General features: G+C 45.2%; 11 protein-coding genes and 1 long non-coding RNA gene across 39 annotated transcripts in view; 7 read left to right on the plus strand and 5 right to left on the minus strand.

The window, feature by feature from the left end:
* Positions 1-65,064, plus strand: part of LOC110499983 (membrane-associated guanylate kinase, WW and PDZ domain-containing protein 2) — a 263,199-nt gene extending 198,135 nt beyond the window's left edge. For 3 of the 10 annotated variants that reach the window (XM_036957227.1, XM_036957233.1, XM_036957234.1), the window contains exons 7-22: positions 9,916-9,973; positions 11,527-11,648; positions 13,523-13,705; positions 24,311-25,000; positions 38,329-38,360; positions 41,770-41,992; positions 45,446-45,487; positions 46,131-46,246; positions 46,624-46,816; positions 47,635-47,904; positions 48,557-48,742; positions 49,225-49,459; positions 51,994-52,246; positions 54,624-54,767; positions 57,394-57,532; positions 61,045-65,064. In XM_036957227.1, the coding sequence (XP_036813122.1) occupies positions 9,916-9,973; positions 11,527-11,648; positions 13,523-13,705; positions 24,311-25,000; positions 38,329-38,360; positions 41,770-41,992; positions 45,446-45,487; positions 46,131-46,246; positions 46,624-46,816; positions 47,635-47,904; positions 48,557-48,742; positions 49,225-49,459; positions 51,994-52,246; positions 54,624-54,767; positions 57,394-57,532; positions 61,045-61,859 (3,701 nt within the window). In that variant the 3' untranslated portion in view covers positions 61,860-65,064. Of the gene's footprint in view, positions 1-9,915; positions 9,974-11,526; positions 11,649-13,522; positions 13,706-24,310; positions 25,001-38,328; positions 38,361-41,769; positions 41,993-45,445; positions 45,488-46,130; positions 46,247-46,623; positions 46,817-47,634; positions 47,905-48,556; positions 48,743-49,224; positions 49,460-51,993; positions 52,247-54,623; positions 54,768-57,393; positions 57,533-58,309; positions 58,421-61,044 lie in introns of all 10 variants that reach the window. The other 7 variants (XM_036957236.1, XM_036957235.1, XM_036957237.1 and 4 more) reach the window with 7 other exon arrangements.
* Positions 65,065-71,534: 6,470 nt separating this feature from the next.
* On the plus strand, positions 71,535-125,347 carry LOC110499985 (fatty acyl-CoA reductase 1). 2 transcript variants are annotated; one of them, XM_036957242.1, is made up of 12 exons: positions 71,535-71,886; positions 91,424-91,705; positions 108,634-108,809; positions 113,614-113,793; positions 114,512-114,689; positions 117,282-117,326; positions 117,448-117,566; positions 117,862-117,929; positions 122,877-123,048; positions 123,302-123,431; positions 123,696-123,823; positions 123,920-125,347. In XM_036957242.1, exons 2-12 carry the CDS (start codon positions 91,478-91,480, stop codon positions 124,080-124,082), a joined length of 1,587 nt encoding a protein of 528 aa, XP_036813137.1. In that variant the 5' UTR covers positions 71,535-71,886; positions 91,424-91,477; the 3' UTR covers positions 124,083-125,347. The 2 variants fall into 2 exon arrangements, with proteins under 2 accessions (XP_036813137.1, XP_036813136.1); XM_036957241.1 differs by having other exon boundaries at positions 71,536-71,812.
* LOC118942909 lies at positions 118,276-123,385 on the minus strand. Its single transcript, XR_005038556.1, has 3 exons — positions 123,254-123,385; positions 122,631-122,680; positions 118,276-121,414 (listed from the first exon to the last, which is right to left on the minus strand). It is a non-coding gene; the product is annotated as an uncharacterized LOC118942909 (long non-coding RNA).
* Positions 125,348-127,483: 2,136 nt separating the features above from the next.
* On the minus strand, positions 127,484-138,387 carry LOC110499988 (endoplasmic reticulum-Golgi intermediate compartment protein 2). 3 transcript variants are annotated; one of them, XM_036957244.1, is made up of 14 exons: positions 138,218-138,387; positions 135,009-135,150; positions 134,798-134,906; positions 134,636-134,682; positions 134,416-134,483; positions 134,283-134,323; positions 133,670-133,771; positions 132,374-132,469; positions 131,462-131,517; positions 131,098-131,196; positions 130,532-130,629; positions 128,537-128,699; positions 128,300-128,379; positions 127,484-128,167 (listed from the first exon to the last, which is right to left on the minus strand). In XM_036957244.1, exons 2-14 carry the CDS (start codon positions 135,112-135,114, stop codon positions 128,096-128,098), a joined length of 1,137 nt encoding a protein of 378 aa, XP_036813139.1. In that variant the 5' UTR covers positions 135,115-135,150; positions 138,218-138,387; the 3' UTR covers positions 127,484-128,095. The 3 variants fall into 3 exon arrangements, with proteins under 3 accessions (XP_036813139.1, XP_036813140.1, XP_036813141.1); XM_036957245.1 differs by having other exon boundaries at positions 135,009-135,153; positions 138,216-138,387; XM_036957246.1 differs by lacking the exon at positions 138,218-138,387 and adding an exon at positions 137,430-137,529.
* Positions 138,388-140,081: 1,694 nt separating this feature from the next.
* Positions 140,082-163,401, plus strand: LOC110499986 (lysine-specific demethylase 7B). Its single transcript, XM_021577079.2, has 16 exons — positions 140,082-140,263; positions 151,702-151,787; positions 152,368-152,485; positions 152,726-152,886; positions 154,572-154,713; positions 155,045-155,231; positions 155,833-155,995; positions 157,990-158,184; positions 158,290-158,381; positions 158,648-158,734; positions 159,014-159,256; positions 159,517-159,802; positions 161,733-161,827; positions 161,936-162,090; positions 162,395-162,774; positions 162,908-163,401. The coding sequence occupies exons 1-16, from the start codon at positions 140,166-140,168 to the stop codon at positions 162,994-162,996; spliced, it is 2,577 nt and encodes an 858-aa protein (XP_021432754.2). The 5' UTR covers positions 140,082-140,165; the 3' UTR covers positions 162,997-163,401.
* A 2,230-nt stretch (positions 163,402-165,631) lies between these two features.
* Positions 165,632-167,002, minus strand: LOC100301658 (mitochondrial complex I subunit NDUFB2; the record flags this gene model as incomplete). The annotated part of the gene is given in 3 exon segments (NM_001160489.1): positions 165,632-166,126; positions 166,271-166,415; positions 166,782-167,002. Coding segments are annotated over 3 exon segments (306 nt in total). The 3' UTR covers positions 165,632-166,051.
* A 3,354-nt stretch (positions 167,003-170,356) lies between these two features.
* On the plus strand, positions 170,357-200,232 carry LOC110501025 (inactive histone-lysine N-methyltransferase 2E). 14 transcript variants are annotated; one of them, XM_036957247.1, is made up of 22 exons: positions 170,358-170,921; positions 181,566-181,750; positions 185,967-186,081; positions 187,177-187,406; positions 187,626-187,780; positions 188,468-188,676; positions 188,909-189,148; positions 189,305-189,435; positions 189,740-189,857; positions 190,033-190,142; positions 190,399-190,666; positions 192,148-192,252; positions 193,796-193,867; positions 194,386-194,559; positions 194,720-195,055; positions 195,215-195,508; positions 195,761-195,917; positions 196,030-196,265; positions 196,358-196,954; positions 197,060-197,417; positions 197,496-197,572; positions 197,988-200,232. In XM_036957247.1, the coding sequence occupies exons 2-22, from the start codon at positions 181,680-181,682 to the stop codon at positions 199,014-199,016; spliced, it is 5,082 nt and encodes a 1,693-aa protein (XP_036813142.1). In that variant the 5' UTR covers positions 170,358-170,921; positions 181,566-181,679; the 3' UTR covers positions 199,017-200,232. The 14 variants fall into 14 exon arrangements, with proteins under 14 accessions (XP_036813151.1, XP_036813152.1, XP_036813154.1 ...); XM_036957251.1 differs by having other exon boundaries at positions 187,626-187,765; XM_036957248.1 differs by having other exon boundaries at positions 170,358-170,668.
* A 2,701-nt stretch (positions 200,233-202,933) lies between these two features.
* LOC110499987 (zinc finger protein RFP) lies at positions 202,934-206,117 on the plus strand. Its single transcript, XM_021577080.2, has 2 exons — positions 202,934-203,784; positions 204,036-206,117. The coding sequence occupies exon 2, from the start codon at positions 204,038-204,040 to the stop codon at positions 205,667-205,669; it is 1,632 nt and encodes a 543-aa protein (XP_021432755.2). The 5' UTR covers positions 202,934-203,784; positions 204,036-204,037; the 3' UTR covers positions 205,670-206,117.
* Positions 206,118-211,265: 5,148 nt separating this feature from the next.
* Positions 211,266-247,953, minus strand: LOC110499990 (LHFPL tetraspan subfamily member 3 protein). Its single transcript, XM_021577083.2, has 4 exons — positions 246,596-247,953; positions 214,506-214,733; positions 212,947-212,987; positions 211,266-212,837 (listed from the first exon to the last, which is right to left on the minus strand). Exons 1-3 carry the CDS (start codon positions 247,023-247,025, stop codon positions 212,968-212,970), a joined length of 678 nt encoding a protein of 225 aa, XP_021432758.1. The 5' UTR covers positions 247,026-247,953; the 3' UTR covers positions 211,266-212,837; positions 212,947-212,967.
* A 2,518-nt stretch (positions 247,954-250,471) lies between these two features.
* On the plus strand, positions 250,472-261,017 carry LOC110499992 (origin recognition complex subunit 5). The gene is made up of 14 exons (XM_021577084.2): positions 250,472-250,608; positions 250,838-251,014; positions 251,689-251,967; positions 252,158-252,232; positions 252,695-252,806; positions 256,494-256,624; positions 257,176-257,224; positions 257,410-257,500; positions 257,701-257,756; positions 258,105-258,217; positions 258,508-258,555; positions 258,646-258,756; positions 259,587-259,699; positions 260,226-261,017. The coding sequence occupies exons 2-14, from the start codon at positions 250,901-250,903 to the stop codon at positions 260,269-260,271; spliced, it is 1,338 nt and encodes a 445-aa protein (XP_021432759.1). The 5' UTR covers positions 250,472-250,608; positions 250,838-250,900; the 3' UTR covers positions 260,272-261,017.
* Positions 261,018-264,841: 3,824 nt separating this feature from the next.
* LOC110499993 (guanylyl cyclase-activating protein 1-like) lies at positions 264,842-268,332 on the minus strand. Its single transcript, XM_021577086.2, has 4 exons — positions 268,042-268,332; positions 266,125-266,274; positions 265,938-266,031; positions 264,842-265,836 (listed from the first exon to the last, which is right to left on the minus strand). Exons 1-4 carry the CDS (start codon positions 268,237-268,239, stop codon positions 265,709-265,711), a joined length of 570 nt encoding a protein of 189 aa, XP_021432761.1. The 5' UTR covers positions 268,240-268,332; the 3' UTR covers positions 264,842-265,708.
* Positions 268,333-273,052: 4,720 nt separating this feature from the next.
* Positions 273,053-288,358, plus strand: part of LOC110499994 (golgin subfamily B member 1) — a 24,273-nt gene continuing 8,967 nt past the window's right edge. For 2 of the 3 annotated variants that reach the window (XM_036957263.1, XM_036957265.1), the window contains exons 1-11: positions 273,054-273,171; positions 275,805-275,895; positions 276,350-276,529; positions 276,868-276,981; positions 277,156-277,323; positions 277,433-277,564; positions 277,668-277,781; positions 278,403-279,018; positions 279,133-279,209; positions 282,548-282,617; positions 283,543-288,358. The exon at positions 283,543-288,358 is cut by the window's right edge and continues 405 nt beyond it. In XM_036957263.1, coding sequence (XP_036813158.1) covers positions 275,815-275,895; positions 276,350-276,529; positions 276,868-276,981; positions 277,156-277,323; positions 277,433-277,564; positions 277,668-277,781; positions 278,403-279,018; positions 279,133-279,209; positions 282,548-282,617; positions 283,543-288,358 — 6,368 coding nt within the window. In that variant the 5' untranslated portion in view covers positions 273,054-273,171; positions 275,805-275,814. Of the gene's footprint in view, positions 273,172-275,804; positions 275,896-276,349; positions 276,530-276,867; positions 276,982-277,155; positions 277,324-277,432; positions 277,565-277,667; positions 277,782-278,402; positions 279,019-279,132; positions 279,210-282,547; positions 282,618-283,542 lie in introns of all 3 variants that reach the window. The other variant, XM_036957264.1, reaches the window with a different exon arrangement.

Below are 288,358 nucleotides of genomic sequence, written 5' to 3' on the forward strand. Positions count from 1 at the left end.
AAACAGCTAGACGTCATGACGTCACACTTAAAAAAGAAACCCACAGTGTCGATTATAAATGAAGCATAGAATTGCTCATTAATAAATTGGCGACAGTCTGTGTGCTCTCCCACCTATCAGTCACAGGTAGCTTGCGAAAGACAGCATGGATAGAATGCAAGAAATTGACTAATATTTGCCATATTCGTATAATTCTCACTTGCCAACATATCGCCACAGTCCGCGCCATGGTTAAATTTGCACTCCTGTAGATCTGAAATCATTGGATGGGGAAACTTCCATCCAGCCAACCAGAAAAGCAAGGTGAAGCGATTCAGGCATTCTTGAAAGTCATGACATTCCTTGTCCTGCAAAGAAACATTATTTGTATATTTGAATTTTTTTTATTTTTCAAGCAGTAGGCATTTAGACTATTGGCACCCTGACCTACGGGCGGTAAATGGATCTAATTAATTTGATTCAATGCGATTCAATCTTTGAGGACTGTAACAATAGAAATACTATTTATTTATGCCTATTAATAGCCATTGTCAACTTCCCTCCTGGTTATTTTGCTCACAACTCACTGTCAGCCTGTATACAAATTAGGCCGTCGTATGGATTTAGTACAGAAAAATAATTTGTTTGCAAATGCTGGGGCCATGACATCACGGGCCCCGCCCCCCGCGCACCTTAAAAAAGATTCCGCTGTCATAATTTATTGGAAAAACCGTTTCCATCATCATTTGTCGCAATAAAGTTACACAAATACAAATCCAACCTGTCGAACGGAAACAAATGTTGTCAATCTTTAGAAAATGTCTCCTATATCTGCTGTTTACATTACACGTGTCGCAATTACATTTTTTGCGACATTGTTTTTGTCGAATAAACCTAGGTCACTGGAATCCTGCCTAGTGTAAGGAGAAGATTTACTTGAAGTCCTTCAGGGTCTTATTTCTTAAGACTTGTTTCAGTTTATGACTCTGTTTCAGTCCAGCTGTTGTGACTCAACTGGACTGGGGCTGTCATGTTAATATACAGTATATATCAGTGTGTCAGGGGCTATATAGATGTCCTCTGTTCCATCTGGCAACCACCTCATCAAGGAAAGAGAATAAACCCAGCAAACCTCTTCCTCTTGCTCCTCCTCCTCCTCATTCTCAGCAGCAGACTGACTGATATTACCTCTGTCTCAGCATGGTGGTGCTATCACTGTGACAACACACACTAGTTCAATTCCCATTTTCCTTCAGTGGCTCCCGTCTCAGTTGCTCTCTCCTCAGTCCATTCCAAAACAACGATAGCTGTTTGGCGAGTGAATCAAGTGGAGATTATAGAGAATTGTGGGGGATCAGACCTGGCGAGACTACTCTAGACAACACTTCAAATGAGGGCTTTCAAACAGAGGCCTAAGGGCATAACTTTGCTAACTCCACCCCATATTTTGAGTATTGGAATAAGACCCTTGGGGTGTTTACACACCTGACTCTCAGTGGGAATACACTGGAGAGATACTCAGCAAGTAGAGGAAGCGGCTGAAGGAAAAAGTTGAGATGTATTGGTCTCCTGTCTAAGCAGGCACCAGTGGGAAGGGGGTGCGACATCAGAGACGAAACAGTCCCATGTGCTGCAGGTGACCTGAATTCACTTCAGCCAGCTCCTCCCCTGAAGAAAGGAAAAGGGAAAGCAGGGGAACATGGGTAACATGGGCTGTTCCTCTCCTCAGACAGAATTAGAAAGGCCAGATGAAATATGCATGAGCATGAGAGCATGAAACTTTACTTCAAAAAGTCTCTCTGTACTAGTGCATTTTAAAGTGTTTTCCTTTAGAGCTCTTCAAACAGGGAGAGAGGAGCGGACAGGAGAGGAGAGGATGGCCGAACAGGGAATGAGATAGAGGAGGAGAGAGTGAAAGAAGGGGGAGAGCTTAGAGAACCCCCCTGCTGAAAGCAAAATGGAATAAACCAAAGGAACATTTACTGAGGCCTAGCCTACTGATGTCGACATTTCTCAGACTGCATGGAAAACCCTGTGGGAAAACCCATTGTTTTATTTCAACACTCAGTAGTGGCTGTCTCTTTGCTCTATACCAGTGGTTCCCAAACCTTTTAAAGTCCTGTACTCCTTCAAACATTCAACCTCCAACTGCGTACCCCCTCTAGCACCAGGGTCAGCGCACTCTCAAATGTTGTTTTTTCCATCATTGTAGGCCTGCCACACACACACTATACGATACATTTATTAAACAGAAGAATGAGTGTGAGTTTTTATCACAACCCGGCCCGTATAGGACCAGGGACCAAGTAATAATAATCAATAATTATGCTCTTTATTTAACCATCCTTCATATAAAACCTTATTTGTTAATTGAAAATTGAATAACTCACCACAGGTTAATGAGAAGAGTGTGCTTGAATGGATGCACATAACTCTGCAATGTTGGGTTTTATTGGAGAGAGTCTCCGTCTTAAATCATTTTCCACACACAGTCTGTGCCTGTATTTAGTGTTCATGCTAGTGAGGACCGAGAATCCACTCTCACATAGATACCTGGTTGCAAAGGGCATCAGTGTCTTAACAACGCGATTTGCCAAGGCAGGATACTCTGAGCGCAGCCCAATCCAGAAATCTGGCAGTGACTTCTGATTCAATTAAATTTTCACAGAACCGCTTGATGTAATTTCAATGAGGCTCTCTTGTTCAGATATCGGTAAGTGGACTGGAGGCAGGGCATGAAAGGGATAACGAATCCAGTTGTTTGTGTCATCCGTTTCGGGAAAGTACCTGTGTAATTGCGCACCCAACTCACTCAGGTGCTTCACTATATCACATTTGATATTGTTAGGTTCTAATTTTTTAAAATAACTCACAGAGTAAATAACTCACAGACACTAGAGAAGCTTAACCAAGTTTAATTCTTCCCAAAGGGTCGACACAGCTGTATTCAGAGAAAGACATGTTTCCACCACTACAAGTATATATACTCCACTTCTCTCCAATCCTTACATCTTATGGTTCCACTGGAAGACGAAGTGATAGAGTAATAAACCGTTCTGTCTCCCTTAAGGTGACCTGACCTGACCTCAACCCCCTTGATGTCTCATCCAAAGCTCTCCACCCGTATCCCCTATTGCACTCCCGTGACTCCCTCCCGTCCACCCAGCACATTCCATAGCCACTCTGTCTTTCCACAGAGAACCATTAACTTATGACATAAAAAACATTATCTTTCACACCTTTATATACTATGCTTCTGATCTGTCATGTCTTTAGTATATCAATGTTCAAAGTTGACCCCAAATCCAACAATATTGTCCATAACCTTGAGTTCATTTGCATACAAAATAATTATACAATGATGGAAAGACCTGTGTTTTGTCCTTGCTAATACAGAGAGAGAAGAGCTCCAGCTTCTTAATCATTTTGTCCCGCACATTGAATATAGATGCGGAGAGTCCCTGTAATCCTACAATTAAGTCCCTGTAATCCTAGATTCAGATCATTCAGGTGAGAAAAAACATCACCCAGATAGGCCAGTCGTGTGAGAAACTGGTCATCATGCAAGCGGTCAGACAAGTGAAATGATGGTCAGTAAAGAAAAAACTTTAAGCTCGTCTCTCAATTCAAAAAAACGTGTCAATACTTTTCCCCTTGATAACCAGCGCAATTCTTTATGTTGTATAAGCATTGCATGGTCGCTGCCCATATCATTGCACAATGCAGAAAATACACGAGAGTTCAGGGGCCTTGCTTTAACAAAGTTAACCATTTTCACTGTAGTGTCCAAAACGTCTTTCAAGTTGTCAGGCATTCCCTTGGCAGCAAGAGCCTCTCGGTGGATGCTGCAGTGTACCCAAGTGGCATCGGGAGAAACTACTTGCATGCGCATTACCACTCCACTATGTCTCCCTGTCATGGCTTTTGCGCTATCAGTACAGATACCAACACATCTTGACCACCAAAATCCATTTTATGTCACAAAGCTGTCCAGTACTTTAAAAATATCCCCTCCTGTTGTCTTGGTTTCCAGTGGTATGCAGAAGAGGATGTCTTCCTTAATTGACCCCCCATAAACTTGACAGACATATACCAGGAGCTGTGCCACAAATCAGTGATACTGCCTCCGGGGTTCAGAGTTGAATTTGACGGCTGTAGAAGGTGTCCAATTGGACTAGCTTGAGGTCTTAGCTTTAAATTAAATATGATTATTGTAGGCCAAAGCTGTAACGCATAGAATACACTGGCTTGTATGCGAAGCAGTAATTGTTTCAAAACATCTCCCGCCATGTTACTGATGCGTTGTTTGATGAAGGCATTGTCTGTATAGTTTTTTTTGGCCTTTTCCCCCAGCATTGTCCCAGCCATAACTGCGGCAGCAGGAAGAATTAAGTCCTCCACACTAGTATGGGGCTTGCCTGTCCTAGCCACTCGGTAGCTCACCATATAAGACGCTTCTAGCCCCTTCTTATTAATGATATCTGTTGCTTTTATACATGTCTTACTACTCAAAAGTCTTCTTTATTCTCGCTCAAAAAACTCCTGTGGCTTATTTTTAAAATTGGCATGTTTTGTTTCTAAATGTCTGCGCAAGAGTGAAGGTTTATTGAGATGTGAGATAGTACTTTTGCACATATTACACACTGTGGCTGAGGAAAGGTACTACTCCCAATATAAGTGAACCCCAATCAATATACAGTCGTGGCCAAAAGTTTTGAGAATGACAAATATAAATTTTCACAAAGTTTGCTACTTCAGTGTCTTTAGATATTTTGTCAGATGTTACTATGGAATACTGAAGTATAATTACAAGCATTTCATAAGTGTCAAAGGCTTTTTTATTGAAAATTACATGAAATTGATGCAAGAGCCAATATTTTCAGTGTTGACCCTTCTTTTTCAAGCCCTCTGCAATCAGCCCTGGCATGCTGTCAATTAACATCTGGGCCGCATCCTGACTGATGGCAGCCCATTCTTGCATGATCAATGCTTGGAGTTTGTCAGAATTTGTGGGGTTTTGTTTGTCCACCCGCCTCTTGAGGAGGAAGTTCTCAATGGGATTAAGGTCTGGGGAGTTTACTGGCCATGGACCCAAAATATTGATGTTTTGTTCCCCCAGCCACTTAGTTATCACTTTTGCCTTATGGCAAGGTGCTCCTTCATGCTGGAAATGGCATTGTTCGTCACCAAACTGTTCCTGGATGGTTGGGAGAAGTTGCTCTCGGAGGATGTGTTGGTACCATTCTTTATTCATGGCTGTGTTCTTAGGCAAAATTGTGAGTGAGCCCACTCCCTTGGCTGAGAAGCAACAATGATGACGGCACGTGTTTCCTTGGAGGTAACCAGAGCAAGAACAATGATTCCAAGCACCAGCTTCCTTTTGAAGCTTCCAGTCTGTTATTCGAACTCAATCAGCATGACAGAGTGATCTCCAGCCTTGTCCTCGTCAACACTCACACCTGTGTTATCAAGAGAATCATTGACATGATGTCAGCTGTTCCTTTTGTGGCAGGGCTGAAATGCAGTGGAAATGTTTTTTGGGGATTCAGTTCATTTGCATGGTAAAGGGGGACTTTGCAATTAATTGCAATTCATCTGATCACTCTTCATAACATTCTGGAGGATATGCAAATTGCCATCATTCAAACTGAGGCAGTAGACTTTGTGAACATGTATATTTGTGTCATTCTCAAAACTTTTGGCCACGACTCTAGTTCTCATCATATTTGCGCCTCTTTGATGGTCCAGTAGCTCTTTGGCTGCATCAGATTCACAACTGTCAGTGTCCATGCTAGCTGGGCTAACAACAAATGTAGAATTACTGATGCTAGCATTGGATGTGCTCGTGGAAGCAGAACAACTTGTGTCGTCGACAGGTGCAGGTGTAGTAGTGCTGGTAGTAGCAGTAATATCAGTAGAGCTGGTATTGTCTCTATGGACTGTTTGAACATTTACTGTTTTTTAAAATAATTTAAATGTGAATCACATTTTTATTTGGCGTACCCCCGACGGCATTGCCAGGGTTACGCGTACCCTAGTTTGGAATACCTGTTTGGGAATACCTACCTCTATACCATTTAGAATTGTCACTAATGTAAGGTCAATTGACCTGGGAGAAGGGATGTACTCTAAAACACTATACCACATTTAACACTGGAGCTCCTTCAGAAGTATCCTTCCTTAGGCTTCCTGGGAGTTGACAGCTCCTCCACAGCAGTGTTTAGACTGAGTGTTGGCCCTATAAAGAGAGCACAAATTGTTACAGTGACAAAGGGGCCCTTCTCTTCAGTGCTGCAGGCTAATGGACAGCACAACTCTCTCTCTCTTTCTCCCAGATCCATGGAATCATTGCTCCCACGCTACTAATTGACAGGGGCTGTGCTTAGTGAAAAGAGAGTCTTCTGGAGTTCAGCATAAAACACACTTACTGCACACACACACACAAAAACATACTCACTGCTGTGTGCGTGTGTGTGTGCGTGTGCGTGCGGGTATGTATGTGTAAGAGTGCTTCTGCGTGTGTTGCATGCATGTGCTCTACACAAGCCCTTTTCAGCCAAAAACAGTGACATTGAAACAAACAGTAGGAATCTAGAGATATTGGCTACCTGCAGTGTGGTGTTATGTGTATCTCTAAAGTTCTGCTGAAGACACAGACAGACTGCCTGCCTAGCTCTGAAGCTCTGCTGAAGACACAGACAGACAGACTGCCTGCCTAGCTCTGAAGCTCTGCTGAAGACACAGACAGACAGACTGCCTGCCTAGCTCTGAAGCTCAGGTGGTTTTAATAGAAGGGTGTTTCATTAGACGGAGTGGTGCGTGGCAGAAATACATGGCAGGACTTTGATCTGTGTGGTGTTTTTCTGTGTGTGGAGGTGAGAACATGAACCAGCCTCTTTCATATTTAATGAGTGAAGATGGGGCTAAGGAAGGGAGAGGAGAGGAGCACTGAGAGGAGATATTCCTTAGGGCTGTCAACCCACTCCTAGCAGACTCACATATCAGTCACAGCACATGTTAGTGAGTTCGTTTTTGTGGCTGGTGGGGGCAGGGAGTGGTGTGTGTGTGTGTGTGGGGGGGGGGGGGGGGGGGGCTTCCGTGTGTTGAATAGTGTATGTGTGTGAGTAAAAGGAAGAGACATATGGCATGCATGTGCTTGTATTGAGGTATTGTGACTTACTGTGCATGTGTATGACAATGGAGCCAGGGATGTTAATATGAAGGACTCACAAAAAATGTGTGTGTCCAAGTTCTTGCGATTGTGTGTTTATTTTATTTTTTACTTCACCTTTATTTAACCAGGTATGCAAGTTCAGAACAAGTTCTCATTTACAATTGTGACCTGGCCAAGATAAAGCAAAGCAGTTCGACACATACAACGACACAGCGTTACACATGGAGTAAAACAAACATACAGTCGATAATACAGTAGAAACAAGTCTATATACGATGTGAGCAAATGAGGTGAGATAAGGGAGGTAAAGGCAAAAAAAGGCCATGGTGGCAAAGTAAATACAATATAGCACGTAAAACACTGGAATGGTAGATTTGCAGTGGAATAATGTGCAAAGTAGAAATAGTGGGGTGCAAAGGAGCAAAATAAATCAAATTAAATAAATACAGTAGGGAAAGAGGTAGTTGTTTGGGCTAAATTATAGCTGGGCTATGTACAGGTGCAGTAATCTGTGAGCTGCTCTGACAGCTGGTGCTTAAAGCTAGTGAGGGAGATAAGTGTTTCCAGTTTCAGAGATTTCTGTAGTTCGTTCCAGTCATTGGCAGCAGAGGACTGGAAGGAGAGGCGGCCAAAGAAAGAATTGGTTTTTGGGAGTGACCAGAGAGATTTACTGTGTGTGTGTGTGTGTGTGTGTGTGTGTGTGTGCCAGCCTATTTCTGAATCATAATGGAGGTCCTGAGAGCCTGTGGACGGTACATTATCACCCCATTCTGACTGATATTTGTGGTCAGGAGATATTATCTCTACTCTCCTGATTAGCCCAGCACTGTCACTGTCTCTCTCTCTCTCTCTCTCTCTCTCTCTCTCTCTCTCTCATAACAATCCTGTCAGACATGAATGATGGGAGGAGGTCAGGGTTGGGGAGAGATCCACTTTGATCACAAAGAACAAACACAGTGTGCTGAACCTACTGTATACCCCTGGTGAAATAGAGAGGGAGGCTGATCAAACAATTCCCTGATGAAGATGCATTTGGAGTGGCGGTTGGGTTAGTGACCTCTGTAGTGTGAGTCAACTTTAGCCCAAGTACTTAGCCACATAGATAGAGTTACTTTCAGCCATATTGAGTGTTCCAGTAAAGTTGATGTGGTGTGAGAGGCTTTACCATTCTAGTAATTCTATTTCTATGGACACAGCTCCCTCCAACCCTCTATATTGTGAGTTACAAATAGGTTTCACATTGAGTTTTCCTGGTTAGGTCATGAAGTGTCCCTAGGCCTAGTCATATTATATCTGTATTTATAACTAGGCTTGGGCAGTATACCATACATATCATATACCGGGCTATTTGGAAATAACCACTGGAGGGTTTTTCAATACCGTTGAAACTAATTCTTTGATGTATTTTTTATACATTTTTACAGCAAGTTAAACCTCACCGGCCAAACCCTCCCCAAACCGGGATGACTCTAGGCCAATTGTGCGTCGTCCTATGGGACTCCCGGCCACGGCCGATTGTGGCACAGCCCGAATGAACCCGGGTCTGTAGTAACTCCTAAGACTGCTGCGCCACCTGGGAGGCCCTAGCTAGCTAGCTAAGTGGTTAGCTTCTTGCGATCAAGCTCCTCTTGGTAACAACAGATAATTCCCTCCTTGATCAAGAGTCAACATTTGTTTTGTGCGTGCAGTACATTTTGAGTAGCAATTTTGAGTTACTTGTATAACTTTATCAGCTGGGATGTCTATCCTGCAAATAGCTTATGTCAGAGACTGTATGAAATCGTTAGCATTTAGCTAGCATTCGCTATGAGATTGTACATGTAATTGTTAGCATTGCTAACCAGTTTTATCAAATATCCCGGGATGGAACAAGGTCGGTACGAATCCCTGGATACCGCCCAAGCCTATTTATAATACTTCCCATGATGCCACAGTGGTGGCTCATCATATCAGAGTAGATACAATGTGTAGGAACACCTGCATCGTCAACACCGACATGACTGAAGTTATGACATTCTACGTTCCACTCAAATGTTTATTTTGGTCCACGACAGTTGACAGCTACTGTGTTAGATCCACAGTCAGTCTATTCTGAGACCCCACTGTAATGGTGTAATGTGTTTCAGTTAAATACTGTGTGGGCTAAGGGGCCCAGGAGCTATGTACGTGCTCCAGATACAAACATTTAAACTATATCCAAACATCGCTGGCATCATAACTGAATATTTACAACATAGAAAGGATGGCAGGACATGAATATTTAAAATCACCCCAATTCAAACCACTCCATCTATCAGTGTGTTTGGTGTAGTGTGAGAAATCAGGAGATGGTTGGGGTAGACCTGTGGGTCCATATTGACATTGATTAAGTAACCTTTGGTCCACTGCTTGATAAACAGCCATTCTCCTTCACACTCATGAATTTTGGATCTGAAATTTGATTGCAAATGCTGATGGGGTTATCATGTGTCTGGTCTCTTAAGTTTGTCCAAATGTTTTGACAGTGTTTGCAAGTCTGGAGGCTCCAAGACCTCACCAAGTATTCAGTAACTAGCACAGTTACCATAGAGCATAATAAATCATTTTCAGATTTGGCGTAGTCAATTAAGATTTTATAATTAACCTCAAATCCTCTGTAATAAATGACCATACAATAATGTTGTGATCAAAATTGCCTGATGAATATATTGTTCTGTGAATCGACATGCTGTCCCCCGGCCTGTTGACTGACTAGTATCTTGTTGTGCTTGTCTCTTCCACAGAGCTGCCGTATGGCTGGGAGAAGATCGATGACCCTATTTACGGAAGCTACTATGTGGAGTAAGTCTGGACTCACTGCTTTAATATTTAATGACTATTTTGATTTCCAGTTTAACCAAGTTGAATTCTTCCCAAAGGGTCGACACAGCTGTATACAGACAAAGACATGTTTCCACCACTACAAGTATATATACTCCACTTCAGACACTCCTCCTTCTCTCCAATCCTTACATTTTATGGTTCCACAGGAAGACGAAGTGAGAGAGTAATAAACCGTTCTGTCTCCCTTAATTAAGGTGACCTGACCTGACCTCAACCCCTCCTTCACCTAGTCCACAGATGTCCATCAGCTTCCCGTATAGCAATCCTGTGACCTCCTCCCGTCCACCCAACACATTCCAAAGCCATCTGTCTTTCCACAGAGAACCATTAACCTCTGACATAAAAACCAGTCTCTTCCACTCCTTTATATACTATGCTTATGCGTATACCAATGTTCAAAGTTTACCCCGAATCCAACACGGTGTTGCCCCGTGTTATGTTTCCACTGTCCTGTGTTTGTCAGAGTCATTAACACTGTACAGGGCTGTGGCCAGGTACCTGTGTACCTGTTTACATGTGCAAGTTTATGTGTGCGCTCCTGCGTGTGTGTGTGTGTGTGTGTGTGTGTGTGTGTGTGTGTGTGTGTGTGTGTGTGTGTGTGTGTGTGTGTGTGTGTGTGTGTGTGTGTGTGTGTGCGCCATCTTTGTGCAATGTGATGCAATGGTGAGGTGTCTCTGTCTTCTCTATTGAACCAAATGTACCCTTCCTATTCTGGACGTGTCCTTTCTCCTGCTAGATGCGCACTAGTTCCCCTAGTCCAGGGAGAGGAGAGGAGGTCTATTTATAGCCTGGCTGGAGAGGGAGTTTGGCTGGCTGGCCGTGTTCTATTCTCTATCCCCAAGAAAGACCAGAACACTGTGCCTGCCTTGCCTACACTCCCTCTCTCCCTCTGCCATGTAGAAATTCCATATCCCCAGGCAACCACTGAGCCATCGCACGCACGCATACTAGCGCCATACCTGACCCTGCCAAGTCCAATAATTATGTCTCACTGCCTGGCTGTACCGTTGAGTTAACCTAATATCTCATGAAGAAACAGAGGGTGTGTAGGCCGTTGTTCGCTGTTTGTACCTACAGAAGCATTATTCCTCCAGTCTCGCACCGTCCAGGAGGGCACGTCGAAATGATGATTAATTACTTCACACTTTCAAAATTACAGTATTTATAATTATTGACTAAATTAACACTGACAGAATGTTTCAAGAAAATATACTCAAGGAGTCATCTTTTTTCGTGAACCCACTCCAGAAATACTAAATGATTCCTAATGCTGATTACAGGAAGCTGCTGATTTCATTAGAATGGGACCTAATTGGGCGTTTGTTCATTTTTTTCTTAGCCAAGCCATCCTGCAGCTCCATTACATAATACTAGGGATACTAAGGCTATTGAATTAATCATTGTAGCACAGCACTGTGCATCCAGCTTTTTACAGAGGGAGAGAGGAAGAGGATGAGGAGGTGGATACTACAGAGAGCACAGAGGAATGTTATACCTTTCTTTCTCTGTAGCCACATAAACAGGCGGACACAGTTTGAGAACCCAGTCTTGGAAGCCAAGAGGAGAGTCCAGCAACACCAGCAAATGCAAGAGCAGGGTCTGTCCTCGCTGCCCCTACCTACTATCTACAGAGGTAAGGCACCTCTACCCAATGTGTTAAGAGTTTGTGAATGATTCTTGTGTGTAGATGTTTTTAGCTCGAGGGAAATGTCTGTCGTCTTTGTGTGTGTATCACTCATTCTTCACAACTCTCTTTTCTTTGCTAACACTTTGCTAACACTTCGCTAACACCAGCTTCTCTGTTCAGCACACATTTACCACCCCACTAAGTTCATCGAGGCTGTCTGAGGTAAAACATGCTGTGTAGGTTGAGAGGGTTTGTCTCCGTGTTAAATTGGCCTCTGTGAGTGAAGGGGTTTGTCTCCATGGTTACCCGTCCTGTACGCTGCAAAGTGAAGGCTCTCTCTCCCCCTAAGTGACAGCAGAGAGGGTAAAAAATGAATATTTCCACACATATAAACAAGGAGATAAAAAGGAAGTTTACTTGTGAGAGCATCAGACATTGAGTGGACTACTTTATCTCTGTCACAGTGGTAGAGGAGGTCCCACTCTCCGCCACGTTACCCAGAGCCACCCTGGCCCACATCGGACCTGCCCCGGAGCGCTGCCAGAGCCTCAGCGACCTCTCCCAGTCCCTCCCCCCGGGCCACCGGGTGTCGCTGTTGGGCCTGCACACCCACACACCCCCTGCCTCCATCACCAACTCCCCACTGCGGCGCCCCCACCGTGCGCGGAGGGATACGTCGTGCTGCCCACACCTGCACCTCCACCAGTCGCTTCACGCCTTTGTGGTAGAGCCGGCTGCTGTGGGTTGTAGCCCCCTGTGGTGCTCTCTCAGTAAGTAGGGCAGTGAGTAGTAATACAGGCTTGTTCTTCATCTGCCTGCACTGAGCTGCCGCGCTCTCTTTTCAAAGCATGCCTGCTTCCCCGGCAGACCCACGCTGGATCCCTCCTCGTCTGAGGCGCTCGACTCGCTGCTTGACATGTTTGATGGCGCTACACTACGTTGTGTCTTCCCCTCCTTACGTCTGGCGGCAGGCAGCAGAAACTGTAAACACCCTGCTCTATGTCTGGACGCCTGACAACAAACGTTGGCTTTAAACAAACAGAGAGAGACGGGTGTGTGCCCCCTACTTGCCTTCCAAGGTGAACGGAGGGGAGATTGAATTGAGTGTGGCAAACCCTCGTTGGCTGAGTTTCCCCCTTTGCCGTGCCAGAGACTATTTCATGAATCCTGGCCTTCCACCTTTTGGTTCCCTGAGCATTGTTTTTTGGGCGGATGAAGCGAGCTCATGATTCTTCAGTGTTCCAACAGCATGTTGTTCCAGAATGTGAAGATCTTTCACCTGCTTCCCCTCACCCCTCTGAGAAGGGAAATATACCAAGCTACTCTCATGGATGTTGCTTATTCCCTGATGTTCTGCACTGTGTTTTTGCTCCAGCCTCTGAGTGTGTATTCAGCTAACAGAACCCTGGTGTAGGATGGGAGTGGAAGTGATGACAGTTTACATGGCTGTAGACGTTCAGTGGAAGGTCCTTGGCTGTGGCAGCTTGGAGCTGGAGCAAACACCGTCCCACCTGCATAAGTCAGCACCCAACCCTCACTGTTCTAACCCTGCCTACCCCTCCACCTACCCAGAGAGTATCCCTGTGTTCATGCAGCCCCTCCACCAAACAAGCCTCACCTCTACCATCCTATTGAATGATAAAATGGCCTTGCATCAGCATTTGTGGTGCATCATGCTCGCTTTGTAAAGGTCTAAGTATGATGTATGTGTGTATATTGTTTATTGATTGTGTGTATGTATATTGTTTATTGATTGTGTGTGTGTGTGTGTGTGTGTGTCCCTGCACACTTGTACTTGTGTGTGTTGTGTCTGCCTGCCTGCGTCCCTGTCTGTCCGTCTCTCCGTCTGTGTGTGTGTATGTGTGTGTTCTCCCTTACAGAGAAGCCCCTGTTCACACGGGACGCCACCCAGCTGAAGGGCAGCTTCCTGTCCACGGCCCTGCAGAAGAGCAACATGGGTTTTGGCTTCACCATCATCGGAGGAGACGAGCCAGATGAGTTCCTGCAGGTCAAGAGTGTCATACCTGACGGCCCCGCTGCACAAGACGGAAAGATGGACACAGGTAAAACTGACCTCGTCTGAAAGATAGACACAGGTCAAACTGACCTCGTCTGAAAGATAGACACAGGTAAAACTGAGCTAGTCTGAAAGATGGACACAGGTAAAACTGACCTCGTCTGAAAGATGGACACAGGTAAAACTGACCTCGTCTGAAAGATGGACACAGGTAAAACTGACCTCGTCTAAAAGATGGACACAGGTCAAACTGAGCTAGTCTGAAAGATGGACACAGGTAAAACTGACCTCGTCTGAAAGATGGACGCAGGTAAAACTGACCACGTCTGAAAGATGGACACAGGTAAAACTGACCTCGTCTGAAAGATGGACACAGGTCAAACTGACCTCGTCTGAAAGATGGACACAGGTCAAACTGACCTCGTCTGAAAGATGGACACAGGTAAAACTGACCTCGTCTGAAAGATGGACACAGGTAAAACTGACCTCGTCTGAAAGATGGACACAGGTAAAACTGACCTCGTCTGAAAGATGGACACAGGTAAAACTGACCTCGTCTGAAAGATGGACACAGGTCAAACTGACCTCGTCTGAAAGATGGACACAGGTAAAACTGACCTCGTCTGAAAGATAGAGACAGGTAAAACTGAGCTAGTCTGAAAGATGGACACAGGTAAAACTGAGCTAGTCTGAAAGATGGACACAGGTCAAACTGAGCTAGTCTGAAAGATGGACACAGGTAAAACTGACCTCGTCTGAAAGATGGACACAGGTAAAACTGAGCTAGTCTGAAAGATGGACACAGGTAAAACTGAGCTAGTCTGAAAGATGGACACAGGTCAAACTGAGCTAGTCTGAAAGATGGACACAGGTCAAACTGAACTAGTCTAAAAGATGGATACAGGTCAAACTGAACTAGTCTAAAAGATGGACACAGGTCAAACTGAACTAGTCTGAAAGATGGACACAGGTCAAACTGAACTAGTCTAAAAGATGGATACAGGTCAAACTGAACTAGTCTAAAAGATGGACACAGGTCAAACTGAACTAGTCTAAAAGATGGATACAGGTCAAACTGAACTAGTCTAAAAGATGGACACAGGTCAAACTGACCTCGTCTGAAAGATAGACACAGGTCAAACTGAACTAGTCTAAAAGATGGATACAGGTCAAACTGAACTAGTCTAAAAGATGGACACAGGTCAAACTGAACTAGTCTAAAAGATGGATACAGGTCAAACTGAACTAGTCTAAAAGATAGACACAGGTAAAACTGACCTCGTCTGAAAGATAGACACAGGTAAAACTGAGCTAGTCTGAAAGATGGACACAGGTCAAACTGACCTCGTCTGAAAGATGGACACAGGTAAAACTGACCTCGTCTGAAAGATAGACACAGGTAAAACTGACCTCGTCTGAAAGATGGACACAGGTCAAACTGACCTCGTCTGAAAGATGGACACAGGTCAAACTGACCTCGTCTGAAAGATGGACACAGGTAAAACTGACCTCGTCTGAAAGATGGACACAGGTCAAACTGACCTCGTCTGAAAGATGGACACAGGTAAAACTGACCTCGTCTGAAAGATGGACACAGGTCAAACTGAGCTAGTCTGAAAGATGGACACAGGTAAAACTGACCTCGTCTGAAAGATGGACACAGGTAAAACTGACCTCGTCTGAAAGATGGACACAGGTCAAACTGACCTCGTCTGAAAGATGGACACAGGTCAAACTGACCTCGTCTGAAAGATGGACACAGGTAAAACTGACCTCGTCTGAAAGATGGACACAGGTAAAACTGACCTCGTCTGAAAGATGGACACAGGTAAAACTGACCTCGTCTGAAAGATGGACACAGGTAAAACTGACCTCGTCTGAAAGATGGACACAGGTCAAACTGACCTCGTCTGAAAGATGGACACAGGTAAAACTGACCTCGTCTGAAAGATAGAGACAGGTAAAACTGAGCTAGTCTGAAAGATGGACACAGGTCAAACTGACCTCGTCTGAAAGATGGACACAGGTAAAACTGACCTCGTCTGAAAGATAGAGACAGGTAAAACTGAGCTAGTCTGAAAGATGGACACAGGTAAAACTGAGCTAGTCTGAAAGATGGACACAGGTCAAACTGAGCTAGTCTGAAAGATGGACACAGGTCAAACTGAACTAGTCTAAAAGATGGATACAGGTCAAACTGAACTAGTCTAAAAGATGGACACAGGTCAAACTGAACTAGTCTGAAAGATGGACACAGGTCAAACTGAACTAGTCTGAAACAGTGGTAGAAACACTAGTCTGAAACACACTCTGACACAAAGGGAGCCATGGACTAGTCTCTGTCTCTATAGTGGTGACCCAGCAGGAGAGATTATCTTTCTCTCCCTCTCTCTCTCTCTCTATGGTGGTGACCCAGCAGGAGAGCTCATCTCTCTCTCTCTCTCTCTCTCTCTCTCTCTCTCTCTCTCTCTCTCTCTATCTCTCTCTCTCTCTCTCTCTCTCTCTCTCTCTCTCTCTCTCTCTCTCTCTCTCTCTCTCTCTCTCTCTCTCTCTCTCTCTCTCTCTCTCTCTCTCTCTCTCTCTCTCTCTCTCTCTCTCTCTCTCTCTCTCTCTCTCTCTCTCTCTCTCTCTCTCTCTCTCTCTCTCTCTCTCTCTCTCTCTCTCTCTCTCTCTCTCTCTCTATACACATGTGTGTGGGGTGCAGTGTGTGTGCAAACTTGCCTGCAATCCTGTTGGGTGCGTATGAGTGTGTGTATGCGTATGTGTGTGCCTGCGGGGCTGTGTTTGTCCATTAATCACTGTAAGGATTTTCTGAACACCATAACTCCTGGCCCTGCCTGTGCTCCCCGGGCTGCGTGGGACACACACACACTGAGAAACTGGCCAACTGCACTAAAAGTCATCAGGGGAATATAACTCTGGAAGTCATGTGAATGATCTCTGCATGGCCCTGTGTATTTATAAACTATTCTGCATGGCCCTGTGTATTTATAAACTACTCTGCATGGCCCTGTGTATTTATAAACTACTCTGCATGGCCCTGTGTATGTATAAACTACTCTGCATGGCCCTGTTTATTTATAAACTACTCTGCATGGCCATGTGTATTTATAAACTACTCTGCATGGCCCTGTGTATTTATAAACTACTCTGCATGGCCCTGTGTATTTATAAACTACTCTGCATGGCCCTGTGTATTTATAAACTACTCTGCATGGCCCTGTGTATTTATAAACTACTCTGCATTACTGGACTGGACCAAGTGCAGTATTTTTCCTGACTCATTCATCAGTGCCTTGACCTGGTTGTACTGTACTATACTGTAGTATACTCTACTGTACTATACTGTAGTATACTGTACTGTACTATACTGTACAATACTATACTATATTGTACTGTACTATACTGTACTGTAGTATACTGTACCGTATAGTGTTGGCTGATACAGTAGTTGATGGGTTGTTTCAGGTCAGACTAGATGGTACATTTTACATTGTGAGATGATCATGTGTTTTATGTGCCACAATATATCATGTGGAAGTATTAATCAAATAAAATAAAATAAAATGTATTTATATAGCCCTTCGTACATCAGCTGATATCTCAAAGTGCTGTACAGAAACCCAGCCTAAAACCCCAAACAGCAAGCAATGCAGGTGTAGAAGCACGGTGGCTAGGAAAAACTCCCTAGAAAGGCAAAAACCTAGGAAGAAACCTAGAGAGGAACCAGGCTATGAGGGGTGGCCAGTCCTCTTCTGGCTGTGCCGGGTGGAGATTATAACAGAACATGGCCAAGATGTTCAAATGTTCATAAATGACCAGGGTCAGCAAGTCAGCACCCCAGGTGCTGAACAGTTGAAACTGGAGCAGCAGCACGGCCAGGTGGACTGGGGACAGCAAGGAGTCCTCATGCCAGGTAGTCCTGAGGCATGGTCCTAGGGCTCAGGTCCTCCGAGAGAGAAAGAGAGAATTAGAGAGAGCATACTTAAATTCACACAGGACACCGGATAAGACAGGAGAAGTACTCCAGATATAACAAACTGACCCTAGCCTCCCGACACATAAACTACTGCAGCATAAATACTGGAGGCTGAGACAGGAGGGGTCAGGAGACACTGTGGCCCCATCCGATGATACCCTGGACAGGGCCAAACGGGAAGGATATAACCCCACCCACTTTGCCAAAGCACAGCCCCCAAACCACTAGAGGGATATCTTCAACCACCAACTTACCATCCGGAGACCAGGCTGAGTATAGCCCACAAAGATCTCCGCCACGGCACAACATAAGGGGGGGCCGCCAACCCAGAAAGGAAGATCACATCAGTGACTCAACCCACTCAAGTGACACACCCCTCCTAGGGACGGCATGAAAGAGCACCAGTAAGCCAGTAACTCAGCCCCTGTAATAGGGTTAGAGGCAGAGAATCCCAGTGGAAAGAGGGGAACCGGCCAGGCAGAAATAGCAAGGGCGGTTCGTTGCTCCAGAGCCTTTCCGTTCACCTTCACACTCCTGGGCCAGACTACACTCAATCATATGATCCACTGAAGAGATGAGTCTTCAGTAAAGACTTAAAGGTTGAGACCGAGTCTGCGTCTCTCACATGGGTAGGCAAGCCATTCCATAAAAATGGAGGTCTATAGGAGAAAGCCCTGCCTCCAGCTGTTTGGAAATTCTAGGGACAATTAGGAGGCCTGCGTCTTGTGACCATAGAGTACGTGTAGGTATGTACGGCAGGACCAAATCAGAGAGATAGGTAGGAGCAAGCCCATGTAATGCTTTGTAGGTTAGCAGCAAAACCTTGAAATCAGCCCTTGCCTTAACAGGAAGCCAGTGTAGGGAGGCTAGCACTGGAGTAATATGATCAAATTTTTTGGTTCTAGACAGGATTCTAGCAGCCGTATTTAGCACTAACTGAAGTTTATTTAGTGCTTTATCCGGGTAGCCGGAAAGTAGAGCATTGCAGTAGTCTAACCAAGAAGTAACAAAAGCATGGATTAATTTTTCTGCATCATTTTTGGTCAGAAAGTTTCTGATTTTTGCAATGTTACGTAGATGGGAAAAAAAGCTGTCCTTGAGACAGTCTTGATATGTTCGTCAAAAGAGAGATCAGGGTCCAGAGTAGCGGCGAGGTCCTTCACAGTTTTATTTGAGACGACTGTACAACCATTAAGATTAATTGTCAGATTCAACAGAAGATCTCTTTGTTTCTTGGGACCTAGAACAAGCATCTCTGTTTTGTCCGAGTTTAAAAGTAGAAAGTTTGCAGCCATCCACTTCCTCATGTCTGAAACACAGACTTCTAGCGAGGGCAATTTTGGGGCTTCACCGTGTTTCATTGAAATGTACAGCTGTGTGTCATCCGCATAGCAGTGAAAGTTAACATTATGTTTTCGAATGACATCCCCAAGAGGTAAAATATATAGTGAAAACAATAGTGGTCCTAAAATGGAACCTTGAGGAACACCGAAATTTACAGTTGATTTGTCAGAGGACAAACCATACACAGAAACAAACTGATCTTTCAGACAGATAAGATCTAAGCCAGGCCAGAACTTGTCCGTGTAGACCTATTTGGGTTTCCAATCTCTCCAAAAGAATGTGGTGATCGATGGTATCAAAAGCAGTACTAAGGTCTAGGAGCACAAGGACAGATGCAGAACCTCGGTCTGATGCCATTAAAAGGTAATTTACCCACTTCACAAGGGAAGTCTCAGTACTATGATGGGGTCTAAAAACAGACTGAAGCATTTCAGCATTTCAAACATATTACAATATATGATACACTTTATTGTAGCTATTAAACATCTAGCTGAGTCAGACCATTACTGCTGTTCCAGCTGGCAAATAGGCATTATTACTTAGGTGGTGTACAGATCTTCCTTTACTTGGCGATCAACCTTTACTTTGCGATACTTCATAAATTCCCAACTTGGAAGATAACGCATGTCTTCTAAACTTCCATGGATAGTTGCAGCTGGTTGAATTTAGAAAATTATTCTTTATTAAATGAAATTCATTTTTTGTTTCATGATGTAATCCAACACCGCCATCTTGTCTATTTCAAATATTTTCAAATCTCATTGAGACAGGTGGGGGTCCACCCCAAGTGTCTTGTGTAATGACCGTGACTCAGAAATCAATCGTCGTGTTGAATGGCATTCACCTGTCTCGATCAATGAGAAGATTTGAAATAGACAAGATGTCAGTGTACACATTGTTGTGTTACTTCAGGGAGCAAAAACTTTTAAAATGACGGAGCATTTTCTAAATTCAAACAAACCACCTGCAACTATCCATGGAAGTTTTGAAAACATGCATTGTCTTCCAAGTCGGGAATTGAGGAAGTATCGGCAAGTAAAGTTTGCAATAATGCCTACCAGCCAGCTGGAACAGATCAGTAATGGTCTGATTAGGAAATACTTTGTATAGCTAGGTATACTATCTATTCTGTAGTCCTACCAACATCCTCCTAACATCCTTTCCCCTTTATCTTCTCCTCTCTTCTCTTCTCCTCTCTTCTCTTCTCCTCTCTTCTCTTCTCCTCTCTTCTCCTCTCTTCTTCTCCTCTCCTCTCCTCTCCTCTCCTCTCCTCTCCTCTCCTCTCCTCTCCTCTCCTCTCCTCTCCTCTCTCCCTCCAGACTCAGTGGCCTAGTTAAACTGTGTTGGATTCTAACAGCACATAGTTAATAGAGAGGGAGAGAGGGAAACCAGGCCTGTGGAAGTGTGAAATTCCCAATTTCAGAAGGATTATTTGTCGCTCTGTGTCCGTACACACACACACACACACACACACACACTCACACCTCTTCTGCCTGTTTCGCTACATGGTTGCAGACCCAGAGAAATGTGTTGAGGAAAAACATATGATACCATCTCTTTCAGCCGGGACACAGTGGTTAGATGTGACACTGTATTTGTTAGAGGGAAAGCACAGTATTTGTCATGTTAAAGTAAGTGACCTTATACAGTGACCTGGAATGTACAGTATTGGAGGAGGATAAAGTGACACGGTATGTGATGGGGTCCATTGACATAGCGTTGGGTTCATGCAATCAAACCAATAGCAACGTACCTTTGTTTCCACAACTAAACCCACACACGTACCCTTATCTAAAAACTTAAAGCATCTGCCTGTGAAGGGACGCTACCTAGTATTCTTAAAGGTGACTCACCACCTGGATTCGGTCTTATGGAGCAACATTTGAAATGGTGTATTTTACATTGGATACAAGTAGAGCAACAAAATGGTATATCATACACTAAAATGGTATATCATACACTAAAATGGTATATCATACACTAAAATGGTATATCATACACTAAAATGGTATATCATACACTAAAATGGTATATCATACACTAAAATGGTATATCATACACTGCATTTTTGAGGAACTTTGGGAAAGTAATTCTGTTTTGAGAAGTCGATAAACCTGTAAACTCACTTTTGAGAAAATGACCTTTGAATGTTTTGGTATGTAGTGAAGAGCTCTTTTTTTGTCTACACCCATTCAGCACCGTTCACACCCTCTTAAGCTTTAGCCCCACCCATCTCGTTTCGCTCTTGGAACGTTCAGAGCACACACTTGACTCCCTGACCGATGATTTGTTTACCTCTGGATAACATGAAAACAGCCTAACCAGCTCTGCTGGCAACAATTTCATTAAAGTGTACAACGGGTGCTCTAACTAGAAAAGCAAACGGCTCTGGGATACCACTAATAACGTCAGCTAGGGAGCCAACCAGCTAACATTAGCTAACTAGCTAACAGTACAGTTTAGCTTGAAATGAAACCACTTTCCGTCAAAATTAGAAATGTGTAATATCTGAAAATGTAGCTAGCTAACGCTAGACTGTCTTACCTGTATACATCATCATGCATGATGGACATATCTCCCTGTCACGAATGCCATGCCACGGTTGACCTTAGTTTGAAGATGTGATCCAGAGACAGGTGTTTTCTCCATGTCTTTAGCTACCATACACTATTTCCACTGATTTCAAAACTTGATCCTACAGAAAGTGGAGAGCAACACTTATGCAGCTCCACTACACAATACATTTTTTTAAAGCCGCGTTAGACAGAATTAAGCCTCTATATGGCAGACCAATACGAACTCCTCTCACGGCATGTCCAGCCCACTCATTATCTCATCCAGTCATGGCTAGTGGGAAGATTGCTGTCTTTTTCTGTGGCTTAACCAACAGGGCTCGTAATTTTATTTTTTTATTCGTATTTACAGATGGCATACAAGTTTGTTATTAAGGCATGAAAGTTCACATGTTCGAGAAGGCATTTTGATAAACAAATACTTTTACGTTCAAACGGCTCTCCTGTGAAGTCGTGACTTGCGACATACGCCTAGTTTCCTGAATAGGGTGACGTAGAGTAAATAGCCATTCTGCAGTGACAGCAGTGCAGTGCTGTGGGGTCAGTAGTGCAGTTGCAGTGCTGTGGTTGTCACTGTGTCATCTTCAGTGCTACTGCTCTCTCTCTCCTCTCTGTCTCTCTCTCTCTCTCGCTCTCTCTCCCTCTATCTCTCTCTCTCTCGCTCTCTCCTCTCTCTCTCCATCTCTTTCTCTCTCCCTCCCTCCCTCCATCTCTCTCTCTCTCTCTCTCTCTCTCCATCTCTCTCTCTCTCTCCATCTCTCTCCATCTCCATCGCTCTCTCTCTCTCCCTCTCCATCTCTTTCTCTCTCTCTCTCTCCATCTCTCTCTCCCTCTCCCTCTCTATCTCTCTCTCTCTTTCACTTTCTCCATCTCTCTCTCTCTCTCTCCCTCCCTCTCTCTCTCTCTCTCTCTCCATCTCTCTCTCTCTATCCATCTCTCTCTCTCTATCCATTTCTCTCTCTCTCCCTCTCCATCTCTCTCTCTCTCTCTCCATCTCTCTCTCTCCCCATCTCTCTCTCTCCCTCTACATCTCTCTCTCTCTCCATCTCTCTCTCTCTCCCTCTCCATCTCTCTCTCTCTCTCCATCTATCTCTCTCCCTCTCCATCTCTCTCTCCCTCTCCATCTCTCTCTCCCTCTCTCTCTCTCTTTCACTTTCTCCATCTCTCTCACTCTGCCTGTGTGTATGTATGTGCTAATGGTCCAGATGGCTACTCTGTCCTCCGCCATGGACACATATGGCCTCTACTTCAGTCAGACCCCCCCTACTGGGGACACTTTAACACTATGATATGATGGCCTGTTCTTGGCAGGAGGAGGGTGTCTTCTGTTCCATACTGTTGAATGACCATTAGTAGAAGATAGATGTTATTAGACAATGAAGATAGACGTGATGGAAGCATCATGGTCCTTGGTGCTAGATAGCGTGTTTCTATTGGTCAGGTCATAGTGTGGAGGTTGGAGGACATTGGTGATTTAAGACGTAGGGTAATGTGGAGTAGAGGTTCGTGATTGTTTTGAGAAGGAACTAGAGGTCAAAGAGAAGCGGAGGATAGAGACGGAGAGACAAAGTGTGTGTGCGTGCGTGGCACTGTGTGAGTGTGTTCGTATGTATGCGCCTGCATATTTGGTGTGTGAGAAAATGCGAGTGAAATCCTGCAGTGGTGTCCCTCCTCGTCACCCGTCATAAAGAATGATTTCCTGGGCCACTGCGGCCAGGGCATGATGAGGTCATGGCTCCATCATTTGTTTTCCAGGAGCGTGTGAAGCTATTGATTGTGACACCAGGGCTCCAGGCAAATGTCGTCCATATTTACCCAGATTAATTAAACAGTCCTGCTTCCGCACGTCACACTGCCTCCAGGAATACGTTAACGCTAGCTCTGTCAGTATGAACCTGCATTTAAACTCTGAACGCATTCTGTCTCCACACAAAAAGGAAATGACACTGACAGGGTATGCTAAGTAGCCTGGTTCCCAGGTCTGTTTGTGCTGAGTTGCAAACATCTGTGGTAATTGTGCATACATCTCCCTCTCTCTCTCTCTCTCGCTCTCTCTCTCTCTCTCTCTCTCTCTCTCTCTCTCTGTCTCTCTCTTTGTCCCTCTCCCTCTCTATCTCTCCTCTCTCTCCGATTAGCATAATAATTATGCTTATAATTGAAAAATAATGATTGTCATTATAAACCTGGGCAGTGCGTTTTGGCGGGACTGAAATTAAATATGGATGCCACCTTGTGTTCTCCCACCTAATCAACATCTTTTGAAATATAGAGCCGTATCTCACCTGACAGAACACAGAATACAATATTAAATTGAATACAGCACCGGAGACCGAGAAGAAGATATGGCACTTTGTGAGCGAGAGCTATTGTGTATTAACTGTCAATAAATAGTTGAGTTATCTACATAGCTGAGTGTGTGTAGCGATAGGTACAGTGATGAGGTGTGGCAAATCTCACTCATTTGTCCACCACACAATTCACTGACTAGTGTATTTCTGTGCCTAATGGTTTTGTCCATTATCTGACGTCTAATTCAGGTATAATAATGCTGGAACCTATTCAGTAGAATGCAACGTTAAGATTACATTTTAGATAGAAATGTAGCGTATTGATACTGAGACAAAGACCTGATTCTGCATGATAAAGAACCATGCTTCTTTTACACAATATTGAATAAGCCCTATTGAACACCCTATAGGTCTTTGTTTTTGCAGTCTATTTGGCCTTGATTGGCTGTGTGTCTCCCCTCCTCCAGGTGATGTCATCGTGTACATCAATGACGTGTGTGTCCTGGGCACCACCCATGCCGACGTGGTCAAGCTGTTCCAGTCAGTGCCCATCGGGCAGAGCGTAACCCTGGTGCTGTGCCGTGGCTACCAGCTGCCCTACGACCCCGAGGACCCGGGCGCCAGCGCCGGCACCACCACCACCCTCCTCTCTCCCCTGGGCCTGATGGAGCAGCGCCCCCTCCTGGTCAATGGACGCTCCAACTACGACAGCTACATGGACTACATCTCGCGCACGGCACGTTTCGTCCAGGAGCACGGTGACCAACATCTCAACGCCCACCACCACCATCAACCCCCTCCGCCGCCGCACCCCGGCGACACCCACCTGGACGGCTCCTCCCTGACGCCCGGCGGGCCGCACGGCGAGGACTCGGTGTCCATGGCGTCATCGGGGGCGACGCAGGCGGAGCTGCTGACGCTGACCATGGTGAAGGGGGCGGAAGGGTTCGGGTTCACCATCGCAGACAGCCCGACGGGCCAGAGGGTGAAGCAGGTGCTGGAGCCCCAGGGGTGTCCTGGTCTCTGTGAAGGGGACCTGATCATAGACATCAACCAGCAGGGAGTGCAGGGCCTCAGTCACACCCAGGTGGTGGAGCTGCTCAAGGAGTGTGCCGTCGGGGCTGAGACCAGCCTGGTCATCCAGAGGGGTGGAGGAGGTAAGAATATGCCTTGGGCCTCGATAACCGGCTGGCTACTTCCTGTCTTTCTCTCCATGTAGAAGAGCTTCTTCATATACCCATCTCTCTCTCTCTCTCTCTTCCTGTCCCTCTCTTTCTTTCACTCTGTCTTTCTCTTTCTCTCTGTCTTTCTCTTTCTCTCTGTCTTTCTCGTTCTCTCTTCTATCAATATTATATCCTTCTATCTCTGTTTCTCTGTATATCTTGCTCTCTCACGCTGTCTTTCCCTTTCTCCTCCTTTCTCCTCTTTTATTCTCTATCTCTCTCTTTTTTCCTGGTGACCTGGTCCAGGTGAGTGTGTGTGTTCTGTCTGTGTGTGTCCTGTCCTAAGACCACAGAAACCCATTATACAGTACGGCCGTGTTTGACTGACACACAGCTACTCTCACGGGATCTTTACTCTACTTCATTTTACTTACTGGGGAGAAAAAGTGCTTACCTTCCGTTTACTCTGAAGGACTCATGTTGTGCGTATTTAGCTTGCGCTCTTTCTTTGGCATCCGAACAGAGATTTTTTTTTAAATTACATTTCCTGCTTGATAAAAATGCTGACTCATTTTGAAGGTTTTTCAGTTTTTCTATTTGTACTGCGACCTAAAAGTTTAGTATGTGTGCAGAGTCTAGACTTTTGTGAGCAGAAAATTACAGCCCAAATAAAAAGACTGTGATGTGAGCAAGATATAAGTTGTGTTCGAACACTCTTACTAACATACTGTATACTACATACTTAGTGAGTATATACTACATACTATTAGTTCATTTTAGTATACTGTAAACGAACAGTATCCTTTCAGTTGAGCGTACTAGCTCTTCGCCTGTCTACCGGAAATTGATGCTGTTGCTTTGCAACCTCTTGCTAGCTAGTTAGTATACAAATGACTAGTTAGACATTTTCCGACTTTGGGTGTGTTCTTAAATTCAATCTGGAGTGTCAGAGTGCGCTCGTAAATTCCGAGCATCAGAGCGTTTTGCTCTCGGAGTGCACACTGGACGCTCGGGCCGAAGAGTAGGGTTGATTTGTTCTGACCTTGCAACGGCAGTCAAGCACCCAAGCTAACGTTGGCTAGCTTGCTAGCTGCTTCCAGACACAAATGAGATCACTCTGACAATTTGACTTGCCCTAGCAAAGCTGACAGTTTTCATGTTATCCAGAGCGTTGGTGACTGTAACTGTGCTGCTGCTGGCAGCAATTTAATGACGTTTTTTTCCTGAGGTTTACTGACACCGGCCATATTCAATGGATGTTGAGCGCTCGTTAATGAATTATTCTGCAAATCGGAGTAGATAGCCAGAACGAATTTATGAAAGCACCCGAATGTCCATTGAGAACGCACAACGACTATATTTAGCTAAGCTAAGAATGACGGGAATAATCAAGTCAATTAGCATTGGGTAGTTAGTTAGATAGCCTATAGTTAATATACTGGCAAGTTTGATGTATAAGTAGCCTAACGTTAGGCTACTAACTAACGCTAGGTAGCTAGCTAACAATATACCGGTACATACTGCTGTAATGATATGCTATGTGGTTTGCAATGACAGTGTAGCTAACAAATTGTCAGCTACTATATACTCAATTTCACGTCACAAATAGTATGGTTAGTATGAGTATTAGAACAGCTATAGAGTAGATCTGTTCTATGTGAGCTATTTCTATGTTTCCCATTCTTAAGTTTTGTTTTTGCTTCTTTTACTTTGGGTTTTGTACACCAGCTTCAAACAGCTGAAAATACTATCTTTTTTGTTTTGGAAAATATATTTCAGAGGTGTTTGGATGGTACAATGATTCTCTACACAATGACTGCTTGTTTTGTCACAAAATGAAATAAGGCGAATTACTCGAATTTTTGCAACCAGGAAATGGTGGAGCGATTTCTGCATATTGCACCTTTTAAGATTTGATATGGAACCCAATATTACTACCGTCACCTATTCAAGTCAGAAAAATGGACTTTCTTCTCTAAGGTTGCAAACCTCTACTTGATGGACCTTGTTTAATGTGATGTCAGTATGGTTTTGTATCATTCAGGGGAGAAAGAGCGATCTCACGGAGGCGAGAGAGGGAGTGATCCTGTCCACTTGTATCTGTAGGAGGTGGAGATTTTATTGATTGAATTTCCTGCTTGATAAAATCGCTGACTCATTTTCAAGGTGTCTGTTTTCTATTTGCTTTGCGACCTTTCTTTTAGAAAAAGTATGTAAGACTTTTGTGTGCAGAGAATTACAGCGTGAAATAAATAGACAATGACGCGAGCAGGATATAGAATGTTAACAAGCCACCGCTAGTTGCTAATTTGCGCTATAGTGCTTTTATTTCCGTCTTGTTTGTCTGAGAGGCCTGCTAACAGACAACATGTAACAGGCTAGCCATCTTTATCTCAGTCATACTATGATTCTCCTCTTGTTTCCTCAAGGATGATTGGAGTGTTGTATAGATGATCACATCAGATAGATCAGTGATATGAAAGCGGTACGTATACCGGTACATTACTTGGGTTAGGAAATCTGTTAAAATTGTATAAGGAACTCAATGTCACTGGTCAAAGTCAGAAAAATCTCACTTTCTAATATAAGGTAGAAAACCTCTACTTGATGGACCTTGTTTAATGTGATGTCAGTATCGTTTTGTATCATTCAGGGGAGAGAGAGAGAGAGTGATCCCATCCACTGTAGAGGTTCATAGATAGCAGGACACGAGTTGTAGTTAAGCCTGCTGTGATCAGCAAGCTCCCATTAATCCTCCTGCCCTATTGAAGTGTGATTGCAATAATGCCCCACAATGACTCAGCCATTACACTGGTGCTACGCACGCACACACCCCGTCAGTAATTGTTGATCAACTGGTAGAAGACTAATAGTCAGAGAGCCAGGCAGATAGCTCCATGGTGACTAACTTACAGAGAAAGGTCAATGTCATTTTGGGAATTGATCTACTGTCAGTTGCACATTTCTTTATTAGGCTGGCATGTAATCCATGGCCCCACAGAGCGCATGTGAACAGAATGAGAAACAGAGGGAAGGGGGAAGCAGGGGAATGGAGGAGAGAAGAAAATGTGAGACCAGGAAGTGGGATTGGGTGCTAGGAGGGTTAAGTCATTTTTGTCTCATGAGGGATGCCCACACACACACACACACACACACACTCAAAGAGCCTCCCATCTGTGTGGTAGTCGGACCCTGGCGGTCGAGCAGAGCTGGAAGGTCAAAAGGAGTGCGCTCTCCTAGAAGCGCTGCCTGCTGGCCCATGAAGCAGCTAGCTAACTGATGTAGATTTAGTCACATTACATCAAACCCAGTTAGCACCATTTAGCTCTTCCACACCACCACCCTGAGGCAGAACGCCACAGTGGAATGTCTGTTTGTCGGACATCTTGTGACAGACTCACCCTGTGAGGGTGAAAGGTCATAGTAGTCACTTGACACGATTCAGTCTGTTTCAAACATGGCCGTCTGCAGTGGGGAAATTATTAGCCCCTCCCCCACCCATACCACATTGGCTGGAGATTCTGTCACAAACTAATTTTTCTTCCATTAGGATTTGTTCAGTGATTGAATTGGAATTTCAATTCACCTCATGTCCTAACTTGAACTGAATTGGAATGGAAAGGACCTCAACCCCTGCAGGCAATAGCTCACGCTCCCTTCCGGCTCCCAGATCTTGACTTCTGTTGCTTCGGGTGAAAACAGAAAAAATATCTTTCCATCCCTCCAAACCAATCAGGGATGAGAGCTTCCAGCGTTTAGCCAGGCCATTACGTCCCTAATAAAACTGTCACCATTCCATTGTAATGATGTTCCAGCTCTTAATGCCCAGCGATTTGGCTGGGCTGTCAGGGAACTGGACCCAGGCCATACATTCTAATTAAAATGGCCCTTGTCTCGGTCCCTGAGGACCTGTGCCTCCACTCAACTCACTGCCCAGAGAGAGAGTAAAGAGATGACCACCAATGTCTGTCACCACATTACATTCAACTAGCAAACATGTCCTCTCTTCTCATTGACTCTCAAATGCCTTGTTTGTGTCATGGCACATACACACAGACACACAGACATACACACAGCTCATCTATTTGGTAAACACTCTCAAACTGAGAGAGAGAGCAGAGGGAGGACTAGCTAACTAAGTTGATTATGCATTGGCTCTGTCCGTTGTGCAGCAGTGTGTGTATGAGAGTGTGTGTATGAGTGTGTGTGTGCGTGTGGTGGGGCCAGATGGTTGTGTGGCTAGCACTGCCATGCGGCTCATCTAATGACAGACGGCTCCAGACGTGTCAACAGTCTACCACCTCCCAGCCTCACAACATACTGAGACAGCACCATCTGGTGGATGTGTTTAGTACTGACACCCTCTGTCACCAGAGGGGGAAGCTGTGACAGCCTTATTATTAAACGCTCATCTCTTTCACACACACACACACTCATGATTTCTTGTCCGTGTAGAGCCTCGCGGCGCTGTTGTGGCTCTTTTATGGCGGGTTGCCGTGCCAACCCCTCCATTAAAGGCAGAGACAGCGTTAGTGAGATCCTAAATGATCAGTGGGGGCTGAGTTACCCCACAGCAGCTCTGTCTGTCAGGGGATGGCCACAGGCCTCACTAACTATGATGAGGGAGAGCTCTTATCTCTGGGAGCTATTGACTATTGAGATGTATGATTTCAGAGAGGGCCCAGCACTCTGTTTGTGTGCGATTGCTTGCGTGCGTGCGTTTGTTTATGATGTAGCCCGGCTGCACGTTGTCATGGTCACCAGTACTCAACGGATGAGCTTTGCCGTGAAAGTTGCAACCACTGTCACTGTGTGTAGGCTTCATTGAATGTGTTTCACCGTGTCTCCACAAATATTATAGTATTTGAAGTGACGTTAGTGATCATCATTGCTAAATGGTAGCAGAAACACATATATTAGCTGTACATGCACTGTGGATGTAATGTCTGTGTTTACACCGTGCCTCTAGCCCATAGCTTTCTGCTGTTCCTGTCATATAGCTGTTCATTATTGCTTCATGGTTTGCTACTTCATAACTACCTTATGACAGCTAAATGTATGTTATCAGTGCAGTCACTTGAGCTTGCAATGTGAGTGTGTGTGTGTGTGTGTGTGTGTGTGTGTGTGTGTGTGTGTGTGTGTGTGTGTGTGTGTGTGTGTGTGTGTGTGTGTGTGTGTGCATCTATGTGTATGTCTTCACTTGTATTGGTATCAATTCCCATAACGCTCATCGTCAGGAATGGAGGAGGTCCACACCGTTTACTCTCTCCTCCATGGATCAGAAACGGACTCACTTACCATCCATAACATCCAGTGAATTACGCGTGATCACTTTTAAACGGTCCTGTTCTCCTAATAAAGTTAAGATATTCAGCCATCCCTTCAACTCCCCGCTGACTCCTGGCCTGTTTCTGCCAATACAAATAGCCGCCATGCCTCTCATCAGTGCCACTAATTAGCGAGTGTGCTGCAGACACACTCATTAAGGCCTATCTACGCCATTATCCAAGCTGCCTTCACCATAACACTAATTGGAGGATTTCAGACATGTCCGTTTAGTGTGCCTCGACGTGGCAGGATTGTGAAGTTCACATACGTTCGCCTACCCATGCTTACCCATCAGCAGAAACCCATATGTATACATACACAGTACACACATACTCATACACCCATACATGGTCAATAGCTGTTTGCTGGTCGAGTACACTCTCTCACTGAGGTTTTCTCTTGAAGGATGCTGCCAGTGTGTTAGTCATTCTAGTCTTTCTTGCTCACTTGGCCTGTCCTGTTCCCTCCTGTTCCCTCCTAATGCTCTTTAAGGTGGCTATATCTTCCTCCGGGCTGAACCAGAGATGACTATCACAACAAAGAGAGAGAGAAGGAGAGAGGGAGAGATCGAGAGAAGGGAGGGATGGAGAGTCTTTGAATCAATGAGCACCGCCCAGCAACACAGGGATTATACAGCACACAGCCAGACAGTGATTCATTGGCTAACAGCAAGAGGCGCTAGAGCAGGCTGCCTGCCAGACCAGCACAGTGCTGAACAGCAACAGCCATGTTCACAGCTCTGTCTCCACCAACATGCACCATGCAGAGCTGAGCCAATGCAGAACTGCCCTGTGCCGCTGCAGGAATCCTTGGCCAATCAGAATGGCCCTAGGAGAGAGGAACAGGAAGAGAGAGGGAGGTGGGAAAGACATCCAAATGGCTTATGGGTGAGCAGCCAGGTCAGATCCCAGCGGGGATCTAGGGTTGAGTGGTGCTAAGATCACTCTCATTGAGTCAGGGGTTAAGGCTTCACAAAAGTGTGTAGCGAGTCTAAGTAGGGTGCTTAACCTGGATCGGCTCAACGGCTCCATTGACAAAACTAGGCCCTTTTATTTGGAGTGTGTTTAAAGCGTGCGATTTAAAGTGTGATTGTATTGTACGAGTAGTAGGGATAAAGACATGATTGTGTTGTTGTGAGCTGTAATGTGGATTGAAGCATGGAGTGCACATCGTTTCTACTGTTCCTCAGCTAGATGTGTGTTGGTATTGAACACGTGAGTGAACATGGAACCAGCATGCAACAAAATCCATTTTCATGCGCCAAATATGATTTAAAATAGCTAACCGTCCCTGTGGGCTTTATTCATAAGCTATGCAAGATCCCATCAAATCGTAGTGTTATCCAAATCTCATTTAAATAATGACATGGCCTGCTGTTAGCCTGGCGGTGTGATATTATAGTGCTCTTCACGGTTGTGAGTGTGTGTGTGCACATGCATGTCTGTACGCGTGTGCAGGTGTGTCGTGTCATGTTGGAAATATCTACATCTACATGGGGTTTCGTATGGCTCTGATTCAATCAACTCATTAACTGTACGGGGGCAGCACTAAGTCCCATTAGTATGTTACTGATTCATTTAGCATACAGCTCTTTCGTCGTAGACAGAAAATATGTCAGCCCTCTCAATCTCACTGACAGTCACACTTTACATCAGATCTATTTATCATTTTTCTTCTAATCAGGAAGTGATTCAAACTTCAGCCAGCCAATCAATTAATCAAGGTAGAAAAGAAAGCCCGCAGTACTTCAGCCCTCAAGCTCCCAAATTCAATATCCCTTCCTTACATACAGTATACACTACCTGATATCCTGAGGGGCATTAGGACCATGGGCAGGGCCAGTTGTTCAGTGCTCCGCCATGGTCATCGATTAGTTGCCACAGGAAACTGCAGTGGGTCAGCATGGTCTCATTGAAGCAGAAGAGTCACCGTAAAAATGGTGGTCCTGTCCCGCTGCTCTAACATGGCCCTGTCCCATTTCTCTAACATGGTCCTGTCCCATTTCTCTAACATGGTCCTGTCCCATTTCTCTTACATGGTCCTGTCCCGCTGCTCTAACATGGCCCTGTCCCATTTCTCTAACATGGTCCTGTCCCATTTCTCTTACATGGTCCTGACCAACTGGTCTAACATGGCCTTGTCCCATTTCTCTAACATGGTCCTGTCCCATTTCTCTTATATGGTCCTGTCTCATTTCTCTTACATGGTCCTGTCCCACTGCTCTAACATGGTCCTGTCCCACTGCTCTAACATGGTCCTGTCCCACTGCTCTAACATGGTCCTGTCCCATTTCTCTTACATGGTCCTGTCCCACTGCTCTTACATGGTCCTGTCCCACTGCTCTTATATGGTCCTGTCCCACTGCTCTTACATGGTCCTGTCCCACTGCTCTTACATGGTCCTCTCCCATTTCTCTTACATGGTCCTGTCCCACTGCTCTTACAAGGTCCTGTCCCACTGCTCTTACATGGTCCTGTCCCACTGCTCTAACATGGTCCTGTCCCACTGCTCTAACATGGTCCTGTCCCACTGCTCTTACATGGTCCTGTCCCACTGCTCTTACATGGTCCTGTCCCATTGCTATTACAAGGTCCTGTCCCACTGCTCTAACATGGTCCTGTCCCACTGCTCTTACATGGTCCTGTCCCACTGCTCTTACAAGGTCCTGTCCCACTGCTCTTACAAGGTCCTGTCCCACTGCTCTTACATGGTCCTGTCCCACTGCTCTAACATGGTCCTGTCCCACTGCTCTTACATGGTCCTGTCCCACTGCTCTAACATGGTCCTGTCCCACTGCTCTAACATGGTCCTGTCCCACTGCTCTAACATGGTCCTGTCCCACTGCTCTTACATGGTCCTGTCCCACTGCTCTTACATGGTCCTGTCCCACTGCTCTTACATGGTCCTGTCCCACTGCTCTTACGTGGTCCTGTCCCACTGCTCTTACAAGGTCCTGTCCCACTGCTCTTACATGGTCCTGTCCCACTGCTCTAACATGGTCCTGTCCCACTGCTCTTATATGGTCCTGTCCCACTGCTCTTACATGGTCCTCTCCCATTTCTCTTACATGGTCCTGTCCCACTGCTCTAACATGGTCCTGTCCCACTGCTCTTACATGGTCCTGTCCCACTGCTCTTACAAGGTCCTGTCCCACTGCTCTTACATGGTCCTGTCCCACTGCTCTAACATGGTCCTGTCCCACTGCTCTAACATGGTCCTGTCCCACTGCTCTTACATGGTCCTGTCCCATTGCTATTACAAGGTCCTGTCCCCACTGCTCTAACATGGTCCTGTCCCACTGCTCTTACATGGTCCTGTCCCACTGCTCTTACAAGGTCCTGTCCCACTGCTCTTACAAGGTCCTGTCCCACTGCTCTTACATGGTCCTGTCCCACTGCTCTAACATGGTCCTGTCCCACTGCTCTAACATGGTCCTGTCCCACTGCTCTAACATGGTCCTGTCCCACTGCTCTTACAAGGTCCTGTCCCACTGCTCTTACATGGTCCTGTCCCACTGCTCTAACATGGTCCTGTCCCACTGCTCTTATATGGTCCTGTCCCACTGCTCTTACATGGTCCTCTCCCATTTCTCTTACATGGTCCTGTCCCACTGCTCTAACATGGTCCTGTCCCACTGCTCTTACATGGTCCTGTCCCACTGCTCTTACAAGGTCCTGTCCCACTGCTCTTACATGGTCCTGTCCCACTGCTCTAACATGGTCCTGTCCCACTGCTCTAACATGGTCCTGTCCCACTGCTCTTACAAGGTCCTGTCCCACTGCTCTTACATGGTCCTGTCCCACTGCTCTAACATGGTCCTGTCCCACTGCTCTAACATGGTCCTGTCCCACTGCTCTTACATGGTCCTGTCCCATTGCTATTACAAGGTCCTGTCCCCACTGCTCTAACATGGTCCTGTCCCACTGCTCTTACATGGTCCTGTCCCACTGCTCTTACAAGGTCCTGTCCCACTGCTCTTACAAGGTCCTGTCCCACTGCTCTTACATGGTCCTGTCCCACTGCTCTAACATGGTCCTGTCCCACTGCTCTAACATGGTCCTGTCCCACTGCTCTAACATGGTCCTGTCCCACTGCTCTTACATGGTCCTGTCCCACTGCTCTTACATGGTCCTGCCCCACTGCTCTTACATGGTCCTGTCCCACTGCTCTAACATGGTCCTGTCCCACTGCTCTAACATGGTCCTGTCCCACTGCTCTTACATGGTCCTGTCCCACTGCTCTAACATGGTCCTGTCCCACTGCTCTTATATGGTCCTGTCCCACTGCTCTTACATGGTCCTGCCCCACTGCTCTTACATGGTCCTGTCCCACTGCTCTTACATGGTCCTGTCCCACTGCTCTAACATGGTCCTGTCCCACTGCTCTTACAAGGTCCTGTCCCACTGCTCTTACATGGTCCTGTCCCATTGCTCTGTGACAAATTATTCACTTCAGACACCTCTACTATGTCAGATCTCCAGGTGGAATGTGATCATTGCAAGTGTTACATACTATGAGTACTGTAGGCCAATGATAACGTGACCTGTCATGGTTAACTTGCAGATGTCGCACTAGCTCAGATCCTTGCACTATCTGAACTATACAATTGGTTCTACCGTACCAGGCAAACTAAATGAAATGCAGCTCAGGTATTAGAACATATTTGACTCAGTAATGTTCTCTGCTATGGGGTCTCACAGGAACAGAAGCAAGAGTCTGTCACTCAAGACATCTCAGTGCTGATCTACCATAGGAAAGGGCACCACTGACATCTCTGTCTAACCAAACACCTCCTATGCCTGAGTTAACAATGAATGGATTTCCCCTGTGGAGTACCCTCCATGATGGTTGTTGCTCTGCCTTTCCCAGGGAACACAGGTTGTTCTGTCTTGAAGTAATGCCGGTTGATAGCAGGTCATCCTAAGAGCACTCGTAATGATTGACCTTGTTTTAAGAAAGTGAAAAGAGTCAGTTTTAATTAAAAAACAGACCTGCCGTCTGAACGCTCTCTCATGTATCACCCAGTAATGTGGGTTCTTTATCATCTGTTTATATGTTGTGCCTGTGCTGATAGAGCTGTCCAAAAAAATAATTGGATTTGAGAATTGTTAAAGTCGTTCCTGATAAGCTGCTGTAATTTCCCCCCCATCTATAAAAATCTATATTCTAGCCGTGGATCTGTGCAAGGCAAGCTCCAGTCAGATTGATGACTCACTGAGAGAGACTGATAGTTTGCAAATATGTCTTCTCTGTCGCTTCATCTCTCTCCCTTCCTCCAACCTCTACCACCCCCTCTCTTTTGTTGATCACTTTCCATTTCTGCTGTGCCACTCGTTGGTGATGGAGGGCATGTTTACGGTGTGATTGCGCCCTTAAAAAGAGACTAGCGCTGGGAAGCCTCCTGGCATTTAAGTCAGGCAGCCACTCGCTAATTCGATCCTCGACGATTTGCATCCACTCGTTCTGTTCCTGGAGAGGGTGAAAATTGAATTGAGAAGACAGACGGTCTGTTGTTTGTTTGTTTGTTTTGTTTTTTTTACGTTTCTCCGGGGGGGCCGATGTGGAGTGAATAGTTTGGGCCGTATGTGTTATGAAGCTGGGTCTTTTGATGTGAGACTGCTACCTTGCGTTGCAGAGCTCTGTGTGTGAACACTGGCTGGGGAGAGTATCGCTGGAATTCCTGCATTCTGTTACACTCTGTTTGTTGTGATCATGTGTTCTAGTAGATTGTGGAATGTTGTCATTTGCTGAGTAAATGTTGGCTGGGCCTGTTTAGATGACAGTGGTGGTGGGTAAGGACTCGCCCTTCCCCTTCGGTGTTTGCAGATCTGAAGGATCTGGACAGATAGAAGCGTGGTGGTGGAGCATCCACCATATTATTTACAGCTTACAGATGGGTGTATGGGGAGGGGAGGGGTATAGGGGGCTAAGTGGGTTCTGTTTTCCCATGGAAAATACATGACCTACTCCTAACACAGCCAATTCATTCACACTACCCTCCGGCCAAAATCATCCCAAAACGTTGCACATTCACACAGCGCCTCTGGTATTCCTTCAATCAATTAACGAAAGTCACAGTCCATGTTGATATATTAGAAGTAGACACCTTTAACTGGAATATGAATATTTACCCGAGAAACAGTTGGAGCCCTCTGGCCTGGCAGTATGTGGTCCAAGCACAGTAGTGTTGTGATATGTCATCACCCCACACACATGCTGTGACTGTTGTGACTACAGTTCCCTGAATGATTCAATCCAAGGCAGAGGTCCATACGACTGCTAGAAAATGATGTCATTAAGTGCATGCAATGACTTCCTAAAAACCACACAATTACAGGACCTACACGGCTCTGTACACTGTAGTGCAGTGAGATTCGGGGTCGGGGGAACTGCAGTAGGGGTTGCAAAATAAAAACATATGTAGAATTATTTTTGGAACCAAAAATTTGAGGACAGATGGTACAATATACAAACGTTTTTGAGAAATATAATTTTATTGAGTAAATATATGAATTGGTTTCCTTTCATTTTGATAAGAGAAGAAAATGTAATGCATTGAAGATTATTTGTTGATGTCGAAATCCAAATGTACCGATTTCAAAGTTGTGTCATTTGACTTGGGGTGGGGTCGCGAGAAATTCTTCAGGGAAAAAATGAGGTCCCCGGAAACAGTTTGAATACCACGGCTGTAGTGTATATCTGGTATTGTATCAAATCTACCAGTCTAACATGGAAACTTACTGTGTAGGTTATATTTGTCAGTGGAAAACAGTCCCTCCTGTGTTGAATGGTGAAGCCTCATCACCTATCGAATCATTCTCATCAGTTCAATCCAACTTTAGAGTCAGGGGAGAGTTTAGGGTTTTCTAAGGTTATGACCTATTATACTTCTGTGTTGAATCCAATTTCTTTCTTTATCAGACCGTCACCTTTGGTGTTTTTCCCAAGCGTTGTCCCTGTAAGGCAAATTCAATGACAGGGAATTCTGTTATAAGATCAAGCCTGGAGGTTTATCCAAATATTGGTAAAGGCTTCCCCAATATGATCCCCGATCAATTATTTGGGATGATTTAGCAACACATACGGTAATGTGTATATATATACACTGAGTATACCAAACATTAGGAGCACCTTCCTAACATTGAGTTGCACCCCCCATTTTACCCTCAGAGCAGCCTCACTTTGTTGGGTCATGGACTCTACAAGGTGTCGAAAGCGTTCCACAGGGATGTTGGCCCATGTTGACTCCAATTCTTGCCACAGTTGTGTCAAGTTGACTGGATGTCCTTTGGGTGGTGGACCATTCTTGATACACACGGGAAACTGTTGAGCGTGAAAAACCCAGCCATGTTTCAGTTCTTGACGCAAACCGGTGCAGCTGGCACCTACTACCGTACCCAGTTCAAAACGTACTGACGTTGTGTGTCTTGCCCAGTCAGCGTCTGAATGGCACACTTACACCATCCATATCTCAGTTGTCTCAAGGCTTACAAATCCTTATTTAACCTGTTACCTCTCCTTCATCTACACTGGTTAAAGTAGATTTAACAAGTGACATCAAATAGGGATCATAGCTTTCACCTGGATTCACCTGGTCAGTCTATGTGATGGAAAGAGCAGGTGTTCTTCATGTGTTGTGCACTGTGGTGGTGGCAGTTTTCAACGTCCCCTTGGCTTGGAGACCAACGTTACTGTAAGATCCTCTCTGACCCATTGTCTTTCTGGTGCTTCAAGAATCTGCTTCTCAAGGACATTGCTTCTCAAGGACATTGCATCGCACCACTTGGGGTGAGATTATTTTGCAGCCCTCTCATTGCTTTTAGTGCAAATATGTCATCTTTCCATTGGTTTCTTGATGTTTTATTCCGTTTAAGTTTTGTTATCTTTCCTTAGTTCATGGAGTAGCCCTCAGACACAGACAGACCAGCTCAGACCTAATGTAATGGCTGCCACTACTCTCTAGGCTAAACATTGTTGTTTTCTCACTATTGCAGGTCACTATTCACCCTGGAAGACCCCTAAACAGGTAAAATGCATTGTCTTCCGAGCCTCAGCTCTCCCATTAATTCTAATTGACTCATTTAGTTAACAAAATGGCTGCACTGTGCATATATGTTGGAGCTGCTCTGATTGACTTTACTACATAACCTTAAATCTATATCTTCTGAACTTTGGCTGCAGTCTTGCTGCTGTTTAGCTGAGAATGACTACTCTATTCTATTCCCTTCCCTTATACTAACTGTAGTGCTGTTGTCGTGTCTCGGCTGCTGCTGTATCCTGGCCTTGAGTTGGACCCTTCCTCTTGCCATCACATGCAGAGGAAAGGGTTAAGTGGCCCCCTCATAGATATAGAATTACTAGACTGGTCATACCCCGAGCCAGATGGGCCATGATCTAAATAAATATTGATGGTCATTCTATGTGGTGTATGTCTATGCACATGACAGTCTACGTCTATGCAAACTGCTAGACCAGATGCTCTTCTAGTAATGCTATATCTATGGTCCAGACTCTGGGATGGCATGGTCCCCTCAACATTCCATCCTTCTCTCAGCTCCTCTGTATCCCTGATAGAGAGAGTGAGAGAACCCTTTTCTAACAGTCATACCGAGAATTATCACTCATCCATTCTTCCCTTCTTCCTTCATCTCCAGGCTGCTATTGATCTGCTACTAACTTGGCTATCTTTCCTGATCATATTTTGTCATATCTATGTTTTCTCAGATGTCATATATGTCAGACAAAATATACAAATGTTGTATTTTTAGATTTTGTCGAGACAGAATGGTACTAACATGTTGAAAGCTGAAACTTTAAAGATGTCTGAGACCTCTTAGACACCTCTGTTCAAACCTAGCCTCCTCTGTCTGTCTGTCGGTCTGTCTGTGTGGACTCTGTCCCCAAACACTCAATAAACACTCATCCAAACAAGGAAGAACAACAACAACATGCATCAGAGAGCACTCTCTGAGTTGAGTTAGACATGGTGTATTGCCAAGAAACAAGGTGTGTGTGTGTGTGTGCGCACATCCCATTTCATGCTACTTCATGTTCTAGTTTGGCTCTGATATAGCTAACCAGCTCCTAACCCCGGCTCATTTGTGGAGTCTCCGGCGACAGATCATAACATTCCACACATCCATGGACTCAGAAGAAGCCGTCTTTGTGTTATCCCTTCTTGTCAGCAGCTCTCTCAAGCCCTCACATGAATTTTTCCTCATTGTAGCTCATTTCTGTTCTCCTCTTTGTTGAATCTCTCAGTTTCCAACAGATTAATGGTAATTCTGAATCTGAGCTCCCGGAGAAGAAGTGCCTGGGAAAATAGCTATGGAGTCAGGCAGGCAGGCAGGCGGTCCAGCTGAAGCTTCTCTTTCTCTCTCTCTCTCTCCCCCCTAGCGTGTGTTTGTTCCTCTCCACACATTCAGCTGTGGTGGAGAAGAGGCAGAACAGGCTTCAGAGCGACAGCAGCTGCCAACAGCCCCCAAAACAGAGTCCAGAGTTCAGCCCAGGTTTAATTGGATATCATTAGTTCCAAGACGATTTCCATAGCCCAAAGAATCTCAGCCCAAATAATCCGACATGGATACAAAGTTTAAAAACTGAGACTAGGGTAGTTCTGTAATTGTAACTCAAAGTTGGTACAAGTAATAATGATGCCCTGCCTTCCGAATTCAGTTTGGAACAAAGCCTGTGCATATATGAGTATATTCTCATATAGTCATGAGAGTGAAGAACAGAATATATGTAGTACTATTGGTGTGGATGCAGAGTCGATTTATGGCCGAACCTGAGAGTATTGTGTGTAGGAAACAGCAGTCTCTAGCCACACACACAGGTCATACAGTCTTAAAGATCCTGACTGCCCGTGACTAAATGAGGGGGAAAGGTTCAATTAAATTCAAAACAACAGTATTTATCCCTCTCAGGGCCAGTTAGGAAAGACTGACATACTTCATACTTCACTTAGTACATACAGCGTAATAGATGGAGGGAGAGAGAGACGGAGGAGGTAGGGGAAGTGATAGTGCTATAGTCTGGTCCAGACTTAATAAGATCCCCTGACTGTCACCCTGCCATTACACGGCCAGACACTCAGACATTCCGAAGATCAGTAGCAGAGATGGGCGGAACCACATAGAGTGGGAACACTTTGATTTTGCCTTGGTCCGATGGAACTAGGTGCCTTGGCAGCATCTTTTTATACAGCTCCTGATATCAAACGAGTCATTTTGTGGGGTGGTACTATAGACAACTATCATTCTCACTGTCATCCTAACATACCAATGTGTCATCTTCACTATCTCATCAACACCACTCTGTTTTCTAAAGACAACTGACATTTGCACAACACAAGAAAGCAGCTCAGCTTGTCAAAATAGGTCATAGTGTGTATCACTTCGAATAATCAATGTGGTGCTTATTTCAAATTGGAAGAGAAATCATATTTTATGCACTTAAGCATTTAGCTGCATTGTTTGGTTGTACGCCCGCATAAATGACCACTTCTCTCTTTTTCTCCTGGACGCACACTGAGTGGTTTGGGATTCAACGCTGCTGAGAGTAATTGGGACTAAACAAACCTGTTTTGACACTAGCACTGCTGGCTTTTCTGCATTGTATTGGAGACGCCACAATAGTGTTTTCCACAATAGAGACACCACACATTATCCACCACATCTACATTCCATTATAGTTTCGGAACACACACACACAGACACACACAGACACACAGGTTCATCCAAGAGATTCTCTGAGGGGGTTGAATGCTGTGTGTTTGCACTCCTCCTATCACCATGCCCCTCTAGCATCCACTACAGTCTCTATCATAGAACGTCTTGGGCCGTAGCCACTCTACACTGGGCCAGTACCCTCTGTGTGCCCACTTTGGCCATTTGCCGTCTGCCGCCGCCGACGATAGCGGCACACTGACATGTTTAATATGCTCTCCGCCTGCCCTTCTCTTCCTCCCAGCAGCCCTGAACTGGTGTGCCTGTGCTCTCTCTCCTTCTGCATAATTAACACACTGCTTTTCCAGACCTGCTTTAATAAGCCTTGGCATCTTTTATTTCCTTTAAAACGTTTCTTCACCTCCCCCCTCTCTTCATCTTTGTTGTTGCTTTTAATTAGTCGCCGCCGGCTGGTGCTCATGTTGCTTTGCTGCATTACTACTCCCACTAATATTAGACTGTTGTAGTGAATGACAGAGGTCAATGAAGTCGATGACGTCCATGAAGGCCTCTGTCCCCACCTGTATACTATGAATAGCTTTGCTACCTGCTCTCACCTCATTTGGTTCGTCTAAGAGGAAGTTGTTAGAGTACCAGGACAGCGCCCCCTTGCATCCCTTAGGGATGTCAGTGCGTAATGACCGGGTGAGAACCAGGGTAGGGGTGGTGGAGACTGAACCAATGCCCTGATGTCTGATGTGTTTACAGGTGTTGGAGCAGTGGGACGCGGCCCAAGGCCAGGGAGGGGGTCAGGGCAGCCCCCAGACCAGTCTGTCTGCCCCCGTTGTCCCCCACAACGCCCCCTTCCTGACCCGCCACCTCCACAGGGCCTCAGTCCCAGACTCTGCCCTCCCCGAGGGCTTTGATCTGAGCAGGCCCGACCCCTATGACCTCTATGAGAAGTCCAGGGCTATCTATGAGAATAGTAGGCGTAAGTACTGGAAACACACTAGTACAACAACAACAACAACAGCATCAACAACAACAGCCCCATAATATCTGTCTGGGGTTCCAGGGATTAATGTTCTTCTGAACAGGTGGACCTATGAAGATGCACACAAACACACTCATACACATACACACACACACCTCATCTCCTGAATGAATCATTGTAGCCCTCGTGAACAGTAGTCAGGGCTCCATAGTGCAATATAACAATGGCCTCAGCTCCACCTGTTCTGTTCCTATAGGGACATAGTCTGGGTTCTGTTCCTATAGGGACATAGTCTGGGTTGTCTGGGTTCTGTTCCTATCGGGACATAGTCTGGGTTGTCTGGGTTCTGTTCCTATAGGGACATAGTCTGGGTTCTGTTCCTATAGGGACATAGTCTGGGTTGTCTGGGTTCTGTTCCTATAGGGACATAGTCTGGGTTGTCTGGGTCCTGTTCCTATAGGGACATAGTCTGGGTTGTCTGGGTCCTGTTCCTATAGGGATATAGTCTGGGTTCTGTTCCTATAGGGACATAGTCTGTTGTCTGGGTTCTGTTCCTATAGGGACATAGTCTGGGTTCTGTTCCTATAGGGACATAGTCTGGGTTGTCTGGGTCCTGTTCCTATAGGGACATAGTCTGGGTTCTGTTCCTATAGGGACATAGTCTGAGTTGTCTGGGTTCTGTTCCTATAGGGACATAGTCTGGGTTGTCTGGGTCCTGTTCCTATAGGGACATAGTCTGGGTTCTGTTCCTATAGGGACATAGTCTGACTTGTCTGGGTTCTGTTCCTATAGGGACATAGTCTGGGTTATCTGGGTCCTGTTCATATAGGGACATAGTCTGGGTTATCTGGGTCATGTTCCTATAGGGACATAGTCTGGGTTATCTGGGTCCTGTTCCTATAGGGACATAGTCTGGGTTGTCTGGGTTCTGTTCCTATAGGGACATAGTCTGGGTTCTGTTCCTATAGGGACATAGTCTGGGTTATCTGGGTCCTGTTCCTATAGGGACATAGTCTGGGTTGTCTGGGTTCTGTTCCTATAGGGACATAGTCTGGGTTCTGTTCCTATAGGGACATAGTCTGGGTTATCTGAGTTCTGCAGAATGAGATGTATTATGTTGTTTTGTCTGTAGATGTATTTCTGTAAATATGATGGAGTATGACAACGGTTTAAGAGTTTCTACTTTTAACTTAGTGCTGACAGATGACTTGATGTTGATACATTTGTATTTGGCCTAGACTCCTTCGTTAGGGGAATCTCTGAATCGCGGATCTCTGCCTCCAGTCGATGTTCTGCCAGAGTGTAGAGTCAAATTAGCCATTTTTTCCCAGGAACATCTCAGCCAACAACCTGTCTTCCTAGGCCGCTATAAACTTTAGGAGCCAACAATTATATTTTAGCCATTAAAGATCCTGTCAGGGGTACAAGCATAGGGATTTCCTTTCAGTTCATTGAGTGTACGACCAAGCTTTTAACTGGGTTGCCAAGATATGCTCGGTAGAAAGATTTGTACGACAGTATACCATTGGTTTTTGACATCAGTAGTCATATCTACTGTATGATTCTGAACATAAAGTGAACTCATCCTTTTGACCAGTGCTAGTGACAGTGCTAGTTTCTGTTAAGTCCGTGCAGCTTGATGTACCATAGAGGCTTCATGATTGACATGCGAGGCTCTAGCCGGTGGACGATGATAATGCTCTGCTCCTCTCTATGGTAGAATCTCTGTGGGCCTGAGTCAGTCGTAGGTGAGGAGAGAGACAAGCTGTGTGTGTGCTTACGCAACACAACCTTTATTAAAGAGGACAGGGCTGTCGGAAGAACTCCATGTCAAAGCCTTTCAGCGTCTCGGTCAATCTTTCTCCGTAGCTTTCCTTTCTCTCCCTCTCTCTCTATCTGCTTTTCTCTCTCTCTCTCTGTCTGTCTGTCGCTCTCTCTCTCTCTCTGTCTCGGTGTCTCTCTCTGTCTGTCTGTCTGTCGCTCTCTCTCTCTCTCTGTGTCTCTCTCTGTCTGTCTGTCTGTCGCTCTCTCTCTCCTCTGTCACTGTCTCTCTTCTCTCCCTCTGTCTCTTTTTCTCTCTCTCTCTCCCTCTCTCTCTGTCTCTTTCCCTCTCTCCTCTCTCTCTCTCTCACTCACTTCTCTCTCTCTCTCTTTGTTTCTCACTCTTCCATCATTTCTTTCTCTCCTTTAGTCCCGTGTTCAGTTTAGTGTTAAGTGTCTGTCCCCTCCATGTAACATGCCCCCAAAGTGCTGTTCGTTGCTCGGCTACACGTGCAGACTGTTGGTCAGTCAGGTTAACAGGGTTGAGGCACAGGGCAACTTTTAGGAACACTTTACTTGTTTCCCTCAGTGGTGTGGGAGTTCTAGGTCATGAACATTGGTATTTTTCAGTAACCTTATCTAACTAGGACTGTTCTCAATATAGCCAGGAGACCAATGCAGGCTGTTAGAGAAGAAAATGCACCCATACCCCACAACCATAGACAAGTCAGTGTAGCTTCCACTGATTGTTGATAAGGTTTTCTACAGCTGGAAAAGAATCATGCAGCAACAGGAAATAAAACAGGTTATAATTCATGGGATAAATGTAGGGGTTTATAATATATATTCCAAACTTTAGAATCCTTTTTAAGCTTTATTACACTACACATTTATATTTCCTGCTGTGAATGAAAATGCTCAGTAACAAAAGAGTGGTCCAATTAAGATCCTACATCTGTAATTGGATGCCTTTATTCTAGTAGGGAACCAAGAGACCCCATTGCATGTGAGAGAGCTGGAGTTAGATGGAGATTTATGAATTGTGTACTTTATGTAAACTGCAATAGTCTGGAATATACCAAAATCATCCTCTGGCCAGCAAGGTCATTCTGTCCTTATCTTCTGCCAACATCAATGAGTATTTTTTCCAGCAATCTTATTTAATATAAACTTAAAACACTGTATATGGGTTCCGTGGTAAGACTTGTATCAGTCAGTCTCCTTATGTGTCATCCGCCATCTTTGTTTCCTCAATTAATTCCTCTGGTAACCCAGTGGACACTTGTCTCCGTGATTAAACCTGCTGTAAATAGAGCCCATTTCTCATCACAGTCACTTTGACCCGCTCTACTTCATTTCATAGGAAAGGGTTTTCAGGGTAATGGATATCACTATGTCGCAGATCATTCTGCTTTCCAGTAAAGGCCTGATTGCAGATGAGTTTCTGCTCCCGTAACACATACTGTAAATAAAAAGATAGCTGTATTACAAGCCCTAAGCACTTCTTTTCCACTGTGTATTGGATGATGTAGGAACTCTGTGCAGACAATGTGCTGAGGCAAGTCGTTTTCTGTCTTGCTCTAGTCTCAGTCTTTTTTAGTAGTCTGCTCTGAGTGAGACAGTTGTAAGACAGTGTGTGTGTTGTATTATTGTTTATGGGTGCTCCCTCAATCTCCCTCCCCCACACAGAGCCAGGCCTGCCACGGACCATCTTCTCTGTGGACCACTCTGGTATGTACGTTGGCCCTGAAGAAGACTGTCCACAGGGAGGAAAATGGATTATTCTAAATGTTGTCTTTTTTTCTGAAACATTTCATTTAATTTGCAATGCATTAAAGGCCTAATGCAGTCGTTTTATATCAGTCTCAAATCATTCCTGTGCCTTACTGTAATAGATTTCCATTAAAATTGGCAAAATTGGCTTTTTAGCCCAATAAACATTCTCAAGCAAGAATTTAGCAAGAACTGTCTGGTTTGAGTGGGGAGGGGAAAACTGAAAACTAGCTGTTATTGGCAGAGAAGTTTGGAACTCTCTTTGTTATTGGTCTATTAACCAATATACCACATTGATGTCCCCATGGAAAGCCGAAACTCCCACCCATGCAAACCTGCTGAATAAGGGTCCTGTGTCGATTCTTTTCAACAAGCAACTACCAGGAAATAACACTGACAAAAAATGTTCACACTTTTAGTGTTAGTTCCATCAGCTGTTGTACAATATTATATAAAACACAGGAATAACAGTGCCTTTAATTTCATGTGTTAACTTCCACAATGTGTGATCAATAATCCTCTGGCTCCACATAAATTAGACAGACTGCGGGCACTCCAAGGTCAACACGTGTCACAGGTGTTGTCTGTTCCTTGACCCCAGGGGCAGAGTACCAGGAGGTGGAGGTCCACCTGAGGAGGCAGAAGTCCGGCTTCGGCTTCCGCATCCTTGGGGGAGACGAGGCGGGTCAGCCTGTGAGTCCGGACACCCGTGAGAAGGCTCGTATGAGATGGGCGTGGAACCCTGTCATTTTCTCCTCTCTAACCCACTACATGCATATCTAACCCTGAACCCTGACTGACTGAGAGACTGGTGATACTGCTGTGGATGGTTACTGGTTTATTGTCTGTAGAGTAACACTCGGCGCAAACATGGAGCCACGTATCTATTCATAAGCACCACTGACATAACAACCACTTATACATGTCATTTCACATACAGTTACTCCCTGCATGTTTCTTGTCCACTTGACCATGATTACATATCACTTCAATGTAGTCCTTTTATGAATCCAGCCCTCTGATTGGTCAACTGACTTTTTAACTCCTACCCCTAGCTCTCCATGCGTTCTGATTGGTCTTTTTCCCATAAACAGATTCTGATTGGGGCCATCATAGAGAAGAGCCCTGCAGACAGAGACGGGCGCCTGCGGCCAGGCGATGAGCTCATCTTCGTGGACGGGATCCCGGTGGCGGGGAAGCCCCACCGCTACGTCATCGACCTGATGCACGGCGCCGCCCGCAATGGACAGGTCAACCTCACCATCAGGAGGAGGCTACAGGGCCCAGGTGAGAGGATGGGAGGGGACAGATCTAGGATCAGTTTACTGAAAACTCCTAATCCTAATCATTAGGGAGGAAAACAGAACTCTGACCATAGAGCATCTTCTAGGGTCAAATTCATCCTACTCCAAGAAGGCCTGATAGTCTTCCTTTCTCTGGTCTTATGTGGAGTCCGGCTGTTGTATTGTACCTTGAATTGTAGAGCTGCAAGAGCCTGCTGTGTGATGAGTGTAGCAGCCCTCTATACACACCTTCCCCCCTCAGATCTCCCCATTCCCTTATGTCAGTTTACACTCCGGATGCCTTTGGTGCCTGGGGAGGAGAGCACAGCCACCCTGGTGAGATCCCGTCTCCCCTCCTCTGTCTCCCTCTTCTCCTTCCGTCTCCAGTCATGAAAGGCTGTCTGTCTCATCCGTGTCGTCCGTGGTCTTGCCTTTCATCCCTCGAACGTTTGATTCAAAGTAACACTTTTGGAGATGTCAAGACTCTGTCTCTCCAAGAGGTCACACTACCGTCAGTTCAACCTTGATCACTGAAGAAGATGTAATGAGCTCTAACATGACATCTTGGTTTTGAGGGAATGTTAGTTCTTAGCGATTGTATCTACAGATATCTTCAATGGAGGTTTTCTTTTGCATTAAAAAGATCTTTGGATGCAACAATACAGCCGATGAGGTGTGAGAGAAACCATGACCTTTCTCTGATCTGATAGCCAGTCCAGACAGGGCCAGTCTTTGTCCATTGATGAGTGCTGTGCTGGGCTGCAGTGTGGTGTGGTGGAGAGCAGAGCAGGTTAACTCAGCGCTCTGTTACCCCCCCCACAGGAGAGCCGTGTCCAGAGAACGGCCGCAGCCCCGGCTCTGTGTCCACCCAGCACAGCTCCCCACGCAGCGACTTCACCAACGTCACGTATCCTGGCAACAACGCAGCCCCACCCACTGACGCCATGGGTACAGGTAGCACCACAGACGGAGAGCCGACCTCCAGCGTGCAGCAGCCACCGAGTGATGTCATTATCCACCGCAAGGAGAGTGAAGGGTTTGGATTCGTCATCATCAGCTCGCTCAACCGGCCCGAGACCGCCGCCGCCATCAGTAAGTGCTGCTCTGTGTGTGTGTGTGTGTGTGTGTGTGTGTGTGTGTGTGTGTGTGTGTGTGTGTGTGTGTGTGTGTGTACATGTGTTATTGTGCGTCCATGGGTTGTTTACATTACAATGTACTGCCTTATGGCAATTTCACCTTAAAAGGGAAGGCTTCGCATATTATTATGCTCTTGAGTTTTCATGCATTTTAGTCCAGCAGATACGGTCGTTCCAAGCAGAGAAAACCAAATCCATTTTGACAGAAATTGCTGAGAGGAAGAGGTCACAACCATAGAAAAAATGTAACACCTCTATTTTTGAACCATGTACTCCTCGTCTAACCATCTAACCCGTCTCAGTTCCAAATGGTTTCCTGACTGTATCAGTCCCTCAGATCTGAGGTAGCTAGGCTCCAGTACGCCGCGGCGCCTTTTAGTGCCCTGCCCACACTCGCCGTGCATACAACCAGCTGTCTTACATAAGCTGAGAGGGGGCGGGAGAAATGTGAAAAGAGCGAGCAACATAGATAGAAAGAAGAGAGGGAGAGATGGAAAGAAAGCATCCAACCAGTAAGATTAGCCTGAACTCAGACCCATCCTCAACTAACCATATCTGTGTGTCTCTCACTCTGTGTGTATTGTCCTCCGCCTCTCCTCCCATCCCAGGCGTGCCCCATAAGATTGGGCGTATCATCGACGGCAGCCCGGCGGACCGCTGTGGCAAACTGAAGGTGGGTGACCGCATCCTGGCGGTAAACAGCCAGTCCATCATCAACATGCCCCACGCCGACATCGTTAAGCTCATCAAGGACGCCGGCCTCAGCGTCACCCTCCGGATCATACCACAGGAAGGTGAGTGAGACGGGGGGGGGGGGGGGATGGGCGACAACGGTCACTAGACTGGAGATAATGGGGGGACCAAGGGGTCAGTAGAGAACTGTATAATGTAGATGTGGGGGGACTTTCAGGGACTGTTGTTAAAACTGTTTGTCATCTTAAATGCAGCACGTTGTCTTACTGTACAGACCGTTTTAAATCCTTTTTTAAAGGGGGTTGTTCGATCTCTGGCTAAGGCACTATTTGCGTGGATCAGCGAGTGATATGTCTGTTTGGGAGAACTGTCTAGTGAGTCGGTTTCTGTCACCATCTTCTAATGCTTCATGGGTGTTTCTGGTTATGACGAGCATCTACTGTAGATTAGAGCATTGTACTGACAGTTCTTTGAAGTAGATGCACCGTGTATTATGTTAATGTGGCTCTGTTTAGCATAGTCTATGCTGTGGTGTGTATCTATCTGTCACTGTGTCTGACACTTCTGTCTGTCTGTATTTCAGAGCTGAGCCCGTCAGCCCCTAGCTCAGAGAAGCAGAGCCCAGCAGTGACCCAGCAGCACAGTCCTCAGGCCCAGCCCAGTCCCGCCGTGGGCCAGCCCATCCCTGCAGTCACCCAGCCCAGCCCTGCAGTCACTCAGCCCAGCCCTGCAGTCACCCAACCCAGCTCCCTGACCCATCAGAGTCCCATCACACAGACCCCAGCCCCCCCACCCCAGATCTACACCCACGACAGCAGGTACGGCAACCGGATGGTCACACACACACACAGACGCACACTGCTTAAAAACACACACACCAATTCATAGCACCCAGCCCAGTTCTAAATATTGGTCCGCCAGGATAGGGCCATAATTTACACAAGCATTTCGCTAAACGCACAATAACATCTGCTAAATATGTGTGTGACCAATAACATTTGATTTGATTTAAGACGTGCAGCATTTGAGTGCTCTATCATTTCCTATGTATTTAAATCGTTTTAAGATGGTTGATCATCTATGTGTATGGGTTCATGTAATCTTTAGGGCTTACAGCACATTTGGAAATCTCACTTATACAGCACAGTAGTATCTTCTTCTTTTTTTTAATCTCTGGGGTAAAAGCACTATTCCTAAGGGAATTACAGGTGAGAGCGAGGTATTCTCTCCCTGTCTCCAGTTTGTTGTATAACATCACTTAACTCTTATGGACTCCTGAATTATTAACCTAAATAGCTTCTTTATAGACCTACGCTGAATATTTCATCAAGCTCTTACAGGGGGCCCAAAAATGTACCCTGTCATTGTCCTTTCTCTCCTGCTCTGGAGAATGTCCTCTTATTTATTGCCAACTCTGTAAAAGACTGGAGTGTCTTTTTATGTGGTTGAAAATATATATTTCACTTACCACCACTAGTCTTGCCTAAAAGATAGTTTGATTGAAACAAACAATGTATTTGTAAATAACTTAGAATTTGACATGAATTGATTCAGAGAGCATTACCTTCACAACCGAATGAAGTTGGAGCTTTCATATGAACTGGGCACACTACATCGTTTCAACGTTGGTAATTGGGTAATATTTAGTTGAGAACTTGATCAATGAGACTACAACATACTGTATATTCACCCACTCAAAAAGACCACTCAAAACGTAGTTCAATGTCCAACGTGTTATCACCGTGCATTCAACCATCGGAAAAAAGCACAACCAAATTCCAACGGAAAAACAACGTCATATTTTTGGTTTAGTTTTCACTGAAATGTCTCACTGCGCTTTCAACCATTAAAGAAGCACAGCAAGGTTCAAATGGGAATACAATGCCAGATATTTTGTTCATTTATACAACAGATGAATGTGTCATCACTGTGTTTCATCTAATAGAGAACCAAATGACCTGGATTGCAGTTGAGATTACATTAAAAGTGCATGGTGCAGAGATCAATGCTGTTCGAGATTCTGCACAGATTATTACAGCCCAGTGAAGATCTCCACAGACCTGCGACGACCTATTCCTGCATGCTTTATAATAAAGATTTTATAATTACTCAACCTTAAGGTGACCATGGATGTGTTACTCGTTTTATAGTTGAATGTTACATTAGTTTGTACGATAGCCTTAATTTAGGCTATATTAAATTGATGACAAAGCAACCAAATATCAACATTTTAAATGAGACGTATCTGCTGATTGCATAGTTCCATCTGAGCCACTGGCTTAATCCCATTCTTTAACTTATATTTTTGGTTGAGTTTAGAGACATGAATCCGACATATCATTGGTTAAACTTGTCAACAAGTTAATATGCAATTCATTGTTTATTGTGTTTGATTTTCAACATAACAATAAAAGTTAAAGAATAGGACTAAATCATATCAAACTTGAAATGCACTTTAAATAAAGTTGGATTTGATTTAGTCCTATTCTTTAACTTAGATTGTTGTGTTGACTTACGTATTTCGTTGCGATGGAGACGTGAATCCAACATATCAAATATGAATTTGGAGACAAACTGTAATTAAAGCCAGAGTAAGTCAGTATTACAGGTGGAAGTATCCAAGCAGAAGAATTACACTTCCTTCAAATGTTGTTACATGGTGGCTTGACAACTGAACACAATTCAATATAACTAAATATCATTACATTTGAAATGAATCAAAGCTTGAAACCCTGGGCCTATTGTATTGTCTATTTTTAGATGAATTCCGCCTTGAATTGAAACAATGGCTGTCGATGACTTTGCAAATGCTATATAGGCCAAAATAGTCTCATTGATGTTATATGAGTGATAAAGTATGGTCACATTTAATTTGCTCTGTGAAACCTTCCTATCAATGACTTTGATAGCAACAGCGAATCTATTTAGTTTTTAAGTGACATCTCAAAACAATCATTCTCAAGATAGCATCATGGTAATAGTCAGTGATAAATATCATATCTAAGCAGGGTGGGGCTTGGTTAAAACCCTGGGTGGGAGACTAAAGGGTAGCTGTAGATATACCAATTCTCCAGTAGGAGGTGCTGCCCAGCCTATTGTTTGGAAGATCTGATGCTGTTTTTAAGGTACAAATTCAACAAAGACAAACCTATGTTGAAATGTGGTTACCATGACAACCTCATCTACATGGTTGAAATTTCACCCTCAAAACATTGGTTACTTTTTTCAAATCCAATGTATTTTCCTTGTAGATTCCTTGTCACAATACATTGACAAATTACGTTGTAACAACGTTGATTCAACCAGTTTATGCCCAGTGGGAAATGTTCCTTTAACTTGATTGGTTGGTTAGTTACAGGTCAGAGGTGAAAGCGAGGCAGGATGTGAAACCGGACATTCGACAGCCTCCATTCACAGACTACAGACAGCCCCCGTTGGACTACAGACACCCTCCTGTAGCAGACTACCGCCAGCCACCCACCCTGGACTACAGACACCCTCCTCTGATGGACTACAGACAGCTGTCCACTGACCCCAGGCACTTCCCTATGCCTGTGCCCCACGACTACAGACAGATCCAGCCACAGATGCCACAGGTCTACCAGGTTAGATACTTTACTCATCAATACAATATTGACCTGGGATGTCTGCTAACTTAAATTGTACTTTTACTTTACGTTACTTTTATTTTAAGTATGTAAAGCTGTCAAAATGGGTCTCCCAAGTGGCGCAGCGGTCTAAAACACTGCATCTCAGTGCTAGAGGCGTCACAACAGGCGACCTGTTTCGTATCCAGACTGTATCACAACCAGCCGTGATTGGGAGTCCCATAGGGCGGTGCACAATTGGCCCAACGTTGTATGAGTTTGGCCGGTGTAGGCCGTCATTGTAAATAAGAATTTGTTCTTAACTGATTTGCCTAGTTAAATAAAGGTTAAATTAAAATAAAAGAAATACATTCAACTGAAATACATGGGCATTGACACGCAAGAAACAGTAGTTCAGGTAGAGAGGTTAACGAGGAAGTTGTGGTAATTCTATCCGGGTTAAACCAGACTGAACGCTGCACTGAGTTAAACAATGGTGAGTGCAGCATTCAGTCTGGTTTAACCAGGCTACAGTAATACACATGGCCATTAGTTTTGTGATGGTGACTGATATTGTCTGAATGTGTCCTGCTCCTTCCCCTCCTCCCTGGTTCTTACTGCCTGTTGTCTGAATGTGTCCTGCTCCTTCCCCTCCTCCCTGGTTCTTACTGCCTGTTGTCTGAATGTGTCCTGCTCCTTCCCCTCCTCCCTGGTTCTTACTGCCTGTTGTCTGAATGTGTCCTGCTCCTCCTCCCTGGTTCTTACTGCCTGTTGTCTGAATGTGTCCTGCTTCTTCCCCTCCTCCCTGGTTCTTACTGCCTGTTGTCTGAATGTGTCCTGCTTCTTCCCCTCCTCCCTGGTTCTTACTGCCCGTTGTCTGAATGTGTCCTACTCCTTCCCCTCCTCCCTGGTTCTTACTGCCCGTTGTCTGAATGTGTCCTACTCCTTCCCCTCCTCCCTGGTTCTTACTGCCTGTTGTCTGAATGTGTCCTACTCCTTCCCCTCCTCCCTGGTTCTTACTGCATGTTGTCTGAATGTGTCCTACTCCTTCCCCTCCTCCCTGGTTCTTACTGCCTGTTGTCTGAATGTGTCCTACTCCTTCCCCTCCTCCCTGGTTCTTACTGCCTGTTGTCTGAATGTGTCCTACTCCTTCCCCTCCTCCCTGGTTCTTACTGCCTGTTGTCTGAATGTGTCCTGCTCCTTACTGCCCGTTGTCTGAATGTGTCCTACTCCTTCCCCTCCTCCCTGGTTCTTACTGCATGTTGTCTGAATGTGTCCTACTCCTTCCCCTCCTCCCTGGTTCTTACTGCCTGTTGTCTGAATGTGTCCTACTCCTTCCCCTCCTCCCTGGTTCTTACTGCCTGTTGTCTGAATGTGTCCTGCTCCTTACTGCCCGTTGTCTGAATGTGTCCTACTCCTTCCCCTCCTCCCTGGTTCTTACTGCATGTTGTCTGAATGTGTCCTACTCCTTCCCCTCCTCCCTGGTTCTTACTGCCCGTTGTCTGAATGTGTCCTACTCCTTCCCCTCCACCCTGGTTCTTACTGCCTGTTGTCTGAATGTGTCCTGCTCCTTCCCCTCCTCCCTGGTTCTTACTGCCTGTTGTCAGAATGTGTCCTACTCCTTCCCCTCCTCCCTGGTTCTTACTGCCTGTTGTCTGAATGTGTCCTGTTCCTTCCCCTCCTCCCTGGTTCTTACTGCCTGTTGTCTGAATGTGTCCTGCTTCTTCCCCTCCTCCCTGGTTCTTACTGCCCGTTGTCTGAATGTGTCCTACTCCTTCCCCTCCTCCCTGGTTCTTACTGCCTGTTGTCTGAATGTGTCCTACTCCTTCCCCTCCTCCCTGGTTCTTACTGCCTGTTGTCTGAATGTGTCCTACTCCTTCCCCTGCTCCCTGGTTCTTACTGCCCGTTGTCTGAATGTGTCCTACTCCTTCCCCTCCTCCCTGGTTCTTACTGCCTGTTGTCTGAATGTGTCCTACTCCTTCCCCTCCTCCCTGGTTCTTACTGCATGTTGTCTGAATGTGTCCTACTCCTTCCCCTCCTCCCTGGTTCTTACTGCCTGTTGTCTGAATGTGTCCTACTCCTTCCCCTCCTCCCTGGTTCTTACTGCCTGTTGTCTGAATGTGTCCTACTCCTTCCCCTGCTCCCTGGTTCTTACTGCCCGTTGTCTGAATGTGTCCTACTCCTTCCCCTCCTCCCTGGTTCTTACTGCCTGTTGTCTGAATGTGTCCTACTCCTTCCCCTCCTCCCTGGTTCTTACTGCATGTTGTCTGAATGTGTCCTACTCCTTCCCCTCCTCCCTGGTTCTTACTGCCTGTTGTCTGAATGTGTCCTACTCCTTCCCCTCCTCCCTGGTTCTTACTGCCTGTTGTCTGAATGTGTCCTGCTCCTTCTCCAGGACTTTGACTTCTTCACCGTGGAGCTGGAGAAGAGTGTGAAGGGGTTTGGCTTCAGTATCCGTGGAGGGAGGGAGTACAAGATGGACCTGTTTGTCCTGCGACTGGCTGAGGACGGACCCGCCATCCGCAACGGGAGGATGAGGGTAGGCTGATGACGATGTCACATCCTGTGCTGAACTAACACTTCCCCTCAACATACTTACAGTAGCTTCTCTCCCAACGCTGGTTTAGTGGGATATTAATAATAATTATTTGCTAGTCTTAATTGTCTGATGATTATCTTGGCAGCAAATTTCCATTTTAAGCCCTGTAAGAAAATAATCTGCTAATGCAGTGTGGCTGAGTGTGTGAAGGATTTGGGACGTTTTGACACCTGCTGGGTTAGTGGGTTTACTGGCAGCAGAAACGTTTCTCTAGTCAATAATACATTAGCTACTATAAACATTCAGATGAATAATTAAAGGGTGGCTGCTTTTACCATGAATAGTTTTCACGTTTGTCCGTTTCGTAATGTTCTCTCCAGGGACAGTCTGCCGGTCACCATCTGTTTAACACAACAACAAAAAATGTAACGTTAGTACTCTTTGTAAAAAGATGCAGAGCGTGCCGAGCTTTTAGTTTTTCCCCAAGTTCACACCTTCCTTCCATCACCTCTGTCAAAGTATGAGTCACTCTCTCTCAACAGCTGTATATGTTCTTGTAGCCTGCTATGTTCATCCAGGGTGACTCTGATCACTTTATGGCGTGAAAAATACAGAAATCTCACTTTACTTTTCCGATATCAAAGACTACATTACAAGTCTGTCATCGCAGTTTTTCTATATCTCCTAAAGTATCTTGATCGTCTCCTACCCGTCACACTTTTCTCTCTGCCCAATCTCCCTAGTGTGGGCCAATAGCGTCATCGCTGTGCATTCCTTATCTGTAATGAACCTGTCGGAGATAATGTGTGTGAAACGGCCCGTAGGGATATTACTCTCACTCCGTCACGGCGAGGTAAATGCAGCTCGGCGGGCCCAGGCCCAAACCCATCGACTGGGGATGAGGGATAGCTAGCGGTCCTCGGCTCTCTCTTCTACGCCCGGGCCGGTATCGTGATTTATCCTTCAGTAATCACAGCTTTAAAGGCCCACTCAAACTCTGCAGTCCGCCACACACAGGCCCAGTTTGAACTCTGATCATGGGGGAGATGAATGGTCGAGGGGGAAAGGTAGGATAATCTAACACTGCTGTTGAAATGAACTGGGATGGGCTGGCCGTTCGGATATATAGTATACTACTTTTTACACCACCAAGGCTCAGGCTCTGGTCAAAAGTGCACTATATAGGCAATAGGGTGCTGTTTCAGACACAGCCTTAGTAAGCTTGGCTGGACTCGAGATAGCATCTAGAGGAGAGACAATCCAAGGATAACCATGCTTCATCTGGACGTCATACTACTGCTGTTGGCTTGGTGTTCAATTCTCCCATCCACACCCAGTCACTTCCCATCCATTTAAAGGGGAATGACTCAGGCCGGCCTCAGCCATTCACTAACTGTCAGAAGGTGTAGATGGACGGGCGGCCCAGCTCCGCTCAGATCAGCCTAATAACATTTAATGACTCCCCTTCTCTCTCTCTGTTGCCGGGCGGATTCTCTCTCCTCTCACTTTCAAATTATTTCCACTATTAGCCGAGGACTTTTCCATTTGTTACAGTAATTGGTTTATACATTTGGCGCCGCAGCACGTGGTCTCCTACACTATCAGTCAATAGGGCACTGGTCCCATTCCCAAGTGAAGGTATTGTGTTAGTGAGATCCTTCAGGGGATATGCCTATACAATCGGCCTCCGACCTTGATGTTGTAGTCATAGAGAGGTCACAACCTTTTCACTGTAGTGCTGGAAGGGAGGTGTAGTCTACTTAGTGAAATGAATAGGTTACTACCAGGTCTTCAGCTACTAATGTCCTGGGTCATATTCATTAGGAATACGTTTTGCAATGGAAAGCTAAAACAACTGTTTCTTATTGGACGGATTAAGGTACTCCCTCCATGTTTCAGTCTAGTTTCTTCCATTTGGTACGTAATGAACAACGCCCAGGACATTGGTATTCAGGAGGGTATCCTCTTTAGTCTCAACCCCCCTGCAGGGACGAGTCCATAATTCAATCTAAATGACATTATAAAAACAGGCTGCAGGAATTAATGACAACTGACACCACATTCATATTCATGAGTGCTAATTCTGATTAGCGCTTTACACTGGCCGCTCTGATCCCTCTGCACCACTATGATTTATAGATACACATTGATCCTAATAAATTGTGATCCACAATAAATTTGCCTTATTAATTTTGCGCTTTAATACGTAGTGTGTGTGCTTATCTCCGAGGCCTGCCAAGAAATAATTGCGTCGGTGGTTGTGGCAGTGTGTGCCAGCGTTCTTCCATAATTTGTTAATCTAATCAGGGAATTGGTGTGAACTTGTCACGCAATGTAACGCATGTTTATGTAACACAAGGTGCTCAGTGGGTTGGTGATTTAGAGGTTACTGTCACAGTGGTCTATTGTCTATTTATTGTCTGTGCAGTATCTGCATGGCAACAGGATTTCATGCACATACACACACCAGCATGCACACACACACACACACACACACACACACACACACACACACACACAGCGGGGGGGGGCGAGACACATACACACACTATCTATCTACAGTATTTCTCTCTCTCTCTCTCTCTCTCTCTCTCTCTCTAACTGTGTTGTCTCTCCTCCTCTCCAGGTTGGGGACCAGATTATTGAGATCAATGGGGACACAACCAGGGACATGACCCACGCCCGGGCCATCGAGCTCATCAAGTCAGGGGGCCGGCGGGTGCGTCTGCTCCTGAAGAGAGGCACAGGGCAGGTCCCAGAGTATGGTGGGTTTCCATTCTGTCCCTCAAACCCTGTTGTTTACCCCTCCCCAGGCCAAGGCTAATCCAGCTGTAACACACTCAAATCCACCTGCTGACCTTCTAATCTCATCTGATTCCAGTAACACTATAATCACATTTTAAAAGTCACACGCATTTCTAAAATGATTACGTCTATAGATTATTCTTTACTCGGGCCTTCCGAGTGGCGCAGCAGTCTAAAGCACTGCATTGGAGTGTTGCGGCGACACCACAGCCTGGGAGTCCCATAGGGTGGCACACAATTGGCCCAGCGTCGTCCGGGTTGGGGGAGGGTTTGGCCGGGGGGGGCTTTACTTGGCTTTCGTGCTCTAGCAACTTCTTGTGGCGGACTGGGCGCCTGCGGGTGAACGGTGTTTCCTCCGACACATTGGCAAGGGTTAAGCGAGCGGGTGTTAAGAAGCGCGGTTTGGCGGGTCATGTTTCGGAGGATGCATGACTCGACCTTCGCCTCTCCCGAGCCTGTTGGGGAGTTGCCGCGATGAGACAATTTCGCAATCACTAATTTGGGTTGAAAAAGGTGGTAAGAATTACAAAAAACATCAACTATAAAACAACTTTATAACTATAACTCTGCTTATGTCTGGCATGCCTATCTTCTAATGTAGTTGTATATTATACATCCATAGCAATGTCTTTCTCTCTACTTAATACTTTAACACTTTAAACTTGTCTTTCTCTTGACTAACAATAGTGTAACTCTTCCTTTCAAGGCGTCTGGTTTAACCCTAATGACTGGTATAGGTTGTTACTCCCCTTTCCTTAGGAATGGTACCTTCCAGTCTCTCCATGTGCATGAAAAGTGACAAGCATGGCTCCCCCTATTTCTTCCTAATGGGCCACTCTAAAGACACGGTTTGTGATGATCTGCATGTTCCAGTCTAATTCTACTTGGTGTCGTGGTTTGTGGTGTGGTTTTGTGTGCCCATGCCGTGGGTTGCAGCTGTGACTTCCTGGTCAGAACACACTGGCTCCTCCTCTCCACTTCAATCACAGTGACATCAACCTACAGTAGTTCCCCAGCTATTGGGGCTTTCAAGACAACTTGGGGGGGGGTGAGGTCAAATCATGACGTCACTGATCTTCAGGTCAGAAAATCTGAGCTTTATAAAGATGTCAGAGTTTGACCGTTCAAAACTGTTTTCCCAGTCGAAGTTAGTTTTTTCCCCCCGAGTTCCCAGTTGTCTTGAACACACTTAAGTCTGAGATTTCCAAGTTCCCAGGTGTTTTGAACGCGGAATATGTCCACGTGGTCATCAGGCCAGCCCAATGGAATTATTATACTGTATGTACATACAATAAATACATATTACACATTTAGAAAGATACATGAACCAACTTACAAAATAGCGATTCAAACTGACAGACACTATTGTCTAGATAGATTAGTCAGAAATATATAGGCAGACTATTTCCTGTGATAAAATCCCACCGTGGTGCACGCTGAGGCCCCTAACAGACATTTATGTCCCCTACACCTCAGGGAATGACAGCACCTAGCGGCCCTCTTGGTAATAAATCGTGATGTGTCAGACTCTCCCATGGCCTCTGTAACAGAGAGTCACACTCCCGGCCTGTGGGTAGTGAGTTAGCGCTGAGGCTAGCACTGCACATGACTCTTCCACAGCCAGCCAAGGCCTCCACTGTGAAATACAGTCATCAGCACTTAGCTTTGGCAGGTGACCAGGGTCTTTAAACACAGGAAATAGTATTGTCTGTCTCCTTCTTCGTCGCTAGGCGACTTCTGACTACCACTCCCAGTCGGAGACTCTCCCCGGCCATTTATGACAGAGATTTTTTTTGTTATCTATTTCTGTCTCTCTCCCTCCCCCCTTTCCTCCATTAGAAATACTTTTTTCTATTACCTGCCCGCGGGTGACATAAAGCTGTGAAATACGCACCATGAGCCCATTACACTGTCAGCCAGAGGACGCCATATTAAATCACCAGCGTCACTTTTCATATCAACTATCAACCTGTGTGTTCTGGGCAGAGCAGTCACATAAAAGTGGAATAGCCATTTGTAACATGGATGTGGGGGATTGTGTGGATACGTAGATGTTTTTACAGGCCTAGGTTTATCTGTATACTGAGAGGATGTAGTATTTATGTTTGATGCGCTGCTTCGGGGTTATTTAACTACATTTTGCAAAGCGGCTCTGTATTTTCAGCTAGTTTATACAGTACTTTGCAGAGGAAAACGAATTCAAAGCTTATAAAAACTGCATCCTGATGAAATAATGAAGTGGAATAAAAGACGGTTGCCACATTTAGTACCACGCAATATGATACTGTGTGTGTGCGCGTGCATGACGTTTGTGAGTATGTGGACGTGTGCATGCTGTGCATTGTGTGGATGTATTAGGGCATGTGTACATTTGTCCCCTCATACAGAGTACTAGAGTATGGAGGTTGTATTAAGGTCAGATCCAGTCAGCTAGCTGGGCAGCAGGGCCCTCACCCCTCAGAACGAACAGAGCCGTATCCAAGGTGACAGCGGGCATTAGCTCAGCACACATACTCCCTCTCACAATCCTATTGGGCCACACAGCCTCCACGGGAGACAGGTAATCACTTCAATACACCAAGCAGTGGCTGATGGGTAGCGGAATGAGCTGGTGTGAATAGTCCAGGGTTTCAGAGCGCAACAGGCACCTGCATTGACTGTGAGCCTGCCCACTGAGCTCTCTCCAAACACCAGACCTTCCTAGCTGGTCTGGGAGTCCATCTAGTCTGTAATGAGGCCTCATGGAACTAGCCTAGCCTCCCTCTTTCCCCCTGCTAGTTAGACGATTGGCGCTAGCCTCCCTGGTGACTTCCCCCCTGCCTGCCTGTTTGTAATGAATGATCACCCTGGGACTGCTAGCTCAGCGATGCAGAGAGAGAAGCTAACAGGCCTTGTGAGCTGCAGCAGCCTCTCAGGAGAAGGTAGAGCCCTGTAGGTTTAGCCGCTACCGTGGTTACTCAGCCCAGAGCACCGGTGGGGAGTCTCGAACCCGCAGGTTCTCTCTCCCGAGCCAGGCTGAAGCACCGCCTGATTCAGCACATCATCCATTCCATTAAACCTGTTTTCGATTTCTCTGCCCGCTTCTTAGAAGTGCTGAGGCTTTAAAGGGAGCTAGGGAACTGAGATGTGTGCTGCCTAAAAGTGAACTTGCAGTGTGTGACTTATAGGAGTGAAGTAATATTTCACTTGCAGCCCATACCACAAAGACTGGGTTTGATTGTTGTGATTGCTACAATATGGATACTGTCATCCATGTAGACTAGAGGCATGTTTTTTGGCTTGGTGTGTGTTGTTTGGATAAAGCTATAGATTCATAGATATATTTCAATAGGGCGAACTTCCACTTAAGTCAACTTTTCACTCAGTCTCCCATTGACATCCATGCATGACTAAGTAAATGGAAGGTAGGATTCGCCCCTGACTGTTAAGACTATCCTTTCCCATGTCTAACTGTGTGTTTGTGCCCCAGCAGACAGTACCTCCCCCTGGGATGCACGCCCTTCAGCCTCCCCAAGTCTGTCGGAAGTAGCCCTGCCCCCAGACACTCTGACCATGCCATCGCCCTCATCTCATCTGACCCCGTCCCAGCAGCCCCCAGGCCCCGACCTGGCTCGCCTGCCACCACAGGAGGTCCCGCGGGAGCCGGCGGTGCAAGAGAGCAGGAAGGCGGATCGCTCCCAGAGCCCCCGGAAGGCCCCGACCGAGCCGCAAAATCCGGACCAGACCGGCCACGGGAGGAGGGACCGGGACCGGCCCAGTGGGAGTGGTTGCAGTAATGGGAGGGCCAAGCAGAAGGAAGGTGGCAGGTCCACCCGCAGAGGGAGCTGCCCCAAAGAGGGAGGGCCGGTGGGGAGGGATGAGCTGCTACCTGGGGGAGGGGAGCCCAAAAGCTCCTCCAGGGGGAGGTCTAAGGAGAGGATAGCTGGGGAGAGCAGCAGCACGTCCCACGGGAAAAGAGAACCCACACAGTCCCCGACGAAAGGCTCCAAGCCCTCATACACAAACTCTAACGGGAACGGCAGCAGCGGTGGTACTCAGAGCGGCAGCAGCAGTCACCCAGACGTTAGTGTCGGGCATCAGGGGGAGCCGGCGCAGGAGAAGCCCAGGCCCAGAGAGGCAGAGAGGGGCCCTGGAGAGACCAGGCCCTGCCGCCCCAACAAGAGCACCAGCAGCAGCAGCACGGCAGCGGGTAGGAAGGCCACTGTGTCCCCTGGGCCCTGGAAGATCCCCGGCTCTGACAAGCTGCCCAGCACCCTGCGCTCGGGCACGTCCACTGTGAGCAGATAACACCTTGGAGTATACCCACTACCAGGCACCCAGGCCGGGCTACACTAAGCCTGGCTAGCCCCTTCATTGGCTCCCCTCACCCTGCCTGCACTCCCCTACCCCACCCTCTAGACCTCAGATGTAAAGGGGGGTTCCTCCATGCGTTTTTAGAGAACCATTTTTATTTATATTGTACTCTAAATTATTTTGAGAGATATTTTACACCGACCACCTTAAGAACTGGAAAGCATCCACTTAAAAATTCAAAACAAGAAGAAACCAAGCAGAATGTGTGTAGCGTGACTGGATCCTTGAGCAGTGTTAAGGGGTCCGAATACAGGAACTTCATTTGGAAGTGCTCAAATCCCCACAGCACTCCAGTCCAGGACGTACATGCAAATTGAACCACTCACCGATTGGTTGACTGTGACACTGCAGTTTTTTTTATACAATGAAGTCTATTTTATGAAAGGAATGTTGAAGAGGGGTTGCCTGTTTTTGTGTATTTTAAAAAGAGAGAATGAAAACCAGAACTAGAAAAAGAGTATACGCATTAATGGGACTTTGCCTTAAATAAGAGACTGTACGAGACTGAAGAAGCTATCCCGAGGAATCTATCAAATGGTATAGAAATAAATATATTATATGATGAGTATTAATATGTGGGACGTGATCATCTCTAATGCATACCTAGTCGGGCCAATGGTAGCTCTGAGACGCCTCATAAGCTAGACGAACGAAGGAGCACAACACCGTTTTTCAACACTCCCTTATAACTCCACAGCCACAAATCCACTATAATATTGCATTTCTAGTCTGTGTGGACCCATTCTACGAGACTGCAGTGGACTCTAAGGGCTGTACGTGCTTGAATCATCAACGGTTGGGTCACAGGAGATACATTTCCCCCTCACTGTGCTTCGCGAACAAAGCAATTTGCTGAGGTTTGTCTGGTGGACAATGTGGAGAGAGTGAAGGCTCATGGGATATCGGGGCAGAGTGCCTTACGATACGGACAGAGAGGTCTGTTATGGACTTAAAGAACCTAGAACACTCTCTAGACTGATGTGGTTCAATCCAGGCTGCTACCGTACAGTCAACACCAATGTCCCAATATTCATATACATCTGTGCCATGACGGACATTCATGGTTTTATATCTGATTGTTGAAATTTGTTCACTATATTTACAGACCCCACAGTATTTATTTGGTCAGAAAACATTAGCAAATCTTTCCATTTCCTTACAGATTGAAGATAGTTCCACAACTTTTGGGGTTCTGTTGGTATCTCATCGTCAGATATCGAAACGTCTAGGCAGAACATCTCTAACAGATGGTGTAATCAAGCTGTAGCTACACAGAATGACGTGTTTGGGTGAAAATATGGCACGGGTATGAAAGCAGGAAACTCCACTAGTATTTCTGGTGGGGATCAGAGGGAGAGAGAAACATTGCCATTTGTCACGAGCTCATTCATCACAATGTGTCTAATGGTCTGTGGCTTCACTTAACGCTGTTCATTTACACAACACATGAAACACGTTTATCTCCCAAAGACGCATATGTATACTTTACAACTGACAACTGTCTGGATATTCATTTCAACATTTGTTTAGTCTCTAAGTGTCTACATAGCCAGTGACGTTAATATATATATACATCTCTCTCTACCAGATTGTGGCCCAATTAACTTCGGAGCTCTAGGCAGTGGAGGCTCTGTCAGGGGCTCTGTCTGCACTCCCCCATTACCAGTTTACACACACACACACACACACACACACACACACAGGTACACAGTTAAGACACACACAGTAACACACACACACGCGTCCCTCAGAACCGCCTTGTCATCCGATGACTAAGGTAGAGTTTTTTGGTTTTTTAAACCCTCTCAAACCCTCTCTCTGGGCCTGGGACTCACAGAAGCGAATTCATCTGTCACTCTGATAACTAGTATACTATACATGGAGATGTGGAGAGACTACAATCATCTAGACATTATGATCATTGACAGACACAAGAATCATTCTTGGCGATAAAAGAAAAGTCATTAAGGAGCAATCCGAATGTGTCCCCTTTAGTTTCTGCAGACATCTGATTTTTGAGTGGTAATTTGCAGTGTGTCGAGCTAACAATCCAGCAAAGGGAGGACGACATTGGCAGAACAAAGCTGTCCCCCTCGGGTGGAAGAAATGCAGACAGTCTTTCAGAATAGCAGTAATTACGAGAGAGGTGAGTGATGCGCTGAGCCCATTGGAATCTCTATTTATGAGAGGAAAATATATTTCTTTAAAGCACAAAGTGGTTCAGAGAAATGGTATATAAATTGTGCTGGGCAACTGACCCTGAGTAGACAAGAGTCTGTGGCTCAGCCACTGTCTGGGCCTGTTTGAATACTTTAACAATGCATCCTTCCTCTCTTCCTTCTCTCTTTCCTAACGTCTTGTAAGAACAATGGTTACTTCAAGTAAGTAGGCAGCAGGTAGCCTAGATGTTCAGAGCATTGGGCCAGTAACTGAAAGGTTGCTGGTTTGAATCCCGAGCTGAATAAGTGGAAAATCTTCCCTTGAGCAAGGCACTTCACCCCAATTGCTCTGGATAAGAGCATCTGTTAAATGACAATAAATAAATATATAATAATGGAAAGCAGGTACATGTTCATTCACTGGTTACTTCAAGAAAGGATTCATTTGAACAGTGCCACTGTGTTCACCCCACACACAACCATTCCTATAGTGTCTGGCCAGTCCTGACTGTCTACTGCACCTTCATCACTAAGCCTATCATGACTTCTGTGTAGACTAGAGACAAGAGAGAATGTCCTTCCTTCGTTGCACAGTTCGCCACTTTTTCTCGTCAGAGCAGTCCCCCATTGAGGCAAATATCAGTACTTTTCTATGGACAGATCAGAAGAGATAGGTATATCTAAAACGGTGAGTGTGTTGAAGACTGGCGGCACGTACAATACATGAACCCCCTGAGCCTACCTAATGCAGCAGGGTATCACTGTGTAGTGTTATTATTAGCCGTGGTATTGACCTTGTACAGGTGTGTCGCTATTATAAATATGACTCAATGTATTATTATGGATAGTCCCAGACTATAAGTGAACGGCCTATTTTTATGAAATGCAACACTATGGATATATTAACTTTTGCAGAAATCTTGTTTACCGTATGATATTCTGAAATGCTGTCAAATAAAATCTTGACACGGTGTAAAGTATTCAATTAGGATCGGGCTGTCACCGATTTATGTCTGACCGCGTTGATGGCCTTATGGCAGGTGAACAGAGTGCCCATTCATTAGTGCACACCGTAGTAAAACGTTTTGCTACAAAAACAAAGGTTTCTTATAGGACAAGTTCAGGTTAGTTCCTCCGTGTTTTGCCTTGTTTGCTTCTGTTTTGTTCCAAGTGAAAACAACTCAATTTACCCGGAGGTACTTACAGCAGGATTTCCCCCTGCCTTATGACCACATGAGGGCAGTACTGTGTAAGGAAAGAAGGCAAATCACTGATTTCAAAATGACTATTGTACATTCTTATTGTTTCCACTAGAGAGCATTGTAGACTCCTTTTTGGTTTTTTTGCATCGTTTCGTAACATTTTCTTATATATACATGCATAGGTTATTTAACCTATTTAAGCTGTTCCAAATATTCATCCTACGATTTTAACAGGCACTCGAATCTGGTCTACTTTATTTGAGATATGTACAATCTGACTGGCTAAGCAGAAGCAACAACAAACATGTTCACTTGGCCTTAAACTACCTTTGTCTGCCATTATTTTTGGCAAAAGGACATGACGAGATATTTGATCAAATCTATATCATACTTAACTTTACTAGAGAACGTCTTGTAAATGTACTTTACTTGAGATGGTAATTCCATTTTGATGAGGTATTTCTTGCCCTTTCAATCAGCGCATTTTGACTAGAATTCTGGAGTTCTGTGATCTTCACTTTTTAATGTCACAGTTACCAAATCAAATCAAACAATTTGTCACATGCGCCAAATACAAGTGTAGACCTTACCGTTAAATGATTACTTACAAGCCCTTAACCAACAGTGTAGACCTTACCGTTAAATGATTACTTACAAGCCCTTAACCAACAGTGTAGACCTTACCGTGAAATGATTACTTACAAGCCCTTAACCAACAGTGTAGACCTTACCGTGAAATGCTTACTTACAAGCCCTTAACCAACAGTGTAGACCTTACCGTGAAATTATTACTTACAAGCCCTTAACCAACAGTGTAGACCTTACCGTGAAATGATTACTTACAAGCCCTTAACCAACAGTGTAGACCTTACCGTGAAATGATTACTTACAAGCCCTTAACCAACAGTGTAGACCTTACCGTGAAATGATTACTTACAAGCCCTTAACCAACAGTGTAGACCTTACCGTGAAATGATTACTTACAAGCCCTTAACCAACAGTGTAGACCTTACCGTGAAATGATTACTTACAAGCCCTTAACCAACAGTGTAGACCTTACCGTGAAATGATTACTTACAAGCCCTTAACCAACAGTGTAGACCTTACCGTGAAATGATTACTTACAAGCCCTTAACCAACAGTGTAGACCTTACCGTGAAATGATTACTTACAAGCCCTTAACCAACAGTGTAGACCTTACCGTGAAATTATTACTTACAAGCCCTTAACCAACAGTGTAGACCTTACCGTGAAATGATTACTTACAAGCCCTTAACCAACAGTGTAGACCTTACCGTGAAATTATTACTTACAAGCCCTTAACCAACAGTGTAGACCTTACCGTGAAATGATTACTTACAAGCCCTTAACCAACAGTGTAGACCTTACCGTGAAATGATTACTTACAAGCCCTTAACCAACAGTGTAGACCTTACCGTTAAATGATTACTTACAAGCCCTTAACCAACAGTGTAGACCTTACCGTGAAATGATTACTTACAAGCCCTTAACCAACAGTGTAGACCTTACCGTGAAATGATTACTTACAAGCCCTTAACCAACAGTGTAGACCTTACCGTGAAATGATTACTTACAAGCCCTTAACCAACAGTGTAGACCTTACCGTGAAATGATTACTTACAAGCCCTTAACCAACAGTGTAGACCTTACCGTGAAATGATTACTTACAAGCCCTTAACCAACAGTGTAGACCCTACCGTGAAATGATTACTTACAAGCCCTTAACCAACAGTACAGTTCAAGAAGAGTTAAGAACCAGCACCTACAAATGCTGAATTTATGGAATGAAAATCCACCTCACCGGTGAGTCGCCACCGATCTAAACCAGCATTGTCATTCCTTTCCTAAAGCGAGGCTTACTGACAGCTATTTGTATGCAGAAAGGGTAGGAATTCTGGCAGGCTGATCGGTAGACGAGATAATAGACACCCTAGAGCACTGATCTACCGCTCAGATAAAAAAAAAAAAATTAACATGACTTTAAAAAACAAGCATATGTACGCAACATTAACCAATTAAAAACAGTTCTGTAGCAATGAGGTTTGTGCAGCAGGCTACAGGCCCAATACATTATCACTGCATATTGGCTAAGCTTGACTTGCCCTGCCAATGTTGTTCTTCTCAGACCATTTTGAAATTATTTCAAAACTGTAGGAACATGATCACACTGGTAATAGATGATGTGTTGTATTACTTGTGAGGCACAGCTAAGTGAGTATAATAATGTGCTTATTTTACTGGACTGATGGCCTGCATCTGATGGTCAGACTGGGGGATGGAGGGAGCAGCAGTGAGGCTGCCTCTCACGCGACTTTAAAAATTATCCATTATTTTATCAGGGAAGTTGATTGAGAACACGTTCTCATTTGCAGCAATGACCTGGGGAATAGTTACAGGGGAGAGGAGGGGGATGAATGAGCCAATTGTAAACTGGGGATTATTAGGTGACCGTGATGGTTTGAGGGCCAGATTGGGAATTTAGCCAGGACACCGGGGTTAACACCCCTACTCTTACGATAAGTGCCATGGGATCTTTAATGACCTCAGAGAGTCAGGACACCCATTTTAACGTCCCATCTGAAAGACGGCACCCTACACAGGGCAGTGTCTGCTGGAGTGGCCCTCCAACACCACTTCCAGCAGCATCTGGTCTCCCATCCAGGAACTGACCAGGACCAACCCTGCTTAGCTTCAAAAGCAAGCCAGCAGTGGTATGCAAGGTGGTATGCAGGGTGGTATGCTGCTGGCTCTTACCACCCCTCTTCACTCCCGCCCTCCGTTGAGAAAAGGGGACACATTCTTCCAGCTGATGACGAAACTTAAGTCACACGGCATTACTTCTGCTTCGTGCACCAATTCATGTTGTTACTCCTATGACCAGAAAACGTGAAATATTCCTCGATATTAAAAAAGACACAAGGCACAAATAATAACTCGAGCTTATCGAAACGGGCATTTAATAGCTTATAAAAATGTTTAACAAGGTATTGACAGTGCTGAATAACAATTGAAACATGAACTTACTCATAAAAACAGCAGCTGCATTCTTTGAGTCTCTAGTTTTAATGGTTTTAAAAGTTTGGAAATCTCACTTGATCAATTTCTAGTGATCGACTAGGAATGGCTTGTAGTTCGACCAGTCGATCGCGATCTACCGGTTGGTGACCACTGCCCTAGAGAGAGAGAGGCACCGCAGGAGAAACCCAGACAAACCCTCCTGCTGATGCAGAGCCAGAGGCTGAACTAGAACCAGGGTGGGGCTGATGTATTTTCCTCAGTAAAAGCAAACTATGTCTCCCATCATGACTCGTTGAACCGGTTCTTCTACCTGGAGGCAGACTCTTAGCTGTGATGGAGGAGCTGGATTTAAGAACATTGATTGGGAGAACATGTCAAGACACAACTTGTATTTCCACAAAGAGCAGGTTTTCTTCTGTCATCATAACCCCCGTCCATTAAACCTGCTGGGTTCAGACATGCTTGAGAGTGTAACATGGTAAATAGGAAATTACTATAAGGGCGCGGTCACAAGGTGCTCTTATGGAGTATATTTTCCTTCATAGAATACATTCTGTTCTTTACACAGAACATTTAAAAAGAGCCGGTTGATACTCAGTAGTATCCATAGGCTGGGTCTACTGGATGAGATAACAGTACCAGATTCCATCCCAGTGCTCCACTCCCTAGTCTACTGAATGTACGAGGAAAACCTGGGCATTTATCTGGTGTGAATGAACGGAGGGCCTTACCTCTCTCTCAGGGAATGTTAGAATCACTCCCTCACACTCGACCAAGGGTCACCAAACATTTACCGCAAATATTAAATGTGTCTTTAACATGTTACTCTGAGAAATATTGACCTGAAAATGGATCCTCAATTTTGATACAAGGGAAACCTGTCTCCCTACTTGTTCTCCTGGCCAAAGGGGAACATCTATTCTCTGTCTCTCCATAGGCCACAGCTGCCTCTCTGTGTAACGAAATGTGTTAAATGAGGTGAGGCTTGCAGCAGTGAAACACTCCCATTCTTTCCTTATCCTTTCATATGTTACCTTGTTTTCTCTGCTGGCTCCTGTTGTAGTTCTGAGGAGAGGAGCCGGTACACACACACGCACACACACACACACACACTGGGGCTGTGTGTCTCATCCTCCTTACAGCCACAGTGACCCTAAGGGCTGGGGTTAATTATAATTTAAATAAGTCAATTCAGGAAGTGATTTTAAATTAAAATCCCAAAATAAAAAAACATTTAAAATGAATACACCATAAGTATGTGGACACCCCTTCAAATTAGTGGATTTGGCTATTTCAGCCACACTGGTTGCTGACAGGTGTATAAAATCGAGCACATAGCCATGCAATCTCCATAGACAAACATTTGCAGTAGAATTACCTTACTGAAGAGCTCAGTGACTTTCAACGTGGCACCGTCATAGGAGGCCACCTTTCCAACTAGTGAGTTCGTCAAATGTCTGCTCTACTTGAGCTGCCCCAGTCAACTGTAAGTGCTGTTATTGTGAAGTGGAAACGTCTAGGAGCAACAACGGCTCAGCTGCGAAGTAATAGGCCGTACAAGCGCATTGTGTGTAAAAATCGTCTGTCCTCGGTTGCAACACTCACTACCCGAGTTACAAACTGCCTCTGGAAACAACGTCAGCACAATAACTGTTCGTCAGGAGCTTCATGAAATTGGTTTCCATGGCCAAGCAGCCACATACAAGCCTAAGATCACCATGTGCAATGCCAAGCGTGGGCTAGAGTGGTGTAAAGCGCGCAGGCCATTGGACTCTGGAGCAGTGGGAACGCGTTCTCTGGAGTGATGAATTACGCTTCACCATCTGGCAGTTGGACGGACGAATCTGGGTTTGGCGGATGTCAGGAGAAAGCTACCTGCCCCAATGCATCAAATCAAATTTTATTTGTCACATCCGCCGAATATAACAGTTGTAGACCTTACAGTGAAATGCTTGCCATGTAGTAGCAGAGAGAACTGTCTATAACTTGGGTGGCTGGAGTCTTTGGCAATTTTTAGGGCCTTCCTCTGATACGCCTGGTATAGAGGTCCTGGATGGCAGGAAGCTTGGCCCCAGTCATGTACTGGGCCGTACGCACTACCCTCTATAGTACCTTGTGGTCGGAGGCTGAGCAGTTGCATAGTGCCAACTGTATAGTTTGGTGGAGTAGAAATAATGGTCTGGGGCTGTTTTTCATGGTTCGGGCTAAGGCCCCTTTGTTCTAGTGAAGGGTAATCTTAACGCTACAGCATACATGACATTCTATGACATTCTAGACAATTCTAGACAATTCTGTGCTTACACCTTTGTGGAAACAGTCTGGGGAATGCCTTTTCCTGTTTCAGCATGACAATGCCCCGTGCACAAAGCTGCCCTGAATGGTGGTTCAAATCACTGCCCTACCCTGAATGGTGGTTCAAATCACTGCCCTACAACGAATGAAAGTCCCTGTTGGGATGGGTAGAGTCAGATGGATGGAGGCTTGCTCCTTGGCAACCTTAAAGGTGATACACATAGGATTTGTTAGATTTTTTGCATTTGTTTTGAATGCAGCCTAATGCTAAGTGAATTGCACGATATTTCACAGCGATCTCGATAGTACAATGATTCCCTACACTATTAAGCTCTTGCTTTCTGACATTAACTGAAATTAAGCGAACAGTGTACAATTTTAGCAACCAGGAAATGACTATTTCCACTAGATAACACAGCCCCAAAGTCAGAACAGCTTTCCCATTTTGACAACAGATGCTGCTTTGGCAGGAGAAATCAGTAGGAAAATATCACAGCCAATCACAACACTGTGAAACACTATCATTCCACTATTACTGCATATATATTATGAACATTTTGTGAAATTACAATGCAAAATGAAAAATAAATCCTGTGTAGCACATTTAAGTACTAAATTACAACTTCTCATGTTCTATAAGGAAGTGTCCATTCAGTAATTGATAGATCATGTCTTGACATGATGGAGATGTGTGAGCTTCCTTCTGAATGAACAATAAGGCATTCATGGGACCACTCAACTGGTTTTCACTACAATAGAGTGGTGAGTGTTTAGATGTGGGCTGGTACTTGCAGAAAACCTATCACCTGTGGTTGGTTGTTTGTTATCTGTGTCCAATATCCATACAATTCAGTTCACAACCAATGTGTTTGGTTATACAGTGACCTGTGCTGAAGCCTCTCTTTTGTTGCCGACCATCATCAACAAAACTAAGGACGGCATCCGGAAAGGGGCCGTCTCAGGTGAACCAAAAGAAAAAAGAAAACAACGATTTCCATAACTGAGAAAAGGTGCGTCTCTGTCTGTCTGGAACACGCCCTCCAGTTTCTCTCATCCCATATCATCCATAACCACGCTCCTCCTCTGTATTCCGTTGGGAGACATGAGAGAGGCCGGCTGGCGCGGTCTAGGACAGTGAAAGTATTCCACAACGAGACTGTTCGTAGGAGCAGGCAGCAATATCTACATTCCCCAGGTGAGAGGTGCATGTTTCAGTTCTGGGTCGCAAACCTACAGCCAAAACATACATACAAGGATATCCTATCCAAGGTAAGATTGATTTGACTCGTTTTTCAATTTTTCAAATCACGTTTTGGTGTAATTGGATAAGAAGGCGCTGGAGTGAAGGACGGAACGCTGAAGCATCTCTCCATTCCCCAGTCAGATTTGTCTGGGATGGGAATGTAGAAAGCGTGCCCATTTGACTCCTTCGGTTTGTTTAAAAACATGCACATTAGCTTGTTATGATGCACATTTAATTTAGCCTAGCCATATTGTGATCGCTTTCATTCATTTCTTAACATGAGTGAGTGCGCGCGAGCTACAGTGCCCGATTCTACCAGCGGCCAGTCAATCCAGAACAGTCATATAGCTTTCTGGAAGGTGAGGGAAGGTGAGGGAGGTCTCTTTATAAATCCTCAAAATATTTCTGCGTGCGTAAATATTGTTCCTTGTAGGCACACATAGACTAGTTTACAATAGTCCAAAATAACTGAATAACTCGGCTAGATAAATGGTGCTGAATTAAAGGAGGCGGTATAAAAGCCGGTAAAATGACTCAGATGGAACTGTCATCTTGGTTTATTGTGCAGCGCTTTCTCATGTGGAATCAGCGCTGGTGCTCATTTATTGAGTAATCAGCGAGTGCTCTCTCCGAGCGCTGAAAGTGAAGCACGCGTTCTCTATCTTGCGCAACAAGGTTCATAAATTATTGTGGGGGGGGGGGGGGGTGTTTTGACAGTATTGTTATCTATGTTGTGCAAATGCCTAAGAATTTATTCCCGAATTAAAATGCCTCAAATTAACAGGAGATAATGTTGTAGATAATGTTGGATATTGCATTATGACAATGTGTGTGTCTTTTGCTATCATTGTCCATTAGAATTAGCTAGCATCCATCACTGTATTGTGTGGGACTTCCAGTAGTCAGATTTGAATTTGAGTTCATATAGTCCTTTACAACATATCTGAGGTGGCTGACCCTGGACCTTAAGCCTATATTTGCACCTTGATGGGCTCCTAACTTTTGAATGTGTGAGAATCCCTGTTGACCTTATACAAGCCTGCAGAGGCGAGGAGAAGGAGAGTGAGGCCCAAATTGACCTCTGCAAGCACCAAATATGTCAGTGTGCTTTGAGCCAGTTGTTGGGGTCCAGAGGTATGTGGTGTGAGAAAATAGCTTGTCACACTATGTCACTTGTCATTCGTTTAAAAAGAAAGAAAACATAGGAAAGGTAATGTCTTGTGGTGGCTTCTGAACATAGATGTCACAGATAGGTTGAATTGTCCTCAGAGACTGGCACTGGCCTATATTTACTTTTTGTTCTGTTAGGAGACCTCAGTGATGATCTGCTCTTGTTCACAGCCAAGTAGTTATGTGTGTGTGAGAATGTGCATGGTGTAGCAACCTGACAGAGTACACTTCATTCCCCTCATAAAAGTCCATGTAAAAGCTGCGCTACATTCTTCTACACTCATTCCAGTAAGGTACGTAGTAATGTAATTTACTGAGAACATTACGCTAGAGATGACCATTGACCCTCTTGACTGAACATTAAGGAAGTCTAAATTACACCCTCAATTTCCAGGGGCATACCCTCTCCATTCCTTTGTGCTCACTGCATTCTCTCTTTCTCTCTTCTTTACTGTCTCTGAGCCCTGCTTCTCCTCCGCCTCACTCTCTCCTCTCTCTCTCCTGCCTCTCCCTCTCTTATTTCTTAGTGTGGAAAGGCAGTGTCGTGTCTTCGGCATCATTAAAGGTGAAGGCTGTTATTTTATCAAATCAATTCTCTGTAATTATTATTACGTGATTAAACTAATCATGTAAATTGAATTAACTAGGAAGTTGGGGCACCATGGAAAATCTTCAGATTACAAATATATAATTTTCCGAATATAACTCTATGGATATTTTAATATCTGATCAATTAGTCTTCTATGAATTAATTATTCTTTACCACACGTCAGTCTCATCTGAACATCATAAATTGTTGGTTATCTGCACGAACCCAGCCTTTACTATAAATCATCCATACACCAATTGGCTTAATCATTTATTTACTAACTAACTAAATAATCACAGAAATGCAGGGAAGGGGGTGTGGACTGAGAAAGAAGCGGGAAAGACAAAAGGGATCACTACACACAGTTGATAATTATATTCATTGAAATGATAGTCCTTTGCACATGAACGCTCACTCATTCTGGAATAATCGCAATCAATATATTTACTCCCACATGTCATTGTGATCTTCTCTGTTGGAATCATCAGTCTGTCTGCTGGAGAGTCAGTTCATCAGAGAGTGGTTGTAGGGTCTATCGGCTGCTCCTGATAGTGTCTGTTGTAATGGATATGTCAGGCGTCCATTATTCTTAGGATATATGTTTCGGCGGTTGTCGGCATTCGTATCCCAGATTTACATAATTTCTGGCAGCAGACCAGTAATTAGTATCTAAGATTTGCTCTAATTCTGTAGGGTTCGATAGTCTCAGAGTTTAACCATTTCCAGCCATGTAGCCAATGCTCCACGTGGTATAGTTTTCTAGTTTTGGTACTTAACTATTCGCAATCACAGCTCCCGTTGTGGGTTTGCTTAGTCTAAAGAGGATTTTTTTAGGAGGGGCTTTTATTCGTAACAGTAGAAGGGGGCGGTTCCATGACGCCTGATTATGTCTGTGCTCAGGGGGCGTGGCCGCTGACTAGTTAAACTTTACAGGGAATACAATTCTCTCAAAATTAAAGGTTTAACATCACATTACATCATTTCACAAATAGTTTCATCTTTACTCATTAATTGTATACAATAATTAGATGCAAACACCATAATTGAGAAATGTACACATTCAGAGATATAGTTATGCGTGTTTCCTGTCCTTCGTGAGGTCACCAAATGAAACACACTCAACATAACTGTCTCTTAAGTGTCCACTGACCCTTCCCACATTCTCACAAGTGGACATGTAGTTTAATTTTCCCATTTTGGGGATTTAGGAGTTCGGCCATGTGAAATCCTTTGTTCACTCTGTGGTCTCTCTCTCTGCATGAAATGGGGGAGAGAGTCTCCGCCAGGAATTTACGACCTGAGATAACAGAACCTGGGTGTAGGAGAGAGTGAGAGAGGGGTAGGCCCCGATCTACACCCAGAAAGGGCCACATCATAACAGCAGAATCAGACAGCTTAGTCTCTCTTACTCACTTTACCTCCCTCCCCCCCTCTCTCTTTCTCTCTCTCTCTCTTTTTCTCTTGCTCTCTCCATCCCCCCTCTCCTCTAAACAGCCGCTGTGCTTTCTTTCTCGGTGCCAAAGTGTGTTTTATTCTCCTGGCGCACTTTGCCACCATGCTTTTGCCCATTGCCAGCAGAGAACAGGGTGGCATGGACATCACAGATGTATCATGGGTGGTTGAGTCTGTCCTCTCCACTTATTTAAGTCCCGTCCTCCTTTCAACTCGTGTTCATTTCTGGAAGTACAAGTTTGGGGTGGAAGAGTTGTGCAACAGCCTCAAAAGCACTTCTAGAAACATCTACGTGTAAAGCAGGTCTGAATCTGTCAAGACCCGTATGGTTAGTCTGGAGACCTGCAGGGGTTTTTGTCAGAGGCTTTGTGTTATGCAAACACATCAGGATGCTTGTGGGTGGATGGATATTTGGGGAGTTTTGTGGCATAAAGCTCATGTGATGAGGCGCGCTGTAGGTTGTAGGTTGTGCTGTAAGTGTTCTGGACCTAAGGGGAAAAGGAAAAATACACCTGTTGAGAATCAGATATATTCCATTCCTCAACTATGTAACCGTAAATAACCTCCTCAAATAGATAGTCAGAAGTTGCTAAATCCATTTTTGGAGTTATACATTAATGATATGTATCCATTGAGCTTAGTTCAACTGTCGTATCCCATCAGAATTCAAAATATGAGCTTTTTTTTACTCCAATGTTTGTAAACAGTAAATATTAACAAACACTGTATACCTTAAACAACTTCGGAACCCCTCGACAACATTCCACTGAAAAGGCAGAGCGCGAAATTCTAAAATATTTTTTAGAAATATGTAACTTTCATACATTCACAAGTGCAATACACTTCTTGTTAATCTACCCATCATGTCCGATTTCAAAAAGGCTTTACAGCGAAAACACACCATATGATTATGTTAGGTCAGAGCCTAGTCACAAAAACACGCACAGCCATTTTCCAGCGAAAGAGAGGAGTCACAAAAAGCAGAAATAGAGATACAATTAATCACTAACCTTTGACGATCTTCGTCAGATGGCACTCATAGGACTTCATGTATGTTTTGTTCGATAAAGTTCATATTTATATACAAAAATCTCAGTTTACATTGGCGCTTTATGGTCAGTAATGTTGTGCCTCAAAAACATCCGGCAAATTTTCAGAGAGCCACATCAATTTACAGAAATACTCATAATAAACTTTGATAAAAGACACAACTATTATGCACAGAATTATAGATATACTTCTCCTTAATGCAACCGCTGTGTTTTCAAAAAAGCTTTATGGAAAAAGCAAACCATGCAATAATCTGAGTACGGCGCTCAGACACAAAAACAAGCTATGCAGATACCCGCCATGTTGTGGAGTCAGTAAAAGTCAGAAATAGCGTTATAAATATTCACTTACCTTTGATGATCTTCATCAGAATGCACTCCCAGGAATCCCAGTTCCACAATAAATGTTTGTTTTGTTTGATAAAGTCCATCATTTATGTCCAAATGCCTCCTTTTGTTAGGACGTTTGGTAAACAAATCCAAATTCACTAGGCGCGGGCAAGTCCAGGTGAAAGTTCAGACAAAAAGTTTAAAAAATGTTATATTACAGTTCGTAGAAACATGTTAAAAAAACATGCTTAAAACGGATGGTCAGTCCTTAAATCCATAGCTCTGTCTTTGAATTTGAGACTGGTTACATTGCTCCAGCCCTATCCCCCTGCTTTTTACCCACACAGTTGTGGGTTGTTATTTTAACTGCTGATTGCTACTTTTAATGACCACTAAAAACGTGCTGAAGAAAAGGTAGCCCTCAAACTTTAACAGTCTCATATGTTGAATGCAAGGACCTGCATGCTGTTGGGATTGTCTATGAAGTGAATGAATAATGTAGGGAAAGGCATAGGTAAAGAGAAGTGTAGTCTAATGTGTTTACGGTGATGGGTTGAAGAGGTTAGGCACAGGAGCTATGTTAATGGGACTTGATGGTGCACTTCACCCCTAGACAATACAAACACATTAGACTGAAGCAATGGGAAAGGAAACAATTTAGGCTACTTGCTTTGTAGTTAACTTAGTTTTAGTTAACTTATTAGAGGCATATCTGTGATACCATTACTTCAACTTTGCTTCTGTTCCAATACAGTCCCATAATTAGTGTGACCATGTAATCTATTTAACTGGTTGATTTGGTTCTGTGTTTTTGGTTTTGTGTGATTTGTGTGCTCAGTGCCAGTGGAGATGCTAATCCTGTCATGGAGAGAGTTGGCACAGAAGGATGTGAGTAACACTAAACACACACTCTGTTAAATATGGCCCTATTCCCACTACAAGAGCTGAGGAGAGTCTGAGGAACAGAGTGGCCAAAGAGATTTCTACTTTTTAATTCACACTACATGCATTCTTGGTCCGCAGCTCAAATTGACCGTAAATATCAAAGTAGCCACTAAGTTAAGCAAAAATGATTTAATAATCCAAGCAACTTTTCTACTTAAACATATTACAATATTGAATAATGCAACCAAATCATGTGCAGATCCTTTTTTACGATGTATCATATCGTTGTACCTGAACGTCATAGCTTTCTCTCCATCTCCTTTTAAAATAGGGAGCAAATTAGTTTTCTTATGGCTCTCTCTTGTCCCTCTGAGCAATATGTTGGAAACACATAGTCGCAATAAAATCCCGTTATTGAATCATAATACATATATAATCGCAATACATATCGTATCGGCACCTAAGCATCATGATAAAATTGTATCGTGAGGTCCCTGGCAATTCCCAGCCCTACAATTAAAGGGTTCACTTTCTCGTCCGTACACTTTAAATTAGCTAACAATACACAGCTAACTCCTGCTAGCTAGCTAACTAACAACATGCTTAATGATCAAGTAACGTTAGCATATCAATAATGAATGTTTACCCCACCCATAGGAATATAAAAGTACAGTAACGTTATACAGTATCCTTCCTATTATAATTTGCAAAGAACAATATAGGAGGAAGGTTGAATCCTATTACACCGGCTCCGACGCAAGTCATATGTGGCAAGGCTTGCAGGCGATAATGGATTACAAAGGGCAACCCAGCCATGAGTTGCCCAGCTATGCAGAACTCCCAAATTAGGAATATAACACTGTGCCTTGAATGAAAACCCTTTTTTCTGGATGACTGTCTGATCTCGCTCTCCATGGCTGATGTGAGCCAATCATTTAAACAAATTAACAATCACAAGGCCGCCGGGCCAGACGGAATGCCAGGGCGCGTTCTCGAAGCATGCGCAGACCAGCTGGCAAGTGTCTTCACAGACATTTTCAAATGTCTCGTTGGCCCAGTCTGTAATCCCAACATGTTTCAAGCTGGCCACCAATTTGCATACCACCCCAACAGATCCACAGATGACGCAATTTCAATTTCACTTCACACTGCCTTCTCCCACCTGAAGAAAAGAAGAAATAACTATGTGAGAATACTGCTCATAGACTAGAGCTCAGCGTTCAACACCATAGTCCCCTCCAACCACATCACAAAGCTAGGGACCCTAGGACTGAACCCCTCCTTCTGCAACTGGATCCAAGACTTCCTGACGGGACGGCCCCAGGAGACGATGGTAGGCAACAACACCTCCGCCATGCTGACCCTAAACACTGGGGCTCTCAGGGGTGTGTGCTTAGTTCCCTCCTGTGCTCCCTGTTTACCCACGACTGCGTGGCCACGCACAACTCCAACGCCATCAAGTTTGCTGACGACAGAACTGTGGTAGGCCTGATCACAGACGGCGATGAGTCTGCCTACAGGGAGGAGGCCAGTGACTTAGCAGTGTGGTGCCAGAACGACAACCTCTCCCTCAACGTCAGTAAGCCCAAGGAGCTGATCGTGGACTATAGGAGAAAGAGGGGAAAGGACGCCCCCATCCACATCGAAGTGGCTGGTGTGGAACAGGTCAAGTGCTTCAAGTTCCTTGGCTTCCACATCACTAAGGACATGGTCCACACACACCCGCACAGTCATGAAGAGGGCACGGCATCACCTCTTCCCCCTCAGGAAGCTGAAAAGATTTGGCATGGGTCCTCGGATCCTCTACAGCTGCACCATCGAGAGCATCTTGACTGGCTGCATCACCGCTTGGTATGGTAAATGTACTGCCCTTGACCGCAAAGCACTACAGAGGGTGGTGCAGACTGCCAGGTGCATCACTAAGGCCAAGCTCCTTGCCATCCAGGACCTCTACATCAGGTGGTGTCAGAGGAAGGCCTGAAAAATTCAGAGACAGGCTCCGAGACAGCTTCTACCTCCAAGCCATAAGACTGCTAAATGTCCAGACTGCTAAATAGTCAATTAATGGTACCCCAAACTATCTGATTTGCACTATTTTATCTGCACTCTCTATCTTGCACTGACACTATGCACATTCACACAGGCCTGGGCAACTCCAGTCCTCGGGGACCTGATTGGTGTTACACTATTCCCCCATCCCTAGCAAACACACCTGATTTAAACTAATTGCATTTTTAACTGAAGATCATGATTAGTTGATTATTGGAGTCAGGTGTGTTAGCTGGGGATAGGGCAAAACTGTGACACCAATCAGGCCCCTGAGGCCTGGAGTTGCCCAGGCCTGCCAGACTAGACTTTAAATGTGACTCACCACCTGGATTTGGTCTTATGTAGCAAAATTTGAAATTGATTTTTTTTTACATTTGATTAAAGTAGAGACTCAGAGCTACAAAATGGTATATCATATACTGCATTTTTTAGGAACTCCGGGAAAGTAATTCTGCTTTGAAAGTTGATAAACTTGCAAACTCACTTTTGAGAAAATGGCCTTTGAATGTTTTGGTATGCAGTGAAGAGCTCTTCTTTGTCTACACACCTTCTAAAGCTTTAACCCCACCCATCTCGTTTCGCTCTTGGAGTGTTCAGAGTGCACACTTGACTGATGATTTGTTTACCTCTGGATAACATGAAAACAGCCTAACCAGCTCCGCTGGCAATAATTTCATTACGCTTTTTTGCCGACGTTTACTGACACCCGCCATATTCAACGGGTGTTGTACACTTTAGACATGTAGCTAGCTAGGTAAACAATGACCCTAGCTAGGTAAACAACATGTAAGATCACACACGTCACGTAACGTTAGCTAAAAAGCCAGCCAGCTAACGTTAGCTAGTTAAACAACAATGAACACAGTGCCAAATCATGTCGTTACTACCCTGCATGAATCTGCTGGGAGCTAACCAACCAGGTTCAATGTTAGCTAGCTAACATTAGGCTCTAACTAGCAAAGCAAACGGCTCTGGCATATGAATAATAACGTCAGCTAGGGAGACAGCCAGCTAACGTTAGCTAGCTAACAGTACAGTTTAGCTTGAAATTAAACCACTTTCTGTCAAAATTAGAAACATGTCATATCTGAAAATGTAGCTAGGTAACACTAGACTATCTTACCCTTATACATCATCATGCATGATGGACACGTCTCCCTGTCACGGATGCCATGCCACGGTTGTCCTTAGTTTGAAGATATAATACGGAGACAGGTGTTTTCTCCATCTCTTTAGCTACCATACTCTAATTCCACTGATTTCAAAACTCGATCCTCCGGAAAGTGGAGAGCAACACTTATGCAGTTTCACTACACAATAAAAAAATTTAAAGCTGCGTTTGACAGGATAACTGTTAGAGGAATTCTAAATTCCTATATGTTTTGTAGCCAAAATCAAATTCGCACTCTCTCTATTTCATTAATGAGTTGTAAATTCATTAATTATGCATGAAATAGATCGAGACCAGTCTTAAAAGTCAGGTATCAGCGTTTATTACAAGAGAGTACTGACACATACACATTTTTCCACAGGTTATAAACTGAAAATGACGTCAGCGTTTTCTAAATGTTCTATCTCTTCATGACACCGGTAGAGAGGCCCTATAGTTTCTCGAGCTTTCGCTCCACGCCTGAAGTCAAGGTCAGTCAGTATAAATCAGCATTCTAGACAGTCTGGAGATAGTCCGTTCCTGCCACCTGGAGATTGTACAAATGAATGAACTAAGGAACAGACCTTCATTGTTACTAAACTCCTGACTACATTACATACAATTGGGAATGGGAGCAAGAGAGAAAATTCATATATGTACAGTACATTATAGCATTTGGATTAGTCAGTTCTGATTGGAATGTATACATAATTAGTCATTTCAACCATAATTTCCTCTAACAATAACTAACACAGACTGACCAGCTCAAATAGACAGAAGCCTTCTATATGGCAGACCAATCCGAACTCCTCTCTCGACATGTCCAGCCCACTCATTATCTTAGCCAATCATGGCTCGTGGGAAGGTTGCTGACTTTTTCTATGGCTTAACCAACAAAGCTTGTAATTTAATAATTGTTTGTTATTAAGGCACATGAAAGTTCATATGTTCCAGAAGGCATTTCTGCAAAAAAAACTGCATTATTTATTTAATTTAAAAAAAAGTTAAAATGGCTCTCCTGTGAATTTGTGACTTGCGACATACGCCTAGTTTCCTGAAACTGGTCACATATACACACCATATACACACTCACTCACTACATTGACACTCCCACACAAAACTCCCACACATTCACATATACTTCATACGCACACGCACACATAACACACACACGCAGATTGACCCAACACAAACACACATACATACACATTACACACACGCACATTCATACACTTTTACGCTCATAATTTGCTGCTGCTACTCTGTTCTTTATTTTACTCTTATTATTATCTATCCTGATGCCTAGTCACTTTACCCTGCGTCAAATTCCTCGTACCTCTGAACATTGATCTGGTACTGGTACTCCCTGTAAATAGCTTAATTCTTGTGTATTTTATTTTACTCCTCTTGTGTTGCTATTTTTAGTTTTCAACTCTGCGTTGTTGGGCTCGTAATCATTAATTTCACTGTAAATTCTACACAAGTTGTATTTGGGCGTATGTGACAAATACAATTTGATTTGATATAGGCTACATAGCTAAGTAACGTTAGCTAGCAAGCTAGCTTGCGAAACAATATAATTTCTTAACTCTCATATAAACGTGATGGCTGTAGCTGAATTCTGACGTTTAGCTTAACCATAGCTTAGGTTTACACTAGCTAGCGTATTAGAGTTATCTTAGAACAAACCAGGCTTAATTTGATCAATATCATGGAAGTCATTATATGAGGTAAAACGTTGATAATTCAGAGTTGCTTCCTAGCCTGGACCTCGTTGGCTCAGTGCAGTCAAGCAAAAACAAAACGACAACTGAGATTTGAGCCTACGGCGACAATTTCAGAATGTATTTTAGGTAAAAACTCAATAAAACAAGTCTTAGAAATATGGTAAATGTCTGTACATTTCAGCTGTTTCAAAAACATTGCTATGCTATTACCATTTTTACTGTAAGAGTGTTGGCTCAACGAGACAATTGTGTTTGCACTGCCCTGCTTAGAGGGGGGAAACTTTCGGGGGAGTGTCGTGCCCTACCTCTGGAGGTAGCAGTCGAGAAGTGACAAGTTCGCAAGTTTACATTGCAGTATATAGAAGACAAGGGTATTTTTTGTGAAAAGTCTGAAGACACTCTTATAAGGAAACGTTTTGTCATGAGTTCAAAAGAATGAAGGAAGGATCATTAAATAGCATTAGAGCAAGATAAATAGACAGAATAGAAGAGAAAAGAAGTAGAGGAAAATACCAAGAAGAAAGGAGGAGAAGAAAGGTGGAGAACAAATGAGGCAGAGGAAAGAGGAAGGAAACGAAACGCTGTTCTTGCACCTGACCCACATCCCTCATGGGAGACCCAGATTCCGCTGTGGCACCACTAAAGGCCATTGTACCCAGTCCCTGTATTTATGAGCAGGGGAGGCAAGGGATCAAGGAGGGGACCTGTCAGACCTCAAGGATGAATGGCCTTTGGATGGGAAGGGGAGACGGGGGCGGGGGGGGCTGCCCAGCTGCCTGACACACTGTTAACAGTTCATTTGATGGAACATTTACGCCTCAAAGCAGGGATTTAAATTCAACACTAGCTGCCTCCCTATGATGTCTGTGGACCTGTTGGCTGTTTCAGACCAGAGCCGTGTTGTGGGAACTAGGAAAAAACAGGGTAGCGTTTGACATTTTCTGAACCGTAGAAGGACACGGGTATTCTGTTTACAGAATATCATAAAGCATCATTGAGAAGAGGTACTGATTTTCCATCTCTAGACTGGGTTAAATGGGTTAATAGAGGGAATGGAGACCAATACAATAGTGTGTGTGTGTGTGTGTGTGTGTGTGTGTGTGCGTGCCTGAGTTATGTTTAAATGTCAGCAGTGATGTTATCCCAAAGGATGGCTATAGGCCAGTATGCTATAGGCTAACGCTGCTCACAGCTTCTCTAATGATAGAGCCACTCAGTCCATGTGACGACACACACAAGGGTTTGACATCCTTGTGAATGTCTCAAGAATGTCTTACTCTCACCTGAATGTCTCAAGAATGTCTTACTCCCACCTGAATGTCTCAAGAATGTCTGTCACCTACTGGAAGAGCACTGTGAAGCTAACAACTTGTTGTGTTTGGAATATTTTCACAGTGTGAGATAAGTGGGACAAGACTTTATAGCAGTAGCGGTGTCTCTGAGAATAACCTTAGAGACAGCTGGGAGCTGTAAGAGCAGCATTTATTTAATTTCTCACTCCGACAAGCCTTGTACCCAGCAGAAGGCCAAAGCTGATTGTATCCTCTTTTCCCCGAACAACCAAATGAACACAACAACAACTCCCGGCCCCAAATCTAGTTAGATTTGAAAGAAAACTTTATTGTCCATTAGGTTAACACAAAATGGAAAATTGTCTTTGGCGATCTTGGCATTAAAAGGATAAAAACCGACATAAAAAATATTCCTTTGTGAATTGTTCTCCTGTGAAAGAAGAATAGACCCACATCTCCCTTGATATCTGTGAGCTTTTCTAGGTTGTACCTCTACTTTACTGATGGTTGTGTGGATGATACATGTTAGAACATCTTGTCTCTGTTTGTTGGATGCATCCAGGGAGGTTTTCTTCTTGTGTGCCAAGTTCATGGAAGGAAATAAATATTTTACAATACTGTAATCTGCCTGAGAGTGGTATATCATTTTCCCTCGTCTTAATCTAGCCCAGGGATGGGCAAATCCAGTCCTCGGGGGCCTGATTGGTGTCACAGTTTCGCCCCAGCTAACACACCTGACTACAAAAATCAACTAATCATGGTTTTCAGTTTAGAATGCAATTTGTTTAATGAGCTGTGTTTTCTAGGTATGGGGTAAAAGTGTGAAACCTCTCTGGACCCCAAGGACTGGAGTTGCCCATCCCTGATCTAGCCTAACCCCCTTCCTGCTTTTTACCATCTGAAGCCTCCCAACTTGAGCTAAGAGTTTTCTTCTGGACTAGGATTGTGGTCAGGAAAAACTCCCGGTTCTTACTTTCAACCCTCTATTTCCATTGTACCTATTTAGGTACCTGGTGACTTGGCCCATGGTCACAATGTAAGACCAATAGATGGAATACAGGCAGCTTGTCAATGACACCCAATGTTCGTTCATTATAGACCGTGCTGGCAGCGATCAAGGCCCCTCCATCATTTAGTGTGTAGTAGTACGTTGATGTGTTGTTGTGCACATGTCCATGTCCCTCCATCTCCTGTTCACTGTAACGCGACTCTCCACTCAATGCTTGATTAAACTAATCAGTCTGCCTGGGTCACGACTCCTGACCTCAGTCTGGTCTCATGATTACTCAGGGCCTGTCACTCAAGTCAAGGCTGGAAATAGACTTCACTTTCATGCATCCTTCATGTCAATAGCAGAAATCTATCATATAGGCATCAGTTGACAGGGAGAAATGGAATAAGTGAATTATTGATCAGTCACCCCAGATCTGAAAGGACTTGATTTGAAGCTCCTGCAGTGATGCAGGAAACAATGAGAAGTCGGTGGTTATGGCTGCAACGATATCCCTTTTTCCACTTTAGGGGATTGAGTCACTGGCCCACAGTCCCAGCCTGTGATGAATGGGTTCTAACTAAGCAGCCCCCTGTTAGCCTGACATGCTAACTGTTCACCATCTTAGTAATGAGTCTTTGGTGTGAATTAGGGCCTGTTCCCATCAGCATATTGTCTCTGTGTGGCAGCCTAGGGACAGGTGGGACTGGGCCGCCAACACCTTGGTAATGACTGCTCAAACTAGTTATTACACACAGCAGGATGTTCTACTGGTGACTCCCCACTTCCTGATGTGATGTAGGACCAAGACTATTCCTGTGTTTGCTGTAGCATGGTTTAATGATGTAATGCCTGTAAAATACATGCATGGGTTTTGTGTTTTTCTTTTATGTGTGTGTGTGTGTGTGTGTGTGTGTGTGTGAGTGAGAACAGGACTACCAGAGTGTGAGTGAGAACAGGACTACCAGAGTGTGTGTGAGAACAGGACTACCAGAGTGTGTGTGAGAACAGGACTACCAGAGTGTGTGTGAGAACAGGACTACCAGAGTGTGTGTGAGAACAGGACTACCAGAGTGTGTGTGAGAACAGGACTACCAGAGTGTGTGTGAGAACAGGACTACCAGAGTGTGTGTGAGAACAGGACTACCAGAGTGTGTGTGAGAACAGGACTACCAGAGTGTGTGTGAGAACAGGACTACCAGAGTGTGTGTGAGAACAGGACTACCAGAGCGTGTGTGGACAGGACTACCAGTGCGTGTGTGGACAGGACTACCAGTGCGTGTGTGGACAGTGTGTGTGTGTATTTTCATGGGATCACATAATTTTGGTCTGTGTAGCTTTCAAAATGTCATGCGATTGAGTGGATGTGTCCATTACTAAAATACGTGAACATATAGGCTTGTATTTTACTCTATGTATGATATATTATTACTGTCATATTCAATATTTTAACATGATTAAACCCTAAACGTTATACCCACACGTTAGGCAGGTTGTCTTTAGAATGGACACAGATATCCTGGATCATATAGGCTAATGAGCAAGGAAGCTGTGGTAGCTGTCACTCACCATATAGGGGCTTTGGACTGATGCCAAGGTGCCAGGATATCCTGTGCCTGGCCTGTCTGACCCAGACCAGGGTGATGCAGTACAGTGAGCAGAGGCCAGGTCTGGGTCCGGACCAAAGGCAAATAGACACCATGTACCCTGCCTCTGTCATTCACTGTCAGGGGTAGTGTAATTACAGAATCCTTTAGATCACAGATAACGTAACGATATACACACATTCAATCTACCAGTGCATGAGTTCCATAGAGGACACCTGAATCTGACAGTCGGCTTGTGGAAACAGCAAAGTGTGAGTCTATGGGCCAAGCACCATACTGGAAATGTGACGTCATAAAATAACAACCGTCTCCATAGCCCAGGTTTACTGTGTATCTATAGAGTGGAGGGAAAACTAGAAAGGAAATTACTCAATTAAATTCATTATTACATTAAATTAATCACATATAGGCTTATAAAAGAAAGAGCTTAAAGCTTTTTGCACAGCTAATGCAATTAAATCGAACTATTTTGGCAATTAAACGCCCACACATGCAAGGAAACAAAAAACAAAGCAGGAAAAACTCCTGACAGAATGTTTGTGTGGGGTAAATAATATAATGCCATCTCCAACGAGAGCCCTTGACTGTCACTTATTGGTGAACGGCTTTTGTGGATTGCTTTGTGTTTTGACCTCAAAGTTTGTTTACACTATTATGACCTAGATAGCAGGAAGTCGAGGCTGCTGTTACATGTAAGGATGATGCATCATTGAAAAAGGCCCAAGACATGGATGCTTCAGCAACAGTGGAGGGTTGTGTCTGGGTTACTGACACTGTTGTGTCTCCTGGGAATGGTGAATGGCCAGCATTGGATTGTCAGTGAATGTCGTACTAACCTGTTGGCGGTCCACTGAATTTCCACCATCTTGAAATTGATGTGGGTCCTGGGCTGAAAACCAACTCATTGTGCTTCTTAGTTTGCTTGTTAGCGTTCTCATGTAGCTTCTATTCCCTCTAGTCATACACAGGCTAAACCACAGGATTAGGTTCATCCATATTTTTTTCTTTAAGCGTTAAGCGTTAACCACTGCTTTAATCTAATGACCAGTATATTTCTCCATCATCCACCCCCTCAGGCCAAAGACGGTGCGTATAGCAACACAGAGAAAGGGAGAACTCATTTCCTCTTTTGGCCAAACCAGTAGGCCTGCAAAACGAAGGAAAGTAGCTTTGCGAATGCAAGCCCTCATTCACAAGGCTGTACCCTACTCATCCTTCCCAGTAAACGTTGTGCCTCATGAAAACAGTAATCATCGTTCATCATCAATGTCACCCATCTTAATCTCTAAACAGAGCTCTGTGTTTGACCCATTAGCCAACGATAGACAGGCAGACTGACAGTCTGTGGCTGTGGAATAGTTGGGCTCCTAAGTAGGGCACGGCCCCTATGTACTTCCCGAGTTCCAGGGAGTGCACAATGCCAGGTTGTTGGATGAGATAGGGCTGTTGGCAGCTGGTGCCCGCTGCTGCCTGAAACCCAGGTGGTTGGCGCGGATGTGTTTACTGTTGTGGGTGGTGCTCTTTGGTTGAGCAGCCTCCAAGGCCTGGGTTCTCAGGGGAGAGTGGCCGTTTTGTGGAAGAGGCTGCTGACTTCTCTTTTGTGATGTTGGGCACTGCCCGTTCTTAGTACACTAAAGTCGCCTTAATTATTGTCAGTCACAGTATTCCTCTTTCTGATTCTTTCTCTGTTCTCTGTTGAGCTGGCTTCGGTCCGTGTTCATTTCTCAGACGGCGGGCAGCCAGCGAGGCTGTAGTGTGTGTCTGGGTTTCTACTGACCGACCAATGGCAGATTGATGTGCTTAAAGGCTGTAAGGCCCTCTGTGGCAGAGTACCGCTGAGGAACGCCGTGAGTCCAACAGCTGTCTTCCTTAAAACAGGCACAGACCTCCTGGTGAGAGGAGCTGCCAAGGCAAAACACAGAAAAGCACTCGCTCAAAGGAAACGGCAGTAGCTGGATGCCTAATGAGAAAATCCTGCAGTGGAGGAGGATTTGTGCTGTAACTTTGATAGCAGAAAAGTCTCTCAACATCATTATGGAACTGTCTTTAAATGACTTTCTGAGGCTATATGGTTCTTTGTCAAAAAGACTCCGCACTTATCAGCAAACAAGTAGTTGACTTATCCTTTAGGGTTACAAAGCAGGGAATGTGATGAGATTGTCATTTAGTGACAGAGCAGTTTGGATCAAGTTAATACAGATTGACATCTCCAGAGCCTTACTTTGGCTGAGTCCTCTAAGTCTCGATCATACACATTATCGACCAGATAAATGGTTTGGGGATTTATCCTGAGCCAGGATCAACCTCACCTTCCCTCGCTCCAAGCTGCATGTCTGTGATTGACAGCTCCCCTCTGCCCCCAGCCCCATGTGTTAAGACTGGGACTCTACTGCAGCAGGTGTCAGTGTCCATCCCCTTGGTGAAGGACATACCATAGCTGATGTTTAGTGAAGGCAGTAGAGCCAGTCTCTCTCTATAGACCCAAACTACTGTAAGCAGTCACAGAGAGTATAGTGGGCTACAGATCATAGATAACCATAGTGTGAGTGTTAGTGAGGCTATTCCTATCAGCTCCTTCACTCTCCCACTCTAATCTACTTCTTGATGGGGAGAAGAGGAGTGAGCGGCTGAAGGCTGTGACCTGGATGGAATGCTCTGGCTGGACTGCTGGTTTGTGTGTATCCATGTGAGGAGCTAATCCATAGTGACCTCCAGCTCCTCCCCCCTGGTCCTTTAGTCTCCCAAGAATCTCTGCAATATACTGGAGCATAGACATGACATGATATCAATGAAGGGACCTTGACCGTGACCCCCTTTTGTAGGGTCGTTTTAAAGAGTCACACTGTGGGAGAGAGAGGTTAGGGTCAGAGATGTGTGTTTGAGGGAGGGAGGTAGGTTTTTCTCTATTTTCTCTGTATCTTAGTCGTTGCTTTGGGGGATGTAGTTCCAGTCCTTCAGCTAACACTGTTGGGAACCTGTGGCCCAGAGACCAGGAGAGAAGATGGAGAAGGATACAGAGAACCCGCACATGGCTTTTCTAGCTTGAACACTTATCATGGTTGGTTGGCTGGCCCCACTAAACACTGACCAATCTTTGTGCCAGTATTTGATGGTCATCGTTTATAAGGCTGATAGGACACCAGTTTTGCAGGCTGGTTAACTTAGGCCAGGGTTGTTATCCGCTTTGGAGAGGCGTGTGATATGTTGAATGGAATCACATTGAATAGTTGAAAGTAACTCCTCTAACTTTTCTAACGCAGGCTGTATTTGAAAGTACATTTGGTGTGAGGTTGGACAAATCAGATGTCAATGTAGCCTACATAAACCCAAAGGACACCATCATTACAACGTGAAGCTAGGTATACTGTCATTGGTCACCATAGCAGCACCCACCCGTAGCACGCGCTCCAGCAGGTATATCTCACTGGTCACCCCCAAAGCCAATTCTTCCTTTGGCCACCTCTCCTTCCAGTTCTCTGCTGCCAATGTCTGGAACGAACTGCAAAAATATCTGAAGCTGGGGACTCTTACCTCCCTCACTAGCTTTAAGCACCAGCTGTCAGAGCAGCTCACAGATCACTGTACCTGTACATAGCTCATCTGTAAATAGCCCATCCAATCTACCTCATCCCCATATAGTATTTATTTATTTATCTTGCTCCTTTGCACCCCAGTATCTCTACTTGCATACTCATCTTCTGCACACCCTACAATTTCAGTGTTTAATTGTTGTTCACCTCACATCTCATGCTGGTTAAGGTGTTAAGATACAGTAGGAGAGGGCATTGAGAGCAATAGTAATGGTGTCTTTTTGTAGGCACTAACGGAGACTAATTCCACCATGGCTCGATGGCCAAAGCCTGTGGGGAAATTAATGGAGGTTTTGTAGGGGTTTTGGATAAACTCCCAAAATAAGTTCTGTGGTAAACACAGGCTTAAGAGATCTTATACATTTTGTTCTATGAGATAATCTTCATCAGCTAATGTCACTTTTTGTGAATTCTGAAGAATTTATGTAATAAAAACAGTCCCAAAGCACATGAAGTCTTCATAATTCATAAAGGTCATGTTGACTGACTGATGTTATCTCATAGAACAAAACGTGTGGCTCACTTGGTAGAGCAGGGCACTTGCAGCGCCAGGGTTGTAGGTTGGATTCCCGTGGGGGATCAGTATGAAAATGTATGCAGTGACTACTGTAAGTCGCTCTGGGTAAGAGCATCTGCTAAAATGACTGAATCTCCTAAACCTATTTCAACCTCAGACCTTATTTTCTGTGTTTATCCCAAAACCCCATTCTATCCCTTTTCATTTCCTCCATAGGAATGGCTGAACAAGCTAGAGGTAGAAAATGCTAACTCATTTCAGTTTTTTGTGACTACAAGCTGGCGAGCTCTATTGCTGACCTTGATATGTAGTTGGCTCTCTGGATGACTGCCCTGAGAAGGGAGGGGTTAATGATGCTCTTTGTACTGGCTTGGAAACTATCTTATAACCAAAGCTGGCTGACACTCTTCTGAATGGGGTAATAATGATGCATTACCTTTACTACAGCTATAGGCTGTGATTGATTGCCTTATGAATATTCATGATCGCTGATAGACATGGCAGCTCTGCTTCTTGCTCCTAAGCAACTTTGCAGTATTTTATTTTATTTTTGTGTTATTTCTTACATTATTAGCCCAAAACAGGTTTTTTTGCATTCATGTTTGTTTATTTATTTATTTATTTCATTCTTTTACTTTTCGATTTGTGTTTTCATATAATCTTTCTGCACTGTTGGAGCTAGGAACACAAGCATTTCTAGAAAAAGACCGGTGCAAGGGGAAAATAGGCTGATAGGCTTGACGAACAAAACAAACTGGTAACAGACAAAAAGAGAACACAGGTATAAATACACTGGGGATAATGGAGAAGATGGGTGACATCTGGAGGGGGTTGGAGACGAGCACAAAGACAGGTAAAACAGATCAGGGTGTGACACTTTCAATACATCCGCAATAACATCATCTCCCCACTTACCATGTCATTAACAAAGTTACTCCCAGCACCCAGTGAGTCCCAGCTCTACTTCTCTCTACAGGTCTGTCACCTAATACTCAGCATTAATACATACACAATACATACTGTAGGTTATGTCAAGTGTAATGAGTGTTTGCTCATGTAAAGAGATTCTGAGTCTGAACAGAGTGTAGTGCGGTTCTAATTTTCTCTCAGCCTCAGCTAATTGTCTCCTATCGTTTCTTCTCTCTCTCTCTCATTCTCTCTCCAGCCACCCCTTTATCTATCTCTCTAGGAGCTGCCTAGACCAGGACAAGCTACACAGATGGGAAAGACAGGAGAAGAGGCAGGGGCAGACGCCAGCATGGCATCTATCGCTGACTACTACGCAGGCAAGAATGTGCTGATCACTGGCGCCACGGGCTTCATGGGCAAGGTGCTGGTGGAGAAACTGCTGCGGTCCTGTCCAGAGGTCCGAACCCTCTACCTCCTGGTCAGGCCCAAGGCTGGACAGTCCATGCAGGAACGGGTCAGCGACATGATGAAGTGCAAGGTGAGGGGCACTACTAGGCTGTAGTACACTAGGCTGTAGTACACTAGGCTGTAGTACACTAGGCTGTAGTACCAGGGGGTGAATCTAGTCTAAAGAAGTTCCTTCTCATGATGTCATCCTATTGATCTGCACTGATCTGAAGTGAAGGCAAACTGTATAATTAATCTGTTTCCTGTTGGCTTTGTGCTACATGCAGGTTGATTGGCTTCGGTGTTTTGTTGTCTTACAGCTTTGTGTTTATTGAAACATTGCTTGATGTTGTGAGAGAAATGTCCCAATGAATCGTATATAAAATGGTTTATGGCTGTTGCCAGTGAAGTTCAAGTGGACTAAGCTCATCCAAGCCATACGAGCCTACTCACCTACAGAGAGATAAAGGGGCGAGAGAGAAAGGAAGAGAAAGAAAGAGGGAAGGAGAGAGGGATGGGAAAAGACTGTGTTGGGCTTAATGAGCTCTGATAGATTGAGACTGGGTGAGTATTGACGTGCTCACAAATGCACGCTGAAGCATCGGGGCTCTGTTTTACTATCTGCTGCTACTGATGTTGTTATTGCACTCTAACTGAAAACAAACACACACACACACAGATAATTAACTGTCAACAATGGAGGCACCAGTTAATGGTGTCTTAATTAACTCTCTGTCTACAATGGAGGCACCAGTTAATGGTTCAGAGAGAGAGAGACAGACAGACAGAGAGACAGACAGAGAGACAGAGAGAGACAGAGAGAGAGACAGAGAGAGAGACAGAGAGAGAGACAGAGAGCGAGAGAGAGAGAGCGAGAGAGAGAGCGAGAGAGAGACAGAGAGAGAGAGAGATTCTACCTGCTGTGATTTCTGAATTCAAACGCCCAGAATGTGTCTTCACACACCAGAGATAGGATAACAACTTGGTGTTCATCAAACACAGTAGTCTGTGCAGTTGACAACACTAGCCACCCAAACAAGACAGGTGAGGGAGGAGAGGATAAAGAAACAGACTGGCTGCCATATCTAGCCTAATCAAACCAGACCATTCAAAGGAATGTGTTTAACTACGGCTGTATAAAGCATTTCCCTCCGATTGTTATTCATGTCACTGTTGCAGTCTGCATCGTCTCTCGTGACAGTCTTAACAACAGCTCGCACTTGAGATTCTGGGTGCCGAGTTTACGGTCTCTGTAATATCCGTCTTAGAGGTTTTTCTTTACACACAAGGATTCTATAGGATGAATGCTCTCGGCCCGTTCCAGCCGCCTTTCATGACGTATGGCCTAATGGATATCGAATGTCACTCAGAACACTTGTTGCTAGGTAACAGCCAAACCGAGCGTCTCTGTGGGCTTCGTTAAGGCAAAGGTGCTGTGACCTGGAAAAGGACATCCAGATAGACATCTGATTGATTTGACTCTCTCCTGATATGCCTTGACCATTAAAGAATAGGCCTAATAATTAGCTGTTGTCTGGTTAGTTGAGTTCTGTGAATTGCAGGGCATTGGATGTAATGTAACGTGTGATAGATTTGCATAAGGGGTAAGTGTGCCTTATAGTTGAGGCTTTTTTGCATGCCTTCTCCCACTAATAGGATGCTATTCTCTTAAATTCTAGAAATAGAATAACCTTATTTAGAGCTGAAACAGAGCTTTAGCCCAGCGTGTTCTTGTCAGAGTGCAGATCTGTGTGGGAGAGGTGGGGGATGCTGGAATGCTAGAGGGGCAAGAAGGGGAATCTGCTGGAATTCTGCTGACTGGGCTTGGGTCTGAGTGGGTGATGACCTGGCCAATATGTTCTGTATTGAGAAATGGTCAGTGGAAGAGGAGTGGTTTTTAGTTTGGTGGGATGTGGTTGGTGGAACCTAAATGGCTCCATGTAAAACCGTGGAGGGATGGTGTGTGTGTGTGTGTGTGTGTGTGTTCGTGTGTTCGTGTACCTTATTAGTTGCTGACTCCAGCAGTCATCTGGATCTCACCAAGGGAGGGCCAGAACTGAACAGCTGCCCTGGTGTACTGCATCCCAGACCTGCCCACCTTCTGTTCTCCTGTTTATTAACACCATACCTCAGCTATTACCACACCTCTCTTATCAAACAGTCTAGTGGATGTGGAAATGTAACCGATTGTTGGCTCTCCATATTTGTTCAAACTTGTACTCAGTTATCAGAGGGGAGGAGGAGGGCATGGAGGGTGTTGAACCAGGCCTCTACTGAACAACTGTTGTGTTGTTCTTATTTTGGTAAGAATAGTCATCTCTCTCTTTGTCCTCCTCTTGTCTTGCTCTGAATGAAGGGAATGAAGGGTACATTGTGTGACTGACGGAGCAGCAGGGAAGCAAGGGTGTGGTGATATACTGCGTCTTCTGCCCTTGAGCAAGGCAGTTAAGCCACACAAGAACTGCTCTTGTGCGCTGATGACGTGGATTAAAGCAGCCATTAAAGCATTAAATGTGTCTTCTGCATTTAACCCAACTCCTCTGAATCAGAGAGGTATGGGGGGTACCTCTCTGATTCAGAGGAGTTGGGTTACATGTAGAAGACACATTTCAGTTGAATGCATTCAGTTGTGCAACTGACTAGGTATCCACGTCCCCATTCCAGTGTGTGTGTGTGTGTGTGTGTGTGTGTGTGTGTGTGTGTGTGAGAGAGATTAATTACATTTTGCCTTTCATTTTGTCTCCCTGACCGACCCTGATCACTGTGTCACACACACGTTTAGGGCAGGGTGGCTATCACACTCCACCTATAGCTGTATAGCATATCCCTGTCTCTGACTCCCTTTGTCTTTCTCTCTCTCTCTCTCTCTCTTTATCTTTATCTCTGTCTCTCTCTGTCTTTCTCTCTCTTTATCTCTGTCTCTCTGTCTTTCTCTTTATGTCTCTCTCTGTTGCTCTCTCTCTCTCTGTGTGTATATATATATATATATACACACACACACACACACACACACACACACACACACACACACACACACACACACACACACACACACACACGACCACAGCCAGTTGGATGTATATTTCTTAGGAAAAGCCTGTGGTTGTAGTGTGGGCTATGTGCTTTTCCTGTTTTAATCTCATCCCACAGTGCCAGCCAGGTCTGTCTGTTGGGACATGCCTGGAGCTATGTTCCGTCTAATTGTTTTTGGCACTGAGCAAATTTCAGTTCTGCTGAGAGCAAACTTGAATGTTGTGAAAATTCTGTGCAACTTCCAGCATGTATTTACTGTGAACACTGAGGCTGTACCCACTTTAAGTTAGTTTTAACAGTGGCCAAGTAGGCTACTGTGGCAATTTGATCATAATGCAGGCCTACCATCAAAAACAATGGAGAAAAAGCATCCCATCATTTTTTTACCCCCTTTTTCTCCCCAGTTTCATAGTATCCAATTATTAGTAGTTACTGTCTTGTCTCATCTCTACAACTCCCGTACGGGCTCGGGAGAGACATGCTTCCTCCGAAACACAACCCCACCAAGCCGCACTGCTTCTTAACACAGCGCGCATCCAACCAGGAAGCCAGCCGCACCAATGTGTCGGAGGAAACACCGTACACCTAGCGACCTGGTCAGCGTGCACTGCGCCTGGCCCGCCACAGGAGTCGCTAGTGCACGATGAGACAAGGATATCCCTACCGGCCAAACCCTCCCTAATCCGGAACACACTAGGCCAATTGTGCGTCGCACCATGTACTTCCGGCTGTGTCAGAGTCTGGGCTCAAACCCAGAGTCTCTGGTGGCACAGCTAGCACTGCGATGCAGTGCCTTAGACCACTGCGCCACCAGGGAGGCCTTCCCATAACTATTTAAAATGGAAATAGCTGTTCTATCATTCACCCTACAGTAGCAGCCAATGTGTGGTGTTCAGTGTAGGCCTACATTCCATTAAACATTTGATAAAAACGTACAGGGGTTGATATTAAACTGGTCTCCCGAGTTTCGCAATGGTCTAAGACACTGCAACTCAGTACAAGAGGTGTCACTGCAGTACCTGGTTTGAATCCAGGCTGCATCATATCCGGCTGTGATTGGGAGTCCAATAGGGTGGGGCACAGTTGGCCCAGTGATCTGGGTTTGGCTGGGGTAGATTGTAAATAAGAATTTGTTCTTAACTGACTTGCCTAGTTAAATAAAAGTTCAATATTATTATTTTTTTTAACTGTTTATCCACATGTCCTTCAGACAAGGTGACTGAACATGTTGGTGTGTTGTTTGATGCAAGAAACCACTTCACAAAGTAAAATGCATAATTATTCCCATACCATTACTACAGAGAATCAGACAAATGATGCTACCCTCTGCCTATTGGCTACTTAGCTTATTCAAGCTTGTCTCAAAATACAACATTGATGTTGCAGTGACCATCACGAGTCATGAAGGCAGTCAAATTCCACCTGACCGTTTAGTCACGGTAATTAGGCTTCTCCAAGCTCTGATGCTGATGATGGTCATTAGTAGCCTACCAAACTCGCTAACTGCCTGGTACTCAGCACTCGATTGTCCCTCTAATCACTCTGACATCAATGCAAATGTCATTACAAAACGAATCAAACACTTCATAAGAGCCCATGAGCTCATGTAGTGCAACATTTATATAGGCTATGCAATTGCATGAGAAAACAGAGTGATGGCTTCTATTATAAAGGGGAGGCACCCATCAGCTTTTTATAGCATAGGCCTACTTTATTTATTTCTCAACATTCCTAATATTAAGCAAATATTAAGCACATGACTTCTCTCTACAACAGGAGTATAGCCTACCTGGTTGGCATGAAAATGAACCACAGGAAAAGTGTCCTCCATTCTCTATTTAAGTGCAGTGATGACATGTATTTTTCCCCTACCACTGTTTGCATGATAATGGTCCATTCTAAATCAAAACAAATTTCACACATATATTATTTAGTATACAGTTGAAGTCGGAAGTTTACATACACCTTAGCCAAGTACATTTAAACTCAGTTTTTCACAATTCCTGACATTTAATCCTAGTAAAAATTCCCTGTCTTAGGTCAGTTAGGATCACCACTTTATTTTAAGAATGTGAAATATAATAATAGTAGAGAGAATTATTTATTTCAAATTGTATTTCTTTCATCACATTCCCAGTGGGTCAGAAAATTACAAACACTCAATTAGTATTTGGTAGCATTGCCTTTAAATGGCTGGTGCTTCTACACTTGCAGGTGCTTCTACACCTGCATTGATTGCTGTTTGGGGTTTTAGGCTGGGTTTCTGTACAGCACTTTGAGATATCAGCCTATGTACCAAGGGCTATATAAATACATTTGATTTGATTTAACTTAGGTCAAATGTTTCGGGTAGCCTTCCACAAGCTTCCCATAACAAGTTGGTTGAATTTTGGCCCATTCCTCCTGACAGAGCTGGTGTAAGTGAGTCAGGTTGGAAGGCCTCCTTGCTCACACACACTTTTTCAGTTCTGCCATTTGCATCCAAGCTTTAATTTCCTGACTGATGTCTTGAGATGTTGCTTCAATATATCCACATCATTTTCCTGCCTCATGATGCTATCTATTTTGTGATGTGCACCAGTACCTCCTGCAGCAAAGCACCCCCACAACACGATGCTGCCACCCCCGTGCTTCACAGTTGGGATGGTGTTCTTCGGCTTGCAAGCATCCCCCTTTTTCCTCCAAACATAACGATGGTCATTATGGCCAAACAGTTTTAATTTTGTTTCATCAGACCAGAGGACATATCTCCAAAAAGTACAATCTTTGTCCACATGTGCAGTTGCAAACCGTAGTCTGGCTTTTTTATGGTGGGTTTTGGAGCAGTGGCTTCTTCCTTGCTGAGCGGCATTTCAGGTTATGTTGATATAAGACTTGTTTTACTGTGGATATAGATACTTTTGTACCTGTTTCCTCCAGCGTCTTCACAGGGTCCTTTGCTGTTGTTCTGGGATTGATTTGCACTTCTCGCACCAAAGTACATTCATCTCTAGGAGACAGAACATGTCTCCTTCCTGAGCGGTATGATGGCTGCGTGGTCCCATGGTGTTTATACTTGCAAACTATTGTTTGTACAGATGAACGTGGTACCTTCAGGCATTTGGAAATTGCTCCCAAGGATGAACCAGACTTGTGGAGGTCTACAATGTTTTTTCTGGGTTCTTGGCTGATCTATTTTGATTTGCCCATGATGTTAAGCAAAGAGGCACTGAGTTTGAAGGTAGGCCTTGAAATACATCCACAGGTACACCTCCAATTGACTCAAATTATGTCAATTAGCCTATCAGAAGCTTCTAAAGCCATGACATCATTTTCTGGAATTTTCCAAGCTGTTTAAAGGCACAGTCAATTTAGTGTATGTAAACTTCTGACCCACTGGAATTGTGATACAGTGAATTATAAGTGAATTAATCTGTCTGTAAACAATTGTTGGAAAAACTACTTGTATCATGCACAAAGTAGATGTCCTAACCGACTTGCCAAAATTATAGTTTGTTAACAAGAAATTTGTGGAGTGGTTGAAAAACAAGTTTTAATGACTCCCTGACCTTTAGAGATCCTTTTAATTCTCTATTTGGTTAGGTCAGGGTGTGTCTAGGGTGGGCAATCTATGTTTTCTATTTCTTTGTTGGCCTGGTATGGTTCCCAATCAGAGGCAGCTGTCTATCGTTGTCTCTGATTGGGGATCATATTTAGGCAGCCTTTTCCCACCTGTTGTTTGTGGGATCTTGTTTTTGTGCCTGTGAGCAGCCCAGAACGTCACGTTTCCTTTTCTTCTGTATTGTTTTTGGTGAGTTTCATAATTATTAAACATGTGGAACTCTAAGTACGCTGCGCCTTGGTCCATTCAGACAAACGTGATAGTTATGTAATCTTCCCGACTTCAACTGGATGTAAAGATTAAATCAAGAATAGTCTGATGGGTGCAATATTAGCCTGTCACTTGTGAATTATATATTATCAATTGTATATGATGCCCAGCATAAGAAACAATGCCTTTTTTAAATGACTTTTTCGAATCATAGTCGCACACCCCATGTAGCCTAGCCCATAGGCATATTTGTTTTAATAAGGATTGTATCACAATTAAAGTGGCCAAATAACTTCTTCAAATTAAGCACATTAATCCGCTTTACAACGGGTGTGGAGTTTAACTGGCATACATAATGTGTGCAGCGTGTGAGTTTCAAGTTTGGGGAAGATCATTTTCACCATAAAAATGCACCTTTATAGTAAAGGCATTACCTGCATATCATATTTGTGGTCACTTTTGATAATGCTGTTTTCCAATTAGTGTTTGTTGCCTACTGCCGTGTGCGTATTGCTGTGCTTATAATGTGAAGAAATAGGCTAATAGTTTATCAACATTTTAAGCTAAACGTTCTGATCTGTTGGGTCAGCCTCATTGCGTAAAAAAAATGTTTTTGATGCTAGTGGTTGTATTAATTTGGGATCTATCGCATCTGTCCCAGACTATGTTTGGAATATTTATTTCTCACACAGAATAGAATAGGTCAACTTTTGTACTATGGGGGATAGTAGATTGACATAGGCTAGTGCTCTTGCTGTTCGTTAGGCCTACTCATCTTGTTGGCTGACGAAAAGTAAATGTGGACAATTCCAATATCTTCAATATGCACTTCGGAATTGGATAAGGATGCACACTGTTGCAATTGTATTCAATTGTATTCTTCATTCTATAAAATAATGCCACGAAATTCTAAGCAAATCTTGTCTGCTAAATGAACTAGTGTAGCCCACAGCCATATGGCATAGCCAGATCAGTATCTAACATAAGGACAACTCAGAGTATGGTATTCTGTTATTCTGAAATAGACTACATTTTCTTCATATCATGTTTCTTTAGACCTGTCTAAAGTAAATAATGGATTTATTGTGAAAGTGTAGGGCTGTATTACATGGATTTATTGCGAAGGTGTAGGCTGTATTACATGGATTTATTGTGAAGGTGCAGGGCTGTATTACATGGATTTATTGTGAAGGTGCAGGGCTGTATTACATGGATTTATTGTGAAGGTGCAGGGCTGTATTACATGGATTTATTGTGAAGGTGCAGGGCTGTATTACATGGATTTATTGTGAAGGTGCAGGGCTGTATTACATGGATTTATTGTGAAGGTGCAGGGCTGTATTACATGGATTTATTGTGAAGGTGCAGGGCTGTATTACATGGATTTATTGTGAAGGTGCAGGGCTGTATTACATGGATTTATTGTGAAGGTGCAGGGCTGTATTACATGGATTTATTGTGAAGGTGTAGGCTATATTACATGGATTTATTGTGAAGGTGCAGGGCTGTATTACATGGATTTATTGTGAAGGTGCAGGGCTGTATTACATGGATTTATTGTGAAGGTGCAGGGCTGTATTACATGGATTTATTGTGAAGGTGCAGGGCTGTATGACATGGATTTATTGTGAAGGTGCAGGGCTGTATTACATGGATTTATTGTGAAGGTGCAGGGCTGTATTACATGGATTTATTGTGAAGGTGCAGGGCTGTATTACATGGATTTATTGTGAAGGTGCAGGGCTGTATTACATGTATTTATTGTGAAGGTGTAGGCTATATTACATTTATTAGACTTTTTCAAATGTAGATGTTCCAAAGGTCTGCATCCGTGGCTTGGAGGCTGTGTGTGGAAGACAGGAGATGCTAAATGTGTTTGTTCATGAACGGTCAATTACTGTGAGACCGACAGTTATTTTCTTGACAATCACTGGCTGACAAAATTCCGTGTCCGCCACAGCCCTGCTTGGAGATCGACCAGTCGACTGCGATTGTTGAGTGCTTCTCTCTGTGGGCTATATTTGTTTCTGGGGGAGCTGCGTGACCGTGAACGCTCGCTCGCAGCTTAGAGGGAACATTGGCCTGGAGTTTAGTCTCTACGGAGGGAGGGCAGGGCCAGATCAGAATGACAGCCAGGACAGACTACCTAGCCAGTCATCTAAAGGTTATTGTACTACCACATCCATACCCCATTAGGACCAGGAGTTTTCCAGGTCAGGTTCTGTGGTCAGGAAAACTAGACGTGGAGGAAAGCTGACCAATGATGTCTTAATAATCCCTCGGCTCCTTTAAAGTGCCCCGACCATTTACACATTTGAATTATTTCTATGATATGACGAACAACTGAGTTGTAAAATATAAGCAAGGCATGTTGGCCAGGCAACGTAAAATCCACAACGTTTACAGGCTTGGCATTCAGCCTATATTAAGGTTTCCATATTAGGCAACTACTCCACCTAGATATTTAACACACTTTTACAGAAACCTACAATGACAATTAGTATTTTAGGGCACTCTATAACTGAAATAGCCTAAAGCTTTCCTGCCTCACTGAATTCAATGTCAGTAATTTTATCCCCAGATGGCTTTCTATATATGGTAGCAATTGAGCTTGGGGACGAGGTCACATGTTGTCCAGTAGAAACAAAACCTCTGTTTAGATTAAGGCTGCAACTACGTCCATAATGTATTTAGAAATGTCTGCCTTTGTGGATTCCTTTGTTTCAGTGCTCTGTGGTAAACCAGTGGTGACAGTGGCTTGGACTATAATCCTCTCTGGTATTGAGTCCTTGCATTTTGGGTGCCCCTGGGATGGATGGGCCGGCTGGTGTGGACCAAGTACCTCTGGGGAGCATCCAGGGTAACACTTATTGGCTGGCTGTGTTTACAAGGCGAGTCTACACACTGCAGACCTGCTCTAGTATGAGAGTTTTAAGAGTCACCCACAGTGAAGGAGGGAAGGCCCTCAACTCCCGAGCTCATTAAGGGTACTGCGGGTGTGTGTGTGTGTGTGTGTGTGTGTGTGTGCTCGCATGCGTGTGCTCGTGGATATGCATGGGTCCCCCACGAATACATTGCATTATCGATTTCCTCTTTTTTGCGACTCATATTCAGGCCTGATTGCTTTCTTCCATAACAGGGAGCTTGGTGTTTCCACTTGTTCCTGCCCTACTTATAACCTTGTAACTGTCTCCCTGCATTGATAAAGGCCAGCTCTCACTGTGGGTAATCACCTTTAACACAGGCAGGGCATAACTGTTGGCGGGTTATGGCTGTAAAACGGGTCCATGACTAGCACTGCTGCTCCCATCTGGCCTGGTGTTATTGAACTAGGTCCAATGACTGCATCCTACAGTATGGTGTGTTGTTTACTGCGTGGAATTACATTTCAATACATAAAAGTATATTACAAGGCCCTGTAAAGCTCTGTTTAAATGGTGGATATAACAGTTCAGAGAACACTCGCCCACACAGGGTTATACCATTACACACAGGACCCACCCAGAGGCCGGGAGTTTGACAGAGAGGCCTAGGCTGGCAGCTTGGCACAGTGCCAGTCATTTCATGCAGCTACACATCTGGGGCTGGTTGGCATGTGGCACGAGGGGCAGAGAGGCAGCGAGGCTGGCGGCAGGCACTCCATACACCCACGACTCCCTTCAGAGAGAGAGAGAGAGAGAGAGAGAGAGAGAGAGAGAGAGAGAGAGAGAGAGAGAGAGAGAGAGAGAGAGAGAGAGAGAGAGAGAGAGAGAGAGAGAGAGAGAGAGAGAGAGAGAGAGAGAGAGAGAGAGAGAGAGAGAGAGAGAGAGAGAGAGAGAGAGAGAGAGAGAGAGAGAGAGAGAGAGAGAGAGAGAGAGAGAGAGAGAGAGAGAGAGAGAGAGAGAGAGAGAGAGACGTATAATTAGGCCACAAATGAACTTGGTTTGTGAAACAAATTAGCACATTGAACAGTGCCAGGAGAGCCATCAGGGTAGGGCAGACATGCATTTAGCACATGCTCAGTGGTGGCCCTAATGGGGACCACAGCAACCCACACTGGTGTCCCCATAGGGATAAAGAGTCTGCCAAGCGCCTTGCCCTTTCCACATCTATATAGTTGTTTGTGTATTAGACAAGGCATTTAGCTGATCCAATGTGATGGTCTTTCTGCATGATTGATGACCTTCTCTTTTTGTGTGACCGCATGTTGAGGTCATAAAGTAGCGATGCTAGAACGGTGCCTTGGTGCACACCAAATCACAACGTCTCCAACTCTAACAGACGCCCTACATGAATGACCTGGAGGAGGCAGTAGACAGAGCCCTGAGGTCATCTCTTCAGACCTGCACAGCCATTGGTCACCTACTGCTCTCCAGTCTTGGACTTGTGGTTGACGGATGGAACTTAAACAGCGAGAGGAAGAGAGAGTGTCGCTGTGAAATTTCAAAGTATGGAATGCTTGGGGGTCAGAGTTGACTTGTTCATGTGTAATGACTTAGCCCTTGGTCTGTGTGTGTGTGTGGGGGTTTGCAGGTGTGTGTGTGCAGGTGTGTGTGTGTGGGTTTGCAGGTGTGTGTTTGCAGGTGTGTGTGCATGTGTGTGTGTGCGCGGGTGTTTGCATGCCTACGTGCATGCTATTGATCTAGCCTGGGATGAGAGGGCTCCATTTTCATTTCCTCTAAAGGAGTCAGAGGTTCTGAGAAGCTCCAGGTTTTGATGTCAGGATAAGAGCCTGTTCTCTAAAACACAGAGGATATCGTGTTCATCAAGATTACCCAGCCTCACCGTGTTCCTCCCTTTGATAAACTGTGAATGGAAACTGATTGAAACACACATCGTCACCAGACTGAATCAAACCACCATAAGGTTTCCTTTAAGGAATAAGTGACTCAGGTGAAGGAGGATGGTTTGGATGCCAGTAGAATGCTGATTCTGTTACATGGAAACATGGAAACACCTCTGGTATTTTTTGTTGAAGTGTGTGTGTGTTTTTCTTGCCATGATGCAGTGTGTGTCTCGGTGCTCGTTGGAGCGTGGGGGTGCTGTCAGCTTGGTTTCCTCTGTAATCGATGGATTAACAACAGTAGCGCTCCGACCCGAGTTCCGGGATTCCGCTCGGCCGAACACCCCTCTGGACCAGGGCCGGCCGCCGGGGGCCACAAGTAACGCTCCTCAGAGGGGCCACAACCCTCTCCACATCCCTCTGTCACCTTCCCTAACCCCTAGGGGTTACAATGGTACGACCACTGAGGAGAAGTAGCAGTTAACCTGAGCATTACGTTTGCTTGATCATTAAAGCATGGAGTTAGGTCTGTCCCTGCCGGTGGTTTCCAGTGACCACATGGATTCGTGTCTCTCATTACAAAGTAGTCCCGAGTTCCATTTGGTTTGTTCTAGAGGGATAATGGAATTTGCCATGGCTCGCCATGAGGTCACTGTCTCAGAAGTGGAATGTCATGCCATCGGTATGCCGACTGCCGAGCGCATATTCTAACATTGCTGTCTGTCACCGTAAAGTAAACCGTACTGTCCTGTTGGTATTGATCCTCTTGTATTGAGTTGAGCACAGCGTTAGATAGCCTCCAGCTGGGACTGGATGATCAGCAATGCTCTGTCTTCCGCCTCTGTTTGCTTTTGTGACCTATGCCCTGGTCTGCACCGCTGAAAAATCCCCCGGGTCTTTGAGGAGCCGTGGTATGTACAGGGACTGGATGACGTCCAAGATAGCTGGCGCTCTCTCCCAGGGGAATCATTCCTGGAAGTCCACTCCAATGTTTCTCCCCAAGAGTCAACCACAGAGAATATAAAGACTAAACAGAGATAATAAACTGAGACAGACACATAGAAATGGCTTAAAGCCATGATATGTCTTCAAACAGCTCCATTCCCTATATTATAGTGCTCTACCTTTGTACTGTAGACTTATCAGGACTTCGAGCTACTGTAGATTTCCGGCTTTGTGATCAGCTGAGAGGGGGCCAACCACAAAGCAGACCCAATTACCCAGCATCCATCCACCCAGCCTGGCTGAAGCACTAACAGCTGTTTGACCAGGAGTGGGGGAAGAAGCCAGGGATATCTTTGGTGTGTACTGTGTTTAATCTGAGCACTTACCAGCCGGCTACCTGCAGAGGCAGCCTATTTGGCCTACATGGCTGTGTGCGCGCGTGTGTGTGTGTGTGTGTGTGGGTGCGTGGGTGGGTGGGTGTGCATGTGCGTACTTACATGTGTCTATGTTCATTTGTGTGTCTTACCCCGTGTGCATTTATGTGCCAATCCTGAGCTGTACATGTGATTGCTTCAGCCACCAGGGACCCTGTACATGAAGCAGGACAGATGCCCAGTCTGCATCACTCCAGAGCTGCAGCCGGTCTTCTATGTCATGATTCTATTTCACGCCTGTGAAGTTGTGGCTCACCCGGCAAAGAGACACCCAGTCAGCTCCATTCCACTCCCCATCACATCCAACCACAGCCCACCATGCATGAGCAATACAATCTCATTATGCTGCTGTATACAAGCCTCCCTAGGGACAACAGCACACACAAAACACTCCACATGCTTCCCTTTCTGTCATTCACATTGTAACTTTTATTCCCTTCCCTCTCTTTATCTCGCTCTAGCTACTCTCTCTTTCCCTGCCATATCTTTGCTCCAGGGGACCTCTCTCTCTCTCCCTCTCTGACATCTCTCTCTGACATCTCTCTCTCTCTCTCTGACATCTCTAAAGGGACTGTGAATGAGTGCCTATATTTACAGGATGGTCAGTGAAGCTGTTTTAACATGGCAGCTCAGGTTGCTAGCTGAAAGGAAGGGGCCATTAGTGTTGGGTTTCTGTTGTTGGATTCGGGGTAAACTTTGAACATTGAGATATTAAAGACATGATAGATCAGACTCCTAGTATATAAAAGAGAGAAGTCAATGGTTCTCTGTAGTAAGACAACTAAGCTCGGAATGTGCTGAGTGCAGGGAAAACGATTGCTCGTGACAGTACTGGTAAGGGGAGAAACTGTTGAAGGCTCATATCACTTAGTTCCCTGCTTAGCAAGAAGGATGCAATGTTTCGAGATAAAGAGGAGACTCCACCCAAAGTGGGGTATGAATACCACCACGGGGGAAGTCATGTCTTTTCTCTGAATACAGCTGTGTCGACCCTTTGGGAAGAATTAAACTTGGTTAAAGCTTCTCTAGTGTCTGAGTTATTTACTCTGAAAATTAGAACCTAACACTGAAAGTCCACAAACGCCACTGTTGAAGTGGGAGGAGAGTCTGAAGATTTACGACCCCAAGGTCAAGCGGGAGGAGAGTCTGGAGATTTACGACCCCTAGGCCAAGCGGGAGGAGAGTCTGGAGATTTACGACCCCTAGGCATTTCTTCACATATAGACTCACCTGGAGCAGGTTGGCATGATCAGGGAGTACTCACCGACACAGGGTTATACCCTTACACACAGGTCCCGCCCAGAGACCCACCCAGAGACCGGGAGTTTGACAGAGAGGCCTAGGCTGCCAGCTTTGCACGGTGCCAGTCATTTCATGCTGCTCCTCATCTGGGGCTGGTTGGCATGTGGCACGAGAGGCAGCGAGGCTGGCAGCCCTACATAGTCAGTCAGAATAACAGATATCTAATAGATAACTCTGTTGAATAGATAATCCCTGTTAAATGGATGCTGTGTTCGAGCCCAGTCATCCCAGCAGTGACACATCCCTCTTGGCTTTGTGTCTGAGGCTACAGAAATACAGAGAGATTAGCTCCTCTGTCTCAGCCCTGACGGCCATGCTGCGCTGTTACTGTGGGAAGATGCGGGCACACATCCACACTCTGTCTCTCACACACATTGAAACTCATGCACACACACAGACACACAGAGAGAGTGAGAGAGAGAGAGAGAGAGACACACACAGTAACACACAGTCAGATGGTTTGTGCCAGAGGGGAGATCAGTGGTAGGCTGGCACTGGGAGACTGCCTCAGTCTCTCACAAAAGAACACCCATATCCCACAATGCCCTTCTCTCTTCATCTCTGAACAAAGGCCATGCACAGGCCCACAATCTCTGACCTCACTTACCCCTCTGACCTTAATGCACTCACTATTTCTTCCCCCTCCCTCTCCCCCTCTCTCTCGCTTCCTCTCTCTTCCTCTCTTTCCCTCTCTTCCTCCATCTCTCTTCCTCGCTCTTCATCTCTCTTCCTCTCTTTCTTTCTCCCTCTCTCTTCCTCTCTCCCTCTCTCTCTCTCACTCTCTTCCTCTTTTTTCCTATCCCTCTCTTGTCTTAAATTATGTTTTTTTACAACAAGGCTGACAGGTTACATTCATTCTGATAAGTTAGTAGTGTTGGTACTATACATGATGTACAGTGTAGTAGTAGTGTTGGTGCTATACATGATGTACAGTGTAGTAGTAGTGTTGGTACTATACATGATGTACAGTGTAGTAGTAGCGTTGGTACTATACATGATGTACAGTGTAGTAGTAGCGTTGGTACTATACATGATGTACAGTGTAGTAGTAGCGTTGGTACTATACATGATGTACAGTGTAGTCATAGTTTTTTGTTGGATCAGCAGCAGTGGTTTTCTGTATGGCTGGGACCACTCTGATAAGAGTGAAGGGAATAGCTGGTTACAGACGGGAGTGAAACTGATCCTTCTCTCTCCCTCCCTCTGTCTCTCTCACTAAGCGTGCCCCATACCTTAAAGTGGGCCTTTTCCAAGCCACTATGAAAGGGTCTGTGCCACTTTATGCCACCTAGGTTTCATGCTTTTTGGACCCAGTACCTCTTCCAAGGCAGCTGTGTTGCATAACTGTAAAAGGCTGGTCTCTGTTTGATTTCTGTTGTTTTGCTGACTGGGTAAAAACTTCCTCAGAGCACTGTGTTACCTGGGTTGGTTGGTGGTTGGTGGGTGTTTGTGCCAGTTTTGCTGCCCACCTTCAAGGGGGCTACACCAACACATGGCCTAGAGGTTCACAGTCAGCTCGGCCACAACTTCAGGGCTGAATTAAAAAAAATGGTGGGGCCACACCGAGCTCCTCTGAAATCAGTAGAGTAGAGGCTGGGTTGAGCTGGAGTAGAAAGCAGAATGGGGAAGACAATACATTGTGACCTCAGTGACTTTGGGCTTTTTCCACCAGGGTGAATGAGGTCAACAGAGTTCATCAGAGTTTGTCAGGATGTGAGGAAAAGTGCAGTCAACATGGACTCATTAGAGAGCCAGAAAAGAGACAGCGATAGAAAGAGAGATGGATGGAGATGGAGAGAGAGAACATGGATATGAACAGCTGTTGGAGGCATTACTCAACATCTGTCCTGCTCTTCTCTTAGTGGTCTGCTTACCAGGGCAGCCGGTACTGCCACACCACACACACCACACACCACACACCACACACCACACACACCATACACCACACACAGAGCCAATTTCATAACTCACACATGCTAATCCTAATCACTAGCAATCTGAAATGTCCAGTGCAGTTTTCTTATGCACTTCCTTTATTCTTGACACCCAGAGCCAAATCTGAGGTGCACACTGGCCAGCTACTTGATTTATGTCTCGTCTGTCACCAGAGACTTTATCTTCCCTTCTGTTTGTTGTGTTCTTCTATTCAGCCCTAAAACACCATCATTCAAGACTAAAACCTACAATTTGTTGATAATGGTTTTTGCATGGAGGATAAGGAGTGATATTATCTCCCTCCTTGGTGATAAGGTGGTTTCATTTCCTGTGTAGTGTTCCGTAGGGTGCACGCCCCGCCTCATCTGAGTCACAGCAACAGGGAACATGTTACACACACACACACACACGCAAACAGTGTGCTCTGGTACTGCAGCGTGTGGTCTCCTATGAGCAACGCCACTGCTACAAGGGCATTGTGGGAAAATGCAAATATTGACACCCGCTCAATCTGTGTTTTAAATACGAGTCATTCGTCAATTACATAGGGCAACATGACCCATATTGTTAATACTGAGGCTTGCAAATACTACTATGGTGCTATTGTTAGGTAAAAGCTGCCATGGCTTCACACAGTAGCAGTTGTGCAGAGAAATAGCCTCCAGCCAAACATCAATGTGGACAGAATTGTTACAGACATCTATGTATACAGCGCCCTTTACATATTGACCTGGTTAAATCAATGGCTTGACATACGTTGATATGATCTGATGCATCTATGTGTGCATTTCCTGCAGCTGTTTGACCGCGTGAGGGAGGACAACCCAGACTTCCACCAGAAGATAGTTCCTATCAGCAGTGAGTTGACACAGCCTGCCCTGGCCATCAGTCCTGAGGACGTAGAGAGACTGACCTCCTGCGTCAACATCATCTTCCACTGTGCTGCCACCATCCGCTTCGACGAACCCCTCAAGTGAGGACCACAACCCCCTACACACTGACTCTTCCTCTATCACCTAGCTCACATGCTAACTCACCACTTTATCAACTCAACAAATCAAATCTGTTTGATTGTGTATAAATGCATGGACATAGCTTGTGTCTGACACAGAGAGAGGTACAAAGACATAGAGATCCTATTAAATGACGTCAACCCAGTAGACAGTCTCTAGTTGAGAGGAGGTCAGCCCGTATAGGGGCCAGGGTCGTCTCTATCTTGGTCACGTGTTTTATTCTTGTTGTTTTACTCAGGTCTGGTTTATGGGGTCGAAGGGTTTTGCTTTGTCATTGTCCCGAGTACCAGGAAGTGCCCAGTGTGCGGGGACTTCCTACAGGAAGTGATGTTTGGTTGATAGTGTGGTCTATTTGTGTTCTGGTGTTGACCAATGGGAAAGCTGATACATCTAGAGTATGATGAAGATGTTGAGAAAGACAACAGAGATTCCCCAATAATATAGCTTTGTGTAGCGTCTATCAAGCAACATTGTTGACCTAAAATGGTTGACAGGCAAACACGTACATCATTAAACATATTAAATCAAAATCCAAAACAATGTTGTTGAGCGAATAAAGACTTACAGTAACATTGAATTTATATTAAGGATTTTGAAACTGTTTAAGTTTTCAATATTCCACGTGGTTTCATCATCTCACGTAGTAGACAGTGCATCGATGTTCCATGTGGTGAGAGAGAGACAGACAGAGAGATGTATCCAGGGAGTCTGCAGGTAGCTAGCTGTAGGGGGTAGAGAGATGTCTTTAGATGTCTCCTACTCAGTGAGGAAGCAGGAATGAGGTCTTCAGAGGGATTATTAAAACATTAAAGAGCTCTGTGTCTATCTGTCTCAGTGTATTCTCACAAGTCTTCATCATACTGTTAAATACGCCTGTCTGGGTGCCTGTGTGGCTGCTGGGAACAGATCCCGTAGAGTAGGACAGACAGGACAGCCTTAAGGGATGAGATGCAGTCAGAGAGGTGAAAGGAGGTGTGGGGAGGCGGAACATTAGCCATGACTGACAGCTCAGTTAGGGAAAAGCTGTGAGATTGTTCTCTGAACAGCATCATAGCTCTCTTCTCTGACTTTGTCTTTTCACCGCTACCTCTCCATCCCTTCCTCTGTATTTCTCTCTCTCTCTCCCCTGTTCTCTCTCACGTTCTCTTGTCTGTCACACAATGTTGTCAAATTTGATTTGTCACCTACACATGGTTAGCAGATGTTAATGCGAGTGTAGTGAAATGCTTGTGCTTCTAGTTCCGACCATGCAGTAATATCTAACGAGTAATCTAACCTAACAATTTCACAACTACCTTATACACACAAGTGTAAAAGAATGAATATGAATATGTACATAAAAATATATGAATGAGCGATGGCCGAACGGCATAGGCAAGATGCAGTAGATGGTATAGAGTCCAGTATATACATATGAGATGAGTAATGTAGGGTATGAAAACATATATAAAGTAGCATTGTTTAAAGTAGCTAGTGATACATTTATTACATCAATTTTTTCATTATTAAAGTGGCTAGAGATGAGTCACTATGTTGGCAGGAGCCACTCAATGTTAGTGATGGCTGTTTAACAGTCTGATGGCCTTGAGATAGAAGCTGTTTTTCAGTCTCTCAGTCCCTGCATTGATGCACCTGTACTGACCTCGCCTTCTGGATGATGGCGGGGTGAACAGGCAGTGGCTCGGGTGGTTGTTGTCCTTGATGATCTTTATGGCCTTCCTGTGACATCGGGTGGTGTAGGTGTCCTGAAGGGCAGGTAGTTTGCCCCCGGTGATGCGTTGTGCAGACCTCACTACCCTCTGGAGAGCCTTACGGTTGTGGGCGGAGCAGTTGCCGTACCAGGCGGTGATACAGCCCGACAGGATGCTCTCGATTGTGCATCTGTAAAAGTTTGTGAGTGTTTTTGGTGACAAGCCACATTTCTTCAGCCTCCTGAGGTTGAAGAGGCGCTGTTAGGCCTTCTTCACCACGCTGTCTGTGTGGGTGGACCATTTCAGTTTGTCTGTGATGTGTACGCCGAGGAACTTAAAACTTTCCACCTTCTCCACTACTGTCCGGTTGATGTGGATAGGGGGGTACTCCCTCTGCTGTTTCCTGAAGTCCACGATCATCTCCTTTGTTTTGTTGACATTGAGTGTGAGGTTATTTTCCTGGCATCACACACCGAGGGCCCTCACCTCCTCCCTGTAGGCCGTCTCGTCGTTGTTGGTAATCAAGCCTACCACTGTAGTGTCGTCTCCAAACTTGATGATTGAGTTGGAGGCGTGCATGGCCACGCAGTCATGGGTGAACAGGGAGTACAGGAGAGGGCTGAGAACGCACCCTTGTGGGGCCCCAGTGTTGAGGATCCGCAAGGAGATATTTTTACTTACCCTCACCACCTGGGGGCGGCCCATCAGGAAGTCCAGGACCCAGTTGCACAGGGAGGGGTCGAGACCCAGGGTCTCAAGCTTAATGACGAGTTTGGAGGGTACTATGGTGTTAAATGCTGAGCTGTAGTCAATGAACAGCATTCTTACATAGGTATTCCTCTTGTCCAGATGGGTTAGGGCAGTGTGATTGCGTCGTCCGTGGACCTATTGGGGCGGTAAGAAAATTGAAGTGGGTCTAGGGTGTCAGGTAGGGTGGAGGTGATATGGTCCTTGACTAGTTTCTCAAAGCACTTCATGATGACGGAAGTGAGTGCTACAGAGCGATAGTCATTTAGCTTAGTTACCTTAGCTTTCTTGGGAACAGGAACAATGGTGGCCCTCTTGAAGCATGTGGGAATAGCAGACTGGGATAAGGATTGATTGAATATGTCCGTAAACACACCAGCCAGGGAAACAAAGTTGCCAGGGGGTGTTGGAGCATAATCAGACAACAGTTTAATCACTGGGACCAAGACTACAGCTCTTCAGATAGTGCCATAGACACGGCATCTATGCTGTGCAAACGTACAAGGCTAGTCAAGCCTAGCACTGAAGCAGTGATAAGCACCATAGCCACTATAGCTGCTAGGATACAATATATCTAGCACCCTAATGAAAATCCAATAGCGGAATTCATTAATGACTCAGCAGCTTGGAACAGTGAGGAACACACTGTTGGGAGCAGTCCACAGTCACAGTGGTGTTCTCTCTTAAACTGGCCTAGTGCTCTGTAATAGTTCTAAAACTGGCCTAGTGCTCCATAACAGTTCTCAAATTAGCCTAGTGCTTTATAATAGTTCTCAAACATGCCTAGTGCTCTATAGTAGCTATCAAACTGGCCTAGTGCTCTAGAATAGTTCTCTATAATAGTTCTGAAATTGGCCTAGTGCTCTAGAATAGTTCTCTACAATAGTTCTCAAATTGGCCTAGTGCTCTATAATAGTTCTCAAATTGGCCTAGTGCTCTATAATAGTTCTCAAACTGGCCAAGTGCTCTATATTAGTTATCAAACTGGCCTTGTGCTTATTAATAGTCCTCAAACTGGCCTAGTGCTCTAGAATAGTTCTCTATAATAGTTCTCAACCTAGCCTAGTGCTCTAGAATAGTTATCAAACTGGCCTAGTGCTCTAGAATAGTGCTATATAATAGTTCTCAAACTAGCTTAGTGCTCTATAATTGTCCTCAAACTGGCCCAGTGCTCTAGAATAGTTATCAAACTAGCCTAGTTCTCTATAATAGTTATCAAACTGTCTTAGTGCTCTATAATAGTTCTCAAACTGGCCTAGTGCTCTATAATAGTTCTCTATAGTAGTTCTCAAACTAGCCTTGTGTTCTATAATAGTCCTCAAACTGGCCAAGTGCTCTTGAATAGTTCTCTATAATAGTGCTCAAATTGGCCTAGTGCTCTAGAATAGTTCTCAAATTAGCCTAGTGCTCTAGAATAGTTATCAAACTGGCCTAGTACTCTGTAATAGTTATCAAACTAGCCTAGTACTCTATAATAGTTTTCAAACTGGCCTGGTGCTCTATATTAGTTATCAAACTGGCCTAGTGCTCTAGAATAGTTCTCTATAATAGTTCTCAAACTAGCCTAGTGCTCTATAATAGTCCTCAAACTGGCCTAGTGCTTTGAATAGTTCTCTAGAATAGTCCTCAAACTTGCCTAGTGCTCTGGAATAGTTATCAAACTGGCCTAGTGCTCTAGAATAGTTCTCTATAATAGTCCTCAAACTGGCCTAGTGCTCTAGAATAGTTCTCAAACTGGCCTAATGCTCTATGATAGTTCTCAAACTGGCCTACTTGCCTACTTCTACTACCACTCTTATCCCCCGTGACATGCCACTGCCACTGACTGTCGCCACTGACTGTCATGACTGCCGTCCCCGCGCTGCCGTTAATGGGCAACCGCTGCCAAACCACATCTGACATCTGCACTCACATACACACACACACCGTCCACACTGCCTGACTGTGGCTGAGAAGCACTATCTTTCTCTGTAGACTGGCTGAGAGGTGAGCTAGAGTTCTGTCTGTTTATTCCTGGAATGGAAGCACATTCCTGGAATGAAGTGTGACGATTAAAGGGTTTGAGGGAGGATGATTATAATGCCAACCTTCCAACGTGCTCTTTCTCTCTCTCTCACCCTCTCTCTTTTTATCTCTCTGTCGCTCTCTCTCGGTCTATCACGGTCTCTTTCAGTCGCTCTGTCTGTCTCTCTCGGTCTCTCTCTCACTGTCTCACTTTTCTCCTTGTGATGATATTATGGTAATGCATAGTGTGCTTATGCTTTTTAGTGTACTTATGCACAGTGATCTCTTACCTAGTCCTGCTGTGTGTGTCCTCTCTTCCTAGACACGCCCTGCAGCTGAATGTGATTGCGACGCAGCAGCTCCTGAGTCTGGCCCAGCAGATGCACCACCTCCAGGCCTTCATCCACATCTCCACAGCCTACGCCAACTGCAACCGCAGGCACATCGACGAGATCATCTACCCACCGCCTGTAGAACCCAAGAAGCTCATCGACTCCCTGGAGTGAGTAGTGTGAAGTCTACTTTCTGCACCCGAGTTGAGGGTGGGGTTGCTGCTATTACGACTCCATCTATTCAGGAAGTGAATTCATTTGCAAATTTCATGCATTGAAAATATACACAGTGAAGATAAATGGCACATAGACCTGGATTCAATCAGATCAAGCTTTAACCGGCGAGAGCCAACACCCGCATAGCTGATGTTTTGGCGCAGTCGGAGGTGGAACTACGTTGTACCTGTCACATCGGTGAGCAGCTGCTCTTGTGATCATTGTCACAATGCCACACCTGTCCCACTCGCGTTGGAAGTTCAGAACGAGAAAATGTCTGCTTTAGGTATAATGTCGGGAGCTGCTTGTGGATTTGACAGCTCTAACGCTGTTCCACCAAACAACTGCTATGCTGGTGTCGACTAGCGCAGATCTGATAGAATCTAGCCATTAGTTAGATAAATGACAGTATATTCATTCAATTTCAATTAATCTCCTGAATGAACTGATTGAAATGGAATTGAACCGAACCAAGGGTGCTGTCAAGTCCACACCACCTTGTGCCATTTCCAACTAATGATTGATTATAAATACCATCACAGACAGCTATCAGAGTGAATGATGTTTCGTCTATCTACACAAAATGCCAACTTTACTTCAATCCTGGCATGTGTCCTGTACCATTGTGATGTGAGTCTAATTGTGAGTGTTCTCTTGTGTCTGTGACTGCAGGTGGATGGAGGACAGCATTGTCCGTGACATCACACCGCGCCTCATCGGGGAGCGCCCCAACACCTACACCTACACCAAAGCCCTGGCAGAGTGCGTGGTTCAGAGGGAGAGCAGCAAGCTCAGCATCGGCATCATCAGACCCTCCATAGTGGGAGCCAGCTGGCAGGAGCCTTTCCCTGTGAGTACCGTTACCATTGAGATGCAGTATCATTCTGTGAGACTTGATTACTCTACTGGGCATTGGCACTGGATAGCTGGCAGCAATAAAGTCAATAGATGATCAATAGATACATGGATCACATTCTGTATGTAGTCTGTGGACGTTAAACAGTGTACTGACTGGTCAGCAAGATAAGTATATCAGAAGAAGTGTGATTGGCTCAGCCACCTGACTGTTGAGAAATATATCACAATTTATAAAAATCTATGTAGCACTTTCACTGTGATGGTAAAAGGGCTCAGTCAAAATCCTGTCAATTCTCACACCATCATGTCCTGCTGTGGTGCCAAATGGATGGGAATTAGCGATCGATCGCTGTAATAGTACACTGGTCAATATATCTCCCCTGTGTACAGTCAGACTTAAAGGGGGATTGGGGGTGTAATGGTGAGTAATGGTTGTATTAGGGTTGGACCAAGACAGGTGTGTTCTTATGGTTCAGAAAGTCCGGCTTGGCTGGATTCCAGGACTCGAAGATGAGCATCCCTGACCCCAACAGCTGGGTAGGCGATGTGAGGGGGGCAAGGAAGGGGCGATGGGGAAAGGGAAGGGGTACTGCCAGTGCTGAAACCGGAGAGCCTCTGAATGTCTCCTACTAGATAGGTCACTGAAAAGCAACTGTAGGTTAATGGAAAGGCCACTCTGAAAGTGCAGTAATCAATCAATCAATATAATGTATTTTATAACGGCCTTTTGACATCAGCAGTTGTCCCTAGAAAGGCAGGAACCTAGGGAGAAAGCTAGCTAGGAACCAACTTCCGAGGGGTGGCCAGTCCTCTTCTGGATGTACAGGGTGATGGTACTTTCATGAGTAAGCTGCTTTTTATTTTCTATTCTGTCCGGCTGTTGTAGTGTAGGATAACATCTTAGCGTAAGGATTCCACAGCATTTAGCGTTATAATCTCACTTAGCATAGCGGCAGATGGACATATTAAAGCCTTTTAAAAATAAATGTAGACTTTATTGCTGCTTAAAATTTTGGAGGAGCAATAGGAGGATGGTGTTCAACATTTCATCATTTTCATGACTATAATATTCGTCAAAGTTCTTTCCCCCAAATCAAATTCAGGTGACATGCTTACTTTATTTTCCTACAGGAATATTATTTGAACGTCTGAGGCTTCATGAATTCACACAGAAAGAGACCAAAGATCTAGAAGACGAAAAAATGATTATAAGAGTATAATACACTTTTAAACAGCACTAAGTATATTCACAGAAAACGACTACATAACCCCAGGGCTGTATTTAGTTTTCTGGGACTGTAACTTTTGAACAGTGTAGGATCCAGAGCCAGTGGGTGTAGAAGTGGAGATGGGCCAGGCCTGCCGGCAAAACAGCCAAAAGATCACGTATTACCAGTTTATTACGCTGGCAGTTCGAGACCGTGGGAGCGACGAGACGAGGGAGGTGTGTGTGTGTGTGTGTGTGTGTGTTTGTGTGTGTGTGTGTGAGAGAGAGATTAACTTCCATCTCGATGTCCTCAGAACTCCGTTAAGTGTTAAAATGTCACTGGGGGTCAAAGATGTATACCTGCAAAAATGGACTCAGACGGTGTGATAAGGACTCTTGTCTGTCTGTCTGTCTGTCTGTCTGCACCAGATCATGTAGCCTTACCCTGTATTGACAAGCCACAGACAGACCCACACAAATAAGCCAAGTCTATTACCAATGTATTACCGGAGGGCTAATTGATGTGGACACTGTGTTACTCTCCCTATCTCAGTCTCACTCACCGTAGGTAGCTAGCCTAGCACACCACCGGAATGCTAACTCAGCAGATACACAACAATCTAATTGATGTGGACACTGTTACTTTCCCTATCTCAGTCTCACTCACCGTAGCTAGCTAGCGTAGCACACCACCGGAATGCTAACTCAGCAATCTAATTGATGATGCTGTTAGGAGGCTATTTGTAACTTGATGATGTTGCAGCAATGTTATAGCTGCTTGAATCTAGAATCCCTAATTGAAACAGTAACAAAGCGGACACCCTGCCTGTGTTTTGGTAAAAAGCTGAGGGATGGGCCTGGAGAAATATAACCACTCTCAAATTTTATAGACAGAGCTATGGATGCAAGGACTGACCATCCATGATATTAAAGTTATAGTTAAAACTATGTTTTTAGGTTACACAATGTTTGTTTACATTTACAAACATTACAAGTACAAAAAGCTTGTATTTTGGGTTCTGATGGGGTACGACAGTTGAACTAAGCTCATTAGGCATTTATAGGGTATATTCTTCAAGAATCAAATGGGTATATATCATTAATTTATACATCCAAAAATAGATGTAGCAACTAAGGATTCCAGCTTTAACGGGGGTACTTAGGGTTCTCTTTCATCTACGTCTCTATTCAGTCTGCCTCGCTTTAGCGTTCCAGATTGCGAGATATACATTTTTAAGTACTTTCCGATTGAACAGACATATGCAGCATTTGACTGCATATGTCTAATGCGGGAACATTGCCTTTAAATGACAGATTGAATAGGGCCCCTAATCTCTCATTACACTAATTTATTCCCTCCCTGTTCCTCTGTCTCAGGGCTGGATCGACAACTTCAATGGACCAAGCGGAGTCTTCATCGCCGTAAGTACCAGGATATACTTATTACGTTGTATTTTTCATATACTCATTTTGATGCCACTAGTTTAAACGATGATCAGGTGATTATGAGATGTGGTGGTAACCCTGTGTCCTGTCTGATCAGGCGGGGAAGGGCATCCTGCGCACCATGAGAGCCAACAATGATGCGGTGGCGGACCTCATCCCCGTGGACGTGGTCATCAACCTGACCCTGGCCGCTGGCTGGTACACGGCAGTGCACAGGTTAACTTTCCCCCCAGGTGGAATATGGTTTGACCAATGACTGTATGGTTTAACCCACACAAACAAACACCCCCCATATTGACCTGCAGGAAGTTCTCCTGTAAATCTACCTTAGCCCAGTTTGTTCGAACACATCTCCCCAGCTCTACACCATTGACTGATGAGGAAGCCCAGTGTTTTCAATTGATGTGATTTGTGTTCCTGGGCTCATTTTATAGATGTTTCCTAATGGACCCTCCCCTTTGATCCCTTTAACACTTGACCCCTCTGACCTCCTCTCTCTGCTCCCTTGCAGACCCAAAGCAGCGCTGGTTTACAACTGCACAACGGGCGGCATCAACCCTTTCCACTGGGGAGAGATCGGTAGGTATCTGTCTGTCAGTTTGTCTGCCTGTTATAGTGACATCATTAGTGCTTGTTCATCTGCCACTGTGGCTTCCGTCCTCATAAATCAGTGTACTTTAGTAGTTGAAATCTTGATCAAATCAAATCTTATTGGTCACATACACATGGTTAGCAAATGTTATTGCGAGTGTAGCGAAATGCTTGTGCGTCTAGTTCCAACAGTGTAGCAATATCTAACAATTCCACAACTACCTAATACACACAAATCTAAGTATAGGAATGGAATAAGAATATATACATATAAATATGTGGAGGGGCAATGACAGAGCGGCAAGATGCAATAGATGGTATAAAATACAGCATATACATATGAGATGAGTAATGCAAGATATGTAAACATTATTAAAGTGGCATTATTAAAGTGACTAGTGATCCATTTGGTTGATGGTGTTGTCACTATGCATCATACATTCCCACCAGGGATATGAAACGGTGGGTTGTCTGTCAGTCCTGGTTCTCCTAAATCAGTTTGAATGGTGTAGCAGTGGGAAGCAGGTGGATAAATGATCTGTCATAATTAGATGCCCAGGGATTTGACAGTGGTGAGGGTTTACTGCCACCTTCTGGCAGCTAGTAGAACATTACATCTGTTTGACCTCACCACTGTGGATCTGCCCAAATGACAACTCCCATCAGCAGTAAAGCACAGTTGCCCAAACAATAACAAGTAGAGGCAAAGTGTCATCATGAAATCATCACCCCCACCAGCATTTTGGTTGTGGAGGCAGCTCACCTCCCAGCCCATCATCTACAGTATATCCCAGTGATGAGATGAAAAGGATGCATGCAGGCCGGGTATCTGTCAGGCTCAGATTAGCGCGGTAGCGGGCGACAGCCAGGGTCCCTATACTATCAGATTAGTGAATCTGCTCCTTTCACTCTGGGAAATTGCCACCAGATGGCTGGCAGAGGGATTAGGGCTCATCACTCTGCCTCGCTGTTATAAACCTGGGATAGCGGGCACTAATCTACCGGACCACATAAGAGCTAAGAATCAAGCTAATCAAACTGGGTCTAGGGGGCCCATGGGGCTGTTTAGGGAAGTTGGAGGTTAGCTGGCTGGATATGTTATCAACATTCTGGTACCTTAATTGGTTTTGGTCGCCTTCTGTCCACTGTCCGTTTCTCACCCCGTTTTGAAAAAGGTCAATATATTTGAGGAGCGGCAGTAAGGAGAGGGAACGTGGTGGGAAATGCTCTTGCAAGAAATTAGATGGTCATTCACTCGCTCGACATCAGGCAAATAACGTTTACAGAGGAGGAATCACAAAATACAAAGTAATAAAAACTAATATAGCTACTTGCGCAATACATTCTATAGATAAAAGAATAAGTAAAGTATTTCTCCTTCGAGAAAACAACAGCTGATTCAAAGGGGGTGTGGCAAAGTTTAAAACACTTCGGCGCTAGCAGCTATGATTATCCTTGGCGAGAGGAGGCTATCGAGGACTGGATGACACTCCTCTGATAGCTTGCAAATGAATTGACACTCTTCATGACCACTTATCACTGAGGAGAGGCTGGACTTTTGTGCAATAGAGAATCTCCCAAGGAATCGATGAAGGAGCCCTTGAATTGAGAAAGAGCCATGGAATAGTGCTCAGGAGTTTTCCTCATTCAGGCTGGGATTCAATCCAAGGCTTGTTATAGAACAGCGCACTAGACACCCGACAATGTACCATTTAACAGCACCATGAATTGATCCCCGGCCTCAATCTTGTTCTGAGGGAAGCTCCACTTTCTAGGGCAGAACAAATGTGATTGGTTGGATGAAAACTAAGTGGGCAGAGCTTAGACTATCAAATCAATGGGTGGAGTTTACAGATGAGAGTCAAATAAAATAAATGCTCTCAGGGAGGTAGGTTGGAGGTGGATGGAGGGCATTCAACATGGATTTTGACCCAAAAGGTTGCCAGTTCGAATCCTGGTTCTGAATTTTGATTTCCTTACCAAACATTTTTAACTAATTACATTTCTAATCTTAGTTTTTTTTAAACTTCGACGGAACAGCATTAAATACGTGAAAAAACAAAGTTGCTACCCTCCCCCCTACTAGCGCAGTGGACTAGGCGCAGGGATTGGGACCAGAAGGTCACAGGATCTAATCTTGCTGATGTCCTTTTTCAAAAAATGTATACTTGTGTTACCTTTCCCTATCGAAGAACACACACCCTCAACACCAAAACCATCTTTCAACTCTTGTTAGTGTAGAATATTCACTGTGGCCGAGATTCAATAACATGACCCGTTGTCAGCTATGCACCTTGTAAAGGCAGTGCTCAAGGTAAACACAGCATGTTCTCCCTTTCAATGGCACATAACCAACAAATCACGATCAGATAGAATCCTGGCTAAAAAATATTTCATCCCTTCCCAAAATATTGTTCTACTTAGAGTTAAGATCTTAGAACAAATGATGGAGCGTTGATCATCCACAGAAATGTGCTGGAGCATGGTGCGGCTTTGATTCTTCGAAGGGTCATGTGTGGCACGTGGTCTCCGAGCATTTTGTACTTAAATCCAAGACACTCCATTTAGGATGAGATGTATTCATTTGTAGAGGTCTCATTTCATGAATTGCAAATCTTACAGCATGTTAAGAATTTGCAAAACATCCCTTATGAAAAAAGATTGCAATTGGGCTAGAGTATAAATGCAGCAATTACTACATCCAAAATACCACAGTTGACTACAGTTACTGTAAGGGATATATTGCATTCCAATTGGTTGTGGCTAACATTAGCTAGATGACTAACGCTAATGAGGCAAAGGTGGGGGGGGGGGGGGGTGATGTTAAAGTTAGCCAACATGCTAAGTATTGTAGTTGCTAATTAGCTAAAATGGTCTGTGAGGAGATTAAAACACAACCTTTGGGTTGCTAGACATTAGTCTACGTAAGGCAAAAGTAACATGTAATAAAGAGTGTCCCGGACTTACATTTACTGTGTTACATCTAGTCTGGGTATAATGGAAGGTGAAGGGGCGGTACCACAACATAATAGACAAGGGTTTAACCAATATAAATGGTTCTCTATTTTGTAGTTAATAAACAAAAGATGTATACAAGTCTTTACAACAAATAAAATGCTGGGCAGGTGGTAAAAGTCCAGAGTTCAATGACAGGAGATAATTTCTCAAGTTTTCCTCGCCATTCTCCAGTAGTTGTTGCTGGCCAGCCTCCATTAGCATAGTAGAGGGCTGGGTAGCCAGGATCTGTCCTTTACTCCATTGCAATGAGGTTGGCTTCAGACAACCATGGTTCACATGGGCTGCAGGCTTCAATCACCAGAGTGGTCTTGGGAGGGGTATCACAGCTGTAGGGGATGGGCCCAGTCTACTTGGACCTCTGCCTCATTTTCCACCTTTAACGCTTCAGCCTGCGCGTACGGTTCTTCCTCCACTTGGCTCTCATCTTGTGGAGATGTCTCAAAAGTGATGATCAACTTGAAAACAAAAACACTAAAACAGTTAGAGGGAATAAATTAAATGGGAAAGCCAAAATGACAAAACTACAACTCAACAGGAGAGAGCTACCCTCGTGCTTACCCCGGATAGTCTTCTACACAGGAGAGAGCTACCCTCGGGCTTACCCCGGATAGTCTTCTACACAGGAGAGAGCTACCCTCGGGCTTACACCGGATAGTCTTCTACACAGGAGAGAGCTACCCTCGGGCTTACCCCGGATAGTCTTCTACACAGGAGAGAGCTACCCTCGGGCTTACCCCGGATAGTCTTCTACACAGGAGAGAGCTACCCTCGGACTTACCCCGGATAGTCTTCTACACAGGAGAGAGCTACCCTCGGGCTTACCCCGGATAGTCTTCTACACAGGAGAGAGCTACCCTCGGGCTTACCCCGGATAGTCTTCTACACAGGAGAGAGCTACCCTCGGACTTACCCCGGATCATCTTCTACACAGGAGAGAGCTACCCTCGGGCTTACCCCGGATAGTCTTCTACACAGGAGAGAGCTACCCTCGGGCTTACCCCGGACAGTCTTCTACACAGGAGAGAGCTACCCTCGGACTTACCCCGGATAGTCTTCTACACAGGAGAGAGCTACCCTCGGACTTACCCCGGATAGTCTTCTACACAGGAAAGAGCTACCCTCGGGCTTACCCCGGATAGTCTTCTACACAGGAGAGAGCTACCCTCGGGCTTACCCCGGATAGTCTTCTACACAGGAGAGAGCTACCCTCGGGCTTACACCGGATAGTCTTCTACACAGGAGAGAGCTACCCTCGGGCTTACCCCGGATCATCTTCTACACAGGAGAGAGCTACCCTCGGGCTTACCCCGGATAGTCTTCTACACAGGAGAGCGCTACCCTCGGGCTTACCCCGGATAGTCTTCTACACAGGAGAGAGCTACCCTCGGGCTTACACCGGATAGTCTTCTACACAGGAGAGAGCTACCCTCGGGCTTACCCCGGATCATCTTCTACACAGGAGAGAGCTACCCTCGGGCTTACCCCGGATAGTCTTCTACACAGGAGAGCGCTACCCTCGGGCTTACCCCAGATAGTCTTCAACACAGGGGGAACTAACCTCGCAAGCCTGTTCACTTCTTTATAGAGGCTGGTAGGTCACGAGTCTTCAAAGGAAATCACACAGGAACAAATTCACACCAGTATCACCCACTGTTCCACCAGTAGTTTTACCTTGGTTTGAGCAGCCTTGATTGCAGCCAGGTGGGGAAGGTGTGCAGCTGCTGTGAATGAGGTCATTAGTGCAACAGAAAACCACACCCCTGAATACATCTCAATTCTCTAATATAGTGGCTGAGGAAGATGTGAAAGGCACGTCCTTAACGTTACTCATCTTAAAATGCCACAACAGAATAGAGCTGTAAGATAGGGATGTCAGATTCCTTCACATTTGTAACTCCTTTGTATTTTCTCTCTCAGAGCACCATGTGATGTCCAGCTTCAAGAGGAACCCTCTGGAGCAGGCTTTCAGAAGGCCCAACGCCAACATCACCTCCAACTACCTGATGAACCAGTATTGGGTCCTGGTCAGCCACAAGTTCCCTGCCCTCATCTACGACCTCTACCTGAGACTGTCTGGACAGAAACCCCAGTAAGAATTCTAATGTCCTGACAATCAGCATTATCACTAGACCATTGTTCAGTCTATGAAAATTGAACTACCTACTTGTTTTCAACCCACTCAACAGTGTGATGTAAAAATATATCAAATTATCTGTAATCATTAAGAAATCAGTGTTTGCTGCATACAAGTGATCTTCAGTGAAACAAACATTTCAATTGCGTTATAAACATACATGCAGCACATTTGGACTGAGATCCTCCATTCCGCTCTCTCTGTGTAGGATGATGCGTATCTTCAACCGGCTGCACAAGGCCATCGGCCTGCTGGAGTACTTCAGCAGTCAGGACTGGGAGTGGAACTCAGAGAACATGAACATGCTGATGAGCCAGCTCAGCCCTGAGGACAGGAAGGTACAGTAGACTCAGCATCCATCTATGCACACACTGTATCTCCTCCGCATGTTGATGTATATAGTCAAATGGTATGTTTAACACCTAGTAATGCCACCAAGCCATCACTTCAGCTCAAACAGCTTTATTGATTAAGACAACAGGTCACTAATACTTACATCATTCATTTTCAGAGGGTTAAATTATAGATGTCCCATAATCGCCTGAATGTGACCATAATAGCCATGTCTTACCGCACATCAACATCCTAACTCTCTCCCCTAGACATTCAACTTTGACGTGCGTCAGCTGAACTGGCCGGAGTACATCGAGAACTACTGCATAGGCACCAAGAAGTACGTTCTGAATGAAGACATGTCCGACATCCCTGCAGCCAGGCAACACCTCAGGAAGTGAGTAGACTACTTACAGGACTGACTGTGTTTGTTCCTGTCTTATTTTCAAGAAGGATGTAAATGACAGTGTGTACTTCCAACTCCCTCCCTCAGGCTGAGGAACATCCGCTACACATTCAACACTCTACTGCTGGTCTTCATCTGGAGGGTGTTCATCGCCCGCTCTCAGATGGCTAGGAACATCTGGTACTTTGTGGTCAGCCTCTGCTTCAAGTTCCTCTCCTACTTCAGGGCCTCCAGCACACTCACCAACTGATGACCAACTGACCGTTGACCAGCTGAACGCCCTGCTCACCACCTCAACCAGACCACACCCCTCAGACCTCCAGCAGCACCCAACCCCACCCCTCAGACCTCCAGCGGCACACAACCCCACTCCTCAACCAGACCTCACCCCTCAGACCTCCAGCAGCACACAACCCCACTCCTCAACCAGACCACACCCCTCAGACCTTCAGCAGCACACAACCCCACTCCTCAACCAGACCTCACCCCTCAGATCTCCAGAAGCACACAACCCCACTCCTCAACCAGACCACACCCCTCAGACCTCCAGCGGCACACAACCCCACTCCTCAACCAGACCTCACCCCTCAGACCTCCAGCAGCACACAACCCCACTCCTCAACCAGACCTCACCCCTCAGATCTCCAGAAGCACACAACCCCACTCCTCAACCAGACCACACCCCTCAGACCTCCAGCAGCACCCAACCCCACTCCTCAACCAGACCTCACCCCTCAGACCTCCAGCGGCACACAACCCCACTCCTCAACCAGACACTGTTCCTTCTGACCCTGTTGTACGTCATACAGTAAAACCACTATGTAAGTGTTATTTCTTTTCTAACTACGGCTTTTCTTAAAGCGACAGATTACATGTGCAACAATAAACTCATTGTATACTCTCCCCACATTTTTGCTCATAGTTTACATCCTCCCCAACCCAGACACAATGTCATAGAAGAGGATTTTTTTGCATACTTGAAATACTGTATGTCAGGCCTCCTCTCTTCTTCCATGGGCGAAGTGTTTTTACCTTGTATTGGTTTGTACTGACAGAATATTTGGGAACCTGCACTCTGTAGCGAGGCCAGCTAAGGATATCCGAGAGTAACTTCGGTGTTGATCACATTAAAGGCTTTATTCAATCTGTAAAGTTGAAGCGTTACAGACTCTGTGATATAAATTAAAAAAGGTCATTTCCAATTGAGCCAACACATGCAGCTTTTACCGTGAATGCAGTCTGCAAAAGCAGGTACATTCCCTTTTGTTTCAATCATGCTGTAAAGCTGAACTTCTGTGATGTGGATTGAATGGAGCCCACTGGAGACTACTACTGAAGTACTACTAACATCTGACCTGGTTGATGACTACTGAATATTGACATCGGTATGATTGACACAACGCATAAGACTCATTCTTTGTTTTACCGTTTGTCCACTTTTTACCTGTTTTGTACAGCAGTTTATTTTGAAACTAAGTTTACTATTTTTTCATCTTTATAAATAATTGCGTCAAACTAAGGCTTGTCTTATGTAAGTGATACAGTGCATTCGGAAAGTATTCAGACCCCTTGACTTTTTCCAAATGTTACATACAGCCTTGTTCTAAAATGTATTAAATACATGTTTTTCCTCAATCTACACACACTACCTCATAATGACAAAGCGAAAACAGGTTTAGACATTTTTGCAAACTCATAAAAAACAAATACCCTATTTACACAAGTATTCTGACATTTGCTATGAGACTCGAAATTGAGCTCAGGTGCATCCTGTTTCCATTGATCATCCTTGAGATGTTTCTACAACTTGGAGTCCATCTGTGGTAAATTCAATTGATTGGACATGATTTGGAAAGGCGCACACCTGTCTAAGGTCCCACAGCTGACAGTGCATGTCAGAGCAAAAACCAAGCCATGAGGTCAAAGGAATTGTCCGTAGAGCTCCGAGACAGGATTGTGTCGAGGCACAGATCTGGGGAAGGGTACCAAAAGATTTCTGCAGCATTGAAGGTCCCGACGAACACAGTGGCCTCCATCATAAATGGAAGAAGTTTGGAACCACCAAAACTCTTCCTAGAGCTGGCCGCCCAGCAATCATCACATCTGGAGGAAACCTGGCACCATCCCTACAGTGAAAGATGGTGGTGGCAGCATTATGCTGTGGGGATGTTTTTCAGCGGCAGGGACTGGGAGACTAGTCAGGATAGAAGGAAAGATGAATGGAGCAAAGTACAGAGATATCCTTGATGAAAAACCTGCTCCAGAGCACTCAGGACATCAGACTGGGACAAAGGTTCACCTTCCAACAGGACAACGACCCTTAGGACACAGCCAAGACAATGCAGGAGTGGCTTAGGGACAAGTCTCTGAATGTCCGTGGCCCAGCCAGAGCCCGGACTTGAACCAGATCAAACATCTCTGGAGAGACCTGAAAATAGCTGTGCAGCGACGCTCCCCATCCAACCTGACAGAGCTTGAGAGGACCTGCAGAGAAGAATGGGAGAAATTCCCCAAATACAGATGTGCCAAGCTTGTAGCGTCACACCCAAGAAGACTCAAGGCTGTAATCGCTGCCAAAGGTGCTTCAACAAAGAACTGACTAAAGGGTCTGAATATTTATGTAAATGTGATACTTTGCTAAAATTTCTAAAATCCCTATTTTTGCTTTCTCATTATGGGGTATTGAGGGGGGGACAATTTTAGAATAAGGCTGTAATGTAACAAAGTGTGGAAAAAGTCCAGGGGTCTGAATACTTTCCAAATGCTCTGTAGATGGTGACAGTATCGTATATAAGTGTGGAAGATGTGTAAATAGTTGAAGTTCTATATTATTTTTCTAGACTACCTAAAAGAGTAGTATTCCTGAGGGTTGATTCTTCAGGAGTCTGACTCTACCACAGAACTCCCCAGACTAGATCTGTAGTGTTACTTGTGGCAGACAGCAGTAGTCCAATTTTATTCGTTGATACAGCTATAAACAGTATCTATGGTAGAAGTCTTGACTAAATGTACCCCAAATCCTCCCTCTGGAAAAATATTTATATGTGAGCCAGTAATGGTGTGCAACAATGGTGACCGTCCTTTCCTAAATTCAGTAAGGAATTATGAACCAAACGCACGCCAAATACAGAAAATGGCTTTTTCTGTACAATGAAGTTGTACAAAATGTCCTGCTTGTTACGGATCTTGGCATCTGTCATGTTGATAACAAAGCAGTGTCTTTGTTATGATACATAGTGGAAGCAGAGCACTGTGGGTAGATCAGAGCTAACTGGGCAATGTTCTGTAAACTGCAACACTTATGACTGTTTATTTTGTTTCATTTTCCTTTTTCAAATGTTAAATGACCCTCTATTTCTGCTCTGAAAACACTGTTTGGCAAAACATGAATAAACCAAAAGACAACAAATTGGTCAGTGTGCTAATCATTCTGCTTCATACACTGCTGCCTCATGTAGAAAATAGATTTAGCCTACTTCCATGGCTGTGTTTATACAGGCAGCCCAATTCTGATCTTTTTTTCACTAATTGGTCTTTTGAGAGATTGGTCAAAAGACCAATTAGTGGGAAAAAAAGATCCGAAATGGACTGCCTGTGTAAGCGCAGGCACCATCACCAGAAGATAGTGGGATACCAAACGAGAGATTTAAATGAATATGAAGTGCACTAAAACACGTTTAATAGGACATCTCCCATTGACAGATGTGAAACAGATACTGAACAACAGTGTAAATAGATAGAAATAGAACAAACATGACATGCAAGTTAATGGTATGAATGATAACATAGAAGGATCAGATTTCATTCAGCCTAACTTACAGATGACAACGTCCCAATACCTTTACACACTAAGCCTGATAAAACTGGGGAGTTAGCTGCTTTCCATTTTCCAGTGTAAAATACATATTTACAGGATATAAATATATTATAATGGTAGTCATATGAGGATACTGTCCAAAACAATAAATAGAACAATTATGATTGTCAGATCCTAATCAGTTTACTCTTATTTGGTTCAAACCAAAATCCCAGCAATCCACATACTTGTGATTGGAGACTTCTCTTCCTGGATTCCCCCACAGGTGAAGGGACAGTATGTGCATGATCAGCAGCAGGCTCCAGGTCCCATATCCACAAAGCGTCTCACAGTAGGAGTGCTGATCTAGGATCTGTCCATACAATCTTATCTTAAAAGGGCAAAACTGATCCAAGCTCAGCACTCCTACTCAGAGAGCTTTGTGGATATGAAGGCAGGTCACAGGGCTACTCCTGTACGTGGTTGTCCGTCAGGAGCGGAGCAGCACAATTGTTCACATGGGGATCTGGGAGAACCACCTGGAAATAGAGAACATGCAGAGGTACAGTGTAAATACACTACTACCAGTGAGACACAGGGAACCTGGTACATGGAAGGATTTACCATCATTTTGTGACAGTTTTCGTGGCAATAAAGAAGACTTGGCTCACCTCTCTAGGTTTATATGGGCCTAGTTTGAAGCGACAGCAGACTATGTCGAAACAGAAGCCAACAAACCCATGGATCATGCCTGTGGGAGAGAGAATATCAATGAAGAAGTTCAGGGTGCATTTCTCTAACGTGGCACAGTATCAGGCTGGCAAAGCAACTGTGGAATGATTTGTGAGACATGAACAGTATGAGGTCTGCCCATGACACTGGGTGGTAAGAGTGAGTGTTGTCTGGACCTGTGGTGGAGAAGATACCCCCGATGATGCCACAGAGTCGTACCAGGAACTGCCAGAGGGGCATGTGCTGCTCACTGACCGTCACCATCAGAGAGCTGGTGTCGTACTTCATAAAGATCCCTGACACACCGTGGCTGCCCGCCGCATGGTTGATCACCCGCTCCTAGACCAGACAGTGGGTAGGTAGAGTGGGGTGGGGCTTAATCTCTCCTTTACACACACACACTAGAGGTCGACCAATTCTGATTTTTTCAACACCGATACTGATCATTGGAGGACCAGAAAAAGCCGATACCGGTTAATCGGACAATTTTTACGTATATATTTGTAATAATGACAATTACAACAATACTGAATGAACACTTATATTTAAACTTAATATAATACATAAATACAAGCAATTTAGTCTCAAATAAATAATGAAACATGTTCAATTTGGTTTAAACAATGCAAAAACACAGTGTTGGAGAAGAAAGTAAAAGTGTAATATGTGCCATGTAAAAAAGCTAACGTTTCAGTTCCTTGCTCAGAACATGAGAACATATGAAAGCTGGTAGTTCCTTTTAACATGAGTCTTCAATATTCCCAGTTAAGAAGTTTTAGGTTGTAGTTATTATAGGAATTATAGGACTATTTCTCTCTATACCATTTGTATTTCATATACCTTTGACTTTTGGATGTTCTTATAGGCACTATTGTATTGCCAGCCTAATCTTGGGAGTTGATAGGCTTCAAGCATTGCTAAGAGCTGCTGGCAAACGCACAAAAGTGCTGTTTGCATGAATGCTTACGAGCCTGCTGCTGCCTACCACCGCTCAGTCAGACTGCTCTATCAAATCATAGACTTGATTATAATATAATAAAACACACAGAAATACGAGCCTTAGGTCATTAATATAGTCAAATCTGGAAACTATCATTTCGAAAACAAAACGTTTATTCTTCAGTGAAATACGGAACCGTCCTGTATTTTATCGAACGGGTGGCAACCCTATGTCTAAATATTGCTGTGACATTGCACAACGTTCAATGATATGCATAATTATGTACAATTCTGGCAAATTAATTATGGTCAATGTTAGGAAAAAATGGTTCACAGTTCGCAACGAGCCAGGCGGCCCAAACTGTGCGTATACACTGACGCTGCTTCCACTGAACGCAAGAGAAATGACACAATTTCCCTAGTTAATATTGCCTGCTAACATGAATTTATTTGAACTAAATATGCAGTTTTTTTTTTAAAGATATAGTTGTGTATTGATTTTAAGAAAAGCATTGATGTTTATGGTTAGGTACATTGGTGCAACGATTGTGCTTTTTTCACAAATGTGCTTTTGTTAAATCATCACCCGTTTGGCGTAGGCGGCTGTGATTCGATGATAAATTAACAGGCACAGCATCGATTATATGCAACGCAGGACAAGCTAGTTAAACTAGTCATATCATCAACCATGTGTAGTTAACTAGTGATTATGTTAAGATTGATTGTTTTTTTATAAGATAAGTCTAATGCTAGCTAGCAATTTACCTTGGCTCCTTGCAGCCTCAAGGCCTCAGCCTCAGCCTCCTCGCTTGCCACGCAGTCTCCTCGTGGATTGCATTATAATCGGCGTCCAAAAATGCAGATTACCGATTGTTTTGAAATCGGCACTAATTAAAAATCGGCCAAGCCGATTAATCAGTCGACTTCTAACACGCACACACCTTTCTAGCATCTAGCCTTTGTGTGTTTGTAAGAGAAATCTATGACTGTCTCAGGTTGTGATGTGGTGTTATACAGCAGAGCTAGAAGTAACTTCTGGCAGCCAGCAGAGGGAGCTGAATGGACTGGACTGGACTGGATGGATGGATGAGGAGACTGATCCATCATCTGAACCCACCGCAGCATCCTCCATCATGGTCAACATCAAATATAATTCCTTTCCCCCTGATGGTTAATATGAGGATTTGGGGAAGGCAAGCTGATACTAGATCTGTGCCTAAATCAGGACTTACCCTCTCCGTCACAGAGAACTGGTGTGTGTCTGCCGACACCTTGGACGTGTGCAGTTTGGTAGGAACCACCGTAATGAAATACTGGAACATCTCATTATCTGCAACAACAAGACAAAGAGCAAAGCCTTTAAACCCATCCATCTAGTGACAGACTACACAGACTATACAGAAAGGTGAAATAGGGGGCTTCAGTTATTTCCCCTGGAGAAACTAGGCGGCTTTGAACGGCAAGTGAGTGAAAGCAAGACTGCAGTGAATCCACTTCAAATGGATACAAATAGCTACATTTTCTCCCTGCAAACTCATGACGCCATGCTGAGCAGAATAGGCTGGAAGTGTGGATCAGAGCTCATGTACATAATCAGCCTACACACAGTCTGGGTTTTGACAGTGTGGCTTATTCACAACACAATATTGTTGCTACAAAGTACCTCAATATACAGTCACTTACAGCTCTACCATTCTGTAGTCATAGCTACACATTGATTAACAGTTGAATGATGTTTGATAAGAACATATTAATGTGTTTTACTTCCTGGTCTCGGTGAGGAGGATCAGTAACTTACGGTTGCTGGTGATTTTCTCTGTCCCGTCCAGAGGATTGATGATGCCGGGGATCTCTTCTCCGAAAGACAAATGGTCTATCCGATGGGAGAAGTTGTACGCTGCAATGCATTGATGAAACCCAGCTCACATTCAGTCAGGTGAAATAGGACAGTGAAAACCTATATTTGGGAGTGAATCATTCTGAGAAAATAGTTATTTGGCACTGCATTAGAATACATACTGCTCTTATCTATCACTTGAAACATGGAAATGCAGATTAAATGTAAGCAACCAGAGAACAGTACTAACGGTGTCCTTGTCAAAAACAAATAACTTATGCAAATGAGTGTCACCCTTTCCTGGTCAGGCTGGCAGAGAACTTACTGTCATGGCTTACAAAAGCTGCTATATGAGCATGGCCACGAGGATGATGAATAGGCCTGAGAAAGACAGAGGGTTAGAAGCGTGAGGAGCATTTTCATCAAAAATAAATATACTGTGCTCTATAGGTTGAGTGCCCTTTTACCCATCAGACATATAGACTCATAAATCATTCATGGCATCAATTTGTGGAGCTTGGAAGCTTCTAACGTATGAGATAAACTCCATGAGCCTCTGAGTCTTTGGCTGTATTACATAGCTTTCCCCCATTACACCCATAAAGAATGATTTACATTCAAAATGCACTATTAAATAACAAAACGGTTGTTCAGGCCATGAATGCTGATTGGTTGAAAGCCGTGGTATATCAGAATGTATACCATGGGTATGACAAAACAATACTATTTACTGGTCTAATTACGTTGGTAACCAATTTATAATAGCAATAAGGCACTCCAGGGGTTTGTGGTATATGGCCAATATACCACAGCTAAGGGCTGTATCCAAAGCACTCTGTGTTGCGTCGTGACTAAGAACGGCCATTAACCATGGTATATTGGCCATACACCACACCCCCTTAGGCACGACTGCTTAATTATAAGCAGGGTGGTTTGAGCCCTGAATTCTCATTGGCTGAAGGCCATGGTATATCAGACCATATACCATGGGTATGACAAAACGTTTAGTTTCACTGCCCTAATTACGTTGATAACCAGTTTCTAATAGCAATAATGCTCCTCGGGGGTTTGTGATATATGGCCAATATACCTCGGCTAAGTGCTGTGTCCAGGCACTCCACGTTACGTTGTGCATAAGAACAGCCCTTAGCCGTGGAATATTGGCCATGTACCACACCTCCTCGGGCCTCGTTGCTTAAATATATTGTGCTTATAGGAAAGTGTATCGGTATCTTACTTTCCCACTGTGATGTGGAAGTTCCCAGCCACTTTGTTGACGTAGACGTGCCCATGTATCCTACAGGCACTTAAGGGCTCTGAGGCGGTGCCCTCTCTGAAGACACACACACATACTATTACCTTCGTAGGAAAACATCTGTACTTAATGCATTTTCCCATCACCTCAGTAGTGATGAATTTTGCATTTGAGAGCCATAGTAACTACTAACCGTGGGGGGACCAAGGTGGGCCTACTAACCTGGGGGGGGGGGGCAAGGCGGGCCTACTAACCTTGGGGGGGGGGGGGCAAGGCGGGCCTACTAACCTAGGGGGGGCAAGGCGGGCCTACTAACCTAGGGAGCAAGGCGGGACTACTAACCTAGGGAGCAAGGCGGGACTACTAACCTAGGGAGCAAGGCGGGACTACTAACCTAGGGAGCAAGGCGGGACTACTAACCTAGGGGGCAAGGCGGGACTACTAACCTAGTGGGCAAGGCGGGACTACTAACCTAGTGGGCAAGGCGGGACTACTAACCTAGTGGGCAAGGCGGGACTACTAACCTAGTGGGCAAGGCGGGACTACTAACCTAGTGGGCAAGGCGGGACTACTAACCTAGTGGGCAAGGCGGGACTACTAACCTAGTGGGCAAGGCGGGACTACTAACCTAGTGGGCAAGGCGGGACTACTACCCTAGTGGGCAAGGCGGGACTACTAACTTAGGGGGCAAGGCGGGACTACTAACCTAGTGGGCAAGGTGGGACAACTAACCTAGTGGGCAAGGCGGGACTACTAACCTAGTGGGCAAGGCGGGACTACTAACCTAGTGGGCAAGGCGGGACTACTAACTTAGGGGGCAAGGCGGGACTACTAACCTAGTGGGCAAGGCGGGACTACTAACCTAGTGGGCAAGGCGGGACTACTAACCTAGTGGGCAAGGCGGGACTACTAACCTAGTGGGCAAGGCGGGACTACTAACCTAGTGGGCAAGGCGGGACTACTAACCTAGTGGGCAAGGCGGGACTACTAACCTAGTGGGCAAGGCGGGACTACTACCCTAGTGGGCAAGGCGGGACTACTAACTTAGGGGGCAAGGCGGGACTACTAACCTAGTGGGCAAGGCGGGACTACTAACCTAGTGGGCAAGGCGGGACTACTAACCTAGTGGGCAAGGCGGGACTACTAACCTAGTGGGCAAGGCGGGACTACTAACCTAGTGGGCAAGGCGGGACTACTAACCTAGTGGGCAAGGCGGGACTACTAACCTAGTGGGCAAGGCGGGACTACTAACTTAGGGGGCAAGGCGGGACTACTAACCTAGGGGGCAAGGCCGTAGGGGCTCCCTTTAGAACACTCTTGTACAAGACCTCCTGTAGAGAATGCTCCTCCCTCAGCCTGTTCTGTATCAGCAACAGGGTCCTAATGAGAGTTGGGAGAGGGAGAAACACGTTAACTACTCATTTCATACAGGAAGGACGACAAAATAGTTGGGGTTTTTTGGAATGTGGTTGAGTGAGATTTTCCGACTATTAACGAAGTGCTTAAAGGACTAATCTACAATTACTACCTATTTATTTTTACTTTTAAATGCATGATATATAGCCATTGATTATTTAAGAATAAAACATGATAAATGTCTCATGAGCTTAGTTTAACTGTCTAACCCAATCAGAACCCAAAATAGAAGCTTGTTTTACTATTTTGTTAATAATTAATTTACTTTTAAAAAACAAACACTGTACAAGCTCAACAAAAAAAAAGGACAACTATCATTCTGATATAATGGATGGTCAGTCCTTGGATCCATAGCTCTGTCTATGAATTTGAGAGTGGTTACATTTCTACCCCACCCTCAGCTGTTCACCTACAAAGTGGTGGGGTGATATTTCAACAGTGACATGCACACGTACTAACTGAGTAAACTGCTTACCTGTGCCACAGTTTTTGCTGCGGGGTCAGCTCAAAAATCACCTGAACATTTATACACAGGGAAGAAAATAGATCAGGGTTTAGGATCACCAAAGTCTATTTGTATGTAATAGAATGCTCAGTGATCTACTCACAGGCTCATACTGAATACCATTTGATGTTATCATAGTCTCTGCCAGGTCCAGAATGTCTGCACCCACATCTGAAACAGCACACCAACTCAATCTTTAGCTCCAGGGGGTTGTGGAGAAAATTATACAGTACATCATAACACATTAATTATGCCCAAAATATGAAGGCCTACATTTTATGAATGATTCCAATAAATAATGTGTGATAAGGCTGAATACTTACGTTGGCATTTCATGGCAACTGTAATATCTATGTTTATTCTCAATTTACTGTAAATGAAGAAAAAGTACTGTCAAATTCCAAGATAATGTATTGGCAGTAAAACATAGTTCAGTCTTAAATAAGAGCTTATCATGATGAAACAAAATCAACAGTTCTATGTACCTTGAAAAATCTTTATCCACTTCGTATTCATACTTCATCCAGGTGTCCCGATACACAAAGAACTCAAAGAAGGCCAGCAGTGCCATGGCAGTGAATGCTATCAAGGACACTATGGATGGGCGAGAGAAGAACATCAGCGACATCATTCAAAGTTGAGGCTATTGAATCAGTATTCAGACATATGTGAGCAGTATTGAGAGTGAAATCTCACCTGTCCCCCCTGTGGCTGTGGTCTCGACATAGCTCTCTGGGACCTTGGGGAAGGCATCCAGCTCCTTAACCAGACTCAGGGCTTTCTTCCTGTACAGACGCCTCATCTTCAGGACCACTCTCCACGTCCTCCCTTCATACACCTGGGAAAGTGAAATCATACAGAATAGTCCATTATGTTTTTTTTCTCTAATCTGTGTAATATAGGAATTAAACAATATGCAGGTTACCACCATCATCGCTGCACACATCGGTCATACCTGGCTAGGATTGATTGGCAATGTCACTGACACCACATTCTTCCAATCAACTAACTATGTCGTTTTTTTCAAATGAGTTACTACCCACATGTAGTGCTGAGCGATTAACCAAAATGGTGGTTATTTTTCAGTTTTTAAATTACTAATTCCTTATTTTTTCTGTGAGCTCAATGTGCGCATTGCAGTTTCTCTAGCGAGAAATCAGTTCCAGCCTGAACTGTGCGATGTAGTTGGGAGTTGTAGTTTCCAACAGGCCAATATTTGACATAGTTTAGCACATAAAACATGGTAATTAACTACAATGAGCCATAATCAATTCTGCATCTACTTGTCAGGTCATTTAAAAAAAAATGTTTTTACACCTGCTGAGGGAGAGACAGGAACACATGACCATTTAAAAAAAATATATATATATATAAATATATTTTAACCTTCATTGAACCAGGTAGGCTAGTTGAGAACAAGTTCTCATTTACAACTGTGACCTGGCCAAGATAAAGCAAAGCAGTGCGACACAAACAACACAGAGTTACACATGGAATAAACAAGTGTACAGTCAATAACACAATAGAAAAAAATTAAGTCTTTATACAGTGTCTGCAAATGGCGTGAGGGGGTAAGGCAATAAATAGGCCATAGTAGCGAAGTAATTACAATTTGGCAAATTATCACTAGAGTGATAGATGTGCAGATGATGATGTGCAAGTACAAATACTGGAGTGCAAAAGAGCAGAAAAGTAAATAAAAACAATTTGGGGTTGCGGTAGGTAGATTGGATGGGCTATTTACAGATGGGCTATGTACAACTGCCGCGGTCAGTTAGCTGCTAAGATAGCTGATGTTTAAAGTTAGTGAGGGAAATAGTCTCCAGCGTCAAAAAGTCTCCAGCTTCAGCGATTTTTGCAATTCATTCCAGTCATTGGCAGCAGAGAACTGGAAGGAAAAGCGGCCAAAGGAGGAATTGGCTTTGGGGGTGACCCGTGAGATATACCTGCTGGAGCACGTGCTACGGGTGGGTGTTGTTATCGTGACCAGTGAGCTTTACCTAGCATAGACTTATAGATGACCTGGAGCCAGTGGGTCTGGCGACGAATATGTAGCGAGGGCCAGCCGACTAGAGCATACAGATCGAAGTGGTGGGTGGTATATGGGGCTTTGGTGACAAAACGGATCGCACTGTGATAGACTACATCCAGTTTGCTGAGTAGAGTGTTGGAGGCTATTTTGTAAACGACATCGCCAAAGTTGAGGATTGGTAGGATAGTCAGTTTTACAAGGGTATGTTTGGCAGCATGAGTGAAGGAGGCTTTGTTGCAAAATAGGAAGCCGATTCCAGATTATTTTTGGATTGGAGATGTTTAATATGAGTCCTGAAGGAGAGTTTAGTCTAGCCAGACACCTATGTATTTGTAGTTGTTCACATATTCTAAGTCAGAACCGTCCAGAATAGTGATGCTAGTTGGGCGGGTGCGGGCAGCGTATGGTTGAAAAGCATGCATTTAGTTTTACTAGCGTTTAAGAGCAGTTGGAGGCCACGAAGGAGTGTTGTATGGCATTGAAGCTCGTTTGGAGGTTTGTTAACACAGTGTTCAAAGAAGGGCCAGATGTATACAGAATGGTGTCGTCTGCGTAGAGGTGGATCAGGGAATCACCCGCAGCAAGAGCGACATCGTTGATATATACAGAGAAAAGAGTCAGCCTGAGAATTGAACCCTGTAGTACCCCCATAGAGACTGCCAGAGGTCCGGACAACAGGCCCTCCGATTTGACACACTGAACTCTGAGAAGTAGTTGGTGAACCAGGGGATGCAGTCATTTGAGAAACAACAGCTGTTGAGTCTGCCGATAAGAATACGGTGATTGACAGAGTCGAAAGCCTTGGCCAGGTCGATGAAGACGGCTGCACAGTACTATCTTTTATCGATAGCGGTTATGATATCGTTTAGTACCTTGAGCGTGGCTGAGGTGCACCCGTGACCAGCTCGAAAACCGGATTGCACAGCGGAGAAGGTACCATGAGGGGATATGGAGTACCACAGTGAGACTCATAAAACCTCGTGGCCAAACAAGGAAATGGTTCCAATCATTTTCCCAGCATTCACGTTTCCCATAGGGGACTTTAGAAACACTTAAAATAATGGCTGTGTTTCGTGTAGGCTTACCCTTGCGTGACGTTTTGTTAACCGTGTAAATCTCTCTAGGACAAGGTCACTTTTGATGGCTAGGTTTTATGGGTATTATGACACCTCTATTGAGAGCAGCTGTTTCTTGGCCAGGTAGCTCTAGCTGAAAATACATGATCAAAGTGATTGATAGTTGGTATTCAGTAGTCATAAAAGTATGCCTTATTTACTTTGAAGAACTACAAAATAGTGATTTTGTCAGACAGCATAGGCAGCAGCTGTATAGGATGAGATGATGACTTAGAATTAAATAATAAAGTCATCAAATAAGAAAACATGATATAAACAACGGAAATAAATGAATGTCAATATGATGGTTAATAAAAGATAGCAGTCACTACCACCATCATAGTATATTTATTGTTTTATTCTGTGTTATTACTGCATTTAACCCAAATTCGAAACCAAAATCTGTGATTATTTTTTAATAATGAACCGAAATCGAACCGACCTCAAAAAGCATTAATCGCTCAGCACTACCGGCATGAGGAAGTCCTCATCAGTATAATTTTAGCTAGAAAGCAACGGGGAGGGGGCACCAAGCCCAATATACATTCGTGTCCGTGGGCAATAACGTTATCTATGCAAAACAACTGAAATAGCCCACCAACGTCAATAGGATATATAGTGTTTCCTTCAATGGCTAGTGATAGTAAACATCGTACAGCCACACAACAACACCAGCATCACCAACGTAAGCTACAACAAGTTAGCAAAGATGCTCATGGTTGTCTGAGAACCATTCATTCATAATTGTCTCTTCTTACCTTGGTTTCATGCGTCTATACTCCGGTAAATTGATTGCAAAGCAGGTATCAATTCATAACATTATAACGAGTGAAAAAAGACGTTTGTTAGCTTCTAGCGTTCTTCACCGGGTGCTGTCTTGTTTTAGCAACACGACCACCCACTAGGCAATATGAACTGTCAATGGTCATTTTCCATTAGCGCCACCTGTCGACTAGCTCGCGAATGGCTCTAAATGTGTTGTCATTTTACGCATTATACACCAGATGGCGCTCGAGCCCGTGAAAATACTCTCACACCGCATTCTTTGTCTTCTTTCAAAGCTTGTTCCCTAAAATGTAGGACATTATTCCAAATGTTGCATCATTTTATTAAGTTCAAAACTATTTTGTATACAGGATGATAACTATTTGTATTAGCTTCACAATTTTAGACCTAGGTATATCATGCCTAGTATTTTGCTATTGCACAATACATTCGTGTGGTAATGTTTTTACAACATACCTTTTACTTAAAACATACACATTAAGTATACATTGCAATTCCGTTTTCCATTTTAACATATTTTCATCTCTTATAATTGGCCTGCTCTGACTGCATGTTGGCGCACACACTGCTTCTTCAACTGAAGTAACCCCAGCTGTTTAGACTTTATAATTAATTAAGAGGCATTGTTGGGCTCATGCACAGTTCACATCAGTAGGTTATGAGAATTAGGGCTAGGGTTAGCTAAAATTGTCCCTGACGCAACTATAAAATAACTAACCACAACCAGCCCTGCCCTGCAACTGAAGTAACCCCAGCTGTTTAGACTTTATAATTAATTAAGAGGCATTGTTGGGCTCATGCACAGTTCACATCAGTAGGTTATGAGAATTAGGGCTAGGGTTAGCTAAAATTGTCCCTGACGCAACTATAAAATAACTAACCAGCCCTGCCCTGAGAACAGTCTTGGTTTCCACTAATGCGATTCTGCTCAAATAGACCAATGCAGGCGAAGTGTCCTGCCTGGCTGATGCTTATTCAGACACGCCGACTATGGTAACAACAGCTCATTAAAGCAGCGTGGCTCCCCACAGGGAGCTGTCATGAAACCTCAGGGAACGCCCCAGGCCATATCCACACCATCACGACTGATGGGCTTTGACCTTAACACCCTAAAATCAAGTTGTAGCAAGGCTATTTAAACATCCAAACTCAGTTACACTTACACATGTTAAAATCCGACAATTATTGGCATGTTTATGAAATATCAACTGCTAAATAGCATCATTGTCTCTCCTTAGGAGGGCTTCATGAATGGTTTTCTAGTATAAAAACAGTATTAGGCACATGCCAAAGTCAGCAAATAACTGCATGTTTCCATAGGTGCAGTCACAGTGCCGCATGCCCTGCATGCATTAAGCCTACTTGACTATGCAGAGCTGCACAGATGGGTTTATGGGGGGATGGGCACTGTCAGCTCACACAGATCAAACGGGTCGGCAGTCCTATTGCTATTCCCTGCCCACAAAGCACGTAGAGCACGTCAGACACGCTCCGTGAGAAATACCAGGCAGGGAGAGCATTTTGTTGTGTTGATCACGCTTCCTGTATTCTGAACCAGGCCATATGAGTCCAAACCAATGGCAGTGCTTTTCCTGCTGAGTGCAGCCTTGGGCACTTTGACCGAGTTGTGTCAGTTTGCATCATATCACTGTTGTTTATAGGTCAATGATTACTGTCGAGTTAAATAAAATAAAAAACTATTTACATCATTCACAATGTTATAAGTATAGGTATTTGCTATTACACTGAGTAACCAGATGGAAATAAATAATTTGGAAATTGACGTCAGAGATAGGCTTGCCCCAATGGCTTTCCCATGCTTTCTTTCGCAAATGATCGGGTTTCCCCTCGACTCTTTCCGCGCACCCAACCAAATCCCCGCCCCACTTTATTCCTGCGTTGTTTGGGGACAGTAGGAAGATGGCGGCGGCCCCGCTGTACTGTGTCTGCCGGCAGTCTTACGATGTGAGCCGGTTTATGATCGAATGCGACCTCTGTAACGACTGGTTTCATGGCAGGTATGGCGATGACACATTCCTTGACACATGCAATCGATTTAACCGACTAAACTAACAGCAGGTGCTTGGGAGTAAGCGAGGATTGTCATGCCGTTGTGACTGCTATTTGTGTGTAACGGGGTCTTCTCTGGTCTCACTCTATTGGCACCTCGATCTAGCTAAACTTTACAAAATAGTAAACCGAGCCAGTGTGTTTTATTTCCATTATACATATTGTGAGTTAATATTTTACTCTACTTATTGGGATATTAATAGTGTGTTGGAGGTTTGAACGTGATCTTAGCCGACAGCAGTTAGGCTAATTTATTTTGACAAACGTTACTAGTTTGCCACCGTTAGCTAGCCAGCTAAGCTTGTGTGTGACGAGTTGTCAATCTCAGTGATCAAAGCCAGCCCTTTAAACATTTGGTCTGTTGAAAGAAGCCTATAGGCTTCGCCTATCCAATTGAGTTGAGAATAAACTTGCCTGGTAATCGAGTAAAGGCGTGGGTTCTGATTTGAATCCTTTACTATTGAGTTGGGTTAATGAGTTGGGTTAATGCTAGTCTGCTTAATCAGCCTCTAATATACAATAATTGTGTGTTACAGCCTGAATAATCAGACTATGTTGGTGCTTGTGACAGCCTGACCTGACCCTGGACCTTCCTAGGTGAGAATTTAGGCCACGGGCTTTTGTGAATTCGATTGAAAAGGAACATCAATCTCTTGCACATTGGGTGCATCACTTCACTAGCCAAGTGACCTCTTGCACGATCAACATTTTTAGGGGTGAACTACACAAATACTACTATTTGAGTTAGTGACCTCGTTTGTTAGTGGCCAAAAACCTAAGGTGAGAAAATATGACTGTTGTTATTTGTGGGCTTTTGATTGACAGCTCGAGGTTGGGGTATTTAAATCCCCCTTTCATCGAAAATGGGCACATGTGTTATACCCCTAGTGGAAGAAAGGAGTATTGAGGAGAAAATTAAAGACAACTAATATGACTACAATAGCAGTTTGCGTGTGTGGAAATTGCAAAGCTATTGCGTAACTACACTCTGTAGACTGCCAAGAACTCAACGCCCAGAATGATGGGATGCCTGAGCCAGGGAAGACTCAGTCTGTCATGTGCCAAAAGAAGAGGAACAAACTTTGGCGCTTCCCCATTGACTAAAAACACATGTACACACTGCTCTGCTCCAAAACCAGAGGGTTCTCTACCATTCTTTCCCATCAGGCTCGCCAGAAGGACATGGCATGCCTCTGGCTGTGGATGGTATGCAAACGTAGTGGAAAACAGAGAAGCTGCCATGCCTGCACCGGAATCCTGGTGCCCGCTTGTCGGCACACCACCATACTTCCCCAAGTGAGCCGGGGTTGTGTCTAGCTGCCTGGCCGGGAGGGCATCTATTTTCTCTCACCAGTGACTGAACCCTGGATACACCAGTATGGCTTACGGCTCCCAAACGGAACTAGGCAGAGGAGCCAACCAGAGTGTTCTGTGTTGTTTATAAGGTGTAGACTATGGACCAGGTAGGGGGCAGAAGACAGAAAGAATGCCCTGATAGTTTCCTAATGGCCTAACACACTGTACACTACAGGCATGTGCATAGGGCCTGTGCAGTGAAAGAGCCTCACATCCACTGAGCAGGCCTGTGCTGCGGATGCTTCTGCTGAGACTATGGAGATGGCACTCTGCTGAGACATTGCATTACGAACGACAACAAACCCTGTATGGCATCAGTGGCTCACGTTGCAGCCCACAGACCTGCGTCTCTCTCCAGGCTGCGTGGGTGTAACTCCCAGTTCATGTCTGGTTCTGGTATAGTCTGTAGTAGTGGTGAGACAGCAGAGACTGGATGGGACATGGGAATGATTGATGGTCGCTCCACAGAGGCAGCTTCAATGTACCATCCAACATTATGTGCTACACTCTCAGCCAGGGGAAAAGTCTGAAGAGAGATGGATGCTCTCCCCCTGTCCTCCTCCTTAATGTTGTGAGGGAATTTGAATTTGTGGGAGAGCTTGTTTTTTTGTGTGTGTGTGACTCAGACCTCAGATGATGGTTAGTGTCATGTTTACATTCATTAGTGGGACTCTGTGGGGTCTTTGTCTCTGGGGTATGCCAATGACATTACTCTCAGATTGATCAATGCTGATTAGGAGGTCAACAGCATCATGTATTGATTTCCAGTCGTTTAGAGTCACGGTATATTAGTTGGTTCGCTTATGATGATGAAGCAAGGGCGAACTTGGCTTCAGACTTATTCTGCAGCTGATGGGGAGAATGGACCAATGTTTTGATCTCTTGGAAATACAATGAGGAGTTGAAAGTAGGATTTTACTAAGGATAACCACACTTAGCTGATTGCATTCCTTTTATCACTCTGACAGAAACCCTCTGAAAAGTAGCATGGAAAGTTGCATCACTGCCTGATTGACATCTACTTTGCCTACATATCATGCTTGAATATTAGAAGAGTCAGCTCTGCTGCACTAAGGACCAATCCAGTTTGTCAGGCAGGGTAATCATGCGTTGACAGTAGAGGTTGACCGATTATGATTTTTTCAACACCGATACCGATTATTGGAGGACCAAAAAAAAGCTGATACCGATTATTCGGCCGAATTAAAATAATAATAATATATATACACACACACACACACACACACACACACATATTTAAAAAATGTATTTGTAATAATGACTATTACAACAATACTGAATTAACACTTATTTTAACTTAAATAATACATCAATAAAATCAATTTAGCCTCAAATAAATAATGAAACATGTCCAATTTGGTTTAAATAATGCAAAAACAAAGTGTTGGAGAAGAAAGTAAAAGTGCAATATGTGCCATGTAAGAAAGCTAACATTTCAGTTACTTGCTCAGAAGGATATTCCCAGGTAAGAAGTTTTAGGTTGTAGTTATTATAGGAATTATAGGACTATTTCTCTCTATACCATTTGTATTTCATTAACCTTTGACTATTGGATGTTCTTATAGGCACTTTAGTATTGCCAGTGTAACATAGCTTCCGTCCCTCTCCTCGCTCCTCCCTGGGCTCAAACCAGGAACACATCGACAACAGCCACCCTCGAAGCAGCGTTACCCATGCAGAGCAAGGGGAACAACCACTCCAAGTCTCAGAGCGAGTGACGTTTGAAACGCTATTAACGCGCACCTCGCTAACTAGCTAGCCATTTCACATCGGTTACACCAGCCTAATCTCGGGAGTTGAGTTAACAAATCATAGACTTAGTTATAACATAATCAACACACAGAAATACGAGCCTAAGGTCATTAATATGGTCGAATCCAGAAACTATCATCTTGAAAACAAGACGTTTATTCTTTCAGTGAAATACGGAACCATTCCGTAATTTATCTAACGGGTGGCATCCATAAGTCTAAATATTCCTGTTACATTGCACAATCTTCAATGTTATGTCATAATTACGTAAAACTCTGGCAAATTAGGCGGCCCAAACTGTTGCATATACACTGACTCCGCGTGCAATGAACGCAAGAGAAGTGACACAATTTCACCTGGTTAATATTGCCTGCTAACCTGGATTTCTTTTAGCTAAATATGCAGGTTTAAAAATATATACTTCTGTGTATTGATTTTAAGGAAGGCATTGATGTTTATGGTTCGGTACACATTGGAGCAACGACAGTCCTTTTTCGCAAACGCGCACTGCATCGATTATATGTAACGCAGGACACGCTAGATAAACTAGTAATATCATCAACCATATGTAGTTATAACTAGTGATTATGATTGATTGTTTTTTATAAGATAAGTTTTAATGCTAGCTAGCAACTTACCTTGGCTTACTGCATTCGCGTAACAGGCAGGCTCCTCGTGGAGTGCAATGTAATCAGGTGGTTAGAGCGTTGGACTAGTTAACTGTAAGGTTGCAAGATTGAATCCCCGAGCTGACAAGGTAAAAATCTGTCGTTCTGCCCCTGAACAAGGCAGTTAACCCACCGTTCCTAGGCCGTCATTGAAAATAAGAATGTGTTCTTAACTTAAATAAAGATTAAATAAAGGTGTATAAAAAAAACGGCCAAACCGATTTCCATTGTTATGAAAACTTGATATCGGCCCTAATTAATCGGCCATTCCGATTAATCGGTCGACCTCTAGTTGACAGATCTAGTGGGAGAGGCAGAGACTGGGGGTGTACTATGAAGGCCTAGGTGTATGGCCTAGGTGTATGAGGCTCACTAAAAGACGTAGGCCTATGTTGAGAGCATGTGTGAGAAGACACAAACCCAGTCCCCCACCGCCTTAGAAGAAACGACTCCGCTCAAGGCAATGCAACCTGCACCATAAACAATGAAGTTGTTCCACTCCTTCCCCGGGGGACTGCAATGTCCCATAAACAACAAAGCAGCAATCCTCTTTTGTTTTCCAGCTGCCTACAGAGAAGTACTTCTACCCTAAGCTGTCTGTAGAAGCTTAGTGATGTGGGTTAATGGTGGAGAGAGGTTGTTGTGTACGAAGGCCCTTCATCAGTGCATTCTACTCCATTGATATGATGGGTATCCTTTCCTTTTCTCAGTGAGGGTTCAAATGGTCTGATTTTATGCCCACTTGGATCCTAGTCTTTGGAAAGGCAGGAGTCAGGTGCCCTTTGGGTCTAAATGAACCCAGGCAGGTGTGTTTAACTGCCCTCACCCCTCCCCATCTCCCATCCTCTCTCCCATTATCCATTAGCTATCTGCCAGTTCTCTAATGTAGGCGGGTTGGAGCCCTATGCAGGGGGGTTATTAAGTGCTTAACGTAATGGTTGAGCCCGCCTACAACCCTTTGTGTGTCTCGGCTGATCATTGAGACACAATGAAGCCCTCACAGTACATAGACTAATGAATAACCCCAGTCACACAGGAAGGCGGGCAGCTCCACAACAGAGGATGTAGAGGGATAAGAGCTGATGGTGGTGGGAGAGTTGACAGCTCTCCTGATTCAGGACAGGATGTTTGACCCATAGAGATGGAGAACTCATCATGATATATAACCCATTTTAGCATGGACTTTGCCATTGAGGGCTTCCACCATTTTAAAGTAGTCAACTGGGTGTGGATTCCTATGAGTTGGGCGCAATCAGCCAATGAAAAAGAAGAAAGCCTCAATGGTGCTGCCCATGCTGTTACAGATTCTTTAATGGCACAGAGAAAAAGATGAGTCCTCAATTTATCTCTGTGGTTTGACCTCATGCTGCTAGGCTGGTGTCTGCCCACCCTTGGCAGGGGGCTGGCATTGTTTCTGGGATAGTGGTGAGACAGTGACAGACACACACAGACCCATATTGGGCTTTATTTCCCCCAGGGCTGATGTCACTTGATTTATTACTATACACTAAATACCAAAGTTTTGTCTTCCACACAGCTCTTAAATGAAGTCAGATGTATAGTTTTGTTGTCTTCGATGGGGCAGCCTCAGTAGTTTTTAAAGAGTGAGATTGATTTAGTTCGAGGAGTCAAGGATAAGTAGCTACACAAGTTGCATCATCAACACTCCCCAGCCCTCCAGTTTCCAAGTGACTCCCCCAACGTCATAACTGAGCAAAGGAAGAAACCGCATCAGTCTGGTGGCACAGTGCCCTGCTTGCCCCTCGTGCCGGCCCGCGCGGGTGTTACACAAGATGACCAGGCAGAGGAGGTGTAGGAGGTCAGCTTGGCCCGGCTCAATCCCACAGCCACACGCTCACTCTGTCGCGCTCGCTCTAGCATGTCCTAACCCGACAGACAAGCAGGAGAATTAATGTCAGGCTCGGGGTGACGTAATTGGCGCGGTGACTCATTCTAGTCTCCCCAGCAAGGCCATTAAGCAACCTCAGGACTCAGGAGCCAAGATTCCAGCCCACTGCTGCATTGTAGCTCATCTTGCCTGCTGACGTAGGAAGTGAGTGGAGGTGGACTTTGGAGGTGGACTGTGGAGGCCACTCTGTAGGGTTAGGACACTGAAGGAGTTTATAGCATTGTATCTTCTGTAAATGTGGCCCAGAGTTTTTTCCGATGACCTGACCAGGAAAAATTCAGAATGCTGTGCCACTCGGGAGACCACTAAGGCACTGCATCGCAGTGCTAGAGGCTTTACTATAGATCCGGGTTCAATCCTGGGCTGTATCGCAGCTGGCCCAGACCAGGAGACCCATGAGGCGGTGCACAATTGTCCGGGTTTGGGGAGGGCGGGCCGGGCACATACACGCTGACACAGTCGCCAGTTGGACAGTGTTTCCTCTGGCACATTGGTGCGGCTGGCTTCCGGGTTAAGCGAGCTGTGTGTCAAGAAGCAGTGCGGCTTGGCAGGGTCGTGTTTCGGAGGACGCATGGCTCTCGACGTTCAACCACTCCTGAGTCCGTACGGGAGTTGCAGCGATGGGACAAGACTGTAACTACCAATTGGATACCACGAAAAAGGGGTAAAAAGTACCCAAGAAATGTTACAATAAAAAAAATATATGACACTTATCCCTACCTAAAATCAGGCGTAGTCTGATAGCTGCTGTCTATCAATATTCTGCTGAACAACAACACCACTGCTAAGGAGACTTAACAAGCAACAACACACCACCAGAGAAAGTTCAAGTGTGACGCTGTTTGCTGCTGGCCTTTGTTTCCCTTTACAATTTCCTGCAATTTCCACTCTGATCAACGCTGATGGTGGCTGGTGAGAACTGTGTCCACTCCTAGACAGGCCCTCTGTGAAAATAGTATCATTATCTGCTATTGAAACCGTTACTACATCTTCACACAGCTCCTAGCCCCCAGGCTCTTCACACAGCTCCTAGCCCCCAGGCTCTTCACACAGCTCCTAGCCCCCAGGCTCTTCACACAGCTCCTAGCCTCCAGGCTCTTCACACAGCTCCTAGCCCCCAGGCTCTTCACACAGCTCCTAGCCCCCAGGCTCTTCACACAGCTCCTAGCCCCCAGGCTCTTCACACAGCTCCTAGCCCCCAGGCTCTTCACTCAGCTCCTAGCCCCCAGGCTCTTCACACAGCTCCTAGCCCCCAGGCTCTTCACACAGCTCCTAGCCCCCAGGCTCTTCACACAGCTCCTAGCCCCCAGGCTCTTCACACAGCTCCTAGCCCCCAGGCTCTTCACACAGCTCCTAGCCCCCAGGCTCTTCACACAGCTCCTAGCCGCCAGGCTCTTCACACAGCTCCTAGCCTCCAGGCTCTTCAAACAGCTCCTAGCCTCCAGGCTCTTCACACAGCTCCTAGCCTCCAGGCTCTTCACACAGCTCCTAGCCCCCAGGCTCTTCACACAGCTCCTAGCCCCCAGGCTCTTCACACAGCTCCTAGCCCCCAGGCTCTTCACACAGCTCCTAGCCCCCAGGCTCTTCACACAGCTCCTAGCCCCCAGGCTCTTCACACAGCTCCTAGCCCCCAGGCTCTTCACACAGCTCCTAGCCCCCAGGCTCTTCACACAGCTCCTAGCCGCCAGGCTCTTCACACAGCTCCTAGCCTCCAGGCTCTTCACACAGCTCCTAGCCTCCAGGCTCTTCACACAGCTCCTAGCCTCCAGGCTCTTCACACAGCTCCTAGCCCCCAGGCTCTTCACACAGCTCCTAGCCTCCAGGCTAACTCCGGGAACCTGAGGGAGGGAGCTGGAACTTTAATGGCTGTCATTTACCGCCCTAAGCAAGTCCCCAGTGTTTTCTGTTTTCACACTGAAAGGAATTCCACTGTTTGTCACTCCCAACTTCAGAGAGCAGGACCTCCAAACTCATTTAAATGTACCCACTGAAGACCAGTCACAGAGCAGGGAGATTTGAATGAGAGGAAGACTGCAGAGCGGGGAAAAGGCGGAATTGCGTAAAGTTCATAGAGTTGTTTGCCATCTTCATGAACTCTCAAGCCTCTTAAACTAGCTACTAGAGAAACTCAGTTTGTTTGTATTTTTACAAGAGAACAGATTGTCACTATGAAGAAATAATCCCTTTGTGTTTTCTGCTACATAATATCCATGTCAGAGCAGCAAAAGATATTAGTCCACATCTGTCTCTTTATGCTCTTGTCAGCTGAAACTAAAGTTTAGCTTAGACGATTTATCTTTTTGTTTACTTGAGAAGAAGCTCTTTTAAAAGTGCTGTCTTAGATTCCTCCCATACCCCAGTGACACAAATGTTGCCTGCTGTTTTTCTCCCCCGTTCCATGCATCGGTGGGCATCCATGCATAATGGCAACACTCAGAGCCTATTCACAGGGTTCTGTGTGTTATTCAGCGTTCTCTTATGGAACAGAGCGTTGGTATGCACAAGAGGAATGTGTGTGTTGCTGCCTGTGGTCTGGCTGTTGTGGGGCGGTCGGGGGTTTGGTGGTGTAGGGGTTTGAGTGACGTCGACACTGTTGCAGTTCTGTGTGATACTGAGACAAACACATGGTTGAGCTAATGGGAAAGGTCTGGCCCAGAGTGGTCTAGAGGTTATTGTTAAGGCTTGCCCTAACTAACTAATTCCTTGCCCGAACGCCACTGTCCCCCAGACAAGTAAAACTGATCGCCTCCCAACTTCAAGGTTGCTTGACTTTTCATACCTCTTAAAAAAAAAAATGGGGGACCAAAAGGTCACCCGAGGTCGTCTGCCACATACACTACCCTGTAGTGTTTCTGGCTCTATGTTTACCTCTAACCTCTCCCTGCTCCTCATACACAACACCACTCTGTAGTGTTTCTGGTTCTGTGTTTACCTCTAACCTCTCCCTGCTCCTCATACACAACACCACTCTGTAGTGTTTCTGGTTCTGTGTTTACCTCTAACCTCTCCCTGCTCCTCATACACAACACCACTCTGTAGTGTTTCTGGCTCTATGTTTACCTCTAACCTCTCCCTGCTCCTCATACACAACACCACTCTGTAGTGTTTCTGGTTCTGTGTTTACCTCTAACCTCTCCCTGCTCCTCATACACAACACCACTCTGTAGTGTTTCTGGTTCTGTGTTTACCTCTAACCTCTCCCTGCTCCTCATACACAACACCACTTTAGTGTTTCTGGCTCTATGTTTACCTCTAACCTCTCCCTGCTCCTCATACACAACACCACTCTGTAGTGTTTCTGGTTCTGTGTTTACCTCTAACCTCTCCCTGCTCCTCATACACAACACCACTCTGTAGTGTTTCTGGTTCTGTGTTTACCTCTAACCTCTCCCTGCTCCTCATACACAACACCACTCTGTAGTGTTTCTGGCTCTATGTTTACCTCTAACCTCTCCCTGCTCCTCATACACAACACCACTCTGTAGTGTTTATGGCTCTATGTTTACCTCTAACCTCTCCCTGCTCCTCATACACAACACCACTCTGTAGTGTTTCTGGCTCTATGTTTACCTCTAACCTCTCCCTGCTCCTCATATACAACACCACCCTGTAGTGTTTCTGGTTCTGTGTTTACCTCTAACCTCTCCCTGCTCCTCATATACAACACCACTGTAGTGTTTCTGGCTCTATGTTTACCTCTAACCTCTCTTTGGCCTCTCTCTGCTCCTCCTATACATCACTATCCACAGCCACACAGACTGTCAGAACAGGGTGTCAGTTTAGCAAAACCATGATATCTTTTCTGTCTCGTAAGTCTCAAGTCAAGTCTCCAACGGATGACCCAGTGAGAGAAACTTGTATGTGACCCCATTTCCCAAAGTATTTCATGCAGTGGGCTGACTCTATGGTGTACAAAACCCTCTCAAACCCTCAAACTCTCCAGAGCATGGGCCCTGAAACCATGGATGGAGATATCAGTGAGAGAGAGCCTGTTTCCACAACAGCTTCTCTGGTGTTATGATCCTGGAGAGAACAGTCTTCTGTCCCGTCAGTTGATTTATTGGATCTGAAAGTGAAAACACCATGGCGCTAGCCTGGTCCCAGATTTGTTTGTAGTGACTTGCCAACCTCTATGGTCAATGTGACGCCAAATATTGGGACCAGGCTATCATGGTCTTGTCTGTCTCTTTAACAATTGAAGTCGGATGTTTACATACACTTAGGTTGGAGTCATTAAAACATGTTTTTCAACCACTCCACAAATTTCTTGTTAACAAACTATAGTTTTGGCAAGTCGGTTAGGACATCTACTTTGTGCATGACACAAGTCATTTTTCCAACAATTGTGTACTGACAGATTATTTAACTTATAATTCACTGTATCACAATTCCAGTGGGTCAGAAGTTTACATACACTAAGTTGACTGTGCCTTTAAACAGCTTGGAAAATTCCAGAAAATTATGTCAAAGCTTCTGATAGGCTAATTGACATCATTCAGGTCAATTGGAGGTGTACCTGTGGATGTATTTCAAGGCCTACCTTCAAACTCAGTGCCTCTTTGCTTGACATCATGGGAAAATCAAAATAAACCGCTCGGGAAGGAGATGCATTCTGTCTCCTAGAGATGAACGTACTTTGGTGCAAAAAGTGCAAATCAATCCCAGAACAACAGCAAAGGACCTTGTGAAGATGCTGGAGGAAACAGGTACAAAAGTATCTATATCCACAGTAAAACAAGTCCTATATCGACAACCTGAAAGGCGACTCGGCAAGGAAGAAGCCACTGATCCAAAACCGCCATTAAAAAAGCCAGATGACGGTTTTGCAACTGCACATGGGGACAAAGATCGTACTTTTTGGAGAAATGTTATCCGGTCTGATGAAACAAAAACAGAACTGTTTGGCCAGAATGGCATTGTTATGTTTGGAGGAAAAAGGGGGAGGTTTGCAAGCTGAAGAACACCATCCCAACCGTGAAGCACGGGGGTGGCAGCATCGTGTTGTGGGGGTGCTTTGCTGCAGGAGGGACTGGTGCACTTCACAAAATAGATGGCATCATGAGGCAGGAAAATGATGTGGATATATTGAAGCAACATCTCAAGACATCAGTTAAGAAGTTAAAGCTTGGTTGCAAATGGACAATTTGAAATGGACACTACTTCCAAAGTTGAGGCAAAATGGCTTACGGACAACAACGTCAAGGTATTGGAGTGGCCATCACAAAGCCCTGACCTCAATCCTATAGAAAATTTGTGGGCAGAACTGAAAAAGCCTGCACAAGCAAAGAGGCCTACAAATCTGACTCAGTTACACCAGCTCTGTCAGGAGGAATGGGCCAAAATTCACCCAACTTATTGTGGGAAGCTTGTGGAAGGCTACCTGAAATGTTTGACCCAAGTGAAACAATTTATAGGCAATGCTACCAAATACTAATTGAATGGATGTAAACTTCTGACCCACTGGGAATGTGATGAAAAAAATAAAAGTTTAAATAAATCATTCTCTCCTATTATTCTGACATTTCACATTCTTAAAATAAAGTGATGATCCTAACTGACCTAAAACAGGGATTAAATGTCAGGAATTGTGAAACGGAGTTTGAATGTATTTAAGGTGTAAACTTCCGACTTCAATTGTGTATATACTGACAGTAATGTGATGTCTCCTGTCTCCCCACAGCTGTGTCCAGGTGGAGGAGCACCATGCGGTGGATATTGACGTTTACCACTGTCCTAACTGTGAACCCCAACACGGACCCTCCTTGAGTCAGTATTCCAGTCTGTTTTTGTGTGTGTCGCTGTCTGTCCATCCTGTCTTTTTCTCTGTCTTCTCTTCCTCAGTCGGTCTCTTTCCATCTCTTTTCTCTCCTATCTGTTTTTACTACCATCTCTCTTTATCGCTCTCTCTCTTTATCTCTCTCTATTTGTTCCGTCCCCCGTGCCTGTTCACTCTTCCTCTTTTTTTCCATCCCTCCCCCTCTTTCTCCCTTCATGGCTGATGGACTGTCCCCAGGAGAGCAGCATAGTCTCCAGTCTGATTTAGAGGAGCCTGACCCCTGAGAGCCCGGGGCCAGACATTAACAGGCTAATTGAATGGAGCTGTAATCTTTTGACTTAAATGGGTCCTAGCCCTCACCTTGGCCTCTGCTCGGGGATGAACGGGGAAAATATATTATCAAGACTAATGACTATCCATAATTCACAAGGCTCTGTTGGTTTAAGGGAAGAAAATTGAATACAGTAATAATTTGTCTCAGGTCTGTCACTGGCTATAGTGATCGTTTTCATGGCCATTGAAGGCTGTGGCGTTTTGTGAGTCTGATGTTCTGCGTTTCTCCTCTTGCAGTGAAAAAGCGCAACAACTGGCACAGGCATGACTACACCGAGCAGGACGATGGCACCAAGCCAGTGCAGGCTGGCACCTCTGTGTTTGTCAAGGAACTCCAGAACAGGACCTTTGCCAGGTAGGAGCCCAGAACACCTACCACCGAGGACTCTGATGCCAAGCTAGACCCACTCTCACACCTGCACAGCAAACGCACGTTTCCTCAGCAGTCGTGTTTCTATGAACAAGACTGATCTTTGTTTTAGTCACAATACTTAACATGTATTATGTTCTTAATTTCTCTCATTGGGTATTTACATAGAACATATCAACAGGAATTAGCCACTAACCATTGTCTCTGTGTGTGTGTGTGTTGCAGTGGGGATGAGATCCTGCAGTGGATGCCTGGGGAGCAGGTGACCCAGAGGTACCTGGAAAGTCACGGCTGGCAGTACCCCATCGCTGTGTCCAACATAGAGGGACTGGGACTCAGGCTGCCTCAACCATCCTTCTCTGTCAAAGATGTGGAGCAAGTTGTCGGTAAGGACATAGAGTGAGAGTGTATACTGTGTGTGTGTGTGTGGGGGGGGGTTGTGGGCATGCTCAAGCACCCTGGGCTAGATTTTCTCTAAGTAAATAAGTGGGGTAGTAGGGCAGACATTTAGCATGTAGCACAACTAAGACTGATCACCAACCCGTCTACTGCACGTGATGCCTATTTGATGGGACATATGTGACCTGCACCTATTAGCTTTTCATTATATTATATTTCAAAACAATGAATGCATTCTCTGTCAGATAATGAGCGCCTAACGTTGAGCGGACGCCATCTGTCCGTCAAACAGGTTGCCAGGTTCAGAGTGTTGCCAGGTTCAGAGGGTATTTAGCCCCTTTATCAATCATCTCCCAAAGGCTGAATAAGCCCTACAGGAGGGGAGGGCAGGTCTTCCTCAGCCCCCAACATGACCACCTCTGCTCTCTATAGAATAGAAAGGCCTGGTACCACAAGGCTCCTATTACAAGCCCATTACTAACCCACAGCTATCTGGACTGACTGGATGCCCAACGCAACCCAAAGCTGCTTGTGTTTTATCATGGAAGTTCATATTCCACCCTCTGCCATGCTCCGTTGAGCATTAAGCTGCTCTGATGAGAAGCAGCACAGGTGTTGTGACTGGGTGGAGACAGAACACAAGCAGGATCAGGTTACCTACCTCCTTACAGTTGGGACACAATGGGGGCCTGGAACCTGCTGTCTCCTGGGGTTACCCAAGCCTAGACTATGGTCGGACAGCTTAGGATAAACCTCCTGGCATTTGTCACCTCCCAGTACTTAATGTTGTTCCTCGTTGGGGGTAGGTGAAGTTTTCAGTCTAAATACCATGTGAAAGGTTGGTGTCTGGAAGCACCCTACAGGGTCTAGCTGGAGTGAATGCCAGGTGTCGGTGCATTGCTTAAAACACAGGAATAGTTTGACCATGTGCTACCAGCCAATATAAAGGTGTAGTGTGGAGTATTTACTATGGTCTGTTTTGGACTTGTTGGCTGGTACTGACAGAACTCTCTCTGTTTGGCTAGCTACCCTAACTCCAGCTGTTCACTGTCATCAGATGCTGGCCAGCTGGACCCGCTGTGTGTGTATAGGGGGTTGGGGAACATTAGGGGTGTGTGGGTTGGTGGTGGGAGGATCACACAAGCACCAGCTGTCCTGTCCCCACACTGCCGACAGGCCCCCGTTTCCGGGCCCTCTCTCTCCCCGGCTTTCACTGTGTCGTTTGATTCACTGCCTCCCAGCTGTGTGAGTGCTTGTGGGTTTTTACCCTCACACCCATTAAAGACAGTGGCCCCTTCCCCAGTCTCCACCTCTGGGACTCATATGGACTGGACAGATTGTCTGGCCCTCACCCCCCGCCCCCCACTCCTATGGTGTATTGGCTGTGCCGGTATCTCCCTTAGGAGTTGCACAGAGACATGGAAATGCCAGAGAGCTTCAGAGTTCAGATCCCCTCGCCCACTGACTCCCATTTAAAATGGTTATCCCTGGTGTCTGTCACTTCAGTAGGAATGGTCCTTTCTCTTAACCAGATGTATTATATCTGGCTGAATGGTTAAACTGTTAAACTGTAGACACAAAATGATGGTGATTCCATGGGCAGACTGATACCACGTTTTGCTGTCTGCTCCACTATATGACGGCTTGGTCATCATTCTCTTGTCGTCCACAGGCGGTGACAAAGTCATTGACGTCATCGACGTGGCCAGGCAAGCAGACAGCAAGATGAAGCTGAAAGAGTTTATTAAGTATTACTACAAGCCTCATCGGCCCAAGGTGCTCAACGTTATCAGCCTGGAGTTCTCTGATACCAAGTAAGCTGTAATTTGGTTCTACTTCTAATAATCCATTGCTGACTCTCTCTCCATTTAAAATGTATCCATTTTAAATTAATGCTATTTACAAGACACGCAAACAGAAACCAAGAGCATCCACAGACTGCTGTCAAGTTCTTCATGATTCACAAGAGAAAAACAAGAATGAACACAAACATTCAACAATACATTATGTACAGCTCATGACAAAAGTGATCAAACTACTTATTATCAATGATCTCATTATTTAGTCAATTTCAGCACTTTTTACTGTGATTTTGACCCTCTTAAGTAGCCATACCCCTCTTACCGCTCACTCTCTCCCCCCCAGGATGGCAGATCAGGTGGTGGTACCTGACGTAGCTCAGAACATGTCCTGGGTGGAGAACTACTGGCCAGATGACTCCTTCTTCCCCAAGCCCTTTGTCCAGAAGTACTGCCTCATGGGGGTTAAGAACAGCTACACTGACTTCCACATCGACTTCGGCGGCACCTCTGTGTGGTACCACGTTCTCTGGGTGAGTGGGTGTTAGCCTAGTGTCCATGTAGGACATGTAACTATCAAAACCTAGCAGTGAGCTGAGTGCAGTTTGGCAAGTCAATGAAATCAACTGTGTCCACAACATTATTTGGTGATAAATCGCTGGCCTGGCTCGCTCTTTGGCATTCCTCTCACCACTTGTAATGCGCGCTGACATTTAATCAAGTATGTTTGTACATGGGGGAGCTATTTAGAGCAATCTAGTCTGATTGGTACCCTGGAGGAAGTTCCAGGGGGAATTCTGTCCCCGCCGTGGTAATAAATGATCCCTCCAACGGCAACAAAGTAACCAACCGCTGCTAATCACAAACTGGGCTTTGTGTTCATGGTGACATCACCAGGCTGGCAGGCAAGCACTCTCCTTCGCTATAGAAGCAATGTGCAGCTCAGCTTGTGAAAAACAGGAAGAAAAAAATCCCCTGGTGTGAAAGTCAAACACATCTGTGTGTCTCTGAAATGAAACGTCTTTGCAGGCATCTGTGCTTCTAATTTTCTAGTCACATTCTGATGTTTTTTGGGTTAAAATGTTTATTTTTTAATGAACTCTCGTTAACTCTCTCTACTCTCTGTGTTTCCAGGGTGAGAAGATATTCTACATGATCAAGCCAACCCAGGCCAACCTTGCACTATACGAGGTGTGGAGCTCCTCCCCCAACCAGAGTGAGGTGTTCTTCGGGGACAAGGTGGACAAGTGCTACAAGTGTGTCGTGCAGCAAGGAACCACGCTGCTCATCCCCACAGGTGTGTGTCACAGGAGGCTGGTGGTACCTTTAAGTGGGGAGGCCGGGCTCGTGGTAACAGCTGGAGCGGAACAGGTGGAATGGTATCAAATACATGGAAACCATGTGTTTGATACCATCCCATTTGCTCCATTCCAGACATTATGAGCAGTCCTCCCCTCAGCAGCCTCCACTGCCTTCTCTTGTAACAGGCCATGTGTTTAGTTTTCCTGAAGAGCTAAACAGCTTACATTAGGCTTGTGTTCCTGGAACGAAAGTGTAGATGAAGAGGTTAACACTGACGATGGAGACGGGCCCTGTGAGCGTGTGACACAGAAACCCCTCTGGAATTAGACAGTGTCCTTAAAATACCTTTTCCACTGTGTCCTTAAATACCTCTCTCACAAGCCTGCGTTTGGTGATGTATAAATAGACTATCTGGTAGTCTTGTCTGCCCCTCCGTAGAGAAACCTGTCTATATCCTCAACAAACAAAAACAGGCTAGTTTCCCAGGGTGCCTGCCTGGAAAATGACTCCCTTTTTTAAAACACTGATGACATGTCATTGCCAAGTGAATTTGGAAAAGGAATCTTTGCTCAGCCACAGCCTAGACACACCCGTCTATATTGTCGTAACACAATAGGAAGTTCCCTAATGGAACAACCGCACCAGTAATGTCGTGAAAGCGACCATATTAGAAGCTCTTAGGCCTACTTTATCCTCAGCCAAGCCTCTGCTATATATAACATGTGACTTGTAATTCACCTCTCACATTCCACCCCATGTCTTGATGACGTAACACGTCTAGAGAGCCGTGAACGGGCGACCGCAGTAAGCAGAACCTCATGGTTAACACATGCTCCTTGTTCTCCTCATTAACTCCAGATGGCTTTTAGAGGGGTTTCACTCATGTCCTTTAGTGATTTAACCCCATCTCACCATCTCCGTTGTCACCACAAGGATCCTTCCATAAGCTTACCTGATGGGGGGGGGGGGTCGCATTACATTTGTAGATCACAGGGTTCCATGTTTTTTTTTTTGCCTGTGGAGATCACCTGAGGATGATGTAAAACTATACAGGATATGTCATCGGTTCAGAACAGCAATCGTGTGCAACTCAACAGACTTTTCACAAGTTCAGGGTATCCATACATTTCTGTGTCAATACTCCCATAGGAACAAGAAGGAAAACACACACATGTTTTAAAATGCTCCCAAAGTTGTATACCTTGAGTAAAGGTTAAGACTAATCATGACCAGGGCTTCAGCTGTGTCTTTTCCAGGGGGTTAAGGCCGCTCAACCGCGGTAACCCTGTAACCGCGTCAGTGCCTGCCGTATCAGTGCTGCGTCACCACCACCTCTGCTTTCTGTTCTCTCCGGAGGTATAAAGAGCCCTGCTTTATCTTGACCAGGTCAGGCAGGCCTGATATGACCCTGTATGTTTGTGTTGTCAGGTCAGTTTGTGTGCCAACTGTGTGTGTGTGTGTGTGTCGGTTTTTATCAGGTTGGTGTTTGTGTGTCACATACCAGGTTTACATTCAACCTTTTTATGCCAGTAAAGTAGATGTCGGAGAGGGAATGTGACGACAGACCTGACAGAAATACAACATTTGTCTGTAAACTTTCCAATTGTCATCAAAACAAAATACGCTGGACAAGATGTCGATAAAATGAACTATGCGATGGAACTGCCTTTGTGTGCATATATTGATATAATAACCATCATATTGAAGTAAACTTGGAGTCACGCGATGACATGGTGTGTGGTCCTCCCACTACGACTCATGAAACCATGCAGTTTATTAGGATACAACTTATGAACTTCACAGGGGGGTGAAAGTGCAAGGTGATGAGCTTGATGCTCCTTTCCAATGAATATCGAGGGTCTTATTCTGGTGACATGATGATCGATGCTTGGCTGCCGTTTGACGAATACAACACCTAGCCAGTGTCCATGTATTACCAGTCAGTGAGTCAAACATTGACTGTGTGTTTGTGTGTGCTGCCCTCTGCAGGATGGATCCATGCCGTCCTCACCTCTCAGGATTGCATGGCGTTCGGAGGCAACTTCCTCCACAACCTCAACATTGGCATGCAGCTCAGGTGTTACGAGATGGAGCGTCGTCTGAAGACTCCAGACCTCTTCAAGTTTCCCTACTTTGAGGCTATCTGCTGGTATGTGGCCAAGAACCTGCTGGAGACCCTGAAAGGTGAGTGAAGCTGTAAAATCCACATGATACTACAATATATTTATTGGCTTTTTACATTTTATTTTGCATGCATCATAACAAATATGCCTTTGTTCTCTTTCTCAGAGTTGCGAGAAGACAACTGCCCGCCCCAGACCTACCTAGTGGAGGGAGTGAAATCTTTAATCAGTCCACTGAAAACCTGGCTGAAGAGAGAGGTGAGGGGCACAGAATGAAATGTGTAATTTTTCCATTGTATATTTGGGTGATGGTACTGGCTTCACCTTCTCTATTCTGCACCTGACTCTGTTGATGAATATCTAGACTGAATAGTTTATCTCCCAGCTGAGCTCTGATGATGGGGGGTTGGGAGGGGGGGGGTCATAGTGGATTTCCTCAGATCTGATGACACTGTGCCAGTGGTGGAAACACAGCCTCTGTTCAACTCCACCTTAATTGTGTGTGTGGAACATTGTGACTGCAGGTTACGGAGCCCACCAGCGAGGTCCCGGACCATATCAGGCCCAACCGTCTCATTAAAGAGCTGACCAAGGAAATCCGCTACCTGGAGGTAAGGTCTGGGGTCACAGGGGATGGAGGGCCTGAGGAGCATCACCTTTGTGTAGGTGGAAGAGCACTCGATCTGAGGGGCTGTATGAGAAGTGCTTCAAATCCATCTTTCAGGATCATGCAGTATGTCACTGACGTGATTGATTTGTTGCACCTTATTTGTAACTGCCAATCTGTCTCTTGCGGCTTCCTTGTCCAGAGACGTAGATTAGATTTAAAGATTGAGGTTGTGTTCAAACCCCTCCCTCCTCTAATGGTGTGTGTGTGTGTGTTCCAACAGGAAGACCAGGGCAGCAGTGGTGGCACCAACAAGCCAGTGAAATCTCAGGGAAGCGGTGGAGGCCAGTGTCTGGCCACGCGCTCCACGCTGGAGAGGGTGTGCCCGGCCCGTCAGGCACGGCGGGCAGCCCGGAGGCTCCGGGAGCAGCAGGAGCAGGGCCCTAAGGTTCCCTCTAACCTGGAGATCCTGGAGCTGCACACCAGAGAGGTGCTCAGGAGGCTGGAGGTGGGCCCTCTGGAGGAGGTGAGAGGAGCAGGTCAAACTCCAACAACGTAAAACTAGAATGTCACACACTCTCTGGCATACGTCATATTTAAATGCCTTGTTGTTATTATTGGAAATGATCATTAGATCAATCAATAAACCACATTTAGTATTTTCCGTGCATTACTCCTACAAAAATCAATACTGTTCCCATGTTATAAAGAGTCATACAATTCAATAGAAACGTCTGATACCTGTGTTGAATGAGTCCTATAACTCTGTCTCTGTCTCTACCACAGGACCCTACCTTCTGTCCCCCGGTGCATGGGAAGTTCAACATGGTGTCCACCGCCTCTGCCGCTGCTGCTGAAAACCCAGACACACACCTGCGTCTCACGCTGCACAACGGACGGATCATCCGAGACGCGAGGAGACCAGGTAGTAGCACGGCTAGCAGCCCAGTGAAGGCGGGGAGTGAGAGGTCGTCCGTGGGCCAGCTGAAGAGCAGAGAGGAGATGAAGACGGAGTCAGACCAGGAACGGCAGCACAGCGCTATGGGAGGAGAGGAGGAACCAGGACACCTCAGTAAGTCATGATGCTGAAGCAATTCACTATGTATGTATGTATATATATATATATATATATATATATATATATATATATATATAGTCGTATGAAAAAGTTTGGGCACCCCTGACAATTTCCATGATTTCCATTTATAAATAATTGGGTGTTTGGATCAACAATTTAATTTTGATCTATCAAATAACTGATGGACACAGTAATATTTCAGTAGTGAAATTAGATTTATTGGATTAACAGAAAATGTGCAATATGCATCAAAACAAAATTAGACAGGTGCATAAATTTGGGCACCCCAATAGAAAAATCACATCAATATTTAGTAGAGCCTCCTTATGCTAATATAACAGCCTCTAGACGCTTCCCATAGCCTCGGAGTGTCTGGATGAAGGTATTTTGGACCATTCCTCCTTACAAAACATCTCCAGTCCAGTAAGGTTTGAGGGTAGCCGAGCATGGACAGCCCGCTTCAAATCATCCCACAAATTCTCAATGATATTCAGGTCTGGGGACTGGGATGGCCATTCCAGAACCTTGTACTTGTTCCTCTGCATAATGCCCAGGTAGATTTTGAGCAGTGTTTTGGGTCGTTGTCTTGTTGAAATATCCAGCCCCGGCATAACTTTGACTGATTCTTCAACATTATTCCTAAGAATCTGTTGATATTGAGTGGAATCCATGCGACCCTCAACTTTAACAAGATTCCCAGTACAGGCACTGGCCCCACAGCCCCACAGCATGATGGAACCCACAGCATGATGGAACCCCCACCTAATTCTACTGTGGGTAGCAAGTGTTTTTCTTGGAACGCTGTGTTCTTTTGCCGCCGTGCATAACGTCCCTTGTTATGACCAAATAACTCAATCTTTGTTTCATCAGTCCACAGCACCTTATTCCAAAATGAAGCTGGCTTGTCCAAATGTGCATTTGCATACCTCAAGCGACTCTGTGGCGTGTGTGCAGAAAAGGCTTCTTCCAGATCACTCACCCATACAGCTTCTCCTTGTGCAAAGTGCGCTGAGTTGTTGAACGATGCACAGTGACACCATCTGCAGCAAGATGATGTTGTAGGTCTGTGGAGGTGGTCTGTGGACTGTTTTTGACCGTTCTCACCATCCTTCGCCTCTCTGATATTTTACTTGGCCTGCCACTTCTGACCTTAACAAGAACTGTGGTCTTCCATTTCCTCACTATGTTCCTCACAGTGGACACTGACAGCTTAAATCTCTGCGATAGCTTTTTGTAGCCTTCCTCTAAACCATAATGTTGAACAATCTTTGTTTTCAGGTCATTTGAGAGTTGTTTTGAGGCCCCCATGTTGCCACTCTTCAGGGGAGAGCCAAAGAGAACAACAACTTGCAATTGGCCACCTTAAATACCTTTTCTCATGATTGGATGCACTTGTCTATGAAGTTCAAGGGTTAATGAGCTCACCAAACCAATTGTGTGTTCCAATTAATCAGTGCTAAGTAGTTACAGGTATTCAAATCAACAGAATGAGAAGGGTGCCCACATTTTTGCATAGCTTATTTTTCACATCTGATTTAATTTCATACAACTTAATATTGCTACACTAAAAATATTTGTCTGGACAATATCCCAGTACTCAGCTTTTATTAGAAAATGAATGGCAAGCCACTGTGATCATTTTCTGTGACGACAGAGTAAATTATTATGCAGCCTCAGAGGGATGCCCAAACTTTTTAATACGACTGAATACATATATATATATATATATATGTGTATGTGTTGTATGGTTTATAATCTGACTCAACTTTGTCAGTTTATTGACCTCATTGTCCCAGACACACCATGCTTTCTAAAGGGTCATGTTTTTGACACAGACTAGGTCTAGTAACCTGTTGACTTGGACACGGAGAGGGAATGGTTCCTACCATTATTTGTGGTTAATGATGTCTGTTTGCCTTCTCAGGGGGTATTGAGAGGGTTAAGACTGAACTCAGGGAAGAAGCCTCAGGACACTCCGATGTGTCGGACATGGACTCGGACAGTGATTCCAACACACAGGTACCTGATATTAACACAGTCTACCCCCACTGTGGTTTTGTCAGTAAGAACTTAACTCTGTTGTGTATCAACCCTCAACCAGTTTCTTGTCTCTCTCCCTCTCTGCAGCAAAACACCTCTTCTGAGGAAGATTCAGGAAGCTCCCAGAGTGATGATGATGATGATGATGAGGAGAGGGGCTCATCCCAGAGGGCTGCGGGGCACACCATAGAGCTGGACCAAACAGACCTGAACCTCCGGCACAAACACAAGCCACTCAAAAGGTGGTGGTCTGACCCGCTGTGCGAGGGCGAGCTAAAACACAGCTCCTGTTATTGGAATCACAAAAATATTTTAGCAATTGAGTTATTTATTATGGGATGATTTCTTGTAGAAATGTCTAAAAGTTCACGCCATCGGTTTGGTAATCTCATAACGATGGAGATGGAATTGAAACCGAAGCATGTGCCAATTATGCATACAAAGATTATATTTAGAACTTCCCTTTTGAGTGGTAAAGATGACCACAGTTGGCTTTTGTGGAGTCTGGCGCGGTGGCCTGTGATTGACTCTTCTGTGTCCCTGCAGAGAACGTCCTACCTCACCCAGCACAGAGGAGGCCATTCAAGGCATGCTGTCCATGGCTGGCCTGCTGTGCCCCTCCAAGTCAGACGAGGCCCCCACTTCCCAGGAGCCGTGGTGGTCCAGCCCGAGCCAAGGCTCGCCGGAGCGCCGAGAGCAGCACCAGCGTCGTGTGGCGGGGGACAAGAGCCCCATGGACAGCCAGGGCAACAGCAGCAGCGAGGCCTGGGACAATCGGGGGCCCCTCTCCCTTGGGGCCCTGAGCCAAGACGCCAGCCCAGAGGCCGACAACTACCAGTACTGTGATCCCTCAATGTCTCCCCCTCTACACCCCTCCAAAAGACACGCCTCCAACTCCCCTCCCGTCAGCAACCAGGCCACGAAAGGTACGCAACCAACTATTTGATTCTTTCCATTTGTCTTGTAATTAGTTCATGTTCTCAGGGATTGGATGCTACTGTGACACAACTCTCTCTTTATTCAGCACGTCAGCCATTCATTTTGGGTTTTGTTTTTCAGGCAAGCGGCCCAAGAAAGGAATGGCCACGGCCAAGCAGAGACTGGGGAAGATTCTGAAGATGAACCGACACAATGGCGTCTTTGTATAGAGCTCTGAGGGCCACAGGCAAAGCTAAAGGAGGGGAACAGACCCCTGTCCTCACATCCAGATTATTCTGTACATTTAGTCGACACCTTTTTGTCCTGGAGAAATCACTGCCTGGGGAAAGGGCCCATCTGAGAGACTTGTTGTTGTCAGACACACAAACGAACAGGCTTACTGTGCATGCTTAGGACCACAGGGTATTGGATTCACATGAGCAAGCTACCAATCAAGCGCACAGCTTCACTGCAAGCACTCTAAAACGTAATGGAGAAGAAGGGGGGGAAAAGCATGTTGATTACTCAACTTCAGGGAAACTTAGAGAGTTCCAGTGGGCATTAACGTGCCGTGGGGAAGTGTTAGATGTCTGGATGAGGTAGGAATGAGGTCTACAGTACATCGCAACATTGAAGACAAATCTTCAGCCAATGTTAATGACGCACGTAAGCCAATGAAGGCTGCGTGATGTCCCACCATCTGCATCTCCCAGCGCTGCCTTCCTTGAATATCTGCAGCACTATGAACTGGATGAGACCCAGGACAAGATGGAAGTTGGGATAGACACGCTGGCTTTCCACAGACTGGCATTGACCCACCTGGCGCCGTGTCAGGGCTCTCTCTAGCAGGGTCCTTTTTGGCCCTGAGGGAAGAAAGTGCTAAGCTAATTTTTTCAAAATGGTGCTTAATGTTTGTACGTCCTCCATGCTCCCAACTCCCCTTATCTCAATCACACCAGCAATAATGACGTTGAGGAGAGAAGTTTTGAGGCAGCACTCTCTTGGTTAGCATTCCCTGATACATTGTCATTCATCTATTTAAAGACGATTGCCGAATGTATCATTGCACTGTTTTTTTGGGGGGTAAAAACCCATCAGGTTTAAAACAATGACATTTTAACCTGTCTGCATTAGTTCATAAGTTTCTCTATTTGAATTTCACATGCTTTAATGCTTGCTAGGTCATACGAAAGCCATACTTCACTATATAGAATCAAAATGATTTTGCTGCCCTCTGATGGTCAAAGGGAGACTAACACAGTGCTGCCCTCTGATGGTCAAAGGGAGACTAACACAGAGTGCTGCCTCAATAAGAAATGTTTTATAGTGTAAGTTGTTTACTTGGTTGAAAAACAACTTGTACAATATCCTGCTTAATTTATTTCAACTTTTTTTTAAAAGTTATTTTAATGTTATTTTTATGGATTCTGAATTATGTATTTATTAATTGAGAGGTGAATAATGATTTTATTATATTTTGGCCGTAAACCTTGAATTTTCTTCAAAAGGGGTTTATTGTTGTTCTCTCTTATGCTTATTGTATATGTGGACATTTTAGACTTCATGTGGTCATGCATGATATGTTGTGTAGGTCAGTAAGATAATTTCTAACTAAACTTTTTTTTTCTCCACTTCTATTCTGTCCAAGTAGGGTTTCTTAACTTGATTTGAACCTATATCTCTTCTGGTTTCCAAAGGTTAGTGGGGTTGTGTTAAGAGAATGGATAATACTGTGACTCCAAAAGGTTACCACCCCTATAGACAACGTCAAGTAGGCTAACAAATCTTTGGTGGTCCATTTAATCTGAAGAAAAGTACATTTTGAAGGGGGGGGGGGATTCCTATGATATGGTGCTGAAGTGAGTGTGTGATTTGATTTTGGAATTGTAGTTATTCACTCTCAGGGAATGATGCCACAGATATGACCTCTGATTTAATCACCAGCTACATTATGTCCACTACTAAGGCAAGTTCTTCCAACCAGACTCCTGTTCCACTTCTTTCTCATCTAACTAAACAGTTGTGCTTTTGAATTGACCAAATCAACATGGTCATCATCTCTATTTGGAGATGACCATCTATGCTCAAGCTCTGCCTAGCTACTTAACAAGTTTAACTCTACATCCAAGACATTCAATTTTCCTTTTGACAGACCCCCTCCCAAACACCACTTGTACGTGTTGAGCTAAATGCTTGTCCCGACATCCTTAGACACCCTCTCTCTCTAGTCTACAGAGTATTTCACTAAACGACATCGACTTACTTAGTCGCCAAGTAACTTTAATAGCACCCTTTGAACAGTATCCGACTTGAAAGCTGTGCTATGATTTCAACTTGCAGTGCACCAAACCTTGGTGTAATTGTGGTCTATCGCTCAGCCCTTAATGAGATTTCACCTAATGACTAAGATCACACTACTTTCATGTCTTCCCCTCCACAGAATAGTGTTGAATCCAATTGCCAGACATTTCCACCTTAACTCTTATTGCATGTTGAAGTCCTCACCACTGTGTAATAATAAGCACAAGAGCTAGCCTGCAGGCAGGGTTTGTTATTAGCAGCAGTTCTCTCATTGTACAGTGTTTACCGTAAACTCTTACATGCAAATCTATTTGCATTTTTTTTCCATCAATGGCCATGTTTCTTCTCTGTGCATTAGTCCTTCAGATGGTTTGAACCATAAACACTGGCTTACTGTGACACTGTTACTTAATGCATTGACTGTTTCAGCATTTCAAAAGTGACTTGTAAATATAAAAATGAACTGATGCGGTTATTGTTTTTTTTTACAGGAAACGACTAGAACTAATTATACACATTCAAAAACAGTCATTGCGTTCCATATGTACACACCCCAAAGATATGTTTTAGAATCAATTGAATTTTATTTGTCTATGTACAACAAAGCCTCTCGGGACACCCTTAACCTCCAGGTAGCGACTGTGCACACACACAAGGTCTAGAAATGCAAGAAATAGATAAGTACTTATACAACATGCCACTGCTACAGTAAGGAACCTAATTGAAATGGGCATATTAACTAACACATCTTGTTACAGAAGGGCTCTCGTGCATGAACAATCGCATTACTGTACTGAATAAGCATTCCATTTCCCATCCTAACCAACAGTTTATGACTTATGATCTGTTGCGTGATGAACACAATCTTTCATCAGAGGACAAGACATTCTCATTGACAAACATCCCTTGGATGCGTCACTGATCCTGTGGTGGAGAAGACTGATGTAGACAGGACAAAAGGCACACCTGGGGGTAGAGGGCACCTCATTCCTCATCGTCAGCTGGGATCCCCAGTTCCTCATCTGTCCATGCGGATGCATCAGGCCATGGGAAGTGACCCTGAGAGAAGAGGCATTATGGGGTTAAGTCTGCTTGACAGACACTGGCTTCGTCTCCATCCTTTACTCTGAACTGCCAAAACTAGATCGGACAGGACATACCAGGCATAACTATGATTAGGAGCCTAATCTACATTTAACTCACCATTACTGCATCTGGGTCATGCCAGCAGTGCCACAGGATCCAGAACCACATGGCACTGCTGAGGAGCTCTGCTTGGAACGTCTGGCTCTTGGTGAGTTGTGGGAATTGCCTGTACTGGGCCTCTATGTGTGGTCCACCACCAGCTCTGAAAATTAACAGAAACCCTCAGTGCTCTGGTTATCACTGTTTACACCCTATCACCGTATACCAGTATAATGTAGCTACGCTCTACACATTTGATTAAACCCAACAACCCAATGGGTTAACATCTGATCATGGCGCCTACCTCTGGCGCCATCTGTTTTGTAGGCATACTGTCAGACTGCTAGCTAGTTGGTTCACTTGTAAGCTATAGCCAAACGTTACTGTTTAAAGCTAAGAAGACAGTGATATGTATAAACTGACGTGTGATTGATAATGTTTATTTAATTATGAAGGACGATATTGAAGTCAACCTTTCGTCCTCAGCACATAGCTAGCTAACGTTTATTACACCAGTAGCGCTACTTACTTTCGGATTACTATTTTCTGAGGTCCACGTGTAAGAAGCTGCGTCCCGGCCCTAAGGACACCCATGGCCCTTCCTAAAGAAGACATAGTTGTTTCTCTCTTCCCCCAGTGTTGTTTTCTCAAAATGTCGTTCCACCTTGACACAGAGGGCGACCAACCAACAACGAGCGCTATGATTGGTCGAGATGGAGGGTTGTTCAGAAAATGGATCGACTCATGTCGCTTCCACTGTTGCACACTAGATGGAGACAAAGCCCTTTATATACGTGTATATGTATTTTAGGAAGTTACAGAAGTAGATTTTTTTAAATGCATCTATGTATGAAACTCTTAAAAGGGAATCGTATAGCAAATATTTGGGAAATGTGTATTTAATTTTTCATATGAAAATGTAATGCTGGAAGCTTGTGTTGTGACATGGTGAATTAATGCATACGTGCTTCTGTGCAAACTTCTAGAAACTGACAACTGAGCAAGGACGGTTGGTGGTCATGGCAGTCCTTCCAATTTCTTTCCTCTTGAGTAAAGGTTTTGTGTTGGAACGTCATGCACCTCCTTCCTTTAATGTTTATATGTCTTACATGACATGGGTGAGTGGTGAATAGTAGTAGAAAATGCAGTGCATTTGTTTTGCATCCAGTATAGTAAATTAAGGTGGAGGGATATTATAGGACGGCAGTCAGGTTTAATGAAAAAAATCAAGTGACAAAAGACAGGCATAACAGGTACAAATGGTTAATGAGCATTTAAATTACGAGAGCAGTTCTTCTCTTGGGTAATTGTGAAGAGTATTCGCCATTTACTGATTAATGAATCTGAGAACCGAGTGGGACAACATGGCGGACAAGCTCTAAGCTCCCTATCAACAGCTAAGCGGTTTGACAGTTGCTTTTTTTCTGGTGGAAACTATTACAAAAATATCAAATTTGCAATTAACTTCGCGTTCCATCAATTGTAATGTATCCAGCTGTAATCGAATTATTACTTTAAAGTCCTGCAGAAAAGTTTATTCCCTTTCATGCCAATGTTCAGTTCAGCTTTTGTTGGCCACTTTTACAATTTCATAGACATTGACCGTTACTTTCCATCCATCCATGTTTCGACTTGTAAGTTGGCTCGTCAGTCTGCTTCTCGGTTTAAATGCTAGAATAGGAAATACATAAACAATATAGTATAAACTGACAAGACCAAACGCGACTTAACGACAAAAGTTAGGAGCATGGTTTAGAAACGATGCTTTCCGCACTCCTTTCGGGAGTGCGCGCAGTGCCGCCGCCTAGTCAGTGCACTTTATGCACGTGCATGCTCGTTAACGGCAGGCGCCATCTTATTTACCACCAGCTGCGTTGTTGCAATTTCACAAAAATAACGGAAAGTGATCTATAGCTATCTGCATACAATACGTTGAATGGCGAGTTAATTTGAGTAATTCCTATCGTCGAACAGCAATAAATTGCTCATCCCGTATTTATCTTGCATTCCAAAGCATTGTTTTTCTTGACTCAGCCCTAATGGCGCCTGGCTCTGCAAGTTCTCCGGTTGCGCCACTCTCCCCTCACAGCTCAGAACCCGCCTACAACCGATGTCCGAATGATGTCATCAGAAGCCAACCATTTCTGCAAAAACAGGCCAATTCATGCATCATTGGCTGAGAGCAATGTCAATCTATTAAAACAAGAACGCCATTTTGCGAAAACGAGAGAACGCTATATTTTACCACCGAATCTCATCCTAATCAAACTGCCCGGAAACCGAATAGGCTACTTCTTGATAATGTCTCCAACTAGTGTTTTTATGAAAACCCTACACTCTGAATCAAGTACAAAAAAATATATATACCGACGACTGTTGTACAATATCACCTACGTTCGCTATAAGATTTATGAAATGAGTATAGTTGTAGCCGTTATGAAGGCTCATCTACTCTGTCAAGACGATCTGATACAACCAACAGACGAGAAAGCCCAGTTTCAGTATTACGCGTGCGCGCGGGGATGCGGTTTGGCTAGATCTCAGTGCGGGAGGGGAGGTCGAACTGTAATGTCATGTGAACAGGCAATGACTGTATATGTGAACAGGATTGGAAGATTCGCAGGAGCCACTGTATCTTCGCCTTAATTCGAACGACACGTACACGACATGTCCAACGTATTTTTTGATTAATTGTTGGACGCACCTCTTTAGCTCTTAGAAAATGCATCTGTGTGGATGATATACTCTGAAAATTGGACATGGAGACGTTTTACTTTACATATGCGACGATCCGTTTGCCTTGACCTCTTGTAGCCTATACGCATTGTTGTCATTATTGAACTAGGCCTACATATAACATGTATTCATAATAGTGCAGTTTTGGGGGGGAGACTGGAATAATGTAACAGCAATTATGAATTAAATGTACTTGTTAACAATAGCACGATGCTTACATTTGTAAATTGTGTTGATTTTGGTCAGTATTGTCTGCCACCCACCTTGCCTTCAGTTAAATCAAAGAAAGCAAGGGCTCATGTGTAAGATATTTGTTTCCTCCTACTGCCTTGGGCAGCAGAATTAGATGCTAATTTCAAACTCTGGTAACTAGGGCCTAATAATTGCCATTCATGAGTTTGTTTTATTTGTAGCAGATACAGAAGGTGTGTCATGGACCTCAGTGACAATACAATATATTCCTGTTTGTTTTTTCTATTTTAAAAGTTTCACATTTTGCAGCAGGATCATCTATACAAGTGAAATGAGCACTTGAATGAATGAATCTTTGAGACATGCGCGGTGGTGAGATGGCAGACCATAGATGTAGAACATTTTATGTCTCTGTGCCAGACATCATGGTCATATGGTTGACAAAAGCACATCAGATTGCTTTGCAGTTAAGAGAAGTGCGAAACAGGAGGGAAAGGGCTGACAATTCAACAAGTTCCTCCAGAGGAAGTAATAAAAGCAACCAGACTTTGTCCTTGGCTGCTAAGAAACTGCATTGACTACACACACACACACAGTGCTTGACTTGGACTGAAATACTGGAGGTGCCAGTACTCATTTTGGGTACTGTTTATATTCAGGTGCAGGAGCTCCAGAATACTTTTGAGATAATATTCTATAGAAGGTGCAGGAACCCAAGCAGTAGATAATCTGAAGTGCCAGTACGCAGCTCCAGTAAACATCTACCCAAGTCAAGCACTGACCACCCTAATTTTACCCCCTCACACATCAAAGTGTACAAATTGTTCTCAGATGCATGTTGAAAATAAAAAAAACAAACAGGACTATGTACATGAGTTTAGTCTATGCCTTGTATTGTCTGTCATGTATTGTAATTTTGTGTTGCACCATGTTGCTTGATCTTTCAAGCAGTTGAAGGAAAATGTAAATGTTTATGAAATGTTTTAATTGACAATAAAGAGGTATTATTCCATTCATGGTAATGGATTCATTTTTAATGAATTGCTGAACATGAGATGCTGTACTCACACAATCTGAGATGTTGATTCTTATCAATCCTACAAATGTTTACATTTGTTATAAATTAAGTTTGGAGATCATATTGTATAAATTACGATTATAAACAAGAGGATATATATATATATTCTAGAACCAACTCGTTGCAACTGAACTAACAAATCCTGCATAGTGGCATTATAGCGGCAAGATTTGGACTACAGAAACAAAACTACAGAACAGAACGGACGCGTGAACGCGCATGTAGCCATCTCATTTCACGGCGCCCCTGTAATCTTGGCCTGTGGACCCCGGAGAGTGTAGGGGCGGGGCTCGGGTTAGGGGTTGATGGGCTGGAGGAGGCGGAGTCACGGCAGTCCTGCCAGGGCCGCCATTTTTGCAAAGGGAAAAGAGACAGGGTTGAGGGGATCTAATTTCTAACAGTCGGCGTAGGTAGGACACAATTTTAACGGTTCGGAACTGACTGTCATTATTGGGTTCCAATAATTACCAACGAAAACTAATTACAGTAGGGGGAGTCTCTAAAAAAGATTGCTATCAGTGTAAATATTTTTAAACCTTATAGAGCCGCAGTGTGGAGTGAAGTAGCTATTGTTTTGGTTGTGTAGAGAGCGAGGCTCTAGCGACGGGGGTCTCACCCAGGTCGCTGTTTCTTTATTCAGGGTATCTACAGTGGACTTTAACTGTAAGTAAAACGCTTTAAAACTACCTCATAGGTTGTCTTAGTTTCAAGAGCTCACCAAGTTAGTCTACCTAGCCAGCTTGCCGACTTGGTTTCTCATGGCTAGCTACTGTAGCTAGTAACGTTAGCTACGTGGATGCTGATGGCGCTATAGTTAGATGGAAGTTGATTAATAACTAACTTTCTGGTAGGAAATTAGTTGTTTTTTTATTTAAGTGAGCCACTTACTTAGAATGTTAGTCCTGAATTATAGTATTGTTTTGGTGTAACGTTAACTTGTATTAGCTGGCTAGCAACTGTTAGCATTTGCTAGTTAGACAGTGCAGTGTTTAGCTAGCTAACGTTAGCGCATTTGAATTTTAGATTCAACTGGCTGCTTCTGAAGCGTTAGCACGCTTACTTAATGCAGTTGAATAACATTGGATTGTTAATGAAGAGAAAGGGAAGCAATACAATATCAAACATTAACTATTTTGGCTAGTTCGCTTTACCTGCATTGTCAGTATGCTGTTGCAGTCGAACTAGGTGGCATGGAGAACTACCCCGCTCTCTTTCAACCAGCCCCCAAAGGATGGTCAGTTTGCCAATGTACTCCCATGCAATAGGCTAGTGGTAAAATTGTACTTACAGAACAAGTAAATCATGAATTGTATTGCAGTATTTGTTGGACTGCCTTGGTTTAACACATCCGTGCTCGTTATCTAGTTAGATTTTCATATGTGGTTGGAAGTGCACTTCTTGTTGATCCTATGAAGGTTTATTTCCGTTTGAGTAGCCAGCTAGTCCACAAAATGTGGTGTTGCGCAGAGGGCATTGACAGGGCTTTTGTTTACATATAGATAAGACTACGTATAATTTTCTGGAAATTGTGGTTGCATTATATTTCTGGTCAAAGTTCAATCGCATGTCCACAATTGTGTAAATGTTTTTTAAATATTAAACTAGAGGCCTTCTGTCACTAGATGAACAAACGGCTATTGGACCGATAAACGCCCACCATTCTATTCTGTTCCTAGTTGACAAATGCATTTACATCCCTTAATTTAGATTCAGAGGGTATGTGGTTTAACTGCTGCAAACGTGGGGGGAGGGGACCATACCTCAGTGGAGGGGGCATACTCAAATCGGGGAATCTTGCCTCCACTGACAATGTAGCTTCTTTGACCGTTTAAACTGTGCGATTGGTTACAATATTGTCTCAATGTTATTTAAAAGTGAAATCAAACTGCGATAACGTATATTCAGCAAGTGTGAACTTTGCGCATTGTTCACACTATGACGTGCCAAGTTGCCTTACTAAACTAGCTTAGGTAGCTAATCTTTCCATGTTAAAGACCTCGTTGGCCAGCGTAGGTCAGCGACGTTTACCGCAGTTCGAACGCTAATATTAGCTAGCTAAGTACTACAACTGATGTTGCAGTCGGGTAGTAGTACAAGCTTCAAATATTGATACAATAACTCACTTATGTATGTTAAGACGAAGAGGCTCAATATTTTTTTTAGCCGCCTAGCTATGTAACTTGAGAAAATGGTTCCTTTGCCGACACTCGCTAGCCAACGTTTTGTATCTTTGAAAGCCATTGCAGCTAGCTAGCATGGCTCGTTAGCTAACCAGCTGGCTAAATTATCGACGAGATTCTACATTTTTCTAATAATAACTACACATAAACGGTATCGACAGATTGATACTTAAGTAAGAATGTCTGAAAGACGATTGATTGCTTTCTTGGGGATTTTCTTCTCGTGGCGAGTGTCCGTCCCCCAGTTACACGGTTTTCTTGCCGTCCTTAGAAAAGCGCTATGAAAATGGCGGCTTGGCTTGATGTTGTGGTAATTTAATAGCTACGTTCAGCCCTCCACACCCCTATCGGCTGAGCTGACTGCAACGCCGACACACAGTCACGGGCAAGCTAGTGCACAATGGGATAGATTAATAAGGACTGATTTCTGTCGTACATTAAAATAGTGACAAAGTCCGCCTTTGATACAAACATACACTTGTCAGGTCATACGTTTGAGATTCGCTGGCCAACTGTCTGGTTAGCTAATAGCCCCCCCCATGTCGTTCAATCACATTTCTTTGCTAATATTGTGTTTCGTGATGCATTGTATTTGAAGAGCAGGATGTATATACAGATACTACTACAACAACGCAATATACGTCAGCTCCGATTTATTTATTGTAGTTGCTGAATTTGGCTATGTTATTAGCAGGTTGTCATATTGAGGAGTTGCATAACATGATATAAACCCAGCACTTTGTATAAAGAACAATGGTGTTTATTGCCACCCCCACTCTTCTTTGACCTCATGCTTTGTCCAACACTAAACATTCCCACCCATTTTGGCAAGTTGGACCAAGTTAACATTTAACCACATTTAACAGTAAGTGGGCTACTAGTCTTAACTCATGTTTGTAGAAAGCAACACAATGACTAGACATGACGATTTTAATATCTCATAATTCACTATCATTAGGCTACCCGTTCTCTCACTATATGCGCATATGTAGTAGAGGTCGACCGATTCATCGGAATGGCCAATTTCATGTTTTCATAACAATCTGAAATCGGTATTTTTGGGTGCCGATGTGCCGATTTTTTTTTTATCTACCTTTATTTAACTAGACAAGTCAGTTAAGAACACATTCTTATTTTCAATGACGGCCTAGGAACGGTGGGATTTTCACCTTGTCAGCTCGGGGGATCCAATCTTGCAACCGTACAGTTAACTAGTCCAACGCAAAAACGACCTGCCTCTCGTTGCACTCCACAATGAGACTGCCTGTTACGTGAATGCAGTAGCTAGCATTAAACTTATTTTGTAAAAAAACAATCAATCATAATCACAAGTTAACCACACATGGTTGATGATATTACTATATATTATCTAGCGTGTCCTGCGTTGCATATAATCTGATGAGCATACAAGTATCTAAGTATCCGACTGAGCGGTGGTAGGCAGAAGCAGGCGGGTAAACATTCATTCAAACAGCACTTTTGTGCGTTTTGCCAGCAGCTCTTTGTTGTGCGTCAAACATTGTGCTGTTTATGACTTCAGGCCTATCAACTCCCGAGATGAGGCTGGTGTAACCGAAGTGAAATGGCTAGCTAGTTAGCGCGCGCTAATAGAGTTTCAAATGTCACTCGCTCTGAGCCTTCTAGTAGTTGTTCCCCTTGCTCTGCATGGGTAACGCTGCTTCGATGGTGGCTGGTGTCGTTGTGTTGCTGGTTCGAGCCCAGGGAGGAGCGAGGAGAGGGACAGAAGCTATACTGTTACACTGGCAATACTAAAGTGGTCGACATCCAATGGTAAAAGGTTAATGAAATACAAATGGTATAGAGGGAAATAGTCCTATAATTCCTATAATAACTACAACCTAAAACTTCTTACCTGGGAATATTGAAGACTCGTGTTAAAAGGAACCACCTGCTTTCATATGTTCACATGTTCTGAGCAAGGAACTGAAACGTTAGCTTTCTTACATAGCACATATTGCACTTTTACTTTCTTCTCCAACACTTTGTTTTTTCATTATTTAAACCAAATTGGACATGTTTCATTATTTATTTGAGGCTAAATTGATTTTATTGATGTATTATTTAAGTTAAAATAAGTGTTCATTCAGTATTGTTGTAATTGTCATTATTACAAATTTTAAAAAATGGCCGATTAATCGGTCTCTGCTTTTTTGGTCCTCCAATAATCGGTATCGGCGTTGAATAATCATAATCGGTCGACCTCTAAAATGTAGTTAATAAGTAGTGATTATCTAAAGGTCAGCTCGACTGAGGAGGAAAGCATGACACTGATTGTGGATATGAACCATAGAGCAAACCGGTCACAACAACCATGGTGTGTGTCATTATGGCTGGAACGATGTGCTTGTGTAATATTTACCATTGTTCGGGTATGCCTAGTACAAGAAACTGTCATTAAATTAGCTAGGAAGATTTCAGTGTGGTTTGGCCTAGCTCTTTGGGACATAGGCTACTTTCTCTCAATTGTATTTTCCAATTCGGATTTGCCTAATTTGAATTAGCCTAATTCACATTAAATTCATGAATAGATAAACAACAGGCTGTTTCCCAAGTCCTACCTGGTGGTCAGAGGTGTTGAGTTTTGTGAAGGGGGAATGAAACAACAGCTGTGACTTGGTTATTTACCTTTGACATTGACAAAAACCTGCTGCCCTCCTCTTGCCCCCTCACCCTCACAGGCTCAGAACAGATGCCCGTCATCAAATAACCCAACAATGAAAATAAATGGCCAGGGTTTTTTTGTCTGTTGTTTTGGTGATTGTGTTGAGAGTTCATGATAAAACACAGCTGGCCAGCGAGGAGCTCTATATCACCCATTATAGAAATGAGAAGGAGCCCCAGTGCCACAACAATACTTTTTAAATCTGCCTGGCTACACCTTGCACGTACACGTGACTCCACTTTGCCCAAACAATCTTCTCCTGACAATGCATGTCTTTCCTTTCATGTGTTGTGACATTTTTCCATCAGCTCAGGCCCCATTCCCAGTAGTATGCCTCAGTCCCTTGGTGGTGGTTCTAGCTTTTGGATGGTGTGAGGTAGGCAGCTCCACACCGCTCCCTTCCCTCCTCCCTTCTGGCCTGTGAGAAGCTGGATACTTCTCTGTGGCGCAAACTTTGGCAGCCTCTGTGCAAATGCCAGTTTGAGACAGTCGCCCAGTGTTTTTTCTCTCCTCCTTTTCTCCTCATGACCCCATGTTGCCATAGCCTAAGACGAGACTCCTCCTCACATGAACAGAAAATTATCCGGATTTGTGGCCATCTTGGATGGAGACTGCCGAGAGAGACAGCCATTAATCTATTCTGTTTTGGTTCTCCAGGACGGCACTAATTAGGCTTCTGTGTCCTTATGAGGCGAGGGTTATGTTAATTCCCCCTCTGCCAATTGAGGACAGGAGGCCAAATCATTGGAGGCAGAGGTGTTTTCAGTTTTCCCCACAGTGAGGCTGTGCAGCTGCTCTCTTTCTCCAGAGGAGCCTAGTGAGAGCTGTGTAGGCTATCTTCGCTGCCACAGCTGACTGACTGACACACTGATACAGGCACTCATTTGCTTGTGACTCCTGATCTTTCTTTTCACTGACACAGGTGCTTGTTTCACAAATGCCTGTCAACAGTGGGGGTAATGTAAGGCCTCAGACTGCTGTATGCTGCTCCCTCTAGTATTTCCACAGCTTAGCTTTGCGTAGTGGGATTCATCCTCCACCAAATGAATGATATCATGATACGTTTGTGATGTCACTCATGCAGTGGAGACCTAGATGCAGAGAGACCTTGGGAGACTTGGGCCCCTGTCGGGAAGTAAAATAGACACCAGTTTGAACCGCTCCGTTCGTCAGAACAACTGCAGGCTGGAACCCTCTGACAAGTAACGAGGCCTGTGTGTATGGATGTAGCTGACACAGTAAAAATCTGTTTCCCCTGATGTTGGCCTCCCTGAATTCAGTAAAAAATTATCACTTTTGTGTGGACATAAATACTGGATGAGAGCAGGCCTGCTGTGTCTAATCAGAGGCTGGTATATAATACACAATCCACAGTCACCTACCTCTTTTTCCTCTTAAAGGGACAGTGGCCTGCGCTCTGTCCTGGTGCTAGACGCCATGCTACCATAACCATGTCACAGTCTCGTACCGTTGTAACAGTCTCCCTATCTGCACCATATTCGAATTGCCTCACACACTGACTCACACTGCCTTCTCTGGTTCCCTCTCCTCGCTCCCCTGGTGGGTGCCCCCTCTCTGCACACTCTTACACAGCTGTAAATACCTGATATGGTGTTTCGCTGGCTGTGTTGACAGAGACAGGGAGATGTGGCCTGCCTGCCACTCCCCCCTGGGGGACAGAGGAGTGCGTGGCAGGGATCTCTCGCTGCTGGGTGACACCTTTTCTTTCACCTTAATCCCAGGAGCACACACGCATCCATGAAGGGCTCAATAAGAGAAGTCATGAAGGCTTTTCGAGCTGCCAATAGCCAGGACAGTGGGCCACAGAGTGAGGAAGTGAAGGGGTTCATTATACAGGATGTTTACTGCACAGGGTAGGGCAGAAGGGTAGGAAAGAAGAAGGCCACAGCTTAGTGGGGCTAGTGAGAATCTATTGACTTCCTCTCTGCCTGCCTCATCCTCCACTGTAAAGAGTTCCACTTGTGTTTGTGTTGCTCCCTCTGTCCCTGGAGAACAACAGACTCCATCCTGAAACTATCATCTGTATAGATATAGCTGGCTGACAACAGTACACTGCCGGCCTAGGTAGTTTTACCCTGTGGGGCTGCCTGTCACTAAGCCTCCAGTGTCCTCCTTTCTGTGTAGAGCTAGAGTCATGCCTTTAGTAGCTCATGGGGGTCTGGCCTTGCTCTGAGGCCCAGCACGGTCGTGTAGGTCACACAAGAGGAGGAGAGGGAAACAGGGTTCAGGTAAACTGTTTTTGCGGTGCTGGGCTGTAATGGATCCCTTATTAAATGGGCCTTTCACTAGTTAGACTACCTCCCAAATAGGTGGCCTGATACTTCCCTAGCCCCGCCCACTTCCTGTTGCTGTGCTACATGCTAACACTACTTACTTAGTGCAGGGTACTGGGCAGACTCAGTGGAGGTGAGGGTGAATGTGGTGATTGGTGATATAACGCCAGGTGTGAAATCGATCATGGAACTGTGCTGTAATGGGGCTGGAGTGTCTCTGACCAGGGCTGGGTGATATGGCCAAAATATCAAATCACTTTATTTTTCACATTTTTGATGGTATTTAGTGTTTTAAAAAATAAAAAAGTTGTGAATTGGCTTTATGAGTAGTGTGAGGCCCTAGGGGTGATTTCAATGAGTCTTTCTCCATTCAGATTCTTTTTGAATGAGGTTGAAAACACTATAAAACAATTTGCATTTTTATCAATTTATGTATTTCCTGCACTCATTTGAGATAATTTCCACACTGCCATGTAGGGTTGCCCGATATGGGCAAAAAAAAAACCTAGGCCCCATTTTTAACCAAATGTTGCAATTGTGATAATTGCGACCCAATTTCTCGACAATTAACACCAGGCACAGAAAAGCTGCATTTGAGCCTGTCAGTCTAATTTGATTTGGTTTGAGTAGTTGGCCTTTCTTTCCTAATATAGATAAGACTGAGTCACACAGGTGGACAGGCGAGCTCGACGCAAATCCAAGATTTTGTTTCTCATCGGTCATCCTTATCAGATTTAAGAATGTCAAATGGGGCCGTGCTGTGTTAGGGAGAGGAGGGTGTACGGAGGGGGAGTAGGCCAGAGCAGTGCTGCCCCAGACCAGCTGTCAGAACCTGGATGTTCTGCACTGAAAACCCTGGCTGGCTGTACCCTGCACCTGAGATGGGAGATCCCTCCTTTACCCCCTGTGTGTGTTTGTTTGACAGGGTACAAGCCCAAAGTGTGTAGGCTGATGTGTGTAGAGTAGCCTCTAGGACAAACTGTCTCTCTCTCTCTCTCGCACACACAGTGCTGGCCTGGGGCAATTGTCTGCTGGTTAGTGTGCTCTGCAGAGCATGGATGTGGACGATGCAATATCATTCTCTCTCCAATGCCCTTTAGGGCAGTTTGCTGCTGCGCTATAGGTGGTCAATGGGTAAACATCACAGTGGAACTTGTCTATTTGCTGCTAGTGGTGCCCAATCTTTTACACACGCATACACAATGTAGGCCTACATCTCTAATGTCCTGTATTATTGATGTATGGTTTCACCTTCAGAGGTAAAGCACAGAGGGAGCCCTGGCAGCTTGGGCACTGCGATTAATGAAGGACAGCTGCTGCAGAGAGTAGCCCTGTTTGGGCACTGTGAAAGGAAGGGTTGTGACATTCTGATGGTGCCTTTTTCCAGTGTATAGGAGTGTCTTTAATTTGGTGTGTGTGCGCTCATGGCTGGCTGCTGCGATGACTCGGCCTATGAGGATGGTGTGAAGTCACTTCAGCCCCCTGTAGGGAACTTAGAGGGAAGGAGGAGCGCAGCTTCAGTTAGAAGCCCGTCTTTATGTCCATCGTTTTCTTCTCCCGGCTCAAAATCAAACACTTGAGACTTGGCCCAAAGAGCCTCAATGAAAACAAGCTCTGACGTACAGTGGCTCCAACTAGCCTAGCACGAGGGAGCGTGTGTGTGTTTCCCCTGCTGAATTTATTTAGTAGAGTGACTGGTCTGTCTGAAAAGGAAAGTTATTCCCCCACACAATGACGTGACTATGGCCTTAGTGAGGAAGGGAGATTGGGAAAGGGAGGAGGGCAAATGAGAAGAGGGGGTGGAGTGGGCTCAGCTCTCGTCTCTGCTCTACTCTCACACAGTCTCAGAAGGCTGCTGTGCCTGTGCTAGAGGAACCCTAGTGCCCATACAGGAGTTTGGGCGCCTCCCCCACCCCTCTCCCAAACAGAGGGTAGATGGATCATTTGGAAGGCTCCCTGCAGCGCTGTGAGATCCGTGATGAGAGAACTTCAGACAGAACGCAAGGGGGAGTGGGGGACGAGAGCTGCAGCTTTTCTCCTCGCTTGACGAGCTAGTGTTCTGCCATTTATAATGTTGTGCTTTGTCTTTCTCCCCCCCCCCCCCCCCCCCCCATCTCCCTCTTGTACTTGCTCCCCTTTCCCCTTCACCTTTCTCTCTCTCTCAATTCAATTTGCAGTATTGGCATGATGTAACAATGTACATATTGCTAATGCTTACTTTGGATATTTCTCTCAGCCTCTCGCTCAGCCTGTCTCACAGCCTCTCTCTCTCTCTCTCTCTCTCTCTCTCTCTCTCTCTCTCTCTCAGCCTCTTTGTAATTAGGAGCACTGTCTGCGGCACTCCCCTTCCCTTCCATGCTCTGAGGTTTATTTAGGAAGTGCAGGGAGGAGAGAGATCCGGCGGGGGTGGGGTGGATGGGGCAGAAGGAGCGAGGTGGAGGGAGCATTTGTCTTTTTCCTCTGCTTTTTTTGGCATGTTGGTCCCGTGTGACAGACAGCTCCGCTAGAGGAAGTGGGAGGAGCGTCGGAGGCAGTCACAGCACTCAGATTTTGTCAGGAATGCTGTACTGTCCTCGTTAGCCTTTTTTCCAACCCCCCCTTTTGTGTGTGTTGAATGTGTCTGGCCCCCGGTGCAGTGCCTGTAGCTGTGTGTGTGTGTGTGCTTGCGCCCCTGGGTGCCTCCCAGCAAAGGAATGTGTGCAAGGGTCTAGAAGGGGAGAGGGTTTGGTTTATCTGTCTGGGGGGGGGGGGGGGGGGGGGGGGGGGTGAGCTGTGTGTGTGCATTCCTGAGCAGTGACAGCAGGATTCTCTTAGACAGAGGCAGAGATGATCACAGCAAAACTCTTGGAAACAGGCAGCCTGTTTCCGAAGGAAGGGATTTTTACTACACCAAAACATAGTGAGCCTTTGAGATACCACAAAGGGGTTTTATGTCATTTCAGTGGTCTGGCTAAGAGCCTTGTTACTGGGAAATGTTCCACCAACAATTGGTTTCTATTGTTATTTGAGCCACACAAAGCTGTGTTGTGATATGGGCCCTGCTGTTTAAAGAGACTGTAAAAATGTTTCAGTGGTCTAGTAAACCTGAAATGTCCAGATTTGTATAGCAGTGTGTCTGAGATGAGCCCTCTTTGCTATAGGGCGGGTGCACGCACACACAGAGGTGTGAACTCCATTCTGTTTTGTCTAGGCATGTGTCCCTCCCACTAATCCCACTTATCAACAACGCTGTGCTCTCAGTATCAGGGCCAGCGCATATGCCCCTGTCTGGACACATGCATTGCATTACGTAGGCTATAAGCTATAATAGCCTGTACATTAGCACCCACCGTTTGTGTATAGACTAATTGGGACAGGTCTATTTAATCTATGTACATAGCATTGTTATTGCCTGTTGGCTGGAGTGGCTACCTCTGTCTGTCAACCAACCATTTAGTCCCTCGTCCTACTTCTCTCTTCATCAGAGAGAGGCTGCAGTCTGTCTGACACCTAATGGAGTTAATTATTGACTTAGTCTTTCTATGCATCGCCTGTCCACCTGCAATGCTGAACAAACAGTGTGAGAGGGGGAGAGTGAGACAAGATGCCTATTTAACACTGGCTTTCACATCCAGACAGCCAGGGGCTTGTGACAGCTCTAATTACAGTGTTAAAGGATTGTGTGTTTGAGAGAGTGTATGTCTGTGTGTGTGTGTGCGTGCTGTTCTGCTCAATAGAACAATAAAGCTCAGTGAAAAGATGGCCTCTCAGTGTTGCGTTTTTCTTTCCCCCACATTAATGGCCGCCAGTCAGAGCTCTGTGTTCTCTCACACCCCCTTGTGGTGGAACACTGCCACCGCAGCATCCTGCATTCCTGGCAGTCTGTGTACCCCCAGTCTCTACTACCCCCTTGCATCCATGAATGTCTCAGGTAGCCAGTGAGGTGGGCGAGGGTTCTCTTTGAGAGCTTTGCTAGGGAAATTCTTATCATGCTGTTCATTTTCCATGTTACTAGCAGATAGCAAGTACCTACATCTCACACAGCTGAATTTATGAATCATGGTGATTCCTGGAAATACCCCAGTTTTCAGTCTGTCTGATCTAGTTTCAGATAGGTGACTGTCACCATGCTAACTCCCTTGTCTTTCTCTCTCCCTCTGTGTGTTGGCAGGCCTTGTGGATGCACTTAGATGTCTGCAATGAGTGCTGTGGCTGGCATGCCTCAGTGTTTTGGACTCCCATGCTCTGGACTCAGTAGGACAAGAATTGATCAGCAAAGAACGTCATGAGCATAGTGATCCCTGTAGGGGTGGACACAGCAGACACCTCATACCTGGAAATGGCTGCAGGCTCAGAGTGAGTATACCAACGTCTTCAGGCCCAACCCACCATCTCATGATTCATCTCACCCTTCTCTTACTCTCTCTATTCTCCTTTTCACTCATTCTCTGCCTCTCCTCCATTGTCTGCTGCTGTCATCCCCCCCTCCCATCTCTTTCTCACCCACTCTCTCTTTTTATTTCATCCTTTCTCCCCCGCTTCCTCATTCACTTTAATTGGGCCTGTCATCTGTCTGTCGACCATATCTCCCCCTTACGGCCTTTCTGTCTCTGTGTATCTTTGTTTCTGTGTGTATCTACTCTCTGTGTCTCTGTGCTGCATTGTCTCTGCTCTTGCCCTGCTGAGGGGCTCCATAGCCCTGCTGTCTGCTGTAAGGGACAGACCTGGTCAATCACTGCCATTGATCACATACATAGCACTCACCGTCTCACACCATCACTTCCCATAAACATTCTCAATGTCCTAGCTGTTAATCTGACCAGACCATCCAAGTTCCATATATGACAAAACACACTTTGTAGAGAAGATATGAGGCAGAAGAGCTTGTCACTTATAAGCACAGCATATGTTGTATTTGACCATCTAGCATCACACACTGTTCAATTTCTATTTCTGAGTTGCTTCTGTGTAATACAATGTCAGTGTAGCTAATGTCATGATTTTAGAATGACACCACCAGGTGGAGGGAGAATTTTACTCTGAAAATGATGCACCTGATCCTTGTCTGTATGCTGTGCACCTTGTTAGGGAAGTGGAGCCTGGCGCCATGGCAGCAACAACATACCACCCTCCTCACAGTATTCCCTATACCCTCCTCGGGGGTACTGGCAAAGTATTACAGACAAATAAGAGCGACCTCCTCTGTGCTCCTGTGGTTGAAGAATAGAAAGGTCTCCTTTTAGAGGGCTTGTTTCTTTAAATGGGTCCGTGTCACTCTCCCCCAGCCTTAAGAGCTGTTGCAGTCGACCACAGCTGGTTGCCATGGCAACCTCCCCCAATGTCTCCCTTCCGCAATGCGCAGGGGCTATTGCCATGGTCACCGGGCTGAATGGCAGGTGGCCCTCTTGCGGTTAAGGCGTCTTAAATGGTTCCCGTCGCGCTCACCTCTTTCCTCCCCCTTCCAGTCAGCCATTTATAGGGCTGTGTCTCAGCCCAGAGCCCTTCTGTTCACAGGGGCGGGTTTTAAGCCCTCTCTCTCTATCCTTCTCTCTCCGCCCTGCGGCGACCTACCCCCTGCCTGATGCAATCTTGAATTGGGCCTCCAATGTGCGGGAGCACAGAGTATAGCTGGCTGTCAGTAAAACACACAAGACTACCGACCGCCAGCGTGCCCACAGACCAGGGTAGTTCTCATCTAGCCCTCTTCCTTCCACCCTACTGATAAAACAAGTCACAGATCCTTGGTACTCTTCGAGGCCCTCGTGTTCTCAACACAGGGCTGAGGTTAGCATTAGTGTGCTAACTTGCTAACCCTAGCTACCCAGCTACTCCCAGAGGAGCAGTCACTCTCTCTCCACCTCCCTCTGAAAGATGCAGCGTTGTGACGAGCAGGGGGATGCGCTGTGGCTGCAGACTGTGTGTGTGTGTGTGTGTGTCGTGACTTGCTGTTCGCGGCTGCCGTGTATGTTATTCTAGCTACCCAGCGACACACGGGGCACAGTTTGCGTGCACTTGCTGACGGCTACAGTGCGTCGCCATGGCAATGAGTGGAAACACTTTGGTGTGAAGGCGTTGCCTCTGGCTGTGCAGAAGTGCTCTCTCTCTCTCTGTGTGTGTGATCTCTTGCTCCATATTAAGCTCTCTCTTGAGCTGTGAGCTATGATTAGCACATGCCTAGCTGTCTGTTTAATTGAAACCTCTATCTATGTTGTCTCTCTCTGCTGTCTCTGCTCTCTGAGTCTCCCGGTGTCTCACATCTCATAGCTTCCCCCTGACGTGTTTGAGATGTTTGTGTGTGTTTGATTGACTATAGCATCATCTACTCTGGCTCTGTGTCTCTCTGCCTTCGTCCCCGACTTCCTATGAGACAGATATGATTGATGCAGTCAGTCTCAGTCCCTTTGGCCACTCACACTGAGACCAAACATGGCCCCTCGCCATCCATCAAACAAACTCGCTCATCACATGTCTGTTCTCTTCTCCTTTTTCTATCATCCCCCCTCTCACCAGAGGAACTATCCCATGAAAACACAAGAAAGCCCATTTTAATGACTCATCATACGATCACTGATTTCATTTTAATACATGAATGAGAATGTTCTCACCACTGAATGATGCATGCTGCATCCCTGCAAATCCCTGATTATGAAGTATAGATTTGACTCTGGTAAATCATTCACACTGTTTTCAGTGGCCTACTTTAAAGTTTCTTTGGATTTGGGTTGGGATACTTCTCTGCCCTGGGAAGAGTAGTGATTCTCTCTCTCTCTCTCTCTCTCTCTCTCTCTGTGTGTGTGTGTGTGTTTCAGCAAGTTATGTACACACACCTTCCCTGGGGCCCGCCCCTAGACCTTTTTACATGCACGTATGTTTTCAGTTTGACACAAAGCTCCTGCTTGAGCGCCAATACCATATTTAAGGAAGTGCTGCACAGCGAGCATTGAGAGGTCATGGTGTGCAGCATGCGGGGAGACTAGGGGTGAAAGACTGACTCCACCAGGTACTGTACTGCTGCTTTACCCTAGGAGGGACGGGGTGTCTAGAGAGGAGAGGGAGGGTTGGAGCATTGGAGAGGTGTGTTTGTACTTTAACATGCTGACACGTGGCACGTCCATTCGTTTGAGTAGCCTAGTTTTGCTACCCTACAGTGCTGCTACTGGCTTGTCATGTATTCCAGTTACTGTCTGGAAGTGTTTCTGCGGGGCAGTGTGTGTGTGTGTGTGTGGTTTCACATATTCTCTTTATTATTCAGGGTTTGTGTGTCAACTGTTCCTTGTACTTGATGTCCAAATATGCTACATAGCCTGTTTGAGCCATATAGCCATAGCATCCCCTCAGGGATTCTACTACACCATCAGACCGACCACACATACATGTTATAACACGGTACCTGTGAAGCTGTCCAGTTTGTGGGCTTTTCTCTTGTACTCTGCATTATTAGCCAAACTTTTTGTCAGGGCAGTTGGCCTCTTGTCAAGGTTTCATTTTGCTTCTGAAATGTGTGTGAATGTGCAAAGCCAGCCTCAGATACACCTGGGGGCATCGCTCCTCTCTCTCCTTCACTCTCGCTCTCTTTGACCTTGTAGCAGTTGTCTGGACTATCCAGCATGAGAAGGGGAGGATTTGGAGTTTCTTCCTCATGACTGACCAACAGGCTGTCTGTGTGTAGGAGTTGCTGTATTAGTTGTTGGAACTTCAGCCCGCCTTCTGATTTGTCATGACATCAGCTTGGAGTCTCAACTGCCTGGGCTGTCACTGGTCTTTCTTTTCTTCTCTCCTGACAGTGCCACTCCTCCCATCACACCTTCCCTCCTTCATATCCTCTCTTGTCCATTTGCCAATCCCACTTCCCTTGTTTTTGAACCCCTCGCCCCCTCTTCAATGCCAGTTAGAAGTAGCCTATTTAACCATACTCCCATGTTCAACAGGCTTTCTCTGTGCCACTGCAATGTCATAGAATAAAAGTGGATTTACCGGTTTGATAAATGATCTCACGGAAGTGAATGCCTGTTATTGTTTCTGCGTGTGTCAATGTTGTGTGTTAGCCTCCAGTAGTGTATGTCCTCCAGAAATGGGGCTCAGGTTTAAATATTGTGGAGAGGTTAGGCCCCCCATTTAGTTATTATCCCTGCAATTAGCTCTGTCCAGTTAGCAAAGGTGATATGAAGAGGGCAGGAGACACACATGTCACTTCCACTCTGTCACAACCACTGTCAGCTCCCCTAAAGCCCTCCCAAATAAACACTCCTCATTAAGCCAGTGGAAGAGGAGAATCAATGAAGCACACCAGTACACTCACTGCTTATGAGGATGTTCTCTCTGCTCTTTCTCCTATTCTACCCCTTTTCTCACTCTACTTGTCGTTTAACGCTACACTCATCTCCCTCCTGTTTCTCTCCCTCATGTCTAGCTTTCATTTTTTTCTCTCTCTGCTCTCTGCTTTCTCTCTTACTGTTGTAAATGGAATCCCCCTTACTGTTTCTGCACCTCTTCTATTTACAACACACTGATTTCTCTTCTCTGTTACGTTGTGAATGGGATCCCCCTCCTAACTGTTTCTCTCTCTGTCCAGCAGACCAGAATCGGTAGAGGCCAGCCCTGTGGTGGTGGAGAAGTCCAGCTACCCGCACCAGATCTACAGCATTAGCTCTCACCACTCCCACAGTTACATTGGGCTGCCCTACGCCGTGAGTACACTCCACTTCAACACTAAACTGCAGTACACCACTATAATGCACTGTAATACAGGACAATGACACTACCGTGCACTGTAATACAGGACAATGACACTACCGTGCACTGTAATACAGGACACTGACACTACCGCGCACTGTAATACAGGACACTGACACTGCCGCGCACTGTAATACAGGACACTGACACTGCCGCGCACTGTAATACAGGACACTGACACGCACTGTAATACAGGACACTGACACTGCCGCACACTGTAATACAGGACACTGACACTGCCGCGCACTGTAATACAGGACACTGACACTGCCGTGCACTGTAATACAGGACACTGACACTGCCGTGCACTGTAATACAGGACACTGACACTACCGTGCACTGTAATACAGGACACTGAAACTACCGTGCACTGCAATACAGGACACTGACACTACCGTACACTATAATACAATACCATACACTATAATACAATACCATACACTATAATACAGTACACTTCCGTACACCATAATACAATACCATACACCATAATACAATACCATACACTATAATACGGTACACTTCCGTACACTATAATACAATACTGTACACTATAATACAGTTCTCTGACACTACCGTACACTATAATACAGTTCTCTGACACTACCGTACACTATAATACAGTTCACTATAATACAGGACACTACCGTACACCATAATACAGTACACGGACACTACCGTTCACTATAATACACGGACACTACCGTTCACTAGAATACTCCTCATACAGGCTAGTTCACTCACCTGGGGGAGGAGACTGTGGATATGGTTTAGGGTCAATCACAATGCCGTCTTAGCTTAGTGAATAACGAAAAGGAAATTCCAATTCAAGACAATTGAACAATTCATATTAGAAATAAGTGGCCATTTGCAGTTGTTGAATTAGAATTTCAATGTTTGACATGCTATTGTTGTATGTGTCAACCTGAAGAAGTCACAGTGATGCCGAAAAGTTGGTGATTTACTGGGAGTTTATATATAGTGTGCGACTCTTTTATTTTTGTGGCTTGTTTGTGTCTCCTTCAACACCTTTATGTCCCCCTCCCCAGGACCACAACTATGGGGCGCGCCCCCCGCCCACTCCCCCGGCCTCCCCTCCCCCCTCCATGCTGATCCGTCCAGGCGAGGGGCTGTTTGTGCCGGGGGGCCTGCAGGACGAGGCTTCCAGGGGCACCACACTCAGCACCTCGGAGGACGGCAGCTACGGGGCCGACATCACCCGCTGCATCTGTGGCTTCACCCACGACGACGGCTACATGATCTGCTGCGACAAGTGCAGGTAGGAACTGGGATTGACCCTCTCCTTTATCAGGTCACAGGTCACAGTGACTTAGACCAGAGTCCATACTGTCCTAGCAGTGATTTATGAACATTCTAGCCTTCAAACAGTGTCCATGTCTCATCTCAACTTTTCTTTGGGATTAGTGACCCCTCTCTAGATCCCCTGTTGCATTGTGAATGGCTGCTGTTACTGACTCTCTGCCCTCTTCTCTCTCAGTGTGTGGCAGCACATAGACTGCATGGGGATCGACAGGCAGCACATTCCTGAGACGTACCTGTGTGAGCGCTGCCAGCCGCGCATCCTGGACAGAGACCGGGCCATCGTGCTGCAGACCCGCAAGAGGGAGAACATGTCCGGTGAGTGGAGAGATGGTGAGATATATACCTACCTTTTCCAGTCCCTCCCAGTGCCCTCCAGTAAACAGCTCTCAGATCAGATGGCAGTGTAATAAAGGCTGTGTAAGTCAGGCTGCTCTGCTCACTACTGCAGCCTCTTCCCCTTGTGGGGGAGAGATCCAGGCCACAAATCAAATCACATTTTATTTGTCATGTGCCGAATACAACAGGTGTCGACCTTCATGTGAAATGCTTACTTACAAGCACTTAACCAACAATACAGTTCAAGAAAATATTTACTAAATAAATGTAATAAAAGTAACACAAAATAACAATAATGAGGCTATATAAAGGGGGTGCCGTGTCAATGTGCAGGGGTACAGGTTAGTCAAGGTAATTTGTACATGTTTTTTGCCCTAGCACTACACAGCTAATTCAAATAATCAAAGCTTGATGCTGAGTTGGTTATTTGAATCAGCTGTGTAGTGCTGAGCAATAACTAAAATGTGCACCCAGGGGGTCTCAGGACCACATCTCTGATTCAGCTGAACGCTGACACCTGCTGGGCACATCGAGTAATACAACAATGCAGACATTTAGAATGGCAGATTGCTATGGAAAATCTTGTTTTTACCTTTGAGAAATAATTTGTCTAAATAGCTTTGGTTGGACCCTGCTGTACAAGATGCACAAATAAACCTTTATTACCAATGCTTTATTAAGGCATACCGGTATGTATCTCTGCAGACGGGGACACCAGTGCCACAGAGAGTGGGGACGAGGTGCCGCTGGAGTTGTACACGGCCTTCCAGCACACGCCCACCAGCATCACACTCACCACCGGCCGCCTGGCGGGCAACAAGCAGGCCGACAAGAAACGCAAGAGGAGCGGAGACAAGGAGCCCGTCGCCACGTCAGCCCGAGCCAAGAAGGTCTGTGTTCAAACTTCCATTCAATCCTATTGACACTCAATAGTTTCTTATCTTGACCCCAACTGTACCTCTGAGCTTGACATGTATTTGGAGCAACTCACCCCAAAATGAGTTGGCATGTTTATTTGAACAGAAATCTGTCGATTTGTTATGCACTATGTAACGTTGCTTAAACGGGTGGTAAACCTTGTTGTTTTATGCTGTCTGCTTACCGGAGTCTGTTGTCTAACAGGCGTTCCGTGAGGGCTCCAGGAAGTCCTCCAGAGTGAAGGGTGGCTCTCCAGAAATGGAGCCCGGAGAGCACCCGTCTCTGTGGGAGAACAAGATGAAGGCTTGGATGGAGGCCTACGAGGATGCCGGCAGCAACCAGTACAGCGAGGACGTCCAGATCCTGCTCCGCGTCAAGGAGGCCGGCGACGGCAAGACCCTGGCCTACAACACACACACAGCCACCTTCAAACCGCCCGTGGAGGTAGCTGGAACCGAAACAGTGACCTACAAACATGTGTCCTCAAAGTGCCTGAGCAGGCAGCATACACACAGTTTGTATACACACATTGCCTCTGCAAATATCAGTGTCAGCCAGCCAGCCTTTGTCCTCATGTTCTGTTTTCTCTCCCCTCTCCAGAGCCAGGTTCAGAAGAACAAGAAGATCCTGAAGGCAGTGAGGGATTTGGCTCCAGACTCCCTCATCATAGAGTACAGGGGCAAGTTCATGCTGCGACAGCAGTTTGAGGCCAACGGATGCTTCTTCAAGAGGTGAGGACCCATCTGGTGGAAACCTGAGCTCAAGTAGATCCGCAGCTCAAATTTAAAAGTGGAATTCTACTCCTTTCCATAGTTTGTCTGAGGCATTTGAGAGGTAGAGGGAGAGATTGATAGGAGGGGTGTGTTTGTTGTGGTCCTTCCTTGGCAGTGAAGTCCCTCACCTTCTTTCTCAGCTCTTGTTGAGCTCCTGGCTGTCTTCCCCTGGTCACCATATGGACATCCCCAATCTGTTACTAAGTGTCTGCCCAGCACTGCATTTCATTCATCTTTTTCTGTCTTTCTTTCTTCCCCCCAGGCCATACCCCTTTGTGTTGTTCTACTCAAAGTTTGACGGGCTGGAGATGTGTGTGGACGCCCGCAGCTTTGGCAATGAGGCCCGCTTCATCCGACGCTCCTGCACCCCCAACTCTGAGGTGAGTGGCCAATCGCAGACCACGATACAAAACCTACGGCTCTAAACCCTGACCACACCCCCCAGAGCCACTAACTTCAACTTAATGTAACCTCATGAGTTTCAATGGGTGCCTCTCTCTCTCCCTCCCCTTTTCTCCACCTCTCTCTTCTCTCTCTGTCTCGTGTCTCTCACAGGTGCGTCATGTATTAGAGGATGGTATGCTCCATTTGTACATTTACTCTTTGAGGTCCATCAGCAAAGGCACTGAGATCACCATAGGCTTCGACTATGACTATGGCTGCTGGTAAGCAGGGTGGAATTGATCACCTAGTACCACACACACACACACACACACACACACACACACACACACACACACACACACACACACATATATATATATATATATATATATATATATATATATATATATATATATATATATATATATATATATATATATATGTTCAACCAATTTTAATTGGGGCCGATTTGACCTTTTTTCTTCTCCCCCCGCTTCTTCCCCCCTCTCTCTTTCTCTCTCTCTCCCCTCTCTGTAGTAAATACAAGGTGGACTGTGCATGTGTGAGGGGGAACCCAGAGTGCCCGGTGCTGAAGTACAACCTGGAGCCCACCGAGAACCTGGAGGCCAGCAGCCGCCGGCGGGGCCGCAAGGACAAGGAGCCCATGATGCAGCGAGGGGACCACCTGGACCTGGGCCAGAACCAGAACATGACCCTGGACTGTGACGGCAGGACCAAGGGTCTGGGGGCCGACGGCAAGCAGAGGAAGCTATCGCCCCTCCGCCTCTCCATCTCCAACAACCAGGTAAGATTTCCCTGGCAACACAACTCACCTCAATCCATGTCTCCACCACACACTCTCCCCCCCTGGTCCCCATCACTCTCTCTGTTCAAGATTGCCCCATAGGAGCCTATAAGTTGGCTTTCTTCTTGAAGACCTTTGTGTTATCATATCCATTTAGTTAGCGTCCAATGTCCATGCGTGTAGCCATTTTTAAATCTTTCTGTTATATTTGCTGCATTTCTGTTTTATTTGTGTTATCCATTTGTAGACTACTTGTATTCCTCTATCATCCATCTTGGTTCTCCCTGGCCCAAAGCTCACTCCTGCACCCAGCCATCTCTCTCACCATGCCGTGTATTGCTGCTCAGAGCTGTCTGGCATCAAGCCCTCTAGTGGCAGATGAGACATGCTATCACGCTGTGTCCTCTCTGCTGCAGGAGCTCCTGAACGCACCACTAGGCATCCCTGTACTCAGTGTTATACACAGAGATAAAGCCCTCTGTCTCTGGGGTGGTCCCCAACCTTGTGTTCAGTAGATTCCAAATGGAAGAAAACGCTCAGTGAAACTGAGAGGTACAATCTGAACCTGTCCAGTAAGAAATATCTGTTTTCCTATTCCATTGCAAACATTTTGTTGCATTGTCTAATAACCCCGACCCAGGCCATAGGTCTTATCGGCAAGCCTGTTGCTTCTGTGGTAGGGACTGGTAGTTCCCACAACGAGTGATTTTTAAAGACTGATCTGAGGGAAGCACCCAGAAGCATTGTTTATGGAGACTTGTTAGACTGATGTATGGTCTACAACAGGCCTGGGGAACTCCAGTCCTCGGGGGACTGATTGGTGTCACACTTTCCCCAGCTAACACACCTGACTCCAATAATCACCCAATCATGATCTTCAGTTTAGAATGGAATTAATTTAAATCAGGTGTGTTTTCTAGGGATGGGGTAAAGAGTGTGACTCCAATCAGGCCCCCGAGGACTGGAGTTGCCCAGGCCTGGTCTAGAATGAGGAACGGTGAAGAGAGGGTCTGACGTCAGAGATGAAATGCGAGGCATCTCTATCGGAACAACACGCACAAACCATGAAATGAACACGCTGAATTTGGAAGCTGTCCACATCTGTCATTGTGCGCTAACAGACCTTTGTGTGACCACAAGAGCCACAACTTGGCATATGACAGGGTAGTTGTTGGGAGTGGGCTCAAAACAATGTACCACAAGGTACTACAGAAGTGAACCTGGTCTTTCGCTCTTCTTTGAAAAGGGGTACGATTGCGTTTTGCTGTTATTCTGACTGCCTAGGACCGAATACAAGCTCTGAGCAAGTTTGTGCACAGACAAACCCACCACGTCCCCAGTCAGTGCCCCCAACTGTCACTCTCCCCCCAGACTACCCCCCCCACACACCTACCACCTCACTACTCTAGACCCTCTAGTCTGTAGCCAGACTGCCTGTGGTTGGTCAGTGCCATGATAAAGCACCTCTCCCCCTCTAACAGGATCCTACAGAGTTAGAGGGTGTAGAAGACCAACCTGATAACTCCGTTAGCAGTGAAGTAGAGATGGAGTCAGAGGAGACCATTGCAGAGAGAAAGAGGAAGATGGTAAGTTCTGTGAGCCAGGGCTGCAGCGCGCCCTGCTGTATGCAGCCCATAACCCCCCCCCCCCCCCTCTCACCCATAGGAAAAAGCTCATCCTTGCTGGTATGGGTCACTGTTTGTGTGGTGGTGGTTCTCCCCCCCCCCCACACCTCCCTGCTTCTGCTGCTGTCTGCCTCATTCTGTTGCTGTGTAGCCTAGCCCGCGGCCCCCCCCGCTCTCTGTCGCTCACTCACTTCCTCTGGCAGAGCCCTCAAACACTGAGGCTCTGTGTTTTGGACATCATTATACATGGGTTATTTTCCTCATTTATTTAAGAGTTCATTTGCTAAACAATCACACACTGCACCATTCCGGGCCCTCCAGAGCCACAGGCCCCCCTACCCCTCCTCCCCTCTCATTAGCTGAGTAAACAAGAGCCCCAGCCTCATCACATGTAAGTACTGGAACTCTCCCTGTGTGTCTGAGTATGACCCTCACGTACAAAATTGGCCAACTGTTTTGAAATGGCCAATTACTCCCCTCTCCCCTGCTAAAGAGCTCTGTGACCCAGAGAGATGGGCTCACACACACGCTGGCATGCGCTCCCTCTTTCATATATATACACACACACACGCTGGAAATTACCCTGCTGTCAGCTCCCTTTCACACGACTAGGCCCAAGGTGTAAAGCGCTGACTCATCGTTCTGTCCAATGGAGAGAGAAGGTGGGGGGCTTTTCTGTTGCCAGGGCCTTATTGACTTTTGGACATCCAATAGCCTGCCTCCCTCCAAGGGAAGATGCAAGCTGGTCCAGGACGAGTAACCCCCCAAAACTATGGAAGAAAGAGCTTCTGGATTCACTGTCGTCCTCTGACGTAACTGTCGTCCTCTGGTCTGGTGTATTTATGATGTTCAACCCCAACCAGTCATCCACAACAATGCCCTGTCTGCATGGGCTCTTAACACTGGGGGATGTCTGTGTGTGTTAGGCATGGTATGTCTCCCACACTCTTGTTAAAGATCCGGTTTGGTGCCAGGGATACAGACACGGCATGGAACACACAGTTAATATGTTGGTTGCACTAAGGTTTGGTTTTGGGTGTTGCAGATGGTATGTAGTTGCTTGTCATCAACCTTGGTGAAAGTTGGTGATTGGGTTGGTTGCTATTGTCTTCGTTTTCTTTCCTTGTGTCGTGGGTTCAGTATGTGGTTTATGACACTGTGGTGAACAAGTGGCTGAGTTCCAGTGGTGGTGGGTTGTGTTGCTACTGGATATGCTGGTGTAAGCAGACAAGGTGAAGAAGCCCTGACTGGACACACGTCTACAGGCATAAGGCAGCAATTCTCCCTATCTGCCCCCCTCTTCTCTCCCCTCTTTCATAACCTTGTAGTGCCCAGGTCACCTCTCCACACCCCCACTTGTCTCAGAGGATCCCTGAGGGTCGGCGACACACTGAAGCCCCTAGAGTGGGGAACCGTGGTGGTGTGTGTATGTTCTATGTGTGTTATTGGGGGGGACCGGGCCTCTTGTCTTCTAAACCAGGCTGTCTCTCTGTAAACCATTCAGGCCAGCCCAGCGGAGGAGTCCCATCTGCAAGGCGTGGGGGCCTCCAGCTGTCTGGGACTGAGTAAACCGGAGGTAAACCTGACCCACCAACCCCAAACATACCCCCCCTGCCTGCCTGCCTGCCCCTCCACCTCATAGGGGACCCCACTGACTGACAAACATACTAACCCCCCCACCACCTCCATCTTCTCTCCACTGACCGGCCCTGTGGCAGACCCCAGTGTGTCTCTGCTACTGGGGGTGGTCAAACTAGTCTGGTGGAGGCAGCCGTGGTGTTCTATACACCCTGAATGGTTTGGTAAGGGTTAATGTTACGTTCCCACCTCCCACTTCCAGTTAGTTTGGTCTCACATCAACAGGGTGTTTACTTGTTCTATCTCCATTGGTTTTTCCTCCACTGGAAGAGGAAGTGGTGGTCCTTTTTCTGTCATTCTGCGCCGCCGCTGTTTTTTTCTCTGCCAGCCAGCCAGCCAGACTGCCTCTTGCCTGTCCTGTGTTGCGATAACGTGTCCCTCCCCCTCTAGGCCCAGTGGGTTCAGGAGACTAGGCCACGTGGACTAACGCTTACTGCTCTGTCCTCTCCTCTACAGACCCGTGAAGAGAGGAAGATGGAGGCCATCCTGCAGGCCTTTGCCCGCATGGAGAAGAGGGAGAAGAGGCGGGAGCAGGCCCTGGAGAAGATTGGCACCAAGTCAGAGGGGGGCATCAAGGAGGAGCCCCCTGCCACCCCCGAGGCCGACATGCAGTCTCCTGGTATCATGACGGTAAGTGATAGTTGCCTCAACAAGTTCTTTATGCCTGCACTCACCAGGTCGTTAGTATTAAAAGAAGATGTTGTCAATAATCTGAAGGGTTAGCTAATGGTGACTATAAACCCATCCAAAACTATGCTACTGTACTCTATCCTAAACCTGTCTCTCCCAGCCCCTGCTAGAGGTGAAGGAGGAGCCGGGTCTCAACAAGCCCACGCCGGCCAAGCTGCGAGGCAGCAAGCAGAGGAAGAGCTTCTCGCGGAGCCGCACCCACATTGGGCAGCAGCGGCGGCGAGCGCGCACCATCAGCACCTGCTCTGACATACCTCCCGGCTCACCTGGGGAACTCCTGGACCCCCTGGCCAATGACGGCCCAGACGTAGAGGCCTCCAGGGACCCCGAGCCAGAGGCCCTCTCCTCCCATGCCCCCGACACCAGCCCCCCTTACAGTGGCTCCCCGGCCCCTGACAGAAACCGCTCCGGGCAGAAGTACCCCAAAACTAAAAAGGTATCCTAGCCACGGCTCAGTGCTCACCCCTAAACACGACTAGTCACTATTCTATTTAGACTTATGGGAATGTTCTATTCCTTCTAGTGAAATGTTACTCAATACTATAGTCAAATGCAGTGTGCTTCTGACTAAAGCTCTCTCTCTGTCTCTCTACAGCACTTAGTGAGTGAGTGGTGCGTCGACAAGCAGGAGCGGTCATTGCGGACCCCAGAGCCGGCCCCGGAGAGGCCCCTGAGGATCAGCAGCGACCCGGAGGTGCTGGCCACCCAGCTCAACGCCCTGCCCGGCATGGGCCCCAGCCCGCACGTCTACAGCACGCCCAAACACTACGTCCGCTTCTCCTCGCCCTTCCTGGCCAACCGCAGCCCCACCACCCCTGGGGTGCCCACCGGACGCCGGCGTTCCCGCGAGCTGCCCGACACGCCGCCCACCTCAGGCTCCTGCAAGAAGGTATGTTGTTCACCACCCCGCAGGGGAATGGAGAGAGTGTTAGCTGTCAGGTATAGCTGCAGGGTAGAAAGGCAGACTGACAGTGTTACCAGCAGAGGGACAGACTGACAGTGTTACCAGCAGAGGGACAGTATTATTGTCAGTAACAGAGACTTAGGTTTTCTAAGATGTAGCTGCCTTGGAGATTAGTGAACGTGATTTGTATTTGTGGTTGACGTGTCTAAGTCCTCTCCCTCCCTCTTCTCCCCACAGCGCTGGCTGAAGCAGGCTCTAGAGGAGGAGACCACCACCCCTCCACCCAGCAGCGGCCGGCCCACCCTGGTCATGCCTAGCGAGGGCCCTCTCAGCCCTCCTATCAACGGGGACTCTGACAGCCCCCTCCCCTACAACGGCAGCTGCACCTTGCCAGGTGAGGACTCAGGAATGTGTTTCTCATCACTTAGAAGGAACATAAGTCTCGTATGCAAGTGTCTGTTTTTTGCATGTGAGTAACCCTTCCTCTCTGTGTATGTGTCATACAGAGTTGCCCACTCCTCTGAAGAAGCGACGCCTGGGTCTGTGTCCACTGGACGCCTGCATGTCAGAGAGCTCCACCCCCTACGGCTCTCCCTGCGCAACGCCAACCCGGGCCGACCTATCAGAGACGCCGGGTACACCCCTGCTGCTGGCCACGCCACCCCGCGTCACCCGTATGGAGGAGCCGAGCCCCGAAGCTCTACCAAGCACTCCTACACACACACTCAGTGCCCCGCAGGAAGTAAGACACACACTCTCACCTACAAACACACACACACACACTCATAGAGGGAAGTGAACGATGTGTTAATATCTCTGTTCCTGTGTCCACAGAGCGAGTCTTCCCTGGACAGCTCACCAGAGTGCAGTCGCAGACCCAGCCCCCAAGAGGCTGAGCGGCCACCTTCGCTGCTCTCCTCCCCCTGTGTAGCGGTCAGGGCCCCCAGTCTGGAGGTGTTGCCCCCCCACGAGGCCAAGATCAGTGCCCCCCTGAGCCCCCAGCCCCCCATCGCCGAGTCCCAGGACTGTGGGGGAGAGGAGGGGCCAGAGACCGGGGCTGAGGGCAGCAGCGAGGCCCCCCCCACAGACCCAGCCTCTTCCTCCCTCCTCTCCCCCTGGATGAAGAGTCCAGAGAGAGTGGGTCTGTCAGGGCCAGGGGGTCTGTCCTTCTCCCCCATCAACTCTAACCTGAGGGACCTTACCCCCTCACACACCCTGGAGCCCATCTTGGCCTTCAGGCCGGAGGCGGTGGCTGTGGCTGGTGTTGTGACTGTACCAGTACCCTTGGCAGCAGGACCCTTCACAGAGGCTGCAGGGTCTCTCTTCTACCCCTGCCCTGAGGAGGGGGGAACGCTGGCCTTTTCTCGCTCACTAAGTGGAGACGGCACCGGAGAGGGAGGGTCAGGACAGAATCCCCCACAGAAGAAAAAGGTGAGTTGCTATATTCTCTATTCAGCCTGCCCATTCAAGCTATTTTAAGGTTCCTGGACTGATAAAGGTATGTCTGTTTTTGTGTAATGTCATGTGTTTTCCCAGGTGTCTTTGCTGGAGTACAGGAAACGTCAGCGCGAGGCGCGGCGCAGCGGCTCCAAAATGGAATGCGGCTCGCCTGTCTCTACAACACCTACCCTGGTGGAGATGTTCCCTCTGCCCATGGAGACCACCCAAGAGCCTCCACCCCTGGCTCCGGCCCAAGCTCCAGTGGCCCCTGCTGCAGTGGCCCCCACCCCGCCTGAGCCAAATACCCCTCAGCCCAGCGAGGACACAGAGCCCCCTGTCGAGGGGGAGAGTGATGGGGGAGAGGGACAGTGGACCTCGTCCACCTCGGTGGAGCAGGCAAGAGAGCGTGGCTACCACAGAGCCCTGTCGCTTAGTGACCACAGCAAGGACAAAGGTACACACACACACACACACACCACTTGGACATAAGTTCTTTACTGATGATAGTTGTAATAATGTGTGCTTGTTTCAGATGGAGAGACCGAGGGCAGTGAGGCCCCAGTCAGAGATGGTTCATCTCCTAGCCTGCAGAGGACCCCAACCCACACTGTAAGAAACATTCTGCTTTCTGCCAAGCACAGCCATCACACAGCCTATAGTGTAGGTCAGGGGTCAGCAACATGAGCCAAACTGTCTGTAAAATTCAGGAAATCTGTTCCCAAGTATTCCCACAAAGAATAAGACATGATGGTGTCTCAATGTAATCAAGGTATGACATGATTGTTATTTTCAAATACAATCTCTTTTTGTAGTCAGTTTGCAGTGTGTAGTCAGTTTGCAGTGTGTAGTCAGTTTGCAGTGTGTAGTCAGTTTGCAGTGTGTAGTCAGTTTGCAGTGTGTAGTCAGTTTGCATTCGTTCCAACAAAGATCCTCCCGCGGCTGAATGTAGTTGCCTACCCCTGATGTAGGCTGTTATTGTTCATGACTTACCCGTTCCCTCGCTCAGTCTCTCTCTCCTCCCTAGCCGTGTTCTCCTGGCCCCAGCAGCCCGTCCCAGCCTGGCAGTTGCCCAGTGAAGGAGGAGGAGAGTGACAGCCGGCCTCGGACCCCCTCCCAGGCCACCCCACAGCAGCCCAGCAAGCCTGCCGTACCCAAGACATCCCCCCTGACCCCCACCAAGCTACACCCTGCTGCCCCCTCACTCCTCCACTCGCCCAACCCCCAGGCTCAGGGCTCCCCTTACCGCAGCCAGAGGGCCTTCCTCTTTGCTCCTCCTCAGTCCCAGCCACAGGCTCAACCAGGGCTGCCCCTCTTCTCCCAGTACAGCCCACAGTCCGCTCCACCTCCCCCTCCTCCACCAGCACCTCCAGCCTCAGCGGCCTACTTCCCCAGCCAGTCAGCCTCCACCGTGGGATCCTTCCCTGGGTTCAAGCCTTCCGTGACGTCCCCATTCCCCCCTGGTGCCCAGCCCCTCCTGCAGACTCTTCCTCCCCACACCCTGCACTACCAGAGCTCTACCACTCCCCCCCCTCCTCCCCCTCCCCCACCACAACACCCTGGGCCCAGCCCGGCCCTGCTACACGTTAACCTGCAGCCTCCTCCTGTCCAGCAGCACCAGCTCCTCCTGACCACAGCCCCCCAGTCCTCCCTCCCTCCTCCTCCGCCCCCTCCCCCACAGGGCCAGACCCACCAGCTGCAGCAGCCCAGTGCCAGCACCCTCCTGTCACTCAACCAGGGCTTGCCTCTTCCTCCACCCCCACCCCCTCCTCCTGCCTCCTCCACCGGTGTCCCCATGCAAGTGCAGGCCCCTCACCACTTTCAGAACTTGGGGGGCTTTCCAACCCCGCTGGTGCCCCCGCTGGTGCCCCCCTCCACCTATCCCCCGCCCCACCAGCAGACTGGACTGCCCCCCCCTCCTCCCCCTCCCCAGCAGCAAACTCAGCCGGCCCAGGCCGTGCCCACCGCCACTCAGATGCCCAGCGGAACACGCGGGGCCACTGCGTCCCCCTCCCCCTTTCACAACGCTGGGTACCTGGGCACGGGGTGGCACTGACTGCCTCCATGCAGGCCTCCCCCTTGGCCCTGCCAGCCCCTGTGAACTCACTCTGAGAGGAGCTTGACGACAGACCGACAGACCGCGGAACACAACAAGCAACAAAAGCTGTAAATATTTTCTATGTACCTGAACACATGGCCAATGGAAAAACAGGAGAACGTGGGATAAAGGGGTGCTTTTTAAAGGACAAACTGAAAACAAGGACCGTGAAACAATCTTATTAAGAGACTTTGTGTTTGAAATGAAGATGGACTATTCCCCCGGTGCTCATCCCACTCTCTCTCTCTCCGACGTCCCTCCCTGCGTTTTGTTTTGAATTTCCCTCCTGTAGCGGAGAGAGTGCTTGACCGTCTGACCGTCTCTGTCTGTTTTGGACTTCTATTGTAAGGTCCCGCACTTTCTGTATCAATGTACATTCCAGCCTCCACCCCCCTTCGTCAGTTAGTCCGCCTTTCACTTCTACTTCTCTTTGTCTATTGTCTGCTCTTCTACACCGTTTATTCCTTTTATCTAGTGGCTCATTATAGCAAACAGAAAGCTTTTCGTAAAGATAAAAAAATACAGAATTATTATTTTTATTCCTCTGTGTAACAAATATCTGTGCACCGCTGCAGTGATTCAGAAAATGCTGTTCTGGGAGCCCGCTTCACTGCCCCAGGAGACTGCACTCGTGTGTGTGTGTGTGTGTGTGAGGAGGTGTATGGACTGTATGTGTGTGTCTGTCTGTCCTGTGTGGGAGAAAGGGAAGTGATAGACAGTAAGAGTGATGGCGTGAAACGAGTGCAGTAGTCCTCTGTGGTAGCCAGAGTGAGGTCTCACCCGTAGGTAGGACGTTAGCGGTTTATTTTTGAATATCAATGGTTATTTGTAGAAATTGTAATTTAATGTATAGGTGGTTCCTCCAGCTTTCTCCGGAAACAGGTTGTATATATTTGCTTCTTTTCTTTCCTATGCTTGTACAATTGGCTCCCATCCCATTTTGGAATATGGTTGTAAATACGAGCGCTCTTCTTGGCAAAGATGAATGTTTCTGTGACCGTAGCACTTTTTTCTTTTGTTCTTCCACTCTGGACTATTCAGTGTAGTCTTTTTTTATTATTTGTGTGTGCGTGTGAGTGTATGTTTGTGCAGAGGAGAGAGACTCAAACACTGCACTGGTTGGCTATTTTCATGGTTCCTTATAATAAATCACTGTAATGACAGTTTTATACCACTGGTGGTGTTGTCTGTATGTTCTGTCTGTCTGGGAGAAGGAAGGCTGATATGTTGGCATCACTTTCAAACGGTTTGACGGATGCCTCCTACCTGACGTGGTCCTTGTTATCCGGGATCCTTGGGACGTCCCTACTCCATAGACGTTAACGTTGAACATGGTCAAGGAAAGGGTTCGGTAAGGACTATGGTTATGTTTAGGGTAGGGATGTCCCAAGGAACCCCAGATAGCACTAACCTACCCGACAGGCCACCAGCAAGCTGCCTGTCGCCTCCAAATAAAACTCCTGTGAAAAGTCGTGGTTGGATGCTGTCGGACAACTTCACCATATCATGGAACCATAGAGACCTGAACCATCTTCAGCATGTCCCCTGAGAATTCCTTTAAAGTGGATTACCTTTCAGGTGTAAGGAACGTGTACCATCATGCCAGCAACAGATATGCCCATTAATGAATATTTCTTTAGTGGTTGCCTCCCATCTTATCACAACAGATTGTAGACAGTTCCATCAGGAGAACAACACTAACTGCATCTAATGTGCGCCTGCCTCTCTTCCTGACTGGTGCATGTTGATTAGTGGTAGTTTATCACTGGTAAGCAGATGTTGCGACAACCCTCTCTTTGATCTGTTGTGCTGTGTGCATATCAATGCAGACACTCCGGTCTTGATGAACATCAATGATTAAGCAGGCCCTTCATGGTTACAAGTGCTCTCCTGTCCCCGTTATGCATGACTAACCAGCACAAATGAGCTTCACAACAACACACCACTCCTGGTTTTGGAGTGTCTTTCTGCCATGTTCACAAGTAGAGAGAATCCACAGTTCAGGGACATGTGGTCGAGAGAAACGTGTTTCAAATCAAACTTTATTTGTCACGTGCGCCGAGTACAACAGGTGTAGACCTTACAGTGAAAAGCTTACTTACAGGCTCTAACCAACAGTACAAAAAAAGGTATTAGGTGAACAATAGGTAGGTAAAGAAATAAAAACAGCAGTGAAAAATAACAGTAGCGAGGCTACATACAGGCACCGGTTAGTCAGGCTGATTGAGGTAGTATGTACATGTAGATATGGTTAAAGTGACTATGCGTATATGATGAACAGAGAGTAGCAGTAGCGTAAAAGGGGTTGGCGAGTGGTGGGTGGCGGGACACAATGCAGATAGCCCGGTTAGCCAATGTTGGTTGGCCCAATTGAGGTAGTATGTACATGAATGTATAGTTACATGATAAACATAATAGCAGCAGTGTAAAAGAGGGGTTGGGGCGGGGGGCACACAATGTAAATAGCCATTTGATTACCTCTTCAGGAGTCTTATGGCTTGGGGGTAAAAACTGTTGAGAAGCCTTTTTGTCCAAGACTTGGCGCTCCGCTACCGCTTACCATGCGGTAGTAGAGAGAACAGTCTATGGCTGGGGTCTTTGACCATTTTTAGGGCCTTCCTCTGACACTGCCTGGTGTAGAGGTCCTGGATGGCACTCAGCTTAGTGATATACTGGGCCCTACGCACTACCCTCTGTAGTGCCTTGCGGTCGGAGACCGAGCAATTGCCGTACCAGTCAGGATGCTCTCGATGTTGCAGCTGTATAAATCCTTTTGAGGATCTCAGGACCCATGCCAAATCTTTTTGGTTTCCTGAGGGGGAATAGGCTTTGTCGTGCCCTCTTCACAACTGTCTTGGTGTGTTTGGGCCATTCTAGTTTGTTGGAACTAGAAGCTCTCAACCTGCTCCACTACAGCCCCGTCAATGAGAATGGGGTTGTGTTCGGTCCTCCTTTTCCTGTAGTCCATAATCTTCTCCTTATTCTTGGTTACATTGAGGGATAGGCTGTTATTCTGGCACCACCCGGCCAGGTCTCTGACCTACCTATAGGCCGTCTCGTCGTTGTCGGTGATCAGGCCTACCACTGTTGTCGTCTGCAAACTTAATGATGGTGTTGGAGTCGTGCCTGGCCATGCAGTCGTGGGTAAACAGAGTACAGGAGGGGACTGAGCATGCACCCCGGAGGGGCTCCAGTATTGAGGATCAGCGTGGCAGATGTGTTGCTACCTACCCTCACCACCTGGGGGGGGCCCTGTCAGGAAGTCCAGGATCCAGTTGGAGGGAGGTGTTTAGTCCCAGGATCCTTAGCCTAGTGATGAGCTTTGAGGGAGCTATGGTCTTACTCCTGTCGGCAACAGAGAGCGTGATCACACAGTTGTCCGGAACAGCTGATGCTCTCATGCATGCCTCAGTGTTGCTTGCCTCGAAGCGAGGATATAAGTAATTTAGCTCGTCTGGTAGGCTCGTGTCACTGGGCAGCTTGCGGCTGTGCTTCCCTTTGTAGCCTGTAATAGTTTGCAAGCCCTGCCACATAAGACGAGCGTCAGAGCCGGTGTAGTACGACTCAATCTTAGCCCACCTTGAAAGCAGCAGCTCTACCCTTTAGCTCAGTGCGAATGTTGCCTGTAATCCATGGCTTTTGTTTGGGGTATGTACGTACAGTCACTGTGGGGACGAGATCCTCAATGCACTTATTGATAAAGCCAGTGACTGATGTGGTGTACTCCTCAATGCCATCGGAGGAATCCCGGAATGTGTTCCAGTCTGTGCTAACAAAACAATCCTGTAGTTTAGCATCTGCTTCACCTGACCACCTTTTATAGACAGTCACTGGTGCTTCCTGCTTTAATTTTTGCTTGTAAGCAGGAATCAGGAGGATATAACTGTGGTCAGATTTACCAAATGGAGGGAGAGCTTTGTACGTGTCTCTGTGTGTGGAGTACAGGTGCTCTAGAATTTTTTCCCCCCCCTCTGGTTGCACTTTTAACATGCTGATGGAAATTATGTTTAAGTATCCCTGCATTAAAGTCTCCGGCTACTAGGAGAGCCGCCTCTGGGTGAGTGGTTTCCTGTTTGCTTATTTCCTTATACAGCTGATTGAGTGCGGTCTTAAACAGCCACGAAAAGTATAGCTGAAAACTCTCTAGGCAGGTAGTGTGGTCTGCATTTTATCACAAGATACTCTACTTCAGGAGAGCAAAATCTAGAGACTTCCTTATATTTCGTGCAGCAGCTGCTGTTTACAAATATGCACAGACCACCCCTCTCGTTTTTACCGGAGTGTGCTGTTCCATCTTGACGAGAAGTCTGTGTTCAATGCCTGGCTTTGTTCGTTTTGCATGGCCCGGTTCCCCGGTTGAGTGGAGATTGCATATTTTAGAATATTCCATTGGTCCTTAAGTGAATTCTCCACCCACACGGGGGAACTGGGCCATGCAAAACAAAATGGTCCAATCAGAATAGGGCTATAGGGGTTGGGCAAGTGAGTGCTCTTGGGTTGTGTATAGTTAATTATTCCAGGAAGAGAAGTGCATTGCAGTGTTGCGTGGGGAGGAGTAACATTTTCATGTCATTTCTCTGAAGTGGAACTAAAGCGCGCAGTATGTTGTGCATGAGACCCAACTCCCCAGCTCTTCAGAAAACTATTAAATAGTGAAATTCAGTCTTTGGACCTCTTAACACCTAACAGAAAGTAGAACCTAAATCTTATCCACAAACACAGGCAGGTGAGTAGAGAGATTAACATGGACATTTGAAGATCAGCTCTACGGTGTTTGTTTATTTATTCTCCTTTTTTCTTTGCTACAATAGGCCAACGTTAACTCTTTGTCCTTTTCTTATATAACTATTTTCTAAGTTTCTTGGTAACACCTTGTATCAAGATTGATTAGTCTGCCCATAAGGCAATGCTGGAAAACTGTCAAGAGCAGACTGATTGCAGGAAATGCTTTATGGTTTTACCTTGGTCTCTGTCTAGATATGGCGTCCTCCAGCAGTGTCCTGTCTGAAGAGCAGTTCCTGTGTTCTATCTGTCTGGATGTGTTCACTGAGCCCGTCTCTATTCAATGTGGACACAACTTCTGCATTGCCTGTATCAGGACGTATTGGGATGGCAATGAAATGTGCCAGTGTCCCATGTGTAAAAAAACATTTTATAAGAGACCAGATCTGTTCATCAATACATTCATTTCTGAGATGGCTGCTCAGTTCAGGAAATCAGTTCAAGTAAAAGCCACCAGCAGCTCAGACCAACTCCCTGCCAAAACTGGAGAAGTCTCCTGTGACATCTGCACTGGAATGAAGCTCAAGGCCCTGAAGTCCTGCCTGGTGTGTCAGACCTCGTACTGTGAGACTCACCTGGAGCCTCATCAGAGAGTCCCAGCCTTAAAGAGACACAAGCTGATCAAACCTGTGGAGAATCTGGAAGACAGGATGTGTAAGAAGCACGACAGACTCCTGGAGCTGTTCTGTAGGACTGATCAGACATGTGTGTGTCAGTTCTGCACTGAGGCAAAACACAAGACTCACAACACAGTCCCTCTAGAGGAAGAGTATGGAGAGAAGATGGCTGAACTGGGGAAGATGATGGCAGTAGTACAGCAGATGTTGCATACAAGATCTAGAAAGGTTAAGGAGATCAAACACTCTGTAGAGCTCAGCAAGAGAGTTGCAGAGAGAAAGATATTAGACAGTGTGCAGGTATTCACTGCTCTGGTTCGCTCCATTGAGAGAAGTCAGGCTGAGCTCATTGAGGTGGTCAAAGAGAAGCAGAAAAAAGCGGAGAGGCAGGCTGAAAGGCTCATTAAAGAGCTGGAGCGGGAAATCACTGAGCTACAGAGGAGAAGCACTAAGCTGGAGCAGCTCTCACACACTGAGGACCACCTCCACCTCCTACAGAGCTTCCCATCTCTTTGCACCCTTCCACCCACCAAGGACTGGTCTAAGATCAGTGTTCACAGTGATCTGTATGTGGGGACTGGGAGGAGAGTTGTGTCCCAACTGGAGGAGACACTGAATAAAGAGATGGATAAAGTCAAATTGAAGAGGGCGCAGCGCTATGCAGTAGATGTGACTCTGGACCCTGATACGGCAAATCCCTATATCATCCTGTCGACAAGTGGGAAAGAAGTGAGATATCAACAGAAACAACAAGATCTCCTTGACAACCCAAAGAGGTTTTCCACCTGTCCTTGTGTCCTTGGAAATAAAGGTGTCTCCTCAGGAAGATCGTACTATGAGGTGACTGTTAAGGGAAAGACTAAGTGGGATTTAGGAGTGGCCAGAGAGTCCATCAACAGGAAGGGAAATATCACTCTGAGCCCTAAGGATGGATACTGGACTGTGGCACTGAGGGAAAGGTGTAAGTACCTAGCCTGTACCTCCACACCTGTCCTCCTCTCCCTGAGAGAAAAGCCCCAGAAGGTGGGGGTGTTTGTGGATTATGAGGAGGGTCAGGTCTCCTTTTATGATGTAGAGGCCAGGTCTCACATCTACTCTTTCACTGGCTGCACCTTCGCTAAGAAACTATATCCATACTTAGGACCTTGTGCTAATTTTGGGGATGAAAACTCTGCTCCTCTGATTATCTCCCCTGTCAATCACACAGACTGAGGATGACGTTTTGACATTGCCGAAGTGTGGAGATGTTACCAAAGATAATGGTATCCTGACAAATACTCAGCATGGACCTGGATTCCGTTAAGTTTAAAATACTGCACTTTGCATTAACATCACATGAATCACAGAAAAAAAGATCCCTGCAAATATTTAGTTTAATATTAGATTAAATTGTTCCAGTCTCTTCCGTTTGGTCATTTCTTAATGTACATATACATAATGTGTGTTTATGTAATAATGTGGTGCTGATGTGACTGACTGTATTGCGATTCATTTCATGTCATCTCTGACATCAATGATTTAGCAAGTGCTCTCCTGTCCCCATCGTGCTTTACAACACACGACTATATTTTGAAGTGCCTTTCTTGTGTTGCTTGTTCTGTCTTTGATTGTAACACAATGTCATTACATTTGAAAACACCATTAAAGAAACAACTGCAGTGAGTTTGTTTTTAAAGTTTATGTACCCCCCCCCCCTGTTTTGGCTCTCTAAAAACTGTTGTATTCTTAGGGTAATATTTCATGTTTTTATGTACATGGAAATGGTTGGGACAAACCCTTTTCCCTGGTTCCTCAGCTCCCAGGCTTTCATACACACTCACAGTGCATGAAAAGGCACATTTACGGGTCTAACATTGTCCCGTACATCTCCAATTTACATATACATGTCTGTAAATGTCTGCACACAAAAGTGGTCTGTTATCGGATATGTACGGGATGTGTACAGAGATGTTTGGACTGTGCACTCCAATGTTCACTCGTAAATACACTTTTTCATGCAGTCAACTCCTCCAGCTACACTTGGAAACTACCTGGATCCTGTCACTGCTTGCTGACCAGACAACCAGTATAATAATAAGGTAGGTGGGGTTTGGACTAGCTAGTATAATAAGGTAGGTGGGGTTTGGAATAGCCGGTATAATAAGGGAGGTGGGGTTTGGACTAGCCGGTATAATAAGGGAGGTGGGGTTTGGACTAGCCGGTATAATAAGGTAGGTGGGGTTTGGACTAGCCAGTATAATAAGGTAGTTGGGGTTTGGACTAGCCAGTATAATAAGGTAGGTGGGGTTTGGACTAGCCAGTATAATAAGGTAGGTGGGGTTTGGACTAGCCAGTATAATAAGGGATGTGGGGTTTGGACTAGCCGGTATAATAAGGTAGGTGGGGTTTGGACTAGCCAGTATAAGAAGGGAGGTGGGGTTTGGACTAGCCGGTATAATAAGGTAGGTGGGGTTTGGACTAGCCAGAAAATAAGGTACAGTGCATTGCGAAAGTATTCGGCCCCCTTGAACTTTGCGACCTTTTGCCACATTTCAGGCTTCAAACATAAAGATATAAAACTGTATTTTTTTGTGAAGAATCAACAACAAGTGGGACACAATCATGAAGTGGAACGACATTTATTGGATATTTCAAACTTTTTTAACAAATCAAAAACTGAAAAATTGGGCGTGCAAAATTATTCAGCCCCCTTAAGTTAATACTTTGTAGCGCCACCTTTTGCTGCGATTACAGCTGTAAGTCGCTTGGGGTATGTCTCTATCAGTTTTGCACATCGAGAGACTGAAATTTTTTCCCATTCCTCCTTGCAAAACAGCTCGAGCTCAGTGAGGTTGGATGGAGAGCATTTGTGAACAGCAGTTTTCAGTTCTTTCCACAGATTCTCGATTGGATTCAGGTCTGGACTTTGACTTGTCCATTCTAACACCTGGATGTGTTTATTTTTGAACCATTCCATTGTAGATTTTGCTTTATGTTTTGGATCATTGTCTTGTTGGAAGACAAATCTCTGTCCCAGTCTCAGGTCTTTTGCAGACTCCATCAGGTTTTCTTCCAGAATGGTCCTGTATTTGGCTCCATCCATCTTCCCATCAATTTTAACCATCTTCCATATCCCTGCTGAAGAAAAGCAGGCCCAAACCATGATGCTGCCACCACCATGTTTGACAGTGGGGATGGTGTGTTCAGGGTGATGAGCTGTGTTGCTTTTACGCCAAACATAACGTTTTGCATTGTTGCCAAAAAGTTCAATTTTGGTTTCATCTGACCAGAGCACCTTCTTCCACATGTTTGGTGTGTCTCCCAGGTGGCTTGTGGCAAACTTTAAACAACACTTTTTATGGATATCTTTAAGAAATGGCTTTCTTCTTGCCACTCTTCCATAAAGGCCAGATTTGTGCAATATACGACTGATTGTTGTCCTATGGACAGAGTCTCCCACCTCAGCTGTAGATCTCTGCAGTTCATCCAGAGTGATCATGGGCCTCTTGGCTGCATCTCTGATCAGTATTATCCTTGTATGAGCTGAAAGTTTAGAGGGACGGCCAGGTCTTGGTAGATTTGCAGTGGTCTGATACTCCTTCCATTTCAATATTATCGCTTGCACAGTGCTCCTTGGGATGTTTAAAGCTTGGGAAATCTTTTTGTATCCAAATCCGGCTTTAAACTTCTTCACAACAGTATCTCGGACCTGCCTGGTGTGTTCCTTGTTCTTCATGATGCTCTCTGCGCTTTTAACGGACCTCTGAGACTATCACAGTGCAGGTGCATTTATACGGAGACTTGATTACACACAGGTGGATTGTATTTATCATCATTAGTCATTTAGGTCAACATTGGATCATTCAGAGATCCTCACTGAACTTCTGGAGAGAGTTTTCTGCACTGAAAGTAAAGGGGCTGAATAATTTTGCACGCCCAATTTTTCTGTTTTTGATTTGTTAAAAAAGTTTGAAATATCCAATAAATGTCGTTCCACTTCATGATTGTGTCCCACTTGTTGTTGATTCTTAACCAAAAAAATACAGTTTTATATCTTTATGTTTGAAGCCTGAAATGTGGCAAAAGGTTGCAAAGTTCAAGGGGGCCGAATACTTTCGCAATGCACTGTAGGTGGGGTTTGGACTAGCCGGTATAATAAGGTAGGTGGGGTTTGGACTAGCCAGAAAATAAGGTAGGTGGGGTTTGGACTAGCCAGAAAATAAGGTAGGTGGGGTTTGGACTAGCCGGTATAATAAGGTAGGTGGGGTTTGGACTAGCCAGAAAATAAGGTAGGTGGGGTTTGGACTAGCCGGTATAATAAGGTAGGTGGGGTTTGGACTAGCCGGCATAATAAGGTAGTGGGGGTTTGGACTAGCCGGTATAATAAGGTAGGTGGGGTTTGGACTAGCCGGTATAATAAGGTAGGTGGGGTTTGGACTAGCCGGTATAATAAGGTAGGTGGGGTTTGGACTAGCCGGTATAATAAGGTAGGTGGGGTTTGGACTAGCCGGTATAATAAGGTAGGTGGGGTTTGGACTAGCCGGTATAATAAGGTAGGTGGGGTTTGGACTAGCCGGTATAATAAGGTAGGTGGGGTTTGGACTAGCCGGTATAATAAGGTAGGTGGGGTTTGGACTAGCCGGTATAATCAAATCAAATCAAATTTTATTTGTCACATACACATGGTTAGCAGATGTTAATGCGAGTGTAGCGAAATGCTTGTGCTTCTAGTTCCGACAATGCAGTAATAACCAACAAGTAATCTAACTAACAATTCCAAAACTACTGTCTTATACACAGTGTAAGGGGATAAAGAATATGTACATAAGGATATATGAATGAGTGATGGTACAGAGCAGCATAGGCAGGATACAGTAGATGGTATCGAGTACAGTATATACATGAGGTGAGTATGTAAACAAAGTGGCATAGTTAAAGTGGCTAGTGATACATGTATTACATAAGGATGCAGTCGATGATATAGAGTACAGTATATACGTATGCATATGAGATGAATAATGTAGGGTAAGTAACATTATATAAGGTAGCATTGTTTAAAGTGGCTAGTGATATATTTACATAATTTCCCATCAATTCCCATTATTAAAGTGGCTGCAGTTGAGTCAGTGTCAGTGTCAGTGTGTTGGCAGCAGCCACTCAATGTTAGTGGTAGGTGGGGTTTGGACTAGCCGGTATAATAAGGTAGGTGGGGTTTGGACTAGCCGGTATAATAAGGTAGGTGGGGTTTGGACTAGCCGGTATAATAAGGTAGGTGGGGTTTGGACTAGCCGGTATAATAAGGGAGGTGGGGTTTGGACTAGCCGGTATAATAAGGGAGGTGGGGTTTGGACTAGCCGGTATAATAAGGGAGGTGGGGTTTGGACTAGCCGGTATAATAAGGGAGGTGGGGTTTGGACTAGCCGGTATAATAAGGGAGGTGGGGTTTGGACTAGCCGGTATAATAAGGTAGGTGGGGTTTGGACTAGCCAGAAAATAAGGTAGGTGGGGTTTGGACTAGCCAGTATAATAAGGTAGGTGGGGTTTGGACTAGCCAGTATAATAAGGTAGGTGGGGTTTGGATTAGCCACTATAATAAGGTAGGTGGGGTTTGGACTAGCCGGTATAATAAGGTAGGTGGGGTTTGGACTAGCCAGTATAATAAGGTAGGTGGGGTTTGGACTAGCCGGTATAATAAGGTAGGTGGGGTTTGGACTAGCCGGTATAATAAGGTAGGTGGGGTTTGGATTAGCCAGTATAATAAGGTAGGTGGGGTTTGGACTAGCCAGTATAATAAGGTAGGTGTTGGTTGGACTAGCCAGTATAATAAGGTAGGTGGGGTTTGGACTAGCCAGTATAATAAGGTAAGTGGGGTTTGCACTGATTGAATTTGTTCACATGTTGATTAGTTCACATCACAGGAGGTTGGTGGCACCTTAATTGGGGTGGACTGGCTCATGGTAATGGCTGGTGCGGAATCAGGGGAATGATATGCCATTCCATTGACTCCGTTCCGGACATTATTATGATAGCACAGCAGCTTCCTGTGGTTCGCATGTTAAGTTGAGCTTGTTTCAGCCCAGAAGCCCTGTAAGAACACTAGGCACATTTACAACATAATGAGAGTGGATTTATAAAGCACTACACTCACCAGCTGGAAAGAGATATATATGCCAATTAGGAGGATGATTAGGTGCCAGGTTGGGAATTTAACCCCCTACTCTTACAATAAGTGCCATGGGATTTTTAATGACCACAGAGAGTTAGGACACCCATTTAACTTCCCATCTGAAAGACAGCACCCTATGCAGGGCAATGTCCACTTCACTGCCCTGGGGCATTAGGATATCCTTAGACCAGATGAAAGAGTGCCTCCTATTGGCCCTCCAACACCGTTTCCAGCAGCATCTGGTCTTCCATCAAGGGACTGACCGGGACCAACCCTGCTTTGCTTCAGGGGCAAACCAGCAGTGGGATGCAGGGTGCTATGCTGCTGGCAGTAGACTGCTGAAATAATAGTTATAAAGTTGTGTTGCAGCCCTGTTTGTGTGGCAGTGGTAAACTACGTGATCTTTTCAACCAGTTCTGTCCCTTTATACGGCCATAACGTCCATATTGTGACCTTCAAGAAATTGTATTTTTATTCATTGATCAAATGTGCTGGATAGAGAGCAAGAATGACTTTCCGTTAACGACACATTGCTACTAGTGATAAAGTTGCAGATAGATTCTAAGGTTATATTCCCAGATAATACAATTCAAGACACTGAGCCACACTTTATGGAAACACTTCTTCCCATAGTAAAATGGCAATACTCTACAATACTGTCTGTATACATTGTATGGCACACACATCTGAAGTGAATCAATAGCTTTAACATACTGCATCGATTGTAAACATCATAGTCGAGACAAAATAATATTCCAACACGTAGAACAGCTATTTCTATTTGTTAATAGGCCTTTTCTTCTACTTAATACATGGTTCTTCAGCATGGTTTTCTCCAGGGTTGCCGAGGACACTATGATTGGCAGCCTGCTCGAGACCTCTAGTCCTACATGGCTCTGATCTCTACCTCGCTGATTCTATCACAACAGTCATTCATTACAGCTACCAGATTTCTTCTTTACCTTCAACTTGGTCACATTTAATGTGGTGTCAGTGGTGGAGCGTCACTCTCTGTTCAGCCGTTGTCTTCCAGTACGGACACGTCTAAATGGGATCCTTGGGACGTCCCAATTCTGATGTCACCCCGTTGAAGATTATATTTACAAAGGTTAAGGTAAGGGTAAAGGTTAGGGTTTTGTGTAGGGACGTCCAAAGGTTCCCAGGTACCGCTGACCCTTCCACCACAGAGTCCAGTAAGGTGGCTCAGCAAGCCAGACGGTGCTTACAGTTCTCATGGTCCATGCTCACCCACTGTAAACAGTCTTACAATGATGAGCCCAATGAAGAGCAAAGAGTGGAACACAAGTCAAGAAGGAATCCACAGTTCAGGTACATGTGGTCCAGAGGTGAGTTTGACACAATAAAGACGACAGCTCTGTTTGATCAGACGTCTGAACAATCCAATGCTGTAGCCTAGCAGTCATGTGTGGTCTTGAGTTAGTTGAGCGTTTCCCAAACTCTGTCCTGGGGATCCCAAGGGGTGCAAGTTTTGTTTTTATCCCAAGCACTACACAGCTGATTCAAGTTTTCAAAGCTTGGTGATTAGTTAATTATTTTAATTAGTTGGGTCAAATGCTAGGGCAAAAACCAAAACGTGCACCCCTTGGGATCCCCAGGACTGAGTTTGGGAAACGCTGGGTTAATTTGTGTTTTTCTATGCTAGGGCCTTGAATGGTGGGACAGAATCTCAAGGTCTTTTTCACAAACAAAACTTTTCTCATATGTTTCCTAATATGTTTTATTGTCACATACACTGGATAGGTGCAGTGAAATGGGTTGTTTTACAGGGTCAGTCACAGCAGTACAGCGCCTCTGGAGCAAATCAGTGCCTTACTCAGGGGGCACAACGGCAGACTTTTTTTCACCTTGTCGGCTCAGGTATTCAAACCAGCGACCTTTCGGTTACTGACCCAATGCTCTAACCACTTGGCTATCTGCCGCCCGTTAAGTCATCGGCCTACTGTGTCCACTCAGTAACGGATTTCAGTACATAAAACAATATGAAGTCTTCCATCTGTTGTTGCTCTCAAGGTCATGTCTGGGTGAGAACGGGCCGTAGGGGTTGGTCTTTACTAAGTGGGTTCTCTTGGAGTGGATGTCTCCTCCTTTCATTCATTCGTCCTTTTCTCGTTCTGTTCTTTCCAACAGCAGTAGCTCTCCTTTCCACCTCCAGAGTGACAGGTATGAAGCTGGAACGTTGTGTTACATTATCTTTACCTCTGATGGGACCAACACCTGTGAATAAAGAGCACAATTAGATGTACCAATGGCAACACAAGCATATGGATATTGATCCCATGAAAGTACATCAGATAATTCACAATTCACAAAAAAGCACACCCACCTTTGTACAGTATTTGGCTGTTTATATGGAATTACCAGTCTCTGTGAGGACAGAAAGGAGAGGTTAGCATTGGTAATGTCACTATGAATACCACTAGAGCTTCTGTACTTGTAGTAACAGAGACACGCCAGTGGGTGGCAGTAGTGAGGAAAAGTCACCAATCAGTGGTAAGGTAACGACATCCTTATCTAAATGGCTCAGAGACCTCCTTTATAAACATAGTTAATCATTGGACTGAACCATACGTTACTGCAACAGAACAATTAATCACTTTGCCAAAATGAGACTCGGTCACTCTCTCTCTCTCTCTCTCTCTCTCTCTCGTCTTATAGCTGATAATGTGAAGTCAGACATCTTGAAACCTATAACATTGATAATTGAGGGTGTCTCAGATTTTGGAAGCAGAGCCTACTAGACTTAATTTGAATGTGTGCCCAATTGAGACTCTCTCTCTCCTCCTGTCCCATAGCTGATAACGGCATCCTCCCTCTGTTCCATGGCGTTCTCCTGCGCCAACAGGCAGCCCTAGCCGATCAGCTCATGTAATTCATTTAGACAGGCTGATAGCCAAGCTGTGTAAACAGCCATTAGTAATTCAGGACTCTGTAAATTCTCTCCCTTTTTCTTCCATCTTATTTTCTACATCTCCCTCTCCTTTCCATTTCTTTCCATCTCTCTCTTTTTTCTTTTCCTTCCCCCCTTCTTGTCGTTTTAGCCATTCTCTTTGACTCTGCCATCTTGTTTTCTTATCTTCCACTCCCATTCTCACACTTTCTCTCTCTCTCTCTCTCTCTCCCTCTCCCTCTCCCTCTCCCCCTCTCTCTCTCTCTCTCTCTCTCTCTCTCTGACTCACCAATTCCCAATCCCATCGGTAATAACAGTAAGCAGGTGTTATGTGAGAAGCAGTTAAAATATGTTAATTGGTGGTGGCTCGGGTGTGTGAAATTATGCTGAAAATATTTGCATAAAAAGGGACAGAATATGAATATCTACCATGTGGGATGTGGGGTTTTCACAGCAGGGTACAGTTGATACATTTGATACACACCCACCCCATGCTATGGCCTTTGGAGGAGGGGGTTGATGAGAAGTGTTTATTTATTAGCCTAAATACATTAAACCCCAAGATATGGGAGATGTGGAAGGGTCTGGAGGAGAGGGGGCTCAGACTTCAGTTACAGAGGTTCTGTTATTCTGTGCAACAGTGTTCTTCACTCCTGGTCCCGGAGAGCCAAAGGGTGTGCAGGTGTTTGGTCCAGCACTGCACTAACACATCAGTATGGTGCTGCCCTTCAGAGACAGGTAGACACCCTGTGGTCACCAGGAGCAGGATTGAAGAGCATTGCACTATGACCTTACACAGACTTGAACTATCACACATATCACTTTTTGAGACAGCCTCTGTATGGCATGCTCACATGAGGAAAGTCCACAGCTCGTATTCACAAAGCATCTCAGAGTAGGAGTACTGATCTAGAATCAGGTCCCCCCTGTCCATGTAATCTTATTCATAATGACCTAAAATCCCAAACTGCTTTATGATTAAGTGTTGTCCTTACTATCCAGCAGTTCATCAGCCATCAACCCATCCTGACGGTTTCCCAGGACGAAGGCCAGGAAGGAGAGTATCAGGGCGTCCATGATGCCCATGATAGCCAGGATGTAGGCCCAGCGCACGGAGCACGCTCCCAGGGTGTACTTGTCTGTCTGCTCCCCACACATCCTCTTCACCTCGTCACTGTCCCAGCCGTCTGGGTAGATCATACAGCCCAGAATCAGGCACGTACCTGGGATAGGAGAAGGGAGCGATGGGGGGATGTGAGAGACAGAGGGAGGGAGGGATGGTGGGATGGAGAGACAGAGGGAGGGAGGGATGGGGGGATGGAGATACAGAGGGATGGAGGGATGGGGGATGGAGGGAGAAAGGAAGAAGTGGGAGAAAGGGGGACATTACAGAAAAGAGAGAGTACAGGAGAAACACAGAAAGGTGGAGGGAGAGAGACAAAGAGAGATAGTGTTAGCTTAACCCATACCATATCTATGCAGCATTCTAAACTCATCACCCTCCCCCTGTAGTCTCTCCTCCCCCTCCTCCCCCTGTAGTCCCCCCCCACCCCTGTAGTCTCTCCTCCCCTCCTCCCCCTGTAGTCTCTCCTCCCCCTCCTCCCCCTGTAGTCTCTCCTCCATCCATCCCTCCCCCTGTAGTCTCTCCTCCCCCTCCTCCCCCTGTAGTCTCTACTCCATCCATTCCTCCCCCTGTAGTCCCCCCCCATGTAGTCTCTCCTCCATCCATCTCTCCCCCTGTAGTCTCTCCTCCATCCCTCACTCCCCCTGTAGTCTCTCCTCCTTCCCTCCCCTGTAGTCTCTCCTCTATCCCTTCCAATGTAGTCTCTCCCCCATCCCTCCCACTGTAGTCTCTCCTCCTCCCCTCCCCCTGTAGTCTCTCCTCCATCCCTCACCTTGTAGTCTCTCCTCCCCCCGTGTAGTCTCTCCTCCATCCCTCCCCCTGTAGTCTCTCCTCCTCCCCTCCCCCTGTAGTCTTTCCTCCTCCCCTCCCCCTGTAGTCTCTCCTCCATCCCTCCTTCTGCAGTCTCTCCTCCTCCCCTCCCCCTGTATTCTCTCCTCCCACCCATGTAGTCTCTCCTCCATCCCTCCCCGTGTAGTCTCTCCTCCATCCCTCCGTCCCCCTGTAGTCTCTCCACCTCCCCCCTCCTCCCCCTGTAGTCTCTCCTCCATACCTCCAGTCTCTCCTCCATCCCTCCCCTGTAGTCTCTCCTCCCCCCCTCCCCCTGTAGTCTCTCCTCCATCCCTCCCCCTGTAGTCTCTCCTCCCCCTCCTCCCCCTGTAGTCTCTCCTCCCCCTCCTCCCCCTGTAGTCTCTCCTCCATCCCTGTAGTCTCTCCTCCATCCCTCCAGTCACTCCCCCCTCCTCCCCCTGTAGTCTCTCCTCCATCCCTCCCCCTCCCTCCCCCTGTAGTCTCTCCTCCATCCCTCCCCCTGTAGCCTCTCCTCCATCCCTCCCCCTGTAGCCTCTCCTCCATCCCTCCCCCTGTAGCCTCTCCTCCATCCCTCCCCCTCCCTCCCCCTGTAGTCACTCCTCCATCCCTCCCCCTGTAGCCTCTTCTCCATCCCTCCCCCTGTAGTTTCTACCTCTCCCCCTGTAGTCTCTCCTCCCCCTCCTCCCCCATGTATTCCCCCACTCACCCTCCCCCTGTAATCTATTCTCTCCTCCCCCCTGTAATCTCTTCTCTCCTCCTCCCCCTGTAGTCTCTCCTCCCCCCTCCTCCCCCTGTAGTCCCCCTCTCACCCTCCCCCTGTAATCTATTGTCTCCTCCCCCCTGTAATCTGTCCTCTCCCTCCTCCCCCTGTAGTCTCTCCTCCTCCCCTTTTGTAGTCCCTCCTCTCCTCCACCCCTTCTGTAGTCCCTCCTCTCCTCCTCCCCCTGTAATCTCTCCTCTCCCCCTCCCCCTGCAGTCTCTCCTCTCCCCCTCCCCCTGCAGTCTCTCCTCCTCCGCTCCTGTAGTCCCTCCTCTCCGCCACCCCTTCTGTAGTCCCTCCTCTCCTCCTCCCCTTGTAATCTCTCCTCTCCCCCTCCCCCCTGTAGTCCCTCCTCCCCCTGTAGTCTCTCTTCCACCCCTACTGTAGTCCCTCCTCTCCTCCACCCCTTCTGTAGTCCCTCCTCTCCTCCACCCCTTCTCTAGTCCCTCCTCTCCTCCACCCCTTCTGCAGTTCCTCCTCTCCTCCACCCCTACTGTAGTCCCTCTCCTCCACCCCTTCTGTAGTCCCTCCTCTCCTCCTGTAGTCCCTTCTCTCCTCCACCCCTACTGTAGTCCCTCCTCTCCTCCACCCCTACTGTAGTCCCTCCTCTCCTCCACCCCTTCTGTAGTACCTCCTCTCTTCTTTCCCTTCTGTAGTCCCTCCTCTCCTCCACCCCTACTGTAGTCCCTCCTCTCCTCCACCCCTTCTGTAGTCCCTCCTCTCCTCCTGTAGTCCCTCCTCTCCTCCACCCCTTCTGTAGTCCTTCCTCTCCTCCTGTAGTCCCTCCTCTCCTCCACCCCTTTTGTAGTCCCTCCTCTCCTCCACCCCTTCTGTAGTCCTTCCTCTCCTCCTGTAGTCCCTCCTCTCCTCCACCCCTTCTGGAGTCCCTCCTCTCCTCCACCCCTACTGTAGTCCCTCTCCTCCACCCCTTCTGTAGTCCCTCCTCTCCTCCTGTAGTCCCTTCTCTCCTCCACCCCTACTGTAGTCCCTCCTCTCCTCCACCCCTTCTGTAGTACCTCCTCTCTTCTTCCCCTTCTGTAGTCCCTCCTCTCCTCCACCCCTACTGTAGTCCCTCCTCTCCTCCACCCCTTCTGTAGTCCCTCCTCTCCTCCTGTAGTCCCTCCTCTCCTCCACCCCTTCTGTAGTCCTTCCTCTCCTCCTGTAGTCCCTTCTCTCCTCCACCCCTTTTGTAGTCCCTCCTCTCCTCCACCCCTTCTGTAGTCCCTCCTCTCCTCCCCTTCCGTAGTCCCTCCTCTCCTCCACCCCTTCTGTAGTCCCTCCTCTCCTCCACCTCTTCTGTAGTCCCTCCTCTCCTCCACCCCTTCTGTAGTCCCTCCTCTCCTCCCCTTCCGTAGTCCCTCCTCTCCTCCACCCCTTCTGTAGTCCCTCCTCTCCTCCACCCCTACTGTAGTCCCTCCTCTCCTCCACCCCTACTGTAGTCCCTCCTCTCCTCCACCCCTCCTGTAGTCCCTCCTCTCCTCCACCTCTTCTGTAGTCCCTCCTCTCCTCCACCCCTTCTGTAGTCCCTCCTCTCCTCCCCTTCCGTAGTCCCTCCTCTCCTCCACCCCTTCTGTAGTCCCTCCTCTCCTCCACCCCTACTGTAGTCCCTCCTCTCCTCCACCCCTACTGTAGTCCCTCCTCTCCTCCACCCCTTCTGTAGTCCCTCCTCACCCTGTAGTCTCTCCTCCTCCCCTCCTGTAGTCCCTCCTCTCCTCCACCCCTTCTGTAGTCCCTCCTCTCCTCCTCCTCCCCTGTAGTCCCTCCTCCCCCTGTAGTCTCTCCTCCACCCCTTCTGTAGTCCCTCCTCTCATCCTCCCCCTGTAGTCTCTCCTCCTCCCCTCCTGTAGTCCCTCCTCTCCTCCACCCCTTCTGTAGTCCCTCCTCTCATCCTCCCCCTGTAGTCTCTCCTCCACCCCTTCTGTAGTCCCTCCTCTCATCCTCCCCCTGTAGTCCCTCCTCCCCCTGTAGTCTCTCCTCCACCCCTTCTGTAGTCCCTCCTCTCATCCTCCCCCTGTAGTCTCTCCTGTTCCCCTACTCCTGTAATCTCTCCTCTCCTCTGTTCACTAGCTGATTGATTCCCTCTCCTGACCTCCTGACCACTGTCAGAGTGACCACTGCAGCTCCCCATGGACACAAACAGTACGCACACCCACTCCAGCCAGAGACACTGGGACTGTCTTCAATTCAATTCACTTGTTCAGAGTGTGTGACAATAACACGGAGACGTCAGTGCAGGCTGTGGTAACAAATCAATAAAAGTATTGTCAGAGGATATCTAGCAGTCCCACACAGTCACAGCAGCAGAGTCCGTAGTAGAGGCATTTGTGTGTGTTAAAGGTCGTGGACATTGCTGTCAGAGGCTAAGCTAAAGAGTCAGCGAGAGAGTACAGAGAGATAAATCTATCTACTTAAGACACAATCTCAGGAAATCAAAGAGCAGCCCTCTCTTTCTCTCCATCCCTCTCTCTCTCTCTTTTCTTCCTCCCTCCTTCTCATTCACTCACAGAACCTCAGGAAATGATAGAGCATCACAGCAGGAACTGGAGGGGTGGAGGAGAGGAGGGACTACAAGAAAAGAGCAACCAGTGAAAAAAACCACCATTGTAAATACAACCCATATTTATGTTTATTTATTTTCCACGTTGTACTTTTATTTTTGCACATCGTTACAACACTGTATATAGACATAACGTGATATTTGAAATGTGTCTATTCCTTTGAAACTTTTGTGAGTGTAATATTTACTGTTCATTTTTTATGATCTATTTCACCTGTTTTGGCAATGTTAACATATGTTTCCCATGCCAATAAAGCCCTTCGAATTGAATTGAAAGGGCCAGAGAGGAACTGGAGAAAGTGTGAAAGAAGCACAAATCAAATTAAATTTTATTGGTCACATACACATGGTTAGCAGATGTCATTGCGAGTGTAGCAAAATGCTTATGGATCTAGATCCGACAGTGCAGCAATATCTAACAGGTAATAGCAACAATTCCACAACAAAACCTAATACACACAATCTAGTAAAGGAATGGGATAAGAATATAAAAATATATGGATGAGTAGTGACAGAGCGGCTAAGATGCAATAGATGGTAAAGAATAGATAGTGAAGGATACAGTATATACAGTGCCTTGCGAAAGTATTCGGCCCCCTTGAACTTTGCGACCTTTTGCCACATTTCAGGCTTCAAACATAAAGATATAAAACTGTATTTTTTTGTGAAGAATCAACAACAAGTGGGACACAATCATGAAGTGGAACGACATTTATTGGATATTTCAAACTTTTTTAACAAATCAAAAACTGAAAAATTGGGCGTGCTAAATTATTCAGCCCCCTTAAGTTAATACTTTGTAGCGCCACCTTTTGCTGCGATTACAGCTATAATTCGCTTGGGGTATGTCTCTATCAGTTTTGCACATCGAGAGACTGAAATTTTTTCCCATTCCTCCTTGCAAAACAGCTCGAGCTCAGTGAGGTTGGATGGAGAGCATTTGTGAACAGCAGTTTTCAGTTCTTTCCACAGATTCTCGATTGGATTCAGGTCTGGACTTTGACTTGGCCATTCTAACACCTGGATATGTTTATTTTTGAACCATTCCATTGTAGATTTTGCTTTATGTTTTGGATCATTGTCTTGTTGGAAGACAAATCTCCGTCCCAGTCTCAGGTCTTTTGCAGACTCCATCAGGTTTTCTTCCAGAATGGTCCTGTATTTGGCTCCATCCATCTTCCCATCAATTTTAACCATCTTCCCTGTCCCTGCTGAAGAAAAGCAGGCCCAAACCATGATGCTGCCACCACCATGTTTGACAGTGGGGATGGTGTGTTCAGGGTGATGAGCTGTGTTGCTTTTACGCCAAACATAACGTTTTGCATTGTTGCCAAACAGTTCAATTTTGGTTTCATCTGACCAGAGCACCTTCTTCCACATGTTTGGTGTGTCTCCCAGGTGGCTTGTGGCAAACTTTAAACGACACTTTTCCATAAAGGCCAGATTTGTGCAATATACGACTGATTGTTGTCCTATGGACAGAGTCTCCCACCTCAGCTGTAGATCTCTGCAGTTCATCCAGAGTGATCATGGGCCTCTTGGCTGCATCTCTGATCAGTCTTCTCCTTGTATGAGCTGAAAGTTTAGAGGGACGGCCAGGTCTTGGTAGATTTGCAGTGGTCTGATACTCCTTCCATTTCAATATTATCGCTTGCACAGTGCTCCTTGGGATGTTTAAAGCTTGGGAAATCTTTTTGTATCCAAATCCGGCTTTAAACTTCTTCACAACAGTATCTCGGACCTGCCTGGTGTGTTCCTTGTTCTTCATGATGCTCTCTGCGCTTTTAACGGACCTCTGAGACTATCACAGTGCAGGTGCATTTATACGGAGACTTGATTACACACAGGTGGATTGTATTTATCATCATTAGTCATTTAGGTCAACATTGGATCATTCAGAGATCCTCACTGAACGTCTGGAGAGAGTTTGCTGCACTGAAAGTAAAGGGGCTGAATAATTTTGCACGCCCAATTTTTCAGTTTTTGATTTGTTAAAAAAAGTGGGTGGGGTTATATCCTTCCTGTTTGGCCCTGTCTGGGGGTGTCCTCGGATGGGGCCACAGTGTCTTCTGACCCCTCCTGTCTCAGCCTCCAGTATTTATGCTGCAGTAGTTTATATGTCGGGGGGCTAGGGTCAGTTTGTTATATCTGGTGTACTTCTCCTGTCCTATTCAGTGTCCTGTGTGAATTTAAGTGTGCTCTCTCTAATTTTCTCTTTCTCTCTTTCTTTCTCTCTCTCGGAGGACCTGAGCCCTAGGACCATGCCTCAGGACTACCTGACATGATGATTCCTTGCTGTCCCCAGTCCACCTGGCCGTGCTACTGCTCCAGTTTCAACTGTTATGAACATTTGAACATCTTGGCCATGTTCTGTTATAATCTCCACCCGGCACAGCCAGAAGAGGACTGGCCACCCCACATAGCCTGGTTCCTCTCTAGGTTTCTTCCTAGGTTTTGGCCTTTCTAGGGAGTTTTTCCTAGCCACCGTGCTTCTACACCTGCATTGCTTGCTGTTTGGGGTTTTAGGCTGGGTTTCTGTACAGCACTTTGAGATATCAGCTGATGTACGAAGGGCTATATAAATACATTTGATTTGATTTGATGATCCACATTGCTAATCACTGATCTTGTTTATATGTGCTGTGTGTGAGAGAGCGTTGGATTGGATGCTCTGCATTTGACTATGGTCCTCTCACTTCCCAGACCTTTTCATAAATAACACAATACGGTCCTGAGGTGGTCTTATAGCTTGGGTCCAGACTGAGAAGAGGCCAGTCATTCTAACTCTGAACTCATCATTAATAATAAAAACATAATTTACCTGTTCACTTCCTCTTGCAGTGAGCCAGGGAGATGCAGAGTGAGGAGAGAGCATGGGATCCTACAGATGTAGGATCTTAATTTGATCACTTTTGTTATCAATTTTCCTGCACCACAGGAAATTCAGATGAGCCTCGTGATTTACAAAAGTCCCTGAAAACCCACACTAGCACACGGTTATATTAACAGTATTGCACTTTTCATGTAGCCTACTTTTGGCCAGCTAATAGCTTAACTAACAGACGAACAGGCACCATCAAATGTTCAAATCCTGTTGTTGCAGGATTATTTTACTGTGACAATATGGGTTAAGATCCTACATCTGTAATGGACAAGGAGCATAACGTTTAAGTCTCAGGCAAACATTGAATAACTCAATTAATAAGCCAATGACAATTAATGAACCACTGACGCCACCATGGGGCACTCTGTTCACAACGTTGACATCAGCAAACCTCTCGTCCACACGTCGCCATACACATGGTCTGCGGTTGTGAGGCCGGTTGGACGTACTGCCAAATTCTCTAAAACGATGTTGGAGGCGGCTTATGGTAGAGAAATTAACATGAAATTATCTGGAAACTGCTCTGATGGACATTCCTGCATTCAGCATGCCAATTGCATGCTCACTCAAAACATCTATGACATTGTGTTGTGTGACAGAACTGAACATTTTAGAGTGGCCTTTTATTGCCCCCAGCACAAGGTGCACCTGTGTAATGACCATGTTGTTTAATCAGCTTCTTGATATGCCACACCTGTCAGGTGGATGGATTATCTTGACAAAGGAGAAATGTTAACAAATGTTAACAAATTTGTGCACAACATGAGAGAAAGTAGCTTTTTGTGCATATGGAACAATGTCTGGGATCTTTTTTTTCAGCTCATGAAACATGGGACCAAAACTTTACATGTTTTTTTATATTTTTGTTCAGTGTATTTATCCTTCACTATCTTCCCCTTCTCCTCTCCCTCCTCTCGACTCCCTGCCGCTCTCTCTTTCCTTGGCTTTTCTTCCTCTCTCTCCCCATCTTTCTCTCTCGTCATCCTCTCTCTTTCTCTCCCCCTCTCATGTGTTGCCAGCATCAAATGTGGATTTAGTGTTCGTCTGCTGATCTTTCTGCATATCCCAGCTCTCCCTGTTGACCGTATAATACAGTGGGGCCAAAAATGATTTAGTCAGCCACCAATTGTGCAAGTTCTCCCACTTAAAAAGATGAGAGAGGCCTGTAATTTTCATCATAGGTACACTTCAACTATGACAGACAAAATGGGAAAAAAATCCAGAAAATCACATTGTAGGATTTTTTATGAATTTATTTGCAAATTATGGTGGAAAATAAGTATTTGGTCACCTACAAACAAGCAAGATTTCTGGCTCTCATAGACCTGTAACTTCTTCTTTAAGAGGCTCCTCTGTCCTCCACTCGTTACCTGTTACCTTTCCCCTCAATCCTCCCATAGTGCTGCTGGTCACAGGGTTAAGGGCTGAGGGTAATGTGGGGATGCAGGCTGTGTGACATGGATGCTGTGCCGTCTGCTGCATATGGCCAGGCTCATTAGCTCATCAAAAGCACAAATGCAAACACCCATTTGCACGCACACACACAGCCAATTACAGCACCGCACATTGACTGTACAAACAGAGCAGTCAATGCGATTACAGCCAAAGAGATTCATTTTAGACCGTTGAATTGTAATGCTAGCAGGGAGCTGTCCAATCAAGAGGTGCTGAAACCCCCCTTGGAGACCTGCTGCATTCACCCAACTGGCTGCTCTGTGGTTTGGCTTAGAGTGCATTATTCCCCCTCATCTCTGTATGCATCCAACACACTCAGGCAGACTATAGCATTGGCATGCTTCTTATTCTCGCTCCCTCCACGACAACTTGTTTCACTTGTCGTTGGGGCCGACAAGGATTTTACAAGGAAGCAGACAGGGAAGGAGAGGGGGAGAGATAAAGGCAAAGGAATGAGATTAGAAAGAGAGAGGGACAGAAGGAGAGAGGGAAAGAGCTGAGCACTCTGTCTCTATGGCTCAGGCGCAGAATGACATCAATTGTAGCTGTTGCTTCTCTACTGTGAGGAGCAGGCAGACAGAGAGGCAAAGAGCATCATGTCAGGAACACGCACTATTAGTTTATACAACGAGTGTCTGAACAGAGTAAGAGTTATATGAGGTGCCTGTTGTTTTCTTTCCTAGGGAGAGAGGAGAGGAGGAAGGTGGGAATACATAGAGGGAGTGTGGATGGGGGAGAAGATAGAGGGATAGAGGGATGGCTTGCTGAATGGAAGTACCATCAGGTGGACACAGGGTTAGAATCCCAATGCGTCCCATCTGTCACACTCTGACCATTATTTGCATTGTTTGTTTCTATGTTTTGTTTGGTCAAGGTGTGATATGAGTGGGCATTCTATGTTGCATGTCTAGTTAGTCTGTTTCTATGTGTTTTGGCCTGATATGGTTCTCAATCAGTGGCAGGTGTTTGTCGTTGCCTTTGATTGGGAACCATATTTAGGTAGCCTGTTTTGTATTGTGGTTCATTGTCTATGTGATGTTGCATGTTTGCACACAGTATTGATCGCGGTCGTCTTATTATTTTGTTTGTTTGTTTGTTTGTTTGTTTGGTGTTCTTCGTGTTCATTCGTCTAACATTAAAATAATGTATTCACACCACGCTGCGCTTTGGTCTCTTCACTACGACGATCGTGACACCATCTGACACATAAAGAGAGGAAAGGAAGTGTTCAACCAGCAAGACTACTCCATCCTGTCCTTAATTGAGCAGCAATGGTGGTTCTTAATTAAACCAATAGATATGTTGCATTTGTTCTGCAATTCATTACTTTGACCTTTGTGTCTTTTCTACCCTGACTGGGAAAAAGTCCTATCCTATTCACAGCAGAGAAATCTGCTTCTGTTCTCCATTCCTAAAGCAGAGGGGTTTATGGATGGTCCCTGGAGGACAGTGTGCCGTAAAAGTGATTGAGGACCAAATGAATAACCCAATCATTCTGCAGCAAGCCGCCCACGTCTGTATCAGCCCCAGGCCCAGGCAAGATCACAGCAGTTATACTATTATAGCCGGGGGGGGGGGGGGGGGGGGAATAAACAGTCGACCGAAACACAAGTTTCTACATGCCTTACTCTTACCAAATGTACAAGGGTACACTGTTGTGACTCCTCATGAAGAATATTTCAGATAATTATAATTTTGTTTTCAGATATTTTTTGATTCCGTCATAGAAAATGCAGAGCGTTATAGTATATGCCCTTTAGCAGATGATTTTATCCAACGCGGTTCACAGTCGTGTGCATACACCTTTTTTACGTATGGGTGGCCCCAGCGGGAATCTAACCCACAATCCTGATGTTTTTCTGTATGGGTGGCCCCAGTGGGAATCTAACCCACAATCCTGATGTTTTTCTGTATGGGTGGCCCCAGCGGGAATCTAACCCACAATCCTGATGTTTTTCTGTATGGGTGGCCCCAGTGGGAATCTAACCCACAATCCTGATGTTTTTCTGTATGGGTGGCCCCAGTGGGAATCTAACCCACAATCCTGATGTTTTTCTGTATGTGTGGCCCCAGTGGGAATCTAACCCACAATCCTGATGTTTTTCTGTATGGTGGCCCCAGTGGGAATCTAACCCACAATCCTGATGTTTTTCTGTATGGGTGGCCCCAGTGGGAATCTAACCCACAATCCTGATCTTTTTCAGTATGTGTGGCCCCAGCGGGAATCTAACCCACCATCCTGATGTTTTTCTGTATGGGTGGCCCCAGCGGGAATCTAACCCACAATCCTGATGTTGCTGTGCTGTGCTCTATCCACTAGGCCATGCAGGACCATGCTCTTGTATTTGCAGGACTGATATCTTCCATTTCTTCATTTATATAAAAAAAAAATCTGAAAAAAAGCTAAACTCATGTCATTACTGTCTCCCAAGGCAGCATAGTGTAGTTTATCGTAAAATGCAACAACAAAATGACCCATTCAACCCATTGTCAGACATAGCAATAGAAAAAAACGTCTGTCTTTTCATCACTACATGAATCATTATGATAATCCTCATAGGCATAAATATTGTTTTCCTGGTTTTAAATCCCTCTATGAAAGCCCACTGACGGACCCCCTCTGGTTTAAATCTCTCTATAAAAGCCCACTGACGGACCCCTCTCTGGTTTAAATCCCTCTATGAAAGCCCACTGACGGACCCCCTCTGGTTTAAATCCCTCTATGAAAGCCCACTGACGGACCTCCTCTGGTTTAAATCTCTCTATGAAAGCCCACTGACGGACCTCCTCTGGTTTAAATCCCTCTATGAAAGCCCACTGACGGACCCCTCTGGTTTAAATCTCTCTATGAAACTTGCTATCTGACTCTCAGAGCACATTGTTACAGGGCACCATTTTAAAGTATTCCATTTTCTTCTTCTTCATTGGCTGATTGCTCCCAACGCATAGGAATCCCCACCCAGATGACTACTATAAAATGGTGGAAGCCCTCAATGGCAATGTCCATGCTAAACGGGTTATATCCATGATGAGTCCTCTATCTCTATGACAACAGGCTCTGACATAAAGTTGCAGAAATGCCATGTGCGTCCACTTATATCAGCGCTTTCATAACAACTTAACCATTACAAAACTTATATTCGGTCAAATAAGCCACACACAGCAAATCAGCAATAACATTTTTCGTTGACACTCATTGATCTCCGTACAAAAATTCCTTATTTTCATGGACAGATTTTGGGCGGACTAAAACCTCTTGCGTCACCTCTTCCTGACTTTCTCAGGTGCCGGGAGAGTCACACACTCCTGACGCTGTGACAGAGGACAACATGAGTCACACAGCCAGCTCTCTCTCTCTCATTTTCCCCTTCCTCTCTTTTCCTCTCTTTAATTCCTTCATTCTCTCTCTCTCGATCGGTCACTCTTTCATCGCATCTCATGAGTAAACCCAACCCTGCCATATGCCTCAATCCCTCTAAAGAGTCACGGACACTCACGCTCAACCCCTCGCTCAGATATGACAAGCCCTTTATCATACTCATAAAGAGCTGTAGTATTACAGTAGACTGACACATTGCAACGAGGACACTGTCTCCCATGAACCTCTAGGGCGGAAGAGCAGAAGAGGTGATTGGGAACAGGTGTTACAATTAACTAGAGTACCGAGCGTCTGCCAACGAGGAGCCACAGTGACAAGAAATGCAGCCTCACAGGGAAAACAACAACTGTTGACACACTGTGTAATCATGTGAGTAGAAGAAAATAAAAAATCGACCTAATAATGTTTTGATGCGCTTCCATGAGAGGGAATGAGTAGTAGTATAAGCTGAGTAGTAGTAGTATAGTACCATAAAGTAACAAGGCTTTTTGGACGGGACCCAGCTACAGACTGGGAACTGCTTACTGACAGTGCTGAATGAGCAGCAATAGAAAAGCAATTTCCTCCACTCTGATGGAGAGCTGCAAGCCTCCAAGATAATTCCCCCACAGGGTTAGTTCTACATTGCACCAATCAACCCAGGTGTCTCATCAATGCTTGATGGCTAACAAAAATCCCTTCCCTGAGTTTTTAGTTGAACAGAAAGAGACGGGCCCTAGTATAGCCTCATCATCTCCCCATTAGATTAGAAGAACTTCATCACTTTTCAGCGTGGATCCTTCCTTTCTTTCCCAAGTTCCTCAGATGTGGTGACAGAGTTCTGGAAGTGGAAGATGGCTAAGGCAGTTCAGGTGAATATTCTAGATCCTTTCTAGGTCCTCGTTTCTTTTTTCCCACCCGGCTCCGTTTGAAGTTGGCTGATGGGATTGTTTTAATATTCCTCTGATCTGGGCTGACGGAAGGGTACATGTGATGTGATCCTCTCTCTACTGCTTGGAGATCAGTTTGGAAGTACCAAGCTGACTAATGATGGACTGAGAGAGGAGGGGATAAAGGGAGTGATCTTGCACAGTTACTTTATGCGACCGTCTCTGTTGTGCTGTAATCATGAAAATAACATTCAGCTGAAGTGGGAAGAGACTGTTGAATGGGACAATAGTGAGAATCTGGAAGCAGTGTGTCACAGAGAGTGGAATACTGAAATAATTGTGGAATTTAAAAGTTGTTTATAAAGCTGAAAATGTCTACAGAGTGAGAGATGTGAGTGGTTGAATCTAGTTTCCAAGCTAAATGATGGACTGTCAGTCGTTTCATTGTCTGTGTAGGGGGCCAGACACATCATGTCTCTCTCTGCCCACTCTGATCTTATGTCATGATGATCAACGAGTGATCAGCAGGAGCTTGGTGAGCAGTGATGAATGGCAGAGCTGTATCAGAGGGAAGGCTTTGATGACAACTAGTGCCCATGGGGCGAGGGCAGCAGGGAACGGCTTAAAGGGCAGACTGGTCGATATCCAGCTGGTTGCCATGGAGACACACCTTTTAACTCTAGCGGTGCCTTCCCAGCAGGAACCTCTTTGACCACTACACCAGTCTCTGCCCGCCGTGTCCGAGAGTTCCTGCCCATATCACAGCAACACGATAGGGAGAGTCAGGAAGCGAGCGAGTAGTGTGCCGTTTCCATGGCAACCCAGGGGAGTGAGCGAGCCAAGCTCGGAAAGAATATTGACTACAGAGCTGACAGCGAACAACGGTGAAACAGTGCATCTCTCTCTCAGCTATGCATCCTCCGAGCCGTAACCCTCATAAACAGGTCCATGTAAACGTACTGGGTTACAGCGAGATCAACACCGCAACACAAAAATAACTTAACTACAATGCTAAACCAGAAGCTGTAACATAGACGATCTCATTAAAGTATCTCATTAAAGAGAAGTATGGTATTTGTACCCAGGGGAGATTGTATAATAAGTCACAAGTGCAGCAATGCACACAGAACGTGTCCTCATCCAGACTCCCTGGAGTATCAACCACACGTTCCCGGAGACCAATATACTGCGCTATGTTTATCAGATAACAACCTCTGCTGTTGTGCTGCTCGGCGAGTGCCGAAGCCGTCTGATGTCCTCACAACACAGACCTCATTTGTACAAGTTTTTTTTTACCACGGTCTTGGCAAGGCTCGCTTTGAAAGAAACACTCTGTCAACATCATTAGCTGTTTCTTTCACAGCGGGAACATTGTTCCTCAAAACCAGCTCAGCTCGGTACTACCAGTCCTTTAGATATTGCACCAATTAATAAAAATGGCTTGTCTTACAGAGATCCATTCCCTTTAAATATACACACTGGTCCCATTTCACATACATTTCACACACTTGGTTGAGTTATAAACTAACGTATATTCAACGTGAAATTAAAAAATATGTCACCACCTCATTGGTTCTAGGTTCAAAGTTGGTTGAAAGAAATATGAAATGCCCATACATTGATGACTTTTTGCAAATCCAATCAGTTTTCCACATTGATTCAACGTCACCCCAATGATTTTTATAAATTGAAATGACATGGTAACAACATTGATTCAACCAGTTTTTGCCCAGTGGCTAATTTCCCATTCACATGGCTGCACTTGCCTTCCTTCACTGTAATTACTGTTTCAGGGGCAATTCCCCAAGCGGTGTTAGTGCTTACTTAACAATGACAGGGTGCTCCAGGAAAAACATCCCTGCTGGTCGTTTATTAGACCCCTATGCCAGGTCCCGGTCTCTGTGGCTGGCTAGCAATAGGCTGTCATGTTTCCCTTCAACTCTGGGGTCAGCTGACCACCAACATCTTCACAGGCTACTTCTCCCAGACGGGGAGAGACTTGGGGTTAGCTAGGGTAATACATGCTGGAGGCACGGCAATATGCCAGCCAAGCCCAGGAAAACCCAATCCATTATGATGCATTGATTGATGAGCAGATTAAAATGATGAGCGTCGAAGTGCTGAGAGATGATGAGGCGGCCATGGATAACATGGAGAATGAGATTGCCCTCAGGGCTTGGGTTTTGGTTTACGGTTTGAAGAGGTAGTCAAAACAATGACTGATTGATTAGCCATGGGTCAGGAGGAGCAGGGGAGGAAGAGAGAGACCGGATGAGTAGGATGAGGCGTACACGTTCCAACACAGTGGATGACTGCCCAGGTCCAGCACATCAAAGGATTTGCCCTATGTCCTCCTTTGATTGGCGTGGAAACTTAAAATGGATGCCACAGGCGAGGACTGAGAAGTAATGAACAAAAAAGTTAAAGGTCTTTGAAAACTTTGGCCAGTACGAGACGAGTCACCACTGCCCACACAGTCAGATATCAAGCACACAGTCTCTTAAAGATGAGCAGTTTACAGGTGGCGTTGTTGTTTTCTAGACCTGAGTAACTGGGCCAAGTAGTCTTACCCTCGCTGCATCTCATTCATTCCCCATTAATCACCCAACAACAGAACCCAAAAATGAAAGCCAGGTGTCATAACCAGCCGGTTGGAGAGACTGATGATGACAGAAACAGGAACTGCGCGACAGTCTCTTAACAAAGCAAACTCAGACACACCAACATCACACATGCTGTTGCCGCCTCGCTGCTTTTTTAATGGTTCAACATGCCCTTGTCCCTCCTCCCTCCCTCATTCTTTCCTTCCTCTCTCTGGAAGAGGGGGATAAATCAAACACCTGTCTCCTTTGCTTGGCTCTGGTGATCTAGAAGATAAACACAGTTTGGAAATCTATAAAGCCAACTCCTCTGAACGCTGGCTGGGACAAAGAGACTGGAGGAGACATGGGGGTCAATACATCTATAGCCTATCACTACTTAGACTACAACAACACTGTCTGGACTGATGGATCAAACAGCGATTTTATTTAACAGGTTGAGAGCAGAATGTCTGGTGGTGAGAAGAGTTCACCATGCTGTATGCTACATGTGCTTGTCATAGTTTATCAACATGGCCAATACAAGTCTACTTTAATGGAGAGCTTCATAGCCCTCATTTTAGGAATAAGAAACAGATCTTGTTCACACCTGTTTTCATGTGTGTGTCTTGTGGTTTGTTTGTTGGCACATGTAGGCCAAGGTCAGAGTTTTTAACAATAATGATCTAATTTTCAATCATAACACAATCAAATCAAATCCCATTTTATTTGACACACGCGCCGAATACTACAGATGTAGAGAGGTCCTGGATGGCAGGAAGCTTGGCCCCAGTGATGTACTGGGCCATACACACTACCCTCTGTAGTGCCTTGCGGTCGGAGGCCGAGCAGTTGTCATACCAGGCGGTGATGCAACCAGTCAGAATGCTCTCGATGGTGCAGCTGTAGAACTTTTTGAGGATCTGAGGACCCATGTCAAATCTTTTCAGTCTCCTGAGAGGGAATAGCCGTTGTTGTGACCTCTTCACGACTGTCTTGGTGTGTATGGACCGTGATAGTTTGTTGGTGATGTGGACACCAAGGAACTTGAAGCTCTCAACCTGCTCCACTACAGCCCCGTCGATGAGAATGGGAGAGTGCTCAATCCTCCTTTTTCTGTATGCAAGTTGGAGTGGTCTAGGGTTTCTGGGATAATGGTGTTGATGTTAGCCATGACCAGCCTTTCAAAGCACTTTATGGCTACAGACGTGAGTGCTACAGATCGGTAGTCATTTAGGCAGGTTACCTTGGTGTTTTTGGGCACAAGGACTATGGTGGTCTGCTTGAAACATGTTGGTATTACAGACTCGGTCAGGGACAGGTTGAAAATGTCAGTGAAGACACTTGCCAGTTGGCATGCTCGGAGTACATGTCCTCGTAATCCGTCTGGCCCTGCGGCCTTGTGAATGTTGACCTATTTACTCACATCGGCTACGGAGAGTGTGATCACACAGTCGCCGGAACAGCTGATGCTCTAATGCATGCTTCAGTGTTACTTGCCTCAAAGAGAGCACAAAAGTGATTTAGCTCATCTGGTTGGCTTGTGTCACTGGGTAGCTCGTGGCTGTGCTTCACTTTGTAGTCTGTAGTATAGTTTTCAAACCCTACCACATCTGACGAGTGTCGGGACCGGTGTAGTACGATTCGATCTTAATCCTGTATTGACGCTTTGCCTGTTTGATTGTTCGTCGGAGTGCAAAGCGGGATTTTTTATAACCGTCCGGGTTAGAGTCCCGCTCCTTGAAAGTGACAGCTCTACACAGCTCAGTGCGGATGTTGCATGGGTTCGGGTATGTACGTACGGTCACTGTGGGGACGACGTCATCGATGCACTTATTGATGAAGCCAGTGACTGATGTGGTGTACTCCTCAATGACATCGGAAGAATCCCAGAACATATTCCAGTCTGTGCTAGCAAAACAGTCCTGTAGCTTAGCATCTGCGTCATCTGACCATTTCCTTATTGAGCAAGTCAATGGTGTTTCCTGCTTTAGTTTTTAGCTTGTAAGCAGGAATCAGGAGGATAGAGTTATGTGTGGAGTAAAGGTGGTCTAGAGTTGTTTCCCTCTGGTTGCACATTTAACATGCTGGTAGAAATGAGGTAAAACGGATTTAAGTTTCCCTGCATTAAAGTTCCCGGCCACTAGGAGCGCCGCCTCTGGATGAGCATTTTCTTGTTTGCTTATGGCCTTACACAGCTCGTTGAGTGCTGTCTTAGTGCCAGCATCGGTTTGTGGTGGTAAATAAACAGCTATGAAAAATATAGATGAAAACTCTTGGTAAATAGTGTGATCTACAGCTTATCATGAGATACTCTACCTCATGGGAGCAAAACCTAGAGACTTCCTTAATATTAGATTTTGTGCACCAGCTGTTATTTACAAATAGACACAGACCGCACCCCTTGTCTTACCGGAGGCAGCTGTTCTATCTTGCCGATGGACTAAAAACCCAGCCAGCTGTATGTTATCCATGTCGTCATTCAGCCACAACTTGGTGAAACATAAGATATTACAGTTTTTAATGTCCCATTGGTAGGATAATCTTGATCGGAGCTCATCCATTTTGTTATCCAATGATTGTACGTTGGTTAATAGGACTGATGGTAGAGGGTGATTACTCACTCACTGTCGGATCCTTGCAAAGCACCCCGACCTACGTCCCCGATATCTCCGTCTCTTCTTCATGCGAATGATGGGGATTTGGGCCTTGTCAGGTGTCTGAAGTAAATCCTTCATGTCCAACTCGGACACGAAGGATCTAAAGAAAAAATCTTTGTCCAGTACGAGGTGAGTAATCGCTGTCCTGATATCCAGAAGCTCTTTTTGGTCATAAGAAACAGTGGCAGAAACAGTGGCAGAAACATTATGTAGAAAATAGGTTACAAATAATGAGAAAAAGCACACACAATAGCACAATTGGTTGGGAGCCTGTAAAACGGCAGCCATCTCCTCCGGCGCCATCATGTCTTTATCTGTAGTTAATTTTTACTATTTTGCCTCTAGTCATAATTAAACAACTCTAAACTGTCATTATTTCTTAATTATGAAGTCAGGATGGGAAATGCTTGTTCAGGACTGTTTTTCTTTTTCATAAAAGCTGACAGGGAGAGAGAAGAGAGGTCTCTATAGATCTTCTCACCTGTGGTTGAGCAGGGAGATGCAGCTTGCTGGAATGAGCTGCACCATTGTGTTTGAGTTCATGTGATTCAAAAGAGCAACTGAGTTTATTTTCTACCTGCTATCCCCTGCTTACAGCAGATATGAATGTATTTGCACGACTCATGATTGCATTTCATCTAAAACTGCTCACACAGGGCAACTTGAAATACCAAACGCCTTCAAAGCCTTTCATTCATATTTGACGCAACTATAATTTATTCACAAACCAGAGTTACGCAGTGATATTGATATGGCTCATGCATTTCTATGCATTCAATGATTCAAGATGCTTCAACACATTCTACAAGGTCATGTATTTAGCATTTCGGCACTCAGCATTTTTTTAACGGATAAACAATGCTGACAGTGAGATCTCAATTGTGATTGCTCTCACTGCTAAGGTTCACAGACCTGGGGGAAATTCAGCCCAGAAAAAGTCACTCAATTGTGGCTCTTTAGAGAGCCTTGTTGTGACCCTTAGATACACCAAAGTTAAAGTCATGTCTGACACATACATGTATACATTAAGTACACAATTCTGAAACTAAATGCCCTGATTTCTAGTCTTATCTTTAGCGGTTGGTGTTTGCAGCAGCCACTATCTCCCATGCAGTGTTTCCCCTAGGATTTCTTTCACCAGTGGTGGCAGAGGTAGCGGGGTCTTCCTGGGGCACATTTATAAATATATTAATAGGGTTGGATACACTTCCAGGATTACAACCTAGCTAGCTAGTTACCTTGGAGGTTTCTCGGACGATCTGATGTTGTAACGTGTCACTCTGATCTTAAAAGCGCGTCTCGGCAGACATTTGGTGCACCACTGCTAAATGAATGTAGGACAAACACTGACATTTGAAGTTCTTGTCAATGCTGTGTCGTGTCTGGACTATCATTAAATGTGAAGACTTATTTATATAAAATCAGATCTATAGGTTGAATTATTATGTGATTAAACGAATCATGTAAACATTAATTAATTAGGAAGACGTGGCACCACGGGAAAATGTTTAGAGCTACAGAGTTATAATTTTAATATATCTTAATATCTGATAAATTAGTCTTCTATTAATGAATTATTACCTCATCAGTTCTCTTTACTGAACGTCGCAAACCCTTGGATATCTGCACGAACCCTAGTTTCCATAATAAATCATCAATATACAAATTGGCTTAATTATTTATTTACTAACTAACTAATCACAGAAATACATAACAAACAAACAGTTGATATTGGTTACTAACAATGATAGAAAAGTCCCTAGTTGCCTAAGCCAATATGACGGTTTGGTAGACAAATGAAAGGGGTGGGGATTGAGAGAGCAGGAAAGACAAAAGCGATTCACGACACACAGTGGATAATTATAATAATTGAAATGCTAGTCCTTTGCACATGAACGGCCACTCTTCGAGAATAATTTAAATGTATATATTTATGCCCATATGTCGTTGTTGTCTTCTCTGTTGGAATCCTTGATTGTCCTGTAGAGTTCATCAGTCTCTGGTTAACTTTCCCAGAAGTTTCAATGTCTTTCGTGGTTGTAGGTATTTAGAATGGATACTTCAGAATACCATTCGGAAATGTTCTCATAGAATAGATGCTTTGGTGGTTGTCGGTATTCTCGTTCTAGGTTTATGTAATTTCTAACTGCAGACTAGTAATCATGCATCTAAGATTTGCTCTTATTCTGTAGTGGTCGATAGTTATTCTGTAGTGATCGATAGAGTGGAACCATTTCCAGCCTGGTCTCCTATAGAATGACCTATAGAATTGTAGCCATTCCAACCTGGGGACTCTGTCCCGGAGTTCTCTGACTTGTCCTTTGGTAGAGTTGTAGTTTAAACCATTTCACATGAAGCGTCAGCTGCATGTTCTCTGGTCTAATGTGAATTTCATCAGGAGTGGGTTTTACACACTTCAGAGAAAAGGGCGGTCCATAACGCCAACGTAATATCTATGCTCACGTGGGCGTGGTTACTGACTTGGTTAACTTTATATGAAACCCCATATTTTCTCATTGAGAAGGTTAACATCACGTTACATCTTTTCACAAATAGTTTAATCACATACGTTTCACAATATTTAGATGTAAACCTGACGGCTGGGAAATGTACACTTTAAGAGATACAGTTATGTGTGTTTCCTGTCCTTCATGAGATCACGAACTGAAACACACTTGTTATAACTGTCCCTTAAGTGTCCACGGACCATTCCCACATTCTCAAATGTAGAAATATTGTTTAATACTCCCATTTCGGCGATTAGGAGTTTTGACAAGAGAAGTTCTTTGTTCTCTCTCCCTCAATACTCTCTCAATACTGCATGTCTAAAGGGGGAGAGGGTCCCTTCCAGGAATTTACGACCTGTCGTAAAGTCATAAAACTGTGGAGAGAGAGAGAGAGAGAGAGAGAGAGAGAGAGAGAGAGAGAGAGAGAGATCATTCATTTCCAGGCCCAGGGACATGTGCTAGTCTGTGGTGACCTAAATGCCAGAACCGGACAAGAACCTGACACCCTCAGCACACGGGGACAAGCACCTGCCTGGAGGTGACAGCATTCCCTTCCCCATATGCCCCCCTAGGCACAACTATGACAACATAACCAACAAAAACGGGTCACAACTCCTGCAGCCCTGTCGCACGCTGGGTATGTACATAGTCAATGGTTGACTTCGAGGGGACTCCTATGGTAGGTAAACCTATAGCTCATCTCTTGGCAGTAGTACTGTAGACTACTTTGTCACTGACCTCTACCCAGAGTCTCTCAGAGCGTTCACAGTCAGCCCAATGACACCCCTATCAGACCACAGCAAAATCACAGTCTACTTGAACAGAGCAATACTCAGTCATGAGGGATCAAAGCCAAAGGAACTGAGTAATATTAAGAGATGCTATAGATGGAAGGAATGTAGTGTGGGAACCTACCAAAAAACAATTAGGCAACAACAAATTCAAACCTTTTTAGACAACTTCCTGGACAAAACTTTCCACTGTAATAGTGAAGGTGTAAACTTGGCAGTAGAAAATCTTAACAGTATATTTAACCTCTCAGCTTCCCTATCGAATCTAAAAATTTCAAACAGAAAACCAAAGAAAACGAACAACAATGACAAATGGTTTAATGAAGAATGCAAAAACCTAAGAAAGAAATTGAGAAACCTGTCCAACCAAAAACATGGAGACCCAGAAAACCTGAGTCTCCACATTCACTATGGTGAATCACTAAAACAATACAGAAATACACTACTGAAAAAGAAGGAACAGCACGTCAGAAATCCGCTCAATGTAATTGAAAAATCCATAGACTCTAACCACTTCTAACCACGAAGAATTATCTATCCAAAATGGAGATGTATGGGTAAACCACTTCTCCAATCGTTTTGGCTATATAATAAATAATAAACAGCAAAAACATGATCAAATACAAATCTTAGAATCAACTATTAAAGACTACCAGAATCCACTGGATTCTCCAACTACCTTGAATGAACTACAGGACAAAATAAAAACTCTCCAACCCAAAAAAGGCCTGTGGTGTTGATGGTATCCTCAATGAAATTATCAAATATACAGACAACAAATTCCAATTGGCTATACTAAAACTCTTTAACATGATGCTTAGCTCTGGCATCTTCCCCAATATTTGGAACCAAGGACTGATCACCCCAATCCACAAAAGTGGAGACAAATTTCACCCCAATAATAATAATAATAATTATTATTATTTTATTTTTTTTACCTTTATTTAACTAGGCAAGTCAGTTAAGAACAAATTCTTAACTGGGATAGGCGTCAACAGCAACCTTGGGAAAATCCTCTGCATTATCATTACCTGCAGACTCGTACATTTCCTAAGTGAAAACAATGTACTGGGCAAATGTAAAAATGGGCTTTTTACTAAATTATTGTACGACAGACCACGTATTCACCCTGCACACCCTATTTGACAAACAAACAAACCAAAACAAAGGCAAAGTCATCTCATGCTTTGTTGATTTAAAAAAAAAAAGCCTTTGACTCAATTTGACATAAGGTTCTGCTATACAAATTGATAGAAAGTGGTGTTGGGGGAAAAACATACAACATAATAAAATCCATGTACACAAACAACAAGTGTGCGGTTAAAATAGGCAAAAACACACATTTCTTCCCACAGGGCCGTGGGGTGAGACGGGGATGCAGCTTAAGCCCCACCCTTTTCAACATATATATCAACAAATTGGCGAGGGCACTAGAAAAGTCTGCAGCACCCGGCCTCACCCTACTAGAATCTGAAGTCAAATGTCTACTGTTTGCTGATGATCTGGTGCTTCTGTCTCCAACCAAGGAGGGCCTAAAGCAGCACCTAGATCTTCTGCACAGATTCTGCCAGACCTGGGCCCTAACAGTAAATCTCAGTAAGACCAAAATAATGGTGTTCCAAAAAAGGTCCAGTCGCCAGGACCACAAGCACAAATTCCATCTAGACACCATTGCCCTAGAGCACACAAAAAAACAATACATAACTTGTCCTAAACATCAGCGCCACAGGTAACTTCCACAAAGCTGTGAACGATCTGAGAGACAAGGCAAGAAGGGCATTCTATGCCATCAAAAGGAACATAAAATTCGACATACCAATTAGGATCTGGCAAAAAATACTTTAATCAGTTTAATCAGTCATTGCCCTTTATGGTTGTGAGGTCTGGGGTCTGCTCACCAACCAATAATTCACAAAATGGCACAAACACCAAATGGAGACTCTGCATGCAGAATTCTGAAAAAATATCCCCCATGTACAATGTAAAACACCAAATAATGCATGCAGAGCAGAATTAGGCAGATACCTGCTAATTATCTAAATCCAGAAAAGAGCCGTTAAATTCTACAAACCACCTAAAAGGAAGCGATTCCCAAACCTTCCATAACAAAGCCATCACCTTCAGAGAGATTAACCTGGAGAAGAGTCCCCTAAGCAAGCTGGTCCTGGGGTTCTGTTCACAAACACAAACAGACCCCACAGAGCCCTAGGACAGCAACACAATTAGACCCAACCAAATCATGAGAAAACAAAAAGATAATTATTTCCAATGTGTCAAGTAATTAACAAAAAAAACAGAGCAAACTAGAATGCTATTTGGCCCTTAACAGAGAGTACACAGTGGCAGAATACCTGACCACTGTTACTGACCCAAACTTAAGGAAAGCTTTGACTATGTACAGACTCAGTGAGCATAGCCTTGCTATTGAGAAAGGCCGCCGTAGGCAGACCTGGCTCTCAAGAGAAGACAGGCTATGTACACACTGCCCACAAAATGAGGTGGAAACTGAGCTGCACTTCCTAACCTCCTGCCAAATGTATGACCATATTAGAGACACATATTTTCCTCAGACTACACAGATCCACAAAGAATTTGAAAACAAACCCGATTTTGATAAACTCACATATCTACTGGGTGAAATACCACAGTGTGCCATCACAGCAGCTAAGTGTACGCCCCTAGCCCCACAAGAAAAGGGCAACCAGTGAAGAACAAACACCATTGTAAATGTATTTTAAATGTAATTTCCCTTTGTACTTTAACCATTTGCACATCGTTATAACACTGTATATATACATAATTTGATATTTATAATATCTTTATTCTTTTGTATCTTCTGCAGTAGGACAAACATAAAAATTACAAGTCAATCGGGTCAACTTATTTTTTACACACTACTGCAGTTGATGATAGCTACAGATTCTACAAGTGACCTAAAATTAAGTTTTACATGTGGCATAAACCCATCTGCTTTAAATAAGTCAGCTTCTCTCACTATGATCAGTGATAGCTGAGTTGTATGAGAGAGAGAGAATGGGGAGAGAAAGTGAGAGACAGGCAGTATTTTCTCTTCTTGGGAGAAGCTTATGCTCCTTGAGATTATCACTTTCCCCTGCTAGGGGATTTGTCACTGATCCCTTGTACAGTGGTGGGTAGCCTAGCTATTTAGTGACGCTCCCTTGGGGACGGATGATACATATGTAGGATCTTAATTTGATCACCCTGTTGCAGGAGAACTTAACTGAAATGCAGGAAATGTAAAACTTCTGGTTTATTTGAGGTTTATTAAAAGCCTTCTGAAGTTTGTCATTTTCATTTTAGATTTGTACATACGAAAAAAGTATCAACTCCTACAAAAATGTCCATTAATTATAATACACTTAATAATTCAAATTTCCTGTTGCTGCAGGATTATTTTCCTGCTGTAGCATGCTGGCTCAAATTAATAGCCTACATCTGCACTGTAGCAGACTGAGCAAGATCTCTATTGCAGAGTAGAACATTTGCAGAGTAGAGCATTTGTAGATTGCTCATTCTACCCAAGATTACCCAGGCAGTGCTGGCAAATACTGCACACGCATAACTCCTGAAGGATAACTGTCAAATATGTAGGAATACACAGACAATGCTGCATACAGCTGCACACACCTACACACACAGTAGACAAAATGGTGTTAAACAAATCAAAATATATTTGATATTTGAGATTCTTCAAAGTAGCCACGCTTTGCCTTGATGAAAGCTTTGCACGCTTTTGGCATTCTCTCAACCAGCTTCATGAGGTAGTCACCTGGAATGCATTTCAATTAACAGATGTGCCTTGTTAAAAGTTAATTTGTGGAATTTCTTTCCTTCTTAATGCGTTTGAGCCAATCCGTTGTGTTGTGAGAAAGTAGGATTGGTATACAGAAGATAGCCCTATTTGGTAAAAGACCAAGCTATATTATGGCAAGAACAGCTCAAATAACCAAAGAGCAACTACAGACCATCATTACTATTAAGACATGAAGGTCAGTAAATACGGAACATTTCAAGAATTTCAAAAGTTTCTTCAAGTGCAGTCGCAAAAACTATCAAGCACTATGATGAAACTGGCTCTCATGAGGACCACCACAGGAAAGGAAGACCCAGAGTTACCTCGGCATCCCATCTGATTTGCACTGGGACTATCATTTGTTTATCCAAAGGACAATGACCCAAAACACCTCCAGGCTGTGTATGGGCTATTTGACCCAGAAGGAGAGTGATGGAGTGCTGCATCAGATGACCTGGCCTCCACAATAACCTGACCTCAACCCAATTGAGATGGTTTGGGATGAGTTGGACCACAGAGTGAAGGAAAAGCAACCAACAATTGCTCAGCATATGTGGGAACTCCTTCAAGACTGTTGGAAAAGCATTCCAGGTGAAGCTGGTTGAGCGAATACCAAGAGTGTGCAAAGCTGTCATCAAGGCAAAGGGTGGCTACTTTGAAGAATCTAAAATCTAAAATATATTTAGATTTGTTTAACACTTTTTTGGTTACTACATTATTCCATATGTGTTCTTTCATAGTTTTGATTTATTCACTATTATTCTACAATGTAGAAAATAGTAAAAAATAAAGTAAAACTCTTGAATGAGTAAGTATGTCCAAACTTTTGACTGGTACAGTATCACTAGAGATCCCTTGTCTCTCTACTCTTTTACCCATACTGTGAGTGTCTGACTTGGAGTTTCCAACTTTCTTCCCTCACACACCACCCGCCCCTAACGCTAGCCGGCCGGTGCCACGGATTTGTGGTTCAATTTGTGGTTCAACTGTGCCGGTCTACAATGAAAATCCACTGATGCGCAGGAACCCACTTTAATAGCTCGTAGAGCATTTAAATGCCTCTATTTTACTGGAAGTTGGTTTAATGATGCAGTAGAGTCAGAGTGCCTGTGGTTATGAAAGCTTGAATTTGACTCCAGAGAGGAACAGTGTATTGACAGATAGGCCTCCATCAAATATATTTAGCATTGCTCTGAATTTTCCCTGGCAGTATGGCTGATGCTTGCACTCCACACCAAGCACATTCGATTAGCAGGAAATTGATCATAAGATAGTTGAGTGTTATAACCCATTTTGAATGAGGCTATATTGTACTCCCAGAGGACTAACTCTTCTTTAGGGATTTGCATTGTCATGCTATTTTAGATGTCTCTCTCTGGAATCAGCTGTCTTTCAAACCTCTCTTCTGCTGTACATTTGTCTCTCGTCACCTTCTTATCATCAACCTCTTAGATCTAATCATAAGTCAGTCACAGTTTAGTCCCAAAAGACCATGCAACTCTTCAATCAGAGATTATTTCTAACAGGCCTAGCAAGTCCTCCATCACAGCTGCCAGTCAAACTCATGAAAAATTGACGAGCTATTTTATCAAAGTAATGGTGTGCACCAATACGATGAGATCACAACATCTTTAAAACACTTTCCCACATCTGAATAATAAGACTGCATATAAACCATCAGATCTAGTAATGAAATGTTATTGAAGCAAATGCCAATAATGGCATCTACAGTCATTTTCTCCTCTTAGCACAAACCCATCTTATGGGTCATTGGCAGGTACGGGATGTGTCAGAATGACATCCTAAACTTGGCACTGTATCTGCCACCTCTAATCCACAGGAAGATTCATAAAACACCTCCTGCTCTGACGCCTTCACACCTCCTGACGTACAACGTCTGCTTTCTGATTTATTTACCAGCTGACAGTTCTATTAAGAGGCATGCTATGCTGATCATTTGGGAGGTGGGTTTGAGAAATCACACATTTCATGCCTGGCAGGCGCACCATCTAACTTCCTGATGACTGCATTGGAGGCTTAAAGGTCCATTGGCCCATTGTACATAACATTACACTCTAAAAGGATGGTGTGTATGTGGCTGACAACAGGGCCTGGACAGGTGCTTTGCAGAATGGTGATGGAACGGAGAGAAGGATGAGTTAAAGAGGAGAGGGATAGAGGGGTGGGCCCTTTTTCTCTCTCCCTCTCTGGAGTATGCTGTGGTAGAGTCTCTGATCTGTGGAGTATGCTGTGGGAGAGTCTCTGATCTGTGGAGTATGCTGTGGGAGAGTCTCTGATCTGTGGAGTGCTGTGGGAGAGTCTCTGATCTGTGGAGTATGCTGTGGGAGAGTGTCTGATCTGTGGAGTATGCTGTGGGAGAGTGTCTGATCTGTGGAGTATGCTGTGGGAGAGTCTCTGATCTGTGGAGTATGCTGTGGGAGAGTCTCTGATCTGTGGAGTATGCTGTGGGAGAGTCTCTGATCTGTGGAGTATGCTGTGGGAGAGTCTCTGATCTGTGGAGTATGCTGTGGGAGAGTCTCTGATCTGTGGAGTATGCTGTGGGAGAGTCTCTGATCTGTGGAGTATGCTGTGGGAGAGTCTCTGATCTGTGGAGTATGCTGTGGGAGAGTCTGATCTGTGGAGTATGCTGTGGGAGACTCAATGGGCTTCCAAAGAGCTGGAGTAGTGGGCCGGCTTTCATCAGCCCCATTCACAACTCCTCCTGATGTCCCACCACACTACTTCTGCTGTCCTCTAAAACTCTGACTAATGGCTCTAGAGTGTGTGTGTGTGTGTGTGTGTGTGTGTGTGTGTGTGTGTGTGTGTGTGAGAGAGAGAGTAACTGGGACTCCCGTTTGGTCATGTTACATCATCTCCCGAATCATCTCAGGCCCAGCCAGCCAGTCCATCACATTATCACTGACAGGAAGGATAAGAGCTGGTTGATGTCATTATCTATTGACTTTAGTGGTACTATGACACACACAGCAACTGCCCACTGGCTTTAGTGCACAACCTTGTAAAGTTGTGAGTGGAGAGGGAGGCTAAGCTCTCATTTATGGCTGGTCATATTCGGTTCAGAAAGGCTGGGCCCGAGCTTGAACTTCTAATGGCATGGCTTTCTTCCTGACCTCATCTCTTGATAGTACTTTTCAGCATCAATATTTTAACTCTTCTTCTCTCTTTTTTTTCTCCAAAACCTTCTTTGTGACCATCACTTTCCATTTTCTTTAATGTGCTTTTATCTTTTCCTCCCTGCTGGTCTTCATCCCCTCCCTTTGTTGACATATCTTATCCACATCCTCTCTTTCCCCCAACAAGGCACCATGTGATGTCTCTCACTTGCCTCCATTTTAAAGAAGTGTGAGAAATGGAGAGCCACACTGTGCAAAGATCCCCAACAGCCACAGTACTGTGTGAGTGCTGAACAGTGTATTTAAATGTCAAATCATGCATTTTCATGCATAGGCACGAGTTTGCCCAATCTCCAGACTGAGGGATTGTGACAGACACCTATGATAAATTAAAGACACGGTAAAGAGTAGCACACACACACTCAAACACTCACACACACCTAAATAAATAGACCAACAGACAGTACTGCCTGTAAGCAGCAGAGGAGCCAGACGGTGACAGCAGCTGTCTCCCATTAGTGAAGCTTTGTGCTGTTTTGTTCTGCACAGAAACCTCTGGATCAATAAACCACTAGCAACCAAATGGGCCTTTTAATGTTTGATGTTAATGCCAGCTTCCGTTTCTGGGGACCCATTGGACCAGTACTGAGTGCAGCAATGTGCGGCCACTTACCCGTATGGGCAGCCTAGTGGTCCAAACAGAGCCAGGAAACAGGTCATTGAAATGCCTCCATAACGCACTCAAGAGCTCCTGGCTCCTTTGTTTGCTTGTGGAAGCCATATCCAAACTGAGCAAGGAGCCCCTGCCGAATACATTAATGATAATCACTTTCCTGCGTGTTCAGGCATTTGCCTTGGTGGGGGTGGGAAATAGGGATGGTCAGCGGAGTTCTTGTTTCCATCCAGGATGGCGAGCCGAGCACCAATCTGCTTCCTCACTAGAGCCAGACAGGCAGGCATTGTCATGCTGCCAGAGCCGACCCATCCATCACATCCTCCACTAGAGTGGAGAAGCGCCTGGCATTTGGTGGAAGTTGTCACAGGATGAGTGTGATTATCATCGACCGACCATGCAGTGTGGTTGTCATGGAGGGGGCTTCCTGTCAGTCTTAGTTCGGGAGTTAACTGGTCCGCAGTGATCGGGGTGGTCAAGGCGACACAAGGGGGGAGAGAGGGAGGATGGAGGGAGGCAGGGCAGATGGTCCAGCTGCTCCAGTTTGCAGGCAGCTACTGGGCTGAGTGCAGACTGGGCATGTCTACCTGAGAAGTGCTGTGTGCAGTGGGCCAGTTAAGCAGATTATTCAAGAGTGTTAATAGTAGTAAGGAGACAGACTTGTTTAGGTATTGTATTGCTGCGGCGGGAACATGTCAGTTGGTTTCATGTACATTTCCTTCTGGCGTTGCTGTTCAAATGCCTACAGGTAGATTGTTCTCATCAGACGTTCATCCTCTCCTCTGCTTTTAAGGAGAGGTGCATCTTCGCTATGAGCCGTCTTTGGCAGACACTCACAACAGCCAGTTGGTCCTGGATAGAAGTCTGACTACACTGAGCCTAGAAGGATTTGACAATCATGCCTGGGATCTGTGGCTGCAATGAGAAAATAAAAGTACAATATATTTCCATTTACTAATCCCCAGGAACGTCTTAATAGCCCATTTCACAGTGACCTCAACATGGCATGGACTGTTGAGTTGATAAAACATATTTGTCACCTGTATTTTTGGAGAATCTCAGTGGTGAAAAGGCCCCATAACTAGGCAGAGATCGTCAAAAATAATTATCTTAATTTAAATTACGTAAATATTTACAATATGTTTAGTAGTGTGTTTTTTGGCATCATACTGTGTGAGTGTTAGTCAGTTTGTTGATCACCCCCCTGTATAGTCTGAACATGATCAGATCTGTACCGTATTATGAAGACCGTATCCAGAACATCTCAGAGTAGGCCTGCTGATCTAGGATCTGTCCATATTATCATACTCATTATGATCTAAAATGCAAAACCGATCCTAGATCAGCCCTCCTACCCTGAGAATAATTTGGTGGATACCAACCAAGCGGTCACCACTGAGGGATAAGCAGTGTCTTTCTTTCATGTGGAAAAAAAAGATGCTGATATAAACACCCTGGCTGTGTTCATTGGGCAGGGCTTCCGTTTGAACTCAGTCTGGGACGAGAATGCTGTGGAATCCTCCGGATAATCTCCATGCTGGTGTTTGTGTTCAACATGAATTTACAGCGAGGCTCCTGCAGCTGTACAGACGGATGGTATTGTGGGTCTCAGACCAACATCTGTCAAGCAGCATTAACACCCATTCATTATGTTTTTTAAATCAGTGGTTTGTGTTACTTGTTACAGAGATGAGTTGAAGGATCGTTGCCTTTGATGGATCACTCGATGATTGTATGCACCCGCTTTAAAGCCACAACCTGGAGTCTGTGTGCATTCTTTACCAGTTTAAATTCTGCAAAGTAACTTTCACTGTGATGCTTGTTTACAAGCGTGGGTAAATTCTGATGTATGAGAGAGCATTACATGCAGACCACACCACTGGAGTGCGTCCGCATGCCACTGGGATTTTGTCTATCTGGCAAGATGCAATCATGACATGCAGGTTAAAACTCAAATCAACTGTGCATCAATTATATTAATTTTGGGTGGGTCGAAACACATGAAACGTCAATGGATATTTAGCTGGGAGATTAACATTGGGTTGTTATTTTACCTAACATTCATATGGTCCTCTCTTAAGATGGGTGTTTGTAGAATGTTGACCTGGAGTCATACATCATCTTGTGTTTCTCTACAGATAAAAAGGGAAACCTAGTTGGTGTTTAGTTATCTTTAATTCATCTCTTATCGTGTGTTTTTCAAGCATCTATGTGGGTTTGTATCTTCCTGATATACAATAAGGAGGGGACTTGCAGCACCTGCAGCATCTGAAATAGAACCACGTTTGCGCTTGACACGTGCATGTGTACATTTATTTTTGCAAGGTTTTTTACCAACTTGGCCGGTGTCGTTCGCGTGTCTGGCTGTATTTTGTGTAGTTGCCTTTGCTCCATTAATAGATGTGTTAAAGATAGTGTGACAGTGTATGGTGATTTAAGACAGATAAACAAACATGGCTGTCATCTGCAAGGAGCTTTTGCTCATTTTATAGAAATATATTTGCTTAACCCACCTACTTAACCTCCCCGAGATTGATCATGCACGTCTTATAAAACTGACGTCAAGTATAACACTATCAACCCCACTTAAAGCTAGAATCCGTAATTTAAACAATAGTAAAGAGCATCCCCGCCCGTTTTGCCAAAAAATCTAAGGGATTGGGCTGGAGAAATGTAACCACTCTAAAATTCACAGACAGAGCTATAGATGCAAGGACTAACCACCAATGATATCGAAAGCATAGTTTTAACCATGTTTTTAGGCTATACAGTGTTTGTTTACATTTACGTTGTTTATCAACATTGGAGTAAAACAAGTTTATATTTAGGGTTCTGATGGGGCACAACAGTTGAACTAAACTCATGAGGCATGTATCAGTTATATTCATCAAGAATCAATTGGCAGCCTATAATTTACAAGTCCAAGAATGGATGTAGCAACTAAGGATTCTAGCTTTAACACATTGTTTATTTCCCCTTCCTGGCTGATTGAACAGCTGGAATACAGAGATATCTCTCTGGTTGTAGAACTGCTGAAGTTCTGAACTCCTTCACCCTTCAAGGAATCAATATGCAGACGGGGGAACTTACCCGCAGCCAGCTGTATCCAGCCGCAGATCTTGTAGACCGTGCCTGTGCTGCAGAAGAAGAAGAGCGTGAAGCAGCCGATGCATCCGATGACCAGCGCCATGGACATCCCGATGAAGACGGACGCGGCTTTGAAGGCGCCGGAAGGGATCGTGCTGAACTCCATGAAGCTGCCCTGGCACGTCAGGTCCCGGGACAGCCCGTTTCCGATGCAGTAGTGGAAGAGGCCGAAGTAACCGGCCTGCGGCGTGTCCATCCCGTCTCCGATCCAGTAGGGCTGGATAAAGCACACCACGTTGACTATAGCGAAGAGGATGGTGAAGATGGCCCACAGAACCCCGATAGCGCGGGAGTTCCTCACATAGTTGGTCTGGTAGATTTTGGCAGCCTCGGAAGCGGGAAGCATGGTTGTAGGAGCCCCAGGCACCATCATTCAGTCTCTAAAGGTTTTTACATTTACGAACTGTTTACACACAGAGCTTTAATCAAGCACAAAGCACATCCCGGCCGCGTCAATGTGACATGATATCCCGGACTAAACTGCTCCCCTCTGGGCGAGTGTTCAGCCTACTAAAGCCTTGCAGCTTGCACTGTGCTTGGGTCCGCCACCGTTTTCCTTATCTTTATTGAATGGTAGGCTGGGTATCCGAGAGATATTACGAATAATACTGAGGAGGAATCTTCTGAATGAATGATCACTGAGATAACAGCATGTAATAATCACCGGGTGTTAAATCGAAACGGCCATAGTAGGCTAAACAAGCATCCTACGGTCAGAACTGCATTCGATTGAGGGAGCACAGAGATGAACAATCAATGAAAAATGCTACAATCCACCGAGAGCAGCTGAGATCCCTATTCACAGACGTGGCCACCACCGTAGTGGTCAAGGCTACAACCTCATCTTCCACCGAATGCCGATTTTCCCGAGGTGTCGGAGGTGCATTTAACTGAGATGATGAAGTCGCGAGTGTTGACAATCTGCTCACTGTGCATGATGTGCTCTGCGTCCATATTTGACCAAAGAACACCTGTATTCCAGGCAGGCGCAGTCCGACTGTCACAACGGATAGGCCTATCAAAGCCCCTCTGATAAAGCACCATGCGCAATACAGCCTATCCCCTAATCCCACTGTCTCATGCCCCAGTGCAATGATGGAATGGGAGACATCTGAAATAAAATCGTTAAATCTAAAAAGCAACACTCCTATTTGATTTAGTCTAGGTTGGCTCTGACCTTCGAGGCAGAATATTAAAGTTTCAGCTCTCTCACTCTCGGTGTTGATCTGTGTCCACCGAAATAGGATAGTTTCTGTCGCACATCAAGACGCTCTGGTGTTTAGCGCACAGTGAACAAGTGCACATCAACATCAAGGGCAGGCTATAAAACTCAGTCCTGCGACATGGCATTTTATCACGAGGTCGTGATATAGGCGAATTGGCTAAACTTAATCATGAATGTCTGGGTAATCACTATAAATGCATCATCTGTTTGATAGCCTACTCCAAGTCTCCCAACTGTGTGTGCTATGCAGCGGGCAACAGTATGCACAGTGCTCAGTGGTTAGGTTGACTTGATGTTCTTCTTGTTGATCATTTGATGATTCTGAAGTGGCTTTTTCTGCACCTTCTCTCAGTGCAGTCTATTCTTCTTCAGGATTAGCCTTCTCAAAGCTGCATGTGGCATATTTCTCCCCACGGCATGGCGAGGTAGCCTATAGGCCTAACAAGAAAAACAAACAACGTGTACACACAGGCATGAAAGCATTTTATGTTCATTATTTAGGAGAAGGCTTGTGGTTACAATTATTGTGCAGCTGAGAAAATAACTTTATATTTACAGAAGCATACCTATTAGTTTATGAATGGTGTAAGACAAATTGAATCATTCTCAATGTGAAAAAAAAACAAAACATAGAAATTACAAACTTCATAGCTGTAAAAGAAGACAAGGTGACCATTCACACAGACTCTGAGCAAAGTGTGTGTTCAAGTTTCTTAGATGGGTGACCCGTTGAAATCATGAAAACTATGAAACCTTGCGCTAGAATGATGTCTGTCATTCTGTCAATTATAATTCAGCAATCTAACTTTTGGTATTAAAAGGAAGTTATTGTCAGTTTTTTTTAAATATATAATAACCATGTTAACATGTATTTCTCGAAAAGCAAATGTATAGTACTGTCCCAATTCCAACGAATGGTGTTTGAATAGTGGCATATGGACCTTTTTTTCAGCTACAAAAATGCTCAAATTAAACCTTTAATCAATTTAAATGTAATTTAGTTCATTCGATATTCTAAAAATACATAGAAATATGTTGCTGTAGTTGTTCATAACATCTCAAAATAAATTCTAGAGGCTATGTATCACATAAAACAGCATAGGATGATGGTGGAAGGAATTAGAGGGAAATAACAAGGGTGACGGGAAGGATAGAAAGAAAGGACCAGGACATGTAAGAAAGAGAGAATAGAAACATTTATGTTTTTTTTTTTTACGAATTCATGAAAAGGGACAGCATTTGGGGAATAATAGAGGTTTTCCAGGATCAATTAAAAGGTGTGCAGACTCATTTTAGTTCGATTTTTACCAAGAGCTTGGAATCTTCCCAAATCAATATTCATAGGGCATGGGGTGAGTCTAGTATAAGGTTTTTGTCACATGGTGAAAACTGAGCGTGTTGTATACAGTATATAGGCCTAAGCCTCTACAAAGTCGGATAGATGATTTCACAATAAGTGCCAGGTGAAGTGGGACATTAATGCATTTCTAATGAGACAATGTTGTCCCACGTCATCTACTAACTAGCCTGTAGTGTCCCGCTGTAAACGCTATATCATAAGTAAGGGTTCTGATGTTGTTTTGGGGTTGAAGCATCCACTGTATAATGCATTATTTCAGCATAAACATTTAGATAAGACCTTCATTGAAATAAATATAATTTGAGTAGGGTAGACTGATGTTGATTGTCTACATAGCGATCTACCAAAAAGTGTTTAATGAGGAGAAATATCAGGTCAATAAAAATAAAAGAAAACATAACCATATTCTACTTAATTCAGAGTGTTCTCACGTTCTGTTTCCAATCCTGCAGGTACCATGGTACAATTAATTAACCATCTCAAACAAAAACCAACTACACAAAAGAGTAGGGCTGTCAAGTAAAATCATCGGTAGTTTGGTTAGTGTGGAAGCTCTGTTCTTTTGAGAGAGTGGCGCAGGCGGGGGTAATGATAGCCACTGACCTCACTTAGCCAGGAGTAACCTACCAGCTTCCATCAAGCCGCCGATACAGATCTACAGGGTTGCAAAACTACGGGTAATTGACCAACGTTACCTACATCTTCGGTAATCTATGGCAACAGGTAATCTATGGAAATCTATGGTAACTGGAAATGTAGGCCTATACTTGAATAACAATTTTAAAAATGTATTCATATATAGTATTCATTTTTTTATATGGTCCATATTGTGGGGCTTCTAGTGGATAGACCATATGTTTAAAAACAAATAGGCTAATTAGGCTGATGAGTGGCATTTATTTTCAATGAACTCTTCCAAGTGTTGACTTATTTCACAACTTCAACCAGTTTGGCGTCAAAACATTTACAACAAAGCAGTCAAATAAGTGTGTAAACATTATAAAATATATTTAATGCTAAAACCCTCATATTAAACACCAATGGTATTCAGTAAGCTGGTAGTTTATTTAAGTGCTAATGCCCGAGAAGCCGGTGTTTGAACATTTTTGCAATGAAACAAAATATCCTCAATTAAATCACTCGATTTCATACATCTAAAACATTGCAAATAGGGGTGACGGCATTTGGTGATAGTGGCATTACGTTGCAAATAGACAACTACAACTCCCAGAGTCAACTGCTTTAACCTGGCGGTGATTGGCTTGCAAAGAGACAGGACATTGTGACGTGGCATTTGGAGACGCGGGAAACTCTTGACATGTTTACAGGGATGTTGGATATGGGTAATTTCACTGCATGAACTCCAACCAGGTAACATTATTCAGTATGCTTGCAGTAACAAAATATGATCTTTCAACAACTTAACATTACCCTTGAGTTTCCACGAGAGCTACACTGTTGTTGTCAGTTGAGTTAGCTAGCTAGTTAGCACTGCTGCAGAGGAAGGGAAGCAAGGACAGACAATTTGCACAATGCACTGCTAGTTTGAAAAGAGTTAACGTTACCTTGTTCTGTAACTGTCTCTTTATTTCTGTTATAGGCCAAACTACTTTGTAAGTCATACACTTTACGGTTTGGTGTGTGTCTAAAAGTAGCCTAAACTATGGCAGCACAACTTCAGCACCTAGGGTATGAGGATGAAAAGTTGCAGCGCGTGATGGAGAGGTTGCCTTGCAGAGATGTCCAGGCGAGCATGCTGCTGGCATTGATGGGAGAGGTCTGTGTCTGATTTGAAACATTGTAACATCTAGCGCATTACGGTAAACAGTTTAATAAAGGTTAAATAAAACAACAGATAGTTAGCTGGCTATGACTATCTAACACTGGAACTCTTCCAAGTCAAGTTAAGCTTTTGGTTTTACAAATGTATTGCCATCAAGGCCTGTCGGTTTAACTGCTAAACTGCTTAACACTGTACTGCATGATTGTAGCGGGTTTATTAACGTGTTAATTCAATTAGCTATGTTGACAATGACGTTACTGTAGCTCATATGGTAACAAAGTTTTAGGCTGTGTGTAGCGGGTTTGGCTTGGAAAGTTTTTTTTGCAGTATATGCGAGAAGGAATACAACGTGGCTGCTATGAAAGTGAACTGGGTTTACGTGTGATCAGGGGTGTATTCATTTAGATGATTCTGTTGAAAATTCAAGTATCATGTAGTAGCCTAAATCAATGTTACATTGAACTGGGTAAATGGAATATGAATGACAGTCATCCAATATGCTGTAATAGAAATAAGGCTATGATAATAAAATAAAAAATGATTGTCCTCCTTCATCTTAAACAGCACCCACCGCCACAATTACATAATACGTTTTAAAAAAATCTAGCCCAAATATGTGAATCATTGTATTGACACTTTAATACATGGTATACATTTTGTGCCTACAGCCAGAGCAATGCAGCTACCCTTCCATTTTCATTTATGGTCATCGTGCCACAGGAAAAAGCCATGTCATACACACCTTGCTGAAGGAACTGGAGCTTCCCTATGCCACAGTGAGCTGTGTGGAATGTGTCTCTGTAGGACTGCTGTTTGAGCAGGTTCTCCTCTCCCTCTTTGGCTCCGACTCTGCCTCCCTACTGTCCCGCAGTCCCTCCCTGTCAGACTTCGTACGAGTCTACAAACAACTGTGTGTCCAGGCCTCGGCCAAGCAGACACGATACATTGTGAGTAAAAATCATCCTCACCTGTGATATTCATACTTGATAATCCACTTCTTTTTAAAATTGCATCCTCAGTTACATTGCAGGTTCTCTTTCTGATGAAGTATAACGTGAGTTGTTATAAAGCATAATTTGTGGTTTATAATGTATGATGAAACAGTTACAGTGACCTCTGCTGTGTGTATCTGGGTAGGTGCTGGACCGGGCTGAGCTCCTTAGAGATATGGAAGCCAATCTCCTCCCTGCCTTCTTGCGCCTTCAGGAACTGGTAAGAGTCATGTCACCTGTTGAGCATTCTACTTCATTAAGTTGCAGACAGACTGAGTGATGGATGGTGAACTAGCGCAGAAGGGTCCCTTTTTGATTGATGACCTTGAATTGAATGTTTCAAGGAGGCACTCGAATAAGTGCTTTGAAAGGCAGAGATGAGGAAAAATGACAATCATTCTTGATAATCATTCTTTGCGTATTAATTCTGAACCTCAAAAGTGCAGATAGACGACCAGAATGTTTAGTTTAGTTTTCGTTTAGTTTTTAAAGCTGAATGCCGCCTGTCTTTATCTTGGTAGAAGTGTTTTAAAAACTCGTCCCCTTGCATTGATATTGTAGTGGTACTGTAAAGGTGTAGTTGACTACTAAATGTTGAACTCAAACATAGTTGTATTCTTTGTAAATCCAAAATGTGATCTGATCCTGTACCTCTACGTAACGGACACTGTTTCCCTGGCAGGTCGAGGACAATGTGACGGTGATCCTGCTCAGTGAGATCGTGTGGGATAAGTTCCGACCCAACACTGGCTGTTTTGAACCACTACTGCTCCACTTCCCTGACTACAGTAAAGGTACAGCTGTCAACAGATAAGCATCTATGGCCTTTAGCATTGAATTAGGTACAGATGGATGAGTGGCAGTGGAGGCTGCTGAGGGGAGGACGGCTCATAATAATGTCCGCAAAGGCGCAAATGGAATGGCATCAAACACCTGGAAAACATGTGTGATGTATTTGATTCCATGCCACTGATTCCGCTCCAGTTATTACCACGAGCCTGTTCTCCCCAATTTAGGTGCCACCAACCTTATGTGATTAGTGAGAACTCTTTGTACATGTGGTTTTGCACCAACACTTGAGAAATGACTGTGACTAAGATGGCACCGAAGAGGATGGCTGACGTTTTACATGCTCCTGACCAATTGTGCTATTTTGTTAGTTTTTCTTTGCATTATTTGTAACTTATTTGCAACTTATTTTGTACATAAAGTTGCTGCTACCGTCTCTTATGACTGAAAATAACTTCTAGACATCAGAACAGCGATTACTAACCACAAACTTTAACGAGTCCGAAGGATATACTGCTCTCCCGGGAACAGGCCCAAATCCCCGTCATTTGTGTGAAGAAAATAATGAGGAAAAGAGGACACAGATCGGGCTGCCTTCTGAGAATCCGTAGGCGAGTGAGTTAACTCCCACTGCCTTCCGTTCTACTTGCTAACATGCAATCATTGGAATATAAAATTGATGACCTACGATTTATGATTGTCCTACCAACAGGACATTAAGAACTGTAATATCTTATGCTTCACCGAGTCGTGGCTGAATGACGACACGGATAACATAGAACTGGCAGGATTTCCCATGCACCGGCAGAACCGAGATGCTACGTCTGGTAAGACGAGGGGTGGGGTTGTGTGTCTATTTGTCAATAACAGCTGGTGCGCAATGTTTAATATTAAAGAAGTCTCAAGGTATTGTTCGCCTGAGATAGTGTGGTCTATAGAGTACTTTATGATAAGCTATCTACCAAGAGTTCTCATCTATATTATTTGTAGACGTCTGTTTACCACCACAGACCGATGCTGGCACTAAGTCCGCACTCAACCAACTCTATAAGGCCATCAGCAAACAAGAAAATGCTCATCACGAAGGAGAGTTCCTAGTGGCCGGGGACTTTAATGCAGGCAAACTTAAGTCAGTTTTACCACATTTTTACCAGCATGTCACAGGGACTCTAGACCACCTTTACTCTACACACAGAGATGCATACAAAGCTCTCCCTGTCCTCCATTTGGCAAATCTGACCATAATTCTATCCTCCTGATTCCTGCTTACAAGCAAAAACTAAAGCAGGAAGTACCAGTGACTCGCTCAATACGGAAGTGGTCAGATGACGAAGATGTTACGCTACAGGACTGTTTTGCTAGCACAGACTGGAATATGTTCTGGGATTCATCCATTGGCATTGAGGAGTATACCACCTCAGTCATCGGCTTCATCAATAAGTGCATCGACAACGTCGTCTCCACAGGGACCGAACGTACATATCCCAACCAGTAACCATGGATTACAGACAACATCCGCATCGAGCTAAAGGCTAGAGCTGCTGCTTTCAAGGAGCGGGACAATAATCCGGACGTTTATAAGAAATCCCTCTATGCCCTCAGACTAACCATCAAGCAGGTTAAGCGTCAATACAGGATTAAGATTGAATCCTACTACACTGGCTCTGATGCTTGTTGGATGTGGCAGGGCTTGAAAACTATTACAGACGACAAAGGGAAACCCAGACGCGAGCTGCCCAGTGACGCGAGCCTACCAGACGAGCTAAATGCCTTTTATGCTCGCTTTGAGGCAAGCAAAACTGAAGCATGCACAAGAGCACCAGCTGTTCTGGATGACTGTGTGACAACGCACTCGGTCGGCGATGTAAGCAAGAGCTTTAAACAGGTCAACATTCAAAAAGCCCCGGGGCCAGATGGATTACCAGGACGTGTACTCCGAGCATGCGCAGACCAACTGGCAAGTGTCTTCACTGACATTTTTAACCTCTCCCTGGCTGAATCTGTAATACCTACATGTTTCAAGCAGACCACCATAGTCCCTGTGCCCAAGGAATCGAAGGTAACCTGCCTAAATGATTACCGCCCCATAGCACTCATGTCGGTAGCCATGAAGTGCTTTGATAGGCTGGTCATGGCTCACATCAACAGCATCCTCCCGGATACCCTAGGACCCACTCTAATTTGCATACCGCCCTAACAGATCCACAGATGACGCAATCTCAATCGCACTCCACACTGCCCTTTCCCAGCTGGACAAAAGGAACACCTATGTGAGAATGCTGTTCATTGAGTACAGCTCAGCGTTCAACACCATAGTGCCCATGAAGCTCATCACTAAGCTAAGGACACTGGGACTGAACACCTCCCTCTTCAACTGGATCCTGGACTTCCTGACGGGCCGACCGCAGGTGGTAAGGGTAGGAAACTTCACGTCTGCCACGCTGATCCTCAACACTGGGGCCCCTCGGGTGTGTCCTTAGTCCCTTCTGTACTCCCTGTTCACCCACGACTGCGTGGCCAAACACGACTCCAACACTATCATTAATTTTGCAGACTACACAACAGTGGTAGGCCTGATCACCGACAACAATGAGACATCCTATAGGGAGGAGGTCAGAGAACTGGCAGTGAGCAAGACAAAGGAGCTGATCGTGGACTACAGGAAAAGGCAGGCCGAACAGGCCCCCATTAACATCAACGGGGCTGTAGTGGAGCAGGTCGAGAGTTTCAAGTTCCTTGGTGTCCACATCACCAACAAACTATCATGGTCCAAACACACCAAGACAGTCGTGAAGAGGGCATGACAAAACCTTTTCCCTCTCAGGAGACTGAAAATATTTGACATGGGTCCCCAGATCCTCAAAAAGTTCTACATCTGCACCATTGAGAGCATCCTGACAGGTTGTATCACCGCCTGGAATGGCAACTGCTCGGCATCTGACTGTAAGGCACTACAGAGGGTAGCGCGTATGGCCCAGTACATCACCGGGGCCAAGCCTCCTGCCATCCAGGACCTATATACTAGGCGGTGTCGAAGAAAGGCCCATCAAATTGTCAGACTCCAGTCACCCATAGACTGTTCTCTCTGCTACCACACGGCAAGCGGTACTGGTGCGCCAAGTCTTGGACCAAAAGGCTCCTTAAAAGCTTCTAGACTGCTGTACAATTAATCAAATGGCCACCGGACTATTACATTTACCCCCCCCCCCCTCCATTTGTTTTCTACACTGCTGCTACTCACTGTTTATTATCTATGCATTGTCACTTCACCCCTACCTACATGTACAAATGACTTCAACTGGTCTGTACCCCTGCACACTGACTCGTTACGGGTACCCTCTGTATATAGCCTCGTTATTGTGTTAATAAAAAGTATTTATTGATTTTATTTTTTACTTTCGTTTATTTGGTAAATATTTTCTTAACTCTTCTTGAACTGTACTGTTGGTTAAGGTCTACACTTGTTGTATTCGGTGCATGTGACAAATAAAGTTTGATTTGATTTTGACAGAACACAACCAACAAAGGCATACGTGAGAGAACATCGAGAAAATGAACACTTAGGCTTTAATCAATGTTTGAAAGAATGTCTGAGTTCCTGTACATAAAATGACTACAGTCGTGTGAGAGAGTCTTTGTGTGTGACTTCATTTGAGGCAGGCGTTGACTGTGTATGTGTTGTTCCTGTGCAGGGGAGCTGCAGCAGATCCTGTCTGAGGACAGCCACCCATCCTACTCCCCAGAGCTCTACTCTGCCTTCATCAACATCCTACTGGGAGTCTTCTACTCTGTCTGCAGGGACCTCCGAGAGCTCAGACACCTGGTCAGTTATGCATACTCATAGTAACACTGAACTCTCACAGACACATGCTCACACATTCAGACCACACTCAGTAAGGACACAGACACATTCAAAGTAACTCTCAACTCTCACATAGCTGTTAACACGCTGTCATGACACACTCTGACAAAGAACTAGCTCTTGCACCTCTCTCTAGATGTATCTTGATGCCCTCATGTAAGTTTGAAGAGAATGTATGGCATACACACTTATCCAGTCCTTTAAGATGTATTCTGGGGGCTTAAAGAAATGTCAATAGGTTGGTGCAAGGGGTTCATTTCAGATTTAGGCAACACTTTGCTCTGAATATGTACGGGACACACTCTCCATGCTACCCTTTGAGGACTCAGTATGAGTTTGTTTCCAGGCTATCCATCACTATTTTATTTAGTCCACTTGAGTTACTACTTCTAAGGATTGGGGTTTTCTTTGATATGCAGAATTGTAATAATGATCCAACGCAGACATGTTGTTTACATTGTCATAGTCTGTACTTGTTGTCCTTTCATATTTGTAATTCTCCTTTCAAACAGGCTGCCCTCCATTTCTCTAAATTCGTTGAACCTTTGGAGCAAGGCAAAGGTAATATATTCATATTTCTAGAACAGTAATAACTACATCAATATTTCAATTACTTTGCTGTCTCCCCTTAGTCTCTCTATCTGTACTTTAATTTGATGATGGATTCCTTTCATGTCATCCTCTCTCTAGCTTGTCTCTCAGATAATCAATGTTTAAATTTCAACCTTTATTTTCTCTGCCCTCAGTGAAAGAGAGTGACACTCACAAGCTGTGGAGGAACATCGAGCCTCACCTGAAGAAGGCCATGCAGACGGTGTACCTGCGAGAGGTGTCCAGGTCTGTCTGTGTACATCTACCTCTGCCAAAGATGATCGACTCCCATTGATTTAGCTTCCGTGACCGACCTTCTCTCATGGACTGACGACAGGCAGCCTTAATTCCGTTTGCCGGCTTTTATTGCACAACAGCGGCTCAGTGCTGCTGGCTCTGTGATAGTGGTGTGTCCCCTGACTTTGTCATGTCTCTGTTCTGCTCAGTGTGCAGTGGGAGCAACAGTTGCAGATGGAGGAGAAGGAGGCAGGAGTTGTGAGAGGTAGGCAAGGAGAAGTGTGGACACACCGATACACACAGATACATATGCACGCATGCACTGAGAACAAGACCGGTGGAAATAACCTAGTTATTTCCCAGACCCCAGCTATCCCCTTGTTTGTGTTGCTGCTTGTCCCCAGCCTGAGAGGGAGTTCAGGAGAGTGGACCCTCTAAACTACCCCTATGTTTATCCCTGAATGGAGGGTCCACTCCAGACTCATTGGTACTAGATACCCAGACAGTGGAAACAACAGCAGATGTTTCTCTCATCTCCTATCCACAAGCCGTCTGTAGATGTTGTACATGTTTCCCAGGTAATGACATTGAGAGCTTCCTCTGCCATTCTCAGGTCTGTCTGCTCATGCCCATGTGGAGTTGCCTTACTACTCCAAGTTCCTGCTGATAGCTGCATACCTGGCCTCCTACAACCCTGCTCGCACTGACAAACGCTTCTTCCTCAAGGTACCTGTTCTCTCCTCAGCACCTGAACCTCATTCACCTCACCATCACAAAAGCTAGACACATGACTGTCAAGTCATCATTGGAATAGGAGTCAGTTGTTAAACATCAATGCCACCCGCTATTCACCAACTCTATTTGCCTGCTACTTTTCCTAGTGGGGGGGGGGTAGATCAGCTTTAACATTGCAGATGGATTGTAGTTTCTATCAATGTAATTGTTTGCATAATCCCCCCCCTTGTGTGTGTTTTAGTTGGTGATTTACATGATTCTTTCTTTCCCTTACCCAACAGCACCATGGCAAAATAAAAAAGACCAACTTTTTGAAGAAACATGAAAAGGTGATTGTCTTTAGCTAAAGCTGTTGTACTATTCTTTAGGTTTAGTCAATGAGATGTTCTACCTAGTGAATTCACCTCCCTCCCATTCAGACCAGTAATCACCTGCTGGGGCCCAAGCCGTTCCCTCTGGACCGTCTCCTGGCCATCTTCTACAGTGTGGTGGACAGCAGAGTGGCCCCCACCGCCAGTGTTTTCTGTCAGGTCAGCTGAGACACTCAGGCTTTCTGCAGTGCCATCCAAGGGATCATTTCAATTGTTTTATTTAACCTTTATTTTGACAGGGAGTTATGCTGAGATCAAGGTCTCTTACAGATGAGCCCTGTATCAAACCTACACATCACTATACACATAAATATACAAGTCAATACATGAAAAGTAAAACGCAATCATATATACTGAACAAAAATATAAATGCAACTTTCAAAGATTTTGCGAAGTTACTTACAGTTGATATAATATATTAATTAGGCCCTTATCTATGGATCTCGCATGACTAGGAAGGGGAGCAGCTATGGGTGGTCCTGGGAGGGCATAGGGAGCCGGGCCCACCCACTGATGACCTAGGCCTGGCCAATCAGAAAGAGTTTTCCCCACAAAAGGACTTTATTACATATAGAAATACTCCTCAGTATTCCCCCCCCCCCCCCCCCCCCCCCCCCCACGTTCCTGCAGGTGAAGAAGCTGGATATGGAGGTCCTGGGCTGGAAAGATTTCTTGAACATATCAAGGATCTTTTATTTCAGCTCATGAAACATGGGACCAACACTTTACATGTTGCATTTTATATTTTTGTTCAGTATAAAACCAACTCATTCTTCAGTGAAAAGGTCCTCAATCAGCTCTGACTCTGAACTGGGATCATGGAAAATGATGTAGCAATGTTGTTTAGTGGAACTCCTGGAACAGTCATGTATGTGATGGTAGTATTAGTATTGGATGATTCTTATTCTAATTCACCAGCTGTCTCCTTGGATAGATTATTTCAACCCCTGAACTGCTCTTGAATTGATGTGTGGTACGGGCCCCCCCAGATCTCCTCCTTGGTGACCCTTCAGCTGTTGAATCAGGTGGGCCACGATGACCAGCTGGATGCGCCTAAATACAAATGTGCTGTCTCTCTGGACTTCATCCTCACCATCTCCAGGTGTGTATATGTTACTGTTGTCTTTAGTGCAGGGCTCTCCAACCCTGTTCCTGGAGACATACCCTCCATTAGGTGTTCGCTCCAACCCCAGTTGTAACTGACCTCTTTCGGTTCATCAACCAACCGGTTGGAGGGAACCTACAGGAGGGTAGCTCTCCAGGAACAGGGTTGGAGGGAACCTACAGGAGGGTAGCTCTCCAGGAACAGGGTTGGAGGGAACCTACAGGAGGGTAAGCTCTCCAGGAACAGGGTTGGAGGGAACCTACAGAAGGGTAGCTCTCCAGGAACAGGGTTGGAGGGAACCTACAGGAGGGTAGCTCTCCAGGAACAGAGTTGGAGGGAACCTACAGGAGGGTAAGCTCTCCAGGAACAGGGTTGGAGGGAACCTACAGGAGGGTAGCTCTCCAGGAACAGGGTCGGAGAGCCCTGCTTTAGTGTATTCGCCACAGATCTGTTTTACTGCTAGACATTTCTATTTTTAGAATATCAGATGCTGACTTTTGTGACCGCTGCTCTTAATTTCCAGGACTGTGAGCTTTGACATGGTAAAGTACCTGTATGACTTTCTCTAGCCGTGGTGGTTTAAGGGAGAGGAATTCATCTGGACTCTGATGGAATGGAATGTACTGGTGAACATTGGACAAACATGAGCAGAAAGGTGGGAGATGCTTCTCTTGTCTGGACTCCTCACTGTGTGTGCACTGTGCAGGACCAGAGGACTATGGAATCATTAAGCCTATGCTTTATTGCCCCCTGGTGACTGACTGGAACCACTGTCAGACACCAGCATCTGCAGCATTGTGACTGTACTGTATTGTGAATGTGCCTATTGATTCCCTAGCTACACCTGTTTGATTGTGGTGAACAAACAATAGAGAACATTCATAATTTTCTGGATTCACAGGAGCCCTTGGATATCTTTGGGTTTTGGTGGACTTTAATATTATTTTTCAGTACTTCAAAATAAAATGTCCCTGTTAACAAAGGTTTCATAATTGTGACAGGATTCTGTTCTCTCCATAGTCTGACATCTACAGCTACGCACAATAAGAACCTGGTAGAATGAAGGATTCATCAAAGACTTCTTAAGGTACAAAATGGAGGGAATATAATAAACTCAGCAACAAAAAAAGTCCCCTTTTCAGGACCCTGTCTTTCAAAGATAATTTGTAACAATCCAAATAACTTCACAGATCTTCATTGTAAAGGGTTTAAGTAAAGGGTTAGTGTCTTAAGACACTAACATCTTAGACGGTAAGCAATTAAGGTCACAGTTATGAAAACTTAGGACACTAAAGAGGCCTTTCTACTGACTCTGGTGGAAAAACACCAAAAGAAAGATGCCCAGGGCCCCTGCTCATCTGCGTGAACGTGCCTTAGGCATGCTGCAAGGAGGCATGAGGACTGCAGATGTGGCCAAGGCAATAAATTGCAATGCCCGTACTGTGAGACGCCTAAGACAGCGCTACAGGACAGACAGCTGATCGTCTTCTGAGTGGCATACCATGTGTAACAACACCTGCACTGGATCAGTACATTCGAACATCACACCTGCGGGACAGGTACAGGATGGCAACAACAACTGCTTGAGTTACACCAGGAACGCACAATCACTCCATCAGTGCTCAGACTGTCTGCAATAGGCTGAGAGAGGCTGGACTGAGGGCTTGTAGGCCTGTTTGTAAGGCAGGTCCTCACCAGACATCACCGGCAACAACGTCGCCTATGGGCACACCCACCGTCGCCGGACCAGACAGGATTGGCAAAAAGTGCTCTTCGACGTGTAGCGGTTTTGTCTCACCAGGGGTGGTGGTCGGATTCGCGTTTCTCGTCGAGTGAGTGTTAGTTACACTGAGGCCTGTACTCTGGAGCGGGATCGAGGTGGAGGGTCCGTCATGGTCTGAGGCGTGTATCACAGCATAATCGGACTGAGCATGTCATTGCAGGCAATCTCAACGCTGTGTGTTACAGGGAAGACATCTTCCTCCCTCATGTGGTACCCTTCCTGCAGGCTTATCCTGACATGACCCTCCATCATGACAATGCCACCGCCATACTGCTCGTTCTCTGCGTGATTTCCTGAAAGACAGAAATGTCATTGTTCTGCCATGGCCAGCGAAGAGCCCGGATCTCAATCCCATTGTCCACGTCTGGGACCTGTTAGATGTGAGGGCTAGGGCCGTTCCCCCGAGAAATGTCCGGGAACTTGCAGGTGCCTTGGTGGAAGAGTGGGGTAACATCTCACAGCAAGAACTGGCAAATCTGGTGCAGTCCATGAGGAGGAGATACACTGCAGTACTTAATGCAGCTGGTGGCCACACCAGATACTGACTGTTACTTTTGATTTTGACAGCCCCCCCCCCCCCCTTTTCTTCAGGGACACATTGTTCCATTTCTGTTAATCACATGTCTGTGGAACTTGTTCAGTTTATATCTGTTGTTGAATCTTATGTTCCTACTAAATATATACACAAGTTTGCTGAAAATAAACGCAGTTGACAGTGAGGACGTTTCTTTTTTTGCTGAGTTTATTTCTAGGTTTCCTTCTCTTTGATTCTAGATCTTGCGTTCCCATGAAGTCAAATTGCTCCGTTGGCGTAAATGGCTGTGCTGATAGTATGAAATAAGGTTGGCACAATAATCATGTAAATGACAATTATGGGCAATAACTGAACAAAAATGTTAATTCTTCTTGAAACCTTCATTTTAGGAGGGGGAGGGGTGGTTCCACTTTATTTAGTAAATATAGACAAGTTTACTCAATAGTCATTTTTACATGAGGGTAAAGTTGGTCATCGGTTTACGAGCAGAACGGCATGGTCGAGAGGAGAAACTTTCTTTCCAAATGTTCCAAGCGGTCAAACCCATTCATTTTTGAGATGCTGTTGTCACCAAAGCTGTGTTGTATTCATTAGGTATGTCATGGCTATTTTCAAAGATTCAGTATAATACATTAAAAGTGCAAAATATTTTTCAACAAAAATGACTGACAATATCCATGACTGTTTTCATGACAATTAATCATTTCCCAAAATTCTATAATGGTCAAAGCCCAAGTACTACTAAGTCTCTCAGATTCTCTTTAAACTAAATGTGGGAGGGTTCTGAGCTAAAGCACTAGGTAGTTGCAGTCCACTTGTCTCATTGGTCCTGTGTAGCTCAGTTGGTTGAGCATTGTGCTTGCAACACCAGGGTTGTGGGTTCAATTCCCATGGGGAACCAGTATGAAAATGTATGCACTCGCTACTGTAAGAAGCTCTGGATAAAGAGTGTCTGCTAAATGACTAAAATGTAAAATGATCAGCTCTCCATGATGGTTGACATCCTTCCTGATAACAGTGCATTGATTTAGTGTATGTGGTTAGTGGTGTGTTATGGGCTGCAATTGTAGATTATTAATGCTTTCTGGGTTGACAGGTGCTATATTCCTGGGTACTTGTTTATTTGTCACTAGCCAGTGAATCCTGTAACAATGGTGATGACAATGGCCTCCTCTTGAACCAGCTTTGGGATGTGCCTGCAAGCTGAGGCTGTGTTTTAGAGATGATTAAAGACCTTTGTCCAGCACAGCACAACGCAGTCTGTCCTGCCTGTCTGCAGAGGTAAAGCCAGTACAGTCAGATCCACAAGGGGAGTTTTGGTGGTTTCTGGTCCTCACCCTGACTGACTGTGACCTCAACTCCTTTTTATTTGGTTTGGGTGTTTTCTATATATCAACCGGCATATTTATTCATATTTTACATGCTGCTGACTGTCAGACTGCCATGGTCTGTGTTCCTCCTTCCAGATTCATTCAGATCCATGTAAGTACTGCGTAACCTTTTTGTAGTGCTTTATGGATGTGTGTTACCATGGAAATGGGTCCTGGTTGTCATGGAAACCATATTGGCACGGTCTGTCTTGTGACTCACCTCCCTGTCTCCCTCATTACGCCACAGAGACTGTAATGTCTGTTAGGCATTTTGATTTCTAAAACAATAGCGAGCAATTAAAGCTGTGGAGTGTGATGAAAATATTGTTGGACTTGTTGGCTGCTTTTCTTTCACTCTGGTCCAACTCATCCCAAACCATCTCAATTGAGTTGAGGTCGGGTGATTGTGGAGGCCAGGTCATCTGATGCATCACTCTCCTTTTTGGTCAAATAACCCTGACACAGCCTGGAGGTGTGTTGGGTCATTGTCCTGTTGAATAACAAATGATAGTCCCACTAAGCGCAAACCAGATAGGATGGAGTATCGCTGCAGAACGCTGTGGTAGCTATGCTGGTTAAGTGTGCCTTGAATTCTAAATAAATTACCAACAGTGTCACCAGCAAAGCACCCCCCCACACCATCACATCACCTCTTCCATGCTTCACGGTGGGAACCACACATGCGTAGATCATCTACTCTGTGTCTCACAAAGACAGTGGTTGGAACCAAACATCTCAAATTTGGACTCATCAGACCAAAGTGATAGATTTTCGCTGGTCTAATGTTCATTGTTTATGTTTCTTGGCCCAAGCCAGTTTCCTCTTATTGGTGTCCTTTAGTAGTTGTTTCTTTGCAGCGATTCGACCACGAAGGGCTGATTCATGCAGTCTCCTCTAAACAGTTGATGTTGAGATGTGTCTGTTACTTGAACTTTGAAGCATTTATTTGGGCTGCAATTTCTGAGGCTAGTAACTCGAATGAACTTTTCCTCTGCAGCAGAGGCATTTCTGGGTCTTCCTTTCCTGTGATGGTCCTCATGAGAGCCAGTTTCATCATAGCGCTTGATGGATTTTGCGACTGAACTTGAAGACACTTTCAAAGTTCTAGAAATGTTCCGTATTGACTGACCTTCATGTCTTAAAGTAATGATGGACTGTCATTTTTCTTTGCTTATTTGAGCTATTCTTGCCGTAATATGGACTTAGCCCTATTTGGTAAAATACCATCTTCTGTATACCACCCCTACCTTGCCACAACACAAGTGATTGTCTCAAACGCATTAAGAAGGAAAGAAATAAAAAATATATAAAGTAATCAAGGCACATCTGTTAGTTGAAATGCATTCCAGGTGACTACCTCATGAAGCTGGTTGAAATAATACCAAGAGTGTGCATAGCTGTCATCAAGTCAAAGGGTGGCTACTTTGAAGAATATCAAATATTTTTGATTTGCACACTTTTTTTGGGGTTACTACATGATTCCATATGTGTTAGCAAAAGATTAAGAAAAAGACTTGAATGAGTAAGTGTCCAAACTTGACTGCTACTGTAATAAAGTTAATTCTAATGCCCACTAGGCGAGAGCAGTGATCATTCGTGCATAATGTCTCACACTCACAGAAACAAATTTTCACAATTTATTTTTTAAAATTTTACTGTCTTGTAGGGAAAACATTAGAATGTAGGTCTGTTAAGATATTCCTTCAAATTAATGAAGTCCTACAAATGCTAACTTTAATCTCCTAACAACTGGGGCCAGTGCAATGTTAAAACATGCTGGTCTTATTATTTTACTAAATGCATTTTGTGACAAGTATTAAAGTTAAGATCCCTAACTTGTGGAAGTACCTGTTTCTTGAGGAACTGGACCGTTTAATCATGGCACAAAATAAACTTGGGTTCTAGTCATATTTGAGCTGACTGTTCTGGGAGGAAAGTAGATGAATTATAACTTCCACCAATAGAACCCCACCACTCCCTCCACCCTCTTTATCCTTCACCCTCCTTATGTTATGACCTAGTTGGGTCTCCGGTTCAGCTGACGGTGTGAGAGATGATCTTTCATTATGTAGACCTCTCAGAGATTTAGATCATGCACAAGGGCACTAACCAGCCAGCGATGGTTGACTGAGTCATTTGTATGCAGGCAAAGGGCATTTTTCATCGTCATTCAACCTCTTGTGAATTCCGACAACAAAGAATGCATTTAAAGCATGGCCCTTCAGCATTGCTAAGAAAAAGATTGTCTTTATACAAATCTGGGCTAGAACTTTTGAGAGGGCTCATGGCTCAGTTCCTATGTGGCCCTTCTGCAGACTCTAAACACTGTGCCTCCGATTGTGGATCATGGCGACTATGTGGGTGAGATCCAAGGTCTTCATCATTACTTCCATGAAGTCTTCGTCAGTGTGAGCCCCCGCCACAAACTCCTCCAAAGACAGCTCCCCTGATGGGTAGAAGACAAGGTTAAGAGGTTTTTAACCTGAAATGGAAAGGGACAGAACTCACAACCCTACAAGTCTGACAAAAAAAGAAGTGGACACTCGCCATCTCCGTTGACATCTATCTTATCAAACACCCGGTTGGTGAACTCCTCCGCATCAACTTCCTGGTTTTCATTCCCATTGATTGCACGGATAGCCTGAATAAGACAAAAGGCAATAGTTAGCCTGCATGCCTTTGTGTGAGACAGATTCCATTGCACAGCACTGCGTTACTGGACTGGTCTCTATACCTTTATGATGTTTAGCAGCTCACTTCGATCAATGCACCCGTTGCCGTCCACATCATACAGCTTAAAGTACCAGCGGAGCTTATGTTCCATTTTACCCCGCATCACCAGGCTCAGAGCAGCCACATACTCCAAGAAGTCTATGTAGCCATCCTGTAAAAAGGAAAGCGTGTTAGTTGGAACGTCTCTTTTTACCATCTCAGATTATCTCAGTCATCTCCTCAAGATGTAGGTGATCATGTTCTGCTTAGAAGATCCATTATCAGAGATGATAACTATGTATAATCTCTGGGGGATTATCTTCACACTGATCTGTGCCAAGGCCGTGGGAACACTTACAGATGTAGGATCTTAATTTGATCACCCTGTTGCAGGTTAACTTTCCTGCAATGTAAGACTTTTTAAATCTGTAGTGTATTTGAGGTTTAAAAAGGCTTCTGAAGTTTAATTTCCACTTTGACATTTCAGACTTGATTTTCTCTCATGAAAAACGCATCAACCCCTTCAAAAAAATGTCCATTAATTATAATCCACATAATTCACATTTCCTGTTGATATAGGATTATTTTCCTGCTGTAGAAAACTGGCTCCCATTTAAGATCCTACAAAATTACTTGGCAGCATTAGTGCCCTCTGGGTCAACCCAAATGAGTCGCACTTCCCTCAGCTTTACACTGACACCCTCCCTCACTTAACTATGGCTGCGTTTACACTGACAGCCCAATTCGGATCTTTTTTTCACTAATTGGTCTCTGACCAATCAGATCAGCTCTGAAAAAGATCTGTGATTGGTTGAAAAAATACCAGTTAGTTGAAAAGAAATATCAGAATTGGGCTGCCTGGTTAAACGCAGCTGACGTGCACAATCTAAGATTGGATTCTGATTAAGAAGTGCGAGGATTCAAACATCCCGTTTTATAACACAATTACCAGCCCTGTTCACTGCACTGTCCTGAAGATCTGAAAATAGCAGTTAGTCACTCAGTTCTGTCCCCAGGGGGAATAGTACCATAGTACCAACCTCCCCAGCTACACCCATAAAACTACTAGCTACTGACAGAAATGGGAAACTCAAAAGACAACGGTCTATTCTGGCACACAGCTCTTGAGAGCTGGACATTCCTTAGGCTTCAATATGATCAAAGAAATTGCTTGAATCTCCCTTATAAGTGAACATTCAATATTCTGATCAGTGTAACCAACTGTTCACATGCATCATGTTCCGTCATTAAACTTTCACATAAGTTATTACTAATTTAAATCAGCTGTCTCTGATGCTGAAATTATTGAATTGATTCTGAAATCAACCAGAATGTACTGGAGAGTACCAGAACCTGGTGCTGTCTTTCTAAAGAGAATAGTAGATCAACTCAGACCGCACTCCTACCACAGAGATATTGACAACTTGTCTCTCAAAATAATCCTCGTACTAAATCGCATATGAATCCAATCCCAGCCTATTATAATATTATAATCAAAGGTGACAGGGTTACTAAATATAGTTATGTAAATTGAGCCTTAGTACTTGTGAGACGATTAGCTTCTTCAAACTCATCTGGAAGACTAGTCTAAACAAAACCCTTGGATTCAAGAGATTCCCTATGTTTAACTAGATACTTTCTGGTTTAAGATGTACACTTTTTAAAATGTACTTTAGCATTTGGAAATGGAGAACTAGGGCTATTATTTGAGTAATGGCATTATGACAATACTATATATTTAGGTGCACTTGTAATTAGTGCATACATTTACAATACAGCCAATCATATCCTTATACATACCTCTGTTGGTAAGGTGTCCCCTTCACCATTTTGAGTGTGCCTGAGGCGTTCCTACTTTGACATAAATGTAACGCCTATTTTAGCCTATAGCATCCCCTTTGCAAGCAGCCTCGGTTCAATGAATGCCGCATCGTCTTACCTTGTTCATATCAAACGTGCGGAACATCTGCTCGATGTAGGCGTTGGCCTCAGCATCCAGTCCCCGGAGCCCAAAGAACTGCTTGAACTCATGCAGGGTGAGCTGACCCGAAGGACACTCGGTCATGAACTTCTTATACCAGAGGTGCTTCTCCACAGCCTGGAGATCTTCCACGGTGGATCCTGTAGAGTTACCCATGTCTGTACAGTCGACTGACTGTTGTGAAGTGTCGAAAGACGGGGTTGGCGGTCGACTTAAGAGCCCTATTGGTCTACTGTGAAGCGGAGGGTATCGCTCTTCACAGTCACACAACGATGGGACCTGGGAGGAGGTGGGCACCGGCCGGGGCTTTTGTATCAGGTCGGACGGGCCACACCCTGTTGTGTTCTCCTTGTCTCTAATTGGCTGTAACCCAGGTGAAGCAGCTGATAAAAGGCTTAAGGTCCCATTGTAGGAAAGGAGGACTGTACACTGTCCACCAACCATGGGACAGGGACGATGACTAACACCTTGGTATTCTCTTCCCAAACTGATAAAAAAGTACTATTTAATGGTACTAAAGTACTATTTAATGGCCCAGTGCAGTCAAAAACGTGATATTCCTGTGTTTTTATAAATATTTCCACACTGAGGTTGGAATAATACTGTGAAAATTATATTATTTTTAGTGTAAGAGTTGTTTGAAAAGGCTGCCTGAAATTTCAGCCTGTTTTAGTGGGATGGAGTTTTGGTCTGCCTGGTGACATCACCAAGCTGTAAATGATTTAATAGACCAATAAAAGAGTTCAAAACCTCTCGGCCAATAACAGCTAATATTCAGTTTTCCCCTCCCTACTCAGACAACTCCCAGACAGTCCTAGCAAAATTCTTGCTTGAGAAATTGCTCTTTGACAATTTTAATTAAACCATCACAGTAAGGTACTTAATTGTTAGCCAGAAATGATTTGATATTGAGATTTAAAAAATTGCTGCATTGGACCTTAAGTAGTTTTTTTGGGGTGTCTGTACTTTACTATTTATATTTTTGACAACTTTTACATTTCAAATGCTAAGGCAGGACAGCAATATGGTCCAATTCACGTACCTATCACGATAATGCATTGTCATCCCTGCTGCCTCTGATCAGGCAGACTCACAAATACTGTTTCTAAATGATGTCTGAGTGTTGGAGTGTGCCATCTGGTTTTCTTAATCGAAGGAATTTGATGTAACGCATTTACTTTCACTTTTACTCAAGTATGACTTTTGAGTACTTTTTCCACCACTGAATGCACTACAGCATCATTAGTCATATATATGAGCTTCTCTGGATCAGCAATTGTAAAGGAAATGCTACTGTTTCTGGAAATTATGTTTTCATTGAAGACAGCTCTTTAAAACAGCAACAACAGACTAACTCTTAGGGTGACAAGAAGTTCTCTAACAATCTGGAATCATTTCATGTTCTCACCTATTTGCAAGCCTACGTCAATCAGGACCATGTGTCTGTGTGGCATTTAACTGGAAAGGGAAGAAAATAGTAAAGAATGTCACAGTTCTGTGTTTAGTTTGGTTTATTGAGATTCCTTCACATTCATAGACCAAGTAGGCCCAGGTCATTACTCACAAATAACTTCATCATGACTACAAGACCATGCTTTCTGTATTACAGTGCCAGACTTTGATTCTTCATGCAGCCCAACGGGAACATTGACGCCAGACAAGCAGTGGATTTAGCATAATGCACAATAAAGTACTTCAACTGTGGCGCTTAGGCCCAGATAGAACATTGTGGCACATCCTACAGTCGGTTAGAGGATTCTTACTTAGACTACAGTACAGAGTACATGCTGTAGCTTTCACAAAAATCCCCAAAACAGTTTGCTTGACTGGTTCTTAAAGCTGGAATCCCTAATGGTGACACTTTCATATTTGTTTGGGATATTACTATACTGAACAATAATATAAACGCAACATGTAAAGTGTTGAGCCCCTGTTTCATGAGCTGAAATAAGATCACAGAATTTTTCAATTCGCACAAAAAGCTTATTTCTCCAAAATGATATGCAGAAATGTGTTTACATTCCTGTTCGTGAACATTTATCCCTTGCCAAGGTAACCCATCCACCAGACAGGTGTGGCATATCAAGAAGAGGAGGACACGTACGGCCAAATTTGAGAGACAGTGGTGCCGTTTCCCCTAATGTGTATTCCATCTTTAAAGGCTTTATCTAGACCAGGGGTGTCAAACTCATTCCCATGTGGGGCTGCATGTCTGCAGGTTTGTTTTTTTCCTTTCAATCGAGCCCTAAACAACCAGGTGAGGGGAGTTCCTTACTAGTGGGTGACCTTAATGGAGCAAGTTGAGAGCTTCAAGTTCCTTGGTGTCCACATCACCAACAAACAAACATGGTCTAAGCACACCAAGATAGTCATGAAGAGGGCACGACAAAAACCTATTCCCTTCAGGAGACTGAAAAGATTTGGCATGGGTCCTCAAAAGGTTCTACAGCTGCACCATCGAGAGCATCCTGACTGGTTGCATCAATGTCTGTTATGGCAACTGCTCGGCCTCCGACCGCAAGGCTCTACAGAGGGTAATGCGGACGGCCCAGTACATCACTGAGGCCAAGCTTCCTGCCATCCAGGACCTTTATACCAGGCGGTGTCAGAGGAAGGCCCTAAAAAATGTCAAAGACTCCAGCCACCCTAGTCATAGACTGTTCTCTCTGCTACAGCACGGCAAGCGGTACCGAAGCGCCAAGTCTAGGTCCAAGAGGCTTCTAAACAGCTTCAACCCCCAAGCCATAAGACTACTGAATATGTAGTCAAATGGCTACCCAGACTACTTGCATTGCCCCCCCTATTTTACACTGCTGCTACTCTCTTATTATGTATGCATAAGTGACTTTAATAACTCTACCCACATGTATATTACCTCAATTACCTCGACTAACCAGTGCCCCTGCCCATTGACTCTGTACCGGTACCCCCTGTATATAGCCACGCTATTGTTATTTTACTGCTGCCCTTTAATTATTTGTTACTTTATTTATTTGTATTTTTCTTAACTGCATTGTTGGTTAAGAGCTTGTAAGTAAGCATTTCACTGTAAGATTTACACCTGTTGTATTCGGCGTGTGACAAAATTGGATTTGATTTGATTGAATTCCTCTATCGAGTACAAGGGAGGAGCGAAAACCCGCAGACACTCAGCCCTCCGTGGAATGAGTTTGACACCTGTGATATACACTGGGGATACAAAACATTAAGGACACCTCTTTCCATGACATAGCTTTCACCTGGACAGTCTATGATCCCTAATTGATGTCACTTGTTAAATCCCCTTCAATCTGTAGGTGAAGGGGAGGAGACCGGTTCAAGAAGGATTTTTAAGCCTTGAGACATCGAGTGTGTGTGTGTCATTTAGAGGGTGAATGGGCAAGACAAAAGATTTAAGTGCCTTTGATTGGGGTATGGTAGTAGGTGCCAGGCACACCGGTCTGTGTCAAGAACGGCAATGCTGCTGGGTTTTTCACTCTAACAACAGTTTCATGTGTGTAACAAAAATGGTCCACCCAAAGGACATCCAGCCAACTTCAGCCAACAGTCAACACATTTGCAACTTTAGGGATTATTGTTCGCATGATTTTGAATACAATGCTGCCATTCATATAGTATTTTCACAGTTTGTACAAATAAAATAAGTAAATACAATAATAAAAGAATACACATTATAAGCATAGATAAAGACAATTCTGTATTCGTTCAACTCAATAGTGGTTCGAATTTCTGATTGACACAGTATAATGCAGGACTGGGAATAGTCTTGTGACAGACTGAACATGAATGTAATCGAGTAGACTTGGTTCTGGGTGCCGAGATTAGAATGTGAAAGACCCATTCCCTGTCTGGTGGCCCAGGAAACATACTTCTCAGTTATGTACAGTCACATGAATAGCTGGCTGTGGGACAAAATAGCTGCTTAGTTAGACCCCTGTAGATACTGTACATCCTATACATGTTACAAATGACAGTTCATAGGTGGGTAGTGTAGTTGAATTGACGTTATCCCCTTTAGAAAAGTGTTACAATAGTGTGTTTAATGCCCGATTCTTCCCCTCCTGTTAGTGGTTTTGGAGAAGCTTTCCTTGAACATTATTATAGCAGTTTATGATATGAATATCCAAACATGTAACTTTCATATTGGCATTACAGTACAAGGAATACACATGCAACAGATACATGCATATACTGTAAAACACTAGACTGTTAGTAATAAATTAAATGTAAAAATGAAATGCTCAAGCTGAATGACTTCAGTAAGGTGCTCTTTCCATTCTATTTCAACTCTCTCTCAACTTTCTCACCACTGTTGCACTTCATTTTCCCAAAAGATCAGTGAGATCTTCTGATGTGATGTCTTGAGCAGGCTGTCCGGTTAGTGATAGGGTTTGTTAAAACTCTTAGAATAATTGAGACTTCTTCAGGTTTAAAGGGACTTGGCATGTTTACTCTGGTCACCCTGATTTTGTGTCAGGGCTGGGGCAGATCTGCTTGGCAACCCCTCCACCGTCCCTTCTACGCCACCAATGCAGGTGTCTGTAGATGGAGTCAAAGACGGACACGGTGTACCGTGCAAACAGTGTGGTCCACTTTAGCATCTGCACGAACCAGTTCACAGAGCGACTCACAAAGGTCACAAACACTGTGGTGTAGTGTGCAAGTAGGAGAAGGCTTCGTCCAAGTTGCCTTCCATTGTTGATGATTAGATTGACCCGTGGGTCATGACCCGGCCCCATCCTAATAAATTCAGCAGTGTGGTTCCAAACGAAAATGGATAAGAAGGTTAATCGTGGTATAAAAAGACAAAAACATTATCTTGTAAAAAAAAAAAAGTAAAAAGTGTTTTGGCGCATGTTGCACATTTTTCGTTTTTTGAGTCCTTGTCCCTAAGACGGTCTCTATAAAAATGGTAAAGGTCGGAATTTACAGACTCCCCCTTACTGTTGAGCAATCCTCCACTGGCCAATCGATGTTCTGCAAGTTTTGTTTCCGGGATGTTTGGTGATGTGGCTATGCACAGAAATACAGCAGAGGAGATTTATCAAATAAAAAGAATAAACAGAAATCTGAGAAGCTTTCATACAGGTTAGTCGCTCGTTCTTTCAACTATCAGCACACCATTCACAGAGTTGCAATTTAGAACAGCTGCCACACGCTCCAAAAAAACAAGGCACGGCGATATATTTAGACAATGTTGTTATCGTTGTTAGCCAGCAAGCTAGCTAGCTGCTTGTCTACGTGCACTGAAAAGCTAAATCGTTCGCTTTCTCTCAGATTGTCTACTGTGCTGTTTTTATACAAGCGCAACCAATACATCATAATTCCGATTTATGTATAAACATCAAATACTCTTACTATGGTTGGAGCCAGCACTGTCAAAATGTTCAGAAAGTAAGCCATCCATTTCTCCCCATAATCTGCTGTTCAGGAGTAGTGGGCAAAACGAAGTGACGCAGCCGCAGTCGAATGGCCCTATTGTTCGGCAGTGTTCGGTTCTTCGGGTGACATTCGAACCCCGAGGCCCTCTGCACGAACTATCTGGGTCGCAATAACAATAATGCCCGTAAATGTATGTTGCCACAGGTATATTATTGACACAAAGGATGATTGACTGCAGTGGCGTTCGGTGCCATTTAAGATGAGGGAGGGTGATACATTTTTATGAGTATGGCCTTATTTCTATTACAGCATATCAGATGACTCATTCACATTCACCCAGCTAACATCGATAGGTTTAGGCTACTACATGATACTCTAATTTCCCCTGTACCCATTGTGATGTTGCTACAACCTAGCCTATGAATGAGGTGGAGAATCAAGGTGACAGACAGTGACACAGTCAATACCGCCTTCCACACTCTTGACTGCATCTAGCTGACAGTTGCAAATGTGAATTTCTATTGGACAAATTCAGGTCTTTTTCCCCCAGTTTCTTTCCGTTTATGAACCAGCGGCAATAAGTAAAAATAAAAAGCTTACCTTGGAAGAAATCCAGTGTTGGATAGCCAGCTAGTTAACATAGCACCCCTCTCTGTACACTTAACTAGCTAGCTGCATTTGCTAGCTAAGTAAGTGAAAGTAACACAAATAAAATACAACACTATCTTACTTTTCCTTAATTTTATGAATAAATTATTTTGTTAACCATTCACCTACTGTCTTTCTCTCTCTTTGAGTCAACTAACGTTACTCACCACATTTTATGCACTGCAGTGCTAGCTAGCTGAAGCTTATGCTTTCAGTACTAGATTCATTCTCTGATCTTTTGATTGCGTGGACAACATGTCAGTTCATGCTGTGATAGGTTTCTAGGACGTCCTCCGGAAGTTGTCATAATTACTGTGTAAGTCTATGGAAGGGGGTGAGAACCATGAGCCTCTTAGGATTTGTATTGAAGTCAATGTACCCAGGGAAGGACAGAAGCTAGCTGTCCTCCAGCTACACTATGGTGCTAACATGTTGAGGGCTGCTGATGCTACTGTAGACCTTCATTGTAAAACAGTGTGTTTTCATCAATTATTTGGTGACGTGAATATATTTAGTATAGTTTGATCTAGAGGTCAACCAATTATGATTTTTCAACACCGATACCGATTATTGGAGGACCAAAAAAGGACGATACCGATTATTCGGCCGATTTTTAACATTTGTTTGTAATAATGACAATTACAACAATACTGAATGAACACTTAATTTAACTTAATATAATACATCAATAAAATCAATTTAGCCTCAAGTAAATAATGAAACATGTTCAATTTGGTTTAAATAATGCAAAAACAAAGTGTTGGAGAAGAAAGTAAAAGTGCAATATGTGCTATGTAAGAAAGCTAACATTTCAGTTCCTTGCTCAGAACATGAGAACATATGAAAGCTGGTGGTTCCTTTTAACATGAGTCTTCAATATTCCCAGGTAAGAAGTTTTAGGTTGTAGTTATTATAGGAATTATAGGACTATTTCCCTCTATACCATTTGTATTTCATTAACCTTTGACTATTGGATGTTCTTATAGGCACTTTAGTATTGCCAGTGTAACGGTATAGCTTCCGTCCCTCTCCTCGCTCCTCCCTGGGCTCGAACCAGCAACACAACGACAATAGCCACCATCGAAGCAGCATTACCCATGCAGAGCAAGGGGAACAACTACTAGAAGGCTCAGAGCGAGTGCCGTTTGAAACGCTATTAGCGCGCGCTAACTAGCTAGCCATTTCACTTCGGTTACACCAGCCTCATCTCGGGAGTTGATAGGCCTGAAGTCATAAACAGCACAATGCTTGACGCACAACAAAGAGCTGCTGGCAAAACGCAAAGAAAGTGCTGTTTGAATGAATGTTTACGCGCCTGCTTCTGCCTACCACCGCTCAATCTCCAAACTCTAGAATCTTGGGCATCTCTCAGAAATCTCATATCTAACATGTCAAACCAAGGTGAAAGTATCATGTTAGGACATGGGTTTACTTTGATCAGGGATCTTGCATGGGAAGAAACACTGCATGGAATATTCACAATTTTTAAGAAACTTTTGATAAGCTTATAATTTATTTTGTTGTGGCATCTATGGACTCAGAAGATAAGAAAGCCCCAAAATATATTTGGAAAGTTTAGGTAGGACCTCTTGAAGGACCTTTTTTGGGTAGGATCTTTTGCAACCTACTGACCATGACCCAGGTCCCACCTGTCCAGATAAAGGCCTAATGTCTCTGTCTTGTACCACCAGTTTCGGCTACATGTTCAGCCGACTGTCCCAGGGCTTTACCAACGTCCTGCAGGAGCTGTCTGGGGACGAGCCCCCCGATGGAGCCCCTCAGGTAAGAGAGACTCCCTCAACCCCTCACAAGCTTACATAACAACTAATGTTTTCTGTCCTGGGCCCCATATTTATCAACTGTCTCAGAGTAGTAGTGTTTAACTAGGATCAGTTCCTCTCTGTCCATAATAATAAATCTATTGTGATCTAAAAGGCAAAACTGATCAGCACTCTAACACATGGTCCCCCAAACTCGGTTCTGGGGTCCCCCCTGGGTGCACGTTTTGGTTTTTGCTCTAGCACTACACAGCTGATTCAAATAACCAACTCATCATCAAGCGTTGATTATTTGAATCAGCTGTATAGTGCTAGGGCAGAAACCAAAACGTGCACCCAGGAGGGACCCCAGGACCCAGTTTGGGAAACCCTGCTCTAACGAATCACCTTTGAAGACCTTAATGTTCTCCAAGTCCCCATATTGGTATCCACTCTTCTTCTCTGTGGCTCTGTTGCAGGATATGTTGGTCCCCCAGCTCCCCCCTGGAGATGCCCCCGGGGCCCCTGAGGAGTCTGGGCCTGGGGTGGAGGAGGAGCCCCTGGAGAGGCTGGCTCATCTGGAGCAGCTGACTGTGCATCTCAAGGAGGTGGTCAGAGATAAGGACAGCCAGCTGGCCACGTTCGAAACGCAGCTCAAGGTGAGGCCTGGGTACAGGTGGGTGTGTTTTCCTTTGGTTTTGTGGACCTGCATGTATTGTTTTGACTGTGTGTGCGTGTGTGTGTGTGCCTGTGCGCGTGCCTGTGTGTATTGCTTTGACTTTGTATGCGTGTGTGAGACATGAATGCAGTGGTTTTATATGGATGTGCCCTCAATGCATAGCTTCGATTTTTACTCTCCTGTGTGGGTTGGGTTCATGAAATATTCATATTTGATGCACTTCTTGTCAAATAATGATTATGGTCAGAAGTATACTGAGATGATGCTGTTGTTGCTGGAACACAAGTTTCAATGCTGTGTTTGTTGGTGTGTTTACAGAGTGAAAGGGAGACAGCGGAGGCACGCTTCACTAAACTGAAGCTGCAGGCCAAAACCAAGATGGCTGCTCTGAACAAACAAATTGCTGACCTCAAGGGGCAGGAGGGAGCAACAGTAAGTCCTTTAGCTGAGTTCAAATAACTCTCCGTTCATTAAGCATGGTTCTGATGTGTATTTTAGCTGTTATGTATTCAGTTAAAATGTTGTAGATTCTTTACAGCCAGTTTGGTCTACACTAGACTATTTTGTCATCAATAACATTTTGAAATCCTTGTCTATTTCCTGAAGAGCTCTCCAGACAGCTCCTTCACCAGCTCAGCTCCTGCTGTGGAGGAGGAACTCCAGGAGCTGAGGAAGCAGCTCAGTGAGGTCTCGACCTCGGCGAAGAACCTCGAGGAGCGTCTCCAGATGTCCGAACAGGCCCTGTGTGAAAAGGAAGCCGTACACACGGAGCAGGTGCCAATTTTGTTGTTACTCTAACCATTTTCAATGAAAATGTTCCGGATTGCATTGTATAAAAAAAAAGGGCCCTTCAGCTGACTGCAGAGATGTGTCATGCATTTAGGTTCGTGTGCTTCAGGCAGTTGTCTGTGAAAAGGACGTGCGTTTCCAGGAGCAGATCCAGAAGCATGAGGACGAGCTGCTGAGGGTCACAGTGCAGAGCCAGAACGACGCTGAGCTGCAGCAGGTACAGCAGGTACAAACTTCATTATCTGACTCACTCTACACTCCCTCACACAGGCCAGGTCCTATACACTGTTTTTAGCCTGTACCCAAGCCTTTAGTGTGTGTGTTGCTAGGCTCTACGTGCAGCCCAGCGGCGTTGTGAGGAGCAGGAGGAAGCCATGCGGTCGCGCTGCCAGGTGCTGGAGATGCTGCAGGGGGAGCTGAACAATGCCGACCAGCAGAAACAGGTACAGACACGCTCTACTGTGCTGGTCAGTGTAGAGCCATAGTGGGAATGGTGTTTTCTCAATGAAGGTCCCACAATAGAATAACAATGCAACCTGACTGACCCTTGAGCAAAATGAGCCCATCTGAAGAGACTGACACAGAGTACTGTATTACATTATTCACCAAGTTACTAGTGTGACAGCGGAGTGACACTGATTGAGTAAGTACATTTGGTGATTGACAAGTTGCATGTTACATAAGGGCTGAGGGGCAGACTCATTTCTCATCTAAATGCAAAATCACTGCTTTACTGGCACAGCCGAGCAGTCCTCCTTGTAGACCCTACCGTCCCCGCCTTCATCTGTCTTCATTCTCCCTCTCTGCCTCTCTCTCTCTGTCTGCCTCTCTTTCCCTCTCTGCCTCTCTCTCCCTCTCTGCCCCTCTCTCTCTGCCTTTCTTTCCCTCTCTGCCTCTCTTTCCCTCTCTGCCTCTCTTTCTCTCTCTGCCTCTCTTTCTCTCTCTGCCTCTCTTGCCCTCTCTGCCTCTCTTGTCCTCTCTGCCTTTCTCTCTCTCTCTCTGCCTCTTTCCCCCTCTCTGCCTCACTCTACCTCTATCTCTAACTCTCCCCCTTCTCTCTGCAGATCCTCACGGCTCAGTTCCGCCAGATGGAGCAGGAGCTGGCTGAGGCTGGTAGGCAGAGGGAGCAGGAGCTGGCTGAGGCTGGCAGGCAGAGGGAGGAGGAGAGGCAGCAGTGGGCTGGGTGGTCCAGCCAGGCCGAGGCAGAGCTGGTGGCCCTCCGAGCCAACCTGGAGGCCTCCGAGCAGGAAAGAGCAGCCCAGCTAGCCAACCTGGAGGCCTCCGAGCATGACAGAGCTGCTCAGCTAGCCAGTCTGGAGGCTTCAGAGAGAGACAGATCAACCCAGATGGAGGAGCTGACAGTGAAACTGGAGTGTGCCACTAGAGAGCGGGAGGAAGTGACCAACAGAGAAGTAGCCAGGTTGGAGAAGGAGCTTGCTGCCTTAAGAGAGGAGTATGGAGAGGGGCAAAGGGCAGGAGAGGCCCTGGCTGAGTTGTTGACAGGCCTGCGCTCTCTGGCTGGAGAGGGGGTCAAGGAGGACAGCCCTGTTCCCACCGACCCGGCCCAGTGCCTGGGTACACTGCAGGCCCTGGAGGCCCGGCTGGAGAGGCTGAGGGTGGAGCAGAGGGAGAGCGAGGAACGCTGCGCCCAGGTCACCCACACCATGGAGACATTGCAAGGTAAGGGAACCAAATACACTATCATGCAAGTTCCGTTTATAAATGTATAGCATTCATGATACCCTAACAAGTGGCTTGCTTGCAGCGTATTTAAATATATTTTTTTTCTTTCAGAACAACTGGATAAGCGCACCGCAGAAGGCGAAGAGGCAGTTGCTAGGATACAACAGCTGGAGCAGCAAATTGGAATGGTGAGCAGTCAGACACACTAAATTAATGTAGGGTATTGTTACGACTACTAAATTAATGTAGGGTATTGTTACGACTACTAAATTAATTAAGGTAGCACATGTTGTAAGCTTGTTTTGAATCCTGTAATAACCTGAAAATAAACATCCAAATGTACTTTGGGAGAAATAGCTTATATGGCTTATTATCTGTGAACCCCAAATTACCAGACTCTTCAGTCTGTTGTACCCATTGCTAGATTCTCTAATGTATTTCTGTAATTTGACCAAATGGTGGGCTCATTTTCATCTGTGTAAAAGACAAAGCTGTGGATGTCTTACAATGCTCGTTATTTGAGAAGTTATGCCAAAAAAACTATGACCAATGATCCAAGAGTGTTATTATGTTAATTATTAATTATTATTATGTTAATATATGGCATGTATTGATGTCAGATGTTTTCACACACAGTGAAATTACAGATAGTATTCATAACCCTTGACCCATAAACCACATTTTGTTGTATTAGAGCCTGAAATGTTTTTTTTTTTTTTTTTAATCTCTCACCCCTCTACACACAATACTCCATAATGACAAAGTGAAAACATGTTTTTAGAAGTGCTGCTACATTTATTGAAAATGAGATACAGAAATAACTAATTTACATAAGTGTTCACACCACTGAGTCAATACAGCTAGAACCAGCTTCGGCAGCGTTTACAGCTGTGAGGCTTTGTGGGTAAGTCTCCAAGAGCTTTGCACACCTGGATTGTGCAATATTTTCACTTTTATTTATTTTTATTCTTCAAGCTCTGTCAAGTTGGTTGTTGATTATTGCTAGACAGCCATTTTCAAGTCTGGCCATAGATTTTCAAGACGATTTAAGTCAACTGTAACTAGGCCACTTAGGAACAAAACATTAAGAACACCTTATTAATATTGAGTTGACCCCGGTCCCTCCCCTTTTGCCCTCAGAACAGCCTCAATTAGTCGGGGCATGGACTCTACAAGGTGTCGAAAGCATTCCACAGGGATGCTGGCCCATGTTCACTCCAAAGCTTCCCACAGTTGTGTCAAGTTGGCTGGATGGTGGTGGTGGACCATTCTTAGCGCACATGGTAAAATGTTGAGAAAAAACCCAGCAGTGTTGCAGTTCTTTACGCAAACCGGTGCACCTGGCACCTACTACCATACCCCATTCAAAGGCACTTAAAATCTATTGTTTTACCCATTCACCCTCTGAATGACAGATGTACCCAATCCATGTCTCACTTGTCTCAAGGCTTAAAAATCCTTCTTTAACCTGTCTCCTTCCCTTCATCTACACTGATTTAAAGTGGATTTAACAAGTGACATTAATAAGGGATCCTAGCTTTCACCTGGATTCACCTGTTCAGTCTATGTCATTGAAAGAACAGGTGTTCTTAATATTTTGTGCACTCAGTGTATATTTAAGCAATAAGGCCAGAAGTGTGGTATTTGACCAATATACCACAGCTAAGGGCTGTTCTTAGGCACGACGCAACGCTGTATATCACAAACCCCCGAGGTGCCGTATTGCTATTATAAACTGGTTACCAACATAATTAGAGCAGTAAAACTAAATGTTTTGTCATACCCATGTTATACGGTCTGATATACCAGGCTGTCAGCCAATCAGCGTTCAGGGCTCGACCCACCCAGTTTATAAATGGCCTTGTGTTTTAGGTTATTGTCCTGCTGAAATGGGAATCTGTCTCTTTTTGAAAGCAGACTTAACCAGGTTTTCCTGTAGGATTTTGCCTGTGCTTAGCTCTATTCTGTCCTTACTGATGACAAGCATACCCATAAGATGATGCAGCCACCACCATGCTTGAAAATATGAAGTGTGGTACTCAGTGATGTGTTGTGTTGGATTTGCCCCAAGCATAACTTTTTGTCCTGAATACAAATAGTTAATTTATTTGCCACATTTTTTGCAGTTTAACTTTAGTGCCTTATTGCAAACAGACATGTTTTGAAATAATTTTATTCTGTACAGGCTTCCTTCTTTTCACTCTGTTAATTTTGTGGAGTAACTACAATGTTGTTGATCCATCCTCAGTTTTCTTCTATCACAGCCATTAAACTCTGTAACTGTTTTAAAGTCACCATTGGCATCATGGTGAAATCCCTGAGCGGTTTCCTTCCTTTGCGGCAACTAAGTTAGGAAGGATGCCTGTATCTTTGTAGTGACTGGGTGCATTGATACACCATCCAAAGTGTAATTAATAACTTCACCATGCTCAAAGGCATATTCAATGTCTGCTTTTAAAATGTTTAACCATCTACCAATAGGTTCCCTTCTTTGCAAGGCATTGGAAAGCTCCCTGGTCTTTGTAATTGAATCTGTGTTTGAAATTCAATGCTTGACTGAGGGGTAATTGTATGTGTGGGGTACAGAGATGAGGTAATCATTCAAAGATCATGTTAACCACTATTATTGCACACAGTGTGAGTCCCTGCAACTTATTATGTGACGTGTTAGGCACATTTCTACTCCTGAACTTATTTAGGCTTACCATAACAAACGGGTTGAATACTTATTGACTCAAGACATTTTAACTCTTAATTTTTTTAATAATTTGAAAAATGTCTAAAAACATAATTCAAATTTCACATTATGGGGTATTGTGTTCAGGCCAGTGACAAAACATCTTAATTTAATCCATTTTAAATTCAGGTTGTGACACAACAAAATGTAGAAAAAGTCAAGGGGTGTGAATACTTTCTGAAGGCACTGTATGTTCAATCTAATTGTTCGACAATCCCCTTTCCAGACAGAATTTGTTGACTGTGCGGAGTCACAATAGAAAGCGACAAACCCTCTGTAGACATGTGTGCTGTATGTGTGTGCAGTCTGATACAATATGATCTATTGGTGTGCTGTTATTTTACTGTGCTGTGAGGACTGCCCAGTCAGCACATTGAGTGTCGCACATGCTTATTCATGTGGGGAAGTGTCTCTGGTCTCTGCCCTGACTACTGGGGCAGGTCAGTCGGCCACGATCTATCTCAGAGGGGACAGCCTGAGGGACAGAGACAGTGTTTAGGTTTAATAATGCTGAGGCAGAATGTCCTCCTGTCGTTTGGGTCAAGGCAATGCTAATCGCCTCTCCACTGATCCTCTGTTATGACTGCAGCCCTGGGCTGACCTTCACACCCAGGCTCATCATAACTACAGTGTAACTATTGTGTAACTACATTACAGCTGTGTGAAACTGTTAACTCACTTCATTTTGAATGTAGTCCCACTTCAATGGGATTGATGTATTATTAAGTCATAAGGTTTACACCCTCTGTGTGTTCAGAAATAACTCAGGCCTTTGTCTTTCTCTCCTAGGCTGCTAGGGAGTCATTGGTCCAGTGTGTGACTGACCCGTCTGTGGAAGAAGTGACTGATGCTGAAAAAGGTAAGGAGACCTATTTTAAAATGTGTGTTTTTATTCTCTGAATCTGAAAGCCAACCACCAGGACCAGTCATACATCTGAAAGCCAACCGCCAGGACCAGTCATACATCTGAAAGCCAACCGGCAGGATCAGTCATACATCTGAAAGCCAACCGCCAGGACCAGTCATACATCTGAAAGCCAACCGCCAGGACCAGTCATACATCTGAAAGCCAACCGCCAGGACCAGTCATACATCTGAAAGCCAACCGCCAGGACCAGTCATACATCTGAAAGCCAACCGGCAGGACCAGTCATACATCTGAAAGCCAACCGCCAGGACCAGTCATACATCTGAAAGCCAACCGCCAGGACCAGTCATACATCTGAAAGCCAACCGCCAGGACCAGTCATACATCTGAAAGTCAACCGCCAGGACCAGTCATACATCTGAAAGCCAACCGCCAGGACCAGTCATACATCTGAAAGCCAACCGCCAGGACCAGTCATACATCTGAAAGCCACCCACCAGGACCAGTCATACATCCTGCCAGCAACACACACACCCTCTATTGATGTGTTTGCATAGGATTGGACACTGTGCTGTCACAGGCCCCACTGCCAACAGAGTTCGGCATAGTGATGCAGATGCGGTTACAGGCCTTACCCATTTCACACAGTCTGTAACTAAACCTGAAAGACTGGTGGTTTAGTAGACATGTCAACAGTATTGACAGTATTTTAACAGTATTGTCAGGATGTTGACAGTATGTCAATAATCATCTCAATTGTTAACAGTTAGAAGCAAAAATCTGAAAGGAAATCTATAATATATAGGCAGAGTCATGAAAAAAATATCTGTTTTGGCAATTCAGGTATGATCAATTAATTGTGTATTGTGAGATAATTAGGCTGGCTATTAATTTTCATCTTTATTGATTTCCCCAGCCCAAATATTGGCTCTGGAGCAGCAGCTATTGGAGAAAGACCATGAATTGGCTGCCCTGCGAGAGAGTCTTGTGCTGGCTGAAGAGCAGGGCTCAAATGATGCATTCAAGGTAAGCGCTGATCAGATTCTAGACCAGAGTGAGGACACTGCCATGGCCCCCTGCGACAGTCCTACAGTGCTGCCAGATCTCCTAGAAGACACGCGAGAGGAGGACACCACCCTGGTGGCAGAGGATAGGTCAATCCTGTCAGTCTCCGCTGATAACGAGAGCAGTCCAGAGTTCATTGAACCCCAGTCTGACTCTCCCGGAGAATCTAAGGGGGCCTCCTCTGATGAGATGGTCACGAGCAGTGACTCCGAGGTGGCCCACAGCAGCTGGACCCTCCTAGAGGCTGTGAACCAAGATGAAGGTCAGCAGTCGCCTCCCATACTGCAGGGCTTTAGCCAGCTCCAGATGCAATCCTGGGAAGAGAACAGCTCTGAGCAGGAAACATCCACAGTCCAGGTGGAGTCCTCATCAGTCATCATCCGTGAGACTGTGCAGGTGCACCTCAGCCAGCAGGGGGCGACCCTCTTTGACTCTGACTCTGCCCCTGGACAGGTGTTTGCCCAGGCCCTAGCAGATGAGCTGCAGAACAGGTACAGTGAGCTCATGGTTGAGCTCCAGAGACTGAGAGAGGCTGCCTCAGAGTCACAGGAGAGAGCCCAAGGCCTTGAGGAAGAGATTCGGTCCCTGACAGTTGCCAAGGATGAGGCAGAATCCCAGGCCCAGAGATATGAGGAAGAGCTCCAGTCAGCCAGGTCAGAGATGGACACGGTGGCCCAGCACAGTGGCTCTGACTTGGAGAGGCAGAGCATGGAGATGCATCTCCTGGAGGAGCAGCTGGCCGGCCTGCAGACAGAAGGCCGCTCCAAAGAGCAGCAGATCCAGGCCCTGCAGGCAGACCTGGACAAGGCTCAGCACTCTCTCTCTCAGCAGGAGGGCCAGGCCAGGATGCTGAGTGCCCAGCTGGAAGAAGGGGAGATCACCTCCTCTGAGCTGGAGCAGAAGCTCCAAGACATGGAGGCCAGCCTACTGGAGATCTCCCAGGCTAGGGACATGGCCAAAGCTGTACTGTGTGAGAGGGACACAGAGATTAACGAGCTGCAACTGCGCATCACCCAGAAAGAGCAGGAGATGATGGAGCTGAGCAATGGCATGTCTGCCAAACTGCTCCAGACCGGTGAGGAGAAGTTCCTGATGAGTGCTGAAGTCAAGAAACTGAAGGAACAGATAATTGAGCTCGAGAAAGCTGGAGAAAAAGAGAAAGCGACAGGGGAGAGTCATGTAGAGGATAGTGATGAGCTCACTAGTTTGCGAAAGGACAAAGAGGATCTGACAACCCAAGTGGCCACCATTAAAAAGAGGTTGCAGGCAGCCCTGGTGCAGCGCAAAGAGCTGATGAAAAAAGTTGCGGCGTTTGAGAAAGAGGCAGATCAAAGGAAAGGACAAGTAGGGAAAGCAACAGAGGAAGCCCCTGCAAGTGTACCAGCTTTAGAAAAAGACAGAAAACAAGAGGATATGGCAATTGAGACTACTCTCGAAGAGTTCAGACAAGCCTTGAGGTCCAAAGAAGCGGTCATTGAGGTTTTGGAACAGAAAATCAGCCAGCAGGATCAGGTTCTGGAAGAAACACTTGAAATGAACAGAAGGCTGAGTGAGGGAGCTCAGCAGACTCCAGAGGCTGACACCTCATCTGAAATCACTGGGTTGCAGTCCCAGGTGGCCTCACTGGAGTCAGATTGCGAAACACTGCAAAAGAAACTCCAGGAGGCCCAGGACTCTCGCAAAGACACCATTCGCATGGCCAAAGAAAAGGACAGGCACCACCGCGAACAGCTTAAACAGCAAAAGGAAGAGTACAACGGGCTGTTGGAGCGTTTGGAGGAGCAGGTTGGTGAACGAGATGGGCTGTTGACTAGACTGAGAGAGCTCGAGGAACTGCAGGCACAGAAAGAGGAGAGCACAGAGAAGGAAGTCCATGCCGAGCTGGAGACCAACGCTGCAGTGGAAAAGATTGAGAAGCCAGCTGCAGGAGATTGGGTCCAGGAAGACTGGGTGGACTTTGCCGCTCCTGAGAACGAAGCACAACAACGAGGTGATAAACCCATTCCCAGTGCTGAGGAACCCTCTCAGGTACTTTCAGCTGACATTGAGGCCTCATTTCAAGCTCTGAAAGAAGAGGTCCAGGCTGAGAAGGCATCTTGTACAGAGTTGGAGGGCCAACTGCAGGAGAGCCAGGCTAGCCTGTCACTCAGGGAAAGTGAGCTTCTAGAGCTGGGCAAAGAGCTGCAGGCCCTGAGAGAGAAGGAGAGCCATATTGAACATGTCTATGAGGAGTTGGAGGCTCTGAGGGAGAAGTGTCTCCAGGCTCAGACCTATGCAGAAGCTGTGAAAGCAGAGTTGGAGGCTGCGGCCAAAGGAGCCGCCTCAGACTCCGCTGAGTCCACCATTGCCATCCTGCAGACAGAGGTGGAGGACTTCAAGCAGTTCCTGAGCAACAAGAACAATGAGATCATGGAGCTTAGCCAGCAGCTGGGTGAGCAAAGCTCCCTCCTCCAGTCTATGCAAGAGACAGTGTATGAGAAGGACCAGTCGATCGCCTCCCTGCAGGAAGGCCTGAGAGCAGAGAAGGAAAAGAGCCAGAGACTGGAGGCCGAGATCCCCCAGAGGCAGGAGGAAGAGAAGGGCAGCGAGGCCAAGATCCTGCAGCTTCAGCAGAAGCTCAAGGCCGCCCTTATCTCCCGCAAAGAGGCCCTCAAAGAGAACAAAAGCCAGAAAGAGGAGTTGGCCTCCACTGAGAAAGTCATCACTGAACTGCAGCAGAGGATGGATGCTAGAGAAGTCGAGCTGGAGAAGCTGAGAGCAGAAAGAGAGAGGCTGATAGAGGAGGTCGATCGGACCTTGGTGGAGAACCAGAGCCTTGGGGGATCCTGCGAGAGCCTCAAGCTGGCCATGGAGGGTATGCTGACAGAGAAAGACTTCTGTAAAAGAGAGGCCGAGTCTGCCAAGGAGGAGGCTGCCCGGACATGCAGAGAATGTGAGGAGAAGGTGCATGGGATGAAGGATGAGTATGAGACTCTGCTAAAGTCCTATGAGAACGTGAGTGATGAGGCAGAGCGTGTGAGACGGGTGCTGGAAGCTGCTAGGCAGGAGAGGAAGGAGCTTGTTGCTAGAGCCAGGACCCACGAGGCAGCCAAGCAGGAGGCTGAACGGCAGAAAGAAGAGGCCCAGAAAGAGGTGGACACTGTCAAAGACAAGATGAGGAAGTTTGCCAAGACCAAGCAGCAGAAAATAATGGATTTAGAGGAGGAGAATGAGAGACTCCGAGAGATGGATGAAAAGAAAGGAATAAGAAGGGAGGACAAGGCACTCAAAGGAGAACTTGAAAGACTCAAAGAAGAGTTTGAGGCTCTGAAAGCTGATTTGAATGCCACTACGGCACAGAGGGACTCCTTAGAACAGCAAGTTGTTGAGGTGAGGGAACAACTAGCCCAAGAGCTAGAGAAAGGGGACAGATTAGCTCGAGATAAAACCCCCAGCTCTGATGATGTAGTGGAGGAAACTGTTGTTGCCCAGCAGTCTAGTACAGTCATGACTGAAACTACCCAAGAGCCAGTTAAGAGCCAGCCTCAGGACATAGAGCCACATAATCAGGCTATAGAGTCTGAGGTAGCTGCACCTGAAATGCACTCTTTTGAGGAGACGGGGAAGAATGAAATAACTGAAAGTACACAGGCCCTAATTGATGTGAAATTGAGCAAAATGGAGGCAGCCCTACAGTCAGAGAGGGAACTGAGGCAAGAGCGTGAGGCTGAACTCACTGCTGAGCTGGCCTCTCTGGAGCAGCGCCTTCAGGAGACTAAAGAAAAGGAACAGACCCAGGGGGAGGAGCCAGTGAAGACGGACATGTCTGAAAGTGAACTGGCCACAATTGAGGGAAAGCGGAGGGAAATGGAGGCAGCCCTACATTCAGAGAGGGAACAGTGGCAAAAGAGTGAGGCTGAACTCAAGGCTGGACTAGCCTCTCTGGAGCAGCTCCTTCAGGAGAGTAAAGATAAGGAACAGAGCCTGATGGAGGAGAGCTCTAAAAGGGAAGCCCAACTCCAGGAGCTCCACAGCAGCCTGGAGGTAGAGAAGGACGACCTAGAGGAGCGTCTGATGAACCAGCTGGCCCAGCTGAATGGCAGCATCGCCGGCTACCAGCAGGACGCGGCAGACAGCCGGGAGCGCCTTGCAGAGCTGCAGCGGGAGGTAGAGAGACTGGAGAGGGAGCGGGCCGAACTGGAAGCCCTGGCCGAGAGCGAGAGGGACCGGGCAGCCAGGCTGGAGGAGGACAAGAGGCAGGCCCAGAGAGAGAGGGCCGAGGCAGAGGCAGAGTCAGGGAAGCAGAGGGAGCTGGAGCAGCAGCTGAAGTCCGCCCAGAGGGTGAAAGAGGGCAGCCAGAGTCGGGCAAAGCAGCTGGAGGAGCTGCTGAGAGAGAAGCAGCTGGAGGTGCGCCAGATGCAGAAGGACTGCATCCAGTACCAGGAAAGGATCAGCGAGATGGCCAGGGAGGGCAAGGCTTTGCAACTGGGCAGCAACGAGATCCACAAAGAGCTTGGGCAAGCCTATCTGGAGAGGACCAAAGTCACAGACGCTTTGAAGAAGACTGAGGCTGAGCTATCTAACTGCAAAGCCCAGCTGGTTGAGGCCCAGACAGAGGCCAGCCAGGCCCAAGCTGAAAGGAGAGCCTGTGAGCAGACCGCTCTACAGAGAGAGGCTGAGTTGAAAGC

This window comes from Oncorhynchus mykiss, chromosome 21 (genome assembly GCF_013265735.2).
Source record: "Oncorhynchus mykiss isolate Arlee chromosome 21, USDA_OmykA_1.1, whole genome shotgun sequence".
Classification (NCBI taxonomy): domain Eukaryota; kingdom Metazoa; phylum Chordata; class Actinopteri; order Salmoniformes; family Salmonidae; genus Oncorhynchus; species Oncorhynchus mykiss.

Excerpts from the sequence above, each read along its gene's own strand:
- LOC110499993 (XM_021577086.2), bottom strand. The coding sequence starts at position 268,239 with ATGGGTAACTCTACAGGATCCACCGTGGAAGATCTCCAGGCTGTGGAG. Across the intron at positions 266,275-268,041 it reads GCACGTTTGATATGAACAAG|GATGGCTACATAGACTTCTT; the intron begins GTAAGACGATGC and ends TCCTTTTTACAG. Across the intron at positions 266,032-266,124 it reads AGCTGCTAAACATCATAAAG|GCTATCCGTGCAATCAATGG; the intron begins GTATAGAGACCA and ends TGTCTTATTCAG.
- LOC110501025 (XM_036957247.1), top strand. The coding sequence starts at position 181,680 with ATGAGCATAGTGATCCCTGTAGGGGTGGACACAGCAGACACCTCATAC. Across the intron at positions 192,253-193,795 it reads CAGAGAGAAAGAGGAAGATG|GCCAGCCCAGCGGAGGAGTC; the intron begins GTAAGTTCTGTG and ends TAAACCATTCAG. Across the intron at positions 197,418-197,495 it reads TGACCACAGCAAGGACAAAG|ATGGAGAGACCGAGGGCAGT; the intron begins GTACACACACAC and ends TGCTTGTTTCAG.
- LOC110499986 (XM_021577079.2), top strand. The coding sequence starts at position 140,166 with ATGGCGGCGGCCCCGCTGTACTGTGTCTGCCGGCAGTCTTACGATGTG. Across the intron at positions 155,996-157,989 it reads CACGCTGCTCATCCCCACAG|GATGGATCCATGCCGTCCTC; the intron begins GTGTGTGTCACA and ends TGCCCTCTGCAG. Across the intron at positions 162,091-162,394 it reads AAACACAAGCCACTCAAAAG|AGAACGTCCTACCTCACCCA; the intron begins GTGGTGGTCTGA and ends GTGTCCCTGCAG.
- LOC110499992 (XM_021577084.2), top strand. The coding sequence starts at position 250,901 with ATGGCAGCACAACTTCAGCACCTAGGGTATGAGGATGAAAAGTTGCAG. Across the intron at positions 258,556-258,645 it reads TTTTGAAGAAACATGAAAAG|ACCAGTAATCACCTGCTGGG; the intron begins GTGATTGTCTTT and ends CCTCCCATTCAG. Across the intron at positions 259,700-260,225 it reads TTCATCCTCACCATCTCCAG|GACTGTGAGCTTTGACATGG; the intron begins GTGTGTATATGT and ends CTTAATTTCCAG.
- LOC110499985 (XM_036957242.1), top strand. The coding sequence starts at position 91,478 with ATGGGAAAGACAGGAGAAGAGGCAGGGGCAGACGCCAGCATGGCATCT. Across the intron at positions 91,706-108,633 it reads GCGACATGATGAAGTGCAAG|CTGTTTGACCGCGTGAGGGA; the intron begins GTGAGGGGCACT and ends CATTTCCTGCAG. Across the intron at positions 113,794-114,511 it reads AAGCTCATCGACTCCCTGGA|GTGGATGGAGGACAGCATTG; the intron begins GTGAGTAGTGTG and ends CTGTGACTGCAG.
- LOC110499988 (XM_036957244.1), bottom strand. The coding sequence starts at position 135,114 with ATGAGGCGTCTGTACAGGAAGAAAGCCCTGAGTCTGGTTAAGGAGCTG. Across the intron at positions 134,907-135,008 it reads CACAGCCACAGGGGGGACAG|TGTCCTTGATAGCATTCACT; the intron begins GTGAGATTTCAC and ends GCCCATCCATAG. Across the intron at positions 131,197-131,461 it reads AGCTTTTGTAAGCCATGACA|CGTACAACTTCTCCCATCGG; the intron begins GTAAGTTCTCTG and ends AATGCATTGCAG.
- LOC110499990 (XM_021577083.2), bottom strand. The coding sequence starts at position 247,025 with ATGATGGTGCCTGGGGCTCCTACAACCATGCTTCCCGCTTCCGAGGCT. Across the intron at positions 214,734-246,595 it reads CTGGATACAGCTGGCTGCGG|GTACGTGCCTGATTCTGGGC; the intron begins GTAAGTTCCCCC and ends CTCCTATCCCAG. Across the intron at positions 212,988-214,505 it reads GGCTGATGAACTGCTGGATA|AGACTGGTAATTCCATATAA; the intron begins GTAAGGACAACA and ends CTGTCCTCACAG.
- LOC110499987 (XM_021577080.2), top strand. The coding sequence starts at position 204,038 with ATGGCGTCCTCCAGCAGTGTCCTGTCTGAAGAGCAGTTCCTGTGTTCT.